General features: G+C 50.0%; 14 protein-coding genes, 4 long non-coding RNA genes and 1 other non-coding gene across 33 annotated transcripts in view; 3 read left to right on the top strand and 16 right to left on the bottom strand.

The window, feature by feature from the left end:
- The window catches only part of LOC148660502 (uncharacterized), a gene marked incomplete at its 3' end in the record, with an annotated part of 4,611 nt that extends 3,473 nt beyond the window's left edge, over window positions 1-1,138 (bottom strand). Inside the window, exon 1 of the mRNA XM_088638167.1 lies at window positions 1-1,138. This exon is cut by the window's left edge and continues 3,473 nt beyond it. Coding sequence (XP_088494293.1) covers window positions 1-1,138 — 1,138 coding nt within the window.
- A 2,119-nt stretch (window positions 1,139-3,257) lies between these two features.
- On the bottom strand, window positions 3,258-57,655 carry LOC148660501 (uncharacterized; the record flags this gene model as incomplete). The annotated part of the gene is made up of 5 exons (XM_088638165.1): window positions 3,258-3,335; window positions 13,925-15,990; window positions 50,971-51,859; window positions 53,036-54,217; window positions 56,474-57,655. Coding segments are annotated over 5 exons (5,397 nt in total), but the record flags the coding sequence as incomplete, so codon positions are not given.
- A 1,306-nt stretch (window positions 57,656-58,961) lies between these two features.
- Window positions 58,962-71,839, bottom strand: LOC148660500 (uncharacterized). The gene is made up of 4 exons (XR_015939801.1): window positions 71,621-71,839; window positions 63,067-63,130; window positions 61,801-61,831; window positions 58,962-59,933 (listed from the first exon to the last, which is right to left on the bottom strand). It is a non-coding gene; the product is annotated as an uncharacterized LOC148660500 (long non-coding RNA).
- Window positions 71,840-90,653: 18,814 nt separating this feature from the next.
- Window positions 90,654-99,163, bottom strand: LOC148660499 (zinc-binding protein A33-like). 2 transcript variants are annotated; one of them, XM_088637997.1, is made up of 6 exons: window positions 98,112-99,163; window positions 96,957-96,974; window positions 95,279-95,296; window positions 93,894-93,911; window positions 92,421-92,447; window positions 90,654-91,477 (listed from the first exon to the last, which is right to left on the bottom strand). In XM_088637997.1, the coding sequence occupies exons 5-6, from the start codon at window positions 92,434-92,436 to the stop codon at window positions 90,891-90,893; spliced, it is 603 nt and encodes a 200-aa protein (XP_088494123.1). In that variant the 5' UTR covers window positions 92,437-92,447; window positions 93,894-93,911; window positions 95,279-95,296; window positions 96,957-96,974; window positions 98,112-99,163; the 3' UTR covers window positions 90,654-90,890. The 2 variants fall into 2 exon arrangements, with proteins under 2 accessions (XP_088494123.1, XP_088494124.1); XM_088637998.1 differs by lacking the exons at window positions 93,894-93,911; window positions 95,279-95,296; window positions 96,957-96,974; window positions 98,112-99,163 and having other exon boundaries at window positions 92,421-93,880.
- Window positions 99,164-101,527: 2,364 nt separating this feature from the next.
- LOC148660498 (tryptase-2-like) lies at window positions 101,528-110,197 on the top strand. Of its 2 annotated transcripts, none has more exons than XM_088637989.1 (6): window positions 101,528-101,660; window positions 101,911-102,022; window positions 102,915-103,089; window positions 105,119-105,372; window positions 108,187-108,332; window positions 109,535-110,197. In XM_088637989.1, exons 2-6 carry the CDS (start codon window positions 101,971-101,973, stop codon window positions 109,691-109,693), a joined length of 786 nt encoding a protein of 261 aa, XP_088494115.1. In that variant the 5' UTR covers window positions 101,528-101,660; window positions 101,911-101,970; the 3' UTR covers window positions 109,694-110,197. The 2 variants fall into 2 exon arrangements, with proteins under 2 accessions (XP_088494115.1, XP_088494114.1); XM_088637988.1 differs by having other exon boundaries at window positions 101,528-101,723.
- A 242-nt stretch (window positions 110,198-110,439) lies between these two features.
- Window positions 110,440-118,528, bottom strand: LOC148660497 (serine protease 27-like). Its single transcript, XM_088637985.1, has 5 exons — window positions 118,336-118,528; window positions 117,000-117,171; window positions 113,713-113,984; window positions 113,118-113,263; window positions 110,440-112,408 (listed from the first exon to the last, which is right to left on the bottom strand). Exons 1-5 carry the CDS (start codon window positions 118,379-118,381, stop codon window positions 112,241-112,243), a joined length of 804 nt encoding a protein of 267 aa, XP_088494111.1. The 5' UTR covers window positions 118,382-118,528; the 3' UTR covers window positions 110,440-112,240.
- A 19,362-nt stretch (window positions 118,529-137,890) lies between these two features.
- On the bottom strand, window positions 137,891-144,582 carry LOC148660496 (uncharacterized). Its single transcript, XM_088637921.1, has 3 exons — window positions 141,762-144,582; window positions 140,341-140,525; window positions 137,891-139,102 (listed from the first exon to the last, which is right to left on the bottom strand). The coding sequence occupies exons 1-3, from the start codon at window positions 142,012-142,014 to the stop codon at window positions 138,116-138,118; spliced, it is 1,425 nt and encodes a 474-aa protein (XP_088494047.1). The 5' UTR covers window positions 142,015-144,582; the 3' UTR covers window positions 137,891-138,115.
- Window positions 144,583-144,694: 112 nt separating this feature from the next.
- On the bottom strand, window positions 144,695-170,520 carry LOC148660495 (uncharacterized). 5 transcript variants are annotated; one of them, XM_088637869.1, is made up of 16 exons: window positions 169,861-170,519; window positions 164,600-165,265; window positions 162,675-163,364; window positions 160,629-160,735; window positions 158,784-158,850; window positions 156,975-157,100; window positions 156,342-156,398; window positions 155,029-155,223; window positions 154,251-154,522; window positions 152,760-152,827; window positions 151,034-151,224; window positions 150,637-150,948; window positions 149,182-149,453; window positions 147,876-147,943; window positions 146,754-146,944; window positions 144,695-146,678 (listed from the first exon to the last, which is right to left on the bottom strand). In XM_088637869.1, the coding sequence occupies exons 1-16, from the start codon at window positions 169,883-169,885 to the stop codon at window positions 146,239-146,241; spliced, it is 3,747 nt and encodes a 1,248-aa protein (XP_088493995.1). In that variant the 5' UTR covers window positions 169,886-170,519; the 3' UTR covers window positions 144,695-146,238. The 5 variants fall into 5 exon arrangements, with proteins under 5 accessions (XP_088493995.1, XP_088493997.1, XP_088493999.1 ...); XM_088637871.1 differs by having other exon boundaries at window positions 155,029-155,211; XM_088637873.1 differs by lacking the exon at window positions 156,975-157,100 and having other exon boundaries at window positions 155,029-155,211; window positions 169,861-170,520.
- A 542-nt stretch (window positions 170,521-171,062) lies between these two features.
- On the bottom strand, window positions 171,063-171,135 carry trnaa-agc (transfer RNA alanine (anticodon AGC)). Its single transcript has one exon. It is a non-coding gene; the product is annotated as a tRNA-Ala (tRNA).
- Window positions 171,136-174,737: 3,602 nt separating this feature from the next.
- Window positions 174,738-178,023, bottom strand: LOC148660493 (CD59 glycoprotein-like). The gene is made up of 4 exons (XM_088638003.1): window positions 177,867-178,023; window positions 176,850-176,936; window positions 176,519-176,650; window positions 174,738-175,082 (listed from the first exon to the last, which is right to left on the bottom strand). Exons 2-4 carry the CDS (start codon window positions 176,899-176,901, stop codon window positions 174,982-174,984), a joined length of 285 nt encoding a protein of 94 aa, XP_088494129.1. The 5' UTR covers window positions 176,902-176,936; window positions 177,867-178,023; the 3' UTR covers window positions 174,738-174,981.
- A 3,690-nt stretch (window positions 178,024-181,713) lies between these two features.
- LOC148660489 (uncharacterized) lies at window positions 181,714-224,807 on the top strand. 2 transcript variants are annotated; one of them, XR_015939797.1, is made up of 4 exons: window positions 181,714-181,920; window positions 222,248-222,329; window positions 223,761-223,886; window positions 224,462-224,807. It is a non-coding gene; the product is annotated as an uncharacterized LOC148660489 (long non-coding RNA). The 2 variants fall into 2 exon arrangements; XR_015939796.1 differs by lacking the exon at window positions 181,714-181,920 and adding an exon at window positions 221,840-221,935.
- On the bottom strand, window positions 183,788-186,619 carry LOC148660492 (lymphocyte antigen 6S-like). The gene is made up of 4 exons (XM_088638004.1): window positions 186,508-186,619; window positions 186,137-186,218; window positions 185,075-185,200; window positions 183,788-184,133 (listed from the first exon to the last, which is right to left on the bottom strand). Exons 2-4 carry the CDS (start codon window positions 186,186-186,188, stop codon window positions 184,033-184,035), a joined length of 279 nt encoding a protein of 92 aa, XP_088494130.1. The 5' UTR covers window positions 186,189-186,218; window positions 186,508-186,619; the 3' UTR covers window positions 183,788-184,032.
- LOC148660491 (uncharacterized) lies at window positions 197,386-199,182 on the bottom strand. Its single transcript, XR_015939794.1, has 4 exons — window positions 199,098-199,182; window positions 198,727-198,808; window positions 198,008-198,139; window positions 197,386-197,730 (listed from the first exon to the last, which is right to left on the bottom strand). It is a non-coding gene; the product is annotated as an uncharacterized LOC148660491 (long non-coding RNA).
- Window positions 205,950-208,430, bottom strand: LOC148660490 (ly6/PLAUR domain-containing protein 2-like). The gene is made up of 4 exons (XM_088637999.1): window positions 208,306-208,430; window positions 207,932-208,013; window positions 206,874-206,999; window positions 205,950-206,289 (listed from the first exon to the last, which is right to left on the bottom strand). The coding sequence occupies exons 2-4, from the start codon at window positions 207,981-207,983 to the stop codon at window positions 206,189-206,191; spliced, it is 279 nt and encodes a 92-aa protein (XP_088494125.1). The 5' UTR covers window positions 207,984-208,013; window positions 208,306-208,430; the 3' UTR covers window positions 205,950-206,188.
- Window positions 224,808-225,737: 930 nt separating the features above from the next.
- LOC148660488 (uncharacterized) lies at window positions 225,738-226,832 on the bottom strand. Its single transcript, XR_015939802.1, has 3 exons — window positions 226,646-226,832; window positions 226,257-226,308; window positions 225,738-226,062 (listed from the first exon to the last, which is right to left on the bottom strand). It is a non-coding gene; the product is annotated as an uncharacterized LOC148660488 (long non-coding RNA).
- Window positions 226,833-229,694: 2,862 nt separating this feature from the next.
- LOC148660487 (coiled-coil domain-containing protein 42-like) lies at window positions 229,695-234,543 on the bottom strand. Its single transcript, XM_088637962.1, has 7 exons — window positions 233,584-234,543; window positions 233,347-233,452; window positions 232,657-232,761; window positions 231,805-232,005; window positions 231,371-231,592; window positions 230,505-230,669; window positions 229,695-229,926 (listed from the first exon to the last, which is right to left on the bottom strand). The coding sequence occupies exons 1-7, from the start codon at window positions 233,646-233,648 to the stop codon at window positions 229,831-229,833; spliced, it is 960 nt and encodes a 319-aa protein (XP_088494088.1). The 5' UTR covers window positions 233,649-234,543; the 3' UTR covers window positions 229,695-229,830.
- Window positions 234,544-234,743: 200 nt separating this feature from the next.
- On the bottom strand, window positions 234,744-247,398 carry LOC148660486 (E3 ubiquitin-protein ligase TRIM39-like). Of its 5 annotated transcripts, none has more exons than XR_015939791.1 (8): window positions 245,599-247,398; window positions 243,010-243,545; window positions 241,597-241,692; window positions 240,939-241,172; window positions 239,104-239,251; window positions 238,819-238,845; window positions 235,644-237,544; window positions 234,744-235,529 (listed from the first exon to the last, which is right to left on the bottom strand). XR_015939791.1 is itself a non-coding variant. In XM_088637918.1 (8 exons), exons 3-8 carry the CDS (start codon window positions 243,541-243,543, stop codon window positions 237,000-237,002), a joined length of 1,584 nt encoding a protein of 527 aa, XP_088494044.1. In that variant the 5' UTR covers window positions 243,544-243,545; window positions 243,938-244,043; window positions 245,599-247,398; the 3' UTR covers window positions 234,744-236,999. The 5 variants fall into 5 exon arrangements, 4 of the variants coding, with proteins under 4 accessions (XP_088494044.1, XP_088494042.1, XP_088494041.1 ...); XM_088637918.1 differs by adding an exon at window positions 243,938-244,043 and having other exon boundaries at window positions 234,744-237,544; XM_088637916.1 differs by having other exon boundaries at window positions 234,744-237,544; window positions 245,599-245,650; window positions 245,784-247,398.
- A 1,460-nt stretch (window positions 247,399-248,858) lies between these two features.
- ngdn (neuroguidin, EIF4E binding protein) lies at window positions 248,859-255,400 on the bottom strand. The gene is made up of 11 exons (XM_088637967.1): window positions 255,328-255,400; window positions 254,440-254,499; window positions 254,099-254,170; window positions 253,612-253,749; window positions 253,328-253,412; window positions 253,126-253,178; window positions 252,568-252,685; window positions 250,855-251,029; window positions 250,460-250,607; window positions 250,316-250,376; window positions 248,859-249,516 (listed from the first exon to the last, which is right to left on the bottom strand). The coding sequence occupies exons 1-11, from the start codon at window positions 255,349-255,351 to the stop codon at window positions 249,497-249,499; spliced, it is 954 nt and encodes a 317-aa protein (XP_088494093.1). The 5' UTR covers window positions 255,352-255,400; the 3' UTR covers window positions 248,859-249,496.
- A 3,016-nt stretch (window positions 255,401-258,416) lies between these two features.
- On the top strand, window positions 258,417-267,339 carry pabpn1 (poly(A) binding protein, nuclear 1). 4 transcript variants are annotated; one of them, XM_088637969.1, is made up of 8 exons: window positions 258,417-258,836; window positions 260,770-260,878; window positions 261,435-261,502; window positions 262,781-262,887; window positions 263,241-263,328; window positions 263,851-264,002; window positions 265,775-265,798; window positions 266,699-267,339. In XM_088637969.1, exons 1-8 carry the CDS (start codon window positions 258,702-258,704, stop codon window positions 266,895-266,897), a joined length of 882 nt encoding a protein of 293 aa, XP_088494095.1. In that variant the 5' UTR covers window positions 258,417-258,701; the 3' UTR covers window positions 266,898-267,339. The 4 variants fall into 4 exon arrangements, with proteins under 4 accessions (XP_088494095.1, XP_088494096.1, XP_088494098.1 ...); XM_088637971.1 differs by lacking the exon at window positions 258,417-258,836 and adding an exon at window positions 259,412-259,559; XM_088637970.1 differs by lacking the exon at window positions 265,775-265,798 and having other exon boundaries at window positions 258,418-258,836.
- The last annotated feature ends 6,858 nt before the right edge of the window (window positions 267,340-274,197 follow it).

Genomic DNA, 274,197 nt, shown 5'->3' with positions numbered 1-274,197 from the left:
TTGGTGGAGTAGTTGTGGTAGTTGGGGCAGGTGTAGTAGTTTCAGGAGTTGTTGTGGTGGTGGGGGCAGTTGTTGTGGTAGTAGTGGCAGGTGTTGTAGTTGTTGGGGCTGTTGTTGTGCTTGGTGGAGTAGTGGTGGTAGTTGGGGCAGGTGTTGTAGTAGTTTCGGGAGTTGTGGTGGTGGGGGCAGTTGTTGTGGTAGTAGGGCCAGGTGTTGTAGTTGTTGGGGCTGTTGTTGTGCTTGGTGGAGTAGTTGTGGTAGTTGGGGGAGGTGTAGTAGTTTCAGGAGTTGTTGTGGTGGTGGGGGCAGTTGTTGTGGTAGTAGGGGCAGCTGTTGTAGTAGTTTCAGGAGTTGTTGTGGTGGTGGGGGCACTTGTTGTGGTAGTAGCAGCAGGTGTTGTAGTTGTTGGGGCTGTTGTTGTGCTTGGTGGAGTAGTGGTGGTAGTTGGGGCAGGTGTTGTAGTAGTTTCGGGAGTTGTGGTGGTGGGGGCAGTTGTTGTGGTAGTAGGGCCAGGTGTTGTAGTTGTTGGGGCTGTTGTTGTGCTTGTTGGAGTAGTGGTCGTAGTTGGGGCAGGTGTTGTAGTAGTTTCGGGAGTTGTGGTGTTGGGAGCAGTTGTTGTGGTAGTAGGGCCAGGTGTTGTAGTTGTTGGGGCTGTTGTTGTGCTTGGTGGAGTAGTGGTGGTAGTTGGGGCAGGTGTTGTAGTAGTTTCGGGAGTTGTGGTGGTGGGGGCAGTTGTTGTAGTTGTTGGGGCTGTTGTTGTGCTTGGTGGAGTAGTGGTGGTAGTTGGGGCAGGTGTTGTTGTAGTTTCAGGAGTTGTTGTTGTGGGGGTACTTGTTGTAGTTGTTGGGGCTGTTGTTGTGCTTGGTGGAGTAGTTGTGGTAGTTGGGGCAGGTGTAGTAGTTTCAGGAGTTGTTGTGGTGGTGGGGGCAGTTGTTGTGGTAGTAGGGGCAGGTGTTGTAGTTGTTGGGGCTGTAGTTGTACTTGGTGGAGTAGTTGTGGTAGTTGGGGCAGGTGTAGTAGTTTCAGGAGTTGTTGTGGTGGTGGGGGCAGTTGTTGTGGTAGTAGGGGCAGGTGTTGTAGTTGTTGGGGCTGTAGTTGTGCTTGGTGGAGTAGTAGTGGTGGCAGATCGGGCTTGCATAGCAGTTTCAGGAGGTTTTGTGGTGGTGGGGGCAGTTGTTGTGGTAGTAGGGGCAGGTGTTGTAGTTGTTGGGGCTGTTGTTGTGCTTGGTGCAGTAGTTGTGGTAGTTGGGGCAGGTGTAGTAGTTTCAGGAGTTGTTGTGGTGGTGGGGGCAGTTGCTGTGGTAGTAGGGGCAGGTGTTGTGGTTGTTGGGGCTGTTGTTGTGCTTGATGGAGTAGTGGTGGTAGTTGGGGCAGGTGTAGTAGTTTCAGGAGTTGTTGTGGTGGTGGGGGCAGTTGTTGTGGTAGTAGGGGCAGGTGTTGTAGTTGTTGAGGCTGTAGTTGTGCTTGGTGGAGTAGTTGTGGTAGTTGGGGCAGGTGTTGTAGTAGTTTCAGGAGTTGTTGTGGTGGGGGCAGTTGTTGTGGTAGTAGGGGCAGGTGTTGTAAATGTTGGGGCTGTAGTTGTGCTTGGTGGAGTAGTTGTGGTAGTTGGGGCAGATGTAGTAGTTTCAGGAGTTGTTGTGGTGGTGGAGGCAGTTGTTGTGGTAGTAGGGGCAGGTGTTGTAGTTGTTGGGGCTGTAGTTGTGCTTGGTGGAGTAGTTGTGGTAGTTGGGGCAGGTGTAGTAGTTTCAGGAGTTATTGTGGTGGTGGGGGCAGTTGTTGTGGTAGTAGGGGCAGGTGTTGTAGTTGTTGGGGCTGTAGTTGTGCTTGGTGGAGTAGTGGTGGTAGTTGGGGCAGGCGTTGTAGTAGTTTCAGGAGTTGTTGTGGTGGTGGGGGCAGTTGTTGTGGTAGTAGGGGCAGGTGTTGTAGTTGTTGGGGCTGTTGTTGTGCTTGGTGGAGTAGTTGTGGTAGTTGGGGCAGGTATAGTAGTTTCAGGAGTTGTTGTAGTGGTGGGGGCAGTTGTTGTGGTAGTTGGGGCAGGTGTTGTAGTTGTTGGGGCTGTTGTTGTGCTTGTTGGAGTAGTGGTGGTAGTTGGGGCAGGTGTTGTAGTAGTTTCAGGAGTTGTTGTTGTGGTGGGGGTAGTTGTTGTACTTGTTGGGGCAGCTGTTGTAGTTGATGGGGCTGTAGTTGTGCTTGTTGGAGTAGTTGTGGTAGTTGGGGCAGGTGTAGTAGTTTCAGGACTTGTTGTGGTGGTGGGGGCAGTTGTTGTGGTAGTAGGGGCAGGTGTTGTGATTGTTGGTGCTGTTGTTGTGCTTGGTGGAGTAGTGGTGGTAGTTGGGGCAGGCGTTGTAGTAGTTTCAGGAGCTGTTGTGGTGGGGGCAGTTGTTGTGGTAGTAGGGCCAGGTGTTGTAGTTGTTGGGGCTGTTGTTGTGCTTGGTGGAGTAGTGGTGGTAGTTGGGGCAGGTGTTGTTGTAGTTTCAGGAGTTGTTGTGGTGGTGGGGGCAGTTGTTGTGGTAGTTGGGGCAGGCGTTGTAGTAGTTTCAGGAGTTGTTGTGGTGGGGACAGTTGTTGTGGTAGTAGGGGCAGGTGTTGTAGTTGTTGAGGCTGTAGTTGTGCTTGGTGGAGTAGTTGTGGTAGTTGGGGCAGGTGTAGTAGTTTCAGGAGTTGTTGTGGTGGTGGGGGCAGTTGTTGTGGTAGTAGGGGCAGGTGTTGTAGTTGTTGGGGCTGTAGTTGTGCTTGGTGGAGTAGTTGTGGTAGTTGGGGCAGATGTAGTAGTTTCAGGAGTTGTTGTGGTGGTGGAGGCAGTTGTTGTGGTAGTAGGGGCAGGTGTTGTAGTTGTTGGGGCTGTAGTTGTGCTTGGTGGAGTAGTTGTGGTAGTTGGGGCAGGTGTAGTAGTTTCAGGAGTTATTGTGGTGGTGGGGGCAGTTGTTGTGGTAGTAGGGGCAGGTGTTGTAGTTGTTGGGGCTGTAGTTGTGCTTGGTGGAGTAGTTGTGGTAGTTGGGGTAGGTGTAGTAGTTTCAGGAGTTGTTGTGGTGGTGGGGGCAGTTGTTGTGGTAGTAGGGGCAGGTGTTGTAGTTGTTGGGGCTGTTGTTGTGCTTGGTGGAGTAGTTGTGGTAGTTGGGGCAGGTATAGTAGTTTCAGGAGTTGTTGTAGTGGTGGGGGCAGTTGTTGTGGTAGTAGGGGCAGGTGTTGTAGTTGTTGGGGCTGTTGTTGTGCTTGGTGGAGTAGTGGTGGTAGCTGGGGCAGGTGTTGTAGTAGTTTCAGGAGTTGTTGTTGTGGTGGGGGTAGTTGTTGTACTTGTTGGGGCAGCTGTTGTAGTTGATGGGGCTGTAGTTGTGCTTGTTGGAGTAGTTGTGGTAGTTGGGGCAGGTGTAGTAGTTTCAGGACTTGTTGTGGTGGTGGGGGCAGTTGTTGTGGTAGTAGGGGCAGGTGTTGTGATTGTTGGTGCTGTTGTTGTGCTTGGTGGAGTAGTGGTGGTAGTTGGGGCAGGCGTTGTAGTAGTTTCAGGAGTTGTTGTGGTGGGGGCAGTTGATGTGGTAGTAGGGCCAGGTGTTGTAGTTGTTGGGGCTGTTGTTGTGCTTGGTGGAGTAGTGGTGGTAGTTGGGGCAGGTGTTGTTGTAGTTTCAGGAGTTGTTGTGGTGGTGGGGGCAGTTGTTGTGGTTGTTGGGGCAGGCGTTGTAGTAGTTTCAGGAGTTGTGGTGGTGGGGGCAGTTGTTGTGATAGTAGGGGCAGGTGTTGTAGGTGTTGGGGCTGTTGTGCTTGGTGGAGTAGTAGTGGTGGCAGATCGGGCTTGCATAGCAGTTTCAGGAGGTTTTGTGGTGGTGGGGGCAGTTGTTGTGGTAGTAGGGGCAGGTGTTGTAGTTGTTGTGGCTGTTGTTGTGCTTGGTGCAGTAGTTGTGGTGGTTGGGGCAGGTGTAGTAGTTTCAGGAGTTGTTGTGGTGGTGGGGGCAGTTGTTGTGGTAGTAGGGGCAGGTGTTGTAGTTGTTGTGGCTGTTGTTGTGCTTGGTGCAGTAGTTGTGGTGGTTGGGGCAGGTGTAGTAGTTTCAGGAGTTGTTGTGGTGGTGGGGGCAGTTGCTGTGGTAGTAGGGGCAGGTGTTGTGGTTGTTGGGGCTGTAGTTGTGCTTGGTGGAGTAGTTGTGGTAGTTGGGGCAGGTGTAGTAGTTTCAGGAGTTGTTGTGGTGGTGGGGGCAGTTGTGCTTGGTGGAGTAGTTGTGGTAGTTGGGGCAGGCGTTGTAGTAGTTTCAGGAGTTGTTGTGGTGGTGGGGGCAGTTGTTGTGGTAGTAGGGGCAGGTGTTGTAGTTGTTGGGGTTGTAGTTGTGCTTGGTGGAGTAGTTGTGGTAGTTGGGGCAGGTGTAGTAGTTTCAGGAGTTGTTGTGGTGGTGGGGGCAGTTGTTGTGGTAGTAGGGGCAGGTGTGGTAGTTGTTGGGGCTGTTGTTGTGCTAAGTGGAGTAGTGGTGGTAGATAGGGCGGGTGTTGTAGTTGTTTCAGGAGTTGTGGTGGTGGGGGCAGTTGTTGTGGTAGTAGGGCCAGGTGTTGTAGTTGTTGGGGCTGTTGTTGTGCTTGTTGGAGTAGTGGTGGTAGTTGGGGCAGGTGTTGTAGTAGTTTCGGGAGTTGTGGTGTTGGGAGCAGTTGTTGTGGTAGTAGGGCCAGGTCGTGTAGTTGTTGGGGCTGTTGTTGTGCTTGTTGGAGTAGTGGTGGTAGTTGGGGCAGGTGTTGTAGTAGTTTCGGGAGTTGTGGTGTTGGGAGCAGTTGTTGTGGTAGTAGGGCCAGGTCTTGTAGTTGTTGGGGCTGTTGTTGTGCTTGGTGGAGTAGTGGTGGTAGTTGGGGCAGGTGTTGTAGTAGTTTCGGGAGTTGTGGTGGTGGGGGCAGTTGTTGTAGTTGTTGGGGCTGTTGTTGTGCTTGGTGGAGTAGTGGTGGTAGTTGGGGCAGGTGTTGTTGTAGTTTCAGGAGTTGTTGTTGTGGGGGTACTTGTTGTAGTTGTTGGGGCTGTTGTTGTGCTTGGTGGAATAGTTGTGGTAGTTGGGGCAGGTGTAGTAGTTTCAGGAGTTGTTGTGGTGGTGGGGGCAGTTGTTGTGGTAGTAGGGGCAGGTGTTGTAGTTGTTGGGGCTGTAGTTGTACTTGGTGGAGTAGTTGTGGTAGTTGGGGCAGGTGTAGTAGTTTCAGGAGTTGTTGTGGTGGTGGGGACAGTTGTTGTGGTAGTAGGGGCAGGTGTTGTAGTTGTTGGGGCTGTAGTTGTGCTTGGTGGAGTAGTTGTGGTAGTTGGGGCAGGTGTAGTAGTTTCAGGAGTTGTTGTGGTGGTGGGGGCAGTTGTTGTGGTAGCAGGGACAGGTGTTGTAGTTGTTGGGGCTGTTGTTGTGGTGGTGGGGGCAGTTGTTGTGGTAGTAGGGGCAGGTGTTGTAGTTGTTGGGGCTGTAGTTGTGCTTGGTGGAGTAGTTGTGGTAGTTGGGGCAGGTGTAGTAGTTTCAGGAGTTGTTGTGGTGGTGGGGGCAGTTGTTGTGGTAGTAGCAGCAGGTGTTGTAGTTGTTGGGGCTGTTGTTGTGCTTGGTGGAGTAGTTGTGGTAGTTGGGGTAGGTGTAGTAGTTTCAGGAGTTGTTGTGGTGGTGGGGGCAGTTGTTGTGGTAGTAGGGGCAGTTGTTGTAGTTGTTGGGGCTGTAGTTGTGCTTGGTGGAGTAGTTGTGGTAGTTGGGGCAGGTGTAGTAGTTTCAGGAGTTGTTGTGGTGGTGGGGGCAGTTGTTGTGGTAGTAGGGGCAGGTGTTGTAGTTGTTGGGGCTGTAGTTGTGCTTGTTGGAATAGTTGTGGTAGTTGGGGCAGGTGTAGTAGTTTCAGGACTTGTTGTGGTGGTGGGGGCAGTTGTTGTGGTAGTAGGGGCAGGTGTTGTGGTTGTTGGGGCTGTTGTTGTGCTTGATGGAGTAGTGGTGGTAGTTGGGGCAGGCGTTGTAGTAGTTTCAGGAGTTGTTGTTGCGGGGGCAGTTGTTGTCGTAGTAGGGCCAGGTTTTGTAGTTGTTGGGGCTGTTGTTGTGCTTGGTGGAGTAGTGGTGGTAGTTGGGGCAGGTGTTGTAGTAGTTTCGGGAATTGTGGTGGTGGGGGCAGTTGTTGTGGTAGTAGGGCCAGGTGTTGTAGTTGTTGGGGCTGTTGTTGTGCTTGGTGGAGTAGTTGTGTTACTTGGGGCAGGTGTAGTAGTTTCAGGAGTTGTTGTGGTGGTGGGGGCAGTTGTTGTGGTAGTAGAGGCAGGTGTTGTAGTTGTTGGGGCTGTAGTTGTGCTTGGTGAAGTAGTTGTGGTAGTTGGGGCAGGTGTAGTAGTTTCAGGAGTTGTTGTGGTGGGGGCAGTTGTTGTGGTAGTAGGGGCAGGTGTTGTGGTTGTTGGGGCTGTTGTTGTGCTTGGTGGAGTAGTTGTGGTAGTTGGGGGAGGTGTAGTAGTTTCAGGAGTTGTTGTGGTGGTGGGGGCAGTTGTTGTGGTAGTAGGGGCAGCTGTTGTAGTAGTTTCAGGAGTTGTTGTGGTGGTGGGGGCACTTGTTGTGGTAGTAGCAGCAGGTGTTGTAGTTGTTGGGGCTGTTGTTGTGCTTGGTGGAGTAGTGGTGGTAGTAGGGCCAGGTGTTGTAGTTGTTGGGGCTGTTGTTGTGCTTGGTGGAGTAGTGGTGGTAGTTGGGGCAGGTGTTGTAGTAGTTTCGGGAATTGTGGTGGTGGGGGCAGTTGTTGTGGTAGTAGGGCCAGGTGTTGTAGTTGTTGGGGCTGTTGTTGTGCTTGGTGGAGTAGTTGTGTTACTTGGGGCAGGTGTAGTAGTTTCAGGAGTTGTTGTGGTGGTGGGGGCAGTTGTTGTGGTAGTAGAGGCAGGTGTTGTAGTTGTTGGGGCTGTAGTTGTGCTTGGTGAAGTAGTTGTGGTAGTTGGGGCAGGTGTAGTAGTTTCAGGAGTTGTTGTGGTGGGGGCAGTTGTTGTGGTAGTAGGGGCAGGTGTTGTGGTTGTTGGGGCTGTTGTTGTGCTTGGTGGAGTAGTTGTGGTAGTTGGGGGAGGTGTAGTAGTTTCAGGAGTTGTTGTGGTGGTGGGGGCAGTTGTTGTGGTAGTAGGGGCAGGTGTTGTAGTTGTTGGGGCTGTAGTTGTGCTTGGTGGAGTAGTTGTGGTAGTTGGGGCAGGTGTAGTAGTTTCAGGAGTTGTTGTGGTGGTGGGGGCAGTTGTTGTAGTAGTAGGGGCAGGTGTTGTAGTTGTTGGGGCTGTAGTTGTGCTTGGTGGAGTAGTGGTGGTAGTTGGGGCAGGTGTAGTAGTTTCAGGAGTTGTTGTGGTGGTGGGGGCAGTTGTTGTGGTAGTAGGGGCAGGTGTTGTAGTTGTTGGGGCTGTAGTTGTGCTTGGTGGAGTAGTTGTGGTAGTTGGGGCAGGTGAAGTAGTTTCAGGAGTTGTTGTGGTGGTGGGGGCAGTTGTTGTGGTAGTAGGGGCAGGTGTTGTAGTTGTTGGGGCTGTAGTTGTGCTTGATGGAGTAGTTGTGGTAGTTGGTGGAAGTGTAGTAGTTTCAGGAGTTGTTGTGGTGGTGGGGGCAGTTGTTGTGGTAGTAGGGGCAGGTGTTGTAGTTGTTGGGGCTGTAGTTGTGCTTGGTGGAGTAGTTGTGGTAGTTGGGGCAGGTGAAGTAGTTTCAGGAGTTGTTGTGGTGGTGGGGGCAGTTGTTGTGGTAGTAGGGGCAGGTGTTGTAGTTGTTGGGGCTGTAGTTGTGCTTGATGGAGTAGTTGTGGTAGTTGGTGCAGGTGTAGTAGTTTCAGGAGTTGTTGTGGTGGTGGGGGCAGTTGTTGTGGTAGTAGGGGCAGGTGTTGTAGTTGTTGGGGCTGTAGTTGTGCTTGGTGGAGTAGTTGTGGTAGTTGGGGCAGGTGTAGTAGTTTCAGGAGTTGTTGTGGTGGTGGGGGCAGTTGTTGTGGTAGTAGGGGCAGGTGTTGTAGTTGTTGGGGCTGTAGTTGTGCTTGGTGGAGTAGTTGTGGTAGTTGGGGCAGGTGTAGTAGTTTCAGGAGTTGTTGTGGTGGTGGGGGCAGTTGTTGTGGTAGTAGGGGAAGGTGTTGTAGTTGTTGGGGCTGTAGTTGTGCTTAGTGGAGTAGTTGTGGTAGTTGGGGCAGGTGTAGTAGTTTCAGGAGTTGTTGTGGTGGTGGGGGTAGTTGTTGTGGTAGTAGGGGCTGGTGTTGTAGTTGTTGGGGCTGTAGTTGTGCTTGGTGGAGTAGTTGTGGTAGTTGGGGCAGGTGTAGTAGTTTCAGGAGTTGTTGTGGTGGTGGGGGCAGTTGTTGTGGTAGTAGGGGCAGGTGTTGTAGTTGTTGGGGCTGTAGTTGTGCTTGGTGGAGTAGTTGTGGTAGTTGGGGCAGGTGTAGTAGTTTCAGGAGTTGTTGTGGTGGTAGGGGCAGTTGTTGTGGTAGTAGGGGCAGGTGTTGTAGTTGTTGGGGCTGTAGTTGTGCTTGGTGGATTAGTTGTGGTAGTTGGGGCAGGTGTAGTAGTTTCAGGAGTTGTTGTGGTGGTGGGGGCAGTTGTTGTGGTAGTAGGGGCAGGTGTTGTGGTTGTTGGGGCTATAGTTGTGCTTGGTGGAGTAGTTGTGGTACTTGGGGCAGGTGTAGTAGTTTCAGGAGTTGTTGTGGTGGTGGGGGCAGTTGTTGTGGTAGTAGGGGAAGGTGTTGTAGTTGTTGGGGCTGTAGTTGTGCTTGGTGGAGTAGTTGTGGTAGTTGGGGCAGGTGTAGTAGTTTCAGGAGTTGTTGTGGTGGTGGGGGTAGTTGTTGTGGTAGTAGGGGCAAGTGTTGTAGTTGTTGGGGCTGTAGTTGTGCTTGGTGGAGTAGTTGTGGTAGTTGGGGAAGGTGTAGTAGTTTCAGGAGTTGTTGTGGTGGTGGGGGCAGTTGTTGTGGTAGTAGGGGCAGGTGTTGTAGTTGTTGCGGCTGTAGTTGTGCTTGGTGGAGTAGTTGTGGTAGTTGGGGCAGGTGTAGTAGTTTCAGGAGTTGTTGTGGTGGTGGGGGCAGTTGTTGTGGTAGTAGGGGCAGGTGTTGTGGTTGTTGGGGCTGTAGTTGTGCTTGGTGGAGTAGTTGTGGTACTTGGGGCAGGTGTAGTAGTTTCAGGAGTTGTTGTGGTGGTGGAGGCAGTTGTTGTGGTAGTAGGGGAAGGTGTTGTAGTTGTTGGGGCTGTAGTTGTGCTTGGTGGAGTAGTTGTGGTAGTTGGGGCAGGTGTAGTAGTTTCAGGAGTTGTTGTGGTGGTGGGGGTAGTTGTTGTGGTAGTAGGGGCAGGTGTTGTAGTTGTTGGGGCTGTAGTTGTGCTTGGTGGAGTAGTTGTGGTAGTTGGGGCAGGTGTAGTACTTTCAGGAGTTGTTGTGGTGGTGGGGGCAGTTGTTGTGGTAGTAGGGGCAGGTGTTGTAGTTGTTGGGGCTGTAGTTGTGCTTGGTGGAGTAGTTGTGGTAGTTGGGGCAGGTGTAGTAGTTTCAGGAGTTGTTGTGGTGGTGGGGGCAGTTGTTGTGGTAGTAGGGGCAGGTGTTGTAGTTGTTGGGGCTGTAGTTGTGTTTGGTGGAGTAGTGGTGGTAGTTGGGGCAGGTGTAGTAGTTTCAGGAGTTGTTGTGGTGGTGGGGGCAGTTGTTGTAGTAGTAGGGGCAGGTGTTGTAGTTGTTGGGGCTGTAGTTGTGCTTGGTGGAGTAGTGGTGGTAGTTGGGGCAGGTGTAGTAGTTTCAGGAGTTGTTGTGGTGGTGGGGGCAGTTGTTGTGGTAGTAGGGGCAGGTGTTGTAGTTGTTGGGGCTGTAGTTGTGCTTGGTGGAGTAGTTGTGGTAGTTGGGGCAGGTGAAGTAGTTTCAGGAGTTGTTGTGGTGGTGGGGGCAGTTGTTGTGGTAGTAGGGGCAGGTGTTGTAGTTGTTGGGGCTGTAGTTGTGCTTGATGGAGTAGTTGTGGTAGTTGGTGGAAGTGTAGTAGTTTCAGGAGTTGTTGTGGTGGTGGGGGCAGTTGTTGTGGTAGTAGGGGCAGGTGTTGTAGTTGTTGGGGCTGTAGTTGTGCTTGGTGGAGTAGTTGTGGTAGTTGGGGCAGGTGAAGTAGTTTCAGGAGTTGTTGTGGTGGTGGGGGCAGTTGTTGTGGTAGTAGGGGCAGGTGTTGTAGTTGTTGGGGCTGTAGTTGTGCTTGATGGAGTAGTTGTGGTAGTTGGTGCAGGTGTAGTAGTTTCAGGAGTTGTTGTGGTGGTGGGGGCAGTTGTTGTGGTAGTAGGGGCAGGTGTTGTAGTTGTTGGGGCTGTAGTTGTGCTTGGTGGAGTAGTTGTGGTAGTTGGGGCAGGTGTAGTAGTTTCAGGAGTTGTTGTGGTGGTGGGGGCAGTTGTTGTGGTAGTAGGGGCAGGTGTTGTAGTTGTTGGGGCTGTAGTTGTGCTTGGTGGAGTAGTTGTGGTAGTTGGGGCAGGTGTAGTAGTTTCAGGAGTTGTTGTGGTGGTGGGGGCAGTTGTTGTGGTAGTAGGGGAAGGTGTTGTAGTTGTTGGGGCTGTAGTTGTGCTTAGTGGAGTAGTTGTGGTAGTTGGGGCAGGTGTAGTAGTTTCAGGAGTTGTTGTGGTGGTGGGGGTAGTTGTTGTGGTAGTAGGGGCTGGTGTTGTAGTTGTTGGGGCTGTAGTTGTGCTTGGTGGAGTAGTTGTGGTAGTTGGGGCAGGTGTAGTAGTTTCAGGAGTTGTTGTGGTGGTGGGGGCAGTTGTTGTGGTAGTAGGGGCAGGTGTTGTAGTTGTTGGGGCTGTAGTTGTGCTTGGTGGAGTAGTTGTGGTAGTTGGGGCAGGTGTAGTAGTTTCAGGAGTTGTTGTGGTGGTAGGGGCAGTTGTTGTGGTAGTAGGGGCAGGTGTTGTAGTTGTTGGGGCTGTAGTTGTGCTTGGTGGATTAGTTGTGGTAGTTGGGGCAGGTGTAGTAGTTTCAGGAGTTGTTGTGGTGGTGGGGGCAGTTGTTGTGGTAGTAGGGGCAGGTGTTGTGGTTGTTGGGGCTATAGTTGTGCTTGGTGGAGTAGTTGTGGTACTTGGGGCAGGTGTAGTAGTTTCAGGAGTTGTTGTGGTGGTGGGGGTAGATGTTGTGTTAGTAGGGGCAGGTGTTGTAGTTGTTGGGGCTGTAGTTGTGCTTGGTGGAGTAGTTGTGGTAGTTGGGGCAGGTGTAGTAGTTTCAGGAGTTGTTGTGGTGGTGGGGGCAGTTGTTGTGGTAGTAGGGGCAGGTGTTGTAGTTGTTGGGGCTGTAGTTGTGCTTGGTGGAGTAGTTGTGGTACTTGGGGCAGGTGTAGTAGTTTCAGGAGTTGTTGTGGTGGTGGGGGCAGTTGTTGTGGTAGTAGGGGAAGGTGTTGTAGTTGTTGGGGCTGTAGTTGTGCTTGGTGGAGTAGTTGTGGTAGTTGGGGCAGGTGTAGTCGTTTCAGGAGTTGTTGTGGTGGTGGGGGTAGTTGTTGTGGTAGTAGGGGCAAGTGTTGTAGTTGTTGGGGCTGTAGTTGTGCTTGGTGGAGTAGTTGTGGTAGTTGGGGAAGGTGTAGTAGTTTCAGGAGTTGTTGTGGTGGTGGGGGCAGTTGTTGTGGTAGTAGGGGCAGGTGTTGTAGTTGTTGCGGCTGTAGTTGTGCTTGGTGGAGTAGTTGTGGTAGTTGGGGCAGGTGTAGTAGTTTCAGGAGTTGTTGTGGTGGTGGGGGCAGTTGTTGTGGTAGTAGGGGCAGGTGTTGTGGTTGTTGGGGCTGTAGTTGTGCTTGGTGGAGTAGTTGTGGTACTTGGGGCAGGTGTAGTAGTTTCAGGAGTTGTTGTGGTGGTGGAGGCAGTTGTTGTGGTAGTAGGGGAAGGTGTTGTAGTTGTTGGGGCTGTAGTTGTGCTTGGTGGAGTAGTTGTGGTAGTTGGGGCAGGTGTAGTAGTTTCAGGAGTTGTTGTGGTGGTGGGGGTAGTTGTTGTGGTAGTAGGGGCAGGTGTTGTAGTTGTTGGGGCTGTAGTTGTGCTTGGTGGAGTAGTTGTGGTAGTTGGGGCAGGTGTAGTACTTTCAGGAGTTGTTGTGGTGGTGGGGGCAGTTGTTGTGGTAGTAGGGGCAGGTGTTGTAGTTGTTGGGGCTGTAGTTGTGCTTGGTGGAGTAGTTGTGGTAGTTGGGGCAGGTGTAGTAGTTTCAGGAGTTGTTGTGGTGGTGGGGGCAGTTGTTGTGGTAGTAGGGGCAGGTGTTGTAGTTGTTGGGGCTGTAGTTGTGTTTGGTGGAGTAGTGGTGGTAGTTGGGGCAGGTGTAGTAGTTTCAGGAGTTGTTGTTTTGGTGGGGGCAGTTGTGGTGGTAGTAGGGGCAGCTGTTGTGGTTGTTGGGGCTGTTGTTGTGCTTGGTGGAGTAGTGGTGGTAGTTGGGGCAGGTGTAGTAGTTTCAGGAGTTGTTGTGGTGGTGGGGGCAGTTGTTGTGGTAGTAGGGGCAGGTGTTGTAGTTGTTGAGGCTGTAGTTGTGCTTGGTGGAGTAGTTGTGATAGTTGGGGAAGGTGTAGTAGTTTCAGGAGTTGTTGTGGTGGTGGGGGCAGTTGTTGTGGTAGTAGGGGCAGGTGTTGTGGTTGTTGGGGCTATAGTTGTGCTTGGTGGAGTAGTTGTGGTATTTGGGGCAGGTGTAGTAGTTTCAGGAGTTGTTGTGGTGGTGGGGGCAGTTGTTGTGGTAGTAGGGGAAGGTGTTGTAGTTGTTGGGGCTGTAGTTGTGCTTGGTGGAGTAGTTGTGGTAGTTGGGGCAGGTGTAGTAGTTTCAGGAGTTGTTGTGGTGGTGGGGGTAGTTGTTGTGGTAGTAGGGGCAGGTGTTGTAGTTGTTGGGGCTGTAGTTGTGCTTGATGGAGTAGTTGTGGTAGTTGGTGCAGGTGTAGTAGTTTCAGGAGTTGTTGTGGTGGTGGGGGCAGTTGTTGTGGTAGTAGGGGCAGGTGTTGTAGTTGTTGGGGCTGTAGTTGTGCTTGGTGGAGTAGTTGTGGTAGTTGGGGCAGGTGTAGTAGTTTCAGGAGTTGTTGTGGTGGTGGGGGCAGTTGTTGTAGTAGTAGGGGCAGTTGTTGTAGTTGTTGGGGCTGTAGTTGTGCTTGGTGGAGTAGTTGTGGTAGTTGGGGCAGGTGTAGTAGTTTCAGGAGTTGTTGTGGTGGTGGGGGAAGTTGTTGTGGTAGTAGGGGCAGGTGTTGTAGTTGTTGGGGCTGTAGTTGTGCTTGGTGGAGTAGTTGTGGTAGTTGGGGCAGGTGTAGTAGTTTCAGGAGTTGTTGTGGTGGTGGGGGCAGTTGTTGTGGTAGTAGGGGCAGGTGTTGTAGTTGTTGGGGCTGTAGTTGTGCTTGGTGGAGTAGTTGTGGTAGTTGGGGCAGGTGTAGTAGTTTCAGGAGTTGTTGTGGTGGTGGGGGCAGTTGTTGTGGTAGTAGGGGAAGGTGTTGTAGTTGTTGGGGCTGTAGTTGTGCTTGGTGGAGTAGTTGTGGTAGTTGGGGCAGGTGTAGTAGTTTCAGGAGTTGTTGTGGTGGTGGGGGTAGTTGTTGTGGTAGTAGGGGCTGGTGTTGTAGTTGTTGGGGCTGTAGTTGTGCTTGGTGGAGTAGTTGTGGTAGTTGGGGCAGGTGTAGTAGTTTCAGGAGTTGTTGTGGTGGTGGGGGCAGTTGTTGTGGTAGTAGGGGCAGGTGTTGTAGTTGTTGGGGCTGTAGTTGTGCTTGGTGGAGTAGTTGTGGTAGTTGGGGCACGTGTAGTAGTTTCAGGAGTTGTTGTGGTGGTAGGGGCAGTTGTTGTGGTAGTAGGGGCAGGTGTTGTAGTTGTTGGGGCTGTAGTTGTGCTTGGTGGATTAGTTGTGGTAGTTGGGGCAGGTGTAGTAGTTTCAGGAGTTGTTGTGGTGGTGGGGGCAGTTGTTGTGGTAGTAGGGGCAGGTGTTGTGGTTGTTGGGGCTATAGTTGTGCTTGGTGGAGTAGTTGTGGTACTTGGGGCAGGTGTAGTAGTTTCAGGAGTTGTTGTGGTGGTGGGGGCAGTTGTTGTGGTAGTAGGGGAAGGTGTTGTAGTTGTTGGGGCTGTAGTTGTGCTTGGTGGAGTAGTTGTGGTAGTTGGGGCAGGTGTAGTAGTTTCAGGAGTTGTTGTGGTGGTGGGGGTAGTTGTTGTGGTAGTAGGGGCAAGTGTTGTAGTTGTTGGGGCTGTAGTTGTGCTTGGTGGAGTAGTTGTGGTAGTTGGGGAAGGTGTAGTAGTTTCAGGAGTTGTTGTGGTGGTGGGGGCAGTTGTTGTGGTAGTAGGGGCAGGTGTTGTAGTTGTTGGGGCTGTAGTTGTGTTTGGTGGAGTAGTGGTGGTAGTTGGGGCAGGTGTAGTAGTTTCAGGAGTTGTTGTTTTGGTGGGGGCAGTTGTGGTGGTAGTAGGGGCAGCTGTTGTGGTTGTTGGGGCTGTTGTTGTGCTTGGTGGAGTAGTGGTGGTAGTTGGGGCAGGTGTAGTAGTTTCAGGAGTTGTTGTGGTGGTGGGGGCAGTTGTTGTGGTAATAGGGGCAGGTGTTGTAGTTGTTGAGGCTGTAGTTGTGCTTGGTGGAGTAGTTGTGATAGTTGGGGAAGGTGTAGTAGTTTCAGGAGTTGTTGTGGTGGTGGGGGCAGTTGTTGTGGTAATAGGGGCAGGTGTTGTGGTTGTTGGGGCTATAGTTGTGCTTGGTGGAGTAGTTGTGGTATTTGGGGCAGGTGTAGTAGTTTCAGGAGTTGTTGTGGTGGTGGGGGCAGTTGTTGTGGTAGTAGGGGAAGGTGTTGTAGTTGTTGGGGCTGTAGTTGTGCTTGGTGGAGTAGTTGTGGTAGTTGGGGCAGGTGTAGTAGTTTCAGGAGTTGTTGTGGTGGTGGGGGTAGTTGTTGTGGTAGTAGGGGCAGGTGTTGTAGTTGTTGGGGCTGTAGTTGTGCTTGATGGAGTAGTTGTGGTAGTTGGTGCAGGTGTAGTAGTTTCAGGAGTTGTTGTGGTGGTGGGGGCAGTTGTTGTGGTAGTAGGGGCAGGTGTTGTAGTTGTTGGGGCTGTAGTTGTGCTTGGTGGAGTAGTTGTGGTAGTTGGGGCAGGTGTAGTAGTTTCAGGAGTTGTTGTGGTGGTAGGGGCAGTTGTTGTGGTAGTAGGGGCAGGTGTTGTAGTTGTTGGGGCTGTAGTTGTGCTTGGTGGAGTAGTTGTGGTAGTTGGGGCAGGTGTAGTAGTTTCAGGAGTTGTTGTGGTGGTGGGGGCAGTTGTTGTGGTAGTAGGGGCAGGTGTTGTAGTTGTTGGGGCTGTAGTTGTGCTTGGTGGAGTAGTTGTGGTAGTTGGGGCAGGTGTAGTAGTTTCAGGAGTTGTTGTGGTGGTGGGGGCAGTTTTTGTGGTAGTAGGGGAAGGTGTTGTAGTTGTTGGGGCTGTAGTTGTGCTTGGTGGAGTAGTTGTGGTAGTTGGGGCAGGTGTAGTAGTTTCAGGAGTTGTTGTGGTGGTGGGGGTAGTTGTTGTGGTAGTAGGGGCTGGTGTTGTAGTTGTTGGGGCTGTAGTTGTGCTTGGTGGAGTAGTTGTGGTAGTTGGGGCAGGTGTAGTAGTTTCAGGAGTTGTTGTGGTGGTGGGGGCAGTTGTTGTGGTAGTAGGGGCAGGTGTTGTAGTTGTTGGGGCTGTAGTTGTGCTTGGTGGAGTAGTTGTGGTAGTTGGGGCAGGTGTAGTAGTTTCAGGAGTTGTTGTGGTGGTAGGGGCAGTTGTTGTGGTAGTAGGGGCAGGTGTTGTAGTTGTTGGGGCTGTAGTTGTGCTTGGTGGATTAGTTGTGGTAGTTGGGGCAGGTGTAGTAGTTTCAGGAGTTGTTGTGGTGGTGGGGGCAGTTGTTGTGGTAGTAGGGGAAGGTGTTGTAGTTGTTGGGGCTGTAGTTGTGCTTGGTGGAGTAGTTGTGGTAGTTGGGGCAGGTGTAGTAGTTTCAGGAGTTGTTGTGGTGGTGGGGGCAGTTGTTGTGGTAGTAGGGGAAGGTGTTGTAGTTGTTGGGGCTGTAGTTGTGCTTAGTGGAGTAGTTGTGGTAGTTGGGGCAGGTGTAGTAGTTTCAGGAGTTGTTGTGGTGGTGGGGTTAGTTGTTGTGGTAGTAGGGGCTGGTGTTGTAGTTGTTGGGGCTGTAGTTGTGCTTGGTGGAGTAGTTGTGGTAGTTGGGGCAGGTGTAGTAGTTTCAGGAGTTGTTGTGGTGGTGGGGGCAGTTGTTGTGGTAGTAGGGGCAGGTGTTGTAGTTGTTGGGGCTGTAGTTGTGCTTGGTGGAGTAGTTGTGGTAGTTGGGGCAGGTGTAGTAGTTTCAGGAGTTGTTGTGGTGGTAGGGGCAGTTGTTGTGGTAGTAGGGGCAGGTGTTGTAGTTGTTGGGGCTGTAGTTGTGCTTGGTGGATTAGTTGTGGTAGTTGGGGCAGGTGTAGTAGTTTCAGGAGTTATTGTGGTGGTGGGGGCAGTTGTTGTGGTAGTAGGGGCAGGTGTTGTGGTTGTTGGGGCTATAGTTGTGCTTGGTGGAGTAGTTGTGGTACTTGGGGCAGGTGTAGTAGTTTCAGGAGTTGTTGTGGTGGTGGGGGCAGTTGTTGTGGTAGTAGGGGAAGGTGTTGTAGTTGTTGGGGCTGTAGTTGTGCTTGGTGGAGTAGTTGTGGTAGTTGGGGCAGGTGTAGTAGTTTCAGGAGTTGTTGTGGTGGTGGGGGTAGTTGTTGTGGTAGTAGGGGCAAGTGTTGTAGTTGTTGGGGCTGTAGTTGTGCTTGGTGGAGTAGTTGTGGTAGTTGGGGAAGGTGTAGTAGTTTCAGGAGTTGTTGTGGTGGTGGGGGCAGTTGTTGTGGTAGTAGGGGCAGGTGTTGTAGTTGTTGCGGCTGTAGTTGTGCTTGGTGGAGTAGTTGTGGTAGTTGGGGCAGGTGTAGTAGTTTCAGGAGTTGTTGTGGTGGTGGGGGCAGTTGTTGTGGTAGTAGGGGCAGGTGTTGTGGTTGTTGGGGCTGTAGTTGTGCTTGGTGGAGTAGTTGTGGTACTTGGGGCAGGTGTAGTAGTTTCAGGAGTTGTTGTGGTGGTGGGGGCAGTTGTTGTGGTAGTAGGGGAAGGTGTTGTAGTTGTTGGGGCTGTAGTTGTGCTTGGTGGAGTAGTTGTGGTAGTTGGGGCAGGTGTAGTAGTTTCAGGAGTTGTTGTGGTGGTGGGGGTAGTTGTTGTGGTAGTAGGGGCAGGTGTTGTAGTTGTTGGGGCTGTAGTTGTGCTTGGTGGAGTAGTTGTGGTAGTTGGGGCAGGTGTAGTAGTTTCAGGAGTTGTTGTGGTGGTGGGGGCAGTTGTTGTGGTAGTAGGGGCAGGTGTTGTAGTTGTTGGGGCTGTAGTTGTGTTTGGTGGAGTAGTGGTGGTAGTTGGGGCAGGTGTAGTAGTTTCAGGAGTTGTTGTTTTGGTGGGGGCAGTTGTGGTGGTAGTAGGGGCAGCTGTTGTGGTTGTTGGGGCTGTTGTTGTGCTTGGTGGAGTAGTGGTGGTAGTTGGGGCAGGTGTAGTAGTTTCAGGAGTTGTTGTGGTGGTGGGGGCAGTTGTTGTGGTAGTAGGGGCAGGTGTTGTAGTTGTTGAGGCTGTAGTTGTGCTTGGTGGAGTAGTTGTGATAGTTGGGGAAGGTGTAGTAGTTTCAGGAGTTGTTGTGGTGGTGGGGGCAGTTGTTGTGGTAGTAGGGGCAGGTGTTGTGGTTGTTGGGGCTATAGTTGTGCTTGGTGGAGTAGTTGTGGTATTTGGGGCAGGTGTAGTAGTTTCAGGAGTTGTTGTGGTGGTGGGGGCAGTTGTTGTGGTAGTAGGGGAAGGTGTTGTAGTTGTTGGGGCTGTAGTTGTGCTTGGTGGAGTAGTTGTGGTAGTTGGGGCAGGTGTAGTAGTTTCAGGAGTTGTTGTGGTGGTGGGGGTAGTTGTTGTGGTAGTAGGGGCAGGTGTTGTAGTTGTTGGGGCTGTAGTTGTGCTTGATGGAGTAGTTGTGGTAGTTGGTGCAGGTGTAGTAGTTTCAGGAGTTGTTGTGGTGGTGGGGGCAGTTGTTGTGGTAGTAGGGGCAGGTGTTGTAGTTGTTGGGGCTGTAGTTGTGCTTGGTGGAGTAGTTGTGGTAGTTGGGGCAGGTGTAGTAGTTTCAGGAGTTGTTGTGGTGGTAGGGGCAGTTGTTGTGGTAGTAGGGGCAGATGTTGTAGTTGTTGGGGCTGTAGTTGTGCTTGGTGGAGTAGTTGTGGTAGTTGGGGCAGGTGTAGTAGTTTCAGGAGTTGTTGTGGTGGTGGGGGCAGTTGTTGTGGTAGTAGGGGCAGGTGTTGTAGTTGTTGGGGCTGTAGTTGTGCTTGGTGGAGTAGTTGTGGTAGTTGGGGCAGGTGTAGTAGTTTCAGGAGTTGTTGTGGTGGTGGGGGCAGTTGTTGTGGTAGTAGGGGAAGGTGTTGTAGTTGTTGGGGCTGTAGTTGTGCTTGGTGGAGTAGTTGTGGTAGTTGGGGCAGGTGTAGTAGTTTCAGGAGTTGTTGTGGTGGTGGGGGTAGTTGTTGTGGTAGTAGGGGCTGGTGTTGTAGTTGTTGGGGCTGTAGTTGTGCTTGGTGGAGTAGTTGTGGTAGTTGGGGCAGGTGTAGTAGTTTCAGGAGTTGTTGTGGTGGTGGGGGCAGTTGTTGTGGTAGTAGGGGCAGGTGTTGTAGTTGTTGGGGCTGTAGTTGTGCTTGGTGGAGTAGTTGTGGTAGTTGGGGCAGGTGTAGTAGTTTCAGGAGTTGTTGTGGTGGTAGGGGCAGTTGTTGTGGTAGTAGGGGCAGGTGTTGTAGTTGTTGGGGCTGTAGTTGTGCTTGGTGGATTAGTTGTGGTAGTTGGGGCAGGTGTAGTAGTTTCAGGAGTTGTTGTGGTGGTGGGGGCAGTTGTTGTGGTAGTAGGGGCAGGTGTTGTGGTTGTTGGGGCTATAGTTGTGCTTGGTGGAGTAGTTGTGGTACTTGGGGCAGGTGTAGTAGTTTCAGGAGTTGTTGTGGTGGTGGGGGCAGTTGTTGTGGTAGTAGGGGAAGGTGTTGTAGTTGTTGGGGCTGTAGTTGTGCTTGGTGGAGTAGTTGTGGTAGTTGGGGCAGGTGTAGTAGTTTCAGGAGTTGTTGTGGTGGTGGGGGTAGTTGTTGTGGTAGTAGGGGCAAGTGTTGTAGTTGTTGGGGCTGTAGTTGTGCTTGGTGGAGTAGTTGTGGTAGTTGGGGAAGGTGTAGTAGTTTCAGGAGTTGTTGTGGTGGTGGGGGCAGTTGTTGTGGTAGTAGGGGCAGGTGTTGTAGTTGTTGGGGCTGTAGTTGTGTTTGGTGGAGTAGTGGTGGTAGTTGGGGCAGGTGTAGTAGTTTCAGGAGTTGTTGTTTTGGTGGGGGCAGTTGTGGTGGTAGTAGGGGCAGCTGTTGTGGTTGTTGGGGCTGTTGTTGTGCTTGGTGGAGTAGTGGTGGTAGTTGGGGCAGGTGTAGTAGTTTCAGGAGTTGTTGTGGTGGTGGGGGCAGTTGTTGTGGTAATAGGGGCAGGTGTTGTAGTTGTTGAGGCTGTAGTTGTGCTTGGTGGAGTAGTTGTGATAGTTGGGGAAGGTGTAGTAGTTTCAGGAGTTGTTGTGGTGGTGGGGGCAGTTGTTGTGGTAGTAGGGGCAGGTGTTGTGGTTGTTGGGGCTATAGTTGTGCTTGGTGGAGTAGTTGTGGTATTTGGGGCAGGTGTAGTAGTTTCAGGAGTTGTTGTGGTGGTGGGGGCAGTTGTTGTGGTAGTAGGGGAAGGTGTTGTAGTTGTTGGGGCTGTAGTTGTGCTTGGTGGAGTAGTTGTGGTAGTTGGGGCAGGTGTAGTAGTTTCAGGAGTTGTTGTGGTGGTGGGGGTAGTTGTTGTGGTAGTAGGGGCAGGTGTTGTAGTTGTTGGGGCTGTAGTTGTGCTTGATGGAGTAGTTGTGGTAGTTGGTGCAGGTGTAGTAGTTTCAGGAGTTGTTGTGGTGGTGGGGGCAGTTGTTGTGGTAGTAGGGGCAGATGTTGTAGTTGTTGGGGCTGTAGTTGTGCTTGGTGGAGTAGTTGTGGTAGTTGGGGCAGGTGTAGTAGTTTCAGGAGTTGTTGTGGTGGTAGGGGCAGTTGTTGTGGTAGTAGGGGCAGGTGTTGTAGTTGTTGGGGCTGTAGTTGTGCTTGGTGGAGTAGTTGTGGTAGTTGGGGCAGGTGTAGTAGTTTCAGGAGTTGTTGTGGTGGTGGGGGCAGTTGTTGTGGTAGTAGGGGCAGGTGTTGTAGTTGTTGGGGCTGTAGTTGTGCTTGGTGGAGTAGTTGTGGTAGTTGGGGCAGGTGTAGTAGTTTCAGGAGTTGTTGTGGTGGTGGGGGCAGTTGTTGTGGTAGTAGGGGAAGGTGTTGTAGTTGTTGGGGCTGTAGTTGTGCTTGGTGGAGTAGTTGTGGTAGTTGGGGCAGGTGTAGTAGTTTCAGGAGTTGTTGTGGTGGTGGGGGTAGTTGTTGTGGTAGTAGGGGCTGGTGTTGTAGTTGTTGGGGCTGTAGTTGTGCTTGGTGGAGTAGTTGTGGTAGTTGGGGCAGGTGTAGTAGTTTCAGGACTTGTTGTGGTGGTGGGGGCAGTTGTTGTGGTAGTAGGGGCAGGTGTTGTAGTTGTTGGGGCTGTAGTTGTGCTTGGTGGAGTAGTTGTGGTAGTTGGGGCAGGTGTAGTAGTTTCAGGAGTTGTTGTGGTGGTAGGGGCAGTTGTTGTGGTAGTAGGGGCAGGTGTTGTAGTTGTTGGGGCTGTAGTTGTGCTTGGTGGATTAGTTGTGGTAGTTGGGGCAGGTGTAGTAGTTTCAGGAGTTGTTGTGGTGGTGGGGGCAGTTGTTGTGGTAGTAGGGGAAGGTGTTGTAGTTGTTGGGGCTGTAGTTGTGCTTGGTGGAGTAGTTGTGGTAGTTGGGGCAGGTGTAGTAGTTTCAGGAGTTGTTGTGGTGGTGGGGGTAGTTGTTGTGGTAGTAGGGGCAAGTGTTGTAGTTGTTGGGGCTGTAGTTGTGTTTGGTGGAGTAGTTGTGGTAGTTGGGGAAGGTGTAGTAGTTTCAGGAGTTGTTGTGGTGGTGGGGGCAGTTGTTGTGGTAGTAGGGGCAGGTGTTGTAGTTGTTGGGGCTGTAGTTGTGCTTGGTGGAGTAGTTGTGGTAGTTGGGGCAGGTGTAGTAGTTTCAGGAGTTGTTGTGGTGGTGGGGGCAGTTGTTGTGGTAGTAGGGGAAGGTGTTGTAGTTGTTGGGGCTGTAGTTGTGCTTGGTGGAGTAGTTGTGGTAGTTGGGGCAGGTGTAGTAGTTTCAGGAGTTGTTGTGGTGGTGGGGGTAGTTGTTGTGGTAGTAGGGGCTGGTGTTGTAGTTGTTGGGGCTGTAGTTGTGCTTGGTGGAGTAGTTGTGGTAGTTGGGGCAGGTGTAGTAGTTTCAGGAGTTGTTGTGGTGGTGGGGGCAGTTGTTGTGGTAGTAGGGGCAGGTGTTGTAGTTGTTGGGGCTGTAGTTGTGCTTGGTGGAGTAGTTGTGGTAGTTGGGGCAGGTGTAGTAGTTTCAGGAGTTGTTGTGGTGGTAGGGGCAGTTGTTGTGGTAGTAGGGGCAGGTGTTGTAGTTGTTGGGGCTGTAGTTGTGCTTGGTGGATTAGTTGTGGTAGTTGGGGCAGGTGTAGTAGTTTCAGGAGTTGTTGTGGTGGTGGGGGCAGTTGTTGTGGTAGTAGGGGAAGGTGTTGTAGTTGTTGGGGCTGTAGTTGTGCTTGGTGGAGTAGTTGTGGTAGTTGGGGCAGGTGTAGTAGTTTCAGGAGTTGTTGTGGTGGTGGGGGTAGTTGTTGTGGTAGTAGGGGCAAGTGTTGTAGTTGTTGGGGCTGTAGTTGTGCTTGGTGGAGTAGTTGTGGTAGTTGGGGAAGGTGTAGTAGTTTCAGGAGTTGTTGTGGTGGTGGGGGCAGTTGTTGTGGTAGTAGGGGCAGGTGTTGTAGTTGTTGGGGCTGTAGTTGTGCTTGGTGGAGTAGTTGTGGTAGTTGGGGCAGGTGTAGTAGTTTCAGGAGTTGTTGTGGTGGTGGGGGCAGTTGTTGTGGTAGTAGGGGCAGGTGTTGTGGTTGTTGGGGCTGTAGTTGTGCTTGGTGGAGTAGTTGTGGTACTTGGGGCAGGTGTAGTAGTTTCAGGAGTTGTTGTGGTGGTGGGGGCAGTTGTTGTGGTAGTAGGGGAAGGTGTTGTAGTTGTTGGGGCTGTAGTTGTGCTTGGTGGAGTAGTTGTGGTAGTTGGGGCAGGTGTAGTAGTTTCAGGAGTTGTTGTGGTGGTGGGGGTAGTTGTTGTGGTTGTAGGGGCAGGTGTTGTAGTTGTTGGGGCTGTAGTTGTGCTTGGTGGAGTAGTTGTGGTAGTTGGGGCAGGTGTAGTACTTTCAGGAGTTTTTGTGGTGGTGGGGGCAGTTGTTGTGGTAGTAGGGGCAGGTGTTGTAGTTGATGGGGCTGTAGTTGTGCTTGGTGGAGTAGTTGTGGTAGTTGGGGCAGGTGTAGTAGTTTCAGGAGTTGTTGTGGTGGTGGGGGCAGTTGTTGTGGTAGTAGGGGCAGGTGTTGTAGTTGTTGGGGCTGTAGTTGTGTTTGGTGGAGTAGTGGTGGTAGTTGGGGCAGGTGTAGTAGTTTCAGGAGTTGTTGTGGTGGTGGGGGCAGTTGTGGTGGTAGTAGGGGCAGCTGTTGTGGTTGTTGGGGCTGTTGTTGTGCTTGGTGGAGTAGTGGTGGTAGTTGGGGCAGGTGTAGTAGTTTCAGGAGTTGTTGTGGTGGTGGGGGCAGTTGTTGTGGTAGTAGGGGCAGGTGTTGTAGTTGTTGGGGCTGTAGTTGTGCTTGGTGGAGTAGTTGTGGTAGTTGGGGAAGGTGTAGTAGTTTCAGGAGTTGTTGTGGTGGTGGGGGCAGTTGTTGTGGTAGTAGGGGCAGGTGTTGTAGTTGTTGGGGCTGTAGTTGTGCTTGGTGGAGTAGTTGTGGTAGTTGGGGCAGGTGTAGTAGTTTCAGGAGTTGTTGTGTTGGTGGGGGCAGTTGTTGTGGTAGTAGGGGCAGGTGTTGTGGTTGTTGGGGCTGTAGTTGTGCTTGGTGGAGTAGTTGTGGTACTTGGGGCAGGTGTAGTAGTTTCAGGAGTTGTTGTGGTGGTGGGGGCATTTGTTGTGGTAGTAGCGGCAGGTGTTGTAGTTGTTGGGGCTGTAGTTGTGCTTGGTGGAGTAGTTGTGGTAGTTGGGGCAGGTGTAGTAGTTTCAGGAGTTGTTGTGGTGGTGGGGGCAGTTGTTGTGGTAGTAGGGGCAGGTGTTGTAGTTGTTGGGGCTGTTGTTGTGCTTGGTGGAGTAGTTGTGGTAGTTGGGGCAGGTGTAGTAGTTTCAGGAGTTGTTGTTGTGGTGGGGGCAGTTGTTGTAGTTGTTGGGGCTGTAGTTGTGCTTGGTGGAGTAGTGGTGGTAGTTGGGGCAGGTGTAGTAGTTTCAGGAGTTGTTGTGGTGGTGGGGGCAGTTGTTGTGGTAGTAGGGGCAGGTTTTGTAGTTGTTGGGGCTGTAGTTGTGCTTGGTGGAGTAGTTGTGGTAGTTGGGGCAGGTGTAGTAGTTTCAGGAGTTGTTGTGGTGGTGGGGGCAGTTGTTGTGGTAGTAGGGGCAGGTGTTGTGGTTGTTGGGGCTGAAGATGTGCTTGGTGGAGTAGTGGTGGTAGTTGGGGCAGGTGTAGTAGTTTCAGGAGTTGTTGAGGTGGTGGGGGCAGTTGTTGTGGTAGTAGGGGCAGGTGTTGTAGTTGTTGGGGCTGTAGTTGTGCTTGGTGGAGTAGTTGTGGTAGTTGGGGCAGCTGTTGTAGTAGTTTCAGGAGTTGTTGTGGTGGTGGGGGCAGTTGTTAAGGTAGTAGGGGCAGGTGTTGTAGTTGTTGGGGCTGTTGTTGTGCTTGGTGGAGTAGTGGTGGTAGTTGGGGCAGGTGTTGTAGTAGTTTCGGGAGTTGTGGTGGTGGGGGCAGTTGTTGTAGTTGTTGGGGCTGTTGTTGTGCTTGGTGGAGTAGTTGTGGTAGTTGGGGCAGGTGTAGTAGTTTCAGGAGTTGTTGTGGTGGTGGGGGCAGTTCTTGTGGTAGTAGGGGCAGGTGTTGTGGTTGTCGGGGCTATAGTTGTGCTTGGTGGAGTAGTTGTGGTAGTTGGGGCAGGTGTAGTAGTTTCAGGAGTTGTTGTGGTGGTGGGGGTAGTTGTTGTGGTAGTAGGGGCAAGTGTTGTAGTTGTTGGGGCTGTAGTTGTGCTTGGTGGAGTAGTTGTGGTAGTTGGGGAAGGTGTAGTAGTTTCAGGAGTTGTTGTGGTGGTAGGGGCAGTTGTTGTGGTAGTAGGGGCAGGTGTTGTAGTTGTTGGGGCTGTAGTTGTGCTTGGTGGATTAGTTGTGGTAGTTGGGGCAGGTGTAGTAGTTTCAGGAGTTGTTGTGGTGGTGGGGGCAGTTGTTGTGGTAGTAGGGGCAGGTGTTGTGGTTGTTGGGGCTATAGTTGTGCTTGGTGGAGTAGTTGTGGTACTTGGGGCAGGTGTAGTAGTTTCAGGAGTTGTTGTGGTGGTGGGGGCAGTTGTTGTGGTAGTAGGGGAAGGTGTTGTAGTTGTTGGGGCTGTAGTTGTGCTTGGTGGAGTAGTTGTGGTAGTTGGGGCAGGTGTAGTAGTTTCAGGAGTTGTTGTGGTGGTGGGGGTAGTTGTTGTGGTAGTAGGGGCAAGTGTTGTAGTTGTTGGGGCTGTAGTTGTGCTTGGTGGAGTAGTTGTGGTACTTGGGGAAGGTGTAGTAGTTTCAGGAGTTGTTGTGGTGGTGGGGGCAGTTGTTGTGGTAGTAGGGGCAGGTGTTGTAGTTGTTGGGGCTGTAGTTGTGCTTGGTGGAGTAGTTGTGGTAGTTGGGGCAGGTGTAGTAGTTTCAGGAGTTGTTGTGGTGGTGGGGGCAGTTGTTGTGGTAGTAGGGGCAGGTGTTGTGGTTGTTGGGGCTGTAGTTGTGCTTGGTGGAGTAGTTGTGGTACTTGGGGCAGGTGTAGTAGTTTCAGGAGTTGTTGTGGTGGTGGGGGCAGTTGTTGTGGTAGTAGGGGAAGGTGTTGTAGTTGTTGGGGCTGTAGTTGTGCTTGGTGGAGTAGTTGTGGTAGTTGGGGCAGGTGTAGTAGTTTCAGGAGTTGTTGTGGTGGTGGGGGTAGTTGTTGTGGTAGTAGGGGCAGGTGTTGTAGTTGTTGGGGCTGTAGTTGTGCTTGGTGGAGTAGTTGTGGTAGTTGGGGCAGGTGTAGTACTTTCAGGAGTTGTTGTGGTGGTGGGGGCAGTTGTTGTGGTAGTAGGGGCAGGTGTTGTAGTTGTTGGGGCTGTAGTTGTGCTTGGTGGAGTAGTTGTGGTAGTTGGGGCAGGTGTAGTAGTTTCAGGAGTTGTTGTGGTGGTGGGGGCAGTTGTTGTGGTAGTAGGGGCAGGTGTTGTAGTTGTTGGGGCTGTAGTTGTGTTTGGTGGAGTAGTGGTGGTAGTTGGGGCAGGTGTAGTAGTTTCAGGAGTTGTTGTTTTGGTGGGGGCAGTTGTGGTGGTAGTAGGGGCAGCTGTTGTGGTTGTTGGGGCTGTTGTTGTGCTTGGTGGAGTAGTGGTGGTAGTTGGGGCAGGTGTAGTAGTTTCAGGAGTTGTTGTGGTGGTGGGGGCAGTTGTTGTGGTAGTAGGGGCAGGTGTTGTAGTTGTTGAGGCTGTAGTTGTGCTTGGTGGAGTAGTTGTGATAGTTGGGGAAGGTGTAGTAGTTTCAGGAGTTGTTGTGGTGGTGGGGGCAGTTGTTGTGGTAGTAGGGGCAGGTGTTGTGGTTGTTGGGGCTATAGTTGTGCTTGGTGGAGTAGTTGTGGTATTTGGGGCAGGTGTAGTAGTTTCAGGAGTTGTTGTGGTGGTGGGGGCAGTTGTTGTGGTAGTAGGGGAAGGTGTTGTAGTTGTTGGGGCTGTAGTTGTGCTTGGTGGAGTAGTTGTGGTAGTTGGGGCAGGTGTAGTAGTTTCAGGAGTTGTTGTGGTGGTGGGGGTAGTTGTTGTGGTAGTAGGGGCAGGTGTTGTAGTTGTTGGGGCTGTAGTTGTGCTTGATGGAGTAGTTGTGGTAGTTGGTGCAGGTGTAGTAGTTTCAGGAGTTGTTGTGGTGGTGGGGGCAGTTGTTGTGGTAGTAGGGGCAGGTGTTGTAGTTGTTGGGGCTGTAGTTGTGCTTGGTGGAGTAGTTGTGGTAGTTGGGGCAGGTGTAGTAGTTTCAGGAGTTGTTGTGGTGGTAGGGGCAGTTGTTGTGGTAGTAGGGGCAGGTGTTGTAGTTGTTGGGGCTGTAGTTGTGCTTGGTGGAGTAGTTGTGGTAGTTGGGGCAGGTGTAGTAGTTTCAGGAGTTGTTGTGGTGGTGGGGGCAGTTGTTGTGGTAGTAGGGGCAGGTGTTGTAGTTGTTGGGGCTGTAGTTGTGCTTGGTGGAGTAGTTGTGGTAGTTGGGGCAGGTGTAGTAGTTTCAGGAGTTGTTGTGGTGGTGGGGGCAGTTGTTGTGGTAGTAGGGGAAGGTGTTGTAGTTGTTGGGGCTGTAGTTGTGCTTGGTGGAGTAGTTGTGGTAGTTGGGGCAGGTGTAGTAGTTTCAGGAGTTGTTGTGGTGGTGGGGGTAGTTGTTGTGGTAGTAGGGGCTGGTGTTGTAGTTGTTGGGGCTGTAGTTGTGCTTGGTGGAGTAGTTGTGGTAGTTGGGGCAGGTGTAGTAGTTTCAGGAGTTGTTGTGGTGGTGGGGGCAGTTGTTGTGGTAGTAGGGGCAGGTGTTGTAGTTGTTGGGGCTGTAGTTGTGCTTGGTGGAGTAGTTGTGGTAGTTGGGGCAGGTGTAGTAGTTTCAGGAGTTGTTGTGGTGGTAGGGGCAGTTGTTGTGGTAGTAGGGGCAGGTGTTGTAGTTGTTGGGGCTGTAGTTGTGCTTGGTGGATTAGTTGTGGTAGTTGGGGCAGGTGTAGTAGTTTCAGGAGTTGTTGTGGTGGTGGGGGCAGTTGTTGTGGTAGTAGGGGCAGGTGTTGTGGTTGTTGGGGCTATAGTTGTGCTTGGTGGAGTAGTTGTGGTACTTGGGGCAGGTGTAGTAGTTTCAGGAGTTGTTGTGGTGGTGGGGGCAGTTGTTGTGGTAGTAGGGGAAGGTGTTGTAGTTGTTGGGGCTGTAGTTGTGCTTGGTGGAGTAGTTGTGGTAGTTGGGGCAGGTGTAGTAGTTTCAGGAGTTGTTGTGGTGGTGGGGGTAGTTGTTGTGGTAGTAGGGGCAGGTGTTGTAGTTGTTGGGGCTGTAGTTGTGCTTGGTGGAGTAGTTGTGGTAGTTGGGGCAGGTGTAGTAGTTTCAGGAGTTGTTGTGGTGGTGGGGGCAGTTGTTGTGGTAGTAGGGGCAGGTGTTGTGGTTGTTGGGGCTATAGTTGTGCTTGGTGGAGTAGTTGTGGTACTTGGGGCAGGTGTAGTAGTTTCAGGAGTTGTTGTGGTGGTGGGGGCAGTTGTTGTGGTAGTAGGGGAAGGTGTTGTAGTTGTTGGGGCTGTAGTTGTGCTTGGTGGAGTAGTTGTGGTAGTTGGGGCAGGTGTAGTAGTTTCAGGAGTTGTTGTGGTGGTGGGGGTAGTTGTTGTGGTAGTAGGGGCAGGTGTTGTAGTTGTTGGGGCTGTAGTTGTGCTTGGTGGAGTAGTTGTGGTAGTTGGGGCAGGTGTAGTACTTTCAGGAGTTGTTGTGGTGGTGGGGGCAGTTGTTGTGGTAGTAGGGGCAGGTGTTGTAGTTGATGGGGCTGTAGTTGTGCTTGGTGGAGTAGTTGTGGTAGTTGGGGCAGGTGTAGTAGTTTCAGGAGTTGTTGTGGTGGTGGGGGCAGTTGTTGTGGTAGTAGGGGCAGGTGTTGTAGTTGTTGGGGCTGTAGTTGTGTTTGGTGGAGTAGTGGTGGTAGTTGGGGCAGGTGTAGTAGTTTCAGGAGTTGTTGTGGTGGTGGGGGCAGTTGTGGTGGTAGTAGGGGCAGCTGTTGTGGTTGTTGGGGCTGTTGTTGTGCTTGGTGGAGTAGTGGTGGTAGTTGGGGCAGGTGTAGTAGTTTCAGGAGTTGTTGTGGTGGTGGGGGCAGTTGTTGTGGTAGTAGGGGCAGGTGTTGTAGTTGTTGGGGCTGTAGTTGTGCTTGGTGGAGTAGTTGTGGTAGTTGGGGAAGGTGTAGTAGTTTCAGGAGTTGTTGTGGTGGTGGGGGCAGTTGTTGTGGTAGTAGGGGCAGGTGTTGTAGTTGTTGGGGCTGTAGTTGTGCTTGGTGGAGTAGTTGTGGTAGTTGGGGCAGGTGTAGTAGTTTCAGGAGTTGTTGTGGTGGTGGGGGCAGTTGTTGTGGTAGTAGGGGCAGGTGTTGTGGTTGTTGGGGCTGTAGTTGTGCTTGGTGGAGTAGTTGTGGTACTTGGGGCAGGTGTAGTAGTTTCAGGAGTTGTTGTGGTGGTGGGGGCAGTTGTTGTGGTAGTAGGGGAAGGTGTTGTAGTTGTTGGGGCTGTAGTTGTGCTTGGTGGAGTAGTTGTGGTAGTTGGGGCAGGTGTAGTAGTTTCAGGAGTTGTTGTGGTGGTGGGGGTAGTTGTTGTGGTTGTAGGGGCAGGTGTTGTAGTTGTTGGGGCTGTAGTTGTGCTTGGTGGAGTAGTTGTGGTAGTTGGGGCAGGTGTAGTACTTTCAGGAGTTTTTGTGGTGGTGGGGGCAGTTGTTGTGGTAGTAGGGGCAGGTGTTGTAGTTGATGGGGCTGTAGTTGTGCTTGGTGGAGTAGTTGTGGTAGTTGGGGCAGGTGTAGTAGTTTCAGGAGTTGTTGTGGTGGTGGGGGCAGTTGTTGTGGTAGTAGGGGCAGGTGTTGTAGTTGTTGGGGCTGTAGTTGTGTTTGGTGGAGTAGTGGTGGTAGTTGGGGCAGGTGTAGTAGTTTCAGGAGTTGTTGTGGTGGTGGGGGCAGTTGTGGTGGTAGTAGGGGCAGCTGTTGTGGTTGTTGGGGCTGTTGTTGTGCTTGGTGGAGTAGTGGTGGTAGTTGGGGCAGGTGTAGTAGTTTCAGGAGTTGTTGTGGTGGTGGGGGCAGTTGTTGTGGTAGTAGGGGCAGGTGTTGTAGTTGTTGGGGCTGTAGTTGTGCTTGGTGGAGTAGTTGTGGTAGTTGGGGAAGGTGTAGTAGTTTCAGGAGTTGTTGTGGTGGTGGGGGCAGTTGTTGTGGTAGTAGGGGCAGGTGTTGTAGTTGTTGGGGCTGTAGTTGTGCTTGGTGGAGTAGTTGTGGTAGTTGGGGCAGGTGTAGTAGTTTCAGGAGTTGTTGTGTTGGTGGGGGCAGTTGTTGTGGTAGTAGGGGCAGGTGTTGTGGTTGTTGGGGCTGTAGTTGTGCTTGGTGGAGTAGTTGTGGTACTTGGGGCAGGTGTAGTAGTTTCAGGAGTTGTTGTGGTGGTGGGGGCATTTGTTGTGGTAGTAGCGGCAGGTGTTGTAGTTGTTGGGGCTGTAGTTGTGCTTGGTGGAGTAGTTGTGGTAGTTGGGGCAGGTGTAGTAGTTTCAGGAGTTGTTGTGGTGGTGGGGGCAGTTGTTGTGGTAGTAGGGGCAGGTGTTGTAGTTGTTGGGGCTGTTGTTGTGCTTGGTGGAGTAGTTGTGGTAGTTGGGGCAGGTGTAGTAGTTTCAGGAGTTGTTGTTGTGGTGGGGGCAGTTGTTGTAGTTGTTGGGGCTGTAGTTGTGCTTGGTGGAGTAGTGGTGGTAGTTGGGGCAGGTGTAGTAGTTTCAGGAGTTGTTGTGGTGGTGGGGGCAGTTGTTGTGGTAGTAGGGGCAGGTTTTGTAGTTGTTGGGGCTGTAGTTGTGCTTGGTGGAGTAGTTGTGGTAGTTGGGGCAGGTGTAGTAGTTTCAGGAGTTGTTGTGGTGGTGGGGGCAGTTGTTGTGGTAGTAGGGGCAGGTGTTGTGGTTGTTGGGGCTGAAGATGTGCTTGGTGGAGTAGTGGTGGTAGTTGGGGCAGGTGTAGTAGTTTCAGGAGTTGTTGAGGTGGTGGGGGCAGTTGTTGTGGTAGTAGGGGCAGGTGTTGTAGTTGTTGGGGCTGTAGTTGTGCTTGGTGGAGTAGTTGTGGTAGTTGGGGCAGCTGTTGTAGTAGTTTCAGGAGTTGTTGTGGTGGTGGGGGCAGTTGTTAAGGTAGTAGGGGCAGGTGTTGTAGTTGTTGGGGCTGTTGTTGTGCTTGGTGGAGTAGTGGTGGTAGTTGGGGCAGGTGTTGTAGTAGTTTCGGGAGTTGTGGTGGTGGGGGCAGTTGTTGTAGTTGTTGGGGCTGTTGTTGTGCTTGGTGGAGTAGTTGTGGTAGTTGGGGCAGGTGTAGTAGTTTCAGGAGTTGTTGTGGTGGTGGGGGCAGTTCTTGTGGTAGTAGGGGCAGGTGTTGTGGTTGTCGGGGCTATAGTTGTGCTTGGTGGAGTAGTTGTGGTAGTTGGGGCAGGTGTAGTAGTTTCAGGAGTTGTTGTGGTGGTGGGGGTAGTTGTTGTGGTAGTAGGGGCAAGTGTTGTAGTTGTTGGGGCTGTAGTTGTGCTTGGTGGAGTAGTTGTGGTAGTTGGGGAAGGTGTAGTAGTTTCAGGAGTTGTTGTGGTGGTAGGGGCAGTTGTTGTGGTAGTAGGGGCAGGTGTTGTAGTTGTTGGGGCTGTAGTTGTGCTTGGTGGATTAGTTGTGGTAGTTGGGGCAGGTGTAGTAGTTTCAGGAGTTGTTGTGGTGGTGGGGGCAGTTGTTGTGGTAGTAGGGGCAGGTGTTGTGGTTGTTGGGGCTATAGTTGTGCTTGGTGGAGTAGTTGTGGTACTTGGGGCAGGTGTAGTAGTTTCAGGAGTTGTTGTGGTGGTGGGGGCAGTTGTTGTGGTAGTAGGGGAAGGTGTTGTAGTTGTTGGGGCTGTAGTTGTGCTTGGTGGAGTAGTTGTGGTAGTTGGGGCAGGTGTAGTAGTTTCAGGAGTTGTTGTGGTGGTGGGGGTAGTTGTTGTGGTAGTAGGGGCAAGTGTTGTAGTTGTTGGGGCTGTAGTTGTGCTTGGTGGAGTAGTTGTGGTACTTGGGGAAGGTGTAGTAGTTTCAGGAGTTGTTGTGGTGGTGGGGGCAGTTGTTGTGGTAGTAGGGGCAGGTGTTGTAGTTGTTGGGGCTGTAGTTGTGCTTGGTGGAGTAGTTGTGGTAGTTGGGGCAGGTGTAGTAGTTTCAGGAGTTGTTGTGGTGGTGGGGGCAGTTGTTGTGGTAGTAGGGGCAGGTGTTGTGGTTGTTGGGGCTGTAGTTGTGCTTGGTGGAGTAGTTGTGGTACTTGGGGCAGGTGTAGTAGTTTCAGGAGTTGTTGTGGTGGTGGGGGCAGTTGTTGTGGTAGTAGGGGAAGGTGTTGTAGTTGTTGGGGCTGTAGTTGTGCTTGGTGGAGTAGTTGTGGTAGTTGGGGCAGGTGTAGTAGTTTCAGGAGTTGTTGTGGTGGTGGGGGTAGTTGTTGTGGTAGTAGGGGCAGGTGTTGTAGTTGTTGGGGCTGTAGTTGTGCTTGGTGGAGTAGTTGTGGTAGTTGGGGCAGGTGTAGTACTTTCAGGAGTTGTTGTGGTGGTGGGGGCAGTTGTTGTGGTAGTAGGGGCAGGTGTTGTAGTTGTTGGGGCTGTAGTTGTGCTTGGTGGAGTAGTTGTGGTAGTTGGGGCAGGTGTAGTAGTTTCAGGAGTTGTTGTGGTGGTGGGGGCAGTTGTTGTGGTAGTAGGGGCAGGTGTTGTAGTTGTTGGGGCTGTAGTTGTGTTTGGTGGAGTAGTGGTGGTAGTTGGGGCAGGTGTAGTAGTTTCAGGAGTTGTTGTTTTGGTGGGGGCAGTTGTGGTGGTAGTAGGGGCAGCTGTTGTGGTTGTTGGGGCTGTTGTTGTGCTTGGTGGAGTAGTGGTGGTAGTTGGGGCAGGTGTAGTAGTTTCAGGAGTTGTTGTGGTGGTGGGGGCAGTTGTTGTGGTAGTAGGGGCAGGTGTTGTAGTTGTTGAGGCTGTAGTTGTGCTTGGTGGAGTAGTTGTGATAGTTGGGGAAGGTGTAGTAGTTTCAGGAGTTGTTGTGGTGGTGGGGGCAGTTGTTGTGGTAGTAGGGGCAGGTGTTGTGGTTGTTGGGGCTATAGTTGTGCTTGGTGGAGTAGTTGTGGTATTTGGGGCAGGTGTAGTAGTTTCAGGAGTTGTTGTGGTGGTGGGGGCAGTTGTTGTGGTAGTAGGGGAAGGTGTTGTAGTTGTTGGGGCTGTAGTTGTGCTTGGTGGAGTAGTTGTGGTAGTTGGGGCAGGTGTAGTAGTTTCAGGAGTTGTTGTGGTGGTGGGGGTAGTTGTTGTGGTAGTAGGGGCAGGTGTTGTAGTTGTTGGGGCTGTAGTTGTGCTTGATGGAGTAGTTGTGGTAGTTGGTGCAGGTGTAGTAGTTTCAGGAGTTGTTGTGGTGGTGGGGGCAGTTGTTGTGGTAGTAGGGGCAGGTGTTGTAGTTGTTGGGGCTGTAGTTGTGCTTGGTGGAGTAGTTGTGGTAGTTGGGGCAGGTGTAGTAGTTTCAGGAGTTGTTGTGGTGGTAGGGGCAGTTGTTGTGGTAGTAGGGGCAGGTGTTGTAGTTGTTGGGGCTGTAGTTGTGCTTGGTGGAGTAGTTGTGGTAGTTGGGGCAGGTGTAGTAGTTTCAGGAGTTGTTGTGGTGGTGGGGGCAGTTGTTGTGGTAGTAGGGGCAGGTGTTGTAGTTGTTGGGGCTGTAGTTGTGCTTGGTGGAGTAGTTGTGGTAGTTGGGGCAGGTGTAGTAGTTTCAGGAGTTGTTGTGGTGGTGGGGGCAGTTGTTGTGGTAGTAGGGGAAGGTGTTGTAGTTGTTGGGGCTGTAGTTGTGCTTGGTGGAGTAGTTGTGGTAGTTGGGGCAGGTGTAGTAGTTTCAGGAGTTGTTGTGGTGGTGGGGGTAGTTGTTGTGGTAGTAGGGGCTGGTGTTGTAGTTGTTGGGGCTGTAGTTGTGCTTGGTGGAGTAGTTGTGGTAGTTGGGGCAGGTGTAGTAGTTTCAGGAGTTGTTGTGGTGGTGGGGGCAGTTGTTGTGGTAGTAGGGGCAGGTGTTGTAGTTGTTGGGGCTGTAGTTGTGCTTGGTGGAGTAGTTGTGGTAGTTGGGGCAGGTGTAGTAGTTTCAGGAGTTGTTGTGGTGGTAGGGGCAGTTGTTGTGGTAGTAGGGGCAGGTGTTGTAGTTGTTGGGGCTGTAGTTGTGCTTGGTGGATTAGTTGTGGTAGTTGGGGCAGGTGTAGTAGTTTCAGGAGTTGTTGTGGTGGTGGGGGCAGTTGTTGTGGTAGTAGGGGCAGGTGTTGTGGTTGTTGGGGCTATAGTTGTGCTTGGTGGAGTAGTTGTGGTACTTGGGGCAGGTGTAGTAGTTTCAGGAGTTGTTGTGGTGGTGGGGGCAGTTGTTGTGGTAGTAGGGGAAGGTGTTGTAGTTGTTGGGGCTGTAGTTGTGCTTGGTGGAGTAGTTGTGGTAGTTGGGGCAGGTGTAGTAGTTTCAGGAGTTGTTGTGGTGGTGGGGGTAGTTGTTGTGGTAGTAGGGGCAGGTGTTGTAGTTGTTGGGGCTGTAGTTGTGCTTGGTGGAGTAGTTGTGGTAGTTGGGGCAGGTGTAGTAGTTTCAGGAGTTGTTGTGGTGGTGGGGGCAGTTGTTGTGGTAGTAGGGGCAGGTGTTGTGGTTGTTGGGGCTATAGTTGTGCTTGGTGGAGTAGTTGTGGTACTTGGGGCAGGTGTAGTAGTTTCAGGAGTTGTTGTGGTGGTGGGGGCAGTTGTTGTGGTAGTAGGGGAAGGTGTTGTAGTTGTTGGGGCTGTAGTTGTGCTTGGTGGAGTAGTTGTGGTAGTTGGGGCAGGTGTAGTAGTTTCAGGAGTTGTTGTGGTGGTGGGGGTAGTTGTTGTGGTAGTAGGGGCAGGTGTTGTAGTTGTTGGGGCTGTAGTTGTGCTTGGTGGAGTAGTTGTGGTAGTTGGGGCAGGTGTAGTACTTTCAGGAGTTGTTGTGGTGGTGGGGGCAGTTGTTGTGGTAGTAGGGGCAGGTGTTGTAGTTGATGGGGCTGTAGTTGTGCTTGGTGGAGTAGTTGTGGTAGTTGGGGCAGGTGTAGTAGTTTCAGGAGTTGTTGTGGTGGTGGGGGCAGTTGTTGTGGTAGTAGGGGCAGGTGTTGTAGTTGTTGGGGCTGTAGTTGTGTTTGGTGGAGTAGTGGTGGTAGTTGGGGCAGGTGTAGTAGTTTCAGGAGTTGTTGTGGTGGTGGGGGCAGTTGTGGTGGTAGTAGGGGCAGCTGTTGTGGTTGTTGGGGCTGTTGTTGTGCTTGGTGGAGTAGTGGTGGTAGTTGGGGCAGGTGTAGTAGTTTCAGGAGTTGTTGTGGTGGTGGGGGCAGTTGTTGTGGTAGTAGGGGCAGGTGTTGTAGTTGTTGGGGCTGTAGTTGTGCTTGGTGGAGTAGTTGTGGTAGTTGGGGAAGGTGTAGTAGTTTCAGGAGTTGTTGTGGTGGTGGGGGCAGTTGTTGTGGTAGTAGGGGCAGGTGTTGTAGTTGTTGGGGCTGTAGTTGTGCTTGGTGGAGTAGTTGTGGTAGTTGGGGCAGGTGTAGTAGTTTCAGGAGTTGTTGTGGTGGTGGGGGCAGTTGTTGTGGTAGTAGGGGCAGGTGTTGTGGTTGTTGGGGCTGTAGTTGTGCTTGGTGGAGTAGTTGTGGTACTTGGGGCAGGTGTAGTAGTTTCAGGAGTTGTTGTGGTGGTGGGGGCATTTGTTGTGGTAGTAGCGGCAGGTGTTGTAGTTGTTGGGGCTGTAGTTGTGCTTGGTGGAGTAGTTGTGGTAGTTGGGGCAGGTGTAGTAGTTTCAGGAGTTGTTGTGGTGGTGGGGGCAGTTGTTGTGGTAGTAGGGGCAGGTGTTGTAGTTGTTGGGGCTGTTGTTGTGCTTGGTGGAGTAGTTGTGGTAGTTGGGGCAGGTGTAGTAGTTTCAGGAGTTGTTGTTGTGGTGGGGGCAGTTGTTGTAGTTGTTGGGGCTGTAGTTGTGCTTGGTGGAGTAGTGGTGGTAGTTGGGGCAGGTGTAGTAGTTTCAGGAGTTGTTGTGGTGGTGGGGGCAGTTGTTGTGGTAGTAGGGGCAGGTGTTGTAGTTGTTGGGGCTGTAGTTGTGCTTGGTGGAGTAGTTGTGGTAGTTGGGGCAGGTGTAGTAGTTTCAGGAGTTGTTGTGGTGGTGGGGGCAGTTGTTGTGGTAGTAGGGGCAGGTGTTGTGGTTGTTGGGGCTGAAGATGTGCTTGGTGGAGTAGTGGTGGTAGTTGGGGCAGGTGTAGTAGTTTCAGGAGTTGTTGAGGTGGTGGGGGCAGTTGTTGTGGTAGTAGGGGCAGGTGTTGTAGTTGTTGGGGCTGTAGTTGTGCTTGGTGGAGTAGTTGTGGTAGTTGGGGCAGCTGTTGTAGTAGTTTCAGGAGTTGTTGTGGTGGTGGGGGCAGTTGTTAAGGTAGTAGGGGCAGGTGTTGTAGTTGTTGGGGCTGTTGTTGTGCTTGGTGGAGTAGTGGTGGTAGTTGGGGCAGGTGTTGTAGTAGTTTCGGGAGTTGTGGTGGTGGGGGCAGTTGTTGTAGTTGTTGGGGCTGTTGTTGTGCTTGGTGGAGTAGTTGTGGTAGTTGGGGAAGGTGTAGTAGTTTCAGGAGTTGTTGTGGTGGTGGGGGCAGTTGTTGTGGTAGTAGGGGCAGGTGTTGTGGTTGTCGGGGCTATAGTTGTGCTTGGTGGAGTAGTTGTGGTACTTGGGGCAGGTGTAGTAGTTTCAGGAGTTGTTGTGGTGGTGGGGGCAGTTGTTGTGGTAGTAGGGGAAGGTGTTGTAGTTGTTGGGGCTGTAGTTGTGCTTAGTGGAGTAGTTGTGGTAGTTGGGGCAGGTGTAGTAGTTTCAGGAGTTGTTGTGGTGGTGGGGGTAGTTGTTGTGGTAGTAGGGGCAAGTGTTGTAGTTGTTGGGGCTGTAGTTGTGCTTGGTGGAGTAGTTGTGGTAGTTGGGGAAGGTGTAGTAGTTTCAGGAGTTGTTGTGGTGGTAGGGGCAGTTGTTGTGGTAGTAGGGGCAGGTGTTGTAGTTGTTGGGGCTGTAGTTGTGCTTGGTGGATTAGTTGTGGTAGTTGGGGCAGGTGTAGTAGTTTCAGGAGTTGTTGTGGTGGTGGGGGCAGTTGTTGTGGTAGTAGGGGCAGGTGTTGTGGTTGTTGGGGCTATAGTTGTGCTTGGTGGAGTAGTTGTGGTACTTGGGGCAGGTGTAGTAGTTTCAGGAGTTGTTGTGGTGGTGGGGGCAGTTGTTGTGGTAGTAGGGGAAGGTGTTGTAGTTGTTGGGGCTGTAGTTGTGCTTGGTGGAGTAGTTGTGGTAGTTGGGGCAGGTGTAGTAGTTTCAGGAGTTGTTGTGGTGGTGGGGGCAAGTGTTGTAGTTGTTGGGGCTGTAGTTGTGCTTGGTGGAGTAGTTGTGGTAGTTGGGGAAGGTGTAGTAGTTTCAGGAGTTGTTGTGGTGGTAGGGGCAGTTGTTGTGGTAGTAGGGGCAGGTGTTGTAGTTGTTGGGGCTGTAGTTGTGCTTGGTGGATTAGTTGTGGTAGTTGGGGCAGGTGTAGTAGTTTCAGGAGTTGTTGTGGTGGTGGGGGCAGTTGTTGTGGTAGTAGGGGCAGGTGTTGTGGTTGTTGGGGCTATAGTTGTGCTTGGTGGAGTAGTTGTGGTACTTGGGGCAGGTGTAGTAGTTTCAGGAGTTGTTGTGGTGGTGGGGGCAGTTGTTGTGGTAGTAGGGGAAGGTGTTGTAGTTGTTGGGGCTGTAGTTGTGCTTGGTGGAGTAGTTGTGGTAGTTGGGGCAGGTGTAGTAGTTTCAGGAGTTGTTGTGGTGGTGGGGGCAAGTGTTGTAGTTGTTGGGGCTGTAGTTGTGCTTGGTGGAGTAGTTGTGGTAGTTGGGGAAGGTGTAGTAGTTTCAGGAGTTGTTGTGGTGGTGGGGGCAGTTGTTGTGGTAGTAGGGGCAGGTGTTGTAGTTGTTGGGGCTGTAGTTGTGCTTGGTGGAGTAGTTGTGGTAGTTGGGGCAGGTGTAGTAGTTTCAGGAGTTGTTGTGGTGGTGGGGGCAGTTGTTGTGGTAGTAGGGGCAGGTGTTGTAGTTGTTGGGGCTGTAGTTGTGCTTGGTGGAGTAGTTGTGGTAGTTGGGGCAGGTGTAGTAGTTTCAGGAGTTGTTGTGGTGGTGGGGGTAGTTGTTGTGGTAGTAGGGGCAGGTGTTGTAGTTGTTGGGGCTGAAGTTGTGCTTGGTGGATTAGTTGTGGTAGTTGGGGCAGGTGTAGTAGTTTCAGGAGTTGTTGTGGTGGTGGGGGCAGTTGTTGTGGTAGTAGGGGCAGGTGTTGTGGTTGTTGGGGCTATAGTTGTGCTTGGTGGAGTAGTTGTGGTACTTGGGGCAGGTGTAGTAGTTTCAGGAGTTGTTGTGGTGGTGGGGGCAGTTGTTGTGGTAGTAGGGGAAGGTGTTGTAGTTGTTGGGGCTGTAGTTTTGCTTGGTGGAGTAGTTGTGGTAGTTGGGGAAGGTGTAGTAGTTTCAGGAGTTGTTGTGGTGGTAGGGGCAGTTGTTGTGGTAGTAGGGGCAGGTGTTGTAGTTGTTGGGGCTGTAGTTGTGCTTGGTGGATTAGTTGTGGTAGTTGGGGCAGGTGTAGTAGTTTCAGGAGTTGTTGTGGTGGTGGGGGCAGTTGTTGTGGTAGTAGGGGCAGGTGTTGTGGTTGTTGGGGCTATAGTTGTGCTTGGTGGAGTAGTTGTGGTACTTGGGGCAGGTGTAGTAGTTTCAGGAGTTGTTGTGGTGGTGGGGGCAGTTGTTGTGGTAGTAGGGGAAGGTGTTGTAGTTGTTGGGGCTGTAGTTGTGCTTGGTGGAGTAGTTGTGGTAGTTGGGGCAGGTGTAGTAGTTTCAGGAGTTGTTGTGGTGGTGGGGGCAAGTGTTGTAGTTGTTGGGGCTGTAGTTGTGCTTGGTGGAGTAGTTGTGGTAGTTGGGGAAGGTGTAGTAGTTTCAGGAGTTGTTGTGGTGGTGGGGGCAGTTGTTGTGGTAGTAGGGGCAGGTGTTGTAGTTGTTGGGGCTGTAGTTGTGCTTGGTGGAGTAGTTGTGGTAGTTGGGGCAGGTGTAGTAGTTTCAGGAGTTGTTGTGGTGGTGGGGGCAGTTGTTGTGGTAGTAGGGGCAGGTGTTGTGGTTGTTGGGGCTGTAGTTGTGCTTGGTGGAGTAGTTGTGGTACTTGGGGCAGGTGTAGTAGTTTCAGGAGTTGTTGTGGTGGTGGGGGCATTTGTTGTGGTAGTAGCGGCAGGTGTTGTAGTTGTTGGGGCTGTAGTTGTGCTTGGTGGAGTAGTTGTGGTAGTTGGGGCAGGTGTAGTAGTTTCAGGAGTTGTTGTGGTGGTGGGGGCAGTTGTTGTGGTAGTAGGGGCAGGTGTTGTAGTTGTTGGGGCTGTTGTTGTGCTTGGTGGAGTAGTTGTGGTAGTTGGGGCAGGTGTAGTAGTTTCAGGAGTTGTTGTTGTGGTGGGGGCAGTTGTTGTAGTTGTTGGGGCTGTAGTTGTGCTTGGTGGAGTAGTGGTGGTAGTTGGGGCAGGTGTAGTAGTTTCAGGAGTTGTTGTGGTGGTGGGGGCAGTTGTTGTGGTAGTAGGGGCAGGTGTTGTAGTTGTTGGGGCTGTAGTTGTGCTTGGTGGAGTAGTTGTGGTAGTTGGGGCAGGTGTAGTAGTTTCAGGAGTTGTTGTGGTGGTGGGGGCAGTTGTTGTGGTAGTAGGGGCAGGTGTTGTGGTTGTTGGGGCTGAAGATGTGCTTGGTGGAGTAGTGGTGGTAGTTGGGGCAGGTGTAGTAGTTTCAGGAGTTGTTGAGGTGGTGGGGGCAGTTGTTGTGGTAGTAGGGGCAGGTGTTGTAGTTGTTGGGGCTGTAGTTGTGCTTGGTGGAGTAGTTGTGGTAGTTGGGGCAGCTGTTGTAGTAGTTTCAGGAGTTGTTGTGGTGGTGGGGGCAGTTGTTAAGGTAGTAGGGGCAGGTGTTGTAGTTGTTGGGGCTGTTGTTGTGCTTGGTGGAGTAGTGGTTGTAGTTGGGGCAGGTGTTGTAGTAGTTTCGGGAGTTGTGGTGGTGGGGGCAGTTGTTGTAGTTGTTGGGGCTGTTGTTGTGCTTGGTGGAGTAGTTGTGGTAGTTGGGGAAGGTGTAGTAGTTTCAGGAGTTGTTGTGGTGGTGGGGGCAGTTGTTGTGGTAGTAGGGGCAGGTGTTGTGGTTGTCGGGGCTATAGTTGTGCTTGGTGGAGTAGTTGTGGTACTTGGGGCAGGTGTAGTAGTTTCAGGAGTTGTTGTGGTGGTGGGGGCAGTTGTTGTGGTAGTAGGGGAAGGTGTTGTAGTTGTTGGGGCTGTAGTTGTGCTTAGTGGAGTAGTTGTGGTAGTTGGGGCAGGTGTAGTAGTTTCAGGAGTTGTTGTGGTGGTGGGGGTAGTTGTTGTGGTAGTAGGGGCAAGTGTTGTAGTTGTTGGGGCTGTAGTTGTGCTTGGTGGAGTAGTTGTGGTAGTTGGGGAAGGTGTAGTAGTTTCAGGAGTTGTTGTGGTGGTAGGGGCAGTTGTTGTGGTAGTAGGGGCAGGTGTTGTAGTTGTTGGGGCTGTAGTTGTGCTTGGTGGATTAGTTGTGGTAGTTGGGGCAGGTGTAGTAGTTTCAGGAGTTGTTGTGGTGGTGGGGGCAGTTGTTGTGGTAGTAGGGGCAGGTGTTGTGGTTGTTGGGGCTATAGTTGTGCTTGGTGGAGTAGTTGTGGTACTTGGGGCAGGTGTAGTAGTTTCAGGAGTTGTTGTGGTGGTGGGGGCAGTTGTTGTGGTAGTAGGGGAAGGTGTTGTAGTTGTTGGGGCTGTAGTTGTGCTTGGTGGAGTAGTTGTGGTAGTTGGGGCAGGTGTAGTAGTTTCAGGAGTTGTTGTGGTGGTGGGGGCAAGTGTTGTAGTTGTTGGGGCTGTAGTTGTGCTTGGTGGAGTAGTTGTGGTAGTTGGGGAAGGTGTAGTAGTTTCAGGAGTTGTTGTGGTGGTAGGGGCAGTTGTTGTGGTAGTAGGGGCAGGTGTTGTAGTTGTTGGGGCTGTAGTTGTGCTTGGTGGATTAGTTGTGGTAGTTGGGGCAGGTGTAGTAGTTTCAGGAGTTGTTGTGGTGGTGGGGGCAGTTGTTGTGGTAGTAGGGGCAGGTGTTGTGGTTGTTGGGGCTATAGTTGTGCTTGGTGGAGTAGTTGTGGTACTTGGGGCAGGTGTAGTAGTTTCAGGAGTTGTTGTGGTGGTGGGGGCAGTTGTTGTGGTAGTAGGGGAAGGTGTTGTAGTTGTTGGGGCTGTAGTTGTGCTTGGTGGAGTAGTTGTGGTAGTTGGGGCAGGTGTAGTAGTTTCAGGAGTTGTTGTGGTGGTGGGGGCAAGTGTTGTAGTTGTTGGGGCTGTAGTTGTGCTTGGTGGAGTAGTTGTGGTAGTTGGGGAAGGTGTAGTAGTTTCAGGAGTTGTTGTGGTGGTGGGGGCAGTTGTTGTGGTAGTAGGGGCAGGTGTTGTAGTTGTTGGGGCTGTAGTTGTGCTTGGTGGAGTAGTTGTGGTAGTTGGGGCAGGTGTAGTAGTTTCAGGAGTTGTTGTGGTGGTGGGGGTAGTTGTTGTGGTAGTAGGGGCAGGTGTTGTAGTTGTTGGGGCTGAAGTTGTGCTTGGTGGATTAGTTGTGGTAGTTGGGGCAGGTGTAGTAGTTTCAGGAGTTGTTGTGGTGGTGGGGGCAGTTGTTGTGGTAGTAGGGGCAGGTGTTGTGGTTGTTGGGGCTATAGTTGTGCTTGGTGGAGTAGTTGTGGTACTTGGGGCAGGTGTAGTAGTTTCAGGAGTTGTTGTGGTGGTGGGGGCAGTTGTTGTGGTAGTAGGGGAAGGTGTTGTAGTTGTTGGGGCTGTAGTTTTGCTTGGTGGAGTAGTTGTGGTAGTTGGGGAAGGTGTAGTAGTTTCAGGAGTTGTTGTGGTGGTGGGGGCAGTTGTTGTGGTAGTAGGGGCAGGTGTTGTAGTTGTTGGGGCTGTAGTTGTGCTTGGTGGAGTAGTTGTGGTAGTTGGGGAAGGTGTAGTAGTTTCAGGAGTTGTTGTGGTGGTAGGGGCAGTTGTTGTGGTAGTAGGGGCAGGTGTTGTAGTTGTTGGGGCTGTAGTTGTGCTTGGTGGATTAGTTGTGGTAGTTGGGGCAGGTGTAGTAGTTTCAGGAGTTGTTGTGGTGGTGGGGGCAGTTGTTGTGGTAGTAGGGGCAGGTGTTGTGGTTGTTGGGGCTATAGTTGTGCTTGGTGGAGTAGTTGTGGTACTTGGGGCAGGTGTAGTAGTTTCAGGAGTTGTTGTGGTGGTGGGGGCAGTTGTTGTGGTAGTAGGGGCAGGTGTTGTAGTTGTTGGGGCTGTAGTTGTGCTTGGTGGAGTAGTTGTGGTAGTTGGGGCAGGTGTAGTAGTTTCAGGAGTTGTTGTGGTGGTGGGGGCAAGTGTTGTAGTTGTTGGGGCTGTAGTTGTGCTTGGTGGAGTAGTTGTGGTAGTTGGGGAAGGTGTAGTAGTTTCAGGAGTTGTTGTGGTGGTGGGGGCAGTTGTTGTGGTAGTAGGGGCAGGTGTTGTAGTTGTTGGGGCTGTAGTTGTGCTTGGTGGAGTAGTTGTGGTAGTTGGGGCAGGTGTAGTAGTTTCAGGAGTTGTTGTGGTGGTGGGGGCAGTTGTTGTGGTAGTAGGGGAAGGTGTTGTAGTTGTTGGGGCTGTAGTTGTGCTTGGTGGAGTAGTTGTGGTAGTTGGGGCAGGTGTAGTAGTTTCAGGAGTTGTTGTGGTGGTGGGGGTAGTTGTTGTGGTAGTAGGGGCAGGTGTTGTAGTTGCTGGGGCTGTAGTTGTGCTTGGTGGAGTAGTTGTGGTAGTTGGGGAAGGTGTAGTAGTTTCAGGAGTTGTTGTGGTGGTGGGGGCAGTTGTTGTGGTAGTAGGGGCAGGTGTTGTAGTTGTTGGGGCTGTAGTTGTGCTTGGTGGAGTAGTGGTGGTAGTTGGGGCAGGTGTAGTAGTTTCAGGAGTTGTTGTGGTGGTGGGGGCAGTTGTGGTGGTAGTAGGGGCAGCTGTTGTGGTTGTTGGGGCTGTTGTTGTGCTTGGTGGAGTAGTGGTGGTAGTTGGGGCAGGTGTAGTAGTTTCAGGAGTTGTTGTGGTGGTGGGGGCAGTTGTTGTGGTAGTAGGGGCAGGTGTTGTAGTTGTTGAGGCTGTAGTTGTGCTTGGTGGAGTAGTTGTGATAGTTGGGGAAGGTGTAGTAATTTCAGGAGTTGTTGTGGTGGTGGGGGCAGTTGTTGTGGTAGTAGGGGCAGGTGTTGTGGTTGTTGGGGCTATAGTTGTGCTTGGTGGAGTAGTTGTGGTACTTGGGGCAGGTGTAGTAGTTTCAGGAGTTGTTGTGGTGGTGGGGGCAGTTGTTGTGGTAGTAGGGGAAGGTGTTGTAGTTGTTGGGGCTGTAGTTGTGCTTGGTGGAGTAGTTGTGGTAGTTGGGGCAGGTGTAGTAGTTTCAGGAGTTGTTGTGGTGGTGGGGGCAGTTGTTGTGGTAGTAGGGGCAGGTGTTGTAGTTGTTGGGGCTGTAGTTGTGCTTGGTGGAGTAGTTGTGGTAGTTGGGGCAGGTGTAGTAGTTTCAGGAGTTGTTGTGGTGGTGGGGGCAGTTGTTGTAGTAGTAGGGGCAGGTGTTGTAGTTGTTGGGGCTGTAGTTGTGCTTGGTGGAGTAGTGGTGGTAGTTGGGGCAGGTGTAGTAGTTTCAGGAGTTGTTGTGGTGGTGGGGGCAGTTGTTGTGGTAGTAGGGGCAGGTGTTGTAGTTGTTGGGGCTGTAGTTGTGCTTGGTGGAGTAGTTGTGGTAGTTGGGGCAGGTGTAGTAGTTTCAGGAGTTGTTGTGGTGGTTGGGGCAGTTGTTGTGGTAGTAGGGGCAGGTGTTGTAGTTGTTGGGGCTGTAGTTGTGCTTGGTGGAGTAGTTGTGGTAGTTGGGGCAGGTGTAGTAGTTTCAGGAGTTGTTGTGGTGGTGGGGGCAAGTGTTGTAGTTGTTGGGGCTGTAGTTGTGCTTGGTGGAGTAGTTGTGGTAGTTGGGGAAGGTGTAGTAGTTTCAGGAGTTGTTGTGGTGGTGGGGGCAGTTGTTGTGGTAGTAGGGGCAGGTGTTGTAGTTGTTGGGGCTGTAGTTGTGCTTGGTGGAGTAGTTGTGGTAGTTGGGGCAGGTGTAGTAGTTTCAGGAGTTGTTGTGGTGGTGGGGGCAGTTGTTGTGGTAGTAGGGGAAGGTGTTGTAGTTGTTGGGTCTGTAGTTGTGCTTGGTGGAGTAGTGGTGGTAGTTGGGGCAGGTGTAGTAGTTTCAGGAGTTGTTGTGGTGGTGGGGGCAGTTGTTGTGGTAGTAGGGGCAGGTGTTGTAGTTGTTGGGGCTGTAGTTGTGCTTGGTGGAGTAGTTGTGGTAGTTGGGGCAGGTGTAGTAGTTTCAGGAGTTGTTGTGGTGGTGGGGGCAGTTGTTGTGGTAGTAGGGGCAGGTGTTGTGGTTGTTGGGGCTATAGTTGTGCTTGGTGGAGTAGTTGTGGTACTTGGGGCAGGTGTAGTAGTTTCAGGAGTTGTTGTTGGGGTGGGGGCAGTTGTTGTGGTAGTAGGGGAAGGTGTTGTAGTTGTTGGGGCTGTAGTTGTGCTTGGTGGAGTAGTTGTGGTAGTTGGGGCAGGTGTAGTAGTTTCAGGAGTTGTTGTGGTGGTGGGGGCAAGTGTTGTAGTTGTTGGGGCTGTAGTTGTGCTTGGTGGAGTAGTTGTGGTAGTTGGGGAAGGTGTAGTAGTTTCAGGAGTTGTTGTGGTGGTGGGGGCAGTTGTTGTGGTAGTAGGGGCAGGTGTTGTAGTTGTTGGGGCTGTAGTTGTGCTTGGTGGAGTAGTTGTGGTAGTTGGGGCAGGTGTAGTAGTTTCAGGAGTTGTTGTGGTGGTAGGGGCAGTTGTTGTGGTAGTAGGGGCAGGTGTTGTAGTTGTTGGGGCTGTAGTTGTGCTTGGTGGAGTAGTTGTGGTAGTTGGGGCAGGTGTAGTAGTTTCAGGAGTTGTTGTGGTGGTGGGGGCAGTTGTTGTGGTAGTAGGGGCAGGTGTTGTAGTTGTTGGGGCTGTAGTTGTGCTTGGTGGAGTAGTTGTGGTAGTTGGGGCAGGTGTAGTAGTTTCAGGAGTTGTTGTGGTGGTAGGGGCAGTTGTTGTGGTAGTAGGGGAAGGTGTTGTAGTTGTTGGGGCTGTAGTTGTGCTTGGTGGAGTAGTTGTGGTAGTTGGGGCAGGTGTAGTAGTTTCAGGAGTTGTTGTGGTGGTGGGGGTAGTTGTTGTGGTAGTAGGGGCAAGTGTTGTAGTTGTTGGGGCTGTAGTTGTGCTTGGTGGAGTAGTTGTGGTAGTTGGGGAAGGTGTAGTAGTTTCAGGAGTTGTTGTGGTGGTAGGGGCAGTTGTTGTGGTAGTAGGGGCAGGTGTTGTAGTTGTTGGGGCTGTAGTTGTGCTTGGTGGATTAGTTGTGGAAGTTGGGGCAGGTGTAGTAGTTTCAGGAGTTGTTGTGGTGGTGGGGGCAGTTGTTGTGGTAGTAGGGGCAGGTGTTGTGGTTGTTGGGGCTATAGTTGTGCTTGGTGGAGTAGTTGTGGTACTTGGGGCAGGTGTAGTAGTTTCAGGAGTTGTTGTGGTGGTGGGGGCAGTTGTTGTGGTAGTAGGGGAAGGTGTTGTAGTTGTTGGGGCTGTAGTTGTGCTTGGTGGAGTAGTTGTGGTATTTGGGGCAGGTGTAGTAGTTTCAGGAGTTGTTGTGGTGGTGGGGGTAGTTGTTGTGGTAGTAGGGGCAGGTGTTGTAGTTGTTGGGGCTGTAGTTGTTGGGGCTGTAGTTGTGCTTGGTGGAGTAGTTGTGGTAGTTGGGGCAGGTGTAGTAGTTTCAGGAGTTGTTGTGGTGGTGGGGGCAGTTGTTGTGGTAGTAGGGGCAGGTGTTGTAGTTGTTGGGGCTGTAGTTGTGCTTGGTGGAGTAGTTGTGGTAGTTGGGGCAGGTGTAGTAGTTTCAGGAGTTGTTGTGGTGGTGGGGGCAGTTGTTGTAGTAGTAGGGGCAGGTGTTGTAGTTGTTGGGGCTGTAGTTGTGCTTGGTGGAGTAGTGGTGGTAGTTGGGGCAGGTGTAGTAGTTTCAGGAGTTGTTGTGGTGGTGGGGGCAGTTGTTGTGGTAGTAGGGGCAGGTGTTGTAGTTGTTGGGGCTGTAGTTGTGCTTGGTGGAGTAGTTGTGGTAGTTGGGGCAGGTGTAGTAGTTTCAGGAGTTGTTGTGGTGGTGGGGGCAGTTGTTGTGGTAGTAGGGGCAGGTGTTGTAGTTGTTGGGGCTGTAGTTGTGCTTGATGGAGTAGTTGTGGTAGTTGGTGCAGGTGTAGTAGTTTCAGGAGTTGTTGTGGTGGTGGGGGCAGTTGTTGTGGTAGTAGGGGCAGGTGTTGTAGTTGTTGGGGCTGTAGTTGTGCTTGGTGGAGTAGTTGTGGTAGTTGGGGCAGGTGTAGTAGTTTCAGGAGTTGTTGTGGTGGTGGGGGCAGTTGTTGTGGTAGTAGGGGAAGGTGTTGTAGTTGTTGGGGCTGTAGTTGTGCTTGGTGGAGTAGTTGTGGTAGTTGGGGCAAGTGTAGTAGTTTCAGGAGTTGTTGTGGTGGTGGGGGTAGATGTTGTGGTAGTAGGGGCAGGTGTTGTAGTTGTTGGGGCTGTAGTTGTGCTTGGTGGAGTAGTTGTGGTAGTTGGGGCAGGTGTAGTAGTTTCAGGAGTTGTTGTGGTGGTGGGGGCAGTTGTTGTGGTAGTAGGGGCAGGTGTTGTAGTTGTTGGGGCTGTAGTTGTGCTTGGTGGAGTAGTTGTGGTAGTTGGGGCAGGTGTAGTAGTTTCAGGAGTTGTTGTGGTGGTGGGGGCAGTTGTTGTGGTAGTAGGGGCAGGTGTTGTAGTTGTTGAGGCTGTAGTTGTGCTTGGTGGAGTAGTTGTGATAGTTGGGGAAGGTGTAGTAGTTTCAGGAGTTGTTGTGGTGGTGGGGGCAGTTGTTGTGGTAGTAGGGGCAGGTGTTGTAGTTGTTGGGGCTGTAGATGTGCTTGGTGGAGTAGTTGTGGTAGTTGGGGCAGGTGTAGTAGTTTCAGGAGTTGTTGTGGTGGTAGGGGCAGTTGTTGTGGTAGTAGGGGCAGGTGTTGTAGTTGTTGGGGCTGTAGTTGTGCTTGGTGGAGTAGTTGTGGTAGTTGGGGCAGGTGTAGTAGTTTCAGGAGTTGTTGTGGTGGTAGGGGCAGTTGTTGTGGTAGTAGGGGCAGGTGTTGTAGTTGTTGGGGCTGTAGTTGTGCTTGGTGGATTAGTTGTGGTAGTTGGGGCAGGTGTAGTAGTTTCAGGAGTTGTTGTGGTGGTGGGGGCAGTTGTTGTGGTAGTAGGGGCAGGTGTTGTAGTTGTTGGGGCTGTAGTTGTGCTTGGTGGAGTAGTTGTGGTAGTTGGGGCAGGTGTAGTAGTTTCAGGAGTTGTTGTGGTGGTGGGGGCAGTTGTTGTGGTAGTAGGGGCAGGTGTTGTAGTTGTTGGGGCTGTAGTTGTGCTTGGTGGAGAAGTTGTGGTAGTTGGGGCAGGTGTAGAAGTTTCAGGAGTTGTTGTGGTGGTGGGGGCAGTTGTTGTGGTAGTAGGGGCAGGTGTTGTAGTTGTTGGGGCTGTAGTTGTGCTTGGTGGAGTAGTGGTGGTAGTTGGGGCAGGTGTAGTAGTTTCAGGAGTTGTTGTGGTGCTGGGGGCAGTTGTTGTGGTAGTAGGGGCAGGTGTTGTAGTTGTTGGGGCTGAAGTTGTGCTTGGTGGAGTAGTTGTGGTAGTTGGGGCAGGTGTAGTAGTTTCAGGAGTTGTTGTGGTGGTGGGGGCAGTTGTTGTGGTAGTAGGGGCAGGTGTTGTAGTTGTTGGGGCTGTAGTTGTGCTTGGTGGAGTAGTGGTGGTAGTTGGGGCAGGTGTTGTAGTAGTTTCAGGAGTTGTTGTGGTGGTGGGGGCAGTTGTTGTGGTGGGGGCAGTTGTTGTAGTTGTTGGGGCTGTAGTTGTGCTTGGTGGAGTAGTTGTGGTAGTTGGGGAAGGTGTAGTAGTCTCAGGAGTTGTTGTGGTGGTGGGGGCAGTTGTTGTGGTAGTAGGGGCAGGTGTTGTAGTTGTTGGGGCTGTAGTTGTGCTTGGTGGAGTAGTTGTGGTACTTGGGGCAGGTGTAGTAGTTTCAGGAGTTGTTGTGGTGGTCTGGGCAGTTGTTGTGGTAGTAGGGGCAGGTGTTGTGGTTGTTGGGGCTATAGTTGTGCTTGGTGGAGTAGTTGTGGTACTTGGGGCAGGTGTAGTAGTTTCAGGAGTTGTTGTGGTGGTGGGGGCAGTTGTTGTGGTAGTAGGGGAAGGTGTTGTAGTTGTTGGGGCTGTAGTTGTGCTTGGTGGAGTAGTTGTGGTAGTTGGGGCAGGTGTAGTAGTTTCAGGAGTTGTTGTGGTGGTGGGGGCAGTTGTTGTGGTAGTAGGGGCAAGTGTTGTAGTTGTTGGGGCTGTAGTTGTGCTTGGTGGAGTAGTTGTGGTAGTTGGGGAAGGTGTAGTAGTTTCAGGAGTTGTTGTGGTGGTAGGGGCAGTTGTTGTGGTAGTAGGGGCAGGTGTTGTAGTTGTTGGGGCTGTAGTTGTGCTTGGTGGAGTAGTTGTGGTAGTTGGGGCAGGTGTAGTAGTTTCAGGAGTTGTTGTGGTGGTGGGGGCAGTTGTTGTGGTAGTAGGGGCAGGTGTTGTAGTTGTTGGGGCTGTAGTTGTGCTTGGTGGAGTAGTTGTGGTAGTTGGGGCAGGTGTAGTAGTTTCAGGAGTTGTTGTGGTGGTGGGGGCAGTTGTTGTGGTAGTAGGGGCAGGTGTTGTAGTTGTTGGGGCTGTAGTTGTGCTTGGTGGAGTAGTTGTGGTAGTTGGGGCAGGTGTAGTAGTTTCAGGAGTTGTTGTGGTGGTGGGGGCAGTTGTTGTGGTAGTAGGGGCAGGTGTTGTAGTTGTTGGGGCTGTAGTTGTGCTTGGTGGAGTAGTTGTGGTAGTTGGGGCAGGTGTAGTAGTTTCAGGAGTTGTTGTGGTGGTGGGGGCAGTTGTTGTGGTAGTAGGGGCAGGTGTTGTAGTTGTTGTGGCTGTAGTTGTGCTTGGTGGAGTAGTTGTGGTAGTTGGGGCAGGTGTAGTAGTTTCAGGAGTTGTTGTGGTGGTGGGGGCAGTTGTTGTGGTAGTAGGGGCAGGTGTTGTAGTTGTTGGGGCTGTAGTTGTGCTTGGTGGAGTAGTTGTGGTAGTTGGGGCAGGTGTAGTAGTTTCAGGAGTTGTTGTGGTGGTGGGGGCAGTTGTTGTGGTAGTAGCGGCAGGTGTTGTAGTTGTTGGGGCTGTAGTTGTGCTTGGTGGAGTAGTTGTGGAAGTTGGGGCAGGTGTAGTAGTTTCAGGAGTTGTTGTGGTGGTGGGGGCAGTTGTTGTGGTAGTAGGGGCAGGTGTTGTAGTTGTTGGGGCTGTTGTTGTGGTAGTAGGGGCAGGTGTTGTAGTTGTTGGGGCTGTTGTTGTGCTTGGTGCAGTAGTTGTGGTAGTTGGGGCAGGTGTAGTAGTTTCAGGAGTTGTTGTTGTGGTGGGGGCAGTTGTTGTAGTTGTTGGGGCTGTAGTTGTGCTTGGTGGAGTAGTGGTGGTAGTTGGGGCAGGTGTAGTAGTTTCAGGAGTTGTTGTGGTGGTGGGGGCAGTTGTTGTGGTAGTAGGGGCAGGTGTTGTAGTTGTTGGGGCTGTAGTTGTGCTTGGTGGAGTAGTTGTGGTAGTTGGGGCAGGTGTAGTAGTTTCAGGAGTTGTTGTGGTGGTGGGGGCAGTTGTTGTGGTAGTAGGGGCAGGTGTTGTGGTTGTTGGGGCTGAAGATGTGCTTGGTGGAGTAGTTGTGGTAGTTGGGGCAGCTGTTGTAGTAGTTTCAGGAGTTGTTGTGGTGGTGGGGGCAGTTGTTAAGGTAGTAGGGGCAGGTGTTGTAGTTGTTGGGGCTGTTGTTGTGCTTGGTGGAGTAGTGGTGGTAGTTGGGGCAGGTGTTGTAGTAGTTTCGGGAGTTGTGGTGGTGGGGGCAGTTGTTGTAGTTGTTGGGGCTGTTGTTGTGCTTGGTGGAGTAGTTGTGGTAGTTGGGGCAGGTGTAGTAGTTTCAGGAGATGTTGTGGTGGTGGGGGCAGTTGTTGTGGTAGTAGGGGCAGGTGTTGTAGTTGTTGGGGCTGTAGTTGTGCTTGGTGGAGTAGTTGTGGTAGTTGGGGCAGGTGTAGTAGTTTCAGGAGTTGTTGTGGTGGTGGGGGCAGTTGTTGTGGTAGTAGGGGCAGGTGTTGTAGTTGTTGGGGCTGTAGTTGTGCTTGGTGGAGTAGTTGTGGTAGTTGGGGCAGTTGTAGTAGTTTCAGGAGTTGTTGTGGTGGTGGGGGCAGTTGTTGTGGTAGTAGGGACAGGTGTTGTAGTTGTTGGGGCTGTAGTTGTGCTTGGTGGAGTAGTTGTGGTAGTTGGGGCAGGTGTAGTAGTTTCAGGAGTCGTTGTGGTGGTGGGGGCAGTTGTTGTGGTAGAAGGGGCAGGTGTTGTAGTTGTTGGGGCTGTAGTTGTGCTTGGTGGAGTAGTTGTGGTAGTTGGGACAGGTGTAGTAGTTTCAGGAGTTGTTGTGGTGGTGGGGGCAGTTGTTGTGGTAGTAGGGGCAGGTGTTGTAGTTGTTGGGGCTGTAGTTGTGCTTGGTGGAGTAGTTGTGGTAGTTGGGGCAGGTGTAGTAGTTTCAGGAGTTGTTGTGGTGGTGGGGGCAGTTGTTGTGGTAGTAGGGGCAGGTGTTGTAGTTGTTGGGGCTGTAGTTGTGCTTGTTGGAGTAGTTGTGGTAGTTGGGGCAGGTGTAGTAGTTTCAGGAGTTGTTGTGGTGGTGGGGGCAGTTGTTGTGGTAGTAGGAGCAGGTGTTGTAGTTGTTGAGGCTGTTGTTGTGCTTGGTGGAGTAGTTGTGGTAGTTGGGACAGGTGTAGTAGTTTCAGGAGTTGTTGTGGTGGTGGGGGCAGTTGTTGTGGTAGTAGGGGAAGGTGTTGTAGTTGTTGGGGCTGTAGTTGTGCTTGGTGGAGTAGTTGTGGTAGTTGGGGCAGGTGTAGTAGTTTCAGGAGTTGTTGTGGTGGTGGGGGCAGTTGTTGTGGTAGTAGGGGCAGGTGTTGTAGTTGTTGGGGCTGTAGTTGTGCTTGGTGGAGTAGTTGTGGTAGTTGGGACAGGTGTAGTAGTTTCAGGAGTTGTTGTGGTGGTGGGGGCAGTTGTTGTGGTAGTAGGGGAAGGTGTTGTAGTTGTTGGGGCTGTAGTTGTGCTTGGTGGAGTAGTTGTGGTAGTTGGGGCAGGTGTAGTAGTTTCAGGAGTTGTTGTGGTGGTGGGGGTAGTTGTTGTGGTAGTAGGGGCAGGTGTTGTAGTTGTTGGGGCTGTAGTTGTGCTTGGTGGAGTAGTTGTGGTAGTTGGGGCAGGTGTAGTAGTTTCAGGAGTTGTTGTGGTGGTGGGGGCAGTTGTTGTGGTAGTAGGGGCAGGTGTTGTAGTTGTTGGGGCTGTAGTTGTGCTTGGTGGAGTAGTTGTGGTAGTTGGGGCAGGTGTAGTAGTTTCAGGAGTTGTTGTGGTGGTGGGGGCAGTTGTTGTGGTAGTAGGGGCAGGTGTTGTAGTTGTTGGGGCTGTAGTTGTGCTTGGTGGAGTAGTTGTGGTAGTTGGGGCAGGTGTAGTAGTTTCAGGAGTTGTTGTGGTGGTAGGGGCAGTTGTTGTGGTAGTAGGGGCAGGTGTTGTAGTTGTTGGGGCTGTAGTTGTGCTTGGTGGAGTAGTTGTGGTAGTTGGGGCAGGTGTAGTAGTTTCAGGAGTTGTTGTGGTGGTGGGGGCAGTTGTTGTGGTAGTAGGGGCAGGTGTTGTAGTTGTTGGGGCTGTAGTTGTGCTTGGTGGAGTAGTTGTGGTAGTTGGGGCAGGTGTAGTAGTTTCAGGAGCTGTTCTGGTGGTGGGGGCAGTTGTGGTGGTAGTAGGGGCAGGTGTTGTGGTTGTTGGGGCTGTAGTTGTGCTTGGTGGAGTAGTTGTGGTAGTTGGGGAAGGTGTAGTAGTTTCAGGAGTTGTTGTGGTGGTGGGGGCAGTTGTTGTGGTAGTAGGGGCAGGTGTTGTGGTTGTTGGGGCTGTAGTTGTGCTTGGTGGAGTAGTTGTGGTAGTTGGGGAAGGTGTAGTAGTTTCAGGAGTTGTTGTGGTGGTGGGGGCAGTTGTTGTGGTAGTAGGGGCAGGTGTTGTGGTTGTTGGGGCTATAGTTGTGCTTGGTGGAGTAGTTGTGGTACTTGGGGCAGGTGTAGTAGTTTCAGGAGTTGTTGTGGTGGTGGGGGCAGTTGTTGTGGTAGTAGGGGCAGGTGTTGTAGTTGTTGGGGCTGTAGTTGTGCTTGGTGGAGTAGTTGTGGTAGTTGGGGCAGGTGTAGTAGTTTCAGGAGTTGTTGTGGTGGTGGGGGCAGTTGTTGTGGTAGTAGGGGCAGGTGTTGTGGTTGTTGGGGCTGTAGTTGTGCTTGGTGGAGTAGTTGTGGTACTTGGGGCAGGTGTAGTAGTTTCAGGAGTTGTTGTGGTGGTGGGGGCAGTTGTTGTGGTAGTAGGGGAAGGTGTTGTAGTTGTTGGGGCTGTAGTTGTGCTTGGTGGAGTAGTTGTGGTAGTTGGGGCAGGTGTAGTAGTTTCAGGAGTTGTTGTGGTGGTGGGGGTAGTTGTTGTGGTAGTAGGGGCAGGTGTTGTAGTTGTTGGGGCTGTAGTTGTGCTTGGTGGAGTAGTTGTGGTAGTTGGGGCAGGTGTAGTAGTTTCAGGAGTTGTTGTGGTGGTGGGGGCAGTTGTTGTGGTAGTAGGGGCAGGTGTTGTGGTTGTTGGGGCTGTAGTTGTGCTTGGTGGAGTAGTTGTGGTAGTTGGGGCAGGTGTAGTAGTTTCAGGAGTTGTTGTGGTGGTGGGGGCAGTTGTTGTGGTAGTAGGGGCAGGTGTTGTAGTTGTTGGGGCTGTAGTTGTGCTTGGTGGAGTAGTTGTGGTAGTTGGGGGAGGTGTAGTAGTTTCAGGAGTTGTTGTGGTGGTGGGGGCAGTTGTTGTGGTAGTAGGGGCAGGTGTTGTAGTTGTTGGGGCTGTAGTTGTGCTTGGTGGAGTAGTGGTGGTAGTTGGGGCAGGTGTAGTAGTTTCAGGAGTTGTTGTGGTGGTGGGGGCAGTTGTGGTGGTAGTAGGGTCAGCTGTTGTGGTTGTTGGGGCTGTTGTTGTGCTTGGTGGAGTAGTGGTGGTAGTTGGGGCAGGTGTAGTAGTTTCAGGAGTTGTTGTGGTGGTGGGGGCAGTTGTTGTGGTAGTAGGGGCAGGTGTTGTAGTTGTTGGGGCTGTAGTTGTGCTTGGTGGAGTAGTTGTGGTAGTTGGGGAAGGTGTAGTAGTTTCAGGAGTTGTTGTGGTGGTGGGGGCAGTTGTTGTGGTAGTAGGGGCAGGTGTTGTAGTTGTTGGGGCTGTAGTTGTGCTTGGTGGAGTAGTTGTGGTAGTTGGGGCAGGTGTAGTAGTTTCAGGAGTTGTTGTGGTGGTGGGGGCAGTTGTTGTGGTAGTAGGGGCAGGTGTTGTAGTTGTTGGGGCTGTAGTTGTGCTTGGTGGAGTAGTTGTGGTAGTTGGGGCAGGTGTAGTAGTTTCAGGAGTTGTTGTGGTGGTGGGGGCAGTTGTTGTGGTAGTAGGGGCAGGTGTTGTAGTTGTTGGGGCTGTAGTTGTGCTTGGTGGAGTAGTTGTGGTAGTTGGGGCAGGTGTAGTAGTTTCAGGAGTTGTTGTGGTGGTGGGGGCAGTTGTTGTGGTAGTAGGGGCAGGTGTTGTAGTTGTTGGGGCTGTTGTTCTGCTTGGTGCAGTAGTTGTGGTAGTTGGGGCAGGTGTAGTAGTTTCAGGAGTTGTTGTGGTGGTGGGGGCAGTTGTTGTAGTAGTAGGGGCAGGTGTTGTAGTTGTTGGGGCTGTAGTTGTGCTTGGTGGAGTAGTTGTGGTAGTTGGGGCAGGTGTAGTAGTTTCAGGAGTTGTTGTTGTGGTGGGGGCAGTTGTTGTAGTTGTTGGGGCTGTAGTTGTGCTTGGTGGAGTAGTGGTGGTAGTTGGGGCAGGTGTTGTAGTAGTTTCGGGAGTTGTGGTGGCGGGGGCAGTTGTTGTAGTTGTTGGGGCTGCTGTTGTGCTTGGTGGAGTAGTTGTGGTAGTTGGGGCAGGTGTAGTAGTTTCAGGAGTTGTTGTGGTGGTGGGGGCAGTTGTTGTGGTAGTAGGGGCAGGTGTTGTAGTTGTTGGGGCTGTAGTTGTGCTTGGTGGAGTAGTTGTGGTAGTTGGGGCAGGTGTAGTAGTTTCAGGAGTTGTTGTGGTGGTGGGGGCAGTTGTTGTGGTAGTAGGGGCAGGTGTTGTAGTTGTTGGGGCTGTAGTTGTGCTTGGTGGAGTAGTTGTGGTAGTTGGGGCAGGTGTAGTAGTTTCAGGAGTTGTTGTGGTGGTGGGGGCAGTTGTTGTGGTAGTAGGGGCAGGTGTTGTAGTTGTTGGGGCTGTAGTTGTGCTTGGTGGAGTAGTTGTGGTAGTTGGGGCAGGTGTAGTAGTTTCAGGAGTTGTTGTGGTGGTGGGGGCAGTTGTTGTGGTAGTAGGGGCAGGTGTTGTAGTTGTTGGGGCTGTAGTTGTGCTTGGTGGAGTAGTTGTGGTAGCTGGGGCAGGTGTAGTAGTTTCAGGAGTTGTTGTGGTGGTGGGGGCAGTTGTTGTGGTAGTAGGGGCAGGTGTTGTGGTTGTTGGGGCTGTAGTTGTGCTTGGTGGAGTAGTTGTGGTAGTTGGTGCAGGTGTAGTAGTTTCAGGAGTTGTTGTGGTGGTGGGGGCAGTTGTTGTGGTAGTAGGGGCAGGTGTTGTGGTTGTTGGGGCTGTTGTTGTGCTTGGTGGAGTAGTGGTGGTAGTTGGGGCAGGTGTAGTAGTTTCAGGAGTTGTTGTGGTGGTGGGGGCAGTTGTTGTGGTAGTAGGGGCAGGTGTTGTGGTTGTTGGGGCTGTCGTTGTGCTTGGTGGAGTAGTGGTGGTAGTTGGGGCAGGTGTAGTAGTTTCAGGAGTTGTTGTGGTGGTGGGGGCAGTTGTTGTGGTAGTAGGGGCAGGTGTTGTAGTTGTTGGGGCTGTAGTTGTGCTTGGTGGAGTAGTTGTGGTAGTTGGGGGAGGTGTAGTAGTTTCAGGAGTTGTTGTGGTGGTGGGGGCAGTTGTTGTGGTAGTAGGGGCAGGTGTTGTGGTTGTTGGGGCTGTAGTTGTGCTTGGTGGAGTAGTTGTGGTAGTTGGGGCAGGTGTAGTAGTTTCAGGAGTTGTTGTGGTGGTGGGGGCAGTTGTTGTGGTAGTAGGGGCAGGTGTTGTAGTTGTTGGGGCTGTAGTTGTGCTTGGTGGAGTAGTTGTGGTAGTTGGGGGAGGTGTAGTAGTTTCAGGAGTTGTTGTGGTGGTGGGGGCAGTTGTTGTGGTAGTAGGGGCAGGTGTTGTAGTTGTTGGGGCTGTAGTTGTGCTTGGTGGAGTAGTGGTGGTAGTTGGGGCAGGTGTAGTAGTTTCAGGAGTTGTTGTGGTGGTGGGGGCAGTTGTGGTGGTAGTAGGGTCAGCTGTTGTGGTTGTTGGGGCTGTTGTTGTGCTTGGTGGAGTAGTGGTGGTAGTTGGGGCAGGTGTAGTAGTTTCAGGAGTTGTTGTGGTGGTGGGGGCAGTTGTTGTGGTAGTAGGGGCAGGTGTTGTAGTTGTTGGGGCTGTAGTTGTGCTTGGTGGAGTAGTTGTGGTAGTTGGGGAAGGTGTAGTAGTTTCAGGAGTTGTTGTGGTGGTGGGGGCAGTTGTTGTGGTAGTAGGGGCAGGTGTTGTAGTTGTTGGGGCTGTAGTTGTGCTTGGTGGAGTAGTTGTGGTAGTTGGGGCAGGTGTAGTAGTTTCAGGAGTTGTTGTGGTGGTGGGGGCAGTTGTTGTGGTAGTAGGGGCAGGTGTTGTAGTTGTTGGGGCTGTAGTTGTGCTTGGTGGAGTAGTTGTGGTAGTTGGGGCAGGTGTAGTAGTTTCAGGAGTTGTTGTGGTGGTGGGGGCAGTTGTTGTGGTAGTAGGGGCAGGTGTTGTAGTTGTTGGGGCTGTAGTTGTGCTTGGTGGAGTAGTTGTGGTAGTTGGGGCAGGTGTAGTAGTTTCAGGAGTTGTTGTGGTGGTGGGGGCAGTTGTTGTGGTAGTAGGGGCAGGTGTTGTAGTTGTTGGGGCTGTTGTTCTGCTTGGTGCAGTAGTTGTGGTAGTTGGGGCAGGTGTAGTAGTTTCAGGAGTTGTTGTGGTGGTGGGGGCAGTTGTTGTAGTAGTAGGGGCAGGTGTTGTAGTTGTTAGGGCTGTAGTTGTGCTTGGTGGAGTAGTTGTGGTAGTTGGGGCAGGTGTAGTAGTTTCAGGAGTTGTTGTTGTGGTGGGGGCAGTTGTTGTAGTTGTTGGGGCTGTAGTTGTGCTTGGTGGAGTAGTGGTGGTAGTTGGGGCAGGTGTTGTAGTAGTTTCGGGAGTTGTGGTGGCGGGGGCAGTTGTTGTAGTTGTTGGGGCTGCTGTTGTGCTTGGTGGAGTAGTTGTGGTAGTTGGGGCAGGTGTAGTAGTTTCAGGAGTTGTTGTGGTGGTGGGGGCAGTTGTTGTGGTAGTAGGGGCAGGTGTTGTAGTTGTTGGGGCTGTAGTTGTGCTTGGTGGAGTAGTTGTGGTAGTTGGGGCAGGTGTAGTAGTTTCAGGAGTTGTTGTGGTGGTGGGGGCAGTTGTTGTGGTAGTAGGGGCAGGTGTTGTAGTTGTTGGGGCTGTAGTTGTGCTTGGTGGAGTAGTTGTGGTAGTTGGGGCAGGTGTAGTAGTTTCAGGAGTTGTTGTGGTGGTGGGGGCAGTTGTTGTGGTAGTAGGGGCAGGTGTTGTAGTTGTTGGGGCTGTAGTTGTGCTTGGTGGAGTAGTTGTGGTAGTTGGGGCAGGTGTAGTAGTTTCAGGAGTTGTTGTGGTGGTGGGGGCAGTTGTTGTGGTAGTAGGGGCAGGTGTTGTAGTTGTTGGGGCTGTAGTTGTGCTTGGTGGAGTAGTTGTGGTAGTTGGGGCAGGTGTAGTAGTTTCAGGAGTTGTTGTGGTGGTGGGGGCAGTTGTTGTGGTAGTAGGGGCAGGTGTTGTAGTTGTTGGGGCTGTAGTTGTGCTTGGTGGAGTAGTTGTGGTAGCTGGGGCAGGTGTAGTAGTTTCAGGAGTTGTTGTGGTGGTGGGGGCAGTTGTTGTGGTAGTAGGGGCAGGTGTTGTGGTTGTTGGGGCTGTAGTTGTGCTTGGTGGAGTAGTTGTGGTAGTTGGTGCAGGTGTAGTAGTTTCAGGAGTTGTTGTGGTGGTGGGGGCAGTTGTTGTGGTAGTAGGGGCAGGTGTTGTGGTTGTTGGGGCTGTTGTTGTGCTTGGTGGAGTAGTGGTGGTAGTTGGGGCAGGTGTAGTAGTTTCAGGAGTTGTTGTGGTGGTGGGGGCAGTTGTTGTGGTAGTAGGGGCAGGTGTTGTGGTTGTTGGGGCTGTTGTTGTGCTTGGTGGAGTAGTGGTGGTAGTTGGGGCAGGTGTAGTAGTTTCAGGAGTTGTTGTGGTGGTGGGGGCAGTTGTTGTGGTAGTAGGGGCAGGTGTTGTAGTTGTTGGGGCTGTAGTTGTGCTTGGTGGAGTAGTTGTGGTAGTTGGGGCAGGTGTAGTAGTTTCAGGAGTTGTTGTGGTGGTGGGGGCAGTTGTTGTGGTAGTAGGGGCAGGTGTTGTAGTTGTTGGGGCTGTAGTTGTGCTTGGTGGAGTAGTTGTGGTAGTTGGGGCAGGTGTAGTAGTTTCAGGAGTTGTTGTGGTGGTGGGGGCAGTTGTTGTGGTAGTAGGGGCAGGTGTTGTAGTTGTTGGGGCTGTAGTTGTGCTTGGTGGAGTAGTTGTGGTAGTTGGGGCAGGTGTAGTAGTTTCAGGAGTTGTTGTGGTGGTGGGGGCAGTTGTTGTGGTAGTAGGGGCAGGTGTTGTAGTTGTTGGGGCTGTAGTTGTGCTTGGTGGAGTAGTTGTGGTAGTTGGGGCAGGTGTAGTAGTTTCAGGAGTTGTTGTGGTGGTGGGGGCAGTTGTTGTGGTAGTAGGGGCAGGTGTTGTAGTTGTTGGGGCTGTAGTTGTGCTTGGTGGAGTAGTTGTGGTAGCTGGGGCAGGTGTAGTAGTTTCAGGAGTTGTTGTGGTGGTGGGGGCAGTTGTTGTGGTAGTAGGGGCAGGTGTTGTGGTTGTTGGGGCTGTAGTTGTGCTTGGTGGAGTAGTTGTGGTAGTTGGTGCAGGTGTAGTAGTTTCAGGAGTTGTTGTGGTGGTGGGGGCAGTTGTTGTGGTAGTAGGGGCAGGTGTTGTGGTTGTTGGGGCTGTTGTTGTGCTTGGTGGAGTAGTGGTGGTAGTTGGGGCAGGTGTAGTAGTTTCAGGAGTTGTTGTGGTGGTGGGGGCAGTTGTTGTGGTAGTAGGGGCAGGTGTTGTGGTTGTTGGGGCTGTTGTTGTGCTTGGTGGAGTAGTGGTGGTAGTTGGGGCAGGTGTAGTAGTTTCAGGAGTTGTTGTGGTGGTGGGGGCAGTTGTTGTGGTAGTAGGGGCAGGTGTTGTAGTTGTTGGGGCTGTAGTTGTGCTTGGTGGAGTAGTTGTGGTAGTTGGGGGAGGTGTAGTAGTTTCAGGAGTTGTTGTGGTGGTGGGGGCAGTTGTTGTGGTAGTAGGGGCAGGTGTTGTGGTTGTTGGGGCTGTAGTTGTGCTTGGTGGAGTAGTTGTGGTAGTTGGGGCAGGTGTAGTAGTTTCAGGAGTTGTTGTGGTGGTGGGGGCAGTTGTTGTGGTAGTAGGGGCAGGTGTTGTAGTTGTTGGGGCTGTAGTTGTGCTTGGTGGAGTAGTTGTGGTAGTTGGGGGAGGTGTAGTAGTTTCAGGAGTTGTTGTGGTGGTGGGGGCAGTTGTTGTGGTAGTAGGGGCAGGTGTTGTAGTTGTTGGGGCTGTAGTTGTGCTTGGTGGAGTAGTGGTGGTAGTTGGGGCAGGTGTAGTAGTTTCAGGAGTTGTTGTGGTGGTGGGGGCAGTTGTGGTGGTAGTAGGGTCAGCTGTTGTGGTTGTTGGGGCTGTTGTTGTGCTTGGTGGAGTAGTGGTGGTAGTTGGGGCAGGTGTAGTAGTTTCAGGAGTTGTTGTGGTGGTGGGGGCAGTTGTTGTGGTAGTAGGGGCAGGTGTTGTAGTTGTTGGGGCTGTAGTTGTGCTTGGTGGAGTAGTTGTGGTAGTTGGGGAAGGTGTAGTAGTTTCAGGAGTTGTTGTGGTGGTGGGGGCAGTTGTTGTGGTAGTAGGGGCAGGTGTTGTAGTTGTTGGGGCTGTAGTTGTGCTTGGTGGAGTAGTTGTGGTAGTTGGGGCAGGTGTAGTAGTTTCAGGAGTTGTTGTGGTGGTGGGGGCAGTTGTTGTGGTAGTAGGGGCAGGTGTTGTAGTTGTTGGGGCTGTAGTTGTGCTTGGTGGAGTAGTTGTGGTAGTTGGGGCAGGTGTAGTAGTTTCAGGAGTTGTTGTGGTGGTGGGGGCAGTTGTTGTGGTAGTAGGGGCAGGTGTTGTAGTTGTTGGGGCTGTAGTTGTGCTTGGTGGAGTAGTTGTGGTAGTTGGGGCAGGTGTAGTAGTTTCAGGAGTTGTTGTGGTGGTGGGGGCAGTTGTTGTGGTAGTAGGGGCAGGTGTTGTAGTTGTTGGGGCTGTTGTTCTGCTTGGTGCAGTAGTTGTGGTAGTTGGGGCAGGTGTAGTAGTTTCAGGAGTTGTTGTGGTGGTGGGGGCAGTTGTTGTAGTAGTAGGGGCAGGTGTTGTAGTTGTTGGGGCTGTAGTTGTGCTTGGTGGAGTAGTTGTGGTAGTTGGGGCAGGTGTAGTAGTTTCAGGAGTTGTTGTTGTGGTGGGGGCAGTTGTTGTAGTTGTTGGGGCTGTAGTTGTGCTTGGTGGAGTAGTGGTGGTAGTTGGGGCAGGTGTTGTAGTAGTTTCGGGAGTTGTGGTGGCGGGGGCAGTTGTTGTAGTTGTTGGGGCTGCTGTTGTGCTTGGTGGAGTAGTTGTGGTAGTTGGGGCAGGTGTAGTAGTTTCAGGAGTTGTTGTGGTGGTGGGGGCAGTTGTTGTGGTAGTAGGGGCAGGTGTTGTAGTTGTTGGGGCTGTAGTTGTGCTTGGTGGAGTAGTTGTGGTAGTTGGGGCAGGTGTAGTAGTTTCAGGAGTTGTTGTGGTGGTGGGGGCAGTTGTTGTGGTAGTAGGGGCAGGTGTTGTAGTTGTTGGGGCTGTAGTTGTGCTTGGTGGAGTAGTTGTGGTAGTTGGGGCAGGTGTAGTAGTTTCAGGAGTTGTTGTGGTGGTGGGGGCAGTTGTTGTGGTAGTAGGGGCAGGTGTTGTAGTTGTTGGGGCTGTAGTTGTGCTTGGTGGAGTAGTTGTGGTAGTTGGGGCAGGTGTAGTAGTTTCAGGAGTTGTTGTGGTGGTGGGGGCAGTTGTTGTGGTAGTAGGGGCAGGTGTTGTAGTTGTTGGGGCTGTAGTTGTGCTTGGTGGAGTAGTTGTGGTAGTTGGGGCAGGTGTAGTAGTTTCAGGAGTTGTTGTGGTGGTGGGGGCAGTTGTTGTGGTAGTAGGGGCAGGTGTTGTAGTTGTTGGGGCTGTAGTTGTGCTTGGTGGAGTAGTTGTGGTAGCTGGGGCAGGTGTAGTAGTTTCAGGAGTTGTTGTGGTGGTGGGGGCAGTTGTTGTGGTAGTAGGGGCAGGTGTTGTGGTTGTTGGGGCTGTAGTTGTGCTTGGTGGAGTAGTTGTGGTAGTTGGGGCAGGCGTTGTAGTAGTTTCAGGAGTTGTTGTGGTGGTGGGGGCAGTTGTTGTGGTAGTAGGGGAAGGTGTTGTAGTTGTTGGGGCTGTAGTTGTGCTTGGTGGAGTAGTGGTGGTAGTTGGGGCAGGTGTAGTAGTTTCAGGAGTTGTTGTGGTGGTGGGGGCAGTTGTTGTGGTAGTAGGGGCAGGTGTTGTGGTTGTTGGGGCTGTTGTTGTGCTTGGTGGAATAGTGGTGGTAGTTGGGGCAGGTGTTGTAATAGTTTCGGGAGTTGTGGTGGTGGGGGCAGTTGTTGTACTTTTTGGGGCTGTAGTTGTGCTTGGTGGAGTAGTGGTGGTAGTTGGGGCAGGTGTTGTTGTAGTTTCAGGAGTTGTTGTTGTGGTGGGGGCAGTTGTGGTGGTAGTCGGTGCGAATGTTGTAGTTGTTGTCGTTTTGCTTGTGGATGGAGAATTTGCTGTTGTGGTAATTTGCGGAAGTGTTGTGGTTGTAGTTGGGACATTCATTGTTGTGACGTCTTGGGGAGCTGTTGTTGTGGTACTTTGGCTGCTCATAGTTGTTGTAGGGAGTGTTGTTGTTGTAGCCATTGCTGTGGTAGGGTCAGCTGCAGTTGTTGTCGTGGGTGCTTGCGTTGTTTGGTTTGGTGTTGTGGTTTGTTCATTAGAAATCTTGCCACTTGTCGTTGTTGGGCCCATTGTCGTTGTGGAGGTTAGATTATGTGTTGTAAGTGTTACTGAGTCATTCACATCCGTCGACGCTGGAGAAATTGTGGTTGTAGCCTCACTTACCACTGACGTTGCCGACATTGTACTAAATTGGGAGAAACATACAATTAAATTGTGTGTTATCCACTTTTGTTTTTCTCAGTGTTTTTGACAGCAAGCTAGAATGTACAGTATTACTTTGGTGACAGCTTTCACTTCTTCGCTCCCGGCAGTATTTTTAACGTTTTAAATGTTTTAAGAAATGATTCTTTAAGCTCATTGTTTTTTCTTAGTTTCACCTTTGCAGTGGGCTGCACTGCTTCCCTGCGATACAGTTCACGCGTGACCGGTTTGGACGTGACAGTGGGATCTCGCAATTTATCAGAATTCCCTGCAGAGAATAGCCGCCCCTATCCAGTCACATAATGCACTGCAATATGTCATTTGTATAGTTAAAAGACTTCTGTAGCTCTCCCTCGGTTTGATATTTAAAGTACAAATGCATGGACTTTCAGTTTAATTTAAATAACATCTCACTGACATTGATCAGCTGGAAGAAAGCACACGAGTGACAGGTGAACAGTTATCAGCTGAGACCAACAACATGAATCCCTCCCCCACGCGCAGTGATGATCACAGCCCGCCGTCTTGAAACGGTGGGGTCAGAGGGCGTCTAACGCCCCGCTCCGGCCTGTCGGTCCTCACCCCACCGACCCCCAACCGACCCAGATCCCGAGGGAGCGACCTGGCGCGTGCGGCGCTCGTGGGCGTCGAGACGCTCCTGTGTCTGTTTTTCAACAATTCCTAACACCCCCAGGCTCCCGTCGTAAGGAGCTGAAGGAGCTGGTTCGAAACCACCTGGGACAGTGCATTCACTTGTGTTGTCTTTTGCAAACAGAAATAATGTAGGGCGTGATAGGAATTGAAGTGCATGAGCAGTACAATGTACTATCAGGATATAATATCAATATATATCACGGTATATACTGTATATAGAACTGTATATATGTAACTATATATGATATAACAGTGCAATGTCCTATCAGTATATAATATCAATATATACTGATGGAAAAAGGAAACGCAACACCCCCTCCTCCACACTCCGGCCCTCCCGTCTGCGTGGAACAAGGTGAAGAGGACATCTAACAGGCTGACGAGTCCATCGCAGCCTCTGTCTGGCCCAAGCCAGTCGGGTGTGATGTCTAGGAGGTGTGAGCAGAGGGCCTCTGACAGGTCTCCTTGTTCTAAGGCCAGCAGCATGGAGCCTCACTGTCCTGTCACTGACGTGGGCAGTGTGTCTGCCGGCAGTTTCCGAATGGGGGTGTGTGTTCATATCCCACTTCTGACAAACATTCGGGCGGAGCGGTGGCACTGTGGCTCAGGATCTCCGCCGGTTCAAATCCCACAGCCGGCAGAGGAATCCTACCCTATTGGGCCCCTGAGCGAGGCCCTTCACCCCAGCTGCTCCAGGGGTGCTGTATAAATGGCTGACCCTGCGCTCTGACCCCCAGCTTCTCTCTCCCTGTCTGTGTGTCTCATGGAGAGCAAGCTGGGGTCTGGGAAAAGACACATTCCTCATGCCAATATGGCCAATAAAGTGATCTTATCTGAGTTTCAGCAGCAGTACAGGTGGCAGATCTGAAACGATCTCTCAGATGGACCAGTCTGATGTGTGAGCCATGCTCTGGTGTGGTCACTTGAGGGGGAAGGCTTAAAACAAATTGACAACTTTTTGTGAAAGTACATCAGCTATAACTATAGTATTCTGATTCCAGAAAATGTTGCGTTTCTTTTTTTTCCATCAGTATATATAACAGTATACAGTATATAGAACTGTATATATGTAACTATATAGAATATAAGCACAATATACTATCAATATATTACAGTATGATAGTGAAAATGCTTGACTGAAGATATCATTCATATAATACATATAATTCATCTTAGCAATGAAACAGAAGACTTACACAAGCAGTGTGGTCAGCCAGCAGGCCCAAGCTGGAGAAAGAAAGAAAAGTATGAGCATTTGAGATAAAAGCTTGATAAGACCCATCTTGGAGAGAGAAGTGCTCAAAACCTCTCCAGCCCAAACCTTTTTCTCACTGCTTCGCTCAGGGTCCTGCGGCAGCCGGCGAATATCCCAGCCAGCAACGGGCGCAAGGCAGGGTACGCCCCGGACAGGACACCACTCCATCACAGGCCAGACAGACACGGCGACACACACACTCACAGCGGGACCAATTCTCCCAGAAGCCAATTAACCGACCCGGTTAATGTCTTTGGACTGGGGGAGGAAACCCACAAGAACTCGGGGAGAACATGCAAACTCCACACAGACAGCACCCCAGGGCCGGACTCGAACCCAGGGCCCCAGCACTGCGAGGCAGCAATGCTGGCCAGCATACACCTCCCAGACCCTCTGCACATCTTTGTCTTTCACTGGTTGGAAAACGATTCTGCCTGGTACTGTTGCGTCTACGGTCTAAAACGTCCTGTGCTTTTTCCCACGCTACTGTCGTGCCAGATTGCCGATTGTGGTCGTGTGTGATGGGTGACAACTGCAACGGGATTAGAACACATGACGTTGCCTAACTTGGCGACTGGTGCTCCCCGGCCCTCCGAAATGTTTCTGGTGTTTTAATTGGCCCAGGCTTTGGCCAAACGTTTCATCGGGGCCTCCGGAGCTCCTCGCCTCGACTCCAGAGCCATCCCTGTGGGAGAGCATGCGCCAAGCTTCTCCTCCTCTGCGGCCCCCTTCTCTCTCCGGGGTCCCTGCCCTGCTTGTGTCCGTCTGCAGCTCATACACTGGCGAAAAGCTGCCCCTTTTGGACATGAACGCTCTGCCGTTAAAGAACAAGACTCTCTGGCTCACAGCCACTCAAGTTCCCTTTTCTAACCGAGCCCTGCCACAGACTGAGGCAGTTTTCTAGGATATTCCCGAATGGCCTCTACCTGAATGAGCGTTTCCCCTCCCCCGCCTTCTCATTAATGTAATATGGAAGTGCTGGGAGGATGAATCCAAACCTAGCTCTAGGGAGGTCAATGACTCCCCCATGTGGCCGAAGGAAGAACTACAAGCCTCAGTTTATCAACAGCTCAGTTTACAGAGTGGCGCGGTTGTGAGCCTGGGTGCTGTGTGTATTTACTGCGCAAGAGTGGTGTAAAGGGCTCTCTGCTCTATATAAACCATGTGAGAGTGAAAATATGGAACTGTGTTGTAAAGGAATACATACCGACTCGAAAACACAGGTTTTTTATCTTCATTCTCCAGTCTCAGACGTGCCACTTGGAAGAAATCTGAAAAAAACACACACACAAGAAGAATGAGGAGGTTGGCTCTGTCTGCTCGCAGAGAGGATAGGCACTGTTCCTCTCATAGTCACATTCCCATGCCGTCCAGACAATTTCCATTTGCATCTTTATATATACAGGGGACTGCCATCCATCCATTTTCTAAACACTTCATCCAATTCAGGGCTGTGGCACAGCCGGAGTCTGCCCCGGCAAGCCACAGGTGCAAGGCAGGATACAGGCTGGATGGGACGCCAGTCCACCGCAGGATCACACAGACGCACACACTCTCACCAGGGCCAATTTTCCCAGAAGCCAATTCACCTACCAGCACGTCTTTGGACCGTGGGAGGAAACCGGAGCAACTGGAGGAAACCCACACAAACCCAGAGAGAACATGCAAACTCCACACAGATAGCTCCACCAGCTCCAGAGTCGAGGCCCCAGTGATAACCACTGCACCACCGTGCCGCTCACAGTACACTACCCTCAATGGTTAAATAATGGAAACGGTTTATTTCATGAATACAGTGGGCCACTTGGGTTCCTTCACTGACCCGATAGTTTCTTCTCAAAGACCAGACAGAGCAAAAGATCGTTTTCTTCTGTAGCTATTGGATTGTCTTAGAATCTCTTCTTCCACATATCAGACTGTGCCACCTCCGGTTGCTAGATGCAGTCCCTGCCTCTGATGTACTCATTACCAGAACTATACCCCCATGCAGGTGCCCGCCCTCTTCAAATAAACAAGGCACTTAGCTGTGTAGTTCAAACTAAAGGCTCGTTGACAGGGATTTTTTAGCAGGAGGTATCATAGAGTGTTCTTTATGAATAGGTCCCAAGAGAACTCTGACTGTCTTCTGAAGACTCAGCACGTATCTGCCCATCCATCATCAGAAATATCCTTTTCTTGGTGAAAGTCATGTCAACCCTGACCCTATCCCAGAACCCCTTGAGTCCTAGACCTAGGCCAGGCTGCTTATTCCTTGTATTGGACACTAGTCCGTCATGGAGGAATAGATCATTTAGAATAGCCAATCAAACCTAGCCAGCCCATCTTCGTTGGGTGAAGAGCATGGGCAGAACATGCGTACTCCACATATAAGGGCTCCTCAAACAGGTAGCCCAGACATCCCACTGTGTCACCCTGAAAGAAATACCTACTACTGCCCTAAACGCAGGCATCTTCTTTCAGCGCAGCCCAATTGGAAGAGACAAAAAGGTCAAATACTGCAAAAAAACATGCCATCAGTGGTTACCTTTTTAGGTGATAAAATCGCATCTTAAAACAATGCCTCCAATTTGCTGCGCAAGGTTCAACAGCGAGAAGGTTTCAGCAAAAGTATCAACAACCGCTCAGGAAACTCATTTCTGTCAGGAGGGTTGATCTAAAAGATTATTTCGACTGTCCGCACATCTACAGCCTTCCCTGCAGCTAGATCCAGACGGTAAAGGAGAACAAGAAAGTACGCCTAGAGGTTATCAAGGTGGCGTTCAGTAAAAATAGCAAAATCAGCTGGACGCACAATTTCTCTACTCCAAAATGTATTCACATTTTAGCACACTGTCACGCCCACGCACAATCAGACACAAGCCTCCTCTAATTCCTTCAAATGGCAGCTTAATAACTAATCATCCAATCCGTCAATACCACACCAGAGTATTTAAGGACTCCTCTCCCGTCAACACATTGCTCCGTATTGGGTATCCCACTGGAGCAACCTTAGTCTTTCCTTGCTCTCTGTGTGCTCCCTGTTCCCTGAATCTCCGGCTTATTGACCTCCGCCTGTTACGAAGACGACTTTGGATTCTACTTGCTGGTTAAGTACGCTGGGCTCGCACAAAACCTGTGTTTCGGTTTTTCCGTTCGCCGCACAGGGTCCTGCTTTGATTTCGGCTACTAGGCCGTAACACACACACAAGCCTTCGTCGGGACACACACGCCTCTGGCCGGGCAGGGAGATCGTATATGAGCAAGAGTTATATACCCGCTGCCGGGCCAGGTCAGAGCAAGCCCTGTGACTTTAAAGGAACAATCGTGGAATAAACACATCCATCTGTCCAGGGCTGAGAATCCAGATGCGCTGCAGAACCCATCCCAGGAAAGAGGGACACACGAGTGACAGGACAGTTGCTCACCAGGAATCTGGTGATCAATAAGCAATTCACTCGGCATTAGCTGTAGGGTCTCATTTCTTCCAAAATAACAGTCTGGCTAAGTTGTCACGATCGTCATCCCTCTTTCAGAGGGCGCTCCTACCTTTTTCATTCTGTTCCCCAGCCTTATGTATCCCAGCTGTTTCCTATCCCCGTTTCCCTATTTAAGTCCGGCGTCTCCGTAGTTCTGGGCTCACCTTCGGGAGACAGACGTCTGAAGGCCCACCTATCCACCGGGCTCAGGAGCAGTCCGGGGGCAAGGCCTTTTCCCCAGATGTCCTGACCTACTGAGTCCGGGGCTCGGAGCGCCTTGTCCCGTTATGGTTTTAACCCTTCGTGTTCCTGGTCCCAGTTCCCTGTTCCTGTTTTTAATCCTCTTCGTCTCTGTTGGATCTCCCGGCACCTGGACCTTTGGACTGCGCCCTGATTTCCCCCATCGGACTTCCTTTCTGATTTGTTCGCCTGCACTACCCTGTCTTCACCGCCCCCCTGTCCGCCATCCCGTCCATTCCTCACCGTGTCTTCCCTGATGTCCTTCTCCAGCCACGTCCGGATTATACCGTCACGCATAGGGTCTGTCATAACACGCTTGGCGGGAGTCAGAACCGGCTCTGCTTTTGCTTATGGACACTTACCTTCCAGGAGTACTTAAAGACACCAGCAGTCATGGCCAAGACGAGGAACAAGCTGATCCCCAGACTGGGGTGGCATGGGGCTGTGTCACTACCCCGCCGCGGTCTTTCTCAGCAGCAGGACACTGCGCCCGTCTGGTCAAGATCATCACGTGCTCACAGAGCCGACAGCCAGCTGAATGCCAACACACTCATCGTCACGGGAGCCCTACTCTCCACCCCCCTTTCCCCTGGCTCCCTGGCCTCGCAAATATCAGCCCCTGCACTCCCCCGGCGACTCGCAGTCCCCCCAAAACCTGCTCGAAAGGGTCCCCAAACGCCCCTCTCCCGCCACCGCACCAGGTCACGTTTAATCCCCCAGGGACACGCCTGCCTTCAGGAAAGCCCAGCCGGACACAGCCTCCCCAGCACGGCTTCACCTGGGCCCGAGAACGGCCATCGCTGAGCGTCGCCAACGAGCGGGTCATCACACGCCCCACCCACCGGCCTCCTGGCTTTCACCTCCCCAGACAAGAGCGGCCCACTCTGCATCTCTCCCGCCAGGAAGTCAGGAAGCCATTGGAGCTGATCTCTCAGGCCTATCCCACATGTATCAGTCACGGTACGAGTCCTTGAGGGCCCTTCGCGCCCTTCCTTTAATGAATTCCAGTGAATCCCCGCAGAGCACAGACACTGACTTCCCAATCTGACAACAAACAGGTTTGAGTTCTCAATTATACGTGCGGCCTGAACCCTGCTCCACAGATGACTCTCCTGCGCCTGTGTATGCAGGGCTGGATGTTGGTGCTCGTAGGCCCGAGGCACTTTCACTTGGAAATGCGCAAAAAGAGGGGTGAACGTCAATTGAATGACGTCAAATGGCATGAGGCACTTGAAACTATTCTCAGGCTAAACCGCGTGATTGATGGAGGGAGTCGAGCGTCCGTCACTTCGACACTTCTAGTTTCTAGAACAGCCGCCAGAGAGGGAATGGTTGCTGATTTGGAGCACCTAGAGTCGAGCGCAAGCATGTTGTTGACGCTCGTTTTTCGTTAGTCACTAGTGTTTCTCTCCTCCGTAGGCCCCAGGCACAGTGCCTAATGGGAAATCCAGCACCGTGTGTATGTGTGTTGCTTATTTGTGTGTTTTTCTTCATATTGTCTGCTGCTGAAAAATGTACTGTCCCCTGGGGACATTTAAGACTCTCTGTGCTCCACTCTGCTGTCCTGGCCCATGTCTGTAGATGGGGACTCAGTGCCAGTCCTGTTCCTGGGGCGATGGAGCAGACTATGGGGCGGAGTGGTGGCTCTGTGGCTCAGGATCTGCACCTGTGGCTGGAATGTTCCGGTTTGAATCCCGCGGCCGGCAGGGGAATCCTATTCCATTGGCAAGGCCCTTCACCCCAGCTGCTCCAGGGGTGCTGTATAAATGGCTGACCCTGCGCTCTGACCCCCAGCTTCTCCCCCTGTCTGTGTGTCTCATGGAGAGCAAGCCGTGGTCTGGGAAAAGTCACATTCCTAGTGCAAGAGATTGTATATGGCCAATAAGGTGATCTGATCTCTCTTACATCCTGGAGGACTGCCCTGTCCACAGACTCCGAGGAGGACAACACACCCTCGACACTGGAGCAATCGCTCGGCTCAGGGACTCTGCATTACAGAAACTCCCCGCCATAATATCAAACAACAGCTCGCCGTCTCCTGCTGTCACTTGGGCAACAGCTTGCTGTGTTTTCTGTCACTATGCACGGGGTCAGGACAGGACAGCACAATACACACCCAGATCACTGGTCAAGGGATGTGGTCGGAGCACAACACCTACATTTGTGAGCTCAGAAGCCTTGCTAATGTCACAGCAGAGAATAATCACAACACACACCCTGAACATGACAGATCTCATGCTTAGGAGCCTGAACTGCACTGCAGGGGGGCAAAGGTTTTGCTGGAGGGCACTTTCTTTGCTCCACCCAGTCAGTTTGCTCAATAGATATTTCGCCTCGCAATGGCTTAGTACAACATGAGCTAAATTGGAGGTGTCATTGTCAAATAGCTTGAATTTTTCCAAACAAGCTACACTTGTTATATGAAGCTGTTGAAGGAGATGTGTGGCTCTGGTATTAATGCCTGCAGCTGAACAGGAACAGGCAGAGATTCTCCTTGCTTTTTGCTGGGGACTCACGGTATTTCCTGTGTGCGGCTGATCACTCCATTGTCATTTACACACCGCAGAGATTTTGGACTTCTGGATCCTGTTGCTCTTGTCCTGACACCTCAGCATCTGCTCCCAGCTGGCTCCTGTGTCTAATGTCAAATACGTCTGCTAAGCTTCGGTGGCATCAGCCCTCCACACAATCACTGATCTCGTGTCTAATTATTCAGCCGTGGACCTGCGGGCGCGTGTACGAGCCATACAGTGCCACACCCTTTGTGCGACGGAGACTTCTGTCCCTGTGTCCACAGGCCCTCCCAAAGACATCAGGAAAGCCCACTCCTTGGATCCTTTTAGGTTTCAGCTCAGATGATACTTGTCATGCTTTGCCATGGAAGGCACTTCAAAGAACTGTGGAGCCAGCAGTGCGCAAATGATGAAGAGAGCTGGTGACACCAGTGATACAGTGTACTATAGTATACTTCAAAGGAACAGGTAATAGGTTTATTCCATGCTGAAAAAATTGAAGGAAGAAAACACAACGTTTCAGGTGTGAGCACCTGAGGAAAGCTCCACGGCCGAAACATTGTGTTTTCTTCTCTTTTCAGCCTGGAATAAACCTGTTACTTGTTCCTTTGCAGCCTGCGCATGCTGACGCAGCTCCCCACCTGCACTACTATAGTATACGTTCCTAGTCACTGCTTCCTATCCAGTCTGGAGAAGTGCGTACAGGTGCAGCCTGTGCATTTGACTCTCTTTATGGAGGAGGCAGAGCCAGCAACCAGCTGGCACAAGGCAAGATGCACACTGGACAGGACGGCAGTCCATCACAAGGAAGACACACACACACACACACACACACACACACACACACACACACACACACACACACACACACACACACGCCCCAGTTTTCCCCAGACATCTTTTAACCTACTAGTATGGCTTTTGACAGTGTGGAGGACATCACAAGGAAGACCACACACACTCACACACACACACACAGTCCAGTTTTCCCCAGACATCTTTTAACCTACTAGTATGGCTTTTGACAGTGGGGAGGAAACCCGGAGCACCCAGAGATACCCCACACGGACAGGGGGGGAACATGCAAACTCCACACAGATAGCACCCCAAGAATTGAACCCGGGGTGCCCCGTAGCTCTGCCAGGCAGCCACGCTAACACCTGCGCCACCATGCTGCCCCGTGTGAGGGCAACATCCCAGCAACAACAAATGGAAAGACTCTCACTGCATGTTCCACTTACTGTATCACACACACGCAACCAACGGCAACAAAACGCACAACAGGAAAATCTGGACGAGCGGAACAGCGCCCTTAAATGTGAATAATGACACCTAAGATGAGCCAGTCCCAGAGCAACAAAATTATTAACACGGCATATAATACCGTAGCTGTGAGATGAGCGCTGCGCCGCCCGACACAAAGGGCTCAGGAGGGCGAAATACCTGTGGCCTGAGTAAGTCGACGTACCCCTCCCACCCTCTCAATAATTCATTCATGACAGAAAACCGAGACAATGCAGGGTGTAGGAATCCTCCGAGCGACCTTGGATCAACTCAAAGGTCTGATACATAAATCTCGAAATCAATTCCAGCCATTCCCGTTGTCGTGAAATAAGATTTGTTTTTTTTTTAAATGACGGATCTTTTTCACGTCATATTCCCCTCATTTGCCTGATGGTACGCAAGAACACTTTATTCCAGAAGCGAAGCGCAGAGTATTATTGTTTCAGTTTCATGCAGAACTGTGAGCTGTGTTGAAATTAACATGTTCAGACACGGGTCTGTCTCCACCTCGTATTTCCGATGTATTTTTACACTTAATTTAAAATGTAACAACTCACAATGCGTTTTTTTTAATTACCAGCGACTTCATAGCACACTATTCCTATAATTTTGTTATTAAATTTAAGTTGTTTTTGTTAAGCGCATCTCATCTCCAATGTTAATCATTAATAATAATCATAATTAGCAGAGGGATTAACAATCAACAGCGTATCCTACTCACATATAGATAGATAATAGTAGTTCAGGTGGGTAGCTGCGTCAGCATGCGTAGGCTGCAAAGGAACAATAGGTTTATTCCATGCTGAAAAAAAGAAGAAAGAGAACACAACGTTTCGGCCGTGGAGCCTTCTTCAGGCCTTCTTCAGCCTTCTTCTTCAGGTCTGACACCTGAAGAAGGCTCCACGGCCGAAACGTTGTGTTCTCTTTCTTCTTTTTTTTTCAGCATGGAATAAACCTATTACTTGTTCCTTTGTAGATAGATAATAATTAATCCCGTAGGGAAATTATATATAACCCGCTTTCTATGCAATGTTATACACTTAGTGGTTTTATGTTTTCTTTGATCAATTCTTAAGATGCAATAATGCTGGAGACTGAAAAGGGGCCCACTCTGCTGCACCGTTCTAAATGCGTTTACATCGTCGCGTTAGATTAAGGCTTTTATTTCAGGCGAGCAAAAACGTCGATGATTTTATCGCGCATTTGGTTAGTTCAACCAAACTTCAAGGCTGAATTAGTCGCCAGAGAGCGCGCTGTGCCGTTCCCACCCTGCATTGTCTAGTTTTCTCGCTTTTCACAAACTGAGCTGTAAGGGAGTGTGGCAACCAGACACCAGGGAGTCATTTTTAATGAATCTGGCCCTGACAATGGACATGTTTCTCTTCCTCCACACTTGCTTTATCCAGAAGGAGCGGGAGGGTAGACACGGTGGGGACCGGGAAGAGAGCAGGCTCAGATCGTGTCCTGTCACAGCCTGAGGAGCACTGAGCCTGTCTCTCAATAATGCTCCATGTGTTTGAATGGAAATGCCTTCTGTTGTGTCTGTGTCGTACATGTCTGTCGATTTAATGTGAATTGTGTTTGCTTTGCTCTGGCAACACCGATTTATCCATTGGCCATGCCAAGAAAGCATCTTGAATTGAAATACAGTAGAATAGCGCCCGCAGACCACCAGCTCGGTAAGCGCACTGGTGTTCACGGGAGCGGATAATTGCAGCGCTGCTGAGCGCCTGTAGCGATGACATCCTTCAACTAACCTACAGCACAGTACAGAAGTAAAAAACAACTTTCAGTAGCTCGTAGGATAATAATTTCTGTGACAGTCTCCGACTTAATCACGGCCGAAGACAAAAAGTTTTTTTTTTAACGCGACCGTTTTTTTTTCTCCGTTTGAGATAAAAACGGCGTTTTATCGATTTACGGATTATGCAGCAGTTGAAAAGCGCCTTACATTTTCCACCTGTGTGCCATTTCCACAAGCTGAACGCGAGTCGAAAATTGTGTGACAGCGCCTGAAAATCGCAGAAACCGCAATCACCTGTCGTTTCAACCTGTCAGGACGGAACAGACGCGTAACTAGGGAATTATCTGTCTCCGGCAAACAGGAGTAGGCCCGCATGAGCTCTCAGCGCTTGAAAAAAACACTACCAGCGTTGGTCTGGACGACCCGAAGCAACGAATATGATCTATATTAAATAGGTACACGTATGCGTTGTGTACCTTCTAATCGCAGCAACCCCACAAAAAAAAAAAAAAACAGGTGTCTTACCCGGCTCTTTCTGTCGCCTTTCCTCCTGTCCGAAAGGCGGGTGAAATTTACGTCGGACGCTGTATCTGTCGGTAAGCGCGGGTCCCGGTTAAAAAGCGAGCTGATCGTCCCTTGCTATGACAGAATAACGGGCCGGTCTGTTTCTGGCGCCGCACCTGCCGAGATCAAGTTTTAAAGGTGAGGTAGTCACACCCTCACCTGCGCTTCCCTGCCGCGGAGATCAGAGCGAGTCAGACAATCAGAGGCGAGGAAAGTCCTCCACTGCATTGCTCTGCATTAACATGAAAATAGACACTAGCGAACGGATTTACACCGTAAGCTTTCGGAAGTGATCGATTTTAAACGCACCTTTTCAAATCAACTTCTTTTGCAGTGCGTATACGAACTTTTTTGTTCTGTACCGACCTTTTCTGGATTCATCGCGTTTACGGCATTCTACGCTTTAATGGTAGAGGCACAGCAAAACATAAGAGATTCTTTTACAAATGTCTTCCAGAATTTCGCTCCTCTTTTTGTGTTTTTTTAAATAATTGAAAACTTCGTGAATCCTAGTAATGAAAAATATGCACTTTTTTTTCAAACAGCGGGCGATTAAGTCTGATTAATTTAGGTAGCAGGATCTGCCGAACATCATTCACTTGTCCGAAAGTCCACTCTGTACATCACAGGAACCGCCTGAGAACACCGTGTTGGGATTCAATAACAATTCGCGGCCATTAGTCGACACAAAAGACTGGAACAATTCATAGCACAAATCTCGGAAATCTAGCACAAGATAAAAGATCTTATCTTATTATCTAACATAATATATATTTATGACAATAACATATTTGTAGCCTATGTATTATAATATAATTCATTGTTAATATACTATACTAGCGCTTAAGTGGAGAGTCCAGAAAAGCACTATATTAGTGTACGGTATTATTATTATAATTATTATAATAATAATTAATTATAATAATAATAATAATAATAATAATAATTATTATTATTATTTTAATTGTTACTTAATGCTGTTCGTTTCAAAGCGTTCAGAAAGGTGGGTGCTGTAAAAATGGGGTCACATTCCAATATATAACCTCGCCCTACCTGAAGGAGTGTCTGACGTTCTACCTGAAATACAACCGAAATATGGCCTTTGAATACACTAATTGCTATTTGTTATTTTTAGTTGTGCAATAATCGCGGAGAGCCCGTCCTTATTTTGTTCCATATTATGAGGGTGTGAATTTTGTCTCTGCGTGTGCGAGTGCAGGCGGGGCGCCCGCGAAATGGAGATTCAGTATGAGCTACAGTATGTGCTCGTTGGTACAGAGATGCAGCTCATCGACCAGTGTGTTTTTTCCCAAAATTTCGGGTTTTATTGCAAACCCGTAGCAATTTTTTTTTTCATTTAATTTTCTTTTATGTCGATGTGTTAAAGATGTGATGTCATTTATTTAATATATAGTTCAGGCGTTGAGCTGCGTCAGCATGCGTAGGCTGCAAAGGAACAAGTAACAGGTTTATTCCAGGCTGAAAAAAAAAGAAGAAAGGTGTGCAGCCTCCACGGCCGAAACGTTGTGTTTTCTTTCTTCTAGCCCATAACGCGCGTTCTAAGTAATCCGCCCGCTTGAAGTTAAAGCTAGAGTTAAAGATCATTTCATTCCTGTGGAGAAATGTGGGCGATGTATACAAGTAGGTAGTGTAGTAAAAAGTAACACTGTGAACATCGGGATTGCCAATTTGCAGATCACAGTTGACATAGGTGCTATTTGTTTGTTTTTTTTACCGAAGTCACCACCTACGCACAAAATAACTTGATGTTGCTGTTGCGCCGTTTGTAAAGAAAGAAATTTAGTTTATCCCGAACAGCACCTGCTGGGATCAAGCATTTTGAGCTGCACACATGCTCTCTTTTTCGAATCACCTGGATGGACGGTAACACATTTTAATGAACACAGACACAAACCCAAATGGGTTTTAGTATTTTCCACTGGTACCTATGATCTGCCCCAGTCCCGTTTTTTTTCTGTTCAAAGGATGCTAACCCTGCTCTAAAATCTAAATCTAAAATTTAGATGATCACTGTTGGAGTGAGTTAAATGAATCACATTAATAAAATCTCTCATGTCAGTGCGCTGAGCGAGTTGCAGAAGCGACTTCACTGCCCCCTGTCGTCAGTGTTGGCCCCTGACTCTACCCCCCCCCCATCAGCTGGTGTCCAACTAGGTGCGGTGGTGGCCCCTGACTCTCCCCAACTCCCCTGGCTCTTCCACACGCACGCGAGACTCCGGTCTGCCCTGAAAGACCACAGCTCTAGCCTCTGTCTTTGTTGTTTCCCCTGGAGCAGAAAATCCTTGAAAACTGGCATTCAGCCCCGACAGGCCAGAGAGTTCGCTGTCAGTGCTCCCAGCGTGAGTCCGCGTGTTGGAACATGCCTGCGCAAGGTGCAGACGAGAGGAGGCCACTGGTTCTGACTGATTTTTAGTCAGTCCTTGATCGATTTGATCAACCCGTGAATCTCAGCTTGGGACCAGCGTCAAAAACACAGACGAGACAGGGAACCTTATTCTAGATGCTTCGAAAACATGTTCATTAGAGATTCAAAAACCTACAGAGGACTTGCTGTATATGTTCTGGCCTGCCCACATCCGAATCCTGTCTTTTATCTTCACTCCACAGGAGCAGTGGAGGACCTTGTGGGACCACAGAAAGTGACTTGACACTGGACGATTTTTCAGTTCACGTGAGAAGACAGTTGCAGCGTTTCACTGTGTTGAAGCGATAACTGTATATGCAGTCTTCATTCCAGAAGGCCTGCATTCCTGCCACGCGCAGAACAATAAAGAAGAGTCCAATTCGAAATCAAAACATAGTTCAAAGTGATTTATTTTCAGTTTATTTTCAGTTTGATTTAACGGTGCCAACGCTGCCACCGTCCCCTACCTGTCCCCGATCTGTCAATTATTCCAACATGTCAAAATTTCCCCATTCGAATAGAGATGGCTGACGGTTTGTGAGGTCTGTGGAGGCCCTGAGCGAGTCACGGGCCTCCGAGGGAGAAGTAGGACTGCGAGCGAGTCTCCTCACAGCCAGCGCTCTAGGGAGATAAGGGCTGCGGAGGAGTGTACTCAGAGAAGAAACCTGCTTTTCGGTGCAGTTTATTCCAGCTTCACTCATGAGCCTCACCCGAACTTCATCGGATTGCTCTTACATGAACCTCCTATCCACTGCAGGTCACTGTGCAGCATCACGCAGAAGCATCAGAGCTCTGCCAATCCTAAGGAAATCAATCATTTCCCACGCACCCCTGTGAAGGTACCCTTATGAGTCTTCATTTCACAGAGAACACTCTTTACACAACCGACAGTTACACAACCCCCCACCCCGGCGCTGTGATGACGCTGATCTTCTCCGGTCTTCTGTCTCCGGTGTCTCCCTGTGGCCTGACCTCAAACTCCTGTACCCTCAGCTGATGTCAGCAGCAGGACGGTCCCAGAGTGACAAGGCAGAGCATCTGGGCGGAGTGGTGGCTCTGCGGCTCAGGATCTGTGTCTGTGGCTGGAAGGTTGCAGGTTCAAATCCCGCGGCCAGCAGAGGAATCTTACTCCTTTGGGCCCCTGAGCGAGGCCCTTCACCCCAGCTGCTCCAGGGGTGCTGTATAAACGGCTGACCCTGCGCTCTGACCCCCAGCTTCTCTCCCTGTCTGTGTGTCTCATGGAGAGCAAGCTGGGGTCTGGGAAAAGACACATTCCTGATGCAAGAGATTCTATATGGCCAATAAAGTGATCTGATCTCCTCTGTGACAGTCCTAAAACCGAACCCGGTGTGACGGCAGACGACATGCAGTGCTGTAGGGTCTTAAAGCGCTCAGGCAGAGGGAGCATTGAGATGTTCCAACCAGTTGACAGGCGGCGGCAGACCAAGAGCGTCAGCGGCTGAAAGACCCTCTGGATGAAAAGACGGGAGGGGGTTGAAGCGGTCACCTGGGGCCGATCGAAGGGGACAGGCCCGCGCAGACACAGAGCAACCAACAGAGAGAGTGGAGCACATGGCGCAGGGGGTACAGCCAAGGCGCGTGGGGCAACACCAGGGCATTTGAAGGGGAAGGGAAGATACCTAACTGCATTTTAAGGGCTGGTGGGTCAAGTGGCCAGACGCCAGGGTTCTGGCGTGGACACCCCCACAGCGGCTCAGAGGGAGCAGGAGAAAGGGGATGGGGGAGCAGGGGTGCGATCCGATAGGAAGAGCCAGCTCTCCGGCAGAGGGAGGTACGCAGCTGGGACGTGCGCCTGGGGGATATTCGGCACTGGGAGTGGTGCTGGCGGATGCTAAGGGCAAGGCGGAAATCTCTGAATCCAGGGAGCGCCGGTGGAGGCTGGTGGAGGCTGATGTGGGCGATGGGGAAGAACAGATGACCGGGGTGACACATCAGGCAGCTGTGGAGATAAAAGCAGAGTTCCGGGAGGTTCCAGATAAGGGAGAGATAGCAGGCTTAAAGAAGGGATGTCCGAGAACGTGAATCAGGGCGTGCGGACGTGGGAGATCCTGCTGGCAGCTCCTGTGGGGAAATAATCGGTGGCGACGGTTCCCCCATCTTGAATCTTTAGCGTAACCAGACAGGTCACCAGGCCGTGTGCCCCTGGGAACCGCAGGGCTTCCACGGCTCGCCTCCTGTCCTCCACGGGGTCCCGGAGGAGTGTCTGGAGGTGCTGTGCTGGGGTCTGAGGATGGAGGGGTCAGCCGGCCTGCAATAGGCAGACGACATCCCGCTGGCCAGAAGCACATGCAGGCGCTGAGAGCAGCCTTGCTTCCTGGACAGAGGGTGTAAAGCAAATCCAGGAGGGGGGCAGGCACAGGTGGGGCACAGGCAGGCGGTGTATCTAGGGTCAACTATCTCTCGAGGGGGAAGGGAGCTCACCCAGGACAGCGTGTTGCGTTCCGAGCCTACTTTCGGGGAAAAAGGGGGAAGGAGAGGAGCCAGCGGCCTCTGGGAAACAACAGGGGGGCTTTGCCGATGCGAGGGCGAAGACACGGCGCTCGTGATCTGTGCTGTCCTGAGGCTGACAGGAGGAGGTGCATCGTGGAACAGCACCGGGGCTCCTCCTTGTGTGAAGAGCGGACAATGGCTGCTCCTGGCCCACAGAGCACACCCTCCCCAGCAATGACAGCAATTGACAGGAGAGTGGCACAGAAAAATGAAGCCCAGTGGACTGACGTCTGCATGCCTGGAGATGTGGGCTGAAGCATGCAGTGAATTCCCCGAAAGACAAATCCGGTGTTTTGATTGTTTTCTTCAGCAGGTTTCTGAGACATGCGTGCTTTCTGCGTGATTTCAGCACATTGAAACGTCCTGTGAGGGAATGAAGGAGGCGAGGACAGGTGATGGTAGATTTTTCAAGAACTGCTTTGGATATCGACGGTTCGTTCAGGGGACAGTGATTATGCTTCTCAATGACCCCCAACAGAGATGCTAACACCACTTGAAGGCGTCATATTTATTGCTTTCGAAATATGTGTCCTGCAGTGTGTCTGAGATGTACTGCAGTGTGTCAGAGCACTGCTCTGTGTAAGTCAGTGTGTCAGAGCTGTACTGAGCACTGCCCTGTGTAAGTCAGTGTGACAGAGCTGTACTGAGCACTGCGCAGTGTGTGACTCAGTGTGTCAGAGCTGTACTGAGCACTGCCCTGTGTAAGTCAGTGTGTCAGAGCTGTACTGAGCACTGCCCTGTGTAAGTCAGTGTGACAGAGCTGTACTGAGCACTGCGCAGTGTGTGACTCAGTGTGTCAGAGCTGTACTGAGCACTGCCCTGTGTAAGTCAGTGTGTCAGAGCTGTACTGAGCACTGCGCAGTGTGTGACTCAGTGTGTCAGAGCTGTACTGAGCACTGCGCAGTGTGTGACTCAGTGTGTCAGAGCTGTACTGAGCACTGCCCTGTGTAAGTCAGTGTGTCAGAGCTGTACTGAGCACTGCACTGTGTCTCAGTGTGTCAGAGCTTTACTGAGCACTGCACTGTGTGTCTCAGTGTGTCAGAGCTGTACTGAACGCTGCGCAGTGTGTGACTCAGTGCGTCAGAGCTGTACTGAACACTGCACTGTGTGTCTCAGTGTGTCAGAGCTTTACTGAGCACTGCAGTGTGTCTCTCAGTGTGTCAGAGCTGTACTGAACGCTGCGCAGTGTGTGACTCAGTGCGTCAGAGCTGTACTGAACACTGCACTGTGTGTCTCAGTGTGTCAGAGCTTTACTGAGCACTGCACTTTGTGTCTAAGTGTGTCAGAGCTGTACTGAGCACTGCTCTGTGTAAGTCAGTGTGTCAGAGCTGTACTGAGCACTGCGCAGTGTGTGACTCAGTGTGTCAGAGCTGTACTGAGCACTGCGCAGTGTGTGACTCAGTGTGTCAGAGCTGTACTGAGCACTGCCCTGTGTAAGTCAGTGTGTCAGAGCTGTACTGAGCACTGCACTGTGTCTCAGTGTGTCAGAGCTTTACTGAGCACTGCACTGTGTGTCTCAGTGTGTCAGAGCTGTACTGAACGCTGCGCAGTGTGTGACTCAGTGCGTCAGAGCTGTACTGAACACTGCACTGTGTGTCTCAGTGTGTCAGAGCTTTACTGAGCACTGCAGTGTGTCTCTCAGTGTGTCAGAGCTGTACTGAACGCTGCGCAGTGTGTGACTCAGTGCGTCAGAGCTGTACTGAACACTGCACTGTGTGTCTCAGTGTGTCAGAGCTTTACTGAGCACTGCACTTTGTGTCTAAGTGTGTCAGAGCTGTACTGAGCACTGCCCTGTGTAAGTCAGTGTGTCAGAGCTGTACTGAGCACTGCGCAGTGTGTGACTCAGTGTGTCAGAGCTGTACTGAGCACTGCGCAGTGTGTGACTCAGTGTGTCAGAGCTGTACTGAGCACTGCCCTGTGTAAGTCAGTGTGTCAGAGCTGTACTGAGCACTGCACTGTGTCTCAGTGTGTCAGAGCTTTACTGAGCACTGCACTGTGTGTCTCAGTGTGTCAGAGCTGTACTGAATGCTGCGCAGTGTGTGACTCAGTGCGTCAGAGCTGTACTGAACACTGCACTGTGTGTCTCAGTGTGTCAGAGCTTTACTGAGCACTGCAGTGTGTCTCTCAGTGTGTCAGAGCTGTACTGAACGCTGCGCAGTGTGTGACTCAGTGCGTCAGAGCTGTACTGAACACTGCACTGTGTGTCTCAGTGTGTCAGAGCTTTACTGAGCACTGCACTTTGTGTCTAAGTGTGTCAGAGCTGTACTGAACGCTGCGCAGTGTGTGACTCAGTGCGTCAGAGCTGTACTGGACACTGCACTGTGTGTCTCTGTGTGTCAGAGCTGTACTGAGCACTGCAGCGTGTGTCTCAGTGTGTCAGAGCTTTACTGAGCACTGCACTTTGTGTCTAAGTGTGTCAGAGCTGTACTGAATGCTGCGCAGTGTGTGACTCAGTGCGTCAGAGCTGTACTGGACACTGCACTGTGTGTCTCTGTGTGTCAGAGCTGTACTGAGCTCTGTACTGTGTGTCTCAGTGTGTCAGAGCTGTACTGAGCTGTTATGTAAATCAGTGTGTGAGGTAATGTTGTGTAACTCAGTGTGTAAGTGTTAATGTTGTGTTGCTCGGCGTGTCAGAGTTATTGCTTTGTAACTCAGTGTGTCAGAGTTATTAATGTGTAACTCTTTGTATTAGGATTATTATTGTGTAACTCAGTGTGAAATAGTTATTGCTGTGTAACTCTTTGCCTTAGAGTTAATGGTATATATTTATTTTTAGCTCTGCCAGAGAAAAAAAGAAAGGCGGAGTACTTCTTCAGTTAAAACACTCCTTAAGGTCTGACGTATTATTGAATCGCTGCCAGATTTTTAAAATATTCTGCTTAAAGCAAAATGGAACAGGTTCTTCGTAACCATTTCCAAATCAAAAACTAGAAAACAGTGCTTGAAAGCAATCATCAGTCCATACTGAAAAAAAAAAGAGGAGACACTATTTCACCTTAGAAATATCGCCCATATTAGGCCATTCCTATCGATGTCCGATGTCCGAGTGCCTAATTCATACATTTAGAATACCAAGGCTTGATTTTTGCAAGTGATTATTCTCTGTGCTCCGTGTGAGTGGGTGTCTGTGTTTGTGTCCGTCGTCCCACCCAGGGTGTACCCTGCCTTGTGCCCATTGCGTTCTGGGATAGGCTCTGGCTCCCCCGCGACCCGGTACTGGATTAAGTGGTTGGAAAATGGATAGATAGGTGTGCGGAAGAGGTCTCATACAGTACCCCTCAGGTGGAGCTGTCATTGTTAGCCACCAGGACTGGCATTTCCATTTGGAATACCAACGTGCTGTTGATGTTCTGACATTAGTGCCAAAGCCACATGACTCTGATCATCCCCCTGGCTCTGTTCTGCTGCAACCATGCACGCCGCTGTCTCAGCCTCTCTGCCCCTGCCTATCCTCACTCCCTGATTTCCCCCTACGCCCCACTCCCACTCTCTCCCCTCCTCCAAGTCCACCGGAACCCCTCTCCATTCCCCCCCTGCTAGATCCCACTCAGTTCCTGGGAAGCTATCTGTGAGGAGTTTGCATGTTGCCGGTGGAGGAAACAGTGGCCCACAGGATGTTCAGCCTGTAACCACCTGGTTACAGCAGTTCACTCACGAACACACACACACACACACACACACACACACACACACACACACACACACACACACACACACACACACACTCTGGGAGAGCATGCAGACTCCACCAAGAAGACACCCCAGTGCAAAACCACAGCCAGGGCCCAGGAGCTGTGAGTCAACAGCACCAAGCCCTCCACTGCCATGTGCCTGGTCATTATAACTGACAGTTTAAATATCTGTGTTTAAAGACACACCTCTTGCCTCACGGAGGTAATGTGGCACGGTTTTCACGTGTTGGTGCTTTAAAGCCTGCAATTATGACACTTTGAAGGAGCGCTTCATAGGTGTGCACATTCAAAGCAAAAATGGAAAAATAAAGAAGGAAAGAGGTCATAATGTCGCACAAAAATGGAAACATGATTGCAGTGTTCAATCACCAGTGCCAATTATCACCTTTATAATTAACATACCAGTTTGTCTTTGGACTGCGAGGGGAAGACCACACATATACTGGGGGAACATACGAACTCCACACAGATAGCACTCCACTTACTGAACCCTGGACCCCAGTGCTGCAAGACAGCCAGACCCACCACCATACCACCTCAGACCATACAGACTGTGTTTCACATGCACGTTTCTCACCTTCGTCTTGAGGTCTTACAGTACCAGTCTAGCAGTATATTAATTGTTTCTAATTTTGTAAGCTCTCCTCAGCGTGCACGCCTGTAGTTGTCATCAGACATCAGCCGCAGGGCAAAGTAAAGCTGATTGATGACACCGTGTTCCTCTTTAGTTTTGTAAGAGCTAGCAAGGAATTGTTTGGATTAACTGGGGACTAAAAGTAACTCTCCCACATGAATGAGGTGGTAACAATCCGAGCTTTGTGAGGTATTTGTGTTACTGTATGTGGAGATCGTAAAAGATAAGCACCGCTGTGCCAGTGTAAACGCAAATTGTTTTTTTTTTCATGGAATTGAAAAAAAGGCTGGTATTAAAAACATCGCTAAAATCCATGAAGTGCATTTTAACAAAGTCTGTCTTTGTCGTGGCTGTTGCGCTGTACCAATACAATGTGACAGTAGAGAATGAAACATGAGCATTGTCCAACTTCATCAAATCTTAAAAACCACTCTATATATACTGTAGATGACTAAAAGATAGCTTGTCTTTTTAGTACATTATTCAGTGCAAATATATACATAACATTCTTTCAAGTGTTGGTGAATTTAACCTCGTCTGATATAAACTTCTAACATCAATGGAGTTTACAGACGTTAGGGAGGAAGGTTAGGTCCTAATCTCACTCATTTCCACTGCCCTTGTATATATAACTGTGAGACTTCCCTTCACCTGTCTCACTCACAGCCTCCACCTCACCTCATCTACACCCCTGCTGCAGCTCCCTGGTTCATTCCTGGAAACAGAGAGGGGGGCTGGGCACCCTGATGCTCTCAGCTAGACAGTCACTCCCTCAGTTTGGAGAGCAAAGTCACACTCAATACTCTCTCCACATCTTGCCCCTCTCTTGCCTTCATTAGGATCTACTGTAACTGAAATCATGGACACACTCTTTATGGTTGAACTTACTAAGACTGGGTTCCATAGAGCAGTATGTGGTCTGAAGTGAAAGAAGACATTTTTTGTTGCACATCTCAGTTCCCTCCAAATCAATTAAGAGCTGATGATGTCACACTATCTTCAGTGCATACTGCTGGGAGAAGGGCCATAGATATTGATGAGATCACACTTTCTCCAGCGCATACCGCTGGGAGAGGGGCTGTAGATATTGATGATGTCACACTTTCTCCAGCACATCCTGCTGGGAGGGGGGCTGTAGATATTGATGATGTCACACAGTGCATACAGATCTATTTGTTCATTTAATCTGATTTATAAGAATCCACATCTTTGGTTGGTTAAAGAGCCTGGTGTTGGGACAGCATGTCATGAAAGCCTGTATGTTGCTACAGCATGTGTCTCCACATGGCATCACATGGCAGCCCTGTCTGTGAGGCTGCGGTGACGTAGCTCCAGCTCTCTACAGCCAGGAGGACAAGGACAGGTTTCCACACGCAAGGCAGGAGCTGCTGGGTGAGCCACACAAGTTGAAACAGACTGTCTCACTGGTAAACGATTAGCTTAAACTGTTCCTCCTAATTAACAACCGCTGTAATTACCGTGCTGCTGGAATACGTCCAAATCGTAGAGCCCTGATGATCGCTTCAATGACTCAATGTCAAGGGAGCTTGTGGGTCGAGTTGCTGGGCAGAGAGGAATTGAAAGTGTGGCTCAGGGGTCAGGTGATGAAAAGACCACCCCGTTTACAAAGCCTAAGGCCAGACAACCTGAGCCTACTCTGACCTTGCTATAAAATAGCACTGGCCTGCCTTTTGTGGCACACCACTTTATGATTATTGCTTTTAGCCCTGTATAAAGAGATATAGGGCGGCACTGCGGTGCTGTGGTTAGCATTGCTGCCTTTTAGTCAGGGGACCCTGGGTTCAATTCTTGAAGTGGAGTATCTGGGTGGAGTTTGCATGTTCTCCCCATGTTCATGTAGGTTTCCTCTAGATTGCTCCAGTTTCCTCCTACAGACCCAAGACATGCTGGTAGATGAGTACTGGGAAAAGTGGCCCTGGTGCAAGTGTGTGTCTGTCTGCCCTGTGATGCACTGGTGTCCCGCCCAGGGTGTGCCCTGCCTTGTCCCCAGGAAATACAGGGAAGGATAAGGAGACAGATGATGTGTAAGATTGGAGTTGGAGTTAAGTTATACATTCATAAGTTTTGTCTCGTGCCTTTTCTCCTATGTGAACATTACACTGAACTTTCATTTTCTGTTACACAAACACAGGGAGAGCATGCATACTCCACGCAGACAGCAACCCAGGGTTTGAGCCCAGGGCCTCAGTGCTGCAAGACAGCCATGCTCGCCAGTGCGCCACCTTGCTGTCCTATTTTTGCAGCTTACATATTATCAGACTAGGTATCGTACATTTTGAATGCCTGTGTATCATTGCTGTACATATAATGTTTTATTTCTATATACAGTATATGATACCATCACACTGTCCACTTGTGTGACATTGTAGGGGGGTGTCCCTCCCTGCCTCTGATTTGTATCTGCTGCAGTTTGTAACGTGGGATAATGGTCATCCCGGTGTGTCCTGACTCACACTGCAGGTGTATCACCACGGGCGCCCCAGCAGACCCTCCAGCACCACCTTGTGGCCGGCTGTGACATTGCTCCGACCGGCACGAGCAGCGTCCGCGTATTCACGTCTGCTGACCATTCTACTGCACCTGTCACAGGCGGTACCTACACGCAGGCGGCCGAGATGCCTTCTCCTGCTTTGGGTCCCAGATCGATCAGAAATGAAGGGATGAAATTCCGTGAAAAAGTTGAAAAGCTCGGTGGGTGGGGGGGGGGTAGATGGTATAAACGGTGGACCCTGCGCTCTGACCCCCAGCTTCTCTCCCTGTCTGTGTGTCTCATGGAGAGCAAGCTGGGGTCTGAGAAAAGACACATTCCTAATGCAAGAGATTGTATAGGGCCAATAAAGTGATCTCTTACTGTATCTTATCTCCCTCAACACTGTTGTACTGTCTTCTCTGTTGGTGATGTCTGTCGCCCTTGTTGTATTGTTCTGTACCACATACAGAAATCTGACTCTGGCCTGGGGTCACTACTGCTGACCTGGCCTGAGTGCATGTTAAGCAGAAGCCTGTTGTTGTACATGACATCTGAGAAAAAGCTGAAAGGTGGGGATAACATCTTCAGGAACAGCCTCTGGGCCTAAAGTAGAAGCATTTTGTCAATGGTCACTCAAACACCCCTTCATGGTCATAACACAGGCTGACCGTGGAAGTAGCCAGCCTATGAAACCCTCTGGAACGCTGTTGTAATTCTGGGCCTGTGGGAAATACACCCTGTCTCCTTGTGTCTCTTTCGGCATTCGCCGGAAAAAGGTCATTTTTCATCACAACATTAATAATAATAATAATAATAATTGCTTACACTTATATAGCGCTTTTCTGGACACTCCACTCAAAGCGCTTTACAGGTAATGGGGACTCCCCTCCACCACCACCAATGTGCAGCATCCACCTGGATGATGCGACGGCAGCCATAGTGTGCCAGAACGCTCACCACACATTAGCTATCAGTGGGGAGGAGAGCAGAGTAATGTAGCCAATTCATAGAGGGGGATTATTAGGAGGCCATGATTAGTAAGGGCCAATTGGAAATTTGGCCAGGACACCGGGGTTACACCCCTACTCTTTTCGAGAAGCGCCCTGGGATTTTTAATGACCACAGAGAGTCAGGACCTCGGTTTTACGTCTCATCCGAAGGACGGCGCCTGTTTACAGTATAGTGTCCCCGTCACTATACTGGGGCATTAGGACCCACATGGACCGCAGGGTGAGTGCCCCCTGCTGGCCCCACTAACACCTCTTCCAGCAGCAACCTTAGTTTTTCCCAGGAGGTCTCCCATCCAGGTACTGACCAGGCTCACACCTGCTTAGCTTCAGTGGGTTGCCAGTTGTGAGTTGCAGGGTGATATGGCTCCTTTCAAACCTCCACTGGATTGCACTGTGGCTCCTTGTATCCCGGCACCACAAAACCCACCCCCCCCCCCCCGAGGATATTAAACTGAATTGAATGCTGTTTTACCCCGGTGGCTCCAGTCCACCCAGCTGTATAAGAAAGGGGCTGGTGGGGTAACCAGTGTCCTGTCCAGGGGCAGGAGGGATGGGGGGGGGGGGGGGGTTGTCATGAGCTCTCTCATCCACTTAAAGCTACAGACACCTGCAGAAGCTCAGGCTGGTGACTCCATGGCCCTGGTCTGGATGTGAAGCTTACCGTGTGGTCAGGTAGGTCTGCACCGACGCCTATGTGTCACTCCTGCCCAGACACGCACACTTGGAAGCCCTCCTCCATCGGTCTGTTTCCCAACAACCCGCGTGTCCATCCACAGCTCCCGTCAGAGCGGCCGACACAGCTCCTGGATTCACCCCTGCAGAGGACTTGGTCCCTCTCCGGCGCGCTGACGGGGAGAGGGCTCTGTCCTCGTGCTAAGCAGGCCCTGCTGCTTCCTCCTGTATGTTATTTAACTTGTGGCTGCTGTTCTCTGTTTAAGTATTTGGTGATTCCTTTAATGTCTGTGTATTGGTGTCCTGGTACCGGTACCAACCTAGGATCAAATAAGGTCACCATAAAACATACTGAAATGACAAGGTGAGGACTAAACTAAGTAATAAGAGGTGTCCAGCCGGCCGGCAATAATCGCTTTGATGCCTGGCTGGCGCACCTGTTAAATTTCGTGCCTGGAATTCCAGAATGAGCAACCAAGTGAGCTACACTGGCCGAGAGCTTCGTGACCTTCCAGATCTTTAAATTCTTCCCCTGTTTGAGCCCAGGGGCACAAGTGCACAGAGAGGCCAAGCAGAACAAAGGCACGTGGGTAATGAAGGGGGCAGCGAGAGGCTTGTACTTGTGAGAAGGGAGTGAAGGTCATCCCTTTGTTCAGCGCTGTCACAGGTGACGACCCCGTGGGCGTGTGAACGGTTAAGCCCCTGAGGGGGCACGCGGCCCGCAGCGCAGAGTGGACAAGCAAGCACAAGGAGGAGGAGCTGGACAGCTGGGGTTTAGGTAGCAGGTCCGGTAACGAGAGGACCGTCCGCGTTCCTTTCTAGAAGATCAGCCTCTTTGTTTCTGTTGAACAGGGTCACACTCACCTGTCTCACATGGCATCAGCAGAGTTTGGTCAGTGTTTTTATCAGAGGGTTTTTTTCCCATCTGTTTTCTGACCGTTTTATCCAGTACTGGGTAGCAGGGGAGCGGGAGTCTATCCCAGCAAGCAATGGGTATGAGGCAGGGTACAACCTGGACAGGACGCCAGTCCATCACAGGACACACACAGACACACACTTTAACAAACCCTGGACAGGACACCAGTCCATCACAGGACACACACAGAAACACACTCTCACACGCCCTGGACAGGACACCAGTCCATCACAGGACACACACTCTCACACGCCCTGGACAGGACACCGGTCCATCACAGGACACACACTCTCACACACTCTCACACGCCCTGGACAGGACGCCGGTCCATCACAGGACACACACAGACACACACTCTCACACACCCTGGACAGGACACCGGTCCATCACAGGACACACACTCTCACACACTCTCACACGCCCTGGACAGGACGCCGGTCCATCACAGGACACACACTCTCACACACCCTGGACAGGACGCCGGTCCATCACGGGACGCACACAGAAACACACTCTCACACACCCTGGACAGGACACCAGTCCATCACAGGACACACACAGACACACACTCTCACACGCCCTGGACAGGACACCAGTCCATCACAGGACACACACTCTCACACACTCTCACACGCCCTGGACAGGACGCCGGTCCATCACAGGACACACACAGACACACACTCTCACACACCCTGGACAGGACACCAGTCCATCACAGGACACACACTCTCACACACTCTCACACGCCCTGGACAGGACACCAGTCCATCACAGGACACACACAGACACACTCTCACACACTCTCACACGCCCTGGACAGGACGCCGGTCCATCACAGGACACACACAGACACACCCATGACAGGACGCCGGTCCATCACAGGACGCACACAGAAACACAGTCTCACACACCCTGGACAGGACACCAGTCCATCATAGGACACACACAGACACACACTCTCACACACCCTGGACTGGATGCCAGTCCATCACGGGACACACGCAGACACAAATACTATCCAGGTTGTGTCCTGCCTTGCACCCATTGCTTGCTGGGATGGGCAATAAATAACTAGAAAACGGACAGATGGATATTGAGAGGAGAGCTCTAGCTTAGGTATTTCCTGACTTAAATTAATTTAATTTATGCTGCAGGTACCTTAGTCCTAGAGCAGCAGTCGCTGAAGAAAGCTTTCAACTCTGCCTGTGTTACTGCCTGTGTTTAATCTCACTGCTGTCCAGAGAACAGGGAGACTGAGAGAGCGAGTGCTGCAGTTTTGGAAAGAAGACTGTTCTGGGAAGTGAATGGTTTTTTGTAGGGATTTCTCATTATTTATCTGTTTAACGCACAGGGAGAGTCTAAATTACAACTTTCCTGAAGTCCCTTTCAACCTGGAAGAACTTGCACCAAAAGTGTCAGGAGTGTCCTTGTGCAGTCAGTGAGACTGATGACATTTCTTTTCCTTACGGTAAGGGGTGGTGATGTGGTTTAGACTGTGTTTAATCACCATAATTGCAGATTCATTCTGACAATGAGGGAAATTCAGATGTCTAAATATGATTTATTTTCATGAGGTAGATTTAGTGCTGAATGCCCCAGTGAGCTGGAGCTACAGTATATGATCTGATTGTCCTTTAACAAATTGGATGCACAGAAACATGACCACAATCAATGACTGCAGATGCTGATTTAAAACCCTTAGTCAGTAAATATAAACAGTAGTTTATAAAATACACTCCGAATATTGGACAGGCTGGTTCCACTAGATCAGTTACTGGCACACACAGCAGGGCATGACCTGAAAACGAGGGAATTCGCCTGCAAGGAATCTGGCCTTGCCATTCTGGAACAGGTTCGTCGTGGTCTGTCGGCAATATCTGCTGGTGTAAAACTTGTTTTAGGAGGAGCAATATTTTCAAATGGCTTTAATGTTTCCTGACCCTTTGCTTGTGCCTTGCCTCTTAGTGACCCTGCACATCCCTGTCTGTAATAAGACAGAACCCAGATTTTTACAGAAAAGCAGCAGCTGTACGGGGAATTTGTGAGCTCACAGGCAAGTGTACATCCTGTACACTACATATATGTGTCCAGTAGAGGGCAGCATCTAGCTGTCACATTTAGACTTGGACATACAGTATACTGTAGATAGAGGAGTTAATTTACCAAGTTCGTGTCCAATGGGATGCTTGATATGTTCTATCAGGACATACTAACTGTTCTATCAGGACATGCCCAGTATAACAGATAACACCACACAATGTAGATGGTACTTTCCGAAACAGTAAAGAATAGTGACAGGATGTAGAGTCAATAAACCTCCCAGTCATGTCTCAATGAGCTGAAGCCCTCCTTTTCCAGGACATTGACCCAGAAAGCAAATCTCTCTGGGCACTTATTTCCTGTCTTCAGACAGGATGAGGTATGGGTTTGCGGTTTTGGGGTGCAGTGTTACATTAACACCGGCAGAAAGAAGAGAAAAATACTGACACATTTTGTAACTCAATCACCACTCAATTCAAACCCTATGAGACGAGAGACTGATAGACATTCATAATCAATGGTAAAGGAACAGGGGTGCCAAGATTCAGTAGCAATTGTGAGTTTTTAACTTTCATTTTCTTTTCTTAATAGGTATTTAGTAGTTTGTCAAATTCTAATTATAGCAAAACGAGCTAACAACATGGAGATGTAGGCATAGGACAATTAATACCTTGGCATGTATTGACAGGGCTGACTGCAGATCAAATAAGAAGAAGATGAGAAAGAAGAAGACTTTCGTGGCACAGTCACAACCCCCCTCACTCACCAACAATGAGCCAGGGAAACAGCTGTGAGAATGAAGTTCGGATGGGGGAGGGTTAGAAAAAATTAGTTCAAAGTTGTAAGTAGGGGAGCATTAGAATCTGACTCCTCCAGAAGTAATGTGAAATATTAGATATTATTTCAGTACCTCAGCAAATTCTAATAATGGCAAAACACAGTGTCAAATATAAAGGGAAAGCGTGCTTAATACTTTAACGTTAACTTGCCTGATTGAGGAATCGACTTCACTGGTCGAAGATCATTGTTGGTGCACCCCCCCGAGGCACTGAGACAGATTTGGAAAACAAAACCAAGAGCAAGCTGCAGCTAAGAGCTAAGCTAATAGCAGTTTCATAGAGTGCATGATGCAGGGTTGAGCTTGATTGAATGAGAAGACTCTGATATGCCCTGAATGAGAAACGTGTACAATGCAGGACCTGCCAGAGGCTTCAACTCCATGGACAACACTGTGGCTTCCCAGAAGAGTAGCTTGGCAGTAAGAAGAGCATTTTTATTTGCTGACGTTTACTAGATGGAAAGGATGAGGATGGATTCTGAGAAGAAAAGAGAGAGAGAGGAATTTATGTGCCATGTGCACATGTACTTTGGGATTTTTCATTCGCACCACTTACTTGCAATTGTTATTCTAATGCATTCTCCTTTGGGACACAGTGCAATAGACAACACTTTCTCAGACTGTGCACAGTACATTACTAAACAGTAAATAATAAACAATGACGGTAAAACACAACATTTAACAGGTAGTTCAGAGCAATAAATACACAAACACACAGGTCAATTACTACTATGTGGTAGCCAGGTAAATCAGAACTCTCAAAAGAAAGTGTGTGACATACGTATGCGGATTGGAAGCTTTGGGAAGGGGAAAAATCGAGGGCCAATGCCGCACCAGTTGGACACCAACCAAAGGGGAAGTGGCGGGGGAAGTAGCCCCAGTGAGAAAACGAGAGAGACTAAAGACATCGTACAGCAGTGCTACTGTGCCTCTTTGTACAATTGTTCTCAAAACAAGACACTGTCATCTCCCTGGCTGCTTGGATAATGGCAATTTTGTGTCTCTTTGTCAGGTCTCTCTCTGTCACTCAAACTGTGGCTCTCCTACAGTTCCCTGATGTGTTGTGTCTATTATTCTGGTCCCAGCTACCTCACACAACTACTTATAAATAGTACACATTGAACTAGAGAGAACAGTTGTCTAGTAATGGCATGATGGTAATGGCAAACCTTCGCATCCTCTTCAATTCTACATCTTTAAATGTGAAAACAATCCTTTAATTTGCATCCATCAGACACAATTGTGATCCTGTTTCCTCCCACAGTCCAAAGACATGACTGGCTTCTTGGGAAATTGGCCCTGATGTGAGTCTGTGTTTGTGTGTGTGCACCCTGCCATGGACTGGTGTCCCTTCCAGAGTGTATCCTGCCTTGCTCCCATTGCTTACTGGGATAAGCTCCGGCTCACTCGTGATCCTGAACTAGAAGATGTGGTTTAGAAAATGGACAGATTGAAAATTGGTTCTAGTGTGAGTGTGTGCATGTATTCGTTTGCCCTGTGATAGTCTGGCTTTCTGCACCCCACAGAAAACGTTCTGGCTCCCCTGATGCCCTAATTTGGATAAAGCAGTTAGAAAATGGATGGATGGAGAAAAATGAGCTTTATTTATTTTTAGTTTTGCTTTTATTAACTAAAGTAAATCACCCTGGCACACGTACATTTGATAGTTCTGTTGCCCCTCAGAAAATTCTATAATTTAAACAACTAAGAAACTGAGTATATTGCACAGGAAGAAAAAAATGTAACAGAACAGTCTGAGATCACATTTTAAAGCAGTTCAAAAGTTTTATTTTGCTAAATATAAACAGTTACCGGATAGATAGGGAAATTGTCATTTCACATTATCTTTGATTACGTGTTCTAATGTGTTCAGTCATAATGAAACTAAAACCTGCTGCAATAATTTGTTTCATAGTCCTGATATTATTCATCTCTTCTTGATTCATCCTTGTTGAGGTACAGGTACAGATCGACGCTGTGCACCTGTGGAGCAAGTGGATCATCAGCAACTGGAACGGCTCCAGCATGAACAGCACCAATGGAGGAGTGGGCGGGAGGAAGAGATAGCAGAGATGGTCAGAGGGGCTGAGTTCCTGCCCCCCTCGTTGGTACAGGGGCTGAAGAACGGGTAGAGCTTCTCCCTGAAGGTGTCGTAAAAGGTGAACATATGGGACCTGGCCTCCACATTGTAGAAGGAGACCTGCCCCTCCTCGTAATCCACGTACACCCCCACCTTGCGGGGCTTCTGGGCCAGCTGGAGGACAACAGGGACAGTGGAATTTGCTGTGTACGTCCCACCCCTCAGCCACACAGTCCAGAGGCCAGCCTCAGGGCACAGTGTGATCTGCCCCTTCCTATCGCTGGACTCTCTGGCGACTCCTAAAGTCCAGCTGGTCTTCTGCCCCACCTCCACCTCCCAGTAGTGTCTCCCTGAGGTGAAGCCCTCGGCGCCCAGGACATTGACACAACAATAAAATCTCTCTGGATTGTCAGGGAGATCCTGTCGTTTGTCACCATGTCTGACTTTTTTGCCACCGTTGTACAGGACGAGGTGGGGATGGGCTGTTTCGGCGTCCAGAGTCACATCAACTGGCAAAGAAAGTGGCAAAGAAAAATATTGATCTCATTCAGCATATGAGCACATGAAATCTTTCATTTTTTTAACTTAAATTGAACTGTGTAAAGTGAGTGAGGAGATTAAACAGATTTTTATAATTGGGGAGTGATGAATATCATCGAGAAATGGAGCACAAAATGATCTCACCTTTTACTAAGAAAGGGATGTAACTGCAGGAATGAATAATCGTGCATGTTGTGCACCTTGAACTGGCCGCTAATGACCAATTCACCATGTGCTAAATACTCTTTGCATTTATTTCCACAGTGAACAGATTCTCCACCCCAACATGAATAAAATGCCTATAGTGATGGCGGCAGGGCTGATCCCAGAGTAAGAAGTGTTCACAACATTGTTAAAGACACATGTACGCCATGCTCTGTTTACATGACCGTTAATTTCTCTTTGAGCAGATGTAAGCCTCCCATCACACCTGCTTGCCTTCATTTCTTTGAGGATTTCTTCTTGAAAGGAGTGGGATTTCTTTTCCCGTCTAATTATTCAAAGTGTGCTGGAATCAAATAAAGGCCGATCAAGAATGAAAACCAATGCCGTGGTCAAGAATAAAACATAAAAAAATGTTAAAAAAGTAACAAGTGTTTTGGGGCCAGTAGCCATGAATTCCAATTTATTCCAACTTCAGATTGTGTTTTTCCACGTGAATAAAGTGTAACAGTTCAACTAACGTGTTCCCAATCAGAGTTCTTGTTGGAAATCATATTTTCATAACTTATCTAAGCACCTGCTTCATTAACTTTCATGAAATGTTTCCAAATCTTCAGAAACTGAGAATTGAACAGTGATGTATTAAAACTGCTGTAATCAAACGCCAGAGCTGTGAGGCAGTGAGATGACACTGCGACACTGTTTGATTCTTTCTTAAGTACTACATATCTGAAAATAAAATAGCCTCACCCGCATGCTTTCGCATCCTCTTGAATTCTGGGGGAAAAAAAATAGAGAATTAAGAGTAAAATTCTCCTTGTTCTTCTGCCTACCTCCCATTATTGTGGGGTTCTAAATATGGGGGCTGTAATGAAAATAGATATTGACGTCACACATCAGACAGACGTCAGTCCAGTAAAGGAACAAGTAATAGGTTTTATCCATGCTGAAAAGAGAAGAATGAAAAAGGAAAAGAAACAGGAGGGCCGTACAGTATGTGCCTTCAGTGCAAAACTACTGGTAGTGATTAAATTAACATGTTCCTCATTACCCTCTATTGAGCTGGCTAACTGTAGGACACTGAAGCAGTTCAGGGAAAGAAGCACATTTAGCACTGAACTGGACACCCATTTCACTTTTACATCCTGTAGATTGTTATACAGTTAGTGGAAAATACTGTATGTGTGCCAGGCCTCTTCCAAATGTTCACAAGGAAGCTGTTGCACTGCGACCTCCTGAGCTCGGCTTTGGTACTTGAGCTGCTGAGGCATCTGCAGTCCCTTTAAGGTCTTCTGCTTTGTTTGCCTTTTGGCGTAAGAACAGGGAGTGTCTTGTTTGACTTTCAGACTGTGTGAAAATCTCTACTCTGCTTGTATAAATGAAAACCACAATCAACATTTGATTGCAACAGAATGCACTTCTGACATGCCAATCCATCCCACCGTTTTCTGTTTTATCCGATCCAGGGTCACGGGGAGGCTAGAAGCTATCCCAGCAAGCAACGGGCACACAGTGAGGCACACCCTGGACTGGATGCCATGGCCAATTTTTCCTAGTAGTCAATCCACATAACAGCATGTCTTTGAAATGTGGGAGGAAATCAGAGCACCTGGAGGAAAATCACATGAACACAGGGAGAACATGCAAACTCCACACAGACAGCACTCCAGGAATTGAACTCAAGGCCCCAGTGCTCGCCACTGTGCCACCATGATGATGCCAATCATAATGTCATAATATCAATGAAAGTGCAAGCTCAAGACATCCACCAGTAAGGAGCGGGACCTCAAATCTCCGTGATCACCTTCAGACAGCAGCTGCAACAGCTGGAACAAGAATGCCATACCAATATGATGGGTTCCAAGTGTCTAGTTGCAATATACCAACTCAGTACTGGAATCCTATGGGTTTGCCTTCTTTAATTGGTAGCATTAATATAACTTTTTTATAACTTTGCCGTGATAGCCTTCAGTCTTCAAATACAATTAATTAGTAGCTAATTTGAATGGCTTGCCAAAGAATTAGCAGCTGATTATCTACCAATATATTCACCATATAAACTGGAACAAGATCTTCTGACTTGAAACTCTCTCTATACAAACCGTGCACAAACTGTGGTAGTGTAATATCGCTGGCAACTACATGCAGTGTTATTTGAGGTTGCCAGAACGATGGGTTTTTGTGTGGGTGCAGCCAAAGTGGTGCAGTGGCCTTTCTCCTCACCTTCAGGTCTGCATTTTTCTGAAAGAAAAAGAGAACACAAAATCAGACAAATCAGACAAATCATTAAAAGAGAAAATACTGTATATTAGAAAAGCATGGACACTTGGGTCTCAAAGTATCAAACCCTTTGCTGGTCAGTCATTTATACAGCGCCCCTGGAGCAGCTGGGGTTAAGGGCCTCGCTCAGGGGCCCAGTGGCGTAGGATTCCTCTGCTGGCCGCGGGATATGAACCAGCAACCTTCCAGCCACAGGCACAGATCCTGAGCCACAGAGCCACCACACCACCCCACTAGCCACCCTACCGCATTGATACCTCACAGCGGCAGGACCCTGGTTTCATCTTTCCCCGCGCTCGCATGGGTTCGCTCCCACAGGCCACAGGCCACAGACACGCTAGTAAGCTAATTGGCCCTGATGCGAGTGTGAGAGAACCCCAGTGAAGATCTGGTGTTTCGTCCAGGGTGAACCCTGCCTCGCGTCCATCCACAGACGGATTCACTAACGGGGCTGAGCAAGCCAAGCCCAGGGCTCAAGCCAGAAAATACCCAGAGAGTCCAGGGTGTACCCTGCCTTGCACCCATTGCTTGCCAGGATAGGCTCTGGTCCGCCACTGGCTAACCCTATACTGGATAAAGAGGTTCATAAATTGATGGATGTATACATTGTTACGGAACAGTTCTTTCCAGACCCTATGCAGACGGCACAATCCGGGGTGGAGTGAGGAAACACTAGGAAAAAGTCATGCAGGATTCGGGAATGTATATGGGGGGGGGGGTGTGTCCAAAGTGCGCAGGTGTCCAGGGGTGTGAGTCCGGGGCAAACAACCCAAGGATGAGACGAACGGAAAATCCAAAAGACAGGGCAAAAGTCCAAAAGCCAGGCGATCCATACGAGACAGACGGGTTAAAAACAGGAACCAGGTCGGAACCGGAGGAGGGAACGGAAACTTAAAAACATGACGGAGCCAGGCGATTATAGGCTTGCACGATATGGGAATCAGATGCAGAGCCCCGAACTGAGTGGGTGTCTGGCTTTTAAGGGGGACGGGAAGGAGGCTGGAACAAGGGGCAAGTGCACAAAATCAGGTCCGAAGTGAAAGAGCCGGAGCGCCCTTAAGGAGGAGGGACTACAATCGTGACAGACATTAATGGGGTTGAAAGAGCATGTCATTCATCTAGCTAGGTTATTACTACTTAAATATGAATTGGAAGTGAAGTGCTTCAGGGATCTGTGAGATTCCAGATCCGTACAGATGGGTAAGCTCTGTTAGAGGAGGAGCACTGTACTGGTTATGGGAGGGCAGACATGCACATAAACCTGAAGCTCAAAATCCATCACAGTCTTACTGTGCCACAGATAGCTGTTAAAACCTCTTTCTCCTCACCTTCAGGTCTGCATTTTTCTGAAAGAAAAAGAGAAAAAAAATCAGACAAATCATAACAAGAGAAAATACTGTATATTAGAAAAGCATGGACGCTTGGGTCTCAAAGCGTCGAACCCCAGTTCTGCCATTTAAAAAGTCCCCAGCTCCCTCATCGTAATGACCGTCCAGCAGTCCAGGTCCCTTACAGCACCACTATGCGACGCCCAGCGTACACAGGCTGGGCAACACTGGGCCACCAGAACCAGGACAGCACCGGAGAGTCCGCAAGAACTGACTCACCTTCCATCCTGTCTGCCCAAACAGGAGGACAGATGCAGTGATGAAACTTGTGCATTGCTGGCCTGCAGAAGGGGACAGAAGGAAGACAGGTCCCCTTGCTGGCCACTCCCAGTTCCGGTGCAAGGAGGGCACGTCATGTTAAGCTTCCTTTCTGTTTCTTATGGAATATTAGCATGGACCTCGGAACTGCAGAGAAGCAGTGTCCACCTCCATTGACTGTGTCCAGTACTTCATTGTTTGACACTGGGAGTAAAATACTTTTTCTGATTGTCCTTTGTTTAGTGATCGGGTGTTACAGCGTGTGCATGGATTTGTTAAAGGTGATCTGATTCTGTGAAATAATGAGCTGTTCTGTTATTCAGGAAAGGGGGGGTGTGCAGACTCCTGTCCTGATAAAGATGAGATCACTTTAATGGCCATATACAATCTCTTGCTTTAGGAATGATCTTTTTGAATACCCCAGCTTGCTCTCCATGAGACACACAGACAGGGAGGGAAGCTGGGGGTCAGAGCACAGGGTCAGCCATTTATACAGCACCCCCGGAACAGTTGGGGTTAAGGGCCTTGCTCAAGAGCCTATTCCCAATGGAGTAGGATTCCTCTGTTGGCCACGGGATATGAACCAGCAACCTCCCAGCCACAGACCCAGATCCTGAGCCACAGAGCCACTGCTCCGCCCTTGCATCACGGTGTCCATGGTGTCCTTGCATCATGTCCAGTAGAGCATTTGAGCACCTTTCACATCAATGCTTAGCAAACCTCGCTGCATGAAATATGCTCCTAGTGGTTATCTTAGACTTGGAGGGAAACAAGTTAATTGACTTGAATGGTTTAAATCTGAGAGTGTAATCAAGTTTTACAGAGACGACTTGGATGACACTGAACCATTAATTTGTTACATTAATTACTAATAAGTGTTACATTATTAAGTCTATACAAAACATAATTCCAAAGTGGATGGGGAGGATGGTACAGTGGCACTGTGGTTAGCATTGCATTAGCGCTGGGGGTCTGGGTTCAATTCCAGGGGGTGCTGTCTGAGTGGAGTTTGTATGCTCTCTCAGTGTTCATGTGGCTTTCCTCCAGGTGCGTGGGTTTCAGGATAGGCTCTGGTCCACCACTGGCTATACTGGATAAAGAGGTTCAAAAATGGATGGATGTATACATTAATGGGGCTGAAAGAGCATGTCATTCATCTAGCTAGGTTACTACTACTTAAATATGAGTTGGAAGTGAAGCGCTTCAGGAATCTGTGAGATTCCAGATCCGTACAGATGGGTGAAGTCTATTAGAGGAGTAGCACTGTACTGGTTATGGGAAGGCAGACATAAACCACATAAAACTGAAGCTCAAAAACCATCACAGTCTTACTGTGCCCCGGATAACTGTTTCTCCTCACCTTCAGGTCTGCGTGGTTCTGAAAGAGAAAGAGAAAAAAAAATCAGACTGGATTTTTTCTTCATTACAAGATAATATACTGTATATTGGAGACATCAGCAAAGCAGGGTGTGCTGCTGTTTCCGTTTGCATGCAAACTTCCTGCTCCTTGCCCATTCAGGCAGGAATATAAGGCTGATATCACCTCTGGGCATCTGAGCAGTCATTGACCACACATTCAGCCTTGCTATGAGAGAGGTCACTGAGCCCCAGGGGGTCCCCACTTGGGGTTCCCTCATGGACTCCATCAGAGCTCCAGCATCTGGAATTTTGTGCCGTATGAAATTTTACCAGATGTCACATATTTTGAATGATTTTCTCATTGATGGGCTCTTAGCCCTTTGTGTTCGTACTGTGAAAGCCCCGGTAGGGACCCCATGCCCCCGATTCCTTGCTGCTCTGTCACCTGACCCGTTGGAGGAAGACGATTGGTCAGGTGACTGCTTCAAAAAAAAGGACGAGGAAGCTTCCAGAGTCGGCTGGTGGGAGGCTGCTGTCAGAGGGGCTGGAGGTACTTTGGAAAATTGTGTAGTATGCATTTAGCATAACCCTTACCTCTAAAACACACTAGTCTAGTACACACTAATTAAGCAACATTTAGAGGGCAAAGTATCAGTTTCCTAACCACTTTTTATGTGTTTATGGTTGTATTGTACTTCCACCTTTGCTACAGTAAAGCAGATTTATGTGTCTTTTTCTCTGTGAAAGCGATCCTGCTTTTTTTTGTACAGGGGGTCCCTGCTTAATCTGCCCCTGTTTTTACTTTCTGATCTCCTAGACAAGACAATTCCCAAACTGTCTGTGCAAATCTATTAGGTACACCCTAAAACAGAAACCAAAGGGTACAAAGAGCAATTGTCAGCTAAAACCATTACAAAATAGCTTTATATTGCATAGAAAGTATTATAGTTCAGGTGGGCACACACCCGAAGAAGCTCCTCAGCCGAAACGTTGTGTTTTCTTTCATCTCTTTTCAGCCTGCAATAAACCTTTTCTTGATCCTTTATAAATTATTAATTTATTATTATTATTATTATTATTATTATTATTATTATTATTATTATCACATCTGAAGTAAAAAGTGAAAATAAATCTGATGAAGATAAAGTTAACTCACCACATTGTGCCAGCTTTTCCAAATTTAAGGCCTAGTAATTTTCATGAATTTCACGTAAAATTTGAATGGCCAATTCCACCGCGCCACGCTCTCCACAGACGGCAACCAAGCGTGTTGCCAGATCTATCGGATCACACAGGGTAATTTCTGACCTGGGGAACTTTCCTCCTCGTCCCTTGTCAATGAGCTTGTCCTTAAATCTCTTGAGGCGCTTTTCTTCCAGGTCTTCCAAGCTGTCCAGGATGTGATCCTTGATGGTTTTTCCCATCTTGCACAGTGAGATATCTACTTGTTTATGTTTCCTACACCATTCATGTCCATCAACAAAAGATGGAATCAAAGAGCAGCCAGTCTCAAGCTTACAAATATGAAAGAAATGGTATTTCAGGTGTAATTTCAATCAAATTCTCCTCTCTCTCTGCTGCTGTGTGTTGCTGTGATTGCTGTTGTGGGTGCTTTCAGTTTCACCTGAGCTGGGATTGATAATTAACAAGGTTAACTTGGCTGTTTAGCAGTCTTATTGTCTGGAGGTAGAAGCTGTTCCTGATCTGTTGGACTTTGACCGAATGCTTCGGTACCGTTTACCAGACGGTAGGAGAGAAAACAGTTTGTGACTGGGATGACTGGGGTCCTTGAGAATGGACCTGGACTTCTTAAGACATCTAGGTGAGTGGAGATCCTGGATGTAGCTCACAGCCGGTGATGAGCTGCGCTGACTTCTGCAGTACTCTGCGACCCCAGGCGGAGCAGCTCCCAGACCAGGCAGTGATGCAACCAGTCAGGATGCTCTCAATAGTGCACCTGTAGAAGCTGGCCTGGATATGTGACGGCATGCTGAACTTCTTTAGCCTGCGGAGAAAGAACAGGCACTGCCGTGCTATTTTGACCACGGTGTTGGTTGGTTGGTCCAGGTTAAGTCCTCTGAGATGTTAACTCCCAGGAACTTAAAACTGCTGACCCTCTCCACTGCAGTCCCATTGATGTAAATAGGTGTGTGATCTCCTCCCTGATGTTTCCTATAGTCCACAATCATCTCCTTTGTCTTACTGATGTTAAGAGAGGGGTTGTTCTCCTGGCACGATGCTGCCAGGGTTTCAACCTCCTCCCTGTATGCAGACTCCTCACCGTCTGTGATCAGGCCAATGAATGTTGTATCATCCACAAACTTGATGATGGAGTTTGAGTTATGCCTGGCGACACAGTCGTGGGTAAATAAGGAGTAGAGGACAGGACTAAGCACGCAGCCAGTGTTTAGAGTTTAGAGTTTAGAGTGTTTAGAGTCAGGGTAGAGGATATGTTGGTGCCCACCTTCACCACCTGCGGACGTTCCTTCAAAACGTCCAGGATCCAGTTACAGAGGGAGGTGTTCAGTCCCAGGTCCTGGAGCTTGATGACAAGCTTTGAGGGCACTATGGTATTGAATGCTGAGCTGTAATCAACAAACAGCATTCTCACATGTTCCTTTCTTATCCAGGTGTGAGAGGGCAGTATGGAGGGCAGTGGCAATAGCACCCTCTGTTGACTTGTTCTGGCGATACGCAAATTGCAGTGGGTCTAGGGTGTCAGGCGGTGAGGAGGTGATGTATGCTTTGACCAACCGCTTGAAGCACTTCATGATAACTGATGTGAGTGCAACAGGGCGGTAGTCATTCTGGCAGCTGACTCTGGGTTTCTTAGGAACAGGGACAATGGTGGTTTTCTTAAAACAGGAAGGAACTATAGACCGAGCTACAGAAAGAAAGATTGAAGAGAAAACATCTGCCAGCTGGTCTGCACATGCCTTAAGAACACAGAGTCTTCCTGGCTGGATCTGTGTTACTGACCTCAAACCGAGAATAGAATGAATTGAGCCCTTCAGGAAGAGAGGCAGACTGTTGTGTCATATAGTTGCATTCCGTTTTGTAGTCTGCAATGGTGCGTATACAACTCCACATGGTCCGTGTGTTGCAGTTGTGATAATATGACTCTAATTGTACTCTGTAGTTGTATTTAGCTATGGCAGGTGAAATTCAGATTATTTTAGAAATGCAATCACTCAGGAGAAGAGACAAAAACTCTTTACTAGAGTAAAGATGATCATGGCTGGTTCACAATACACGTGATTATGAATAAAAAAGTATTTGTTTAATTTATTATTAATAATACAATTATTAATAATAAAATTATAAGACAAGGCAAGAGATCCTACTTACTTGACTTTGATCCTGGTACTGGTTGATCTTTGTGCAGTGACTTCTTTGAAGATCTATTTTTACCCTGGAAACATTTGCGGTCTTATCATGCTGAGAATGACCGTAGCAAGCACAGCTTTCATCACAATTGTGTGACACACTCCCGTGTGGGTAGTCAGAGAATAGGAACTGATGGACCAGTCAGGGCAAAACAGTACACAGAACAGTCGTGACATAAAGAGCAGAGAGTACGTTCTTCTCAAGTGTGAAACACTTCTCAAACCACACCAAACACACGCCTCAGCTCCATCTTTCAGCTTTGACCTACCTTTTTTAGCTTTGAGCTAGATTTCAGTCCATGACTAATTGTGGCTCCTCACTAAAACCAGCCACAAAACTGCGAACGATGGACAGAGGGGGGATGAACGGAAGGGATGAATGGATGGATGGGTGCAGGGATTGAGGGTGGGTGGATGGAAGGGTGAATGGATGAATGGGCAGAGGCATAGAAGGGTGAATGGGTGGAGGGATAGAAGGGTGAATGGATAGATGGAAGGGTGGGTGGGTGTATAGGTAGAGGGATGAATAGATTGAAGGGTGAAGGGATGGAGGGATGAGGATAATACTGGAGTTGATATATTCAAGGCACAGCAACAGGCCCTTTAGCATTGTTTCCCCCAGACCTGACTAATCGAGTGGGAGTGTGGAACAGAGGATTGGGCAAGGTGGCTCCCAAGTCCTTCTCACCCTGCTCCCTTGAGCCAGCTTTCTGATCTCTGTACACAAGGTTTGCACTCTGCCTGTTCTTCCACTTACCCCCAGTGCTGTCTGTTTAGAGCTGATCCGACCCCAGTGGGTGTAGGAAGCAGCCCACGCAGGTGAGGACAATGGGAACCACTGCTGGGATACCAGGAAAATGGCTGGGATTAGAACTGATCTTACCAGTTAAAATCGAACCAAACAGAAAATAGAAGTTCTTGTGAAAAGGGCTGTCATGCGTTGTCACTCACTTGCTGCCAGAGGGGATGCATTCTCAGAAACAGTCTATGTGGTCACCAGCCTGGCACCAAGATAGAAACAGTTCTGTGGTTTATTCTGACTGACAATGTCAGTACGGTACCTTATAAGGTCTTTATCTGAGACCCCCTATGGAGCCCTCAGCGGTTTAGCTCACTGACTGACCACAAGCTCAGGAAGTGGAGAAGGGCTATATTAGGTGTGCGCACGCGAAGCTGCAGCCTCTCCACCAGACACCCAGTCTCAGCAGCTGCACTGCACTCTGGCACAGGGGGCGCGTCGACCTTCAACAGAGAGGAGGAGACCCGGCCCTCGCCCCTCTGGAAGAGAGCAGCTAGCATCCAAGAGAGCTCCTCTGCAGGTGCGTGCTGAGCTCTGATGAGCATTGACCTGCATCTGGCCACAGAAAGGGTCGTCACCGGCTGTAAGTTCAGATCTCCAGCGGCTCTCTGCTGCCCATTAAGCTATGACTGGCGCCACACCGAGAGAGAGTGCCATAGTTTGGGGCCGTACTGCACTGTAGCCTTGTGATCTGCCCATCTTTACTCTCTGTCTCTTTTTCCTCTTTGACGGTGCTCTCTCCCTCTCCCTGTCCCACTCTCTCTCTTCAGGTTGATCCAGCTGAAGCTGCTCCGGTTCTGTCCAGCCCGGAGTGAGAGTCCAGTGGAGGGATGGGGTTTCTGAAAGAGCTGTCACTCCTCTTGCTGCTGAGCCTGCTGCCAGGTCAGATCCCAGGGGCACTGCTGTGGTTTGCCCTAATGAAACGCCTTCACGACTAACCGACAAATGCCCTAAAAGAATGACTGTACGCCTAAGGGAGAAATGTCTCAGCCGTGCTCCCAGCAGCTGCCTGCTGTAGTCAAATAACAGTGCGAATACTCAATGGCTGAGAAATGGCTGATGCAGCATTTCCACACCAGCGAGCCTGACTTCTGTTCCTTGTGGGGTTATGGTATTGGTTCTTCCAGTCAAACTAGAGGCTCTAGCATGTGGCAATAGGCCTATGAGTGATATTCAGCGTGGATTTCGAAGAGGTAAGTGTCACGATTGTGATCCCTCCTCCGGCTCTTTCACATTTTAGTGGAAGATGTGCACCTGCCCTCAAGAACTGTATGACTGCTCTGGAATCAGTCCCTGCCTGAAAGTAATGTCCTACACAGAAAATAACTGAATCTCTTTAGTCTTGAATAGAGAGGACTATGAGGCAGTCGTGTCAAAAGAATGAAAATCCTCAAAGGCATCGACAAAGTCAACCCAGCAGACGCCTACAGAATGAAACAGTGAATGGAAGTGCATTTAAATCTGAGGACAGGATGCTCTACTTTACACAAACGGTGGTAGGAGTGTGGAACAAATTGTTGAAGCCCATACCCTGGTTTCTTTCAAGAAACAGCTGGATGAGCTCCTCCAGTCAAGACAGGAGGCTCTACTTTACACAGAGGGTGGTGGGGGTGTGCAACAAACGGCCCACTTTTGTTGTTGAAGCCGATAACCCCGGTTTGTCTCGAGAAAACAGCTGGGGGAGCCTCTCTTTACCAGATGAAAGCTGGTCTCTTTCACCCTGGGTCACTGATTCCACTCTCGCTGTCTGTCTGTCTGTCTGTCTTTCTTTCAGGCCCCGAGGCAGCTCAGCTGCAGAGTGGCATTGTGGGAGGGAGAAACTCTAAGGAGGGCCAATGGCCATGGATGGCGGCTCTGTTTGTGAAGGACAATCGCGGGGTGTATGAGTTCAGTTGTGGGGGGTCCCTCATCCACCCGCAGTGGGTACTCACTGCAGCTCACTGCGTCAGGTCAGAGGTCATCTTGCATCTCTTCTTCTGTCCGCTTATAAAACATCTGTCACGCCTAGTGCGGTCCTCAGTTGGAGAGTTATTTTTTTTCCTCTAGTTGTCTTCTCCTTTTTCTCCGGGTGCTGCCAGTTAACATATTAAGCAAATGAGGCAGAAGCATTTGAAAGGGAAATGGGGGAGAACACTGAGAGATCAGGAGATGGCGAATGAGGTTAGTTGAGTGGTGTGGGGAACAGACATGTTGTGTGCTTTTCTTTTTTGCTTTTAGTTTGGTTAGTGTAGATACGGGTAGGACGTGGAAGACTTTTTTTTTGGTATGGCCTCATTGCTGGGCACGACCACCTCTATTTTCCGGTTCTAGCCTACCTAGTTGTTTTTGTTTAGCCAGTTAGTCTGTTTTTTTTTCTTTCTTTTGCCTCCCAGTTGGAATACAAATGTCCACGTCTGCCTCTCTGGGAGTTTTTTTGTGGTATGAAGTTGATTTGTTTTCTGGGGGATGCCCGATCTCTCGGGCATTCTTTTGTGTTGCGACTTTTGCTGGGACACGAGATGCATTTTTAAGGTCGTTACCCACCACATGTGATGTGTCACACCATGATAGTTTCTTGATAGGAGCTGGAAACTATACCCCGTAAGTTGTGTTTTCAACCCATAACCTTTCACCTTTCAACCTATAACCTTTCACCTTTCAACCTATACCTTATAACCACCTGTGAATGTGTAAGATTGAAACTAAGATTGTTCCAAGTTATTTGCAAGCTAAGTTTATGCCAATTGTTCCTTGTAACTTGCATCTGTTTCTTATATCTCCGCTGTTAATGGTGGACATGGCTGTATATTGATTTGGTTAAGTTCACAAACATTTTTTGGTTGAGTATAGCTTATTTCTGTACTTAGTGCAATGATAAATAGGCTGCTTGTATTTGTATAGAGGTGCTGCCCCCACCTGGGTGACGCACAGCACATCAGGGGGAGCAGAGAGAAACTGTTGCACCAGCTGAATTAAGGGCAGCTTTTAGAGAGGCCAGACTCTCCAATCCCTGACTGGAGCTGAATCCAGACACTGGGGTTCACACAGGTTTCCAGGTCTCTTTGAAGCAGAAGCACCTGAAAAGCTAGGAGACACTTAATACTTCCCATCAAATTAGTAACCAGCTGGTTTGTCTCATTTAAAAGTCGAGTAAGAACAAAAACCAACACACTGACTGGTCCAGGACTGGACAGCCCTGCTGCAGACACACTGACCCCTCCAGGACCAGGACTGGACAGCCCTGCTGCAGACACACTGACTGACCCCTCCAGGACCAGGACTGGACAGCCTGGGTTCAGACACACTGACTGACCCCTCCAGGACCAGGATTGGACAGCCCTGCTGCAGACACACTGACCAGTCCTCCAGGACCAGGACTGGACAGCCCTGCTGCAGACACACTGACTGAGCCCTCCAGGACCAGGACTGGACAGCCCCGCTGCAAACACACTGACTGACCCCTCCAGGACCAGGACTGGACAGCCCTGCTGCAGACACACTGACTGACCCCTCCAGGACCAGGACTGGACAGCCCTGCTGCAGACACACTGACTGACCCCTCCAGGACCAGGACTGGACAGCCCTGCTGCAGACACACTGACTGACCCCTCCAGGACCAGGACTGGACAGCCCTGCTGCAGACACACTGACTGACCCCTCCAGGACCAGGACTGGACAGCCCTGCTGCAGACACACTGACTGACCCCTCCAGGACCAGGACTGGACAGCCCTGCTGCAGACACACTGACTGACCCCTCCAGGACCAGGACTGGACACTCTTTGTATGACTCCAGTTCTTTCACCTACAGTATTTGTAATTTAGCCCAGAGATTGCTGCACCCACACAATAGCATCCTTGAGGATCAGGCCCGTTCTGCAGTGTTTTTTGTGCTTTTACCTGCTGTACACGGCTCAGTGATGACAACAGCGGCTCTAAACCACACCGCTCGAGGCCCAGGGCTGTCTGACGGCGTGGCTGTCTCCCTCTGGTCTCGGCAGCAAGCACAAAGTCAGCTCCTTGAAGGTGTACCCGGGGATGTACCAGCGGGACGTTCGGAAGGCGCCCAGGGAGGTGACGAGGGTGGTTATGCATGACAGATACGACGACGGGCTGGGGTACGACCTGGCCTTGCTGCAGCTCCGTCAGCGTGTCCGCAGATCCAAGCACATCCGGCCCGTCAAGCTCTCCCGGACGCCCTTCCCCCCGGGAACGGAGTGCTGGGTCACTGGCTGGGGCCGCACAGGACCAAAGGGTAAAGGTCAAGAGCTGATAGCACTGCATCACGATCCTTTAATACTGTACCTGCGGTTCAAGTCCAGGTCACCTGCCTCTGTTCACCTCATTATCTCCTCTGTGTGTGTGTGTGTGTGTCTCCTCTGTCTCTCTCTCACTGTGTCTCCTGTCCTGTTGTGTGTGGGATTCTCTGTGATCTCCTCTCTCTCACTGTCTCCTGTCCTGTTGTGTGTTTATTACTGAGGGATTCTCAGTGATTTCTTCTCTCTCACTGTGTCTCCTGTCCTGTTGTGTGTGTTTATTACTGAGGGATTATCTGTGATTTCCTCTCTCTCACTGTGTCTCCTGTCCTGTTGTGTGTGTTTATTACTGAGGGATTCTCTGTGATCTCCTCTCTCTCTCACTGTGTCTCCTGTCCTGCAGTGTGTGTTTATTACTGAGGGATTCTCTGTGATCTCCTCTCTCTCTCACTGTGTCTCCTGTGCTGTTGTGTGTGTTTATTACTGAGGGATTCTCTGTGATCTCCTCTCTCTCTCACTGTGTCTCCTGTCCTGTTGTGTGTGTTTATTACTGAGGGATTCTCTGTGATCTCCTCTCTCTCTCACTCTCCTGTGCTGTTGTGTGTGCTTATTACAGAAGGATTCTCTGTGATCTCCTCTCTCTCTCACTGTCTCCTGTCCTGTTGTGTGTTTATTACTGAGGGATTATCTGTGATTTCCTCTCTCTCACTGTGTCTCCCGTCCTGTTGTGTGTGTTTATTACTGAGGGATTATCTGTGATTTCCTCTCTCTCACTGTGTCTCCTGTCCTGTTGTGTGTGTTTATTACTGAGGGATTCTCTGTGATCTCCTCTCTCTCTCACTGTGTCTCCTGTCCTGTAGTGTGTGTTTATTACTGAGGGATTCTCTGTGATCTCCTCTCTCTCTCACTGTGTCTCCTGTCCTGTAGTGTGTGTTTATTACAGGGATTCTCTGTGATCTCCTCTCTCTCTCTCACCGTGTCTCCTGTCCTGTTGTGTGTGTTTATTACTGAGGGATTCTCTGTGATCTTCTCTCTCTCCCACTGTGCCTCCTGTCATGTTGTTTGTGGGATTCTCTATGATCTCCTCTCTCACTGTGTCTCCTGTCCTGTTGTCTGTGTTTATTACTGAGGGATTCTCTGTGATCTGTTAGTATACTGAATATCTTCTTTATTTTTGCGTATATAATGTCTAATTACTGTATTTGTGTCCACTCTTTGCCTGTGAGAGAGACCACACCTTTATTTCTGCTGGTGCGGGTAACTACCCTTCCTGTAGAATAAAAGGGTAACTTGATAAAAGAGCAGTGTTCCATGATCTATCAGTAACTGACCAACTTAGAACACAAAGATCAGTACAGGTAAAACAGCAGGCCCTGTCTGCTTGATGCAATACTATCATTGATCTCTATTAAAACTGAACCCTGTGTTAATCACTGCAGGAAAAAAGAGATCCAGTCTTCTGGTTAAAAAGAAAGCAGTTGTCACAGCAAAACCTTCTCTGTCACAATGAAAGCTACAGTAGCCCTGTGCCTGCAGTACAGTAGTTACAGTCTTTTTGAGTTGCCAGTTCAGTTCACCGATCCATCTGTTTCTTAACTGCTTCATCCCACTCAGGGTCAGAGGGGGAGCACACGGTGGGGTACTCCCTGGCCAGGACACCGGTCCATGGCAGGGCGCGCGCGCACACACACGCACGCACCCACGCCAACGGGCCAGTTTTCCCAGAAGCCCGTTGTTACGCATTCCACTCGCGTCTCTGTCCCGTCCTGCATTCCCCCGCCCACACCCTTTGGCAAACGCTCACGCCGCAAGTAATACACCTGCAGTATCACCGTTTACTCCCCTCGCTATTTCAGTCCTCCTCTCTCCTCACGTCCCCGCTCATTGATACAGATACTCCTAGAGCTCCCAAGTGCGCGGTACTCTCTTCCTGCCCACACCTCGTTATGTGATCTTCTAGCTTGCTCCTCGTCTTCGACTTAGCCTTACGTTTTGGATTGTTGCTCCCGTGTACAGACCTATTCGCTCGCTTCCTGGTTTTCGTTTTCGCTTAGCGATTCGGCTCGGTTATTTTCTCTCTCCCCCCCGAGTCCTGCACAGGATCCGTTCACCCTACCTGCCCGACCCTGACAGAGACGCAGATTAGAAAGCCTACTCTACTTGTTAGCAGATGTTTGTTTTGTTGTTGTTTTTTCCTGCGAGTGAAACAAGTGACATGCACAGGTATCCCCCTCACAGGTACTGTACAGGCTCACTATTCTCATCAGGGTCGGGCAGATCGGGTGAACGGATCCTGTGCAGGACTCGGGAGAGAGAGAGAGAGAGAAATCACCAAGCGGAAACGAAACCAGGAAGCGAGCGAGTAGGTCAGGACACGGGAGAGACAACGAGGGAGCAACAATCCAAAACATAAGGCTAAGTCGAAAACGAGGAGCAGACTAGAAGAGAATACCGCGCACTTGGGAACTCAAGAACTCTTAGTGAGGTGAAGAGAGAGGAGGACTGAAATAGTAAGGGGAGTAAACGGTGATAGGCGTATTACTTGCGGCGTGAGCGTTTGGTAAAGAGTGTGCACGTAGGAATGCCTAACACCACTTCACTTGCAAGCATTCTTCTGGCTGTGGGAGGACTCTAGAGGCAAGCCACGTGAACATTGGGAGAACATGCAAGCTCCACGCAGACAGCACTGCAGGGTGCCAGGACTCTGAGACAGCACTCCGAACCACACTGCTGATGTGACCCCCTGTTTTAGGTCCTTTCTGTTGACAAGGTCTGTGTATCAGTCCAATCCGCGGTGCTTCTGTCCTCCTCAGCGAGCCTTAGATCCCCAGGGATTCTCCAGGAGCTGAAGGTGACCCTCCTTGATCAGGAGAGCTGCCAGCAAATGTACCCACGTGACCGAATCGGACCCGGCGATCTCTGCGCCTGGGACAAGAAGAAAGGCAAAGGGACCTGCCAGGTCAGCTGTACCGCCTGAAAACACGCTGCACACTCGCACGGACAATGCAGTGAGCTGACTGCCTGAAAACATGAAGAAAACATACTGAGGGACACAGGACACACGAAATGAGCACACCGTGGAGTTGTTGTGACATTGCTGGTTTATTAGATTCCTACTGTACTGGGACTATCCTATTGTAACTGGACTGTTCTCCTGCACTGGGACTGTAGCTCCTATTGTAACAGACTGTTCTCCTGTACTGGACTGTAGCTCCTATTGTAACAGACTGTTCTACTGTACTGGACTGTAGCTCCTATTGTAACAGACTGTTCTCCTGTACTGGACTGTAGCTCCTATTGTAACAGGACTGTTCTCCTGTACTGGACTGTAGCTCCTATTGTAACAGACTGTTCTCCTGTACTGGACTGTAGCTCCTATTGTAACAGACTGTTCTACTGTACTGGACTGTAGCTCCTATTGTAACAGACTGTTCTCCTGTACTGGACTGTAGCTCCTATTCTACTGTGGTTTTCCCTCATATGTCATGTCTGCTTGGAGTAGTGCAATGTGTACTGTTTTTCTCACACTTGCTTCCACTGGAGCCCTGGACAACATGTGCTAAAATCGCCACGGCATCCACCAGAGTTCCTGCTGGACCTTGTAACAATTACAGTAGCTGGTTGCCCCAACTTCTCGTTCTGGCAGGAGAACAGTACCCCCGGCGCGTAATTAAGCACTTCACTTACTTCATCAGTAGGATGATTTTTAGAGTGGTTCTTGTGCCACTTCTATGCTCAGTCTTAAAGTTCCATCCTCTAGTCTCAGGGACGCGAGATCTCGGTATTCCTGGACTTTGACCTTGCTTGCTTTGGGTTTTCCCCTGTGCAACGCTCTTAACCTCGATCTGCCCGTCTGCCTCGTCCCTGTGTCTTTCCTTGCTTGCGTCTGAGACTGCGTCTGCCACTCTGGGTTGTGTTGGCTATGCCAGTCTGCCTGCTCAGCACAGATTCCTCGCTTTTCCTGTGCCTGGCTTCTCCTCCCTGACTCAGACTGCTGTTCCCATTCAGGTATGAGCACCACATCGCAGTTTTACACAATTCAGAAGGTTTGTGTGCTGAAGCTGGGGCGGCTGTGTTCAGGAAAGATGCGTGGAGTTTTGGAAGGCACTGGGCTTGGCCCGTGAGCGTAGGAAGGCTCACTCTTGCGTCTCTCTTGTGCAGGGGGACTCTGGGGGTCCGCTGGTCTGTCAGACATCTGACTCATGGGAGCAGGCAGGCATTGTGAACTGGGCGGACGGATGTGGACAGAAGGCCACAGTGTACGCCAACGTGACCCACTACATAGACTGGATCACAAAGCACATGGGCGGCCTGGACTGACACAGAGCCAGGTTACGGCCACCCCCGCAAGTCTGTAACGAGCTGATCATACCATGAAGACACATCACACTGGACTGTTCTCCTGTACTGGACTGTAGCTCCTATTGTAATAGACTGTTCTACTGTACTGGACTGTAGCTCCTATTGTAACAGACTGTTCTACTGTACTGGACTGTAGCTCCTATTGTAACAGACTGTTCTCCTGTACTGGACTGTAGCTCCTATTGTAACAGACTGTTCTCCTGTACTGGACTGTAGCTCCTATTGTAACAGACTGTTCTCCTGTACTGGACTGTAGCTCCTATTGTAACGGGACTGTTCTCCTGTACTGGACTGTCGCTCCTATTGTAACGGGACTGTTCTCCTGTACTGGACTGTAGCTCCTATTGTAATGGGACTGTTCTACTGTACTGGACTGTTCTACTGTGATTGTTTATCATATGTAATGTGTGCATTACAATCTCTCCTTTTTTATACAATTAAAAGATTTGCAACTTGAGTACATGAAGGTCTTCTATGTTGTCTGTCACTGCGGAGGTATTCTGAGTGCACCCACAGGAAGATGGTTTGGGAGCAGGAGGCCTGCTTTGTAGAAAAAAACTCGAAATAACCAGAACACAGTATGTCCTCCTAGTGCAGCTTCAGCAACCCTAATAAAGCACTGCTGCTTCTCTCTGTTCTTGTGAAAGCTTCACATTCCTCCACCGAAAGCAGGATAAAAAAAATAATGCACACCTCCAGACCAGTGGTTTGAATGCTTCATGTTTATTGGGTTGAGCAGAGACGCAGCAGAGCGAAGCCAAGAGCAGAGCTTACATCATAGGCACGAGGACTGGACCAGGGATACAGAGGTGGGCAGGAACGGGGATACAGACCTCATATCCCATATCCCAGATGGAGAGCAGTGCACGTCAGCTAAAGCACAGGGGAGTTTTAATGGATGATGGAGCAGGAAAGGACACATGGGCGACCCCCAGCAGGACTGAAAGGACCTCGTCCTTGACATAGACATCATGCAGAATATATTTCAGAAACTACCCTGCTCTTTCCACCATTGGTTTCAACTGATCAGATCTCATTTCGGCTTTAGATGAGCAAAAACAGAGAGTGTGATCTCTCACAGAAACAATGCTAGGTATACTAGATCACTGTCAATCTGTAGATCTTGCTCGAGGGCAATGTCCGTCAACTGAAATACAAGGATGTTTCAATGAATAAGGAAAGCAAGACCCACGGATGAAATTTAGGCAGCTCTTAGGAGCTGGCAGGCCATTGTGTGTTGGAGGCAGGTCCTCACAAGCGCACTACCCATCCACAGAATCAGTCTGAAGGGGCCTGGTCTCAAGGGGGGCATTTCCCACCCCTGGCAATGCACAGTGTCACTCGCTTTTCCTGTGCTCAGGGAACAGCGCGAGAAGCCAACTCGTGCAGATGCATGGACCCTCCCCCCAGTCACATCATGAGAGATGGGGCGCACAGCTGTTCATAACGGGGCGTTCGAGTGGCACAGTGCCCACAGAAGAGTGCGGTCTGGTGAATGGAGGAAGAGCTCATGGGTGACGTTCATTCATACTGTAAAGGACCTCAACATTCACACAGGCACAGAGGAGAGCCCTGGCGGTAGTAGTGGGATTAACAAAGTGGGTATCATCTGGGCACTGAAACACCTCACAGGTGCTCTCCGATCCACCCCAATGGGGTTCTCTGTGTTGCTCTGGACGGAGACAGCAACCCCAGCCCACACACGCCAACCAAACAGCCAGTTACGCCTCCAGCTACGCGTGATAGAGAGGGCTGCCATGAGAGCTCCTGCCATCTGTCTTATCGAAATATCCTGAAAGTGGTGAAACCACTGAAAGTGTCTGCATGTCCTGGTGGATCTGTCACTTTGGGAGAAGTACTTTTGCAAATTGGACCTGGTTGGGGAAAATTGCCAACTTAATAAGCTAAATCACTGGGGTGAATCAGATCAGACTAAACGCCCTCTGGTGGCTAATAGATGGTCAAGACTGGTACAGAGCGAGGGACACACCCTCTCCACTGCGAATCCGACTGCTCAGGGTGACACCTTTGTGCCCCAAGGGTAACAGTAATAGATTTATTCACCCTGCTATTGGTCTTTTGTAGGAGAAATAGTAGAAATAGTCATGGCCCTGACCTCTTTGGTGGTGATGGTTGTTGTGCTGTATTGTTAAGCTGGACTCGGCCAGTAAACTAACATCTTAGGGGAAATCAGTCAAGCTGGTATTGAATTTGAAGTAAAGAGTCTTCTCTGCTTCATTCCTTACTGAAGGCAATGCCACATCAGTCACTCTCCCACACACACACACACACACACACACACACACACACACACACACACACACACACACACACACACACACACACACACACACACACACACACACACACACACACACACACACACACACTCTCCATTCCTCCGCCTGTGCTCAGTCAACAGACCTTAATCTCACCAGGCCACGCAGCAAAAGCACAGCAGCAGCAATGAGCTCAGGAGCCAGCTGGGGGTGCTGTCCACGGGCTTCAGTAGCCTGTGTCTTTTGTCTTTTTTTGGATCCAGTGCAGGAAGCTGGAGACCCGGGTGTTGATTCCAGGGGAGTTTGGGCGAGCACAGCCTTTCCCAAAGCTCACAATGCCAACCTGCACCCAGCCCCTACCCTTCTTACAGACCAGAGGGCCCCCAGAGTCACCCTGGACAAGAAAGAGAGAAGATCAGATGATAACCTGACCACACACACCTGTACACCTGACCACATCCACACTTACCTGTACACCTGACTACACACACTTACATGCTTGACCAAACCCATACCTCTGTATACCAGATGACTCACACACACCTACACACTTGACCTTATTGTAGACACAGTATACACACACACACCTGTACAGACTCTTACTGGAGACACTGTATACACACACACACACCTGTACAGACTCTGTACACACACACCTGTACAGACTTACTGGACACACTGTATATACACACACCTGTACAGACTCTTACTGGAGACACTGTATACACACACACACCTGTACAGACTCTGTACACACACACCTGTACAGACTCTTACTGGACACACTGTATACACACACCTGTACAAACTCCTACTGGATACACTGTATACACACACACACCTGTACAGACTCTTACTGGAGACACTGTACACACACCTGTACAGACTTACTGGACACACTGTATATACACACACCTGTATAGACTCTAACTGGACACACGGTATACACACACACCGGTACAGACTCTTACTAGACACACTGTATACACACACACACCTGTACAAACTCTTACTGGTTACACTCTACACACACTTGTACAGACTCTTACTAGACACACTGTATACACACACACACACCTGTACAGACTGATGCTCTGACTCACCTGACAAGTGTCTTTCTTCCCTTCTTTGTACCCAGCACAGACCATTTCGTCCATGATAGTATTGTACTTCAATATCACCTGACACTCCTTATTGTCTAATACAGGAAGACGAACCTGCTGCAGAGTCTGGGGGCTCTGCAGAGAGACTGGAGAGATGAGAAGCTCAGTGAGGAAGAATTCTCAATCAGAGACTTTGCAAGAGGAAGTGCTGCGTGCATTGTGGGTAACTTCAAAACAGCCCTTCCTTAAGGCACGTATAATGAATCTATTCATCCATTCCTTTTCTATCTGCTTCATCCAGTACAGGGAATTCCGGAGAGCCGGAGCCTATCCTGGCACCCTGGACGGTATACCAGTCTATCACAGGGCAAACAGACACAAACACAGCAGGGCCACATTTCCTAGAAGTCAATTAATTTAACAGTCTTTGGAAATTTGATCCTAGGGCCTCGGCACAACCCAACTTTGTCACCCTCTAATAAATCTGTATAGAAAAAAAACAGAAGCTGTTTTCCTGCAGTAACAATCTTTTTTTTTTTTTGGCGCTCAAGCACACGTGCGCTTTTCTCTGCAATGTCCAGTATTTTGAACTCACCGTTTTCCTCAGTGGTCCCCCAACCGGTGGCCCAGCAGTTTACGTCGTTGGCAAAGTCATCATAACGCCGAGGAAGAGGAACGGGACTGATGTAGCTGTTGAATGTCACCTTCCTGTCCAGCTGCACCACGGCGATGTCATACCCGGAACTCGCACGTTTGTACTTCTCGTGGAGGATGACATCCTTCATCCTTAGCTTGACTTGGTTATTGCTGGGCTTTTCCAGCTGATAAGCTCCCAGGGTCACCGAGCAAGCGCTTTGGTTATAGCCCCTGAGGAACAAGAAGTCCATCGATCGATTGGTTAATCAACCCATCCTTTTCCTTACTGCTTCACTCATTTCAGAGCCAAAGCCTATCCTAGCAAGCAACGGGCGCAGGGCAGGGTACGCTCTGGGTGGGATGCCGGTCCATCACAGCGCAGACACGGACACAGACCACTTCCTCCCACAGTCCGAAGACCTGCTGGTACGTGAATTAGCTTAGGAAAAACTGGTCCTGGTCTGGGTGTGTGTCTGTGTCTGTCAGGCGTGTCATAGACTGGCGTCCCACCCTGGGTGTATCCCGCCTTTTGCCCATTGCTTGCTGGGACAGACTGACCCTAAAATGGATCTAGCGGTGAGAAAACGGATGGATGTTGCCTTACAGACTGGACTTAAAGTGCATTCAAAGTTGTTGTTTTTTTTCCATTCATCGACTGAATGGTTGGATAAGTCCCCCCCTTTAGAAATAGCAATATATTAAATTAGCTCTGGTGTAATCACAATAATAATAATAAACTTAATTTTATATAGCACCTTTAAATGCGGCTTCTCAAAGTGCTTGACAACAAACATAAAAAATACGCAAGATATGCACGATGGCAATACACAGTTAGAGGAGACAGTAGATGGAGGTACTGAATACAGTAGGAGCCGAGCGGTAAAGAACAGAACCAGTTAAGTACGGGCTCTTCTAAAGAAGAAGGTTTTGAGTCTGGATTTGAAGGAGTTTGAAGAAGGTGACTCTCTAATATCCTAGGTGTAACAAATCGCCTTCAAAATCAAACACAATGTTTCTTAGCCTCCACCTGCATGAAACTGTAGTGATTCGTGTGACTCCCACAGGCTCACCCTGCTGGGATGTGGACTTCATAGCAAAGACTCAACCATGAGCACCAAGGTGCTTTCAAGACAACTCCACAACAAAGATGTGGAAAGGCATCGATCAGGTATGGGCATAAAAACAATTCAAACTCCTTGAATATGCCTTGCAACAGAGAAACCCACTGATGTAAGGTGTTACTGTATGTGATATGTCTTGATTGTGTATGATATGTCACATGAAGTGCAGTAGCCAAACAGAAAGCAGTAACCAGTAACCAAGGGAAAACAGCTTTAGCTGGCACAAACTCCTCCACATGCTTACCATACTGTCACTCTTGGTGCTGCTTGCCTTTGGCTTTGAGCAGCATCATGTATCAGCACTGCTGGTGATCGTTTGCAACATGTTTTACTCATCAACACTGGTGTGTGTTAGTGATGCTGTTTGACAGTGGTGTAGATCAGTGTTAGTGATGCTGTTTGACAGTGGTGTAGATCAGTGTTAGTGATGCTGTTTGTCAGTGGTGTTGATCAGTGTTATTGGTGCTGTCTGGCAGTGGTGTTGATCAGTGTTATTGGTGCTGTTTGTCAGTGGTGTTGATCAGTGTTAGTGGTGCTGTTTGTCAGTGGTGTTGATCAGTGTTAGTGGTGCTGTTTGGCAGTGGTGTTGATCAGTGTTAGTGATGCTGTTTGTCAGTGGTGTTGGTCAGTGTTATTGGTGCTGTTTGGCAGTGGTGTTGATCAGTGTTAGTGGTGCTGTTTGGCAGTGGTGTAGATCAGTGTTAGTGATGCTGTTTGACAGTGGTGTAGATCAGTGCTAGTGATGCTGTTTGTCAGTGGTGTTGATCAGTGTTATTGGTGCTGTTTGACAGTGGTGTTGATCAGTGTTAGTGGTGCTGTCTGGCAGTGGTGTTGATCAGTGTTAGTGATGCTGTTTGTCAGTGGTGTTGATCAGTGTTATTGGTGCTGTTTGACAGTGGTGTTGATCAGTGTTATTGGTGCTGTCTGGCAGTGGTGTTGATCAGTGTTATTGGTGCTGTTTGACAGTGGTATTGATCAGTGTTAGTGGTGCTGTTTGACAGTGGTGTTGATCAGTGTTTTTGGTGCTGTCTGGCAGTGGTGTTGATCAGTGTTATTGGTGCTGTTTGTCAGTGGTGTTGATCAGTGTTAGTGGTGCTGTTTGGCAGTGGTGTTGATCAGTGTTAGTGGTGCCGTTTGGCAGTGGTGTTGGTCAGTGTTATTGGTGCTGTTTGGCAGTGGTGTTGATCAGTGTTAGTGGTGCTGTTTGGCAGTGGTGTTGATCAGTGTTAGTGGTGCTGTCTGGCAGTGGTGTTGATCAGTGTTAGTGGTGCTGTTTGACAGTGATGTTGATCAGTGTTAGTGGTGCTGTTTGGCAGTGGTGTTGATCAGTGTTAGTGGTGCTGTCTGGCAGTGGTGTTGATCAGTGTTAGTGGTGCTGTTTGACAGTGATGTTGATCAGTGTTAGTGGTGCTGTTTGGCAGTGGTGTTGATCAGTGTTAGTGGTGCTGTCTGGCAGTGGTGTTGATCAGTGTTAGTGGTGCTGTTTGACAGTGATGTTGATCAGTGTTAGTGGTGCTGTTTGACAGTGGTGTTGATCAGTGTTATTGGTGCTGTTTGACAGTGGTGTTGATCAGTGTTAGTGGTGCTGTTTGACAGTGGTGTTGATCAGTGTAATTGGTGCTGTTTGACAGTGGTGTTGATCAGTGTTAGTGGTGCTGTTTGACAGTGGTGTTGATCAGTGTTAGTGGTGCTGTTTGACAGTGGTGTTGATCAGTGTAATTGGTGCTGTTTGACAGTGGTGTTGATCAGTGTTAGTGATGCTGTTTGTCAGTGGTGTTGATCAGTGTAATTGGTGCTGTTTGACAGTGGTGTTGATCAGTGTTAGTGGTGCTGTTTGGCAGTGGTGTTGATCAGTGTTATTGGTGCTGTTTGACAGTGGTGTTGATCAGTGTTAGTGGTGCTGTTTGACAGTGGTGTTGATCAGTGTTATTGGTGCTGTTTGGCAGTGGTGTTGATCAGTGTTAGTGGTGCTGTTTGACAGTGGTGTTGATCAGTGTTAGTGGTGCTGTTTGACAGTGGTGTTGATCAGTGTTAGTGATGCTGTTTGGCAGTGGTGTTGACCAGAGTTACTCACAGGCGCTCAGTATATCAGTGAAAGGGGTTCCGGCTCAGACGAGACACTCACTCATGAAAGCAGTGTGCCGCAGTGAGGACCCACTGCTCGCTGATCAGGGAGCCTCCACACCTGGACGCTTTTTTGCCGACCACTGTCCTTATATAAGCCTGCCAGGGCCAGGCTCCCTCCTTCGCATCCTCACCCCCAACGATGGAGCTGCGGGCCAGCGGGGAGCCGGACACTGGGCGGAGAGAGGGAGAGAGCAGCAGTCTGTGTGAGGAGGACACACTGCCTGGCCTGCAAGAGCCCTGCAGCGCATCTGGGCTTCAGGGCTCAAGGGACTAGCCTGAGCTGAACTGAGTCCCGGCGGCTTCACAGGACGTGATCCCCTTTCAAAAGGACCCTGGAGAGGCGACGTCATTGTGTGGGGTTTGACCCCCGCCCCAGATTTCACTGGAACCCCCATGTCACCTTTGTCCCTGGATTCATTTGAGCAGTAGAGAGGAGAGGAGGTTATTGTCACGCGTGCACACGTGTGCACTGGAAGTCTTATTTGCGCTGTTCTCTCGGGACGAGCACAGCACCGCACAATGCAGACAGTACATTACGAAACGGTACGCAACAAATAGCAACAATCAGAACAATAAATACGTTGCAGAGGGTAAAAAAATATGTGGCGGTCCAAGTCAAAAGTCCAGTGTGCAGAGGTGCATGAGTTCTGAGGCCCTGCAGTTCGCTCGTAAGGATGCACACTGCTGTAGGGTAGAAGCTGTTCGGAATCCTAGTGGTCTGTGCTTTAATAGTGCAACATCACTTGCCAGAGCACAGGCGGGAGAACAGTTTTTGCTACGGGGCGGAGGGGGGGTTCTGTGGCTAAGGATCTGCACCGCTGGCTGGAAGGTTGCTGGTTCAAATGCTGAGGCCGGCAGAGGAATCCTACTCTGTTGGGCCCCTGAGCGAGGCCCTTCACCCCAGCTGCTCCAGGGGTGCTGTATAAATGGCTGACCCTGCACTCTGACCCCCAGCTTCTCTCTCCCTGTCTGTGTGTCTCATGGAGAGCAAGCTGGGGTCTGAGAAAAGACAAACTCCTAATGCAAGATATTGTATATGGCCAATAAAGTGATGTTATCTTAGTTTGTGGCCAGGATGGTTGGGAACCTGAATGATGTACTAGGCTTTACTGAGATAGCAGAAAGAGGATATGAGAAATACAAATTAAAAAAAGAAATTGAAACATGAATTGTGGTTTGAAAAAAAGAAATACAAATAAAACTGTGTCTGAAAGACTACAATCTGGTTAAGGAATATTTCTTGCAATCGTCTGGGCTGTCTTTTGCTGCACACTGCTCCTATAATTCTCAGGATCGGTGTAGGAGGGATAACCTTAGGATTCTTAAAGTCTTACCTTCAGTCAGGCTCAGAATCCAGAACAGCAGCTGCACGAAAAACATCTTAACCCTCTCAGCCTTTCCCTGCGTTCACACAGATCTGGTTCTTCCCACCTCTTGCCTCTTAGTGACCCCAAAGATCTCTCCACAGCTACTGCTTCTCAGTGCTCACTTAGGTCTCCCTGCTCATCTGCAAACACAGTTCACAATCACTGTGCCTTATATAGCCCTCAATGACACACTCGTGCAGCAAGACAGACACACACACACACACACACACACACACACACACACACACACACACACACACACACACACACACACACACACACACACACACACACACACACACACACAGTGAAATGTGCAAACCACAGAGCTACATAAAGTTCATGAGACACAGAGAGCATCGCCCACATAAAACATAAAAAACATTCGGGTCTTGCTCTGAATACAGACCCTGTTACCTCATTCTTGACAAACGTGACGAACTTTGAATGTGTTTCTTTACTGATTGCCAGCCAGATGTCTTTTTCTAATAATTCTTCAGAAGAATCCAAATTCACGTTAGGTCAAGTTCACAGTTTTTGGTAAAGCAAAGCACACACACGTTTAGATTGCATCAGAGCCTGATTTGTAATTTATCTGTTTTAGTAGCTGTTTAGGTGGATGCATTTGAACAAATGAGTATCCCCATTTCTTTAACCACGGACATTAAAGTCTTTGAGCTGCATTCAATCATTAGGGAGTGAAAACGTCATTTTAATCCCTTCAGCGAGTGATCTGCACAAATAAGCAGCTTAGTCATTTTTGAGTGAAAATACCAACATCTCTTAGTTTTCGGGGGTCACACTACAATGATTGAGAGCAAAGTTTGAGCACTGTTCAGGGGGATCCTAACTTCAAGATGTTCGAGCGTGTTCCCACATATGCACCTCTGCACCTCATTTAAGTAAATCAATTAATCAATTAAACTGTAAACTGGTCAAAGCTGAGAACTCCCAAGTCTCTACAAACCGCTGATCTCCATGTCCTTGGTGGGGCAGCCCTGAGACGTACTGCTGAATTGTTCTGTGTTGATTGCTGCTATAGACATGACTAGAACAGTTTTTCCATACATCTGTTTTCTAACGTTTATCCAGTACAGGGTCACAGGGGACCCGAAGTCTATCCCAGCAAGCAATGGGTGTAAGGCAGGGTACACCCTGGACAGGACGCCAGTCCATCACAGAGTACTCACAGACTCACACCGGGGCCCATCTTCCAACCCAACTCAGAGCCCCAGCACTGCAAGGCAGCAATGCAAACCACTGTAGCTTGTGGTTTGAATTGCACTCATCACTGCTAGATCTTTCTTACTCCGAAACATAAAAAGGGTGCTGCAGATCGCCTTTAACTTGCCAGATTGCCAGATAGCTTTATCTCGGATAAATCTGCATCAGCATGCAGTTATGACTCAGCACATGTCAAGAACAGTTCCCTAGAGGGCGCTCCACTGCTCTCATGATTGTTCGTGTGATTTAGCTCTCCAGGTGTACCCTTTTAGCGTTATTATTTAAAGACCAGCTCCTCCAGTCCTCGGGGCTCATCATTAGGGTAAGATGTCGCGAGGCCCGCCTAGCACCAGGAAACCCTACGTCCGTCTCCTGAGGGCATAGGCCTCATCCCCGACACCTCCCGCTTCCCGAGCCCGGGGTCTGGAGGATCTCGCCCCGTCACCCTTGGACCTCCATGTTTTGTTTGTCCGTGTGCTCCCCCCTCCCAGGGATTTTAACTTTGTCGCGTCCCAGGATGGATTCCTCGTTGATGGACTCTCGGACTGTGCTTTGACCTGCCCTTGGACCCGTTTGGATTTGGATGCCGTTTTGTCTTCCCCGTACACTGTCTCACGGACTGTCACTATTATTTTATGCACTATTAAACCCCTGTGTGTTCCCTTTTACCACGCCTCCTGTTTTCTCCAGCTCTTACCGCATCGCATAGGGTCTTCTACAAGATCTGACACGGATTTCAGTCCGTGTTCGTGACATTCCGGGCCCTGTGCAGACCACATGATCCGGAATTGTGAAGAAACACTGGGGAAAAAGTCATGCAGGAGAGGGTCTGGAGACAGGGGGCGTGTCCAAGGGGTGCAGGTGTCCAGGGAGAGTGAATCCGGGGCGAACAATCCAGGAGTAAATCCAAACAGGTCATCCAAGACAGAAGGTAGAGTCCAAGGCCAGGGGATCTATCCAGGGAATAAAACCATGAACCGGGTCGGGACCGGCGGGGTGGGGAATCAGGAGCAAAAGGTTAAAAGCATAATGGAGCCAGACGCAACAGGACCCCAGGCTCTAATGAAACGGGACTCAATGAGGAGCCAGGAGCGAAGTCTGCGTCTGGCTTTTAAGGGGGAACGGAAATAGAGAACAGGTGCAGGTAATGGGAGAAAACGAGGAAGGGCTGGAGCGCCCTTAAGAGGAGGATTAGTGATCGTGACAGCATGGCTACAGTCCATTTAGTATCATTTTCCTTGAGTTACTGTAGAATGCAATACCTCAGTAATTACATGGTAGTTAATTAATATTCCAGCAATAACTTTGTTTTATGGATTCAAGTCCAGTGCTTTTTCTAGTGTTGCACTTTAGTGGCAGCCACATGGAGTGATGGCTAGGGCTCTGGACCAGAAGGTTGTGGGTTCGAATCCCAAGAAAGACACTGCTGAGCCGGGTTCTTCACTCTGACCACTACAGTAAGAGCACTAAACAGGGATCCAGGTCAGCACTGTAAACAAGAATTTGCCATCAATGGCTCGTCTTCTTAAGAAACAGGAATAGTTTCTGCTGCAATGAGGTATTTCAGTATGTCTATCTGTTCTGACACTTGGAATGTAATATGGTGCAGAAGACTGTAGGTGAGAGCCCTGGAGAGCCCCAGTCCAGTTAGTACAGGAGACCCCAACCCCGGTCAGAGAGAGCCCCAGTCCAGTTAGTACAGGAGGCCCCAGCCCTTGTGTTGGGGCACAACAAAATCCAACAGGTTTTGCTCAAATTTGTTTTATTATCAGTACTTGAACAGTAAAGCAAGACGTCCTTTTTCAGAGTCTAACCAGAAATCTAGAGTCTAATATCCAACACGTATAGATGTTTGTTTACATACTTCAAATCTGACCGTAGCATAGTGCTTATTAACTCGCAAGGTCAAGGACTGTGGATAATTGATCAATTAAAACTCTCACATAAAGGGAAGCTACAGTAACACCAAAATGAAACATCACTGTTCGAAGATTTTTTTACCTACAGTACATAATGATAACAAGAAACCCCCGGTTATGGCTGTTTACAAGAAGTGTTGTTTTTTTAGAAGACCCAGCTTTGACATAACCTCTTCTCCCTTAGAAATCTGTGTGCGTTTCTAATAATAATAATAATAATAATAATTGCTTACACTTATATAGCGCTTTTCTGGACACTCCACTCAAAGCGCTTTACAGGTAATGGGGACTCCCCTCCACCACCACCAATGTGCAGCATCCACCTGGATGATGCGACGGCAGCCATAGTGCGCCAGAACGCTCACCACACATCAGCTATCAGTGGGGAGGAGAGCAGAGTAATGTAGCCAATTCATAGAGGGGGATTATTAGGAGGCCATGATTAGTAAGGGCCAATTGGAAATTTGGCCAGGACACCGGGGTACACCCCTACTCTTTTCGAGAAGCGCCCTGGGATTTTTAATGACCACAGAGAGTCAGGACCTCGGTTTTACGTCTCATCCGAAGGATGGCGCCTGTTTACAGTATAGTGTCCCCATCACTATACTGGGGCATTAGGACCCACATGGACCACAGGGTGAGCGCCCCCTGCTGGCCCCACTAACACCTCTTCCAGCAGCAACCTTAGTCTTTCCCAGGAGGTCTCCCATCCAGGTACTGACCAGGCTCACACCTGCTTAGCTTCTACCATTTTAGACGAGTGGCTTTGATCCACCTGTGGGCAAAGTACTGCCTGCCAGACAGTTTTAACCGGCCCTTGAGGTAAAAAATAAATTAGTCAATATTCCACTTTGTTTGGTGCCGTTTTTTCTCACATTGCATTATTCGTGCCGTTGAATGGCGCATGATCGTTTTAACACAGTGATTCCAAACTGTGCATTGCGCCAATGTCGGTCAGGGGCGTCTCAGGTATCGCCAGTCAAAATGTTATTACGATAGAAACCCTCTGTTTGTGCACACAGAATGTACTAGTCGTGCGCTGCCGAGCTCGATTGTGTCACAGAACACCGGGCAAGAGAGTCGGCCGTCTGTAAGCAGCGTACCAGTGGACCGCGGCTTGGGTGTTCATGTTTCTATGAGTGGTCATTTTGTTTCTATTTCTATGAGTTTTTTGTGACGCGATCGCAATTGAGAGGATTTTAAATACGAGTAAAAAAAAAAACCGTGAAGGACGTGAAGCCTAGTTCTGAAGAAAAAAAGGCAACGCAAATATAGAAAGCATGACGGCAGTTTCTTGAATTTCGGTTTCACAGCACGATTGTGGACACTGAAGAATGCCGTCTGCCTTAAATTGTTGGCTGCTGAGAGCGTATAAATTGAAACGTCATTTGGAAACTGTTCACAGTAGTTTGATAGGTAAACCTGGCGAGTATTTTTCGCGCAAGATTAATGAAGGACCAGAAAGCTGCTTTTTCTAACCAAACTACAGTCCCCAGCAAACTTCTTCTTTCATCATCCAAAGTTGCGTACCGAGTAACACAATGCAAAAACCCTCACACTGTTGGAGTACCAAGGAAAAAGCAACTGCTCTGTGATTTCTGCTTCCCTTGTCAATATCCTGCTCTCATGAAGCTGGGTTTTCAGCACTTGAATTGATCAGATCCAAGTTCAGCTCAAGAGTCGGTTGAGAAGGTGATGCACGTTGCTGTTTTAAAAATACTACCCAGTATTTTTGATGAATTATGTTAACATTTATTAAACAAGACCAACTACCCATTAAGAGGCACAAACAAAAAGACATTGTTGTAAGATTTAAAAAAACATTGATGCCAGATTTTAACATTTTTATTTAGTCATTTTATTTGCATTTTACAAAGATGTCGACTATTTTTTAAGTTTTTCAAATTGTTTGCACATCCAAACAATTTCAATAAAATAGTATTTTTACTATTTTGATCAAGCCTATTGGTTTTGAAAATGATTAAAAGTAATACAAATCGGATCAACTTTGTTTTTATTTTGACCCATCATTTCCTTTTCAAATGTATAATCTTTTGTAAAATAGCGCACTGCCACAGAAGGTTGCACCCCATCGGAATGGTATGGTTCATTTGTCACATCTACAACGTTTCTTTTTCTGCCTGTCTGCCCTGATCGATGCCCGCTCTATAGTGGCACATAACCTATTCAGTTTATACCTCAATATGCAACCCTACAGGGGCTGGAGCGGTGGCTCTGTGGCTCAGGCTCTGCGCCTGTGGCTGGAAGGTTGCTGGTTCAAATCCCACAGCTGGCAGAGGAATCCTACTCCGTTGGGCCCCTGAGCGAGGCCCTTCACCCCAGCTGCTCCAGGGACGCTTTCAGATTAGATCAGATCAGATGAGATGTAAAACAGAGGTCCTGACTCTCTGTGGTCAGTAAAAATCCCAGGGTGTTTCTCGAAGAGAGTAGGGGTGTTACCCTGGTGTCCTGGCCAAATTTCCCCCTGGCCTTTACCAGTCATGGCCTCCTAATAACCCCCCTCTTTGAACTGGCTTCATCCCTCTGTCTGTCTGTACAGTACATACCTTCAGTGAGTAGTGTTATTGCAGAGGGGACAAAGGACTTCTTATACATGTTTGTATGTGAATTTGGTCTCCCTGATGGGAGTATTGTGAACAGAGAATGGAGTGGGTGTGTGGAGTCAGCTGTGATGTTTCCTTACCATTCTGAGAACTGCATTATGGTACAGTATAAATCGCAAAAAAAAACATTCTATAAAATCATCAACTATTTTTCCTGCTATTTTCACAATCCTGGACAGTTCGGCTTTGCTTTTCAGCCCCAGGTTTCCAATCCACACTGTCGTGTTAAATGCCAGGCTGCTCTCACCAAGGATTTTATATGCCACCTCTAAAGATCTCTTCAAGTTCTCTAGTCTATGAATTCAAAACAGCCACTGGTTTTCTTTCTTATAAATGTTGTCTCTATTGTCACTGCAGGACTGCCCTGACGGGGTGCCAGCCTGCAAAAACTGTCTGCCCAGTTTGCCGATCTGCTGCCTTGCTGGGAATTTGGCTTGGAATGCAGAAGTCTGGCTGTTTAATAATAATAATAATAATAATAATAATAATAATAATAATAATAATAATAAACTTTATTTTATATAGCACCTTTAAAGGTGGCTTCTCAAATTGCTTTACAGGATGACAACAACAATAAATAAGGAGAATACATAAGATTAAACACAATTACAATACACAGAGGAGACCGTGGATGGTGGTACAAGGAAGAGCAGAGGGGTGAAGAATGGAACCAGTTCAGTAAAGGCTCTTCTGAAGAAGAGGGTTTTGAGTCTGGATTAGAAGGAGTTTAGAGAAGGTGACTCTCTGATATCCTTGGGGAGAGAGTTCAAGAGCTTGGGGGCATCACAGGAGAAGGCCCTGTCACCCATACAATGGAGATGGGCTTGGGGGACAGGAAGGAGAGCAGAACTAGAAGAGCAAAGGTTGCGAGGTGGGGAGTAGGGCGATAATAGTTCAGAGGTCCCAAGCCATGCAGAGCCTTATAGGTGAGCAGGAGGATTTTAAAGTCCACACAGAATTCGACCGGAAGCCAGTGCAAGGACTCCAGGATAGGAGTAATGTGAACACTTGCACTCGACCTGGTCAGGATTCTGGCTGCTGAATTTTGGACATACTGCAGTTTAAGAGGTCACAGTCCCGGTATGATCTGTAGGCACCAGCCAAGCACAGAGGTGCTGCTGGCCCCATCAAGATGACTCTCTCATACGAAAACTGCACCAAACAGTACTATCAGATCTGACAGATGAACACTACTCTCCCCTCTGGGTGTTACAGCTCACAGCCCGACCACACCAGCTCGATAAAGAGAATGTTTACAGACCACAAGCGATGGCTGGTCACAGCTTGTGGTTGATGTCTTGGAGACGTGTGTGTGGTGTGAGAAAGATCTTTGGGCCTATCACTAAACCTCCCCTCTCTTACAGGAAGAGGGAAGATGACTGATAACTGCAAAACTGCAGAGGTCTGTTTTTGGTCACACAAATTAAAATTTCTAAAAAGATAAGAACACCAGAAAAGTTCCAAAGGAGACGAGGCCCATTTGAAAAGTTTGCAAAGTAATTAATTCATTAATCCCAGTATCTCACCCAGCTGTTTCTTGAAAGAAGCCAGGGTATCAGCTTCAATAACATGTCTGGACAGGTTGTTCCCCACCCCCACCACACTTTGTGTAAAGGAGAGCCTCCTGCCCTGATAGGAGAATCTCACCAAGCTGCTTCTTGAGAAAAGCAAGGACATTGGTTTCAACATCATGGCCGGGCAGCTTGGTCCACACTCCCACCACCTTTTGTGTAAAAGTTCACACCTTCCTGAGTGGAGTTTGTGATTCTTTTCAGCCAGTGTTACTGTTCTGGATCCCTATCTGATTGCCCTTATTTCCCTATTCTGTCTCTGATACAGAGCTGCTCCTGGTCCTTCTTCAGATGCCTGGTCGGTACCTGAATGCAATAGAATAGCATTTTCCAAACATCTTAAAGTCATTCAGACTTAAAGGGGAGCTGCAAGGCTATTTTTATATTTCGGGGGTTAGAAAGCATCGGCATTGATGAACGCACTTCAAAACACATCGAAAGTCAACTGCACGCAGTAAGTTGTAAGACCCCCAATTTACATCACAAAATAGACCAAATTTCCAGGTCTGCGCTGTGCCATATCGCTGTCACTGTCTGCATTTCAGAATGAGGCAGCAAAACTTCCAGTGACGTGTTGCAGCCCCACAATATTGTAATCAAGCAGGCCTGTGAACACACCTCTTTTAATCCAATAGAAATATCGCTCTTGACTTGGAGGTGGTTTTGCCAACAAATACTACTTAGTTGTTAACCCTGCATGCAGAACGTGTTGGAACACTGACATGTCTGCTGCACAACCTGTATTTAATTCGCTGCATCGCATTACGTTCGTCAGCACGGTGACTAGTGAGCAGGAAGGGCCTCTTCATGTCACAATTCTCACAAACCCTCGCTCACGCCCAAGGCGATACCATGGGTGTGTGACAACAGTGGCAATTGTGAGAGTACAGTGACTAGTGAGCAGAAAGAGCAGCTTCATGACACAATTCTCACAAACCCTCGCTCACGCCCAAGGCGATACCAGGGGTGTGTGACAACAGTGGCGATTGTGAGAGTACAGTGACTAGTGAGCAGAAAGAGCAGCTTCATGACACAATTCTCACAAACCCTCGCTCATGCCCAAGGCGATACCGGGGGTGTGTGACAACAGTGGCGATTGTGAGAGTACAGTGACTAGTGAGCAGAAAGAGCAGCTTCATGACACAATTCTCACAAACCCTCGCTCTCGCCCAAGGTGATACCGGGGGTGTGTGACAACAGTGGCAAATGTGAGTTTGCAACCACATAGCAACTCACAGTACTGTCAAAAAGTTCCTATTTTGGGGCCAATCTGACAATTGTAAAAAATGTTCTACACCGTCAGTGAATTAATTCTGTTACTGGGATTTCATAACCTGTCTGAGAAATTGAGACAGCAGTTCCCCTGTAAGTTTCTGAAAGGCTTTGTTTGAAAAATAAAGGCTGTTCCAAACATCGTGATTAGATTTCTTATGTCTTCGGCGCTGCTTCTTAAGTCTCCTAAGAGCACAGCTAATAGATCCACTGGGAAGGCAGAACCGTAAGAAGAGACCCATCGCTCAGTCTGGGTCCAAAACAAGGCTACTGGGCAGAACCAGAACTTCCTCTCTTGGGCCAAACCTTCAGGGGAGGAGAAGTGAGCTCTCCAAACCCCAGAGATTCAGCCTTTTACTAACCGGTAAGATTTTATGAGGCAGTTTAAACTGAATAATTCTAATAGAGAGATCCATAATGGTCTTATACAGTATATCAGGTTAAATACTTGATTCTATGGAACTGGCATATCTGAAATATATCCCCAGCTGTTCTGAATCTTTACTGGACCAGACCACAAGCCTTTAATCTCCGTACAAGAGATGCAGACCTTCTTATTTATGTAAATATTGTTCAGCCACAGGTGATCCTTTATACAGTATATGGAAGGAAAATAGCCTGAATTTTGAGTATTTCATCTATTCAAGATATTGTTCCATGTTTTAGGTATTGCTGCCACAAGCTGTTTAAATCATTGTACCCTACAATGTATCATTGCACAGGTTAAAGAAGGCGTGAGGGTGCCATTAGTGTCAATGAGAGCTTTAATAAAGATAACACTATTTCTGCATCATTAAATTCCACACAAGGGAATTTCCATTTACTATGTATGAATATCTGAGTTCAGCTGGAGGATCTGCTAATGGACAAGCTGCTGCTCATCAGCCAGTGTCTCAGGGGTTTAAACTGAAACTCTAACCCATGTTGCACCATCACTTCTGAGAATCCTGATGCTCTGAGTCACAGATCTTTTCTTATCATCTTAAAACGAACGGGGCTGCAGCTACAACAAGAGAAATAAGCCCTTTTCAACAGCTGTGTGGTAAGATCTCAATAATTCACTATGAACCCATACCTTATTGAAACGCAGTTTAGGAATCAAGGCAGGTTTGAGAACATCATTCAAGGCTCTCAAGTCAATTCATTTTAGGCCACCCGCACTGTACTTTATCATTCCAAATAAATAGAAAACTCTTTTGTTCATATGAATTAAATACACCACAGCTGTAGATGGGAGACATACAGTATGTTGTAAACTTTCACATTTTATTGAAAGACCATTTTATTGTCAGATTACACTGAAGCAAAAAAAGATCTTCTTAAAGAATCCGCACGCAGAACAGCACATTTCTCATAGCTTGGTTTGAGTCCTGACATATCTGAGAAACAACTGAGATCATCAGCTAAAGCCAACAGCGAAGACAATTTAGGCTTAAGTCTGTATCATTGACAAAACGTAACTGCTTTTAAATCAAGATGATTGATCTCTTGACCTGTGACTGGATCATTGAGTCTACCCTTAATGGCAATATTTCTATTGGCAATTATGAACAGATATGGGGGAGAGGGGACATCCTTGTTTCGTTCCTCTTAACAAGGGGGTATTCTTTTTAGAGATAAACCCATTATTCAAGATTGATCTTCATCCATTTCCTGGAGGATTCCCCAAAGGTCACATAATCTAGACAGCTAAATTGATAGTCAAGGTGTACTTTATCAAATGCCTTCTCCGAATCTGCTAGAAAACTCAATCCTAGAATATTATAATATTTTATTATCTCCACAAGTTTGCTAATATCATCTAAAATATATCAGCCCTGTGAAAACTCCAGACTGGTCCTGGTGTATAATTCTATGCAACACCTTTCTTCATGGATTTCCAAAACACTTTGCTGAAACATTGGTGTCATATCACTGGAAGGTCTCCAGTTCTACAAGCTTACAGTGTCCTAATAATTCCCTTCTGCATCCTGTTTCAGCACATAGAGCTATCAGTCCTTCGATCTGTGTACCTGTAAGCCTGCTTTGCCACACGGGAAGACAAAACATGACAGGAGTGGCTCTTTAATAAATTCATGAAAAGGCTGTGTCTTGTAATGCTTAAAAGACCAAACTGCTTGAGACAGGTCCTCCTTAGTAATAAGACCGTCAAGTGACTCTCTTTCTTCTTCTGACAACTTTAAGTCCTCTATATCTGGAAAGAAGCATGCGAGAGAGATACAGGCGATTGCTGAAAGGAACAGAGCTTTGAGAGCATACGATCGCAAGTGGCTCAGCAAGAGCTACATGAGTACCACTTATACGTTTTGTCATCTTTTTCTTAGGAATGCTATATTGGAGATTTTAAAAATAATTGAGTACATTTCTCAACTTTTTTCCAATCATCTAGCTTGATTTGAAAAAACATGAGATGTGTTCTCCTAATAAGGTATTTTTTCTTATTTGCTATTTTTTCTGATATAGCTCAAGGCGTTGCTTTCCTATTGTCAGCGTGCACGAGTTTCTGAGAACTCGACGAAGTTGTTTTTCTTCTGCGGGGGCTTGCTTTCATTACCCTGAGCTGTAACTTATAACGTGCCCACAAGGAGCACTTTTGCACACAGTACCTACGTCATACTCCAAATATCTCCTTGCTGTGGTAAAAGTTTGTATTTTCTTTCACCAGTAACGGGTTAAAATTCCGAATATCCACACCTGCTTGGAAACTGTCATCCAACAGGTTGCTGGTCAGACCTGAAAGAATCAGCAGTTGTTGTTTTGTTAACTTTTGACACTGTTGGAAACCATATAAGGAGAGGACCGATTCTACTTGCCTGCTTTGCTATCTATCTTGTTTAGTACTCTTTAATCTCCGCACATCTACAATATCTGAGATAGCAGTCAAGGTTTTGGGATGATCCTTCCCAATATGCATTTTTTCTTCCAAACTATTGCAGTGTTTAAAATGGAATTAAGATCTCCAAACATAATGGCATAATCATCGCTGTCTAACAATCTAGCAAGGATCCTGTAAGGAAGCGTTCTTTCAGGACCCTAAGCAGATAGCACAATCTGGGGAGGAGTGAGGAAAACACGAGGAAAAAAGCATGCAAAGGGATCGGAAGGAAAACAGGGGGCGTGTTCACGGTGCGCGGGTGTTCGGGGGAGGTGTGGCCGAGGAAAACAGTCCAAGGGAGTCCGAGGCAAATCCAGGAATGTAGCAAACGTCCAAAGCTGGGTGATCCATTCTGATAGTTAAAAGCCGGAGCGGGATCCGGCGGAGAATCTGGGAAATAAATGGGGGGCCACGGGACCAGACGCTCCCTAATCCCAGGCTCAGATGGTCAGGACGCCGTGATGAAGCCTGTGCCGTCGAGTCGCTCCTGGACTCGCGGGTAGGCGGGCTTCCGGGCGTCCATCTTCCAAAGCTGAGCCCCGATCGCCTGGCTTGTCACGGACGTCCAAAGGGACTAACCGTGGGGAGCAGGAGAGCGGAAAAAGACCCATATGCGTAGCGGCAAGACGGGAAAAAGGCCCGGGCTCATTAGTGCAGGGAGTTCAGGAATGCCGTATAGAAACCTATGCCCTCAGGGAGCGGACGAGGGGCGCCCTGGTGCAAGGCGGGTCTCAGGACAGCCGAACGTCAATGCTGAGCAAGGACAGAGTGCAAGACCCGGAAATATATAGCCCAAGGGAAAGAGAGGGACAGGAAGGACAGCAGACCGGAAACTAGGGACAGGACAGAGAAGGAGCGCCCTCTGGCTGCAGAGGGCGTGACAGGCTCCTATAGCACGGCAGGCAGGAACCGGAGGCAGGTGCAGGGGATGAGTACAGAACAAGGAAGAGCTGGAGGGGTTCACGAGCGTGACAGACCCAGAACAGACAGAATGATCGGCATTTGGTGCAGGCTTTATAAATTGATAAGGGTAATGCTCTTTCTAGTTTAACGTCATATTGAATATAATCCATCTGGCTTGTAAATCTATGTGGCTTGTGTTTACTGTAAAGATTTTATTATCTGCAAAATCACAACACCTTTAGGATTATATGATCCATGTGGAAACTATACAGGATATAGTTCAGCTCCATTGACTGACAGCAGAGTGGCGCAGGGGAAGCGTGCCTGGAATCATTCGTCTGTCGAGTGAGTCGAGCCTTTCAGCTTCCTGCCTTGAAGCCGGAGTCCGTCCCAGCATGCAACAGGCGCAAGGCAGGACACAACTTTGTTCAGCCAGAGGTGATTCTTTATACAGTATATGGAAGGAAAATAGCCTGTATTTTGAGTATTTCATCTCATTTTCCATGTTTTAGGTATTGCTGCCACAAGCTGTTTAAATCATTGTATCCTACAATGTATCATTGTACATTCCAGTGTATCCCCTATTCCAGTGTATTGCATGTCTAATGGTGCCATATTGAAAAATTAATCATAACAAAATAAAAGAGGTTTCACAACCCAAAGCAAGGCTTGGAAAGATCAGAGGACCTGCTTAGTGTGTAAAACACTTACTTGCAGCATTGTGGGTGCTGTGGTTTAAATGCTATTGGCTTGTGAACAGAATCCCAGTATCCCAGTTCATTGTGCCACATTAAATAAAAGCTCGAGAAAAAGAGATTCAGAACGCAAAGCTATGTCAGTGTTCTGTGTAAAAAATCGGTTTGAACAAAAAAATATTTTAATCTTCCTGCTGTCAATAGTATTGTGAATATAGTTGACCCTTACCTGAATGAAAACAGGACATAAAGAAAGGGTTTCAGAAAACAAACAAAGCTTTATTCCCGTGCTTACAGTCTGGGTAATTGGAGACTGCGCTGTTCTGCTTCCTATGGTCATATACGGGTTTGTCGCACGAAGCCGTATTGAGCAGTATTTCTCGCGTTGTGAACATGTGTACACAGCGGTCCCCCCAGGTTCCAGTTAGTGCGTAATTACGCACCGATGAAAAACAGTGTCAAAAGCAGCACTGAGATCAAGAAAGATGAGTATAGAAAGAGAACCAGAATCAGAAGCTATTAGAAGATCGTTAGTGACTTTGACCAGGGCGGTTTCTGTGCTGTGAAGTTGACGGAAGCCAGATTGGAGGGGTTCGAAAAGGTTATTTGTCATGAGGTGGTTATGTAACTGAAATGTGACAGCACGTTCCAGAATTTTTGCAAGAAAGGGTAAGTTGGAGATGGAGCAAAAATTGTTAAGATTGTCGAGAGCCATGTTAGGCTTTTTTGGCACTGGGGTAATAGCAGCAGTTTTGAGGACCGTTGGTACAACGCCAGTGCTCAAGAATTCATTTATAATATTGAGGACAATGGGACAGAGAGAAGAGAAGAGAAGAGCTGCCTTCTTCCCCACTATCCAAGAGATAAGCAATGGGACAATTCAATTCAAGCTTTGCTGCCCCCTAGGGGAAATTTGTTTTACGGCACAGTCAAACACAACCCAGTGACAATGCACATCAAAAGGGAAGAGAATACAGCAGTGTTACAGGAGAAAGAGACAAGAGACAAGGTGGTTACTTTGCATTGTTTAAGAGTGTGATTGCAGTGGGGATGAAAGATTTCCTGAGTCTGGTGGTTTTACGTCTCCCAGGTGAGAGAAGTGTGAATTCACAATGGAAGGGGTGAGACACACACTCCCTGATGCTTTTGGCTTTCTTAGTCACCCTCTGTGTGTAAAGGATGCTTAAGTTGATTTGATTATTCCTGATTATTTTGCCACTTATGTTGACTAATTTACCCAGCCTATTACAATTACTGGTACTTATGTTGCCAAGCCCACAAGTGAAGCAGTATGTTAAGACACTTTAAATGAATGATTGTGTAAGAATAGTTTTATCTACCTTAAAGTAGTTGAGTTTCCAAAGAAAGAAGAGTCTCTGTTGGCCTTTTTCATAGATCGTGTCACAACATTTGTCCCATTTCAGGTTTCTGTCGATGACCAGTCCCAGGTACTTACAGTCGTCGACAATTTCAACAGGCTGACCATCAATTGTAGTGGGTTGAGGGGCTGTGGGATTTTTCCTAAAATGAGTAACCTGTTCCTTTGTTTTTGAAACATTTAACTTTAGGGAGAACTCGTTGCACCAGTGAGTAAAATCATTTAGAATGGGCCCATGATGGTATGCTGTGTCCTTTAATAAACTGACCAGAGCTGTGTCATCAGCAAACTTAATGAGAAGTCTCATTACTGTAAATGTACAGAAGAGGGGACAAGACACAGCTCTGTGGTGATCCAAGCCTGGTGAAAACACCAGGCTTCTCCAGTCTGTGCACTGTGCACCTCCTACAGGGATAGTTCACATTTATCTTGTGCTTGGGTTCACTGCTTGATAGAGACGGTGTAAAATGGTTATCTGGATAAGAATTTAATGTCACTTTATGCCTTTTGCCTCACATTGGAATTCATGTTTACCGGCACTTAGTTCTTCTGTAACGTAGCTACTTTCCAACCTTTTCTCTTTCTCTTTTTCCATAGGCCTTTTTGTTTGTATTATTTTTTTACCTAATAAACTCCTCTATTTGAAGAAAACAAAGGCAGTCCTAGTTGAATTCCCGCAGATCAACCTCACCCCTGTCTTGAGTCACAGCAGTCCCTGTACTGACTAATGCAATCTGATGTACGCATGAATAAGTACAGGTTGTGCAGCAGACATTTCACTGCAGAAATGTTCCAACGTGATCTGCATGCAGAGTTAACAAGTAATATTTGGCGGCAAAACACTCTTGAATTGGAGAGCAGTATTTCTAGTGGATTAAAAGAGATGTACTCACAAGCCTGCTTGTTTACAATGTATAAAAGCCACAGCACCCTCACCAGAAGTTTAGTTGCCTCGCTGTGAATCACAGAATATGGAGCTACACATACCTGTCTTTTTTCGGCTATTTTGTGATGTAAACCGGACGTTTTACAAGTTACTGTGCACATTTTACTTTTATTGTGGTGTGAAATGCACTCATCGACGCTGAGTCTTTCTAACTCCGAAATATAGTGTTGCAGTTCGCGGAGTGTCTAAGACTTGTTTAGGTTTATCTTGGCACACACATGTACCCGACTCACCCTTTAGACCACAACCGGTCTGTTTCAGTCAGCACATTATCAGCCCTCTCTAAATGAGCTGCCTGAAGATCGTGCTAAGATTGCACTCAGTACTACCTTCACAGCTCGATGGGTCTCAAATGCCAGGTCCTCTCCTTGGTTTGCTGATGAGCTATGAATTATGGACACCCCTGGCTGCAGATATGTATGTGGGGGAAAAAGGGTTCTCAGTTCACCTTGAGGCTTTATAAACACCATTTATCCAGTCACAATAACGACCTGAGGTCGGCCCGTTCTGTCACGGAAAATGACTTTACATCTCTTTTGGAACGTAAGCCAGCTTTTAGTCCCTGTTAGATCTCCTCTCACTCCCTCAGTCAAGTTATGGAACAGGTTCCTATATCTTGTTCAGAATAAGATCAACACTATTGGGCAGACCATAACAAATGTAACTGATAAGCCTTGCCAATTCTTTATTCTTCAGTTTACTCTGGAGCCATGCTTTCAGACTTTCAGAGCTTGACCCCCTCTGCTCTGACTCATTTAGCTCTGAATGGAAATATGAACAACAGTTTTCTATATGTAGTTCTCAAGTAGGTAGGAGGGGTTTCTCAGAACTAGCTCCTACCATTTGTTCTATAATAATCTCATCCCCATCCACTTCATCAACTCCCCCACAACTGAGCATGACCCCTCTTTTGAAAAAGTCTTGCCTCAATCAATGTCGATCTTAAAATGTTACCCCTACTTTAAAGTTTCACCTTAGCAAAACTACTGGAACACATGGAAACATCCCAATTGCTTGTATAAAGTCTGAACTCCTTGTGCGAAACCTGCCCATTGGGGTTTAGGGCTGCCTAGAGTCCTGAAACTGCTGTGGTGAAAGCTGCTAATGACCCTCTCCCCTCTGCCGATGCTGGCTCTCCCTCCACTCTCACTCTCTCAGACCTTTCAGCAGCGTTTGACACCGTCATGGAGTTTCTAACAAAAGATCAGGAGGGATGACAACAACCAAGTTCAATCAGCCTCAGCTGTCAGTAATCAGCCATCGCTCCTGACAATCCATTCTTCTCCCAAACTCTAGAAATACCTACGAGATCCCTATCTCTCTCTTGTATCCCACCTCCACCTCTGCAGCTGCCCCTTGCATGGGGGTCCTGGTCTCCTTGTCCTAAGGCCCGGGAGGCCAGCCTTCAGCCAAGCGGTTTAAGCCAAAATTTCAGTCCATGATGCTTTCAGCTTGGGTGGTGTCACTCCTAGTGAAATCCATGAACCGACTCAAGCATTATGCAATTCTAAGGGGCAAAGTACTGCAGTGGTTTAAGTCCTAACTTTCTAACAGACAATTTGGCAATATTAAATCAGATCCTGCCCCTGTCATCTCCGGAGTCCCCCAGGGCTCAATCCTTGACCCTCAACTTTTCAATGTTCATGTGTTGCCCTTAGGCCAGTTTATCAGAGCAGAACTCGACTACCACTGTTATGCTGATGATACTCAGTTCTGCCTGCAAACAGATACATCACCTAACCCTCAGACTGCTCGATCAACACTGATCGAACGTCTTGAAGATACACAGTGGTGGATGGCTCAAAATGATCGGCAAATAAAGAAGAATGAAGCCGAGATGATTTTGATCGGCGTTCAGGTCTCAAAATTATCACTCATCCTAAAGATAACTGGGGGCCCGGAATGCAGCACTGACAGTAAAAAACTTCTACCTGTTGTGGGAATGCTAACCCTAACCCTAGCTAGGGTTTCAAATGTGCATTCCGGCAGGGTGTCTCAGAAGCCCTCCAAACATCAAAGTTGAATTTTTTCATCAAACCAAAAAAAATCAGTCTCAAACTACCAAAACAGTATCTAAAACCTCTAGGAAATGTATCTTCTTTAATAATCTGTCTTGTTTAGGCAAATTTTCATGATGCTGAAAAATGCTGTTAAATGTTGTTGTAGACCGTCTACAAGTCACTTGTGGTGACACAGAAATTGTTCCCTGAAAATCTCTGAAAGCCTTCCAGGTGATTTTTCACTCTTCCCCGACTTTCGAATCACATGTCCACAAAGTCTCCAGCACATCCTCCATCCATTTGTGAAACACATCCTGTTGAAGACCACGTATCCCTCTTTCTGTGGGCTTCTGTCTCCTCAAGCCCAGACTCCTACAACGCTTTGGCAGCTCCGACCATCTCAGAAAGGACTTCAGAAAGTCCGGCATGTCCAGAGCCGCGCTGCTCGAGTGCTGACCAAGTCCGATTTCTCCTGTGCTGAAACTCTTGCACGGGCTACCAGTCTCTTACAGAACTGACTTGAAAACACTCTTATTGATGAGCCAGGTGCTGCACGCGAGTGGTGAGCGTGACTCCGCGCAGCGCACTGGGGAGATAACTGGCCCTTGGAATGCTCTCGGCAGTGCTACGCCAAACCAGGGACAGAGGCGGACAGGTTTCGCAGACGTCTGCTCTTTATTGTGCACGTCTTGGGCCGGAGAATGGTAAAAACCCGCCAAGGTACCTCAGTGTTGTAACACAGTAACCCCAAAGCATAAGCGCAACAACGTCGTAAACATAAGTAGATGCGGTTTTCGACATACCGGGCAGGTCTGTCGCCTGTTCCAGAGTCCCAGTTCGAATCCCACGGCCGGCAGAGGAATCCTACTCCATGGGGACCCTGAGCGAGGCCCTTCACCCCAGCTGCTCCAGGGGTGCTGTATAAATGGCTGACCCTGCGCTCTGACCCCCAGCTTCTCTCCCTGTCTGTGTGTCTCATGGAGAGCAAGCTGGGGTCTGTGAAAAGATGAATTTCTAATGCAAGAGATTGTATAGGGCCAATAAAGTGATCTTCAAGAGTCCCAGTTTGCTCACTTAGTTCTGCTGACTCTAGGCTCCTCCAAATCTGACGGACCCTACACCCTACGTTAGGGGGCTGTGGGTTTGTGGGGCTCCCTGCGGATCTCGGGGGAGATGAGCGTGGAAGAAGCGGGCCACTATCCCTCTAGCTAAGTAACGGCTCTCAGAGAGCTCTGGGCAAACCTGAGTTCATGGAGGAGTAAGGCTGGCCGTGGAGAGGGCACCTCCAATCATCTGTTTCTATACAGAAGAAAGAGCTCTGCCCATCCTAACGAAATAACTTCCCCCACACCCCTGTGCGGGTGTCCTTATAAAGCCCTGTGGCTCTGTGCTTCTCCAGGAACACTCCTTACGCACCGTACAGAGAGAGGCTGGTCCTCCAGCGCTGTAAGAAAAACCCTGATCAATTCTGCGGTCTCTGTGTGGCCTGACCTAAACTCCCAGTGGAAGCCGCTAGTTTTTGAATCACTCTTCCTGGCTCGTCCAATTAAAGACTCCCCCTTTCTGCTGATGTTTTTAAATCTCACCTCAAAACCTGCTTTCAATTGCTATCAATTCTTAACTAGTTTTTTCTGTTCATTGCACACTGATACCTGCTTTTTTTCTTACTGTACTGCGGAAATTGATCGAACGTCTGTGTAATTGACGAACATGGTCAACACGGATGCTTATATTTTCACAAGCCTGCACAGCTAATTCCATTCTTCAGTCTCGGCATTCTCCATCTCATATCTGTAATTCCTGTAATATCTGTAACTGTACCAGAGTCTGGATCATGAGATCAGTGGTCCTAGAGGTACCCCACTACTAACATCACCACCCCCTGAGCAATCACCCTTTATCTGTACTCCACTTCCCAGTCCAAAATCAGCCAGTACTGGGCCTGTAGTTTCAGAATAAACGTTTCACTCTTCGCTTTACACTTTTAACTCCGCATCCTCTCATTTTGCTGGCCTCATCGATTGTTTCCCTACTCCATCTAGGAGATGTACGTGACGACACAACATCCACACTCATACTTAAGTCCATGAAGACGGCAAGAAGCTACCCCTCCACTGGTACAAAAAGCACATTTAATCCTTAAAAAACAATTGGTTTTTAATAAAACATGACACACTGGACACTCCTGCAGTGCCGTCAGCATGCCCACAGTATCTCAGCAGTTCACGCGTTTCCAGTCCAGGTAAGGTTCCGCCCACATTCCCGCCTGCTCTCCCCTGCACTCATGCAGCCCAGCAGCCGTGCAGCCCGGAGGTGAGGGGCCCAGCCCCCCCGCAAGCGCTACGTCTTCTTGCCGCAGGTGTTGAGCAGGTGCACGCGCAGGTTTTCCGAGCGGCTGAAGCCCTTGCCGCAGTGGGCGCAGCGGTGCGGCTTCTCGCCCGTGTGCGTGCGCTCGTGCCGGCGGAGGTCCGTGGTGCGCCGGAAGGGCTTGCCGCAGTGGGCGCAGCGGTGCGGCTTCTCGCCCGTGTGGATGCGCTGGTGGATCTTGAGGTAGATGTTCTCCGGGAAGCCCTTGCCGCAGTGGGCGCAGCGGTAGGGCTTCTCCCCCGTGTGCGTGCGCTGGTGCTTCTTGAAGTTGGCCTTCAGGGAGAAGCTCCTGCCGCACTGGGCGCAGCCGAAGGGCCGCTCCCCCGTGTGCGTGCGCAGGTGGTCCCGGAGCGAGCCCTTGACCCGGAAGCTCTTCCCGCACACCGCGCAGCCGTGCGGCCTCTCGCCCGTGTGCGTGTGCCTGTGCCTCTTGAGGTCGGCGGGGCGGCGGAAGCTCTTGTCGCAGTGGGCGCAGCGGAGCGGGGGGGCCGCGCCCTCGCTCTCGGCAGGCGGGGCGGCGGGGCCGCAGGGCCCGCGTGGCGGCGGCGGCGGCGGCGGCGGCTCGCTGTCCGGCCCCGGGCACCATGGTCTCGTCAAAGTGGCCGCCCGCGACCCCTCCTCCTCGCCGCGGGCAGCCTGGCGCTCGGGCTCCTCTTTGACACGCCTGCGGTCCGGCCCGTTAACGCCGAGGTCCCCGGAGCCCAGAGGGGGACCCTTCCAGCTCTGGACGGGCTGGGGCTCCGCCTCCTCTTTCACACAGAGGGGCTGGGACTCCTGCTCCTCTTTACAGCACACAGGCCCCTGCACGGCCCCAGACGGGCTTGGGCCACTCCCGCCCGTCTTGGCACGCCTGTCTTCCGCCACGCCTCTCTCCCCCTCCCGCGGCTCGTCACCGTGCTGACTGGCCGGATCCCCGGAGCCCTGCTGCAGTCCGGGCCAGCGCTCGTCCGCGGCTGGGAGCTGCAACAACAGAGGAAGAGCAGAGTTTAATCCAACCCGGATAGTGGCTCGCACGCGCAGGCGGGCGCAGCTCGGGCTTACCCGGGACCCGACTGGACAGCCCTGCTGCAGACACACTGACTGACCCCTCCAGGACCAGGACTGGACAGCCCTACAGACACACTGACTGACCCCTCCAGGACCAGGACTGGACAGCCCTACAGACACACTGACTGACCCCTCCAGGACCAGGACTGGACAGCCCTGCTGCAGACACACTGACTGACCCCTCCAGGACCAGGACTGGACAGCCCTGCTGCAGACACACTGACTGACCCCTCCAGGACCAGGACTGGACAGCCCCGCTGCAGACACACTGATCAGTTCTCCAGGACCAGGACTGGACAGCCCTGCTGCAGACACACTGACTGACCCCTCCAGGACCAGGACTGGACAGCCCTACAGACACACTGACTGACCCCTCCAGGACCAGGACTGGACAGCCCTGCTGCAGACACACTGACCAGTTCTCCAGGACCAGGACTGGACAGCCCTGCTGCAGACACACTGACTGACCCCTCCAGGACCAGGACTGGACAGCCCTACAGACACACTGACTGACCCCTCCAGGACCAGGACTGGACAGCCCTGCTGCAGACACACTGACCAGTTCTCCAGGACCAGGACTGGACAGCCCTGCTGCAGACACACTGACTGACCCCTCCAGGACCAGGACTGGACAGCCCTGCTGCAGACACGCTGACTGACCCCTCCAGGACCAGGACTGGACAGCCCTGCTGCATACACACTGACTGACCCCTCCAGGACCAGGACTGGACAGCCCTGCTGCAGACACACTGACTGACCCCTCCAGGAACAGGACTGGACAGCCCTGCTGCAGACACACTGACTGACCCCTCCAGGACCAGGACTGGACAGCCCTGCTGCAGACACACTGACTGACCCCCTCCAGGACCAGGACTGGACAGCCCTGCTGCAGACACACTGACTGACCCCTCCAGGACCAGGACTGGACAGCCCTGCTGCAGACACACTGACTGGTCACATCAGGCCCATTTTCCTAAAAACCATTTAACCTACCAGTATATCTTTGGACTGTGGATGGAAACCAGAGCAACCAGAGGAAACAGCTCAACAGCCCTTCCCCCTTTCTATTTTGCAACACGGAATTCACTTTTTACTCGTTCCGAAATTTTAATCGGCGTCTTGAACTTTTGTCCAGCTTGTCCCCAGCCTACCCCCGCCAGTGTCTCTCCAGCTTCTTCCCGGCTGCGAGGGAGGGACCTGCTTCCTGGAATCCGGACTGCAGGCCGCTCCGGACTGAGCCCGCCTGCGGACGCCAGCTCTCCGTCTGTCCAGAGAGCGCTGCTCCAGTCCTGGCCGAAGACTCGCTCGATCACGGGGGAGCTGCCCGTCTGCGCCGCTGTGGGGAGACAGAAAACCACATCAGGAGCACTAAGAGCCCATGGTGCTTCTGTCTGAGCAGGGCTGCCCCAGCCTGGTCCCAGAGGGCCAGTGCATCTCCAGGTTTTCACTCCAACCCAGACCCAGCTGGTTACTGGCTTCATTGGAGCAGTTTAGCAGCTTCTCTCAGATCTGAAGCAGAGACCTGGATACCCTACAGACACACTGACCCCTCCAGGACCAGGACTGGACTGGACAGCCCTGCTGCAGACACACTGACTGACTCCTGCAGGACCAGGACTGGACAGCCCCGCTGCAGACACACTGACTGACCCCTCCAGGACCAGGACTGGACAGCCCTGCTGCAGACACACTGACTGACTCCTGCAGGACCAGGACTGGACAGCCCTGCTGCAGACACACTGACCCCTCCAGGACCAGGACTGGACAGCCCTGCTGCAGACACACTGACTGACCCCTCCAGGACCAGGACTGGACAGCCCTGCTGCAGACACACTGACTGACCCCTGCAGGACCAGGACTGGACAGCCCTGCTGCAGACACACTGACTGACCCCTGCAGGACCAGGACTGGACAGCCCTGCTTAGAGTAAAAAGTCTTAAAGCATCACCTTTTACCAAGACTTCCAAGAACTAATACAATGAACTTGATCATAAATTTACTGCCTTGAGTAATGCCCGATGGTGTCATCAGACTACTGGTACATCACAGCAAGGCAAAAGAAGGTGCAGATTTCCACTGCTCTGCAACACTGCTCAGAACGTCAAAATGTCGGTTTTGCTGCGCCGCAGTTTTGCAAGTTTCTCGATGAGCTTGGAAACCTTCACAACACTTTGCGTTTTTTGTTTTAAATACTAATGAATGTCATGCAGTTATTCATCAGTAGTCAGTAATGAAGCGGTCCTTCAGTTGAACAAGCGTACTAGAGGGGATTTGTTTAATTAACATTCTTATCATTCATGACCCAATTAAAGTCCGCTGTCCCGGGCGCTGATTGCAAGTGGAAGTGGAAACAAGAGACGGACGCCTCCCTTGCATACTGACCACCTGGCAGAGACACTTCTGCACCACAACAAAAGCACGTGGGAACGACAGCTCCGCCCGGTCCCGCCCGCCTGCGGCGACTGGCGGGCGCTTTGGGAATAACGAAAGACTGCAGGTCTGCGCAGCTTCGTTCACAAACGATGCACGGCGCGACACTGGTTTTCTCGTACACCTCTTCCCAGGCTCTCACCATCGGCCGTGCCCGTGGGCTCCGTCCCGGCTCTGTCCACGCAAACCTGCACCCCCACGCAGCGGCTGGTCACGCGCCGCGCCCCCTGGCCCGCCTCCAGCCGATCCAGCCTCCGCCTCAGGGTCTCGTTCTCCGTCCGCGTCCGAGACATCTCGGCCTCGAACAGCTTCGTGATCTCGCACAGGCCGGCCCTGGCCAGGCTGTCCATGACGGAGGCCAGCCGGGCTTGGAACGCCGCTACGGAGCCGGACATGCCGCCGTCTGCCGCGGACAAAGCCTCTCGCCCAGTCCCCGGGAGCGGCAGCTCAGCTCTGCTCTGGTGTGTTCGGAAAAAAAAAAAGAGAAAAACACCGCCTCCCCTCCTGCAGGAACCGAAAATCAGCACAGCGCTGACACAGCTACCGCGCTGGTGGTGGTGCGCCCCGTGCTTTTAAAAACACACACACACGTCGCCGCCACGAAATAACCAAAACAATCCTGATCAACACACCGAGGAGGAAAAGTTGACGTGATCAAAATGTTGCGTCACAAAAGGAGTGGTGACGCGATCGCTGGCTGGCCAATCACCGCGCACTAGGAGGCAGCTCCACGCAACTGAACCGCGACGGAGGCGCTTAATCGAATAAGAGAGTAGCTCTAGGTCAGAGTTCCTTTAAAACCCCTGTGATACAGCAGCGAAATGTCTAAGCGAAGCTACTGGTGATTCAATGGAGAACGGGGCCGGAGAGAGACAGTAAAAGCTTTAAAACAGAAGATGTATCCTGATCTTTGAGTGGGCGGGTGGGGGTGTGCTGATTCTATAGGAAACGGCTACCGTGAAGATCTGTACTGATCCAAGTCAGGACGGAGTGCGGAGACGGGTAAACCGGAAAGTCTCAAACAAATCAGTAGGTCAGGTGGAGCTTCAGAGCCGGCCGTCGCTCAGCAGTACCCGGCTTGAGAACTGCTGCTGTTCCAGGTCACTCTGAAATCGTGAGCATGAAGCACGTCTGGGGTTTGACGAAAAACAGTTAATGACTCCGATTATACATCTAAGGACTGATATGTCGCCTCGTCAGCTGTTTAAACATGGCTCTGCCTCCGGGTTGGGCGTTGAAGTGTCAAAAATGTTTTAAAAAAAAAAAACACCACCTTACCACATCAGCCAGTTTGTGCTTCTGAGACGGCTCGTCCAACAATCCATTGTCTAACTTCTTCATCTACTATAGTCTGGCTGGGGAGACAGAGCCCATCCTCGTAAGCTACAGCAAGGCAGGACACACCCTGGACAGGACACCAGTCCATCACAGGACACACACAGACACACACCCTGGACAGGACACCAGTCCATCACAGGACACACACAGACACACACCCTGCACAGGACACCGGTCCATCACAGGACACACACAGACACACACTCTCATACTGGAGCACATGAGAACACAGGGAGAACATGCAAACTCCACACAGAGAGCACCCCAGGAATCAAACCCAGGGCAGTGAGGCAGCAATGCTCACTACTACTCGAGTTCTCTTTATGGAAATACAGTGGAGATCTGAAACTGGCTCACAGGTATCCCTTCTCCAGTTCTTTGGTAGATACAAACCACTGCAATGCACACACGATGCAGAACCACAAAGCAAAATTGATCAATGAAAAATCTCTTAAAAGCAGAGGGGTCTGCTAAAGAGAAAACACGTTATTTCTTGAAGAAAAAACAAGCACCCTCCCACAGCTGGAAGACAGAAAACTGGCCCTTGGGGGAGTGTGTGCTCGTCTTAAAGTAATTCTGGACAATGGGCTCCTTTTAAACCAGGGAATGCACTGTGATGGCGTCATCACATCTCAAGCACTGGAGAAAGTTTACCAACGAGGCTATCTGGCACATCTGGCCTGTGTGGTAGATAATAGCTCATCAACCCCCAGCATCGCATACAGCTGTTGCTCAAAAGAAGCCAGGGTATCGGCTTTAACAACGTGGCTGGACAGCTTGTTCCACACTCCCGCCACCCTCCGTGTAAAAACTCCCCGATGGGAGTGTGTGCCCGTCTGCCCCGCAATGGACTGGTGTCCCATTCCTGGTTGTACCCTGTCTACGGCCCCCCCGCCCTCCTGTATTTGGTCAAGCGGTTCGAAAACAGATGGGTGGGCCAGATTTCTGCTTGGGACTGTATTTGTGAGATGTCAAGTGTTTGTTCCAGGTAGGGTCTTGTGTTGATCTTCACAGATCTGCTGGAGAAGTCTCGTGTGACCTTCCAGCTCAAGGCTGAGAGAGACTATCGCATCTTCTACCAGATAATGGTAGAAGATGTGATAAACAGTGACCTGTTTCTGGCCTGAACAGTAAACTGCTACATCTTTTCTTTTTCTTTTCCCGTTTACAACCGTTTTTGTGCAATATATGCCAGGGACCTGTGCAATACATTTATATTTATAGTCATATTGTGCAATGTTTTTTTTTGTGTACTGTTCTGTTCTGGTTTGTTCTTTGTGTGTCCTGGACTGTGAGTAACTCCTCTTAATGCACTTCTCACTGTGCTGAGTGTATTGTATGTCTTGTATTACTATTATTGTATCATTCGTTAGACTGTGGCTGTGTTGAGCTGCTGTTGCACTGCAATTTCCCTCACGGGATCAATAAAGTATCCATCTATAGTGCAGTTAGAAAACGGATGGCCGGAAAACTAGTGATGGTAAAGGAACGGGCCGTGGGTCCTGATCACTTTCCCAGCCCCGGCCGAGTCTGTAAAAAGACATCAAGATGCGCGTGTGTGGTTTTCACACGAGATGGGTCTGGCGTTGCCCTCGTTTTCTCCTGCGGACAAGCGAGACTCTTCCAACCGGTACCTGTACAGTCAGGATCTCGAACCCGTCCCCCAAGGGAGAGAAGACAGTGGCCGTCCAAAAAACGCGCGCGCACAGTAAGCAAATGCAAACAAGGAGAGCGTGATTATTGAAAATGTTTTATGTACACGTTTATATACATTGCGCAGGCTTTTATGGTCACATGGTGCATGCCAACAGAGACAGTAGGAGTAGTGCGCCGCTTTTTCTCTAGGAGCGTTTTAGTATTATACCAAGTGTAGGACAACAACCCAGGCTCTATAAACAATTCCAACGAAGAAAAATAAAACAGAAGTGCTACACACAACGGTAGCGTCACGCACTCACATGCTCCTGTACAGGCGCACACACCTCACACTGACCAGACGCCGCACTGAAATTGAGAACCGTGTAGAAACTGAGAACTGTTTAGAACCAGCAAGAATGTCAGAACAGGGAACCTCAATAAGAAAGACCATGGATTAACACAGCCGATGGTACATCCCGGTCCCCCCCCCACCCTATCTGCAGTGGTGCAGTCCGGTGGAGAGTAGCCAGGGGGCGGGGCTTGTCTGGACTGGGACCATTTAAAGGAGCCGCTCAGCCCAAACAGGAGAGGCAGGAGGAAAACCGCCAAAACTCACACAAGCGCGGAGAGAGAACATGCAAACTATGTGCAGACCAGCCTGCCCGAGCAGGATTCAAACCCGGGACTCGGCCGCTTTGAGCTGTGAGACAGTAGCGCTCACAGTCAAGCCACGCAGCTGTCCAGGGGAATGTCAAAGGGCTGGCTGGACTGAAAAAGACGTGCAAGGGATTCAGCTGGGGTGAGCAGACACACCTCTCTCCTGCGACTCCACACACTTAGACCTTCCGCCATCTTCAACATGGGCAGCGTTTACCAACGGCACCACCGCTGCACAGCGGGGTAAAAACACCTTTTGCTTGTGCAAAAACAATGACTTTTTCAAAGACCTTTTCTCCTCAGCCTGGTTAATAAGTCCTAGGCAGCCTCGGAACTAAGGATTCTGGCAAACTAAGGCCAATCATCAACAGTGTCGGGGAACGGTAGAAATCAACCAGAAATTGGGGGAGAATCGTTGGTCTTAAGTGACGACGACCTACGTCGTGCGTCTAGTGGCGGTATAAAACAACACTTCTTCTCAGAAGCAGTTTCCACCAAAGTCCATCTGCACGCACAACTTCGATTTGAAACAGAAACCCCTTACAGGAGGAACTTGTAACCGTCTCGGATGACTTTTCCTCAACACCGATGATACAGGTCAACCACCCGCAGCCATACTGGAAGATACTTCCATGCTCCAAAGCCCCACTCTCCGAGATCTTGGGAAGGTATATGTATTGACGTGACACAACAATGTGAAATGGTGAGGGTGACACAGTGAGCTCAGACAGGGACTGATTCCTGAGAACAAAGCGAACGTGTGGCGCAGACCCCCTCCCGGGCAGAGCTCAGCGTTTTCAGGGTGGTGGCGAGACACTAGCCCTCGTCTAACTGGGGTCAGTAGTTACAGCGCTTTGCATCTCGCTCTCTCGCTCTCTCTCGCTCTCGGGGGGAATTTCCTGGCGGTTTCTGCCGACCCCAAGCCGGGGGTCCGCAGCGCGGCTGTCCCGCTCCGCCCCTGCCGCGGATGGTCGGCGGGCCCGGCGCTACGGCCTTTCTGCGGCATGCGCGTGTTTGTGTCTCTTGAGGCCGCCCAGCTTCTCGAAGCTCTTGCCGCACTGCGCGCAGCGGTATGTCCTCTCGCGCTCCTCGCCGCTGGGACTCGGAGACGGTCCCTCTCCCCGGTGGGTCTCCTGGTGCGTCTTCAGGCGGCGCTCCGAGCCGAACCGCTTCCCGCAGTGGGAGCAGCGGAGGGGGTCCGGAATATCTTCGGTGCTCTGATCCTCCGCAGGGGAACTGGGCGCCTCCGGGACCGCAGGGCTCTGCTGTCTCTTCGGCGGCTCCGGGCTCTGAGTGGCGAGCGATCCAGAGGTCATCAGCCGCGAGTACTCCTGGGGGTGGATCCTTTTGATGTGCTTGAAGAAGTGAAACTTGGCAATGAAGGTGACAGGGCACTTCGGACAAGGGAACTCCTCAAGACTCTCTCCTGGAGAGAAAGAGCACAATAAGCAGAGAGTCTTTGAGGAAGAGATGTGTGCGTGAGAGAGGCATGTGTCATCACCTGTGGGCCTGCATTTCCTCTCCCAGATGTAGTCCCAGGTGATGCCCAGGTGTCTGGCGTACTCCTCCCCGTAGCACACCAGCAGCTCACAGCCCGGCGAGATGGCCTTGCAGGTTCGGAACAGGATCTGGCCACGGTACTGAATGGCCACCAGGTTCTGCTCTGCCTCGTTGCGGGCACAGTTGACAAACCTGAGAGGGTGAGAGACAGACTGAAGGAACCGAGTCTCTTTAGTCTGAAGGGAGTGTCCCACACTGACAGGCTGGAGGAACTGAGTCTCTTTAGTCTGAAGTGAGTTTCCTGCACTGGCAGGCTGAAGGAACTGAATCTCTTTATTCTGAAGGGAGTGTCCTAAACTGATAGGCTGAAGGAACTGTCCCACACTGACAGGCTGGAGGAACTGAGTCTCTCTAGACTGAAGGGAGTGTCCCACACTGACAAACTGAAGGAATTCCTGAACAGAATTTACTGATGTAAGTATGCAAAATCCCAAAACAAGTGCAAAACAGACTTTTACTCAGACTGATTCATACATTGGAGAAACAACAAGACAGGAAGAGAGTGGTGCCATCTGTACGCACTGAAAATCGACAAACGTGTCACTGTGTGTACAGCTCTTCTCTGGTTTATTAGTACAAAAACGTATTCTTAGCAAGTACAAATGGCTTCTTTTCTTTTCAGCCTGAAATAAGCCTCACCTATTCCTTTCAAGTACAAAAATCATGGCCTCCTAATAATCCCCATCTATGAATTGGCTACATTACTCTGCTCTCCTCCCCACTGATAGCTGCTGTGTGGGGGCTGCCGTCGCATCATCCAGGTGGGGCTGCACACTGGTGGTGGTGGAGGGGATCCCCATTACCTGTAAAGCGCTTTGAGTGGAGTGTACAGAAAAGCGCTATATAAGTGTAATCAATTATTAATTATTATTATTATTATTATTATTATTATTATTATTATTATTACGCGGGCTGACGGCAGCGTCTGCACACAGGGGCAGGGGGACAGTATTCCACTGTAGGGGCCCCTCCCTCTCGGGAAGAGCATGACTGCTAAAGCTGGGTCAGAGAGACTGTGACTAGTGGGCTCCTCTTCCGTACAGCAGCTGCAGACAGTTCTCACCTCATCCAGTTTGAGCTGGTCTCGCTCTTGGCATCGATGTACTCGATATTTTTCATTCCCTTGTAGATCTGCGGAAACAGCACAGTGTCAACAGGCACGCCCCAAGCAGCAGCTTTCGGGAGAGCAGGGGACGGGTCAAACAAGACGGGGCTGGTCTGCCTCACGAGCCCGTTGGGTTCTCAGTTGTTGCCAATTGCTTGGATGATCTCCCTTAGATGTTTCTTGATAGAAGTCAGGGTATCTATCGGCTGCACCAACATGGCTGGACAGGCGGTTCCACACCCCCACCTTCCTCGGTGTAAAGAAGGTGCCTCTTACGGTTTCTTCTAAATACACTTCCCTGTAGTTTCCACCTACCTTTGTGCGCCCAGCGTGTCGAAAGGACAGCTAGTGCAGAAACTAAACGGGGGCGGCCAGATGCCTTTCATCAGTATAAAAACCCGCTGAGCGAGTCACTTTGGCACAGTGTGCATTTCTGAATTTGTTTGACTAGCACCTGTTTCTGCAGCCTGCCTTTGCCATTAATTACCCACAAGGCTTCTGCAGATACGCCCGTCATGTATTTGAATAAAACTGCTAACTGGTTAATTTACAAAGTTCTGCATTCACTCTTTCTTTTCAGGGGGTAACATCATCCTAACTATCCTCGCTGTGGTCTTACAGAGTTGGGTATACGAGTCAATACCAGTGTGAGCACTTATAGCAGGTTCAGGGTACGAGCTGACAGCACTACAGGCCCTGGTCTCAGTATCCACACTGAGGACTCATAAACCCAACTGTAGGAGTCAATACCAGTGTGAGCACTTATAGCAGGTTCAGGGTACGAGCTGACAGCACTACAGGCCCTGGTCTCAGTATCCACACTGAGGACTCATAAACCCAACTGTAGGAGTCAATACCAGTGTGAGCACTTATAACAGGTTCAGGGTACGAGCTGACAGCACTACAGGCCCTGGTCTCAGTATCCACACTGAGGACTCATAAACCCAACTGTAGGAGTCAATACCAGTGTGAGCACTTATAGCAGGTTCAGGGTACGAGCTGACAGCACTACAGGCCCTGGTCTCAGTATCCACACTGAGGACTCATAAACCCAACTGTACGAGTCAATACCAGTGTGAGCACTTATCGCAGGTTCAGGGTACGAGCTGACAGCACTACAGGCCCTGGTCTCAGTATCCACACTGAGGACTCATAAACCCAACTGTCCGAGTCAATACCAGTGTGAGCACTTATCGCAGGTTCAGGGTACGAGCCGACAGCCCAGGTCTCAGCGGGGCTGTGAGCTCGGGCCTCAGTGACTCACCATCCAGGAGTACCCACTGAGCATGGCCTCCTCCTTGCTGGTGGGCTCCCCCTCGTAGGGCCCGTAGTGCGCCCCTCTGGGGACGAGCGAGTCCACGTTGAAGACCCCCAGCCCCGCTCCGGGGATACTGGAGTCCCGCAGGCTCAGGCCCGGAGGCAGCGTGAGCCGAGCCCTCCGCTCCAGGCCCACTTCGGCCCAGGTGTCCCCGATGAAGGTGGCCGGGCCGTGCTGCTTGCACTCCTTGATGAAGGAAGATTTGCACTCTGCACAGACTTCCAGGGACAGACGAATAACACAGCGTTAGACTGGTCACCGAGTAGAAAAAAAAGTGAACACGCACTTTGCAACATATCCCTTCCAGGTCAGGTTGTTAAAGTAAAAAAAAAAAAGATGTCAACTAGCAAAACAAAGATTTCGATGAGCAGAGAGAAGGTGGCTTTGAAAGTAAGACTTTCAGAGAAGAGCTACTAATGGAAAAAAAAAACCTGGAATGTGCACCCGATCTGAACAATGAAAGACGGACGCATTTAAAATGCGGAAAAACTAAGACAATGTGCTGGCAGGGCTGAGATAATGGTGGTGTACAGGCGTTGTCACATCGTGGTGTTAAAAGTGGGATACAGATTCCCTAAAGGACTGTCAGACTGCAGTGGGCTTCCTACTGTGGTTTTGGTCTTTGGTCAAGGCTGAAGTTAGAGCGAAAAGGGGAAGGAGATGAGAGGTACTGAGAGCTGGCTTTGAGAGAAAGCCGCCAGGTGAAGGAAAAAAAAAATTGGTTCGGAAAGATGAAAGTCAGACCACTTAAAACACAAACAAATAAGGTGCCATGTTAGCAGGGTTACACCTGTGGTGGCGTGCACTGGCGTGGTCCTATCCAGTCACAACACCAAGCTGAACCGTCTCGGTCAGAAGATTTACTTTGTAAGAGGACCAGAGGAAGGGTCATCCAGGACAGGTATTTTAGGAACGATCTGCTCACTATACTTGACTTAGACCTGACCAAGATGGCCGCTAAGAGAAACCAGCTGACCCGCAGATGGAAAGGGCTCAGTCTGAAAGACAACGAGACGCAGGTGGGTCTCATCAGGAAACAAAATATACTGTATATGCCCCGGAAACAGTGAACCGGGCGGAAGCCAGTAGGTGAATGCGTTTTGGAGAAGATAGTGGAGTTTCGTTGGAGTGGACAAAGATTTAAGGACAACGGATTTACGGAATAAATAAAGGATAACCGTATACAGCTTGTGATTTGGACTCGGCGCGGATTTGTTGGATTTTACAAACTTTTGGAACATGGACTGAACACGGACAGAGAAAACGGATTGCGAACTGGTTTGGAAGACGGACGAACGAAAGAAAAGGAGGAAACCTCACGAAAATAAAAGAAGAGTGTGTGGTGTGAGTACTTTCGTACTTATTACATTTATCTATTCCCCCTGAGACACCACAACTTACACAAGTAGTCATCAGCCTTTATGGGAGCCTGCTGGTGCCTTTTCAGTTGACTTTCTGAATCCAAGCATTTCCTGCTATGAGAGTCCCGAGTATCTTCGGTGCTCTGAGCCTTTGTAGGGGCACTGGGCACCTCCGGGACCGCAGGGCTCTGTTGTCTCTTCGGCGGCTCTAGGCTCTGAGTGGCGAGCGATCCAGAGGTCATCAGCCGCGAGTACTCCTGGGGGTGGATCCTTTTGATGTGCTTGAAGAAGTGAAACTTGGCAATGAAGGTGACAGGGCACTTCGGACAAGGAAGCACCTCAAGACTCTCTCCTGGAGAGAAAGAGCACAATAAGCAGAGAGTCTTTGAGGAAGAGATGTGTGCGTGAGAGAGCGTGAGATAGGCATGTGTCATCACCTGTGGGCCTGCACTTCCTCTCCCAGATGTAGTCCCAGGTGATGCCCAGGTGTCTGGCGTACTCCTCCCCGTAGCACACCAGCAGCTCACAGCCCGGCGAGATGGCCTTGCAGGTGCGGAACAGGATCTGGCCGCAGTACTGAAAGGCCACCAGGTTCTGCTCTGCCTCGTTGCGGGCACAGTTGACAAACCTGAGAGGGCGAGAGACAGACAGAAGGAACTGAGTCTCTTTATTCTGAAGGGAGTGTCCCACACTGACAGGCTGGAGGAACTGAGTCTCTTTAGTCTGAAGGGAGTTTCCCACACTGACAGGCTGGAGGAAATGAGTCTCTTTAGTCTGAAGGGAATGCCCCACACTGACAGGCTGGAGGAACTGAGTCTCTTTAGTCTGAAGGGAGTGTCCTACACTGACAGACTGGAGGAACTGAGTCTCTTTCATCCTGAACAGAGACGACTAACGAGGGGGCCTGACGGCAAGTGTCCCAGGCCATTGACAATCTGAATTACTTTCTTCACTGAAACACAAATCAGAGGAAACAAGTGGAAATTAAGTGGAAGAGTCATCCAAAACTGAGAATAGAAGCCACTTTTCTACACAAAGGGCTATGGAAGTATGGGACTACCCTATCAGGTTGCTGAAGCCGATACCCCAGCTTCCTTCAAGAAACAGGGATGAGACCCTTCGATGAATCTACGTGTAACTATCCAATAGAGTTGACTGGCTGAAAGCCCCCCTCTCATGTTACTGTGCCCCAGCTTTGCAATACAGCAGTTAAACACTGAAGAGACAGACTTGTGCCCAGACAGAAGCACACATACGTAAGGAGAAAGTAAGAGATAGGAGGATAGAAATGGGGAAAAAGTGGTTTAAAATGAGATCAAAATCGTCGTCGTTATCAGGCACAGGGACAGGGTGCCACCATTTTTGTTTTGCAGTTAAGAACAGCCATCTTGTGAAAAGGGAATTAAAGGACAGAAAAGGGGCAGAATGACTGCTACACAAACACAATGTCTTCCCGAACAGCTTCTGTGGTTCCGAAGCCGTGAGCGGGGCCAGTTTTGGAATTTGCAACGCCTCGCCCACGACAGCGTGGCACGACAAACTGCGCTCTCGGCTCTAGGGGGCGGTTTAGGGCCCGAAGGCTGGGGACCGGTGCGCCGCGCGCCGCAGGGGCGCGCTGGAAGACAGCGGAACAGCCAGGGGCAGAAGGCAGCAGGCGGGGTCATTTCGGGGTCGAACCCGTCGCGGACGTCGCTGTGTGTCCGCCCTCGGAGATGCCACTTGGTCTTATTTACAGCTTTCTCGTTCCCTGTTAGGCATCGCCGGCACCTCCCTTTAACACGCGTCGTGTAACGTGCCCCATTTTCTCTCTCGAGTACAACACAAGACTCGCACAGTGGGCGAGTCAACTGGAGGGCTGTGGGTTCGAGTCCCACCGACAGTGAGGTCCTGTACCCCTGTTGCCCCAGTCCAGCTCTATAAGGGGGGCAGGCAGTGGAGTCCCACGTTTCCTGGTCCCCTCAACACTACAGAACCCAGGCCCCCTGGCCTGACGAGACACAGGAGGCGTGGGGCGGACTGGACCATCACAGTCAGGATTATACGTTGCGGGGAAAGGCTGCCTCACTGGCTGGTCAGGAGCTACCATCTCAGCTAAAACAGAAGCCACTTGGAAGAGGCTCAAGCAGATAGTCCACGCCGGAGTACCATGTCGGCAGTTCTCACCTCATCCAGTTTGAGCTGGTCTCGCTCTTGGCATCGATGTACTCAACTTGATTCTTTCCCTTGTAGATCTGTGGAAATGCAGTGCAGTATTAATATACGCAAACATACGCAAATATCTGACTTTCTGTTGTACCAAATACTTCCAGTTATACACTCATCAAACTCTCCTTGAGGGTCCGTGCGCGGGTGGCAGGGTGTGATTATAAACACAAGAATGAACAAAACACTACCATTTAACAGCTCACCCAATTTCTATAGATATGGAACCATTGCACTGTTCAATTAAACAGCTGGTTTGTTTGATGTCATTTCGAATGAAAATATACACACCCTTCAGCCTTCAAAGACTGGACATTTCTTGACTGAATTGATGAGAATAGATTACTTGCCTGATTGTTTAACAGCAGGTTACAGGTGACGGTAAACTTTACAAATAAATGCTCTAGATCACTAGAAGAGGAGCAAGGCTGCAGACACCGGTACTGACTTGATTATTGGCTCTCCAGAACCAGGGTTGCGAACCCCTGTACTGACTGGACCAGGTCTCTCAGAGCAGGTAAGGAGACAGATGCCTGGGCTGACTGGACCGGGGCTCCCCAGAACCAGGTCTGGAGACACCCCCACTGACTAGACCAGGGCTCCCGTAAAACCTAGGGACCCTGGGGACCCCTAAGGTGAAGGATGAGTCCAAACCGCTCCACATGACCTCCTGCCTGTAGGGCTATAGAGTCAGTCAGTGAGTAAAGAGTTGAACATGAATTTACTTTGCAAGAGCACCACTCTGCAGCTCCTAGTGGCTAAATGCCTAATAGGGGAATGGCACAAGCAGTTCTGCGAAGCCCATAGAGTGTTACTGTGCTGTGTTATACTAGCCATGCTTTCAGCTTTAAGATCAGTGTGTCCACACAAAAGCTTGATGGGTTCTGGCCTCGGCATCCACACTGAGGACTCATAAACCCAACTGTAGGAGTCAATACCAGTGTGAGCACTTATAGCAGGTACAGGGTACGAGCTGACAGCGCTACAGGCCCTGGTCTCAGTATCCACACTGAGGACTCATAAACCCAACTGTAGGAGTCAATACCAGTGTGAGCACTTATAGCAGGTTCAGGGTACGAGCTGACAGCACTACAGGCCCTGGTCTCAGTATCCACACTGAGGACTCATAAACCCAACTGTAGGAGTCAATACCAGTGTGGGCACTTATAGCAGGTTCAGGGTACGAGCTGACAGCGCTACAGGCCCTGGTCTCAGTATCCACACTGAGGACTCATAAACCCAACTGTAGGAGTCAATACCAGTGTGAGCACTTATAGCAGGTTCAGGGTACGAGCTGACAGCACTACAGGCCCTGGTCTCAGTATCCACACTGAGGACTCATAAACCCAACTGTCCGAGTCAATACCAGTGTGAGCACTTATCGCAGGTTCAGGGTACGAGCCGACAGCACAGGTCTCAGCGGGGCTGTGAGCTCGGGCCTCAGTGACTCACCATCCAGGAGTACCCACTGAGCATGGCCTCCTCCTTGCTGGTGGGCTCCCCCTCGTAGGGCCCGTAGTGCGCCCCTCTGGGGACGAGCGAGTCCACGTTGAAGACCCCCAGCCCCGCTCCGGGGATACTGGAGTCCCGCAGGCTCAGGCCCGGAGGCAGCGTGAGCCGAGCCCTCCGCTCCAGGCCCACTTCGGCCCGGGTGTCTTTGACGAATCGGGCCGGGCCGTGCTGCTCGCACTCCTCGAAGAAGAAGAACTTGCACTCCGGGCAGACTGGAACAGACAGGGACAGCGGACACGGCGCAGGGTCAGACAACACCAGGCGCACAGGAGGGGCGTGTTCGGCTGAGCTGCTCGCTCATCAGTGCAGCCTGAAGACTCCCCATTCTACCGCTGCAGACTCTTCCACGCCCGGAGCAAAAGTCAGGGATCTACAGGCCTGTAGGCAAGTAAATGGTTTTTGGGGTGCAGATGAGCTCTACTTGTCCTAGGGGGCCCAGCTGGGGTGCATTAATTTCAGGTTCGAGATGGGAGTCGGAACCCGGGCTCTCTGCGACCAGGGTTGGGGACCCCCCTATGCTGACTTGATCCCTGAGCCCCCACACCTCGTCAGACACTGGGCGCGGGGAGACCCAGCCGGCTCGTCGGTAGGAACGGGTTCGAGAAGGGCCCCTAGAGCCACAGGGACGGGGCTCCCAGGATTTCAAAGGCCCCGTCAGAACAGGAGGCCGAGCTGTGTGGCGTGTGAATTTGCCCGTCTTGGCCAAAGACTCACTCACAGAAGTATTCGTCGGACTCCGCCAGCTCGCTGAAGTGGACTCGTCGTTTCTTCTGCGGGTTGTTCTCTCTTGGGGTGCTGCTGCTGGTGGTGCTGGTGGTGCTGGTGGTGCTGGTGGTGCTGGTGGTGCTGGTGGTGCTGCTGCTGCTGCTCTGCTGCTGGAACCTCTTGTCCTCAGACAGAACTGTCACAAGAACTCCAATATACACACACACACTCATTACAGCCCATCCCGTACCCCAGACCCCCACACACACTCATTACAGCCCGTCCTGTACCCCAGACCCCCACACACACTCATTACAGCCCGTCCTGTACCCCAGACCCCCACACACACTCATTACAGCCCGTCCTGTACCCCAGAGCCCCACACACACTCATTACAGCCCGTCCTGTACCCCAGACCCTCACACACCCCTCACGACGGCCCGTCCTGTACCCCAGAGCCCCACACACACTCATTACAGCCCGTCCTGTACCCCAGACCCCCACACACACTCATTACAGCCCGTCCTGTACCCCAGACCCCCACACACCCCTCACGACGGCCCGTCCCGTACCCCAGAGCCCCACACACACTCATTACAGCCCGTCCTGTACTCCAGACCCCCACACACCCCTCACGACGGCCCGTCCCGTACCCCAGACCCCCACACACACTCATTACAGCCCGTCCTGTACCCCAGACCCCCACACACACTCATTACAGCCCCGTCCTGTACCCCAGACCCCCACACACACTCATTACAGCCCATCCCGTACCCCAGAGCCCCACACACACTCATTACAGCCCCGTCCTGTACCCCAGACCCCCACACACACTCATTACAGCCCCGTCCCGTACCCCAGAGCCCCACACACCCCTCATGATGGCCCGTCCCGTACCCCAGAGCCCCACAAACCCCTCATGATGGCCCCTCCCCTACCCCAGAGCCCCACACCCCTCCTGACAGCCGTCCTGTACCCCAGACCCCCACATACCCCTCATAATGCCCTGTCCTGTACCCCAGAGCCCGACACACCCCTCATGATGGCTCGTCCCATACCCCAGACCCCCACACACCCCGTCCCGTACCCCAGACCCCCACACACCCCTCATGACAGCCCGTCCCGTACCCCAGACCCCCACACACCCCTCAGGGCGGCCCGTCCCGTACCCCAGACCCCCACACACCCCTCAGGACGGCCCGTCCCGTACCCCAGACCCCCACACACCCCTCACGACGGCCCGTCCCGTACCCCAGAGCCCCACACACCCCTCATGACAGCCCGACAGATGCGAGGTTTCCTGCGGTTCAGCCCTGCCTTCCTCACCTGCTTGCCTTGTCGGTTCAGCCGAGCTCTTCGCTCTTCCTTCCTGGTCCAGAAGACCTGTGGGGACACACAGGGATTCAGCCGGAGCGCCACTCTGCAGGATCCCCCCTTCGGGTCACTGCACCAGGCAGGACAGCGACGGGATGGGGGGCCTGGACACCAGGTCGCTGTAGACAGTGGTGCTAGCGGACCAGTAGTGGGCACTCTTCTTTCTGGACCAGAACTTCCAAACCAGTGGCCCAGTATGGCATGAGTCCCCCACACACTCACCCAGTAATGCGACTGGGGACCGGATGAGACAATAAATCAAGGCCCATTAGCCAATTAATATATTAACCATGGTTACTGATCACTGCAGATCCCAGGACACTGTCAGTAAGAGTAGGGGTGTCCTGACTGCTGGTCAGTACAGATCCCAGGACACTGTCAGTAAGAGTAGGGGTGTCCTGACCGCTGGTCAGTCCAGATCCCAGGACACTGTCAGTAAGAGTAGGGGTGTCCTGACCGCTGGTCAGTACAGATCCCAGGACACTGTCAGTAAGAGTAGGGGTGTCCTGACTGCTGGTCAGTCCAGATCCCAGGACACTGTCAGTAAGAGTAGGGGTGTGGGAAGCTGAGTGGTGTTAAACTCACCCGAGCAGTCGCTGAGCTCTGGCTCCTCACTGTAATCGACTCTCTGCTTCTTCCGGAGGCAGTACCCTCCTGTGGTGCTGCTTTCCTCGGAGGACTCTGAATGGGACCTCTTGCCCTCGGACTGACCTGCCCCCCAAGACCCCAACACAGCTCTCATTACGGCCTGTGTCTCTCCGGGACCGACCCATCCCCCACACACTCCCTACGGCCCGTGTCTCTCCGGGACCAAGCGTCCCCACACACTCCCTATGGCCAGTGTCCCTCCTGGACCGACACGTCCCCACACACTCCCTACGGCCCGTGTCTCTCCGGGACCAAGCATCCCCACACACTCCCTACGGCCTGTGTCTCTCCTGGACCGACCCGTCCCCAACACACTCCCTATGGCCAGTGTCTCTCCTGGACCGACCCGTCCCCACACACTCCCTACGGCCAGTGTCTCTCCGGGACCGACCCGTCCCCACACACTCCCTATGGCCAGTGTCTCTAAGGGACCGACCCGTCCCCACACACTCCCTACGGCCAGTGTCTCTCCGGGACCGACCCGTCCCCACACACTCCCTATGGCCAGTGTCTCTAAGGGACCGACCCGTCCCCCACACACTCCCTATGGCCAGTGTCTCTCCTGGACCGACCCGTCCCAACACACTCCCTATGGCCAGTGTCTCTAAGGGTCCGACACGTCCCCACACACTCCCTATGGCCCGTGTCTCTCCGGGACCGACCCGTCCCCACACACTCCCTATGGCCAGTGTCTCTAAGGGACCCACCCGTCCCCACACACTCCCTACGGCCCGTGTCTCTCCGGGACCGACCTGTCCCCACACACTCCCTACGGCCCGTGTCTCTCCGGGACCGACCCGTCCCCACACACTCCCTATGGCCAGTGTCTCTAAGGGACCGACCCGTCCCAACACACTCCCTACGGCCAGTGTCTCTAAGGGACCGACCCGTCCCCACACACTCCCTATGGCCAGTGTCTCTCCGGGACCGACCCGTCCCCACACACTCCCTATGGCCTGTGTCTCTCCGGGACCGACCCGTCCCCACACACTCCCTATGGCCAGTGTCTCTCCGGGACCGACCCGTCCCCACACACTCCCTATGGCCCGTGTCTCTCCTGGACCGACCCGTCCCCACACACTCCCTATGGCCCGTGTCTCTCCGGGACCGACCTGTCCGCACACACTCCCTATGGCCTGTGTCTCTCCTGGACCGACCCGTCCCAACACACTCCCTATGGCCAGTGTCTCTCCGGGACCGACCCGTCCCCACACACTCCCTATGGCCTGTGTCTCTCCTGGACCGACCCGTCCCCACACACTCCCTATGGCCTGTGTCTCTAAGGGACCGACCCGTCCCCACACACTCCCTACGGCCCGTGTCTCTCTGGACCGACCCGTCCCCCACACGCTCCCTATGGCCAGTGTCTCTCCTGGACCGACCCGTCCCCACACCCTCCCTATGGCTCGTGTCTCTCCGGGACCGACCCGTCCCCCACACGCTCCCTACACTCCATCTCTCTCTCTCGTGAGCCAGCCTGCTAATCAGGAAATGCGTCCCTCCCCACTAAATCCCGACTGCCTCACTATGAAGGAATGCTGGGAATCTCCCCCCACCCCCCCCACCTGTTTCATTCCACTCAGAAGTACCCCTCAGACGGTTTTGGCCGCCCCTCGCTCACGCAGTCTGACGAGAGCAGGCAGGATGGGGTGTTCCAGCTCTGGGCTCTGAAGGGCGAGCCGGACCCCTGCCAGAGGCCCGCCGGAGCCCCATGCGGCCAGCCCCCCCCTCGCTCCGCGCTCTCACCTGCTCGCGCCGCACCGCATCCGGCCTCGGCGCCGCGCTCTGTCGGGAGGCGGGTCTCCGCGGCCCCCTGCGTGCAGAAAAAAGGGTTCGAGATCACCGAGGTATCGCCTGGCGCAGTCTCAGGGGGTCTCCGACGGCCCGTCCCGGGGCCAGAGCCCCCTCAGGAGCCGCAGGGTCCCGGGGCCAGAGCCCCCTCAGGAGCCGCAGGGTCCCGGGACCAGAGCCCCCTCAGGAGCCGCAGGGTCCCGGGGCCAGAGGCCCCCTCAGGAGCCGCAGGGTCCCGGGGCCAGAGCCCCCCTCAGGAGCCGCAGGGTCCCGGGGCCAGAGCCCCCTCAGGAGCCGCAGGGTCCCGGGGCCAGAAGCCCCCTCAGGAGCCGCAGGGTCCCGGGGCCAGAGGCCCCTCAGGAGCCGCAGGGTCCCGGGACCAGAGGCCCCCTCAGGAGCTGCAGGGTCCCGGGACCAGAGGCCCCCTCAGGAGCTGCAGGGTCCCGGGACCAGAGGCCCCCTCAGGAGCTGCAGGGTCCCGGGACAGACGGACCACAGCCCCTCGGTTCATCCTGTGACAGAACTGGAATGTCTGCCACAGGGAGGGGGTGAGAGAACTGGGTTGTGAGCACTGGACCAGTGGTTCTCAAACTGTGGTACACGGAGCACCCCCAGGTGGTACGCCAGACGACTCTGGAAATTTGTTGTGTGCACTGAAAAAATTATTTTTTTAAATTAAAAATTGGCTGAAATGATTTCAAGTTTTCATCTGGAATTTACTTAATCGGTTTCAGAAAGCTTGAGACGGGTTCTCATATTCTGTATTTTAATAAAATGCGTTTGTGTGTCAAATATGCAGCGCACGTACTGCGCTACGTCGATACAGCGCGCGCTAATACTCGAGTGTGCAGACTCCTCTCGAGCTTCCAGAGACACAGCTGAGCGGCACGCTCGCCACTGAACAAGTGATCGAAATTGAACACCTCGCAAAAATCAAGTACTATGTCCTGGCTGAAAGGAACAGACGCCAAGAGTACGGACGCCGGCTCAGACAGATCACGCACACCCGCTGAGCACCAGCAGGATTATACATCGGCCACATCAAGACAAGAGGACACCCTGAGGAACTGTCCTGTTGCCTTGTCTGGGAAAGGGGAGGGGGATGGAGAGGGTTTTCAAAATACCCCACGTTTCATGTTCATTGGTAAAGTAACTGTGATGAGATTTAACTGTGTGAAATGCATAAGCCCGCTCTGCTGCAATAACAGCATCCACTCTTTTGCTGCCAGGTTTGACAAAAGAATCTGTTCATTTGGTTGACGAACTCCTCTCCCCGAATGGCCTTTTTGTGTTTGTCCGAGTCAACAAGAGCTTGCAAGTCAGCTACTCCTTTATCTGCCACGGAGACAAACGTAGCAGGCTTGCACATCAAACACTCAGCTTCCCAGTCTGCTCTGCCACTTCGAAAACACGGAAACTGAGTTTTTTAGTTCCGCTGTGAATTTACACTTTCGCTTTGGCACTGTGTTTGAGGGTAGGAAATGTGTGTATGTTAATCCCGACGACCGCCAACACTAGCTCCGACACTGAGCCTGACACAGACAGCACTGCTAGTGTTAGAAAGCGTCAGAAAAAAGCTACAGGCCATTCCGATCCAAATGAACTAAGTGCTCGGTGAAATTTGGTATTATAGGCGTGTGTGAGTCATGTTTGGTCATTGAGATTTTCTGGGGTTCCTATGAGAAGATGACCTGGAGGTGGCACTTGGTTTGATCAGGGGTGGCACTTGGTCCAAAAAGTTTGAGAACCGCTGCACTAGACTATAACCAGCAGAAAGGCTGAAAAAGCAGAAAAAATGACCTGGGGTGTGTTCAGGGGCGCCAACGGTCTCATTCTGGGGGTTCTCATCTGACGGACAGGCCAGCTGCCGGACCCCGTTCTGCAAGGTGCCTGGGCGCCTGTTTGCACTGTGGAAAATAAAAAAAAAGCCCAAAACAAACACAATTAACAAACACTCAAAGGTGAGGAAGGAGAGGCCCTTTGGCCTATGCAAGCTTGTTTGGCTGCTAGTGCCTTACTTGTCCTGGGGTCTCACACAACACTTTTCCAGAAAGACTCCAGAAAACCAGAACTACAATCACAGTTCAAGGCCACCCTCTATTAGGCTGACAATCCGCTGTTAAGGTGATAAATGTTTTGTCCGAAAGGGAAGAAGCAGTATTCTAAGATACAGTTCAGTGTAATAATACTGTGACCTGGCCGAAAAAGTGAGAATGTGTTGTTCTGTTCTATGGGTATAGGTGCTGCTAATTAAACGGGAGATTACGGAGACCGAGCGATCCCGTGCCATCTCTTTCCCCATGTATGGGATAGCTACGCTTGCTCGGGGATGTATTAACATGGCTGCTTGCTGAGAAAAATTAGCCGAGGAAACCTCTGAGGGGACAAAAGCTATAAACGATGAAATGGTAGCTCTCCGAACGGTTGCTATGCAAAACTGGGTGGCTCTTGATTACTTGCTGGCTGCACAGGGTGCTGTAATAGGTGCTGAAAGCTGCACCTATGCTCCTGACACTTCTGAACATATCACTGATTTAGGCCAACATATTTATGACGAGGGCCAAAAGTGCCACAGCTATAATCCTGATGATTGGGGTATATCTACATGGCTCAGGTCTGTGTTCGGGAATTGTGATTATCTTTGAAACTTCAGCGTATTTCAAGGCTGTAAGGGAGGGCAAGCATCATGACCTCTGGAATTCTGGGCAGACAGATAACCACAACTTCTCTTAATGGCCAATTGTTCTGAACACGATCTTAACCATACACCCTGACAAATTCCTTGTAGCCATGGAAATCTTGACGTTACTGGGCTATCTAAAGGTAGCTGCGTGCTTTGTATTCTCTGAACACCCCTACCGTTGGAGGCGGTCCTTGTAGGCACATAATAAAGCCTATCTGTTTTCACTCTCATCCCGGAGCAAGAACTCTTCTGTCACAACAAGGCTACCTGCCTCACCTGAGCTGATTAAACAAGGATCAATCCAGAGCCTGAGAGCTATTCCTGTGGGAAATTCTTCAGTAGCTGAGCAGGAGACGGCTTCCTGCAGATTCTGCTTTTACCGAGCTCTGTACAAACAGCAGCATGGCATTGAGACTGCCCTGCAGGACAGACTGGACAAAACCTGCTGGGGCTTTCTTGCTCTGTGATACTGCACAGCAAGACGCAGGCAGGTTTGTTTCAGAGTGGAACAGGCCTTCTCTTAACGACCTCGTTATGAACGGACTCCCAGTACTGCAGCTTTTACAAAGTCAACTCATGCCTCACTTCCACAGAGCCTGAGACCTTGAGCCAACACATTCCAGTCATTATCTCAAGGCCGTTTCCTTAATCTATAGCTTAGACAACAGCTGGGCAACCACAAAAGCATTTCCAAGGCCTGCAGTTTGAGAAGCACTGATGCACGTAAACAAAATAGTTATTTTTCTGCGCTTTTTGACATCTCATCCCGCAGTTTCTGGAGAGAAACCAGAGTACAGGCGTCAACAACAGCTTGTTCCACACTCCCACCACCCTCTGTGTAGAAGAGCCTCCTGTGCTGACTGGAGGAGCTCACCCAGCTGTGTCTGGAGAGAAGCCAGGGTATCGGCTTCAACAATACAGCTAGGCAGCTTGTTCCACACCCCCACCCACCTCTGTGTAAAGAAGGGTCTCCTGTCCTGACTGGAGGATCTCACCCAGCTGTGTCTGGAGAGAAGCCAGGGTATCGGCTTCAACAACATGGCTGAGCAGCTTGTTCTACCCTCCTGCCACCGGAAAGTATTCTGCATTCACCTCTGCCCTGGGTGCTCCTAACTCTCTCTCCAGCTCGAAGCTGAAGGAAGCAGTGAGGCGGCGACACTTACACACGACGACGACGGTGGGCTCCCCCTGTCCCTCCTCCCTGTCCAGCTCCTCCTTGCACCCGGTCTCTGCCCCGGGCCCGTGGTACACCGTGTACCTCACCCTGCGCAGGAAGGGCTTGATCTGGGCGGGCACCGACTCAGACGCCCGCTCGAAGGCCACACGGGCGCCTCCGGGGGTCCTGCGGTTGCTGGCGGGCATCCTCGCGCACGTCCTTTCCGCTTGAGGACTGGAATCTGGCCTGCTGTCCTCCGCGTTCATACACACCTGCACCAGCTCCTCCTCAACCGCCTCCCTCTTGATGGGCCCCCCTGCCAGCCCGGACACATCCTCCTTCACACGGAGAGACCGGCGCTCTCCTGGCGCAGGGTGGGCACGGGCAGAGTAAAGAGGGGCAGTGCCCAGGTCAGGGCGCTCGTCTTTAACCTGGACCAAGCTCAGGTGGGAGCCCGGCGCCTCCGTGGGAAACCCCCTCCGCTCATCGACCTCCTGCTTCACCGCGGCCCCCCGCAGCTCGGAGACCCCTGCCCCGGCGTGGGCAGCGTCCCGGCGGTCCGGTCGGGGGACCCTGCTGCTCTCGCAGGCCGGCTCGGCGGAGCTCCACAGGGAGCTGCACCACTCCTGGTCGAAGACCCTCTTGATGACGGGGCCCGGCCCCTGCGCGCTGCGGGCGAGGGCCTCCTCCCGGGCTCCTGCAGAGAGACAGGGGAGACGGCTCTCTCACTCGCAGCCCCGGGGCAGCAGGACAGGCGAGAACGGTTGGTTTAACACCCCCGGGGCAGCGGGGAGGGGACCTTCCACAGCCAGCCCCTAGGAGGGGCGAGACGCAGCTTCGCCGACTGGATGAAACCTTCCGCCCCCGCCTGGACACGTCCAGGAATGAGCGAGTGATCACGCACAGCCGGATCCATCAGCCGTCGGCCACGAGTGTATTTTATTTCTGGACGTCAGGGCTTTGAAGAAAGCTATGAGATGTGAGGTTAACCGATTTCTTTCGGCACAAAGACTTCTTCTGGGACAAAACACGCTCCAGCACTTTGGAGGTACGGCAGGGATGGGAGTTCACTGATAAGAGATTCCCAAGTGCGAGCTGGAGACTCCCTAACCGTGGGAAGATGAGACCGGCCATTCAAAGTGTTCAAGGTCTTGGGAATGTCCGAACACAGGTGACCTCCCCCCCCCATCACCAAGGTAACAGTTTGCGTCAGAAACGGCTGCAGTTTGCTATATAAACTGGAGCTCTGCACCTATAAACTTCGAGCAATTCTGAATGTACTGTTCCTCGCGTGCAATAAAACTCACTTGCTCAGCTTCATCTCGGGGTCCAGAACTTACTTGTGTGTTATAATAGCTTCACTAAAACATCTAAGTGCCTCTCCTTGGGACGATCCCCCCCCAGTCAGGGGGTTTGGGCTTTCTGAAGTCCGTGAATAAAGTGGGGCCAATACTGAGATACATACAGAGCAGCCCCTTCATCCAGATGCACAACAGCCTAGTCTGACTGAGAAAGCTGAGAAAAGCATGTAAGTCTTTACACAAAGGGTGGCAGGAGTGTGAAACAAGATATACCGCCATGCTGATGAAGCCAAATACTCTGGTACTCCTGCTGGAGTATCCTTCTACCAGGAGGGGGGGTGGGGTCTTACTTTACACAAAGGTTGGTAGGGGTGTGGAACAAGCAGCCCAGCCATGTTGTTGAAGTCAATTCCCTGGCTTCTCTCAAGAAACATCTGGATGAAAGTCTCAAACCAGGACGGGAGTTAATTTTTGTTTTACAAAAACTTTTCACGGGTGGGGGGGTCGCACGTCTACTCTGAGCGTAGGGGGGCACTCGGGGGCCCGACTACTCGAAGAATAGATTTGGTCTGCTGCCTCTCTCTCAGCGCCTGATTGGCACCTGGCGGAGAGAGGCGGCAGCCCTACTTACGCTTGACAGGCGCGATGCTCTCCCCCGCGGCGAGATCCGCGCCGGGCCCGAGCTCTGCCGCGCTGCGTCCAGGCCGAGCGCTCCGACAGGACAGCGATTCAGCGGGGGCGCAGGCCGGCGGGCATCGCGGGTTCCGTCCGGCTTCCCGCTGAGCGTGCCGGCCGGGGTCCAGATTCCCGTCCCCCTCGTTCAGGGCCATGAGCTGCTCGCACACGCCCGTGTAAATCCGCACGAGCCCGTTTTCCTTGGGCTCTCTCTTCCCGGGCTCCTCGGCCTCGGCCGGCCCCGCCCCGGGCTCCCGACCGCGGAGAGGGGCCCCCACCTCCTCCTGCTGCTGCTGCTCCTCCCCCGGTGCGGAGGGGACGAGGTAGAGGCAGGAGGCGCCCAGCCCGGGGACGTCGTCCTCCACCTGGACGATGTTCAGCTGGGAGTCCCTCACGGCGGCGTGCAGGGCGCTGGGGCTGATGTCGCTGGGGTCCACGACCCGCTCGGGCGCGGCGCACGGTTTCACCTCGGCGCTCCCGGGCACGAGGGCCGCCGCCGCCGCGGCCTCGCCGGCCGGCTCCTCCAGGCCCCACAGGGAGCGACACCACTCCTGATCGAAGACCCTCACGATAACCGGCCCGGAGGGCTCCTCTTCGGCGACGGCGGGCTCCTCCGCAGCTCCTGTGGGCAGAGGGGGGGGGGGGTGGGCTCTTTACGGCTCTCAAGACGCAGGCAGATCACATGCGGCGCAAGCCTGCATAACATAACATCACTTTATTGGCCATATACTTTATACTTTATATACTTTATACAACATCACTTTATTGGCCATCAGCAATTTCCCTACGGGATTAATAAAGTATCATCTTTCTATATACAATCTCTTGCATTAGGAGTTTGTCTTTTCTCAGACCCCAGCTTGCTCTCCATGAGACACACAGACAGGGAGAGAAGCTGGGGGTCAGAGCGCAGGGTCAGCCATGTATACAGCACCCCTGGAGCAGCTGGGGTGAAGGGCCTCGCTCAGGGGGCCCAACGGAGTAGGATTCCTCTGCCGGCCGCGGGATTTGAACCGGCAACCTTCCAGCCGCAGGCGCAGATCCTGAGCCACAGAGCCTCCGCTCCGCCCAGAGCAGACACGATCTGTGGCCCAACAGCCTGAAATCCAGACCTGTCTCAACTTTGCCTTCACTCACACACTGCAGCACACCACACCCCCCACCCCGAGAAAGACGCGCTCGCATAATTCTGAAAAGTCCCAGCAGTTGAAAATGTAGAGGAACGGGTTGGACAAGCGTGCACAGTAAGAACAGCTGCAAATAAGACAAGATCGTAAGATCTGATCACTTTACTGGCCCTCTACAATCTCTTGCACTAGGAATGTGTCTTTTCCCAGACCCCAGCTTGCTCTCCAGGAGACACACAGACAGGGAGAGAAGCTGGGGGTCAGAGCGCAGGGTCAGCCATGTATACGGCGGATCAGCTCTGGTGTGACCGGCTGCCTCCCCGTCACACAACAAGCGTTCAGCCGGCGGGAGGCTGGGGATCCGGAGCGACGCCTTTCAAAGCGCGGTTACTGCCGAAGCAGCGCAGTGACGGCAGACATCACGCGGCACGGCTCGCCCTCGCGAAACGCGCCGACTTCGTTTCCTCGGAAAGCGCTCAAGAAGGCGAAATCTCCGGCCGGTTCCGGAACCGACCAGCGTTTCCCCAGACGCACAGATTTCACCTCAATACAGCGCAGAACAGCACCCACAGGGAAAGACCAGTGTAAACGTGTGTCAAATCATTAGCGAGGAAGAATTTTAGCATTTGCCTTCTTTTATTAAGTATATAAAATAGTGACCAGTTTTATTAGCTCATATGCCTTTTGCTTAGCAACAGTATAAAAGGATAATTCAAGCATATTATTTGACCTTTTGACACAATATTACAAACCGCAGAATGTCTCTCATTTCACACCTTTTATTTATATTCTTCCTTTTGTCTATATGCAAGGTAGAACTGCTTCTTAAGAAGAACGTGGTCAATTACAAAGAAATGTTTGTAGAGAGAAAAACAACTCCTAATATGGAAACTTAGAATGAGCTCTCCTGTGTGAATTTGCTGATTAAAACTCATTGCATTTATCATCTCGGTGGAGAGGTTCCTTACAGATCTGTATGAGAGGCTGCTCTCAGACCTGCATGATTATATCCTCCCCATGCGTGTGAATAAAGGACTCTGCTTGACCACTCACCTGAGTGAAGACTTTTCTTCGACATTAGCCAGTGCATAAACGACGGTTAGGACAACAGGAACACTGCTGCTCACTTACGGCCCAGTGCTGTACGCTAGGTACAGCTTGACAGTTGTTCACACACACATAAACACCGGACACTATCGTGGTCAACGTGCACAGAAGACACGCAGGTCTTTACTCCACCAGAAGTTCAAACGTAAGAAAACTACCTGAGAAAGATGCCTGAAGTGTCTCAAAGAAGTATCACAAGTACCAGAGCATCAAAAAAAGAAGTAGTGAACATCCCATCTCTCTCCCTGTGCCCCCCTTTTCCCCCCGAGTGCGATCCATCTGCCCGTCTTCTCCCAGGACTGCAGAGAGCTGCACTACTGTAACGAGCTGGGCGGCCAGACTCACAAGACCAGGAGACTCAAATCAAGAACAGGATCGGGTCCCAGCAAGGTCTGGCCATGCCAGACAATTATAAGTATTAACAATTCAGTAGTTTGGTTCTGAAGAAAGATATGAGATGTGAGAAAAGGGGGGTTAACGGATTTCTTTCGGCACAAAGACTTCTTCTGGGACAAAACACGCTCCAGCACTTTGGAGGTACGGCAGGGATGGGAGTTCACTGATAAGAGATTCCCAAGTGCGAGCTGGAGACTCCCTAACCGTGGGAAGATGAGACCGGCCATTCAAAGTGTTCAAGGTCTTGGGAATGTCCGAACACAGATGACCTCCCCCCCCCATCACCAAGGTAACAGTTTGCGTCAGAAACAGCTGCAATTTGCTATATAAACTGAAGCTCTGCACCTATAAACTCTGAACAATTCTTTCACTTGTTCAGCGTCACCTCGGGGTCCAGGACGTATTTGTTTGTTACAACAGTTCTAACAAATGAGATAGAGGGGTGAGGTAAGTAGAAACTCCTGTCTCTGGTGTGACTCCCTGTCTAGCTGAGAGCATCAGGCTGCCCAGCCCCCCTCTCTGTTTCCAGGAATGAACCAGGGAGCTGCAGCAGGGGTGTAGATGAGGTGAGGTGGGGAGTGTGAGAGAGACAGGTGAAGGGAAGTCTCACACTTGAAGGAAAGAATTAAGAGCATATTGGAGCTCTTAGCTGTTGTTGGGCAGAAAACGTGCCTGAGGAGTGACAGGAGTTGTCAGATGAGATTTGTGGAGCTGAAATTGCGCCGCACCTTAAAATAATGTTCAAGGACTAGTGGGGAGTGGATAGCTGGAGTTGTTAATAAGCTGTCTTTGTTCTGCAACATCTTTGCTTAATGCCTTATTGCACAAATATACAACTCCTGTGGAGTGGTATCACTCCTCAAGAAAATCTTCCTCCTCTGTGCTTGTTTTTTGTGTAACTGCTTGATTCTATAAATGGGAAAGTCCCAGCTCGTACTTTGAATTGACTACAATTCAGGACGCCGGTCCATCACAGGACACACACTCACACACACCCTGGACAGGACGCCGGTCCATCACAGGACACACACTCACACACACTCACACACACCCTGGACAGGACGCCAGTCCATCACAGGACACACACAGACACACACTCTCACACACCCTGGACAGGACGCCAGTCCATCACAGGACACACACTCATACCAGGGCCAATTTACCCAGAAGCCAATTAACACACCAGCATGTCACTGGACTGTGGGATGAAACCAGAGCAGCAGGAGGAGACCCACGTGAACACAGAGAGAACATGCAGACTCCACACAGACAGCACCCCCAGGAATTGTACCCAGGGCCCCAGAGCTGCGGGGCAGCAGTGCTCACCAGATATTGATTTTAATTCAACATACAGAACAAAAGCCATGTTTACAAGATTAAACTCAGTGATAACTATGCACCGTTCTATTTTATCATTGATATACCCTTTCACTCTTGTTTTCAACATTTTTCTCAGTATACTCTTTTAGCTTACATGTCTTTAGACTGCGGAGGCGTGATCGGCGCTAATAGAGATTCTGAGTCCGCACTGGTAGCCAGTCAACCAAAACCTCTTTCCTCAAACTTCACCGGTGTAAGGTGCCGAACGCTGCATGGGACGCATGTTGACATTACTCTGGAATAATTCAATGGGTTTCGCCCTGAGTTTTATACAAAGTGGATTGGATTCTGTTTTGGAACGTGTCATTCACACGCAAAGCAAGTATCTGTTGCACCTTTAATAGCGCAGGTGTCTCGTACGAACCCTGTCATGCAGTGAGGACTGCTGTGTTGTCTTGTTTTTAATCAGACCAAGACATTGTCCGGTGGCACACGTACGCGGAGAGGGGTTACGCAAATTTCCAAATGGTCAACAAAACGGATGACTACTTCATCTTTTTAAAGTTCCGTTTTTTTTTAATAAAATGTGATTTAACATTCACCCAAGGCCTGTTTGTTGTGACGCACCGACCCTCAGTACCAACCCCCCCCCCCCATCGCCTGGACAACGTGACGCGGCTTCAGCCCCACGTGACGTATCACATGACGCGATTCGCCGGCGCCTCCGTAACAAACCGGCGTTGTTTTACAAGGTGTTCTTGCCGGACTGAGCACACGGCACACCCAGTATTTTCACGGAGACATTCTTGCACGTTATCCAAAACGACGATTTAGCAAAGAGGGGAACCGAAAGGGAGCGTTTTGCGGACCACATCCAAGATGGCGGCCGTGATAAATAAAGAGGCAGGTTTGGGTACAGAAAAGCCATGTTTGTGAGGGGCAGACGTGGTCCGCCTCGGCTGCACCGCATCTGCTCAGATTAAGACGCGGAACGTTTCGGACCTCAATGTTTCAGGTTTACTCGATGAAATCCGCAGACCAGCTTTGTCTGCCGTACTTGAGAGACGTGGGCAGCCCACTGTCGTTGCACAGCGAGCGAGTTCTGCGTCTCCGGAGGTGCTCCCTCCTGCGCATAGGTCTGCGTTACAGACTACGGGACCCACTCTCTTCAGATCCAACCCAACCCAACCGCGCGTCCCCCCCCCAAAGCTCGACCATAAAAGCCATTATAGAAGAGGAGGAGGAGGAGATGCTGTCTCGAACTCACCATGTGCAGCGGCTCCCGTCCACATCGTCTGCCACTGCGTCCGCGCCGGGCTCCGGTTACTCCTCGGAGCACATCCGTGTTTTCGCTAGCAGCTTCACCTCTCCTGCTCTGCCCGGACATAAATCATCGGTCATGCTCAGCCTCGCGCTTGCACGGAGCCGTGTTTTGCACGTGGGTGGGGGGGCTAAAATTGAGGTTTTGTTTTTCCTCCGTCTCTCCCCCCCCAGCACTACCACCAACAACTCCTCCTCCTCCTCCGTCCGTCCGTCCGTCCTTTCCCCCGGAATTTCTGTATAACGAAGGAGGTCTCCGTGATGTCACCTCGGAGGGGCGGTACGCGGTGTGTGTGTGTGTGTCTCTGTCTCCCCTCCAGAGGCTAAAACAAGGCGTCTCAGGGTTGCAAATGTTTACGCTCAGACAGCCCCATGCGCTGTTGTCCGCGACAAAACAGAAACCACGAAATCATCGACTTCGCCCCAAACGCCCCTTAATTTGAAGTTCTGCCCATTTTAATTTCCAGACTGTGGGTAAAAGGTGAAAATCGAACTTCTAATACATTTTCTGTCCGGTTAGCGCTTCTTTCACGAGGCAGAAATTGGTTCCTTATTCGCGTTTTTCGTTCCACCTCGAATGCTGCTGCGGTGATGTCATGTCGGCTGTCGCCTGTAGGCGGCTCTCTTCGGTCAGTGCTAATCCCGGTGGAATACTGTGGGCGTCCTCAGTGAAAGGGGATATCCAAATAGCGACTGTCCAAGTTGTATTTTTGTACGGAATATATTTCAGAAAATCGCAAACCAATTGTAAAAACTCACACTAACACGAGCTTGCACTGGGAAAAGGTGATTGCACTTTCTGCTTATGACTATGCCCCCCCGATTTTAAAATCATCTCACAATTCTGACACCGAGGTGCAATGTAGCAGACTGTCAAAATCCTGAAATACAGGAAATTTTACTGTATCGTTTTCTAAGAGAAGATTACTTTATTAGCCATATACAGTTTATTGCATAAAGAATTCGTCTTTTCCCAGACCCCAGCTTGCTCTCCATGAGACACACAGACAGGGAGAGAAGCTGGGGGTCAGAGCGCAGGTTCAGCCATTTATACAGCATATATATTTCATGCTGTATAAATTTATAGTTCAACCTGTCCAGCCACAGGCGCAGATCCTTAGCCACAGTGCCACCGCTCCGCCCAAAAGCTGGAGGATGCGGGCATCGATCCCGCTACCTCTCGCATGCTAAGCGAGCGCTCTACCATTTGAGCTAATCCCCCTCGCTGTGCTGACAATAACCCCCTGAACATGGCATGAGAGAACGCATCGGCAAACAGTGATTGCACTTTCTGCTGATTTGCTATGGCCCTCCCTTGTAAGATCGTCTCACAATTCTGACACCGAGGTGTGAGAGACCATGTGACAGACTGTCAAAACCCTGAAGTACAGGAAATGTTACTGTACTGTTTTTTTAAAAAGCAGACCAACAGAAGGTGCGCTATTTTGTTGACTATAAATCCTCACATGCCATGTGGTCTTCGATTTTCGATTTCATACAGAAATGCAATTTGGACAGTCACTACTTGCATAGACCTTCCCCTTTACTGAGGATATGTGCAGTAATAGCATCCTGAGTAGCACATTTAAAAAAAGACCGAAGAGAGCCATCTACCGGCGAAAGGCGACATAACATCACCGCAGCAGCATTTAAGGCGGAACGAAACGCGCTAATTAGGAGCTGGCGGGTAAGACGCTACAGTCCGTGGCTCCGCCAGTTCCCCGCTCGCACCGTCCACGCAGAAGTGCCGTCCAGTTGTGAGGCTGCGATCTACAACCCAATTAAACGGGAGGCGTGCTGGCATAGATCGTCGTCCGCTGCAGTTGCATTTCCACGGGTGCGCTGTTCGGCGCCCCGGAAGTTCGAAAGGCTTTCGCACAGGGGCTCAGTTGAGTTTGTTGCCGGATTGCCTCCCGCCGCCCCGCTTCTCCTCTTGCCTCCAGTGTCTTTAAATCTGCAGACGCAGACGCTCCGCCACTGCTGGTGCCGACTTGTGTTGTTGCTGCTGCTGCTGCTGCAGCCCGGTGTTTTATGTTTTTTGGGGTGTTTCCTTAGTGTCTTTGCAGTGGAGCACACATGCGAATAAGCATTTCCTTGCGCCTGTGCATTTGACAAACTGGACAGGCTGGGGGCGACTTGGTGACGGGCACTGGCTCTTCATCTCCAGTCTGGTCAGCTGGGTTACTGATCTCCCGACAGACAGAACCCAGAGGGTGGGAGTCAACAATGTCTTAGCCATCAAAAGGTATACCTCCACTGAGTCCCTCCCCACCCCCACCACAGGATGTGTTTTGTCTCCCTTAGTCTTTGTCCTTTACACTACCAATTGAATGAGCTAATTCACCTCTTGATTGGCCTCTCTTTTTGTCCCCTGCTCCCGCCTCTCACTCCTCCTCCCTCCCAACCTTTGTTCTCCCGCTACTTTACCTTTGCCTACTGCCCTGTCTCTCTCACACCTGAAGAAGGCTCCACGGCCGAAACGTTGTGTTCTCTTTCTTCTTTTTTTCAGCATGGAATAAACCTATTACTTGTTCCATTGAATGAGCAATCACCTCTCAGGACACCTCATCGAATCTGCTGGCCACTCTGTCATTATTAGCCTGCTGCAGGCAGAACGAAGGAGCCAGAGACCCGTCATCGATGAGTTTGTGGCCTGGCGTGAACAAAACCGCCTCAAGCTCACTGGGTCCAAGACCAAAGACATGATAATTGACTTCAGGAAAAACACCCAGCACTCCCACCCTTACCTACATGGGGGGGAGCTTCAGCAGAGCTGGTAGAGCAATGCAAGTACTTGGGGACTGTCCTGGACTTCAAGCTTAATTTCGAAGCCAATACTGACCTGGTCCTCAGGAAAGGTCAACAGTATCTTTTTTTTCTTGAGGAAGCTGAAGTATTTTAAGGTCGATGATTCATTGTGGGTTTTGTTCGAACTTTTCCCCTGATCTGCTGGTTTGGTCACCTGACTCGGAGAGGCAAGAACAAACTGGGCAGACTGGTGAAAATGTGTCAGAAGGTCCCTGGGGCTGATCTTCCAGCTCCTCCTCCTCCGTCTCTCATTCACGTGTTTCGCGAAAAGCAAAATCCATCTGGGACGATCCTTCACCCCCCTTGTTTAATCATTTCCAGTTAAACCCATCAGAACACAGATACCGACTCCCCAGCCCCCAAACCAGCAGACTCAAGTCCCCATTCGTACCTGCAGCCATATCCTTACTTGACACTTGAGCTTCTGTGGAAATCCGTGTGTCTATCGCAAAGGAACAAGTAAAGGTTTATTCCATAACTGAAAAAAGGCAGAAAGAAAACACAACGTTTCGGCCGCTGACCAGGGATGATCAAGACTCTCTCTCTCGGCTACCAAGCCAGGCACTGTTAAGAAGGTTTTGTTACGAACACCAGTACAGCACTGGTCTTTTAAAGCAGGAAGTTGCTTGTTCTAATACTTTTAAACATAACTCGAGCGACCGGTTGAAACGTGTCTTATCTATTTGTTTAAAATTGAATGTTGATTTAAAAAGGATAAAAATGAAAAACCGCTTCGATTGTTTCTTCAGTTTGAAAAAATATTGACTAAGTATCATGATGTGCTATAGTAGTTAAAGCCCTTTTTAATGAAAAAGCAATAATTTCCTGCTGTTGCCTTCTTAAGTCTTAAGAAGCAACTCTTGTGGTTATAGTAAGATATTGGAGACAGATTTAATTTTACTATTCACACAACTGCACAAAAAATACTCTTGGACTAAATGCCTGCAATATTTGTCCAGGTTGTTGTCCTCATATCCAGTAATTTAATTGACTATGTTAAATATTCAGAGTGTGGTACTAACGGAGCAGTTTCTTGTACACAATCTCATGATCACCTGAAAATCAAGGCACTATATCTGGGGAACAAGAGCAGCTCGGAACCAATAAATTTAACTTTGGACCATTAGAGGCCGACATCTAATTTCCCCCTTGAACAAGAATTTCCTCTGGGGTCACACGTCAGAAAACTGCACCTTCATAGCCAGAGCACAGCTCGAGGTGAAACCGAAGACGGAACATCGCTGCTTATCAAAGCAAGAACTTAAAACCATCACAACCAAGGCTGTCTGAAGATTATTCCAAAAGCGAAAGTGATCATTTCTTTAACACGCCGGGTTCAGTGTTCTGTGCATCTTGCAAATGTTTAAACTGTACAGGGCTGTAATTAAGACGTCAGTGTCATGCTACAGGACAGTTCTCAGATCATCATATGGTCATACTATAAGGCGGTACTGAGGATATCCTGGTCATACTATAAGACGGTACTGAAAACATTTTGGTCATTTTATAGGACAATACTGAGGACATCATGGTCATTTTATAGGAGAATACTGCGGACATCATGGACACAGTTATGGGGCAGAGACACATACACTGTCACTATCAATCATCTCAACACCCACACACCTAACAGAGGGGGTCAGAGTGTGCTGAGCTTGTCTGTGCACCTGCACACTCTATCAGGCAGCAAAGCCAAGTTCCTCTGGCGGTTTCCTTCTCACTGAAGCTTTGTCTTCTCGCATTCTCACAGAGGTTTATGAACGATCAGTGTGGAAATAAGCAGACGTGTAAATATGTCAGTCTCAAGACATTCCCATGATCCCTGCTTATCGTAACTTACAAAGTGATGCACGGACATCATTGTCGAAGGGAATTACAGAAAACAGATGAAATTAAGTAAAAAATTAAAAAACAAACGCACTCAATAGCAAGGGAGGTGAGATGAGTCATTAATCATCTCGATCAGTCATCTCAGCACACACACACACACACAACAGAGGGAGTCAGAGTGTGATGTTGATTCCAATCCAGTTTATTGCAGGAGAGTTTAACATCAGAGGAGGGGCTGTCTGCTCCACACACAGCAGTCTGACACAGACACAGTGTCCAGGGACTGTGGGCTCCACACGGGCTCCACAGCACCACAGCCCTACTCCCACTCATGCCACTCGCCAGAATCAGGTAAGAACGACCCCCTGGGACAACAAGAGACTCCCCCTGCCCGACCCAGAGGGGTCTCTCCCCCGCCCCCCGCCACGGCTCAGTTACAGAGGTCGGTCCTACAGCAGGAGGCTTTGATGACGCCTCCCATGTTCAGGATGGGGCAATCCGAGGACTTGCCACATCTCCGGAAGTAACCCGCTGCAGAGAGACACAGAGAGGGGTGGTTAGACTGCACTCTCGCTGGGCTGAGCCACTTCCCTGACCTTCAAGACAGCACACACAGCTGACACGAGGAGTGTCAAACAAATAGATTCAAGATTTCTTTATTTGCCATATACATCACGTGTATTGGAATGCTTACTTGCTCAGCTGTACCCAGTAACATTAGAGAAAAAAAATAGGCACAAATAACAAACAGACATGGACAATACAATTAGACAACAGACATTATAATACACTGGTATATTAAAGACAGATTCTGAAAAATAACTGATAGACACACACTGTCTGTATTAGCTGATAGAGACACACTATATCAGCTGATAGAGTCACACTGTGTGTATTAGCTGATAAAGACACACTGTCTGTATTAGCTGATAGAGTCACACTGTGTGTATTAGCTGATAAAGACACACTGTCTGTATTAGCTGATAAAGACACACTGTCTGTATTAGCTGATAAAGACACACTGTCTGTATTAGCTGATAAAGACACACTGTCTGTATTATCTGATAGAGACACACTGTCTGTATTATCTGATAGAGACACACTTGTCTGTATTAGCTGATAGAGACACACTGTCTGTATTATCTGATAGAGACACACTGTCTGTATTATCTGATAGAGACACACTGTCTGTATTAACTGAAAGAGACACACTGTCTGTATTAGCTGATAGAGACACAGTGTCTGTATTATCTGATAGAGACACACTGTCTGTATTAACTGATAGAGACACACTGTGTGTATTAGCTGATAGAGACACACTGTCTGTATTATCTGATAGAGACACACTGTCTGTATTATCTGATAGAGACACACTGTATTATCTGATAGAGACACACTGTCTGTATTAACTGATAGAGACACACTATATCAGCTGATAGAGTCACACTGTGTGTATTATCTGATAGAGACACACTGTCTGTATTATCTGATAGAGACACACTGTCTGTATTATCTGATAGAGACACACTGTCTGTATTAACTGAAAGAGACACACTGTCTATATTAACTGATAGAGACACACTGTCTATATTAACTGATAGAGACACACTGTCTGTATTAGCTGATAGAGACACACTGTCTGTATTAACTGAAAGAGACACACTGTCTATATTAACTGATAGAGACACACTGTCTGTATTAGCTGATAGTCACACTGTCTGTATTAACTGATAGAGACACACTGTGTGTATTAGCTGATAGAGACACACTGTCTGTATTATCTGATAGAGACACACTGTCTGTATTAACTGATAGAGACACACTGTCTGTATTAACTGAAAGAGACACACTGTCTGTATTAGCTGATAGTCACACTGTCTGTATTAACTGATAGAGACACACCGTCTGTATTAGGTGATAGAGACACACTGACCAAGCCAGCAGACAGACCCAGTATCTTGACTTACAGGCAGGAGGGAGGAAGATCGCAGACACACAGACGTCATTCAAACCCGTGCACGTCTCCACCGTGGTACGACAGCTGCCAGGCCTCCCACCCTGTCCCGGAGCCAGGCAGTGGTGACACCTCAGGGCCTCTCCTGCAGGCCAGGGGGACAGAGACACTGAGGCTCCTGCACAGAACTGGACGTCTCTCCCGAAAGCAACAGCAGGCCGAGCCTCCCCACCCCTGTGCTTCTCGCCTCCACCCTGCCCCAGCCAAGCCCCGTCACTCTGCCCCTTTCTCTGCACAGCCGACGGTCTGACTGTGCGGGACTGCTCCGGGGGACGTGGACTCACCAAAGGAAAGAAAAACCAGCAGAAAAGCAGCCAGAAGTGCCAGGGATTTCATCTCTGCAGCGTCCGAGCGTTTTCCTGAGCAGCACACTGCAGGGTGAAAGAGCAGCACAGGAGCACTTTAAATGTACGAAGGACTGCAAACGAGAGGTGGTCGTTTTGCCCCCACCTGACTCACGTGGCTGCTGGCATCTCATCTGAGTGTCTCACCCAGCTGTTTCTTGAAAGAAGCCAGCGTATCGGCTCCAGCAACATGACCGGGGCAGCTCGTTTCACACTCCTACCACCCTCTGTGTAGAGTAGTGCCTCCTGTCCTGACTGAACCACATCCTACTCTCTGTCTTCAATTCCTCTTGTTGATTTTTCACTGTTTATTGTGAAGAAATTCTCAGGGCTGGCTTTGGTCAAGGCATTTAAGAATTCTGAATATTCTGAGTATTCTTACATGTTCAAGACTAAAAAGACTCAGTTCCTCCAGCCTGTCAGTGCAGAACAATCCCTTCAGACTAAAGAGACTCAGTTCCTTCAGCCTGTCAGTGTGGGACACTCCCTTCAGACTAAAGAGATTCAGTTCCTCCAGCCTGTCAGTGCAGAACACTTCTTGGTGCTCAAAGGGTGCACAGTACAAAATTATACACAGTATTCTAAATAAGTTTTACTACAGCAGGTGGGCAGCTGCGTCAGCATGTGTAGGCTGCAAAGGAACAAGTAATAGTTTATTCCAGGCTGAAAAGAGAAAACACAATATTTCGACTGTGGAGCCTTCTTCAGGTGTGAGCCTTCTTCAGGTTCCTCACACCTGAAGAAGGCTCCACGGCCGAAACATTGTGTTTTCTTTCTTCTCTTTTCAGCCTGGAACAAACCTATTACTTGTTTACTAGAGCATTATACAGTTTTCACAGAACGTCCCTTGATTTAGATTGTACACAAAACAGCTGCATTGCTCTTTCAAGTACGACTTGAACTCCTATCAACAATAAAGGTAATCAAGATAGAATGAATAAGAATCAAAAGACCTACCTTTTCTCCAATGGATGGACTCTATTAGGATCTGGTCTGCGGCGAGTAACGTGCCCCTCTCTTTTATAGTCGATCTCCTGGTGTTTCGAAACAGTGTTTTGCACAACCCGAACGGTAAAACTCGAAAACAAACATTTTATGAATTCCAGTTTAAACCGCCTGTTCCTGTGTTCAGCTCTGTGTGTACTCAGAACAACACGCGTTTGGAACACAGCCCACTACGTTTCACCGTAACACAACCCTGGGGCTGCGAAAACAAACGCTCGGATACCACGCCCCCTTCGCAATAGAGAGTGTCGTGTGGGACACGCCCACGTCATTTACCACGCCCAGGTGGACCTCGGGACCCGCCTACATATTCCGGCCCCGTTTCACAGGCCAGTCCAAGACGAGTTTGGATAAGATCCTACCGTATGCAATCTATTGTTTTTTTTTTCAACAAAGACAACAATCACGGCGGAGCAAAATGTACCCAAATTTTCGTAATCGTGACAAAGTTCATTAAAACAGAGCCTGGAGCAGAACCGTCGAAATACAAACGTGAATATTAAGTTGCACATGATTAAAAACAGCAGGAGAGGAATCTTTTGAAAAAGTACACGTACGATTTTAGAACAAGGTGCTGATCGTGGTGTTTTCAGGCAAGAGTAAACAGTAAAGCACATACATTTGGTGTCCATGCTTCTATTTCTGCACAGCAAACCTTTTTACTCCGGCTGCCTAAATCCCTGGCTCTGTCACTGTGCCGTACTGCTGTCTCACTGTACTGTGTCGCACTGTGTCTGAAGTGTGTCGCTCTGTCACTGTGCCGTACTGCTGTCTCACTGTACTGTGTCGCACTGTGTCTGAAGTGTGTCGCTCTGTCACTGTGCCGTACTGCTATCTCACTGTACTGTCGCACTGTGTCTGAAGTGTGTCGCTCTGTCACTGTGCCGTACTGCTGTCTCACTGTACTGTGTCGCACTGTGTCTGAAGTGTGTCGCTCTGTCACTGTGCTGTACTGCTGTCTCACTGTACTGTCGCACTGTGTCTGAAGTGTGTCGCTCTGTCACTGTGCCGTACTGCTGTCTCACTCTACTGTCGCACTGTGTCTGAAGTGTGTCTTCCTGTCACTGTGCCGTACTGCTGTCTCACTGTACTGTCGCACTGTGTCTGAAGTGTGTCTTCCTGTCACTGTGCCGTACTGCTGTCTCACTCTACTGTCGCACTGTGTCTGAAGTGTGTCGCTCTGTCACTGTGCCGTACTGCTGTCTCACTGTACTGTCGCACTGTGTCTGAAGTGTGTCTTCCTGTCACTGTGCCGTACTGCTGTCTCACTGTACTGTCGCACTGTGTCTGAAGTGTGTCACTCTGTCACTGTGCCGTACTGCTGTCTCACTGTACTGTCGCACTGTGTCTGAAGTGTGTCGCTCTGTCACTGTGCCGTACTGCTGTCTCACTGTACTGTCGCACTGTGTCTGAAGTGTGTCGCTCTGTCACTGTGCCGTACTGCTGTCTCACTCTACTGTGTCGCACTGTGTCTGAAGTGTGTCACTCTGTCACTGTTTTGTACTGCTGTCTCACTGTACTGTCGCACTGTGTCTGAAGTGTGTCTTCCTGTCACTGTGCCGTACTGCTGTCTCACTGTACTGTCGCACTGTGTCTGAAGTGTGTCCCTCTGTCACTGTGCCGTACTGCTGTCTCACTGTACTGTGTTGCACTGTCTGAAGTGTGTCGCTCTGTCACTGTGCCGTACTGCTGTCTCACTGTACTGTGTTGCACTGTCTGAAGTGTGTCGCTCTGTCACTGTGCCGTACTGCTGTCTCACTGTACTGTGTTGCACTGTCTGAAGTGTGTCCCTCTGTCACTGTGCAACTTTGAAACTGCTATTAGGAGGTTGGTTCTGATAAGAAAGGTTACTGCTGACCTTGTACTTGATGAGGAATACAAATAGCTTAAGTCTCAAAAAGAAAAAAAAATAATCTTAATTCATTTCTATTTGTTAAGCAAACTTCTACTTTAATCAGAAGATGTCTACGTAATTGAACTACAGTATATCAGAGTTTTCTAAAAACAGGTAGTTACAATTGGCCTTCTGCACAAAAACAATTCTTTGGGATTCTTAAAACAAGCTATTCTTTGTGTCTGCAGCGCCCTGATCTTATCAGCAGCTGATAGTGTTTTGCTGAACATGGTGTACAGAGAAAAAATTGTTAACCCTTCAGCAGTGAGACAGCAGTACAGTACAGTGACAGAGCAGCACAGTACAGTGACAGGGTGGTACAGTACAGTGAGACAGCAGTACAGTACAGTGACAGGGTGGTACAGTACAGTGAGACAGCAGTACAGTACAGTGACAGGGTGGTACAGTACAGTGAGACAGCAGTACAGTACAGTGACAGGGCGGTACAGTACAGTGAGACAGCAGTACAGTACAGTGACAGGGCGGTACAGTACAGTGAGACAGCAGCACAGTACAGTGACAGAGCGGTACAGTACAGTGAGACAGCAGTACAGTACAGTGACAGGGTGGTACAGTACAGTGAGACAGCAGTACAGTACAGTGACAGAGCAGAACAGTCACAATGACTTCCTGCAGACATGGCGCAAATCAAAGTGTCCAGTCTCATGAAAAATGGACAGCAGAGAGACGCAGCAGTGCAGGAGAACACTCCCGGGACTCGAGTAAAAGAAACAGGACAGCTCCCACCCCCCCCTGGCCGGGTCACGAGCTATATCACAGTACTCCTGGTTCAAATCCCAATAGACACAGTTCAGCCCGTATCTGCTGGTGACCAGTGCCTTCAAACCTCAGCAGAGACTGCTTTGTGACAGCACTGCTTTCATGAGAGACCGCTGACCTTCCACTGCATTACCAGTGACATTGACAGGCAGACAGCCCAAACTGGTTCAACAGTTAAGCAACACCTACCAGTTCAGACCATTGGAAACCCGCGGCTAAATTCCTCTGCCACCAAGTGCAATTTCCAGTTGGGCACAAGCAGAAACTACACCGAAGAGCATTTAAAATGGAGAGCCGGAGGCACTACTTTACATAGAGGGTGGTGGGAGAGTGAAGCAAGCCGCCCAGCCATGTTATTGAAACTGATTCCCTGACTTCTCTTAAGAAACAGCCGGATGAGATCCTGGGATCAATGAACTATTACCAGGCCAGATGGGCAGAATGAACTCCTCTTGTCTCTGGGCTGTCTTGTGCTCTTTTGTCTCACCTGGGACTGCTTTGCACTTGACCGATTCTGATTGAGTCACTGTTATAAATGCCAAAAAGATAAGTAAAGATAAGCAAAGTAAAAGCAAAATACATTCACAGCATTCAACATCGGGAGGGGAGCTGCGTCAGCCTGAGTAGGCTGCAAAGGAACAAGTGATAGGTTTATTCCCTGCTGAAAAGAGAAGAAAGAAAACACAACGTTTCGGCCGTGGAGCCTTCTTCAGGGTGTGAGGGCACAGATGTCGAACATATATCGGCACAGATGGAAAAGTCAAATGCCAACCTGCTGTGTACACCTCTATTAGAACTAGCCATCTTTTTCTCCTTCTTCGGACTACTTTTCTGGCTCGTTGTCCACTCTTGCACAATAGCACTCGGTGTACTCCTGCGATGTACGATTCTTCCCAGATCGGCAGTCATCCCCCAAAAAACACACAAATGACTAACGGGAATGAGCTGGCTCCGTGCCTGTGTTATCACCCCGAGGCGCTTGTCGCACGTTCAACCGGGCGTTACCGGAGGGCGTGGAAGGACGGATGAGTGGGCGTGTCCTCTGCGACGTGGGCGTGGGGCCTTATTACCGTGGGGGGCGGGCATAGCGGAGCTTCTGTGGGATGGAGGGGCGTGGTTTCTATCGCCGGGGGCTCCCGCTTGGCTGCAATCCTGCGTTTTGACTGTTTTGCTTTTATCTTCTTCCTTTCTTTGCCGGCAGAGTTTCGCAAAACGACAACTATTTTTTTTGTCGTCGTTCCGTAAGAATAGGGGCAGAAGCTACAGTATATAAAGAGACGGGACGTGTGTGTCGTTCATCTCAGACTGACACCCCGTGTGCGCTGTGAGCTGGTAAGTCAACACGGTGTGCGGTCCTGGCTTCAGAGCCGCCGGCCTCTGGGCGCCTGAGAGGAGGCGGTTCGACTGCTGTAATGGAAAGTTACTGATAAAAAGTGTTTTATACTGTAACGCTTACGGCCGACAAGCACTGTGTGTAAGAGCCGGCGTACCAGAGCGGGTGACGTCACCGCACTTCCCTGTGATAGCAGGACCACAGCTACTGGGCTGTAGAGAGATCTCTCTTTAGCTCACGGGGCTAGGTCGCTGCAGAGAGACGCGGAAGTCCCGGGTTCGAGCCTCCAGTCGGGATGGGGCCGACCAGATGCGGCAAGGGCGCCCGCCTGAGCCCCCGTTGCGTTACATTACTAAAAATGTTGTTTACGGACAGAGCTGTGCTGCAGAAGCAGCCGGATACGTAGAACAAAGTGTGAGAGCACCCAACTCGTCAAGGGCACGGGATGTTTTAATAATGTTTATCTCTGCTGCTTGAAGAAGGGAGTATGAGAAACTATTTGAATAACTGCTCTTCTTTGCTTAAACTAAAGCAAAAACCTATAAGGAATGGAAAATTACTGCTTTGCCTGTCCTTGAAGTGTTGCATCAGCTTAAAAAAGATATAAAACAAGGGCTCTCCCTGCTTGCTTTTGAATCAGCTTTCACTTCTCTGCACAAACGGGTGATGGCTTTTTCCCATATTGCAATATGAATAAAGACCTTACTGAGTAATCGAGAATACTTTCTGCGGCTCCTTTATTCTAACCGTAAAGGTTTCCACGACACTGCTCTGAACTCGCCGTTCCGAGGGCTGATTTTTATTGTAATATATTCGGGCTCGGCGAGGACGGACTCGGTGACTCAGACACTCGTTGAGTGAAAAACTGCGCTTTATTGAACTTCGGCACAGCCAGCACGGCACTCCCGCGCCCGCAGAGAGAGACAGAATCTGGCTCCAAATATTTCAAAGTGTAATCCAACCCATTGCCCTATACGGCAGTGAAGTGTGGGGTCCCCTCACAGACCAGGAGTACACTCAATGGGACAAACACCCCACAGAAACTCTGCACATGGAGATCTGTAGAAACATCCTCCGTGTGCAGGGAAAACACCTAACAACGGGTGCAGGGCCGAATTAGGCCAGTACCCACTATTGATAAACATACAGAAAAGAGTAATAAAGTATTGGCTACACCTTAAAACCAGCGACCAAAATTCCTACCACCACAAAGGCCTGCTGAGCCCAAAACAGAGCCCCCCTGAGCCAGCTGGTCCTGAGGCTCACTGACCTGAGCCACACCGACACTACCAGCATCAGGACAGCACTGCTAGAGCACCACAACCCAGACTCAACCACATCACAGCACAGATCAAACAACAATATCTCACACGCACACATGCACACACGCACACAACATAAACTGGAATGCTACAGAACCCTAAACAGCCTGTGCGCTTCTCCTGGGTTGCGCGATCCCGTTTTTGGTTGCACCTCAGGATGACCTCAGTGCTGCTTGTCTGAGCACCCGCACACTCTATCAGGCAGCAAAGCCAAGTTCCTCTGGCGGTTTCCTTCTCACTGAAGCTTTGTCTTCTCGCATTCTCACAGAGGTTTATGAACGATCAGTGTGGAAATAAGCAGACGTGTAAATATGTCAGTCTCAAGACATTCCCACGATCCCTGCTTCTCGTAACTTACAAAGTGATGCACGGACATCACTGTCGAAGGGAATTACAGAAAATAGATGAAATTAAGTAAAAAATAAACAGATGCACTCAATAGCAAGGGAGGTGAGATAAGTCATTAATCATCTCGATCAGTTATCTCAGCACGCACACACACACACAGACACACACACACAACAGAGGGAGTCAGAGTGTGATGTTGATTCCAATCCAGTTTATTGCAGGAGAGTTTAACATCAGAGGAGGGGCTGTCTGCTCCACACACAGCAGTCTGACACAGACACAGTGTCCAGGGACTGTGGGCTCCACACGGGCTCCACAGCACCACAGCCCTACTCCCACTCATGCCACTCGCCAGAATCAGGTAAGAACGACCCCCTGGGACAACAAGAGACTCCCCGTGCCCGACCCAGAGGGGTCTCTCCCCCCCCCCCCCGCCACGGCTCAGTTACAGAGGTCGGTCTTGCAGCAGGAAACCCTGGAGTTCCCTCCCATGCTCAGCATGGCGCATTCTGAGGACTTGCCACACCTCCGGATGGCACCCGCTGCAGAGAGACACAGAGAGGGGTGGTTAGACTGCACTCTCGCTGGGCTGAGCCATTTACCTGACCTTCAAGACAGCACACAAAGCTGACACGAGGAGTGTCAAACAGATACACTGATATATTAAAGAGACATTCTGAAGATTAACTGTAAGAGACACACACTGTCTGTATTAGCTGATAGACACACACTGTCTGTATTAGCTGATAGACACACACTGTCTGTATTAGCTGATAGACACACACTGTCCATTTTAACTGATAGAGACACACTGTGTGTATTAGCTGATGGAGACACACTGTGTGTATTAGCTGATGGAGACACACTGTGTGTATTAGCTGATGGAGACACACTGTGTGTATTAGGTGATGGAGACACACTGTGTGTATTAGGTGATGGAGATACACTGTCTGTATTAGCTGATAGAGACACACTGACCAAGCCAGCAGACAGACCCAGTATCTTGACTTACAGAAAGGAGGGCGGAAGATCGCACACACTGTGTGTATTAGCTGATGGAGACACACTGTGTGTATTAGCTGATGGAGACACACTGTGTGTATTAGCTGATGGAGACACACTGTGTGTATTAGCTGATGGAGACACACTGTGTGTATTAGCTGATAAAGACACACTGTCTATATTAACTGATAGAGACACACTGTCTATATTAACTGATAGAGACACACTGTGTGTATTAGCTGATGGAGACACACTGTGTGTATTAGCTGATAAAGACACACTGTCTATATTAACTGATAGAGACACACTGTCCATTTTAACTGATAGAGACACACTGTGTGTATTAGCTGATAGAGACACACCGTCTGTATTAGGTGATAGAGACACACCGTCTGTATTAGGTGATAGAGATACACTGTCTGTATTAGCTGATAGAGACACACTGACCAAGCCAGCAGACAGACCCAGTATCTTGACTTACAGAAAGGAGGGCGGAAGATCGCAGACACACAGACGGTGTTATCACCCGTGCACGTCTGCACTGTACAGCTGCCAGGGACCCCACCCTGTCGCTGACCCATGCAGTTGTTACACCTCAGGGCCTCTCCTGCAGGCCAGGGGGACAGAGTCAAGAGGAGAGAGTCTGGTGAGCAGGTATGGCCTCTCTCTCATCGCTCCACCTCATCACTGAATCGCTTCTTTCTACTTCATTTCTGCCAACACCTGGCACCCTAAAAGAGTATGCTTCATCTCTCTCCCTTCTTCCTTGTTTGTGAGGTTTTCTTCAGTTTTCAGACACTGAATTAACTAATGGAATTTTAATTGTATCAAAAGATTCATGTGAGGCAAAAGTATGGAATTTCTGCTTTTACTTCTCGATAACTGCATGTGTACATGTTAAACCATGGAAAAACTAACATTTCTGTGTTCAATGCCCCCAATTTTCCCCCAGTGCTGTTCAAAGTTGTTTGAAACTCATAATGACGGCCATTGATCCTGTCTGAAATGACCAGTCTGTCTGTGAGATCAGTGTTATTGATAGTCGGAGATGACCAGTCTGTCTGTCTGTGAGATCAGTGTCATTGATCCTGTCTGAAATGACCAGTCTGTCTGTCTGTGAGATCAGTGTCATTGATCCTGTCTGAAATGACCAGTCTGTCTGTGAGATCAGTGTCCTTGATCCTGTCTGAAATGACCAGTCTGCCTGTGAGATCAGTGTCATCGATCCTGTCTGAAATGACCAGTCTGTCTGTGAGATCAGTGTCATTGATCCTGTCTGAAATGACCAGTCTGTCTGTGAGATCAGTGTCCTTCATCCTGTCTGAAATGACCAGTCTGTCTGTCTGTGTGATCAGTGTTATTGATCCTGTCTGAAATGACCAGTCTGTCTGTGAGATCAGTGTCCTTGATCCTGTCTGAAATGACCAGTCTGTCTGTGTGAGGAGAACTGTTGTCAGTACCTGCTGTATTGATAAAAGGGGCAGTGAGTGACCACTGTGAATAACACAGAGTCACATGAAGCTCGGAGACAGAGCGAACTCACCGCAGCTCAGAGACAGCAGCAGGACGGCAGCGAGGAACAGCAGCGACTTCATCTTGTTGGAGTACGACAGCAATATTGGGGTCTGTACAGAGTGAAAATGTCAAAATCATACCCATAAGTATTTCATTTTCACTGAATACTTGCAGTTTCGTTTCAAAAGAGGAATGAGCTCATGCTACCCCTTCAAGAATAAGAATAAGAAACGATTTCCACATCTGAGATAAATCAGCTCATCGGGCCAGAACGCAGCCCAATTTCCTTTGAGTTAATAATAATAATAAAATAATAAGAATCAGCCCTCGGAACGGCTCCTCTCAGGCGCCCAGAGGCCGGCGGCTCTGAAGCCAGGACCGCACACCGTGTTGACTCACCAGCTCACAGCGAAGCGGGGTGTCAGTCTGAGATGAGCGGCACACACGTCCCGTCTCTTTATATACTGTAGCTTCTGCCCCTATTCTTACGGAATGACGACAAAAATAAACTCTGCCAGCAAAGAAAAAAGGCAACATAAAAACAAAACAGTAAAATCGGAGGATTACAGCCAAGCAGTCGCCCCTGGGGATGGAAACCACACCCTCGTCGCCAAGGAGGATGAAAATAAAAGGAATAAAAAAAGCCATTTGATTCAAATCGCTTTGGCACAATCTATGGGTACTTTGCCCTTGAGTTGCGAAGCTTTTAGATTCTGTGGGTCCTTTATGCAGATCGCTCAACTGGAGGACTTCTGTAGGAGCACCATTATTTAAAAGATTTCCAAAACTATAGCTTTCGTAGAAAAAGTGAGAGTATCTTCACGCATTCCTCTTCATTATACTTCACACTTAGTTTAAACTACTGAGTGAAGTAGGTTTGAAACACAGAGGAAGGGGCAGCTCTTTAGCCGGTTGTGCGCCTCTGGGTCAACGTCAACAACTGTCCAACTGTGTTCTTGATCATTATATTTGGGCTTCTTTAAAACCAACAGGATTTAGTTTTAAAGAAGGATTTAAACCAGATTGATATATTATTAACTACAGTAGCTAGACTGAGTGAATGGCCTCCTGTTGTTTGTAACCCTTCTAATGGTTTTAGATTTCAGGCTAAGAACCAGTTTCAACATGCCCAATAAACAGTACGTCTTGGATAAGTGTTCACTTTCAGAACCAATGTGAAGCTGAAATGAAACACAGGAAACCCAGAAATTACTGGAAGCCACTTACTAACTATTGCCGGATAAACAGAACTGAAGTCCTTATCATTGGGCCAATAAAAGTTAATCATCACATGTCACAGCCCCTTTCTAATGTGGCTGATCACACTGTGAGCATCACAGAAACAGTGAAAAATACTGTACAGTAACTCGGCAAAAAGTTTCACCCTGAGCTTAATGTTGATTCTCATAGAAAGAGGGTGCCTGGTGTTTCTTTTCCACATCTCAGAAACACAGCTAATTCAGAATGTCCACTCCAGCTTAGGAACGTTCAAAGAATTGAATTGTTCTAATGATCTGACTAGAACACAGAAGCACAATCACATCATCCACGTCCTGCCTTCACTGCACTGGCTTCTCATATGACACCACATACATCTCAAGGGTCTGTGCTCACATACGAAGACAGCTTAGCCACCTAAGTGATCTTACGTTTCCGTAAGCATCAATAACACTGTTCCGGTCAAAGGATGCTGTGTATCTCAAAACCCGTCAAATGAACAGAAATGTGCAGGTGGCAGAGCTCTCAGTCACACAGCCCTTAAACTGGGGAATGACTTACCGAACCTTGTTAAGGATGCTAAATCTGTTTCAGCTTCTTTCTCAAACCTGAGACCATCCTGTATTCTCTCTCAACACTGACCACCTGATCTCCACAGTCATTGGTGTAGAATACAGCGTGGGGCCCACCCTGCCCTCTGAAGACACAGATACGACAGATATGACAGTGAGCGCACCACCGGAGAAAATACAGCCCCTCGCCAGAGAGAGAGAGAGAGAGAGGGCTTCCCGTGGAGAATTCATCAGCGATGCATCTGAGTCACACGGCGCCTTGAGAGTCTATTGTAATGAACGGCCGACATACAGGTTTTGTTATTTACACACCACACATACAAAAACGGAGACAATATTAAGACAGATACAGGAATAGACACTTTACATCCAGGGGAATTCACAAGTATAAAAGCTGAAAATGATACTTTTTCCATACTGTATGTCCAATGTATGTCTTGCCTTTTGATTCTTTACATTTGTAGCAGGATTTAAATACAACAGAAACTGCTGGGCTGTATACAGGCTGTAGGAGCTGGTTTCTTTTTTTTCAGCATGTAATAAACCTATTACTTGTTCCATTACAGTAGTCAGTTCGAGAGAATACAAATGTGTTGATCATTAAGTCATCATGTTTCTCCCAGGTGAAGTCATGTCTTTTGCATTGCGCACTGTAATGGCCCAGGACGAGTTTGCATGTCAAGCTCCAGGCTGTCACCCCTCCAGCAAACAGCACAAACGATGAAACTCACCGCAGCCCTGGTTGCTTTTCATGTTCCCAGATATGCTTTGCATAAAAAGAGCTTTAAAAGTCTTTTTAAATACGTGGCATTTAGACAGGTCGGATCTTCCGGATGCCTCGACAGACAGGAAGGATTCCTGTGTTTATTTAAGAAGGAGACAATGCGTAACTGATTTCTTCTTCAGATATTTAAAAAGGACACCGCTACGAGGCATAAAGACGTGCTCCTTAAAGCCTCTTAGAAAATCCACCGTCATCCCACACCCGGGCAAACAGAGGAACAGAACTGCAGAACAGTTCCTCTCGCACCAGTGGCACAGCGCTTGAACTCGGCAGACGGGGTCACTGGAGGTCAAAGGCACCGCCTGTGGTCACGTGATCACCGGAAACACAAGGCGCTATTTCTCGGGAACGAGAGCAGCACAAACGCTACTTTCAACGGCACAAACGCAGCACTAACGAATGAGGTGGGCTTCATCGTTTGTGCTGTCTGTAGGGGGGCACCTTCACGCAGCTCTCCCATTAACCCCCAGAGAAGCGCAGTGCTTCGCGATCAGCAGCGAGTTCGGGTTCCTGCGGTCCCGTCCCCCGCCTCAGGATCGAGCCCGGGTCCCCGGCGTCTCTCGACAGGGGTCCTGCCGGCTGAGTTAGAGAAGACCTCCGTCCGCCCCGGCGTCAGCATCCCTGTTACGCGCAGGGGAGCAGAGGGCGGTGGCGTCACCGCGCTGTAACCAGCTCCTACAGCCCGTATGCCGGCAGTTCCTGTTGTATTTAAATCCTACTAGAAATGTAAAGAATCAACAGGCAAGACATACAGTGGACATACAGTATGTAAAAAGTATCATTTTCAGCTTTTATACGTATGAATTCCCCTGGCTTTGAAGTGTCTATTCCTGTATCTGTCTTAATATTCTGTTTTCGTTTTTGTATGTGTGGTGTGTAAATAACAAAACCTGTATGTCGGCCGTTCGTTACAATAGACTCTCAAGGCGCCGTGTGACTCAGACGCACCGCTGAGGGATTCTCCACGGGAAGCCCCCTCTCTCTCAATTCAATTCAATTCAAGGTGCTTTATTAGAATGACCGATGGGTACCATCAGTGTTGCCAAAGCAAATGAAAGTAATGATATTTACATTAAACAAAACAAAAAATAGAAGTAACAGACATATTACAGACATTTACAACAAAGACATATTATTAAATATTGACATATTCTGTAGGCGGCTGGAGCATTATTGGGAGACAGACTCACTGTTCCTCAGGCTGTGACAGGAGATCACATACTGGGCTGCCAGATCAACTGAGTTCCCTCCTCCCTCTCCCAGTAGGATCGGGAGCCTTGGGATCTCTCTCTCTCTCTTTCTCTCTCTCTCTCTCTCGCGAGGGGCTGTATTTTCTCCGGTGCCGCTCGCTGTTCTGTTGAACCCAGCACCCGGGAGCCGGGACCGCGGGCAAGTTCGCTCGAGGTTCGAATACGCACTTGGCCCGTGAGCAGCGTCTTCACCACCCCAGAGCTACGAAAACACGTGCCTCGTGTGTCAGGTACATTGTGAATGTGTTCACAGCCTTCACTTTGTAAACCGTTTGTCCGCCATTTTTTCCTTGAGCTCGCACAAATCTTCTGCTGTCAATATCTTTGTAAGAGAAACACATGAAGCCTTCAAACTAAACGCAAGTTTAATCCCGGTCAGCCCACTTCAAGCTGGTGCGAGAGGAACTATTCTGCAGTTTTGTTCCTCTGTTTGCCCGGGTGTGGGATGGCGGTGGATTCTGTATTTAATATCAGTATCTTCAATTCAATTCAACTTTATTGTCATTAAACTTACACAGGTGCATAATATAATGAAAAGTGTTTCTCATTAGTCACTCAGGTGCAGTATATAAAAAGGACAGAAGATAAGACAATAGACAGTTACACAATAGCAATAACAGTAACATGTAATAACATAACATAAATAACGTAATCAAGTGTGGGATGGTGGTGATTTCTGTATTTAATAGCAGTATCTTCTGTGTGTTTGTGTGAACAGGAAAATTACATTTGTCTCCAATATCATACCCGAATCAGGAGAGTTGCTGGTGTAGCCTTAAAAGGCGAACATGACCCAGCAACTGCATGTTCTTACAAAGAGGCTTTAACGAGCATCTCTCAGTATCCCAGAGAAGTGTCCTTTTTAGAAATCTGAAGAAGTAATCGTTTGACCCAGGTAGTTCATAACTCAACTGCAAAACATTGGGAACTCTACCATCTCGCAGATGCAGACTGATGTAGGAATATTGGAAAATATTTTTATTTTCAATTTTTGTTTCATTTAAAATAATCAAACATATATCTTAGGTCTTAAAAGTCCGTCATTATACATATCTTCGTATAGCCAGCAGCCATATCACCCTGAAACCCACAACTGGCAGCCCACTGAAGCTCAGCAGGTGTGAGTCTGGCCAGTACCTGGATGGGAGACCTCCTGGGAAAAACTAAGGTTGCTGCTGGTCAGTGGGGCCAGCAGGGGGCGCTCACCCTGTGGTCTGTGTGGGTCCCAATGCTCCAGTATAGTGAAGGGGACACTGTACTGTAAACAGGCGCCGTCCTTCGAATGAGACGTAAAACCGAGGTCCTGACTCTCTGTGATCATTAAAAATCCCAGGGTGTTTCTCAAAAAGAGTAGGGGTGTAACCCTGGTGTCCTGGCCAAATTTCCCCCTGTCCTTTACCATGGCCTCCTAATAACCCCCCTCTGAACTGGCTTCATCACTCTGCTCTCCTCCCCACTGATACCCGGTGTGTGGGGAGAGTTCTGGCGCACTTCATTTTATTCTTAACTTTTTTATTTTAACTTTATTTTATTCTGTTGATGCATATTTTTGCACATAACCTGTTGTTGTTTTTTTGCACATCATCTGTTGTTGTTTTTGTCCGAGAGCTAGCTAAATAGCATTTCGTTATACCATATACCATGTATATGAGTGTAATGACAATAAACTTGAAACTTGAACTTGAACATGAACTTGAACTATGGCTGCCGTCGCATCATCCAGGTGGGGCTTCACACTGCTGGTGGTGGAGGGGATCCCCATTACCTGTAAAGCGCTTTGAGTGGAGTGTCCAGAAAAGCGCTATAGAAGTGTAAGCAGTTATTATTAATATTATTACTCCCGCCCTGCCCCTCGCCGCTCTTCGGCCGCAGCGCCCGGCGAGGGCGCTACAATATTGTTCCCGGTGTCTCGAATCCAAACGAAGTCCGTGTGATGGTAAATGTTCTTCTCTCGTGTGCGAAATTTTACATACTTACGCTTAGAGTAAAACAGAATCCGAAAGCTTTAAAGAATTTTCTAACGCATTCAAGCTGTACTCTGATTCACTGAAAATATTTAAAAATAAGACTGGTGAGTTGGTCTACAAACGTCTTTAAGCACAAACTTATTGAATGTAACCTCTATCACCACATAACCTCTGTACTACGGACAAAGTGTTTTTCCCCCGTTTCATCCACTTGTTGCTCCTTGTTGTGTCGTGTTGAGACATCTGTATATTTGTATGTATAAACCCCCGTTTGTTGCATTTTCCCTTTTTGTATTTAAATAAAAAATCTTTTTTTTAAAACCGCTTTACGTTTTTCTCTGTGGCGCGGTAGTCGTGCGCACATGAACACACCCGGCGTCATCTCCGGCCGCGAGACCCAGACGTGACGGTGCTGACAGCCGCTCGCTCACAGGCTGTCGCGCGCACATCCAGACGCGGTCACGTGTGAACCTGGTTCGCCCGGAGCCCGGAGACCTGCTGGCGCCCAGGAGCTCTCTGTGCGCGCGGCCACCGTGACGCGAAGGGACCGGAGGAAAAGCCGAGCTCGTGCGCAGGGGTGAAAGACAGCGAGGGGACGATGGAGTTATCTCGTGCGCGGGAACTGTACATCGTGGGGACGAACTCGTTATCTCGTGGGCACAAGTTGTAACTCGTTCCCTCGATGTAACGTTTCTGTCCTACTGATGGCCCCTCCCGGCCTGTACTGTCTGCTGTTGACCCGGGCTGCGTTCTCAACCTCGCCTGTGCGCTTCTCCTGGGCTCGGTCCCCTGTTTTTGGTTGCACCTCAGGATGACCTCAGTGCTGCTTGTCTGTGCACCTGCACACTCTATCAGGCAGCAAAGCCAAGTTCCTCTGGCGGTTTCCTTCTCACTGAAGCTTTGTCTTCTCGCATTCTACATCCATGGGGGTGGCGTGGAGATGGTGGACTCGTACAAGTACCTGGGAGTGCACATCGACGATAGACTGGAATGGTCTAAGAACATCGAGGCCATCTATAAGAACGGACAGAGCCGACTTTACTTCTTGAGGAGGCTCAGGTCCTTCAATGTGTGTAGTAAGATGCTACACATGTTCTATCAGTCGGTGGTGGCGAGTGTCATTTTCTACGCAGTGGTGTGCTGGGGCTCTGGGATTAGAGCAGTGGATTCCAAAAGGCTGAACAAGCTCATCAGGAGAGCGAGCTCTGTCATTGGGTCTGACCTGGACCCCTTGGAGGTAGTGGCTGAGAGGAGAATGATGTCCAAACTAGAGGCCATCATGGACAACTTCTCCCATCCCCTCTATGACAGGCTTGCAGGAATGAAGAGCACGTTCAGCAATAGACTGATTCATCCACGGTGCGACAGGGAGCGCTACAGGAGGTCATTCTTGCCGTCTGCCATAAGACTGTACAACGCATCCACCTTGCGTCTTGGCAGAGGCAACATCGACAGTGACCTGTTTCTGGACTAAACACATCTACACATCGACTGCTACATCTGTTCTCTTTCTTTTTCTTTTTCTTTTTCCCGTTTACAAACACTTTTGTGCAATATATGCCAGGGACCTGTGCAATACATTTACAGATGCAGCCATTCAAAATGCGCATTATTTTCCGGTACGCTGTACGCAGTCTACCGCAAGTAACCGGTAAATACCGCGAGTTACCGTAAATTCTCCTATAATACGACAAGCAAAATAATAGTATCCGGAATTTCCGCAAGGTGCAGCTAATAAAGCTCAACCTCTCATGTTTGAGCTGTGGCCATCAAAGTCTTTAACGAAGATATTACTAATAGTATTAATAATGAATGACCTTGGACAAGCTGTAAGTGTAAACTCAAAGTATTGCCCTGGTCAACATTCTTTTTTTCATTGACCGTCTTTGTAAAAGTAACACCACAGCATTGCGCAATCACGCGTTTGTTTCCAATCATGCAAAGTACAGTAATTTTTGAGAATCGATTCACCATGCCTTTCACATGCTCATAAAAGAGATTGATTTAGGAACATAAACATATTACCCTATGAAAACTGAACTGTATACAGTATGTATATGTATATTTAATGTCTTAACTGTGCCCGTTTAAGTATTGAATATTCATATCTAATTTTACCACTGAAGGGAAATCTTAGTAGCTGAGCATAAAAAGAATAGGAGCATACTGCAACGCGTGTGAAGGCCATAAACGATATTAATTTTGGAACATAAACATACAGTATATGGCTGGTCTCGGTACTTTAAAGAAAACATACACGAAACATGGTTTCATTATGACCAGAATCGGTCTTGAGATATTTTAACTTGATTTACAGTATTTGAGAGGTATGTCTTAACACCGATACTACAGTGCTTAAGTACTGCTCACGTATATGTTTCTAGGTTTATATTATGCATTTCATACGGTCAAATTACTTTTGAGCAACTAATAAGAAGCGCGAAACGGTATGCGTTTTAGTTTCGTTTTGTGCTGGGACTCTGCTTTTAACAATGTCGCCGTGGATTGATTAGAGATATCAAGTACATACAAGTCATTGTAGTTCGTCTTGTAAAAATGTTACGAGTACATCATCTATCAACAATTACACAGGTTCTGTTTCCATATTGCGGATTTTGGTTACGTAATATTATTTTCTAGATTTCACGTTGTGAATATATGATTTGGGCAAACAGAGCCGCAAAGAAGTACATTATGGGTTGTTGTTGTTTTTTGCAGTTTTATGTAGAACAAGTGATGCTTAAACCTTTGTCTGATTCTTGTGAAACTATCCACACGACAGTTACAGTACCTAGGAGTTGACTTCAGTGATGTCACTGATGGGATGTTTCTAAAAATCCATCCTCTGTAAAACGTCTTCTCTAGTTGTCCTGCATATGTATTCGCTAATGAAGCTGTGTGTTCTGAGCCTGGATCTCTACATTTCTGTATGAACCAGCTTAAAGGGCTAAAGACAGCTTGTGTTTAAATTGAGTGTAAGGCAATTTATGCTTCTAAAGTCATGGTCAGCATTCATTATTGTACTGTGCTGTAAACTTGTTCTGTGCCTAGTCACATTATTTTATAGCGTTTTTATGGCATTATTAAATCCGGTGGCGCTGTGTGTTAGTTTCCTGACTCCCATGTCACATGGTCTGTGATTGAATCCCATGGAACTATGACTTTATTTTTTAACAAACATTTCTTTGAAAAAATGAAACGTTTCGCTTGGTCAGAGATTAAGGTCGCTGCCTTTCATCTAAAACCCTACTTGAATCCTTCTAAATTAAAAATCAGTGTTAGTGAGTTCTAAATAAAGAGGTATCCAGGTAACAGTGAAACGGGCGGACAGTCTGGGGAGATCGCCCGTTTTCCATGTAAATAGTTCCCTGGTTCCGCACCCCTTGGTGTTTCTCTCGCTCTCTCTCGGGTCACCTGATCATTAGCTCGAAAGATTTGAGTGCTTTGTGTATATTCTAATGGTAGTGGGGGCAGGGTGTGTAGGAACAGGTTTGGTTGAAATTGCATTGGAGATCTATGTTCTTCACACCTGAAACATTTTCTCTGAAAGCATACTAATTAAATGACCGCAAGCACTTTCCACCCCCTCTGCCAGCAGGAACATTCCTATTCTTAGCTCAGCAGCTCATTACAAACCGGGTTTTTTTACACAGCGATACAGCTTTGCATTGTGAATCTGTTTTTCCGTGTTTACAAAGAAAGTGGAATACAGTGATACTACCTGCTATACAGATACATATGTTTAGATATTTAGACCCTTAAATTAATATAATTATTAATAATAATGATTATAATGATAAGAATGATAATCGGCCAGTGAAAGCTCTGTTGTCCTTCACATCAATGCCTGAAACATTTTTTTCATAATGTCGACATACACAGTCGTGTAACTGACAGTTGGAGGTAGCCTATCGTGTAAATTTCGCTTTGTTGCTGATAGGTTAAGCTTTCGAAACTCTGCCCCAAAGTCATGTGACTGATTTTTCGCCCTGTTTCGTTAGTTAAACGCAATGATCACAAGCACCACCATGGTAACTGGGATGTGTAGTTTTTAATTCCGTTTGAATTATAACTGTACGTACTGTCTTCATATTTGGCCAGGGCTTTAAAGAGAAGACGCGCCAAAACATTTCGGTGCCGTCGTCTCCGCTTTAAAGGTACCCCCGTGCTGGAAGAATTTGACCTCGGAACGTTTGCCCAGCGTAGTTATAGTGGACATAAAAACAAGAGTTCGCTGGCATTATATAATTATACGAATTACACGAATATAATTATATCTTATTAATTTCTTGAGATACGCGATTCTTTTAATACAGTCTTTGCTGTGCTCTAGAGGATCCTTGTGATATTTCGAGCTCTTGGTGAATGATAAGTGTCGCAGTTTAAATCATTTTCGTAGTTAGAAATTATGGAACGCTCTGTTAAAAGCAAGGGAGTTTTTATATCCGTTGCAGTTTTTTTGCAACATGAATGTAATTATATCGTTATTAATTTCTTGAGATACGCGATTCCATATTATATTCCCTTTTAATCAAATTCTAAAAGTATGCTTGTTGACTCGGGTATCACGTTAGTTAAAGACTTCGATGCTTAAAATGTTTAGGGAGAAATGGAATACTGGTGTGTATTTTTTCTTTAAAGTACCGAGACCAGCCATATACTGTATGTTTAAGTTCCAAAATTAATATCGTTTATGGACTTCACACGCGTTGCAGTATGCTCCTATTCTTTTTATGCTCAGGCACTAAGATTTCCCTTCAGAGGTAAAATTCCATATAAATATTAAATACTACAATGGACACAGTAAAGACGTTTACTGTAAATCTTTCTACGACAGACCAACGGACCACGAGTGCCCCTGTCGGTCAACCAATCATGTACTGCGGTACCCCGCGTCATCTTGCGTCACGATGCGCAACGCCGTAGCCAATTACCTCCGGTACGTGTCTGTACCGCGCACTTTGAATGGCTGCATCTGTATATTTATATCTATAGTTACATCTATATTTATATTCATATGTGTGATACGATTTTCTGTGTACTGTTCTGTTCTAGTTTGTTCTTTGTGTGTCCGGACTGTGAGTGACTTGTATTGTATTGTATGTATTGTACTATTATTATATAATTCGTTACACTGTGGCTGTGTTGTGTGTGTTAAGCTGCTGTTGCACTGCAATTTCATTCACGGGATCAATAAAGTATCTATCTATCTATTCTCACAGAGGTTTATGAACGATCAGTGTGGAAATAAGCAGACGTGTAAATATGTCAGTCTCAAGACATTCCCACGATCCCTGCTTCTCGTAGCTTACAAAGTGATGCACGGAAATCACTGTCGAAGGGAATTACAGAAAATAGATGAAATTAAGTCAAAAATAAAAAAACAAATGCACTCAATAGCAAGGGAGGTGAGATGAGTCATTAATCATCTCGATCAGTCATCTCAGCACACACACACACACAACAGAGGGAGTCAGAGTGTGATGTTGATTCCAATCCAGTTTATTGCAGGAGAGTTTAACATCAGAGGAGGGGCTGTCTGCTCCACACACAGCAGTCTGACACAGACACAGTGTCCAGGGACTGTGGGCTCCACACGGGCTCCACGCACCACAGCCCTACTCCCACTCATGCCACTCGCCAGAATCAGGTAAGAACGACCCCCTGGGACAACAAGAGGCTCCCCGTGGCCGACCCAGAGGGGTCTCTCCCCCGCCCCCCCGCCACGGCTCAGTTACAGAGGTCGGAGCTACAGCAGGTGACTTTAGTGCCGCTTCTCAGGCTCAGGGTGGAGCAATCCGTGGGCTTGCCACACCTCTGCGTTAAACTCGCTGCAGAGAGACGCAGAGAGGGGTGGTTAGACTGCGCTCTCGCTGGGCTGAGCCACTTCCCTGACCTTCAAGACAGCACACACAGCTGACACGAGGAGTGTCAAACAGATACACTGATATATTAAAGAGACATTCTGAAGATTAACTGTAAGAGACACACACTGTCTGTATTAACTGATAGAGACACACTGTATTAGCTGATAGAGACACACCGTCTGTATTAACTGATAGAGACACACTGACCAAGCCAGCAGACAGCCCCAGTATCTTGACTTACCGACAGGCTGGCTGGAGATCGCAGTCACACAGATGATGTTATCACCCGTGCACGTCTGCTCCATCTTTCCACAGATGCCAGGCCTCACACCCGGTCCCGCAGCCATGCAGCTGTAACACCTCAGGGCCTCTCCTGCAGGCCAGGGGGACAGAGTCAAGAGGAGAGAGTCTGGTGAGCAGGTATGGCCTCTCTCTCATCACTCCACCTCATCACTGAATCGCTTCTTTCTACTTCATTTCTGCCAACACCTGGCACCCTAAAAGAGTATGCTTCATCTCTCTCCCTTCTTCCTTGCATGTGTACATGTTAAACCATGGAAAAGCTAACATTTCTGTGTTCAGTGCCCCCAATTTTCCCCCAGTGTTGCTCAAAGTTGTTTGAAACTCATAATGACGGCCATTGATCCTGTCTGAAATGACCAGTCTGTCTGCATGATCAGTGTTATTGATCCTGTCTGAAATGACCAGTCTATCGGTGTGATCAATGTTATTGATAGTCGGAGATGACCAGTCTGTCTGTCTGTGAGATCAGTGTCATTGATCCTGTCTGAAATGACCAGTCTGTCTGTGAGATCAGTGTCCTTGATCCTGTCTGAAATGACCAGTCTGTCTGTGCGAGGAGAACTGTTGTCAGTACCTGCTGTGTTGATAAAAGGGGCAGTGAGTGACCACTGTGAATAACACAGAGTCACATGAAGCTCGGAGACAGAGCGAACTCACCGCAGCTCAGAGACAGCAGCAGGACGGCAGCGAGGAACAGCAGCGACTTCATCTTTTTGGAGTACGACAGCAATATTGGGATCTGTACAGATTGAAAATGTCAAAATCATACCCATAAGTATTTCATTTTCACTGAATACTTGCAGTTTCGTTTCAAAAGAGGAATGAGCTCATGCTACCGCTTCAAGAATAAGAATAAGAAACGATTTCCACATCTGAGACAAATCGGCTCATCGGGCCAGAACGCAGCCCAATTTCCTTTGAGTTAATAATAATAATAAAGTAATAATAATCAGCCCTCGGAACGGCTCCTCTCAGGCGCCCAGAGGCCGGCGGCTCTGAAGCCAGGACTGCACACCGTGTTGACTTACCAGCTCAGCGCACAAGGGGTGTCAGTCTGAGATGAGCGGCACACACGTCCCGTCTCTTTATATACTGTAGCTTCTGCCCCCCAAAAAAAACTCTGCTGGTAAAGAAAAAAGGCAACATAAAAACAAAAAAGTCAAAACAGGATTACAGACAAGGGGGCGCCCCTGGTGATGGAAACCACGCCCCTCCAGCCACAGAAGATCCACTATGCCCGCCCCCCGCGGTGAGAACCACACCCCTTGTCACCGAGGAGGATTAAAAGAGGAATTTAATAATAATAATAATAATAAAAAGCCATTTGATTCAAATAGCTTTGGCACAATCTATGGGTACTTTGACCTTGAGTTGCGAAGCTTTTAGATTCTGTGGGTCCTTTATGCAGATCGCTCAACTGGAGGACTTCTGTAGGAGCACCATTATTTAAAAGATTTCCAAAACTATAGCTTTCGTAGAAAAAGTGAGAGTATCTTCACGCATTCCTCTTCATTATACTTCACACTTAGTTTAAACTACTGAGGGAAGTAGGTTTGAAACACAGAGGAAGGGGCAGCTCTTTAGCCGGTTGTGGGCCTGTGGGTCAACGTCAACAATTGTCCCGCTGTGTTCTTGATCATTATATTTGGGCTTCTTTAAAACCAACAGGATTTAGTTTTAAAGAAGGATTTAAACCAGATTGATATATTATTAACTACAGTAGCTAGACTGAGTGAATGGCCTCCTGTTGTTTGTAACCCTTCTAATGGTTTTAGATTTCAGGCTAAGAACCAGTTTCAACATGCCCAATAAACAGTACGTCTTGGATAAGTGTTCACTTTCAGAACCAATGTGAAGCTGAAATGAAACACAGGAAACCCAGAAATTACTGGAATTACTTATTAACTATTGCCAGATAAACAGAACTGAAGTCCTTATCATTGGGCCAATAAAAGTTCATCATCACATGTCACAGCCCCTTTCTAATGTGGCTGATCACACTGTGAGCATCACAGAAACAGTGAAAAATACTGTACAGTAACTCGGCAAAAAGTTTCACCCTGAGCTTAATGTTGATTCTCATAGAAAGAGGGTGCCCGGTGTTTCTTTTCCACATCTCAGAAACACAGCTAATTCAGAATGTCCACTCCAGCTTAGGAACGTTCAAAGACTTGAATTGTTCTAATGATCTGACTAGAACACAGAAGCACAATCACATCATCCACGTCCTGCCTTCACTGCACTGGCTTCTCATATGACACCACATACATCTCAAGGGTCTGTGCTCACATACGAAGACAGCTTAGCCACCTACGTGATCTTACGTTTCCGTAAGCATCACTAAGACTGTTCCGGTCAAAGGATGCTGTGTATCTCAAAACCCGTCAAATGAACATAAATGTGCAGGTGGCAGAGCTCTCAGTCACACAGCCCTTAAACTGGGGAATGACTTACCGAACCTTGTTAAGGATGCTAAATCTGTTTCAGCTTCTTTCTCAAACCTGAGACCATCCTGTATTCTGTCTCACCACTGACCACCTGATCTCCACAGAGCTCATATCTACAGCTTCTCTACCCATCCTGTATTCCCTCTCACCACTGACCACCTGATCTCCACAGTCATTGGTGTAGAATACAGCGTGGGGCCCACCCTGCCCTCTGAAGACACAGATACGACAGATATGACAGTGAGCGCACCACTGGAGAAAATACAGCCCCTCGCCAGAGAGAGAGAGAGAGAGGGCTTCCCGTGGAGAATTCATCAGCGATGCGTCTGAGTCACACGGCGCCTTGAGAGTCTATTGTAATGAACGGCCGACATACAGGTTTTGTTATTTACACACCACACATACAAAAACGGAGACAATATTAAGACAGATACAGGAATAGACACTTTACATCCAGGGGAATTCACAAGTATAAAAGCTGAAAATTATACTTTTTCCATACTGTATGTCCAATGTATGTCTTGCCTTTTGATTCTTTACATTTGTAGCAGGATTTAAATACAACAGAAACTGCTGGGCTGTATACAGGCTGTAGGAGCTGGTTTATTTTTTTTCAGCATGTAATAAACCTATTACTTGTTCCATTACAGTAGTCAATTCGAGAGAATACAAATGTGTTGATCATTAAGTCATCATGTTTCTCCCAGGTGAAGTCATGTCTTTTGCATTGCGCACTGTAATGGCCCAGGACGAGTTTGCATGTCAAGCTCCAGGCTGTCACCTCTCCAGCAAACAGCACAAACGATGAAACTCACCGCAGTCCTGGTTGCTTTTCATGTTCCCAGATATGCTTTGCATAAAAAGAGCTTTAAAAGTCTTTTTAAATACGTGGCATTTAGACAGGTCGGATCTTCCGGATGCCTCGACAGACAGGAAGGATTCCTGTGTTTATTTAAGAAGGAGACAATGCGTAACTGATTTCTTCTTCAGATATTTAAAAAGGACACCGCTACGAGGCATAAAGACGTGCTCTTGTAAGAACATGCAGTTGCTGGCTCATGTTCGCCTTTTAAGGCTACACCAGCAACTCTCCTGATTCGGGTATGATATTGGAGACAAATGTAATTTTCCTGTTCACACAAACACACAGAAGATACTGCTATTAAATACAAAATCCACCGTCATCCCACACCCGGGCAAACAGAGGAACAGAACTGCAGAACAGTTCCTCTCGCACCAGCGGCACAGCGCTTGAACTCGGCAGACGGGGTCACTGGAGGTCAAAGGCACCGCCTGTGGTCACGTGATCACCGGAAACACAAGGCGCTATTTCTCGGGAACGAGAGCAGCACAAACGCAGCACTCACGAATGAGGTGGGCTTCATCGTTTGTGCTGTCTGTAGGGGGGCACCTTCACGCAGCTCTCCCATTAACCCCCAGAGAAGCGCAGTGCTTCGCGATCAGCAGGTTTTCAGAGCGCAGCGAGTTCGGGTTCCTGCGGTCCCGTCCCCCGCCTCAGGATCGAGCCCGGGTCCCCGGCGTCTCTCGACAGGGGTCCTGCCGGCTGAGTTAGAGAAGACCTCCGTCCGTCCCGGCGTCAGCATCCCTGTTACGCGCAGGGGAGCAGAGGGCGGTGGCGTCACCGCGCTGTAACCAGCTCCTACAGCCCGTATGCCGGCAGTTCCTGTTGTATTTAAATCCTACTAGAAATGTAAAGAATCAACAGGCAAGACATACATTGGACATACAGTATGGAAAAAGTATCAATTTAAGTTTTTATACGTATGAATTCCCCTGGCTGTGAAGTGTCTATTCCAGTATCTGTCTTAATATTCTGTCTCCGTTTTTGTATGTGTGGTGTGTAAATAACAAAACCTGTATGTCGGCCGTTCGTTACAATAGACTCTCAAGGCGCCGTGTGACTCAGACGCACCGCTGAGGGATTCTCCACGGGAAGCCCCCTCTCAATTCAATTCAGTTCAAGGTGCTTTATTAGCATGACCGATGGGTACAATCAGTGTTGCCAAAGCAAATGAAAGTAATGATATTTACATTAAACAAAACAAAAAATAGAAGTAAAATAAAATCTACAGACATTTACAACAAATACATATTATTAAATATTGACATATTCTGTAGGCGGCTGGAGCATTATTGGGAGACAGACTCACTGTTCCTCAGGCTGTGACAGGAGATCACATACTGGGCTGCCAGTTCAACTGAGTTCCCTCCTCCCTCTCCCAGTAGGATCGGGAGCCTTGGGATCTCTCTCTCTCTCTCTCTCGAGGGGCTGTATTTTCTCCGGTGCCGCTCGCTGTTCTGTTGAACCCAACACCCGGGAGCCGGGAGCCGGGACCGCGGGCAAGTTCGCTCGAGGTTCGAATACGCACTTGGCCCGTGAGCAGCGTCTTCACCACCCCCCCAGAGCTACGAAAAAACGTGCCTCGTGTGTCAGGTACATTGTGAATGTGTTCACAGCCTTCACTTTGTCGTTTGTCCGCCATTTTTTCCTTGAGCTCGCACAAATCTTCTGCTGTCAATATCTTTGTAAGAGAAACACATGAAGCCTTCAAACTAAACGCAAGTTTAATCCCGGTCAGCCCACTTCAAGCTGGTGCGAGAGGAACTATTCTGCAGTTTTGTTCCTCTGTTTGCCCGGGTGTGGGATGGCGGTGGATTCTGTATTTAATATCAGTATCTTCAATTCAATTCAATTCAACTTTATTGTCATTAAACTTACACAGGTGCACAGCATAATGAAAAGTGTTTCTCATTAGTCACTCAGGTGCAGTATATAAAAAGGACAGAAGATAAGACAATAGACAGTTACACAATAGCAATAACAGTAACATGTAATAACATAACATAAATAACATGTAATCAAGTGTGGGATGGTGGTGATTTCTGTATTTAATAGCAGTATCTTCTGTGTGTTTGTGTGAACAGGAAAATTACATTTGTCTCCAATATCATACCCGAATCAGGAGAGTTGCTGGTGTAGCCTTAAAAGGCGAACATGACCCAGCAACTGCATGTTCTTACAAAGAGGCTTTAACGAGCATCTCTCAGTATCCCGGAGAAGTGTCCTTTTTAGAAATCTGAAGAAGTAATCGGTTGACCCAGGTAGTTCTCTACTGTCTCGCAGATGCAGACTGATGTAGGAATATTGGAAAATATTTTTATTTTCAATTTTTGTTTCATTTAAAATAATCAAACATATATCTAAGGTCTTAAAAGTCCATCATTATACATATCTTTGTATAGCCAGCAGACATATCACTCTGAAACTCACAACTGGCAGCCCACTAAAGCTCAGCAGGTGTGAGCCTGGTCAGTACCTGGATGGGAGACCTCCTGGGAAAAACTAAGGTTGCTGCTGGAAGAGGTGTTAGTGGGGCCAGCAGGGGGCGCTCACCCTGCGGTCTGTGTGGGTCCCAATGCTCCAGTATCGTCCTTCGGATGAGACGTAAAACCGAGGTCCTGACTCTCTGTGGTCATTAAAAATCCCAGGGCGTTTCTCAAAGAGTAGGGGTGTAACCCCGGTGTCCTGGCCAAATTTCCCATTGGCCCTCACCAATCATGGCCTCCTAATAACCCCCATCTGTGAATTGGCTTCATTACTCATTTCTCTGCTCTCCTCCCCACTGATAGCTGGTGTGTGGGGAGTGTTCTGGCACACTTCAGTTTATTCTTAACTTTTTTATTTTAACTTTATTTTATTCTGTTGATGCATATTTTTGCACATAACCTGTTACCTTTTTGTTGTTTTGCACATTGTTGTTGTTTTTTGCACACTGCCTGTTGTCTCTGTCTTTCTTTTGCTACACAATTGTATTGTTGTTGTTGTTGTTGTTTTTCTCTTTGTACTACTTATGTCCGAGAGCTAGCTAAATAGCATTTCGTTATACCATATACCATGTATATGAGTGTAATGACAATAAACTTGAAACTTGAACTTGAACATGAACTTGAACTATGGCTGCCGTCGCATCATCCAGGTGGGGCTTCACACTGCTGGTGGTGGAGGGGAGTCCCCATTACATGTAAAGCGCTTTGAGTGGAGTGTCCAGAAAAGCGCTATAGAAGTGTAAGCAGTTATTATTAATATTATTACTCCCGCCCTGCCCCTCGCCGCGCTCCCGAGCCGCTCCCCGGCCGCAGCGCCAGGCGAGGGCGCTACAATATTGTTCCCGGTGTCTCGAATCCAAACGAAGTCCGTGTGATGGTAAATGTTCTTCTTTCGTTTGCAAAATTTTACATACACACGCTTAGAGTAAAACAGAATCCGAAAGCTTTAAAGAATTTTCTAACGCATTCAAGCTGTACTCTGATTCACTGAAAATATTTAAAAATAAGACTGGTGAGTTGGTCTACAAACGTCTTTAAGCACAAACTTATTGAATGTAACCTCTATCACCACATAACCTCTGTACTACGGACAAAGTGTTTTTCCCCCGTTTCATCCACTTGTTGCTCCTTGTTGTGTCGTGTTGAGACATCTGTATATTTGTATGTATAAACCCCCGTTTGTTGCATTTTCCCTTTTCGTATTTAAATAAAAAATATTTTTAAAAAAACTTCTTTCCGTTTTTCTCTGTGGCGCGGTAGTCGTGCGCACATGAACACGCCCGGCGTCATCTCCGGCCGCGAGACCCAGACGTGACGGTGCTGACAGCCGCTCGCTCACAGGCTGTCGCGCGCACATCCAGACGCGGTCACGTGTGAACCTGGTTCGCCCGGAGACCTGCTGGCGCCCAGGAGCTCTCTGTGCGCGCGGCCACCGTGACGCGAAGGGACCGGAGGAAAAGCCGAGCTCGTGCGCAGGGGCGAAAGACAGCGTGGGGACGATGGAGTTATGTCGTGCGCAGGAACTGTACATCGTGGGGACGAACTCGTTATCTCGTGGGCACAAGTTGTAACTCGTTCCCTCGATGTAACGTTTCTGTCCTACTGATGGCCCCTCCCGGCCCCGTACTGTCTGCTGTTGACCCGGGCTGCGTTCTCAACCTCGCCTGTGCGCTTCTCCTGGGCTCGATCCCCTGTTTTTGGTTGCACCTCAGGATGACCTCAGTGCTGCTTGTCTGTGCACCCGCACACTCTATCAGGCAGCAAAGCCAAGTTCCTCTGGCGGTTTCCTTCTCACTGAAGCTTTGTCTTCTCGCATTCTCACAGAGGTTTATGAACGATCAGTGTGGAAATAAGCAGACGTGTAAATATGTCAGTCTCAAGACATTCCCATGATCCCTGCTTCTCGTAACTTACAAAGTGATGCACGGAAATCATTGTCAATGGGAATTACAGAAAACAGATGAAATTAAGTAAAAAATAAAAAAACAAATGCACTCAATAGCAAGGGAGGTCATTAATCATCTCGATCAGTCACCTCAACACACACACACACACACACACAACAGAGGGAGTCAGAGTGTGATGTTGATTCCAATCCAGTTTATTGCAGGAGAGTTTAACATCAGAGGAGGGGCTGTCTGCTCCACACACAGCAGTCTGACACAGACACAGTGTCCACGGACTGTGGGCTCCACACAGGCTCCACAGCACCACAGCCCCACTCCCACTCATGCCACTCGCCAGAATCAGGTAAGAACGACCCCCTGGGACAACAAGAGACTCCCCGTGCCCGACCCAGAGGGGTCTCCCCCCCCCGCCACGGCTCAGTTACAGAGGTCGGTCTTGCAGCAGGAAACCCTGGAGTTCCCTCCCATGCTCAGCATGGCGCATTCTGAGGACTTGCCACACCTCCGGATGACACCCGCTGCAGAGAGACACAGAGAGGGGTGGTTAGACTGCACTCTCGCTGGGCTGAGCCACTTCCCTGACCTTCAAGACAGCACACACAGCTGACACGAGGAGGATATTAAAGAGACATTCTGAAGATTAACTGTAAGAGACACACACTGTCTGTATTAACTGATAGAGACACACTGTTTGTATTAGCTGATAGACACACACTGTCTGTATTAGCTGATAGAGACATACTGTCCATTTTAACTGATAGAGACACACTGTGTGTATTAGCTGATGGAGACACTGTGTGTATTAGCTGATAAAGACACACTGTCTATATTAACTGATAGAGACACACTGTCTATATTAACTGATAGAGACACACTGTCTATATTAGCTGATAGAGACATACTGTCCATTTTAACTGATAGAGACACACTGTGTGTATTAGCTGATGGAGACACACTGTGTGTATTAGCTGATAGAGACACACTGTGTGTATTAGCTGATGGAGACACACTGTGTGTATTAGGTGATAGAGATACACTGTCTGTATTAGCTGATAGAGACACACTGACCAAGCCAGCAGACAGACCCAGTATCTTGACTTACAGAAAGGAGGGCGGAAGATCGCAGACACACAGACGGTGTTATCACCCGTGCACGTCTGCACTGTACAGCTGCCAGGGACCCCACCCTGTCCCCGACCCATGCAGCTGTTACACCTCAGGGCCTCTCCTGCAGGCCAGGGGGACAGAGTCAAGAGGAGAGAGTCTGGTGAGCAGGTATGGCCTCTCTCTCATCGCTCCACCTCATCACTGAATCGCTTCTTTCTACTTCATTTCTGCCAACACCTGGCACCCTAAAAGAGTATGCTTCATCTCTCTCCCTTCTTCCTTGTTTGTGAGGTTTTCTTCAGTACTCAGACACTGAATTGACTAATGGAATTTTAATTGTATCAAAAGATTCATGTGAGGCAAAAGTATGGAATTTCTGCTTTTACTTCTCGATAACTGCATGTGTACATGTTAAACCATGGAAAAACTAACGTTTCTGTGTTCAATGCCCCCAATTTTCCCCCAGTGCTGTTCAAAGTTGTTTGAAACTCATAACGACGGCCATTGATCCTGTCTGAAATGACCAGTCTGTCTGTGAGATCAGTGTTATTGATAGTCGGAGATGACCAGTCTGTCTGTCTGTGAGATCAGTGTCATTGATCCTGTCTGAAATGACCAGTCTGCCTGTGAGATCAGTGTCATCGATCCTCTCTGAAATGACCAGTCTGCCTGTGAGATCAGTGTCATTGATCCTGTCTGAAATGACCAGTCTGTCTGTGAGATCAATGTCATTGATCCTGTCTGAAATGACCAGTCTGTCTGTGAGATCAGTGTTATTGATCCTGTCTGAAATGACCAGTCTGTCTGTCTGTGAGATCAGTGTCATCGATCCTGTCTGAAATGACCAGTCTGCCTGTGAGATCAGTGTTATCGATCCTGTCTGAAATGACCAGTCTGTCTGTGAGATCAGTGTCATCGATCCTGTCTGAAATGACCAGTCTGTCTGTGCGAGGAGAACTGTTGTCAGTACCTGCTGTGTTGATAAAAGGGGCAGTGAGTGACCACTGTGAATAACACAGAGTCACATGAAGCTCGGAGACAGAGCGAACTCACCGCAGCTCAGAGACAGCAGCAGGACGGCAGCGAGGAACAGCAGCAACTTCATCTTGTTGGAGTACGACAGCAATATTGGGGTCTGTACAGAGTGAAAATGTCAAAATCATACCCATAAGTATTTCATTTTCACTGAATACTTGCAGTTTCGTTTCAAAAGAGGAATGAGCTCATGCTACCCCTTCAAGAATAAGAATAAGAAACGATTTCCACATCTGAGATAAATCAGCTCATCGGGCCAGAACGCAGCCCAATTTCCTTTGAGTTAATAATAATAATAAAATAATAATAATAATCAGCCCTCGGAACTGCTCCTCTCAGGCGCCCAGAGGCCGGCGGCTCTGAAGCCAGGACCGCACACCGTGTTGACTCACCAGCTCACAGCGAAACGGGGTGTCAGTCTGAGATGAGCGGCACACACGTCCCCTCTCTTTATATACTGTAGCTTCTGCCCCTATTCTTACGGAATGACGACAAAAATAAACTCTGCCAGCAAAGAAAAAAGGCAACATAAAAACAAAACAGTAAAATCGGAGGATTACAGCCAAGCAGTCGCCCCTGGGGATGGAAACCACACCCTCGTCGCCAAGGAGGATGAAAATAAAAGGAATTAAAAAAGCCATTTGATTCAAATCGCTTTGGCACAATCTATGGGTACTTTGCCCTTGAGTTGCGAAGCTTTTAGATTCTGTGGGTCCTTTATGCAGATCGCTCAACTGGAGGACTTCTGTAGGAGCACCATTATTTAAAAGATTTCCAAAACTATAGCTTTCGTAGAAAAAGTGAGAGTATCTTCACGCATTCCTCTTCATTATACTTCACACTTAGTTTAAACTACTGAGTGAAGAAGGTTTGAAACACAGAGGAAGGGGCAGCTCTTTAGCCGGTTGTGGGCCTCTGGGTCAACGTCAACAACTGTCCAACTGTGTTCTTGATCATTATATTTGGGCTTCTTTAAAAACTGATCACACTGTAAGCATCACAGAAACAGTGAAAAATACTGTACAGTAACTCGGCAAAAAGTTTCACCCTGAGCTTAATGTTGATTCTCATAGAAAGAGGGTGCCCGGTGTTTCTTTTCCACATCTCAGAAACACAGCTAATTCAGAATGTCCACTCCAGATTAGGAACGTTCAAAGACTTGAATTGTTCTAATGATCTGACTAGAACACAGAAGCACAATTACATCATCCACGTCCTGCCTTCACTGCACTGGCTTCTCATATGACACCACATACATCTCAAGGGTCTGTGCTCACATACGAAGACAGCTTAGCCACCTAAGTGATCTTACGTTTCCGTAAGCATCACTAAGACTGTTCCGGTCAAAGGATGCTGTGTATCTCAAAACCCGTCAAATGAACATAAATGTGCAGGTGGCAGAGCTCTCAGTCACACAGCCCTTAAACTGGGGAATGACTTACCGAACCTTGTTAAGGATGCTAAATCTGTTTCAGCTTCTTTCTCAAACCTGAGACCATCCTGTATTCCCTCTCACCACTGACCACCTGATCTCCACAGTCATTGGTGTAGAATACAGCGTGGGGCCCACCCTGCCCTCTGAAGACACAGATACGACAGATATGACAGTGAGCGCACCACCGGAGAAAATACAGCCCCTCGCCAGAGAGAGAGAGAGAGGGGGCTTCCCGTGGAGAATTCATCAGCGATGCGTCTGAGTCACACGGCGCCTTGAGAGTCTATTGTAATGAACGGCCGACATACAGGTTTTGTTATTTACACACCACACATACAAAAACGGAGACAATATTAAGACAGATACAGGAATAGACACTTTACATCCAGGGGAATTCACAAGTATAAAAGCTGAAAATGATACTTTTTACATACTGTATGTCCAATGTATGTCTTGCCTTTTGATTCTTTACATTTGTAGCAGGATTTAAATACAACAGAAACTGCCGGGCTGTATACAGGCTGTAGGAGCTGGTTTCTTTTTTTTCTTTCTTCTTTTTTTCAGCATGTAATAAACCTATTACTTGTTCCATTACAGTAGTCAATTCGAGAGAATACAAATGTGTTGATCATTAAGTCATCATGTTTCTCCCAGGAGAAGTCGTGTCTTTTGCATTGCGCACTGTAATGGCCCAGGACGAGTTTGCATGTCAAGCTCCAGGCTGTCACCTCTCCAGCAAACAGCACAAACGATGAAACTCACCGCAGTCCTGGTTGCTTTTCATGTTGGCAGGTGTGCTTTGCATAAAAAAGAGCAAAAGCGGTTCAGAAAGTTCAAGTCTTTTTAAATACGTGGCTCGACAGACAGGTAGGATTCCTGTGTTTATTTAAGAAGAAGACAATGCGATTACTTCTTCAGATATTTAAAAAGGACACAGCTCCGGGATACTGAGAGATGCTCGTTAAAGCCTCTTTGTAAGAACATGCAGTTGCTGGGTCATGTTCGCCTTTTAAGGCTACACCAGCAACTCTCCTGATTCGGGTATGATATTGGAGACAAATGTAATTTTCCTGTTCACACAAACACACAGAAGATACTGCTATTAAATACAAAGTCCACCGCCATCCCACACCCAGGCAAACAGAGGAACAGAACTGCAGAACAGTTCCTCTCGCACCAGCGGCACAGCGCTTGAACTCGGCACACGGGGTCACTGGAGGTCAAAGTCACCGCGTGTGGTCACGTGATCACCGGAAACACAAGGCGCTATTTCTCGGGAACGAGAGCAGCACAAACGCTACTTTCAACGGCACAAACGCAGCACTAACGAAAAAGGTGGGCTTCATCGTTTGTGCTGTCTGTAGGGGGGCACCTTCACGCAGCTCTCCCATTAACCCCCAGAGAAGCGCAGTGCTTCGCGATCAGCAGGTTTTCAGAGCGCAGCGAGTTCGGGCTCCTGCGGTCTCGTCCCCCGCCTCAGGATTTAGCCCGGGTCCCCGGCGTCTCTCGACAGGGGTCCTGCCGGCTGAGTTAGAGAAGACCTCCGTCCGCCCCGGCGTCAGCATCCCTGTTACGCGCAGGGGAGCAGAGGGCGGTGGCGTCACCGCGCTGTAACCAGCTCCTACAGCCCGTATGCCGGCAGTTCCTGTTGTATTTAAATCCTACTAGAAATGTAAAGAATCAACAGGCAAGACATACATTGGACATACAGTATGGAAAAAGTATAATTTTCAGCTTTTATACGTATGAATTCCCCTGGCTGTGAAGTGTCTATTCCTGTATCTGTCTTTATATTCTGTCTCCTATTTTATAATAATAACAATAAACTTGTTTTTATATAGCGCCTTTAAAGGTGGCTTCTCAAAGCGCTTTACAGGATGACAACAACAACAAATAAAAAGAAATACACAAGATAAAACACAATTTCAATATACAGAGGAGACCATGGATGGTGGTACTAAGTAAAGGCTTTTCTAAAGAAGAAGGTTTTGAGTCTGGATTTGAAGGAGTTTAGAGAAGGTGACTCTCTGATATCCTTGGGCAGAGAGTTCCAGAGCTTGGGGGCATCACAGGAGAAGGCCCTGTCACCCATACAATGTAGACGGGCTTGGGGGTCAGTAAGGAGACCAGAATTAGAAGAGCAAGGTTGCGAGGTGGGGAGTAGGGCGATAATAGTTCAGACAGGTACTGAGGTGCCAAGCCATGCAGAGCCTTATAGGTGAGCATGAGGATTTTAAAGTCTACACGGAATTTGACCGGAAGCCAGTGCAAGGACTCCAGGATAGGAGTAATGTGATCACTTGCACTAGACCTGGTCAGGAGTTTGTTCAAAGTAGATTTAGTGACCCTAGTGAGTAGAGCATTACAGTAGTCAATTCGAGAGAACACGAATGTGTTGACCAGCTTTTCAGCCACAGTTAGTGATAGCATAGGGCGTAGTCTAGCGATATTTCTGAGGTTAAAAAAAAGATGTTTTGACAGTATGCTGCACATGTGGGTCGAATGTTAAGTCAGAATCGAATATAACCCCAAGGTTTTTCAATTTAGATTGAAGCTCAAGTACAGAACCATCTACAGACAGGGTTACAGGACTGGCTTAATGAAGTAGATGGGGGGTACCAATAAGCATGACTTCAGTCTTGTCACAGTTAAGATGAAGGAAGTTTTGAGTCATCCAAATTTTTATGTCAAAGATGCAATTAGATAGCATAGAGACAGCCACTTCAGTGTCACGTTTGTTATGGATGTATATTTGAATATCATCAGCGTAGAAATGATAGCTGGGGCCATATGATCTTAAAAGCTGACAAAGTGGGAACATGTGCTGAAAAGCAAGGGGCCCAGTATTGAGCCCTGAGGAACACCAGACTTAACAAGACCAATTTCAGACCTACTGTATACCAATTAAGAGAGTCAAAGTGATAGCGATTAGTAAGGTAAGACTTGAACCATTTGAGAGCAGCGTCAGAAACTCCAAACACAAGATGAGAAAGTAAGATGTCATGGTCAACGGTGTCAAAAGCAGCACTGAGATCAAGAAGGATGAGTATGGAAAGAGAACCAGAATCAGAAGCTATTAGAAGATCGTTAGTGACTTTGACCAGGGCAGTTTCTGTGCTGTGAAGTTGACGGAAGCCAGATTGGAGGGGTTCGAAAAGGTTGTTTGTCATGAGGTGGTTATGTAACTGAAATGTGACAGCACGTTCCAGAATTTTTGCAAGAAAGGGTAAGTTGGAGATGGGGCAAAAATTTTTAAGGTTTTTGTATGTGTGGTGTGTAAATAACAAAACCTGTATGTCGGCCGTTCGTTACAATAGACTCTCAAGGCGCCGTGTGACTCAGACGCACCGCTGAGGGATTCTCCACGGGAAGCCCCCTCTCTCAATTCTATGGAAGCCCGTTTCCGCCAGGGAGTAAAAAAAAAACGCGCTATGGTATCTCAGAATTCCGACTTAGTAACTCAGAATTGCAACTTAGTAACTCAGAATTCCGACTTAGTAACTCAGAATTGCGACTTAGCATATCAGAATTACGACTTAGTATCTCAGAATTGCGACTTAGTAAGTCAGAATTCCGACTTAGTATCTCAGAATTGTGACTTAGCAACTCAGAATTCCGACTTAGTAACTTAGAATTCCGACTTTATATCTCACATTTGCGACTTCGAAATAGCCATATTTCATTGTCTTTTTGTTATTGTAACGGATTCGGGTTCTAGGGCTTGTGCCCTCGCCGCTCCCACCCTAGTTCGTGCCTCGCTGCACTGGCTCACTTTCTTTAAGAACACTTTCTTTAACCCCGGCGGCCAGCATCCCTGTTATGCGCAGGGGAGGGTGGTGCCGTCACCACACTGCAACCAGATCGTACAACCTGTATGTCGGCCGTTCCGTTACACTATTTTCATGAATCGTACAGGATCATAGGATCTATAAGCCTGAAGACTTGTCTTGTACAGTGCCCTAATAAAAATCAAATTAATTACACTAATTTTTATAGAATCCCATTTCCGCCAGTGAGGCTTCCATAGTACCCGGATGTAATAGGGCACGGTGGGCTTTTTAAAAATAGTTTTTATTTACGGAGACAGAATATGAAATAAGATACAGAAATAGGCACTTCACATCCAGAAGAATTCACAATTATAAAAGCTGAAACATACTTTTTACGTATTTCCATTGTATGTCCTTTTTTTACTTAAAAAAGAAGGTCTTCCTTAGCTCAGCTGGCAAGTCTCAGGTTCGAGCCAGTGCAGTGAGGCACGAACTAGGGTGGGAGCGGCGAGGGCACAAGCCCTAGAACCCGAATCCGTTACAATAACAAAAGGACAGACAATGAAATATGGCTATTTCGAAGTCGCAAATGTGAGATATAAAGTCGGAATTCTGAGATGCTAAGTCGCAATTCTGAGTTACTAAGTCGCAATTCTGAGTTACTAAGTCGGAATTCTGAGATACCATAAAGCGTTTTTTTTTACTCCCTGGCGGAAACGGGCTTCCATACAATTCAGTTCAATTCAAGGTGCTTTATTAGCATGACCGATGGGTACAATCAGTGTTGCCAAAGCAAATGAAAGTAATGATATTTACATTAAACAAAACAAAAAATAGAAGTAACAGACATCCCAGTGGGCATTGATTCGTCGAATATACGTATATTCACGGCGTAATTAATTTATTATATTTACTATATTATACACGTGTAAATTAATTACTGCGAAAATAATTTACTTCGTACACTGTGCAGAGTGCCGTATACTCCTAGTTGCGGCACACACGATACATACAGTAAAAAGCCTCAGGCACTGTATTAGATGTGTTTTCGACGTTATATATGCGTTTATTAATGTCGTCGATTTTACGGTTGCAATTCGACGTTGATTATACGTCGAGGCGACGTATATATACGTATAGCCGTATTTTCGCCGTGAATATACGTATATTCGACGAATCAATGCCCACAGCTTGGCATACAAGGGTTTTGCTGAGGGGGTCTTGCCACCTGCCTGAAAAAAAAAACAGTAAAATGTTTGAGTGCCTATAGAGTTTCTATTTTTATTTTCTTGAGAAAAGTTGATACCATTTCCTGGACACCCCGTCCCCCATCAGTGCGCGGTGCCCGGGGAAAAATCTGTAGGGGGCGTCTGAAATTCTGAGGGGGGTGATATTTCGGTTGAAACGGAGCTGTATGCTGCAGCTACCCAAATGAAATCTCGCAGCTATGCCATTGATTAGTGCTTCATGATAGAAGATAACGACTAGCAATCTGGTATTTGCGATGAAGTTCAGTTTCACATTTTTCGTCACTCTCACGGTTTGTATTGCCTGGAGCGAAAAGTACCATAAGCGTTCATTTTTGCAGCTACATGGACGTTCTGAATCGTTAAGAAAAAAATGTTGTAAAACCAACAGAAAGCACAGACTGCTATAACTAGTCCTAGTTATATAACGATTTTAAGTATCATGATAAACTACTGCAAGGAATCGGTCCACCTGAGCAAACAGGATCGTAATGTTGACACTCAATAACGACACTGATATGTGCAGTTCCTGGACGGATATAGCCCTCCTGCCCATCAAACAGACTGAGTGACTGATCGTGTCATTTAGTGTTGTCTGACCATTGACAAAGTACAACTATTTTTTTAGGGCGCAAATTAAGTACCACGATGCATTGCTAGTATTCGTTGGTCACCATTTTGGACACGTTTTTCAAACGTAGAAGTATATCCGCAAATATCTCAGCAATCCTCTTTTGACGAGTAAGTATGAACAATAATAATACTATCTGAATACATACAGATCTTTCTTAATATTATTTTGATTAAAATAGTACGTGAATAAGCATAAAATGGCACATAAAAATAGTGTGACTGGGGAAGATGACACAAAATCGTTTTGCCGTTTCTCTATTCTTATTCTATGTTGTACTTTCAAACTCTGGGTACTCTTTAATTAGGACAGACTTTATTGCTCAACTGCTATGATGCAAGCCAAATTTTATACATTTATTTCAGCTTTGAGCTTAGTAAACCGTTCATTTTTTAGATTATACTAAAGAAGATATTAATCATCATTTATTTGGGAAGTAATATATAATTTTCTCCTAGCTGCGGTGCTGAAGTCCCACCCTACATCAACAGAAAAAGAAATAAAGGAGCACGCAATGTGTTACTTGAAGAATGCATATGCAAGGCAGGGGGCCAGGAGATCTGGACACTGAAAATAATAGGTTTTTGGTTCTAACTGTTAGGACAATTAGACAGGGTTTGCAAATAGTGGACAAAAATCGTCTTAACTTCCATTGTAATATTTTTTTTTTCTTGGAAATATAGAAGTTGTATAAGAATCAAAATGTGGTTTTGAGTTAGTGTGTTAATGTAATTAGTTTGTGTTTGTCATTACTATACTGTATATTGCCATGTTACCAGAATTTGTAGCTGTAGTTTAAGACTAGTTGTGTTTTTTATGATTATTGCCCATATGTTGATTGTTGATTGATTGTATACAATGTATAATTTGAAATACATATGTTTCAGGTGTGAATGTGTATTTTCAGAATAAATTTCTAAACCTAATCATTGGCTTGGTTCACTTGTTTCTACACCTATAAAACCTATCTTTGATGTATAATAGACCTCTACCCATATACGTATAATAGACCTCTAAAGTTATCCGTATAATAGACCTCTAACCATATACGTATAATAGTCCTCTAAATTTATCCGTATAATAGAACTCCAACCATTTATGTATAATGAACGTCTAAACATAGACGTATAATTGACGTATAACTTTAGACGTATATTAGAATTTCATTCTAGACGAATTGCAGACCACATTTAGACGTCTAAGGTATGCGTTTAATAGACGTATATTATACGTCTTTTGCCCACTGGGATATTACAGACATTTACAACAAAGACATATTATTAAATATTGACATATTCTGTAGGCGACTGGAGCATTATTGGGAGACAGACTCACTGTTCCTCAGGCTGTGACAGGAGATCACATACTGGGCTGCCAGATCAACTGAGTTCCCTCCTCCCTCTCCCAGTAGGATCGGGACCCTTGGGATCTCTCTCAATTCAATTCAATTTCAATTCAAGGTGCTTTATTAGCATGACCGATAGGTACAATCAGTGTTGCCAAAGCAAATAAAAATAATAAAATTAACATAGAACAAAACAAAAAATAGAAGTAAAATAAAATCTACAGACATGTTACAGACATTTACAACAAAGACATATTATATAATATCGACATATACTGTAGGCGGCTGGAGCATTATTGGGAGACGGACTCACTGTTCCTTAGGCTGTGACAGGAGATCACATACTGGGCTGCCAGATCAACTGAGTTCCCTCCTCCCTCTCCCAGTAGGATTGGGACCTGTTGTGGTTTTGGCAGGTGTGGGAACTCTGGGATTAGATTTCTGAATTTCGGGAAGAATGTTTCTCTAATCCCAGAGTATCTGTCACAGTGCAGTAGGAAGTGCACCTCTGTCTCTATTTCTCCCTGCTGGCAGTGGGAGCACAGCCTGTCCTCTCTGGGCAGCCAGGTCTGCCTGTGTCACCCAGTTTCTATGGCCAGGTTGTGGTCACTGAGCCTGTACTTCGTCAGGGTCTGTTTCTGTTTGTTATTTTTTATTTTGGTCAAATATTCAGCTAGTGTGTATTGTCTGTTTAAGGTTCTGTAGCATTCCAGTTTATGTTGTGTTTGTGTGTGTGTGTCCCAGTGTGTGAGATATTGCTGTTTGATCTGTGCTGTGATGTGGTTGAGTCTGGGTTGTGGTGCTCTAGCAGTGCTGTCCTGAGGCTGGTTAGTGTTGGTGTGGCTCAGGTCAGTGAGCCTCAGGACCAGCTGGCTCAGGGGGCTCTGTTTTGGGCTCAGCTCTTGGCTCAGCAGGGCTTTGTGGTGGTAGGAATTTTGGTCACTGTTTTTTAGGTGTAGCCAATACTTTAATATTCTTTTCTGTATGTTTATCAATAGTGGGTACTGGCCTAATTCGGCCCTGCACCCGTTGTTAGGAGTTTTTCTCTGCACACGGAGGATGATTCTACAGATCTCCATGTGCAGAGTTTCTGTGGGGTGTTTGTCCCATTGGGTGTAATCCTGGTCTGTGAGGGGACCCCAAACTTCACTGCCGTATAGGGCAATGGGTTGGATTACACTTTCAAATATTTGGAGCCAGATTCTTGTTGGTGGGTTGATGTTGAAGAGCCTCCTTCTTATTGCGTAGAAAGCCCTGAGTGCCTTCTCCCTCAGTGCCTTCACTGCCAGGTCAAAACTCCCGGAAGAGCTGATGGTGAGACCGAGATATGTGTAGCTGGATGTGTGCTCCAATGTGTTGTTGTTCAGTGTGAATTTGTACCTGTTTCCCTGAGGTCTGTCTTTCTTCTGGAAAACCATAACTCTGGTCTTGTCCAGATTGACTGTCAGTGCCCAGGTCTGACAGTACTGCTCCAGCAGTGCCAGGTTCTGCTGCAGCCCCTGTTCTGTGGGCGACAGCAGGACCAGGTCATCTGCGTAGAGCAGGAACTTGATTTCTGTGTCGTGTAGTGTGAGACCAGGAGCTGCAGACTGCTCCAACATTCCTGCTAATTCATTGATATAGATATTGAACAGTGTTGGGCTCAGGCTGCAGCCCTGTCTCACCCCGCGGCCTTGGGTGAAGAATTTAGTCCTTTTGTTTCCAATTTTCACTGCACATTTGCTCTCTGAATACATTGATTTAATTATGTCGTACACTTTGCCCCCTATGCCACTTTGGAGTAGTTTATTAAACAATCTCTCTCTCTCTGGCGAGGGGCTGTATTTTCTGTATTTTCTCTGGTGCCGCTCGCTGTTCAGTTGAACCCAGCACCCGGGAATCGGGACCGCGGGGAAGTTCGCTCGAGGTTCGAATACGCACTTGGCCCGTGAGCAGCGTCTTCACCACCCCACCCCCCCCAGAGCTACGAAAACACGTGCCTCGTGTGTCAGGTACATTGTGAATGTGTTCACAGCCTTCACTTTGTCGTTTGTCCGCCATTATTTCCTTGACGACGCATGAATCTTCTGCTGTCAGTGTCTTTTATAAGGGAAACACATGAAGCCTTTGAACTACACACAAGTTTATAGACCGTGACTTGTGAACATTTTCACAAACTTTACATGATCATATCAGTGAGCGAATTGTCTTTTTCTGAAACTCAGGTTTCTGATTGATGCGTAATTACGCACAACCTGGAACACTGCGGGACCGCTATGTACGCACGTTCACAGTGCGAGAAATACTGCTCGATACGGGTTCATGTGAACAGCCCGTATATGACCATAGGAACACAGAACAGCACAGAAAAAATCTCAAAGCAGGCTCCAGTTATCCAGACTGTAAGCACGGGGATAAAGCTTTGTTTTATTTTTAAAAAGCTTTTCTTTATGTCCTGTTTTCATTCAGATAAGGGTCAACTATATATGCAATACTGCTGACAGCAGGAAATCTTTTCTGTATTCAACAGCTATTTAAAAAACAGAACCCATGATGTACAAACCAAGTGTTTTACACAAAAGACTGACTTTTCAAAGCTTTGCGTTGTGAGACTTGATGTCTTGTGGATTTGTTTCAAATGGCACCATTAGACAGGCAGTGCACGGGGATAGGGGTGGCTGTTCACAAGTCAGTCGTGTTCAAACCACAACCCTCACAATGGTGCAACCAAAAGTTTTACACACTAGGCAGAGACCCTTGACCTCTCACAGTCATGCCTTCGAATGTGAATCTCTTCTGGAATGTTTTATGATTCTTTCAATACGGCACCATTGGACAGGCAATACACAGGGATGGGGGGGTGCTGTTTTGGGAGGTGAGCTTGCTTGCACGCGGTGACTTTGACCTCCAGTGACCCCGCCTGCCGAGTTCAAGCGCTGTGCCGCTGGTGCGAGAGGAACTGTTCTGCAGTTCTGTTCCTCTGTTTGCCCGGGTGTGGGATGGCGGTGGATTTTGTATTTAATAGCAGTATCTTCTGTGTGTTTGTGTAAACAGGAAAATTACATTTGTCTCCAATATCATACCCGAATCAGGAGAGTTGCTGGTGTAGCCTTAAAAGGCGAACATGAGCCAGCAACTGCATGTTCTTACAAAGAGGCTTTAACGAGCATCTCTCAGTATCCTGGAGCTGTGTCCTTTTTAAATATCTGAAGAAGTAATCGGTTTCGCATTGTCTCCTTCTTAAATAAACACAGGAATCCTACCTGTCTGTCGAGGCATCCGGAAGATCCTACCTGTCTGTCGAGCCACGTATTTAAAAAGACTTGAACTTTCTGAACCGCTTTTGCTCTTTTTTATTCAAAGCACACCTGCCAACATGAAAAGCAACCAGGGCTGCGGTGAGTTTCATCGTTTGTGCTGTTTGCTGGAGAGGTGACAGCCTGGAGCTTGACATGCAAACTCGTCCTGGGCCATTACAGTGCGCAATGCAAAAGACACGACTTCTCCTGGGAGAAACATGATGACTTAATGATCAACACATTTGTATTCTCTCGAATTGACTACTGTAATGGAACAAGTAATAGGTTTATTACATGCTGAAAAAAAAGAAACCAGCTCCTACAGCCTGTATACAGCCCAGCAGTTTCTGTTGTATTTAAATCCTGCTACAAATGTAAAGAATCAAAAGGCAAGACATACATTGGACATACAGTATGGAAAAAGTATCATTTTCAGCTTTTATACTTGTGAATTCCCCTGGATGTAAAGTGTCTATTCCTGTATCTGTCTTAATATTGTCTCCGTTTTTGTATGTGTGGTGTGTAAATAACAAAACCTGTATGTCGGCCGTTCATTACAATAGACTCTCAAGGCGCCGTGTGACTCAGACGCACCGCTGAGGAATTCTCCACGGGAAGCCCTCTCTCTCTCTCTGGCGAGGGGCTGTATTTTCTCCGGTGGTGCGCTCACTGTCATATCTGTCGTATCTGTGTCTCCAGAGGGCAGGGTGGGCCCCACGCTGTATTCTACACCAATGACTGTGGAGATCAGGTGGTCAGTGGTGAGAGGGAATACAGGATGAATGAAGGAGCTGTAGATATGAGTTCTGTGGAGATCAGATGGTCAGTGGTGAGAGAGAATACAGGATGGGTAGAGAAGCTGTAGATACGAGCTCTGTGGAGATCAGGTGGTCAGTGGTGAGAGAGAATACAGGATGGTCTCAGGTTCGAGAAAGAGGCTGAAACAGATTTTGCATCCTCAACAAGGTTCGGTAAGTCATTCCCCAGTTTAAGGGCTGTGTGACTGAGAGCTCTGCCACCTGCACATTTCTGTTCATTTGACGGGTTTTGAGATACACAGCATCCTTTGACCGGAACAGTGTTAGTGATGCTTACGGAAACGTAAGATCACGTAGGTGGCTAAGCTGTCTTCGTATGTGAGCACAGACCCTTGAGATGTATGTGGTGTCATATGAGAAGCCAGTGCAGTGAAGGCAGGACGTGGATGATGTGATTGTGCTTCTGTGTTCTAGTCAGATCATTAGAACAATTCAATTCTTTGAACGTTCCTAATCTGGAGTGGACATTCTGAATTAGCTGTGTTTCTGAGATGTGGAAAAGAAACACCAGGCACCCTCTTTCTATGAGAATCAACATTAAGCTCAGGGTGAAACTTTTTGCAGAGTTACTGTACAGTATTTTTCACTGTTTCTGTGATGCTCACAGTGTGATCAGCCACATTAGAAAGGGGCTGTGACGTGATGATTAACTTTTACTTTTCTTTCCTGTTTTCTTGATTTTCAGACATAGCTATTATGCTGTGCTGTGCAGTATGGGGTGGCTGTTAACTTATCAATAGTGCCTGAAATCTAAAACCATTAAAAGGGTTACAAACAACAGGAGGCCATTCACTCAGTCTAGCTACTGTAGTTAATAATCTATCAATCTGGTTTAAATCCTTCTTTAAAACTAAATCATGTTGTTTTTAAAGAAGCCCAAATATAATGATCAAGAACACAGTTGGACAGTTGTTGACGTTGACCCAGAGGCCCACAACCGGCTAAAGAGCTGCCCCTTCCTCTGTGTTTCAAACCTACTTCACTCAGTAGTTTAACCTAAGTGTGAAGTATAATGAAGAGGAATGCGTGAAGATACTCTCACTTTTTCTACGAAAGCTATAGTTTTGGAAATCTTTTAAATAATGGTGCTCCTACAGGAGTCCTCCAGTTGAGCGATCTGCATAAAGGACCCACAGAATCTAAAAGCTTCGCAACTCAAGGGCAAAGTACCCATAGATTGTGCCAAAGCTATTTGAATCAAATGGCTTTTTATTATTATTATTATTAAATTCCTTTTTTAATCCTCCTCGGTGACAAGGGCTGTGGTTCTCACCGCGGGGGGCGGGCATAGTGGATCTTCTGTGGATGGAGGGGCGTGGTTTCCATCACCAGGGGCGCCCCCTTGTCTGTAATCCTGTTTTGACTGTTTTGTTTTTATGTTGCCTTTTTTCTTTACCAGCAGAGTTTTTTTTGGGGGGGGGCAGAAGCTACAGTATATAAAGAGACGGGACGTGTGTGCCGCTCATCTCAGACTGACACCCCGCTTCGCTGTGAGCTGGTGAGTCAACACGGTGTGCGGTCCTGGCTTCAGAGCCGCCGGCCTCTGGGCCCCTGAGAGGAGGCGGATCGACTGCTCCGAACTCGCCGTTCCGAGGGCTGATTCTTATTATTTTATTATTATTATTAACTCAAAGGAAATTGGGCTGCGTTCTGGCCCGATGAGCCGATTTGTCTCAGATGTGGAAAGCGTTTCTTATTCTTATTCTTGAAGCGGTAGCATGAGCTCATTCCTCTTTTGAAACGAAACTGCAAGTATTCAGTGAAAATGAAATACTTATGGGTATGATTTTGACATTTTCACTCTGTACAGACCCCAATATTGCTGTCGTACTCCAACAAGATGAAGTCGCTGCTGTTCCTCGCTGCCGTCCTGCTGCTGTCTCTGAGCTGCGGTGAGTTCACTCTGTCTCCGAGCTTCATGTGACTCTGTGTTATTCACAGTGGTCACTCACTGCCCCTTTTATCAACACAGCAGGTACTGACAACAGTTCTCCTCGCACAGACAGACTGGTCATTTCAGACAGGATCAAGGACACTGATCTCACAGACAGACTGGTCATTTCAGACAGGATCAATAACACTGATCTCACAGACAGACTGGTCATTTCAGACAGGATCAATGACATTGATCTCACAGACAGACAGACTGGTCATTTCAGACAGGATCAATGACATTGATCTCACAGACAGACAGACTGGTCATCTCCGACTATCAATAACATTGATCACATCGTTAGACTGGTCATTTCAAACAGGATCAATGACACTGATCTCACAGACAGACTGTTAATTTCAGACAGGATCAATGACACTGATCTCACAGACAGACTGGTCATTTCAGACAGGATCAATGACACTGATCTCACAGACAGACTGGTCATTTCAGACAGGATCAATGACACTGATCTCACAGACAGACTGTTAATTTCAGACAGGATCAATGACACTGATCTCACAGACAGACTGGTCATTTCAGACAGGATCAATGACACTGATCTCACAGACAGACTGGTCATTTCAGACAGGATCAATGACACTGATCTCACAGGCAGACTGGTCATTTCAGACAGGATCAATGACACTGATCTCACAGACAGACAGACTGGTCATCTCCGACTATCAATAACGTTGATCACACCGATAGACTGGTCATTTCAGACAGGATCAATGACACTGATCTCACAGACAGACTGGTCATTTCAGACAGGATCGAGGACACTGATCTCACAGACAGACTGGTCATTTCAGACAGGATCGAGGACACTGATCTCACAGACAGACTGGTCATTTCAGACAGGATCAAGGACACTGATCTCACAGACAGACTGGTCATTTCAGACAGGATCAATAACACTGATCACACAGACAGACAGACTGGTCATCTCCGACTATCAATAACACTGATCTCACAGACAGACTGGTCATTTCAGACAGGATCAATGGCCGTCATTAAGAGTTTCAAACAACTTTGAACAGCACTGGGGGAAAATTGGGGGCACTGAACACAGAAACGTTAGTTTTTCCATGGTTTAACATGTACACATGCAGTTATCGAGAAGTAAAAGCAGAAATTCCATACTTTTGCCTCACATGAATCTTTTGATACAATTAAAATTCCATTAGTCAATTCAGTGTCTGAGTACTGAAGAAAACCTCACAAACAAGGAAGAAGGGAGAGAGATGAAGCATACTCTTTTAGGGTGCCAGGTGTTGGCAGAAATGAAGTAGAAAGAAGCGATTCAGTGATGAGGTGGAGCGATGAGAGAGAGGCCATACCTGCTCACCAGACTCTCTCCTCTTGACTCTGTCCCCCTGGCCTGCAGGAAAGGCCCTGAGGTGTAACAACTGCATGGGTCAGGGACAGGGTGGGGTCCCTGGGAGCTGTACAGTGCAGACGTGCACGGGTGATAACACCGTCTGTGTGTCTGCGATCTTCCGCCCTCCATTCCGTAAGTCAAGATACTGGGTCTGTCTGCTGGCTTGGTCAGTGTGTCTCTATCACCTAATACAGACAGTGTATCTCTATCACCTAATACAGACGGTGTGTCTCTATCAGTTAATACAGACAGTGTGACTATCAGCTAATACAGACAGTGTGTCTCTATCAGCTAATACAGTGTGTCTCTATCAGCCAATACAGTGTGTGTCTATCAGCTAATACAGTGTCTCCATCAGTTAATACAGACTGTGTGACTATCAGCTAATACACACAGTGTTTCTCCATCAGTTAATACAGTGTGTCTCCATCAGTTAATACAGTGTGTCTCTATCAGTTAATATAGACAGTGTGTGTCTATCAGCTAATACAAACAGTGTGTCTCTATCAGCTAATATAGTGTGTCTCTATCAGTTAATACAGACAGTGTGTGTCTCTTACAGTTAATCTTCAGAATGTCTCTTTAATATATCAGTGTATCTGTTTGATACTCCTCGTGTCAGCTGTGTGTGCTGTCTTGAAGGTCAGGGAAATGGCTCAGCCCAGCGAGAGTGCAGTCTAACCACCCCTCTCTGTGTCTCTCTGCAGCGGGTGTCATCCGGAGGTGTGGCAAGTTCTCGGAATGCGCCATGCTGAACATGGGATGGACCGCCAGGGCTTCCTGCTGCAAGACTGACCTCTGTAACTGAGCCGTGGCGGGGGGGCGGGGGAGAGACCCCTCTGGGTCGGGCACGGGGAGTCTCTTGTTGTCCCAGGGGGTCGTTCTTACCTGATTCTGGCGAGTGGCATGAGTGGGAGTAGGGCTGTGGTGCTGTGGAGCCTGTGTGGAGCCCACAGTCCCTGGACACTGTGTCTGTGTCAGACTGCTGTGTGTGGAGCAGACAGCCCCTCCTCTGATGTTAAACTCTCCTGCAATAAACTGGATTGGAATCAACATCACACTCTGACTCCCTCTGTTGTGTGTGTGTGTGTGTTGAGATGACTGATCGAGATGATTAATGACTCATCTCACCTCCCTTGCTATTGAGTGCATTTGTTTTTTTTTACTTAATTTCATCTGTTTTCTGTAATTCCCTTCGACAGTGATGTCCGTGCATCACTTTGTAAGTTACGATAAGCAGGGATCGTGGGAATGTCTTGAGACTGACATATTTACACGTCTGCTTATTTCCACACTGATCGTTCATAAACCTCTGTGAGAATGCGAGAAGACAAAGCTTCAGTGAGAAGGAAACCGCCAGAGGAACTTGGCTTTGCTGCCTGATAGAGTGCGCGGGTGCACAGACAAGCAGCACTGAGGTCATCCTGAGGTGCAACCAAAAACAGGGGACCGAGCCCAGGAGAAGCGCACAGGCGAGGTTGAGAACGCAGCCCGGGTCAACACCAGACAGTACGGGGCCGGGAGGGGCCATCAGTAGGACAGAAACGTTATATCGAGGGAACGAGTTACAACTTGTGCCCACGAGATAACGAGTTCGTCCCCACGATGTACAGTTCCCGCGCACGACATAACTCCATCGTCCCCACGCTGTCTTTCGCCCCTGCGCACGAGCTCGCCTTTTCCTCCGGTCCCTTCGCGTCACGGTGGCCGCGCGCACAGAGAGCTCCTGGGCGCCAGCAGGTCTCCGGGCTCCGGGCGAACCAGGTTCACACGTGACCACGTCTGGAAGTGCGCGCGACAGCCTGTGAGCGAGCGGCTGATCACATGAAGACACGGGCTGTCAGCACCGTCACGTCTGGGTCTCGCGGCCGGAGATGACGCCGGGCGTGTTCATGTGCGCATGACTACCGCGCCACAGAGCAAACGAAGGAGTTTTTTAAAAAATATTTTTTATTTAAATAAAAAAATGCAACAAACGGGGGTTTATACATGTAGTCTAGCAAAGAATAACCAGCACAGGACACAAATATATTTTGGGGGTTCTTTATTTCCTGGCAAGTATGGTGTCTGATCTGTTTTGTTAGTTTGGAAAATAATTTTTTTAAAAAAACAGAAGAAATGACATATAATGATATTGTAACTCTTCGGAGTTCACATGGGCGCCCTCGCCCCCCCCACCGTCGGGGACTCGACAGGGACCCAGCCTCTTGAGCCAAAGGGAAATCTCCCGTCAGCCCGGCGGCTGCGGGCCCTGCCATCCACAGGGAAGGGCGGTGACGTCACCGCGCTGGGAAGCGGCTCTCGCCACCTGCAATGGAGGCCGTGTGCGTTACACTATTTTTGCTACACAAATTACGGTAGTGGCTCTTTCCACCACGAGGGAAGACTTTAGAAACAGATTTTAGTTTTACGGTGTCGACATTCCATCTACAACCGCTACAAAATCGCATCAACACTGAACAAAAAATAAATTACATTACAGTTGAAATGTAAACAACTCACCACGCAGCTTGTGCAGAAATAGGTCACCTCTCGGCTTTACGCTCACTGAGAACTACATTACAACGATAATTAGTGTGAGACTTACAATTGCATACACTTAACAAACGGTGCGGTACCCACTTCACAACTAAACATAAGTCTCTGTAAATAATAAAGGAACAGAAAACACAAGGAACGTGTGAAACACACTACTTACAAATGAGTTAACAGTTATTCCTCGCCAGAGTAGACGAGTAAAAACTGGCTACGGCCTCAGTCCACTCGGTTAAAATCTAATATCCATCTTGCTAATCTTGTCTCAATCCTATGAAATACCCCTTTATACTCGTCAATACTTTTCATTTGAGACCTCATTTAGTGTGTAAATAGGGAAACAACACAGTATTTACCGTTACAACTCTGCAGAAATGTCGTTTTTTTTTACCTGTAAATCACTGCGCAGAACGCTGAAATTAACGGGCAGGAACTAAGACACACCGCGAGCTAAGAGGCAGCGCCATCTAGTGGATTTGGCATAACAGACAGCTATTCAGCACTGGGTCACATCCATACGAATGTACAGATGTCTAAACACGATACAAGAAGGTAGCAACAAGTGGAAGAAACGGAGAAGAAAACACTTTGTCCGTAGTACAGAGGTTATGTGGTGTTAGAGGTTACATTCAATACGTTTGTGCTTAAAGACTTTTGTAGACCAACTCACCAGTCTTATTTTTTAATATTTTCAGTGAATTACAGTACAGCTTAAACGCGTTAGAAAATTCTTTAAAGCTTTCGGATTCTGTTTTACTCTCAGCGTGTGTACGTCAAATTTCGCACACGAGAGAATAACGTTTACCATCACACGGACTTCTTCGTTTGGATTCGAGACACCGGGAACAATATTGTAGCGGCCTCGCCGGGCGCTGCGGCCGGGGAGCGCGGCGAGGGGCAGGGCGGGAGTCGTGGTGGTCAGGGCGGGGCCGAGGAGAGCCGCTGACCAGTGCGGCTGACCCACTGCAAAACGGGCGTAAAGTCTGGTGAGATCGCCCGGATTCGTGTCAAGAGTTCCCTGGTTTCGTACCCCTGTTATACTTGTGCTCAACTGCCACCCTATACCGGTGTAGCTATCCGAATAGACCCCAGTGTGTTGCTCTGTGTTAATGGGGTTTTCTCCCAGTTTTCAATAGAATTAAACTCAAGGTGCCCCAGTCAAGGCAGCAGGTAGCCTTGCCCTGTTCGTCGCCCGAGAGAACTATTACCTCAGACATCTGTGGAGATGGGAGGGAGGAAGCTGAAAGCCCTGTCTCACCCCACGGCCTTGGGTGAAGAATGTGGTCCTTTTGTTTCCACTTTTCGCTGCACATTTGCTCAATATATTGGTTTATTTATGTCGTACACTTTGCCCCCTATGCCACTTTGGAGTAGTTTGTAAAACAATCTTTCATGGCAAATTGAGTCAAATGCTTTTTTGAAATTGACAAAGCAGGCAAAAAATTTTCCTTTGTGTTTTTGGTGGTCGTGTTTGTCTATCAGTGTGTGTAGGGTGTAAATGTGATCAGATGTGCGGTGATCTGGCAAGAAGCCAATCTGACTCTTGCTCAGGACATTGTGTTCAGTAAGGAAGGCCAGTATTCGTGTGTTCGGGATACTGCAGAATACCTTCCGCAGGTTACTGTTCACACAGATGCCCCGGTAGTTGTTGGGATGGAGTTTATCTCCACTCTTATAGATGGGCGTGATCAGTCCTTGGTTCCAGGCCTCGGGGAAACATCCGGCTGTCATGATGAGATTGAGGAGTTTGAGCAGGGCTTGTTGCAACTTTGGGCTGCTGTGTCTCAGCATCTCAATGGTGACTCCATCTTGGCCACAGGCTTTGCGTGGTCTGAGGGCCTGGAGTTTGTCCAGTAGCTCCTGCTCAGCGATCGGGGAGTCTAAGGGGTTCTGGTTGTCTTTAATAGCCAATCCAAAATTTTGGTCTGATTGGTTTGTATTTGGGTACTTTTGATAGAGATTTTCAAAGTATGTTTGCCAGATTGTTCCATTTTGGATGGCCAATTCTTCTGGTTTTGATTTATTTAAAATGTTCCACTTCTCCCAGAAACAGTTCTGATTTGGTGACTCCTCAATGTCTGCAAGTTGTTTGTTTATGTTTGTGTTTCCTTTCTTTTTCAGCGTGTTTGTTAAGTTTTACCGTGTCACAGTAGCTGAGCCGCAGATCTGTGCTGAAGGACGTCTTCTCTAGCTCAGTAGGCAAGACCCCCTGTTGAGTGACACTGGAGGCCTGGGCTTGATCCTGAGGCGGGTGACCAAACCGCAGGAACCTGAACTTTCTGAACCTTTCTGAACCTGAAACTCAAAACCTTCTTCTTCACAAGAGCCTTTACTGAACTGGCTCCACTCTTCACCCCTCTGCTCCTACTATACTTAGTACCACCATCCAGCGTCTCCTCTGTGTATTGTAATTGTGTTTTATCTTGTGTATTCTTCTTATCTATTGTTGTTCTCATTCTGTAAGAGAAGCCACCCTTAAAGGCGCTATATAAAATAAAATAAATTATTAGTTTATTATAGTGCCCCTTTAAAAAAAACAAACATCCTGGTTCCTTTTCACGTTGGCGAATGTGCTTTGCTCAAAAAAGAGCAGGAGTGGTTCAGAAAGTTGAAGACACAGATCCGACCGCCTCCCTGTCGCCGACACTGGCGGCTGAAGCCCAGGAGGCAGGAGTGTCGGCTGTGCCTCTTCCTCCTCCCGCGAGGGGACGATCTAGCCTTCCTCCAGCCTCTCGACCGCCTGCCCCGTCGCGGGTGAAAAGAGTCTCAGGATAAGAACTCTAATTCCAGGAGTCCCGGCGAGGCCTGATTCAAGAGCGGTGCAGTCTGCCAGGGGGGGATGACACTGGGCGTGAAGCAGGGTGGGGAGCAGTGCCGGTGCCCTGGGTTCAGGTCCTGTGGCGTTATCTGCATGCAGCTGGGATATTCTCCCGGTGTTCGTGTGGGTTTCCTCCAGATGCTCTGGTTAGATCTGTGGACCACAGTCCAAAGACAGGCTGGTGGGTTGATGGGCTTTTGGAACAAAACTGGCCCTGGTGTGAGAGTGTGTCTGTGTGTGCCCTGTGGGGGATTGGTGCCCCACCCAGGTTGTGCCCTGCGCCAGTTACTTGCCAGTATAGGCTCTGGGTTCCCAGTTAGAGAACAGACAGTTGACTTTAGGACAGCTGCTTAAACATCTTACACAACTAAAGGTGTTTAGTTACTTAAAAGCTTGTTTTGATTTGGGAATTCAGCCCTGTGGCAGGACTCTGAGGACCCTGAATATACCCTCCCAAACCAGTATTGTTCCCCAAAATGAAGTTTTTAATTTGAATTGACGCATTTTTCAGAAAGCGCTCGACCACGTCAGTCGCGTACTGCGTGTAAGAAATCATGAGAACAAAAATAAAAGACAAATCCCACCCCTTGTTATCCAAACAGTAAATCTTTATTTGCCATGTTGGGGGAGGATATTTCCCTGCTGTAATGTGATGGACCCAACAGCAGGTGGCAGCGCAGACTGTCGGGTGTGTGTTTGTGGCGCACGAGGGGCAGCCAGAGCCTATCTATGTGAGCCGTGCGTTGTGGTCCCAGCCTGGCTGTCAGGTTTGCTTAGTTCCTCCCAGACGGACATCAGATCCGTCAGATAGGTCTGGATCTGGAATGGACGGGAAGAGGGAATCAGCAGGCAGCTGCGCCTCAGTTTCATAATAATAATAATAATAATGTTGCTTTATTGGCCATCTACAATCTCCTGCATTAGGAATTCATCTTTTCACAGACCCCAGCTTGCTCTCCATGAGACACACAGACAGGGAGAGAGAAGTTGGGGGTCAGCGCGCAGGGTCAGCCATTTATACAGCACCCCTGGAGCAGCTGGGGTGAAGGGCCTCGCTCAGGGGCCCAATAGGGTAGAATTCCCCTGCCGGCTGTGGGATTTGAACCAGCAACCTTCCAGTCACAGACACAGATCCTGAGCCACAGAGCCACCGCTCCGCCCCACTGACCTCTCTCCTTCCTGTGGCTGCTGTGTTCAAGCTGCCGAATCGCGCACCTGTCCCAGAACCGATCAGCTGTCCAAACAGCCCAAGCCATGGCAGTTCAGAGGCAGCGCAGACCTGTCCTGTCTCCAGTGTCCGATCTTGTCCAGTCTTAGTTGATCACTACCACAGGGACTGAGAGACGAAGACCGGCTGGTACCCTGACTATTGAAGAGGAGGGAGGGGGGTTCAGTACCTTCTGCAGCTGTCGGGGGGTGTCCTCCAGGGCGATGGGCTCCTCCCCAGTGTCCCGGGCCCTCTTGCACACGATCTGGTACAGGTTCAGGGTGGCCATCTTTATTGTCCCCAGCAGCAGGGTCTTCTTGGCTGCGGTGTTCTGGATGTGAGCCCATCTGGACTCCTGGAGGTGGATGGAAAAGGAGTGAAGAGTGTATCAACCCTCTGTCTTCTCGGGACCAGTGTACTATATTGTCCAGTCACTGTCTCCCAGTTTCAGTGTACTGTAGTGTCCACTCATTGTCTCCCAGTATGAAGGTATTTTAGTGTCCAGTCGGTGTGCAGACATTGTTTTCTGCCTCTTTCTGTCTATCTCTGTCTTACCAAGAGCATGCTCTCTGTGTCTCTGTCTTACCCAGAGCATGCTCTCTGTCTCTCTGTGTCTCTGTCTTACCCAGAGCAGGCTCTCTGTGTCTCTGTCTCTGTCTTACCCAGAGCATGCTCTCTGTCTCTCTGTCTCTGTCTTACCCAGAGCAGGCTCTCTGTCTCTCTGTCTCTCTGTGTCTCTGTCTTACCCAGAGCAGGCTCTCTGTCTCTCTGTCTCTCTGTCTCTCTGTGACTCTGTCTTACCCAGAGCAGGCTCTCTGTCTCTCTGTCTCTCTGTCTCTCTGTGTCTCTGTCTCTCTGTGTCTCTGTCTTACCCAGAGCAGGCTCTCTGTGTCTCTGTCTCTGTCTTACCCAGAGCATGCTCTCTGTCTCTCTGTCTCTGTCTTACCCAGAGCAGGCTCTCTGTCTCTCTGTGTCTCTGTGACTCTGTCTTACCCAGAGCAGGCTCTCTGTCTCTCTGTCTCTCTGTCTCTCTGTCTCTCTGTGACTCTGTCTTACCCAGAGCAGGCTCTCTGCCCTGGCTTGGTCCAGTTTGCTCTGCAGCAGTGCCAGGATGTTGTTGTACTGCATGATGGTGTCGTTACTCTGCTCGGTGAACCGGGCCAGGTGGGCCCGGGCCCGTTCGGTGCTCTCCTGGTTCTCCTGGGCCGTCTGCAGCAGGTCCTCGCGCGTCAGCACCAGCGTGTCGTAGCGGGACATGACCTGGCGCCCCTCCTGGAACTGAGAGAGCCACCGCTGCTCACCGGCGTCGGCGACAGAGGGGAGCTGCAAGGCTGTCTGATCTCAGCGCTGCTGAGGGCATTTCACACCACAATCGGAGCAGACCGGACACAGCCACAGTGGCCCTGAGACACTGTAATCCAGCAGGCCTGTGAACCCCTCTCTCTCCAAACAATAGGAACACCGGCCTCTCTCCCAGCCCCCCCGCGCACCTGGTCAGAGCCCTGCACCACCCTCTCCAGGTACTGCGGATAGCAGGCGTTCCTCTGCACCCGCCGCTCCAGCCTGTCCCTCTCCCGCCGCAGGGCCGCCATCTCCTCCTGCAGCGCGCACAGGTCCGCCTGCTTCTGGCTCGCCAGCTCCCGCTCCTGCGCGGCCTTCCGCACGGCCCGCAGGCGTTTCATCTCGCTGTCCTGAGAGAGACACACTGACTGGACACTCCAGTACATGAACACTGCACTGAGAGAGAGGGGTTCATACAGACACACTGACTGACTGGACACTCCAGTACATTAACACTGCACTGAGAGAGAGGGGTTCATACAGACACACTGACTGACTGGACACTCCAGTACATTAACACTGCACTGAGAGAGAGGGGTTCATACAGACACACTGACTGACTGGACACTCCAGTACACTAACACTGCACTGAGAGAGAGGGGTTCATACAGACACACTGACTGGACACTCCAGTACATTAACACTGCACTGAGAGAGAGGGGTTCATACAGACACACTGACTGACTGGACACTCCAGTACATTAACACTGTACTGAGAGAGAGGGGTTCATACAGACACACTGACTGGACACTCCAGTACATTAACACTGCACTGAGAGAGAGGGGTTCATACAGACACACTGACTGACTGGACACTCCAGTACATTAACACTGCACTGAGAGAGAGGGGTGAATACAGACACACTGACTGGACACTCCAGTACATTAACACTGCACTGAGAGAGAGGGGTTCATACAGACACACTGACTGGACACTCCAGTACATTAACACTGCACTGAGAGAGAGGGGTGAATACAGACTGTATCTATGTTCTTCTGACCTTGAGAAAGTTGTCAAACTTGCGCAGGTACTCCTTCATCCGGACCTCCTTCTCCCTCAGCTCGTCTCTGCGCACGCGCAGGGTCCGCAAAGAGAGCTCGAACTCCTGAGCAGGGAGACGCGTGATGAGGGCGGACACCCCGTGCGCTGGCAGGACAGTGACGAAGAGGCAGGGCAGCCCCGTCACCGACTCCTCTCTGCACCGATACTTCTGTCGGCGCCCCGGTGTCCCCCTGGTCCAGCCCCATCCTACATTCGTTCAGCCCCCCCCGTGCGCCTGAAGGAAGGCAGGGCCGACGGACCAGAACGAACCCGGGGCGGAGCCTATCCCAGCAAGCACTGGGCACGAGGCAGGACACACCCCGGAGGGGGACACCTGTCCGTCACGGGACACACACTGACCCGCCAGCACGTCTCCCACCTGCAGGAGGAAACCGGAGCCGCCAGAGGACGCACCCACATGACCACGGGGAGGACACGCAAACTCCACACGGACAGCACCCCAGGAGGCCCCAGCAGTGCTCGCCAGCTGCACCTTGTCAACGGAGGCGAATGAAGACATTTGCGAGCCGCTGGAAACTAGAAGCTCTGTGGGGCTGAAATGTCCTGGGACTGACCGATGAGCCGGTAACCCTGCTGCGGGCTCATCGGCGCGATTCGTGAAAAGAGGGGCGAATGGAGGTCACCTCACCTCCCTCTGCGCCTCCATGGCCTGGTGAACCTCGGCCGCCTCCCGTCTCTTCTCCAGCAGGCGCGTGGCCGGGGCCAGAGGCTCGTCCCCCGCCGAGGGCACCTTCCTGCCGACACAGACAGCGCACCCCCCCGCGCGCGGCCCGGTGAGGAGGCATCGCGCACGGGCAGCCGGTGCCGCCGCGCGGCGCCGTTACCGAACCGAGGAGCGAAGGCAAAAGGAAGAGGGAGCACTCACACCAGGAGGTCCCGCAGGTTCTCCCTGTAGTAAGTCTGGAAGTGGCGGGGCAGGTCGACGGCCATGTTGAGCTGAGCTGGGGCGCCGCGCTGGGGTCCTGTCCGCCTCAGCTGCTCCAACAGCCACACCGCGGAATGTGCAGTCAGAAGATGCCCCCGGCCTCCTAGCAACCAGCGCTAGGCAACCAGCATCAAATATCCACCAGCTAGGATTCCAGCACTGAATTAATTAACTGGATAAATTCAGTAGCAACTGAATTAGGTTGGTGGGGAGGGAGGAAAATGGCGTAGTATAAGGGACTACATGGGACACCTGGCTGCACGGCCATGAAGGAGGCCGTTGTTTTAATCGTGAGGTTTGTTTTAAATAAGCACCAGCGGAAAGGGTTCTGTACTCACAGGAATAGTCACAAATGAGAAGTCAGTTTGGAAGTTGGTTACTAATCATCCCTGGATCTCATCCAGCCATTTCCTGAGAGACACCAGTGTATCAGCTTCCACTACATTCCTGGGCAGCGTGTTCCACACTCCCACCACCCTCTGTGTACAGGAGGGCCTCCCGTTCTCAGGTTTAAATTCACTTCGTACCCTGTAGCTTCTACCTGTGTCCTGTGTTTGTGCTTCACTGTTGATTCTGAAGATAGCGGCTCGGTCGACTTTGTTGATGCCTCTGTGGATTTTGAATACTTGGATCTCTGATCCTGGCTGTGAGTGATCATCAGTTTGGAAATCTGTGACCTTATGGCTGTAAGTGATCATCCTATTTTTGAATCTGTGATCTTCTGGCTGTGAGTGATCACGGTTTGGAAATCTGTGACCTTCTGGCTGTGAGTGATCAGCATGATTTGGAATCTGTGACCTTCTGGCTGTGAGTGATCATCCTGGTTTGGAATCTGTGATCTTCTGGCTGTGAGTGATCTGCAAGTTGACGTATTTCACCTGCACAACAGTGTCTGATCTCCAGAGCCTGGTCTCGTCTGCAGAACGAGGTTTATTAGATATTCCAAACAACCATACACGACGTGCTGTCATGTAAAGGCTAGTCCAGGATTGGAAATTAACCCCCAGAAAAGCAGGCTTCCTCCCTGGTATTGTCACAGTGATAACAGTGCGTAATGTGTTTAACAATTGTCAAATCAGAATAAATGTTTCCAAAACATCTAGAAGGAAACAGCGGGGAATATATTTTAATAGATTCAAAATGATCATTTTAAACAGCCTGATGAAGGTCTTGTGACCAAAAGCACATTGGAAAAATCAACGATCAGACTAGAGTTATGCAAAAGTTACAGAGAAAACTACATGTCCTCCATTTGGAATTTGAAACAACATGAAAAAATTCAGTGTGTGAGAGTTTATTAAACTGTACTGATTTAAACCATAATCACTGAATGAGTTTCAACAACATGGATGGGCAGTTTTTTCAAGACAACCTCAACACCCCTTTACAGAAAGCAGTGCTTCTACAAGTCAGTGCTGAACGCCCTCCAGCAGAGGTCCTGCTTTCCTCTGATGCTGAAATAGTTCTCCGGGCTGTGGTCTTCACATTCCCTGCTGGTCCAGACTAAGGAGGCTCAGTTCCTTCAACCCCACAGTGCACAACATTCCTTTAAGACCAGGAATTCACCGTTTGCCTTCTCTGAACTAATCCCAAAAGGCACATGTTTTTACATCTTCCCTTACCAAAGAAGTTTAGCATTTTAACATATAGCAATTCCCTTCGGTTTAAATGCTACACCGCTCTCTATGTACAATATACTGAGATCATATGGACCTTTTTACTCCCATCCCACATTGTTTGGACATTGACAAGAGTACACTTTGCAATAGTATGAAATAAACTGCTAGCCTGCAGATTAGCAACTGTAGGAGTATTGCTCATTCTTAAAGGTACGAGTGATTGATTGACTAACTGCTCTGTGGCTATGCAATCTGCCCTGCTGTGACCTCCTGAAGATCCTGCAAGACTCAGGAGCCTGTGGTTTTGTCATGAAGGTCCTGGAAGACTCAGGAGCCTGTTTTCTCCTGAAGGTCCTAGAAGACGCAGGAGTCTGCTGTGACCTCCTGAAGGTCCTGCAAGACTCAGGAGCCTGCTGTGACCTCCTGAAGGTCCTGGAAGACTCAGGAGCATGCTGTGACCTCCTGAAGGTCCTGGAAGACTCAGGAGCCTGCTGTGACCTCCTGAAGGTCCTGGAAGACTCAGGAGTCTGCTGTGACCTCCTGAAGGTCCTGCAAGACTCAGGAGCCTGCTGTGACCTCCTGAAGGTCCTGCAAGACTCAGGAGCATGCTGGGACCTCCTGAAGGTCCTGCAAGACTCAGGAGCCTGCTGTGACCTCAAAGATCCTGGAAGACTCAGGAGCCTGCTGTGACCTCCTGAAGGTCATTAAACACTGGGGATCTTTGAGTTCTGATTTTCTCTCTAGTAAAAGCTTCACTTGCAAGCTAAAGACAATACTTGTTTTCTATGTGTTCTGGTTACCGCTCAGCCCCAAAGCTCCTAAAACACCCAGAACCCACAGGATCGGACTCACACGCCCAGTATCCTACAAGCACGTCCTCAACACGTCTGATTCTTCCAGTCCTCTGAGAACCGCGCTGCGTATCTCAACAAAAACGGACCCTCTCCGTTCACCGCGGCCACAGCTGTGCACTCATGTTCGGGCCCGTGCCCCGTCCAGCCAGCAGCAGACGGGCTTGTGCGATCTCTGGTCTGGTCCCGGTTGCAGCGGGTTCCTGACACGAAACCGGATGCCGGGCTCTTGCGCTGGGGGGGCTGCCCTGCGACATTAAGTCTGACTTGACCGATCCCCCCCGGGGGCTGTGTGAGCGCTGCTCTGTGAGAGTGGGAGCGGAGATGGTGAGAGGGGCTAAGTTGCTGCCCCCCTCGTTGGTAAAGGGGCTGAAGAACGGGTAGAGCTTCTTCCCCTCCTCGTAATCCACATACACCCCCACCTTCGGGGGCTCCTGGGGCAGCTGGAGGACAACAGGGACAGTCGAATTTGCTGCATACGTCCCATCCGGAGCGGTGGCTTGGTGGCTTGGTGGCTGGAGGTTGCCGGTTCGAATCCCAAAGCCGGCAGAGGAATCCTACTCCATTGGGCCCCTGAGCGAGGCCCTTCACCCCAGCTGCTCCAGGGGTGCTGTATAAATGGCTGACCCTGCGCTCTGACCCCCAGCTTCTCTCCCTGTCTGTGTGTCTCATGGAGAGCAAGCTGGGGTCTGTGTAAAGACAAACTCCTAATGCACGAGATCGCACAGGGCCAATAAAGTGATCTGATCTGATCCCTCAGCCACACAGTCCAGAAACCGTCCCCAGGGCTCAGTGTGATGACAATACAACCAATTTTGAGAAAGTCAGTGAAGCCAAAAGACACAGCAGTTATTATACATGCTGCCCCTCCCACAGACGTTGTGTGTCACTCAGGGGGACTGACAGGAGTGATGATCAGAGGGGCTGAGTTTACACCCCCATCATTGGTACAGGGGCTGAAGAACGGGTAGATCTTCTCCCTGAAGGTGTCGTAAAAGGTGAACATGTGGGACCTGGCCTCCACGTTGTAGAAGGAGACCTGCCCCTCCTCGTAATCCACGTACACCCCCACCTTGCGGGGCTTCTGGGCCAGCCGGAGGGGCGTGGCGGGGTCGGTGCGGAAGACGTACGTGTTCTGCCTCCTCAGACTCACGAACCAGTACCCGTTCGGCGGGCTGGCCTGGATCCTCCCCTTCCTGGCGGCGGACTCGCCGGCCACGCCCAGGTCCCAGTCGGTCTTGTCCCCCACCTCCACCTCCCAGTAGCGCCTGCCCGAGGCGAAGGCCTCGGCGCCCAGCACGCAGCCGGCACGGTCGAACCTCTGCGGGCCCCCGGGGGCCTCCCGCCGCCCCGGGCCCAGCCGCGCCCGTCTCCTGTCCTCCGACAGGGCCAGGCGGGGGTGCGCGGTGTGGGGGTCCAGAGTCACGTCAGCTGCCGAGACAGGAATGGGGCGCTTCTGTCAAGAGGGGGCGCTGGCTTCCCGGGGGGGCTGAACGCAAAACGATCAAGTCCAGCGACTCATCGGGCCGAGAGCTCATTCCACCCCAGAAGGGGAGGCATAGGAAAGGGTCACCCCAGTGATACCAGTGCCCTTTATTACTGGGTGGGCTGGAACACTCAGGGTGATTTCTGCAGTAAGGCTTTAACTCACCAGTTATGTGTCCTCTGCACTACACACTTACAACTGAAATGCAAAGGGGAGCCTTTTCATTGCAAATAATGTTAAAGCCTCTACTCTTACTGACGCCATCCTGGGATCAGCACCCAGGACACCCCTACTCTTACTGACAGTGTCCTGGAATCTGGACTGACCAGCAGTCAGGACACCCCTACTCTTACTGACAGTGTCCTGGGATCTGGACTGACCAGCAGTCAGGACACCCCTACTCTTACTGACAGTGTCCTGGGATCTGGACTGACCAGCGGTCAGGACACCCCTACTCTTACTGACAGTGTCCTGGGATCTGGACTGACCAGCAGTCAGGACACCCCTACTCTTACTGACAGTGTCTTGGGATCTGGACTGACCAGTCAGGACACCCCTACTCTTACTGACAGTGTCCTGGGATCTGTACTGACCAGCAGTCAGGACACCCCTACTCTTACTGACAGTGTCCTGGGATCTGTACTGACCAACAGTCAGGACACCCCTAGTCTTACTGACAGTGTCCTGGGATCTGGATTGACCAACAGTCAGGACACCCCTAGTCTTACTGACAGTGTCCTGGGATCTGGATTGACCAGCAGTCAGGACACCCCTACTCTTACTGACAGTGTCCTGGGATCTGTACTGACCAGTCAGGACACCCCTACTCTTACTGACAGTGTCCTGGGATCTGTACTGACCAGTCAGGACACCCCTACTCCTACTGACAGTGTCCTTGGATCTGTACTGACCAGCAGTCAGGACACCCCTACTCTTACTGACAGTGTCCTGGGATCTGGACTGACCAGCAGGGGACTGGAAATTCTGGCCCTGATAGAAGAGCGCCACCTACTGGCACACATAATGTTCATGAGGTTAATTTTTAACAAGCACAGAGACAGTGGTGCTGGCTCCTGCTGAATGCTAGATAAGATCTGAGCAATTAATGACATGGAGGGAACCTAGTGTGGACATGAGCAAAATAATAGATGAACCAGAATTAAGCCACACAGAACAGATCTCATGTGAACAACAGAAGAGCACAACATGTGTGTCTCACCCGCATAACGCTGCATCCTCTTCAGCTCTAAGAAAAAGACCAAGAGGTAAACCAATTAGCACCAATAACGACAACAACACTTCCTGAGCCGAGCACTTCCAAAGGGCATGCACATTCTCAGGTCGCATGTAGATTCGGGGTACAAAGACACCCTGCTATGTTTCAGGAAAGGCCATTGAAAACTCAGTTCGAGTCAGTGCAGAGGAAACTGGCAGAGGAAAACGATGTATTTAGGAAACGCAGACAGGGCGAGAGGCTGACAGGCTGCAAGTCTGCCGTACACACCGATTTCTGAGAGCTTCTGCACCTCCCCCTGGAAGACGTCCACCAGGTGGGACACCGCTCTCCTCGTCGTGCCCAGGAAGTGGTCAGTGTGAACAGTGGTGTCGGTCCAGTCTTTCGCCTGCGGGGGGCAGCACAGGGACGGGAAATGCTAAAAGGAGAGAGGAGGGATTTGTCATGGAGCTGTTTCCCCGTTGTCTACATTAAGAAGCGGTACCAACTGCTAACCGAGCCGGGGGACTGTGCTGTACTGGCCTATGATCACGGGAGGGGTCATGGGACTGAGATTCCCCAAGCTGCGGCGCACCGAGAGTGAGCGCCCTCCTGGGGGCAGGGCGGAGTAAGTGGTCGTGGGTTCTCTCGGTGACAGGGAACCCCCTGTGGCCTCCAGCTGCTGCAGTGAGGGACACCGATCGCCACTGATTCTGTGCTCCGGAGTGGCACCACTGTCTGTGACCTGTGACCTGTGACCTGTGACCTGTGACCTACGACCCGCAACCGAGAGACTGGGAGGTGAGAAGAGTGGGGAAGCCTGTCCGCACTTCCTCCTCCTGCTCTTCCCCCCCTGGTGAGATCACAGGCTTCGCAGTGAGAGACATGAAACCTGCCAGGGATAACATACCAACCTTGCGACTGTTGGAAGCCGCGGAATGCAGCACAACTCGGCGGGCAGGACCGGGCACTCCCTGGCCGGCTCCTCCAGGAGCTGCGATCCCACGCCCAGCCCTAGGGATCCTAGCCCTGCCATGCCCGCCTCCGACCCCAGAGGGCAGCGCTGCAGGGGAGTCCAAATGAAGCTCGGTACCAAACAACCGGCTGACCAGGCCGAGCACAGTGTTCCAGGGCGGTGGAGTGAACCCAAGCGCAGGCGGAGTCAGACGAACAGGCTGAGCACACAGTCAGAGAAGCACAGTCCAAGGCCGCAGTCAAGCAACGAGCAAAGTTCAGAGCCGGGAAACCGGCAGCAGGGGCACAAAGGAAGACGGAGTCAGGCAGAGGCAGTCCGGGTGGCCCGTTACCCCTGGAAGGATTAACACCCGGTACTCGTTTGGAAAGGAGGCTGGGCGGACCTGAGAGCCATCGGGAAGGAATTAGAGCAAGCTTCACCGCTCACCCCTGCCTGGGATCGAACCCGGGACCTTCCGGTCAGGAGCTAGACGCCCTTGCCGTCTGAGCTCCCATGGCCCCTTCGGGAAGTCGAGGCACCGTGACAAAGGACAGGGGGGATCTAGGGAGGTAGTCCTGAGAAAGAGCAGGGAAATTCGACACACTGACACAGGAGAAGAGGACGCCGGGACTGGTTCCAAAGCGGTAAGACTGAGCGGGGAGGTACTGCCGAGAGTGAGCGGAAACATCCTGCTGCTGAACACGAGTGATGAGTTAACCACGCGCAGGTGGGATCGCTCTCCTGCCCGATCATGTCTTCACCGCAGTTGGGGGATGGATGGATTGAGTTGATTGAGTTGGGACCCGACCAGTTCCTGTGAGGCTGCGAGAGCGCTACCCAGGTGTGACAGCGTCGTGTGGAATGACCACGGGAAAGGTCAGACTGCGTCACAGCACGTCTCGGAGTGAGATCTGAAAGGGGCCCATTGAGGCTCCTCTAAACTCCCATCGCATCGATTTTCGACGCTGGGGACATGCCTTTCCACACATCAGCCACTCTGTGTACACACTCTCCCTTGTGCAGAGATGAGTTCTGTCTGGGGATCTGTGCTTCCTGTGGGACTGTGTCAAAAGCCCGTGGGAAATCTCACTGTCATCCTATGTTGCAGTGTGTAGCTGGTGATGTTTCTCAGTGAAAGTGCTTTTCGCCTCTCGGCACTCTGACAGCTGACCTGGAGGAAGTGGAGGTAGTCCTCGGTCTGGGAGAGCTGCTCCAGCTCCGTGCTTCTCCTCTGTAGCGCAGCGATTTCCTGCTCCAGCTTCTTAATGAGCCCCTCAGCTCTTCTCTCTGCCATTTTTTGCTTCTGCTCGAACACCTCGATGAGCTGAGCCTGGGTTCTCTCCATGGAGCGCAGCAGAGCGGAGAAGACCTGCAGGCTGTCCTCTGCCTCCCTCTGTGTGGAGGCCTGACCGGACAAGAAGTGAGACAAGGAAGATGGGATGAATGAGAAATTAGCATGTGATGCAGCAATCTCTGCAGCAGTGTGGAAGAGTGGTCAGGGATCCTGCCTGGAAGGTTGTAGTTTCAAATCCTGGTGTGGGGCACAGAGTTAAACACTTCACTCTCATTGCTCTGGTAGATAGCACAGATCACTTCACATGTGATTCAGATGAAATCACAAAAAGCAAAAATAGATTTAAGTCCATTTGGATTAAAGTGTTTAATAAAAAGAAATGTCTGAACCAGTATATGCCATTTTACTGGTAAAACAAGATCAGAGGCCCCAGCACTCTCAGAAAGACTGACAGGACTCACTGTGTCTCAGAGAGAGCAGTGACCCCAGTACTGAGCCCTGCAGTACCCCACTCAGAAAGCCTGACAGGACTCACTTTACTGAGCTCCACTGCCTGTTTGATCTCCTCCACCTTCTTCAGTCTCTCCTGGATCATCTGTTGTATCTCTGCCTCAGTCTTCCTCAGCTCAGTCTGTTGACAAAACAGGGGAACAGGTCACTGTTTTTTCCCAGTGACAAACCTAGACAAAATTCTATAAATATTCCTCCACAGTATTTGTAGAAGAAGATCTACAACTATCAATGAGCAACAGTTGTATTTTTGCAAGTGATGATAGTATAGCTGTGGCCAAAAAAATTTACAAATACCTTATTTCTTTGTAGTAATACAAAATGAACATACTGAAATATATAGCATGATAAACTTAACTGTCACAGTATTAAGAATATGTAACACTTAAATGGAATGTCCCATTCTCACCAAGGACTGGAAAGTGGTCTTTGTGTTATGAACGTGAAAGAAGAGTGATGTCAGCAACATCTAAAATGAAAGCAGCAGAAGACCTGGCTAATGTTTCGATTGAGGCAGCCTCAATAGGTTAGAGTTTCCAGATCCTCATTGCTCATGTGTGGGATGTTCCAGAACATCGCATTTCAGTTCACTGCATCCCTCATTCTCACGCACAACTGTGGGGCAATTCACTGGAACCCACTCACAACAGTAGGGCAGTTCACTTCTTATTCTTACACACTACAGCCTGCTCACAACTAAGGGGCAATTCATTGAAACCCACCCACAACTCTGGGGTAGTTCACTGCAATCCACTCACAACTGTGAAGCAATTCACATTCTCACACACTCAAAACTGTGGGGCAGTTCACTACAGCCCTCATTCTCACACACAACTGTGGGGCAGTTCACTACAGCCCTCATTCTCACACACAACTGTGGGACAATTCACTACAGCCCTCATTCTTACTCACAGCTGTGGGGCATTTCACTATAACCCTCATTCTCACACACAACTGTAGAGCAGTTCACTACAACACACTCACAACTGTGGTGCAGTTTACTACAGCCAAATCAAAAATGTAAGGCAGTTCACTACAGCGCTTACTCTTACTCACAAGTGTGGGGCAGTTCACTACAACCCTCATTCTTACTCACAACTGTGGGACAGTTCACTACAACCGTCATTCTCACACACAACTGTGGGGCAGTTCACTACAGCCCTCATTTTCAGACACAACTGTGGGACAGTTCACTACAGCCCTCATTCTTACTCACAACTGTGGGGCAGTTCACTATAACCCTCATTCTCACACACAACTGGAGAGCACTTCACTACAGCCTACTCACAACTGTAAGGCAGTTCACTACAGCCCTTATTCTTACTCAAAACTGTGGGGCAGTTCACTACAGCCCTCATTCTCACACACAACTGTGTGGGGCAGTTCACTACAGCCCACTCACAACTGTGGGGCAGTTCACTACAGCCCACACTCCCACCTCCTTAGCCGTGCACTCTGTCTCCAGGGGGATGACGCTGTGCCTCCTGTGGTCAGTGTTGGCGCACAGGGCGCAGATGCAGGCCTGGTCGGTCCTGCAGAACAGCTCCAGGAGCTGGCGATGCCTCCCGCACCTCCTCCTCCGCAGGGAGTCGGCGGGGTCGGCCAGGCTGTGCTCCCTCAGAGCGGGCTCCCGGCGGTGAGGCTGGAGGTGCGTCTCGCAGTACGAGGCCAGGCAGGTGAGGCAGGACCTCACCGCCCGCAGCTGCCCCCCGGCGCACAGGTCGCAGGGCGCGCCCGCCCCGGCCCCGCGGACCCGCTCGGCGATCTCCTTCAGCGTGGTGTTCACGGCCAGCTCGGGCGGGCCGGCGAAGGCCTCCCCGCACTGCGGGCACCGGGGCGCGGCCGTGCCCCCCCAGTGCCCGCCGATGCAGGCGGCGCAGAAGTTGTGCCCGCAGGGCGTGGACAGGGGATCGGCGAGCGGGTCCAGGCAGATGAGACATCGGAGCGCCTCTTCAGACAGCAGGGCGGCCATGGCTGAGGGGACAGCGAGGGGTGAGACAGCAGGGAGATACCACCCCCCCCCCCAGCTCCGCAGCCCCCTCTCCACTCTAACCCAGGACACGCAGGGAAGAGCACATTCCGGACCTGCAGGCTAAGTAATGGCTGCTTTTGGGATTCGGGGAAGGAGGTGAGCAGCGCTGGGGCTCTGGGTTCTGTTCCTGGGGTGCTGTCTGTGTGGAGTTTGCACGTTCTCCCTGCGTTGGCGTGGGGTTTCCTCCCACAGCCCAAAGACATGCTGGTGAGAAAATCGGTGTGTCTGTGTGCGCGCCCCGCGAAGGGAGCAGTTAGAAAATGGACAGCCGGGTAGGGTACAGATAAGGGGTGAGTGCTCAGAGTGGGGTGGTGTAATTCGTGGAGTGCCTCACCGTGTGGAGTCTGCGTGCCCTCTCTGGATTTTCACCACATTGCCCAAAGTGCAGGATGAACCTGGCAGGACGTCCTAACCCCTCCTGTGGTTCCTTTCAGCCTGGTCTGGCATTCAAGAAGGACAGACGTCGGGCAAGGAGCAGGAAATTAACGACTGCAAGGCCACAGGCTTTTAAAACCGTGTAATTGAAGGTTGTAAGATTTGTGACAATTAAGAAAACAGCTAATGAAAGCTGATGGAGACGGAGACGGCCCACGGCCACGCCCTGGCCTGTTAGTGTCGTCCATTTGCCAACTCAGGAGCTCGAAACGCTTGTCCCTTCCGCACAACGGCCAACAATACTTCTTCCCGACAGCGCGTTCTAATCCCAGAATCCCTGGGAGACCGGCCAGGGCTCTACATGGCCTCGCCAAACAGCCCAGGCCGCGGCGCAGCTCGCAATACCGCTGCAGGCCAACGACGGGACCGCGCGACAAGGGGGCGTCCTCCTCGGGCGACACCCCCTCTTTCCGAGCAGGAATGCGGCCGGACAGGCTGTCCCGGGACACGCGGTTTTTATCCTAAGAGCGGCTTGCGCAACGGAGCGGAGGGCTGTCTCTTGCGCCGCTGTGAGAGAGTTCCACGCCGAGAAGCCCTGTCCTTCCCTGAGCTCCCCCTGTCCCTGTGGGTCTCCTCACCTGAGCCCTGTCCCTCCCTGAGCTCCCACTGTCCCTGTCCGTCTCTCCTGAGCCCTGTCCCTCCCTGAGCTCCCACTGTCCCTGTCCGTCTCTCCTGAGCCCTGTCCCTCCCTGAGCTCCCACTGTCCCTGTCGGTCTCCTCTCCTGAGCCCTGTCCCCCCCTGAGCTCCCACTGTCCCTGTCGGTCTCCTCTCCTGAGCCCTGTCCCTCCCTGAGCTCCCACTGTCCCTGTGGGTCTCCTCACCTGAGCCCTGCCCCCCCCTGAGCTCCCACTGTCCCTGTCCGTCTCTCCTGAGCCCTGTCCCTCCCTGAGCTCCCACTGTCCCTGTGGGTCTCCTCACCTGAGCCCTGTCCCCCCCTGAGCTCCCACTGTCCCTGTCCGTCTCTCCTGAGCCCTGTCCCTCCCTGAGCTCCCACTGTCCCTGTGGGTCTCCTCACCTGAGCCCTGTCCCTCCCTGAGCTCCCACTGTCCCTGTCGGTCTCCTCTCCTGAGCCCTGTCCCTCCCTGAGCTCCCACTGTCCCTGTCGGTCTCCTCTCCTGAGCCCTGTCCCTCCCTGAGCTCCCACTGTCCCTGTCCGTCTCTCCTGAGCCCTGTCCCTCCCTGAGCTCCCACTGTCCCTGTCGGTCTCCTCTCCTGAGCCCTGTCCCCCCCTGAGCTCCCACTGTCCCTGTCCGTCTCTCCTGAGCCCTGTCCCTCCCTGAGCTCCCACTGTCCCTGTGGGTCTCCTCACCTGAGCCCTGTCCCTCCCTGAGCTCCCACTGTCCCTGTGGGTCTCCTCTCCTGAGCCCTGTCCCTCCCTGAGCTCCCACTGTCCCTGTGGGTCTCCTCACCTGAGCCCTGTCCCTCCCTGAGCTCCCACTGTCCCTGTGGGTCTCCTCACCTGAGCCCTGTCCCTCCCTGAGCTCCCACTGTCCCTGTGGGTCTCCTCACCTGAGCCCTGTCCCTCCCTGAGCTCCCACTGTCCCTGTGGGTCTCCTCACCTGAGCTCTCCATGTTGACACAGCTCCAGTCAGCAGTGAGGGTGTCCAGCAGACACAGCCTGGTCAGCAGTGAGGGTGTTCAGCAGTATAGCGTAGTCAGCAGTGAGGGTGTTCAGCAGTACCACCTAGTCAGCAGTGAGGGTGTTCAGCAGTACCGCCTGGTCAACAGTGAGGGTGTCCAGCAGTATAGTGCAGTCAGCAGTGAGGGTGTTCAGCAGTATAGCGTAGTCAGCAGTGAGGGTGTTCAGCAGTATAGCGTAGTCAGCAGTGAGGGTGTTCAGCAGTACCGCCTGCTCAGCAGTGCAGCTGCAGTGTGTTCTCTGCTGGCTCTGTGGCGGAGGAGCTCACTCATCTGTGCGCTGGGCTCCGCCCTGTGCTCCTCAAGGGCCAGGAGGAAGCGGCTCTTCCCCGAGGCAGCGGGGGGCGGGGCTCTGGAGACGAGCGCCCCGCGGAGAGGCCGGAGTCCAATCCTGCAGCTGGATCCAGACCCCCCTTCGAATACGAGCACGCCGCAGGTCACAGGCCAGAGGATTGGCCTGCCTGGAAGTGAGGAGCTAACTCAACTGGCCTTCTGTTAGAAGAAGCCAGGGCAGCAGCTTCAGCAACGCAGTAGGACGACTTGTTCCACCCTCCTACCGCTCTCTGCGTAAAGAACTGCCTATTCTTCTCAGTGTTAAATGCTCTTCCTCCTAGCTTGTTTTATTTGGTGCCTAATAACAGACATTTGCTACCTGTCATAACATTGATACCTTAGTTGTTTGGTTATAAGAGATAAGATTGGATAAGATCACTTTATTGGCCATATACAATTGCATGCATTAGGAATGTGTCTTTTCTCAGACCCCAGCTTGCTCTCCATGAGACACACAGACAGGGAGAGAAGCTGGGGGTCAGAGCACAGGGTCAGCAATTGTACAGCCCCTGGAGCAGCTGGAGTTAAGGGCCTCGCTCAGGGGCCCAACGGACTAGGATTCCTCTGCCGCCTGAGGGATACGAACCGGCAACCTTCCAGCCACAGGCGCAGATCCTGAGCCACAGAGCGACCGCTCCGCCCCATATATAGATATATCACATACAGATCCCCACATGGTATCCGCACAGACCTTTTTCTTGTGGTGTAAATCAATGCCCATCGTTAAACAATTAATGACTAAATGAACCTAATTCCCTCGCGTGCTGTCTTGTTATTCTGCAGCTTGTTTGGTACCGAGCTTCATTTGGACTCGGCCCCTGCAGCGCTGCCCTCTGGCGTCGGAGTCGGCCATGGCAGGGCTAGGATGCCTAGGGCTGGGCGTGGGATCGCAGGTCCTGGAGGAGCCGGCCGGGGAGCGCCCGGTCCTGCCCGCCGAGTCGTGCTGCATTCCGCGGCTTCCTATCGCCAGCTACCTTAAAGCGCTCAGCTTTCACTGGCATTTCCGCATAACAACCCCCTTTTTTTTTTAGAAACCGACTTACACCAGCGAGTACGACCAAGGGGTGAAGATGAACTCAAAACGTCCCGAACCTGCACTTACGTGGAGACACGACATGAGACAGACGAACGCTTGATAAGATGGATAAGTTGATAGTGATATTTTAACATGTTTGGCCTCGGGACATTCACATATTTGGCTGATTTCCTGATTTTGATATTCGGTACTTCCATGTATAGTAAACGTCGACGTGTCTGATGTATTTCATCGTTATAAAACCCTCATTTCTGTGCAGCTCGCACCCGCGTCCGTCGGAAGCAGACCCGCTCTGCCCGGATGTTGCGCTACCAGGAGAAGGGCGTTTCCGGAGTTCTTCCGGCAACACGGCCGAGAGCGCGACGGGCTTTTTCTTTTTTTTTTAATTTGTATTAATAATAATAATTAATAATTGATTACACTTATATAGCGCTTTTCTGTACACTCCACTCAAAGCGCTTTACAGGTATTGGGGATCCCCTCCTCCACCACCAGTGTGCAGCCCCACCTGGATGATGCGACAGCAGCCATAGTGCGCCAGTACACTCACCACACACCGGGTATCAGTGGGGAGGAGAACAGAGTGATGAAGCCAGTTCAGAGGGGGGTTACTAGGAGGCCATGACTGGTAAAGGCCAATGGGAAATTTGGCCAGGACGCCGGGGTTACACCCCTACTCTTTTCAAGAAACGCCCTGGGATTTTTAATGACCACAGAGAGTCAGGACCTCGGTTTTACATCTCATCCGAAGGACGGCACCTGTTTACAGTACAGTGTCCCCGTCACTATACTGGAGCATTAGGACCCACACAGACTGCAGGGTGAGCGCCCCCTACTGGCCCCACTAACACCTCTTCCAGCAGCAGCCTTAGTTTGTCCCAGGAGGTCTCCCATCCAGGTACTGACCAGACTCACACCTGCTGAGCTCCAGTGGGCTGCCAGTTGTGAGTTTCAGGGTGATATGGCAGCTTCTTGTTGCGTTCTGTGTTCACGGGATATCCCCGTCAGCTCTCGCGTCACATTAAAATGTTTGAGTCTGCTACTCCAGACTAAACATAAGAGCTGACGCGTCTCGTGCCTTATCAGAATTTAAGCAATATTACCCAAAATCGCAGCTTTTATCCCAAATTCTGCAGACCTGCGGCAAGAGAAAGAAAACGTGGACAAAGACACAGCAGGTATCACTGTCTTTGACACTGGGCTGGCAGTCCTTCTGTGTGGAGTCTGCAGGCTCTTGTGGATTTTTCTCCAAAGAGTTTGGCAGTTCAAAGATGCACTGACCAGGCTCACAGGTGTCTGGAGATGTCCAGTGTATGCCCATGCGTACCGCTGTTCTCAGTGAAGTGCCCCCTGCTGGAGGGAATCGCACATGAGTCTGCCAGGTTAGACTCCAGACCTTCCTTGGAAAAGGCTGGTACTGACGGCGGATGGACGAGGTGAAAATATACCCAGGTCTTCATGGATGGAAATCAGTAATGGGTCAGAAATAGCAAAATCACCGACATGGAGGTAGCACAGGTCTGCTCTTGAAGGTACCCACTATTTGGAAAATATACTGTGTATTTGCTGTATATGCCTATACTGATAAATATATGTTGAGAACTAATTTCAAAATCAGTTTAATACTTGTGTTATATCTGCATCATAGCAACTAAAAACTCTCTAAACTTCCAAACACATTGCTAGTGTAGTTATATCAGTGCCTGCTAGCCACGCAAATATTGGAGAGGCGTTGATTTGAAAATTTCAGTTCCAACGTGCACACAACAGCAGGCAGACACACTCCTACCAGTCAAGACAAAAACAACCAAGTAGACAATTTCATTTATTAAAAATTCCAATTCTTGCACAGTCCACTTGTCTGTTCATGAGGGATAAACATCTGTACCTAACACTGCCTCTCAACAGCTAGGATGCACGCTGGAGTTTCTAAATAAAAAGCACTTTCACAGGAACCAACATTTCTTTTCAACAACCGGATCCTGCAACAGGTGCAGTCAAAACACGGCGTCACAGAGAAAAGCACTCAGACCAGGTGTCGACAAATCCCATGCTGCTGTTGTCAGGACAGCGGGGAAGGATCATCCTGCACATCCCACCCTGTATTCCAAATAATCTTCCCATCAATTACATCACCTTTCGTGCTGGAAAAGTGATCTAAGCGATGACATATTGGGGTGACAGACAGGTGTCAAAAGAAGGACTTGAGGTCCCCCCCCCATTTCCAAAGAGCCCCGACGAAGTTCCCTTTCAGAGCAAAGCTGGCGATGTCCATCGGTCACGGGGGGTCTCTTAACGTCGAACCCCAGCTTCAGACTAACGGGGAACCTCGATCAAGCGCCCAAAGAAACTTCAACCCCCGTCTGGGCGCGAGAAACACTCGGGCACGGCCCAGTATTCCCACCGCCTCGCTCCCGGGACAGGCTCTTCAGACTGGCAGCTTCCCCGTCCTACCGGTGCCGTCGGAAACCTGACAGCGGGGCACAAGAGAGCGGTCAGGCACGCAGGCTAGACGGACGCCAGTCCCATTGCAAATGGTTACGATTTAGCTCAGAAAGCAGCCTTCATGGTGCATTGCAAACGATTAGGTGCTTCTTTACACAAAGGGTGGCGGGAGAGTGGAACAAGCTGTCCAGCCACGCTGTGGAAGTCAATACCCTGCATTACCTCGAGAAACAGCTGGATGAGACCCTTGGATTAATTAGCTACTAACGACCAAACACACTGGATGACCTGAATCTCCTCCATGACTGTCCTTATGAACAGATTTCTCTGTCCGTCGCTGAAATTGTCTTTCAATACAACACTACCAATATCTGGTCATCAAGAGACTTCAGTGGCTGAATCTCACTACTTTTCTTGTTCCTTGACCCAGCTACCTACTTGAATTTAAAGACATGACTGTTCGTTTTGGGAATCACTTTGATTGTTAGGTATTGTTTGTCAGTAAAAGCCTGAAGCCCGGGTACAGACGGTTAACCAGCTGTTGATAAACAATAACATGTCTTTTGTCAGTCGGCCTTTGAAAATGAAGAAGCTTGACTGCTAGACAAGCAGGTGTAAGGTCCTGATCGAGTGGGTTTTGCCAAATTTCTTAACACCCCCTAGTTACTTGCATAGGAATCCGAGCTGCTCAGGAAGATGGGAAAGCAGGTCGGCTCACGGCAGAGGAGCTGCTCGTGAGAGTGGCTGGAGGAAACGGGGCAGAACGTCTACCCGCATTGGAGACTGAGCGCACATACAGAGACAAACAGTCACATTTTAGTCACCTCTATTGTTCTTTTTCTTCAGCAGCCTCTTTTTCTTCTTTGGGCGAGGATTCCCCAGGCCCTGAAAGAAAGACGGGGTTTAGACAGACGCACTGACTGGACACCCCCAGATTCTACTTTGAGGTATAACGGCTTGTGTCTCACCTGTGCTTCACCGGTCAGTGCGCTGATGTCACCAAAATGAGTGATCGAGTTCAGCTGTGCTGACATTCCCATCATGCTCCTCTTCTTTGAGACACGGTCCTTTCGTGATACGTTCAGACGCACCATCATGGACTCTTCATACTCCCGCCTGAGAGAGAGAGGGGTTATTACAGACACACTGACTGGACACTCCAGTACATTAACACTGCACTGAGAGAGAGGGGTTCATACAGACACACTGACTGTGGAAGAGATCCCACATTGGGATGCACAATTTTTGTAATATAGTTTCCAAATCAAATTGTCCAATGATCAAATTAAAGGTTTAGAACAAGAATGAACAGCAACTCCAAGTGTCTCTTAGAATTTCTCACATTCTCACGAAAGTATTATACCTGTGCTGCTCCTCCCTCAGCTGTCTGTCTGTCTGGAAGTCTCTTCGTTCCCGGATTTCCTCAGGAGCACTGGAATACTGCTCCCGGAGCTCCTGGATCACAGAACTCCTGAGGGCCACGCGCTTCAACCGCTCAGCTGCTCCTTTCTGCTTATCTGCCTCTGTCAGATCCCCATCTGAGAGAGAGAGAGAGGGGGGTTAATACAGACACACCGACTGACTGGACACTCCAGTACATTAACACTGCACTGAGAGAGAGGGGTTCATACAGACACACTGACTGACTGGACACTCCAGTACATTAACACTGCACTGAGAGAGAGGGGTTCATACAGACACACTGACTGGACACTCCAGTACATTAACACTGCACTGAGAGAGAGGGGTTCATACAGACACACTGACTGACTGGACACTCCAGTACATTAACACTGCACTGAGAGAGAGGGGTTCATACAGACACACTGACTGACTGGACACTCCAGTACATTAACACTGCACTGAGAGAGAGGGGTTCATACAGACACACTGACTGGACACTCCAGTACATTAACACTGCACTGAGAGAGAGGGGTTCATACAGACACACTGACTGGACACTCCAGTACATTAACACTGCACTGAGAGAGAGGGGTTCATACAGACACACTGACTGGACACTCCAGTACATTAACACTGCACTGAGAGAGAGGGGTTCATACAGACACACTGACTGGACACTCCAGTGTTCACTTCTGAGCACAGCATAGATACCATAATCCTCTCAAAGCATTTCATCACAACAGACGTCAGTATTACCGGCCCGTAATCATTGTTATCTGAGGGACAGGGCTTTTTGGGTATTGGCACAATTATTGTCAACAGACTTCTGAAAGATGGGGCACCATGCTGGTGTTAACTCCTCAGCGCAGTTTTTTTAAAAGAGAGGCAGTGATGCCATCGGGCCCTGTTGCCTTTTTCGCACATATGTGCCTGAAAGACTGTGTGGTCGTCCACAGACTTATTACAAGCCTACCAGCACTACTGTCAGCTGTGATATTATCTAATATACTGTCACATGCACCAGAGACTTCCTGCGTCTCAAACCTCAGATAGAAGTCGTTCAGCTCGTTTGCTTTAGCCAGCTCATCCACTGCATGGAAGCTGTTTCTTGAGGAATTCACATTTGTGACTGTTGTCATTGTTTGCCACAGCCTCCTGGAGTTCACTGTTTCAAAGTCCCTCTCCATTGTCTCCTTGTGGTGATGTCTTGCATTCCTGAGTTTTAGTTTCAGCTCTTTTTGCAGTAATTTCAGTTGCACTTGATCCCGGTTTTTAAAAGCAAGTCTTTTGCGGTTGATGCAGTCTATCACATCCTTAGTTATATATAGTTTATTGTTTGGGTACACGGTTATGCTTTTCTTGGGCATGACACTGTCCGCACAGAACTTAATGTAGTCTGGAACAGCATCTGTTGCTTCATTAACCTCCAGGCTATGAAATATCTCCCAGTCTGTGCAAAGGAAACACCCTCTAAGCATCTCAATATTACCATCAGTCCACACATGTACAGTTTTAGTGACAGGTCTGCTGCTCTTGAGAACTGTCCAGTAAGTGGGGATGAGGTGAACCGTATTGAGACCAGAGTTAGACAGAGGTGGTTTGGCTTTGGCAGAATAGGCTTCTTTTATATCACCGCAGCATTTGTCCAGAACTAGAATAAAGACGCACTTACCATAATGGACTGGTGCGATCTTCGGAGGGATGTACTTCCTACCAACACCTGACAGCTCTCGCTCTGCAGAACCCTCTGGTCTCTCTTCTTCATCTTCAGAGACCTCAGACTCACTCAGCTGTGAGAATTAAGGTGTTAATACAGACACTCTGACTGACTGGACACTCCAGTACATTAACCTGCACTGAGAGAGAGGGGTTAATACAGACACACTGACTGACTGGACACTCCAGTACATTAACACTGCACTGAGAGAGAGGGGTTCATACAGACACACTGACTGACTGGACACTCCAGTACATTAACACTGCACTGAGAGAGAGGGGTTCATACAGACACACTGACTGACTGGACACTCCAGTACATTAACACTGCACTGAGAGAGAGGGGTTCATACAGACACACTGACTGACTGGACACTCCAGTACATTAACACTGCACTGAGAGAGAGGGGTTCATACAGACACACTGACTGGACACTCCAGTACATTAACACTGCACTGAGAGAGAGGGGTTCATACAGACACACTGACTGGACACTGAGATATAGGTCAATACCTTGCTGATGAGATTCTCTGGTCTTGGACGCAACTGCAGAGGGTCATTTTCTCCTGATGATCAAACAAACAGACCTGTTACTGCGAACAGCAGGGCAGGGGGAGAGGGAGAAATCCAGGGACAGAGAGACACACTGGGTAGAGAGCAAACAGAGAGGAAAGATCATGGTACAGAAAGAGGCAGAACCACAGAGAGCACTCACCCAGGCTGCCTGTCACTGCAGTGCGAACCAGCTTGTCAATCTGATACCTCAGCTTCTGATCAATCGGGCGCATCTTCTCCAGCACCTGAGACACGGAGAGAGACATTCACGGAGTCAGTCAGTCCCCTCCAGGCTACAGGGCCCGTTCCCCACTCCAGCCTGTGGTTCTGTTGGATCAGGACTCAACAGGAGCCTTCCCACCACCCTCCTGACCCCTGAGCTCAGGACCTCCAGCAGGAAGAGGAGACAAGAGAAACAGCAAGAGGGAGAAAAGGGCGCTTTACCGTCCTGACAGCGAGCAGCCTGTGGATGGCGCTGTTATCCCTCAGACTCCGGCCCTCTGTCTTGGAGCTGATTAGGTGGGTCACATCCTGCAGGTAAAACAGGAGGAGGTGGTACCGGAGGTCCAGGAAACTGAGCCCCTGAGGGACAGAGAGGGGGGTTAATGCAGACACACAGACTGTACATTCTAGTCCGCTCTAAATGATGTGCACATTATTTTTTATTTGCACACTTGCATGTGTACTCTTCCCACTGTGTCAGTAGAACTGGGTACAATGGGCTCTTTTGTGAGGATTAAACCCATGTTACATCTCAAATATACCTTCGCTCTACATAGTGAGAACATGACACCTGAAGAAGACTCCCCAGCCGAAACCTTGTGTGGAATAAACCTTTACTTGTTCCTTTCCATAGGGAGGACATGCCTAAAACCTGTTTTTCTTCCCAATTTTCTCCAAAGCACACCTCTAACCCCCCTCCCCTCCTTACCTTGTCTGTTTGGTACATCCCATCCCGGACCCTCTTTATCAAACCCTGGACGTGGCTGGTAACCGCAGCAACCTGGCATACAAACAGAGAACAGTCCATCACGCTCAGCAGAGCAGGGGCGGCAGATTACCCATAGCCAGACACCAGAAGTGAACGGATTCCTGCAATATCTCACATCGAATTCCCTCTCTACTCCCAAGGTTTATTGTAACTCCATGGGAAGCAAACTTTCGCTTCACAGCTCTTGTGTAGTAAGATATCATTGCTAAGGGACACTTGACGCTGATCAAGAGAAGGGGCAGCACAGAGGAAGAGCAGGTACTGATACAACCAGCACTCACCTGCTCAGTCAGAGTGTTCAACAGAGTGACTGCACCGGGCAGGTCTGTGTCCACCAAATCCTGTCAGAGAGAGAGGGGTTAATACAGACACACTGACTGGACACTCCAGTACATTAACACTGCACTGAGAGAGAGGGATTCATACAGACACACTGACTGACTGGACACTCCAGTACATTAACACTGCACTGAGAGAGAGGGGTTCATACAGACACACTGACTGGACACTCCAGTACATTAACACTGCACTGAGAGAGAGGGGTTCATACAGACACACTGACTGACTGGACACTCCAGTACATTAACACTGCGCTGAGAGAGAGGGGTTCATACAGACACACTGACTGGACACTCCAGTACATTAACACTGCACTGAGAGAGAGGGGTTAATACAGACACCCTGACTGGACACTCCAGTGAGACACTGTATTGAGTCCTGTAGAGTGGTTGAGTCTGCAATTTCTCATTCCAGCTCAGCTCTTCACGAGTTAACCCAGCCGGGTAATGTGCCACATGGATAATGAGCTAGTCTTCTCCCAGCGGGAAACAGACTCCAGTATCACTGTCTGCATAGCGAGAAGTGAACGCGTGTGGGCACTAGGGTATCGCCACACGTGGGATCGCAAGAAGCACCGCGATAAACCACTGCCCCATCAAACTACTCTGTTCAGAAGGTCGCGTCGCCAATTCCAAGTAATAAGTTAAAGGCATCGATTTCACACAAGGATACTTGTCCAGGTAAGGACGCCGGGCACGCAGCGAGGTACCCGAAGAACGTCTCTGTATCGTGAAACAATACAGCCTGTATTCAAAAGTCTGCACACACATTCACCTATTCAGCTCTGATCTGCTTCCTCTGAAAAGAACACTATAAAAAAGCTCACTCACGCAGTCGACCACGGACGCCGCCATATTGCACCCTGAAGGCGGAAGGAGGGGCGGGTTTTACCCGGAAACAGATACTAATAGCTGTTCGAAGACATTGGAGAGGGCGACGAAAGCGTCTGGAGAAATACTTCTAAAGGTACCGTGATTATTTTATTCAGAGTAGTACAGTAACGTAAAGAAACGTGTGCTCAAGAGTTTTTCTTCCCCCCCCTAACAAAAACAATGTGTTTACGCGCCAACGCTGTTTCCTCAATCTGCGTCCTCAGCCAAGCGCATGCGCAGTAAACGGGGTGTCGTGGGTGTTGCATTGTGGGACTTGTAGTCACCCGTGTTTCTCGGCCTCTGCTGGTTAGTAATTGAGAACCTCCGAGCTAGCGATGTAGGAACATCAGGGAATATTGTCCCTGGACGTTACACACATTTTTATACCTCCCATGAGATGTAAACATCGGGTATGTTGGGCATCTATGGTAATAAAGCCTCAAGTTAACTTTCCAGATGTCATTTCGATTGATGATTGTACGTGATTTGATGTGACAAACCAAATGACGCTCAGATTGCACACTGTTTACATCGCTGCGGAAATGAACCTCCTGCTCATAAGACACGACACTCGTGGAGCCAAGATCATAAAGACCTGAGCTGCAAAACCAACAGATCTCAGTATTGTCTGCTCTGGGCGGAGTGGTGGCTCTGTGGCACAGGATCTGCACCTGTGGCTGGAAGGTTGCCGGTTCGAATCCCGCGGCCGGCAGAGGAATCCTATTCCATTGGCAAGGCCCTTAACCCCAGCTGCTCCAGGGATGCTGTATAAATGGCTGACCCTGCGCTCTGACCCCCAGCTTCTCTCCCTGTCTGTGTGTCTCATGGAGAGCAAGCTGGGGTCTGGGAAAAGATGATTTCCTAATCCTAATCCTAATCCCTAATTCCGGGTTCGCACCCCAGGTGCTGCGGGACGGAACAGGTGGCGGGGGGCACGAGCCCGCGCGGAACTGCGACGGTCACAATTGTATATGACCAATAAAGAGATCTTATCTTATCTGATCTTCTAGTGTCAGTAATCCACACAGTCCTGGGTGAATGCAGTACCAGAGCAAACCAATGATCTCTAGAACAGAAGCGTCTCACCACCTGTCAAGAGCTTGCTAAGAGGAAGAGCCTTTAGCACTGAGAAGAGGAAGCACTACTTCACACAAAGGGTGGTGGGAGTGTGGAACCAGTCAGTGGTTCCAGTCAGAACCAGCCAGAACCACATCCAGGGCCAACACTACCCAGCCATGTTGTTGAAGCCGATACCTGGCTTCTCTCCAGACACAGCTGGGTGGGATCCTGAGACCTTTTAACTTCCAACTACCAAACAGGTGAGGTGCCAAGTGATTTCCTCTAATTTGTACGTCTTCTGGTGTTTTTAACTCCTTGGTCTCCTTGTCAAGTATTCACTCTGAGTCAGGGTGTTGTTTTGCACATTGCCTGTTGTTGTTTTGCCCGTTGTCTCTGTCTTTCTTTTCTTTCACAATGGTGATGTTGTTTTTTGCTCTACTTACCGTCTGAGAGCTAGTTAAATAGCATTGTGTTACAACATATACCCGTGTGTGAGTCTAATGCCAATAAACTTGAACTTCAGTGATTTCTTTAGCTGGGAAGAGGTCACTTAACGGGGTACACCAGAACTTCTTTGTCTCTCTTTAAGCTCCCTCTCATACGAATGGGTTGCCACTCACAACTGTCAGCCCACTGAAGCTCAGCAGGTGTGGGCCTGGTCAGTACCTGGATGAGAGACCTCCTGGGACAAACTAAGGCTGCTGCTGGAAGAGGTGTTAGTGGGGCCAGCAGGGGGCGCTCACCCTGCAGTCTGTGTGGGTCCTAATGCTCCAGTATAGTGACGGGGACACTATACTGTAAACAGGCGCCGTCCTTCGGATGAGACGTAAAACCAAGGTCCTGACTCTCTGTGGTCATTAAAAATCCCAGGGCGTTTCTCGAAAAGAGTAGGGGTGTAACCCCAGCATCCTGGCCAAATTCCCCCTGGCCTTTACCAGTCATGGCCTCCTAATAATCCCCATCTATGAATTGGCTTCATCACTCTGCTCTCCTCCCCACTGATACCCGGTGTGTGGGGAGCGTTCTGGCGCACTATGGCTGATGTCGCATCATCCAGGTGGGGCTGCACACTGGTGGGGGTGGAGGGGATCCCCATTACCTGAAAAGCGCTTTGAGTGGAGTGTCCAGAAAAGCGCTATAGAAGTGGAAGCAATTATTATTATTATTATTATTACACGCAGCTGCAGGGCTCCTGTGACGAGGAGTCCTCCCCACCCTGTGCCGCACTTGTGATCCTGTGTGGGCAACAAGCCTCAGCAGTGTGCGCCGTCATTCCAGGACCTGAAGTGGGGGCTCTGCAGCTGCTCCTCCAGGTCAGTGTCGTGCCTGAGGAGAATAGCTGGGCGACAGGGGTGAGCCGGGGACCACAGAGGTCTAATAAAATAAAATGAATGACCTTACAGCGAAGCTGAATAATGCCCTCCAGTCACCACACCAGTAAAACAGCTCTTGGGTCCTGGGTTCGAGTCCTAACTAGCTCCTTCTGTGTGGAGTCTGCATGTTCCCTGTGTCCCTGCTGTGTATTTCCGTTTCCCCAACGACATACAGGTTAAGGTCACCGGTGTCTCTAAACAGTGTCTGTAGAGGGGTTTGCTACTTAGAACTGGCGCCCTGTTGAGCTCATCCCTGTCCTTGAGCGCTAGCCGTTCGGGCTGTCCCCGGGTCGCGGCGAACCTTATTCAGGAATAAGCAGCTTTCTGATGCCGGTAGATGTGTGTAAAATCAGACATGGGCAGACCGGTTCAAAAATAGAGCGACTAGACGGAGACTCTCTGTCATAAACGACGCATATTTCGGCCAATCACGCTCGTAGCAGAGGCTGGGCTTTAGATGAAGGACGTTTCCCCTATCCAATCAGGAAAGAGGTAGGAAAGCCATCCTAGCCGTGATTTTAGAAAATGACCTGACTGAAAGCCAATCAGAGAGCCGGACAGGCCTGGAGGGCGGTGCCGAGGCGGACGCGGCGACTAATCGGGTGTGGAGTTGGCGACCGCAGTGAGGTGAAGCCCCGCCCCACGGTTCCATTTCGGTTTGGAGGAGACGCGGCGCTCGAGTGGAGAATTGAAAATAAAAACATTTATTTATTTTCCAGTCTAAGGATCGAAGTGTTCCGGGGCAGCGGCGCCGAGGGAGCCCAGCGGAGTCGCCACAAGGCCAGCCCGAATCAGCTCGGGGGGGGTCCTCGAAAGAGCCCCCTTTTTCTGTCGCCTCGCTCCCCCTCTCGATTCGCGCGGCGCGGCCGGGCCTGGTCGGCGGCACACACGGGCGGCGGCATGGCGGAGTACGGCAACGGCCTGACGGAGGAGTCGCTGCTGGACTCGGACCCCGGGCACCCGGAGCTGGAGGATTCAGCCGCAGGGGACGAAGAGCCGGGTCTGGAGGAGGGCGAAGCCGCCATTGAGGACCCGGTGAGGTTGCGGGGTCCGGCGTGTGTGTGTGTGAGCGCGTGAGGGCGGGCGGCCTCGGCCGTGGGCGCCGCGCGTGTGCGGGGCTCCTGACCCGGGTCGGGACCCCCCACTTCTCCCGCGACCGCTCGAGCGGGACCGGCGGCCCCCCGGCCTCGGCGTCGGGTCCAGCCGGTCCGGTCCAGCTGCGCAGCCGCGGGTCGGCGGGGGGTGCCAGGGGCGAGCAGATCCAGGCCCCCCTCCTGCCGCCGGCCCCGGGGCGCTGGATGGAGGGGTGAAGGGTGACGCTTTGTGTTTTGGGGGACCCCCCCCATCCCAGCCGCCACAGAGCTGGAGGGGTGGACCGCTGGTATTCCTGCCTCGCGGTGCGAGCCGGCACGCCGAGCCGGTCCGGCGGTGTAGGATGCCCCGTGAGCGGGGGGCATCTTTTTTCTTTTTTTTTTGAGGGGGGTCGTCCTCGCTCTGCGTGTCCCGATCCGCGAAGTGGGGGGCTGCGGCGCGCGCGTGTGAAACTGGGCTCGCCCCAGCCGCCATGTTGGCTCTGGCGGCGGCCCTCCGCAGCGTGGCGTCGGTGTCCATCTTGGCGCCGCAGTGGCGCCAGTTTCCCTGCGCTATAGCGAGGCTCCGTCGCAGGATGCGAGGGGTCTGGAAGGCGGTGAGGGAGAGGACAGGCCGCCATTAGCAGCCGCCGCAGCCGCAGTGTCTCGCTGCAGAGGGGCGCACACGGTAATCTTCTCCCGCCGCCCAGCCCGGAGCCGTGAGGTCGACGAGACCGGCTCGGTCGTGCTGTTGCGGGGTTGGTTCGGGGAGGAGAGCGATGCGCAGCGGAGAGGGGTCGGGCTCGGGGTGTCCGGGTCCGAGCGGTCGCAGGGGTGCAGCTTGCTCCACGGGGGCTGGGCTGGGGGGGGACCGGGGGTCTCTCTGGGGTGCAGGCGGGCTGGGGGGTGGCCATCGTCCCGGGTTGTTGGGGTTTATTTTTCCCAAACCCCGTGCTTATGTAAGCTCGGGCTGCTGCCTGTGATTGCGAGCCGGACGCTTGGGTACCGCAGCGCGGAGGCAGGTGAGTGGAGAGCGGGTGGGCGTGTGATCGCGGCTCGGGCCGACCCGGGCTGGGGTGACCCGTCTCCGGGAGGGATGCGACAGAAGCGTGCCGTGTCGCAGAGGCGGCTGCAGCGCAGTGCAGCTGGTGGGGGTCGCCCCGTGTCCCCTGGGTGCCAGAGACTCGGGAAGGGCGAGAGGAGTGGTGCCGGTTCAGGCCGCCCGGGGCTGAGCTGACAGGCTGCAGGGGAGAGAGCGCCCTTCCCCAGTGAGACCGGCTCCAGCACCGCGGCGAAAGCCCGTCCCATAAGCTGGCACTGGCGAGGCGGTTCTGACACGAAGGGTGGTGGGGGTGTGGAACAAGCGGACGTGGTGTTGAAGCCGATGCCCTGGCTTCTCTCCAGACACAGCTGGGTGAGACCCTCCAGTCAGGACAGGAGGCTCTTCTTTACACAGAGGGTGGTGGGGGTGGGGAACAAGCTGCCCAGCCATGTTGTTGAAGCCGATACTCTGGCTTCTCTCCGGACACAGCTGGGTGAGCTTCTCCGGCCAGGACAGGAGGCTCCTCTTTACACAGAGGGTGGCGGGAGAGTGTAACAGGCTGCTCGGCCATGTTGTTGAAGCCGATACCCTGACTTCTCTCGGGGCACAGCTGGATGAGTGGGGAGGGTCCGGACAGGCTGCCCCCGCCCGTCGGCGCCGGCGGAGGTCGTTAAGTGAGCCCTGCGCTCCGGCGGGAGGCGTGCGGGTGCGTTTGCCCTGGCTCTTGGCATCTGACCTGCTTGCAGCTCCGGGCCCTGAAGAGCGTGGCAGCGGGGCCCGTCGGGAGCCGCCCGGTCTTCCGAGCGGCGGCCCCCGGGGGGCACGGGGCTGACCTCCGCGCGTCCCTGTGTTTCAGGAGCTGGAGGCGATCAAAGCGCGGGTCCGAGAGATGGAGGAGGAAGCCGAGAAGCTGAAGGAGCTGCAGAACGAGGTGGAGAAACAGATGAACCTCAGCCCCCCGCCAGGTGAGATGAGGGATGGGGGGTGCTCCGGTGCGCCCCACTTGCTCTGTGTGAGGTTGGGGGTCAAGTCAAGCCCCCGGTTCCTGAACCAGCGAGGGGCGCAGCGCGGCGAGGAAATGGGTTGTGGTCCCAGGAAGGATGGAGCTGTGCCTGAGCAGTAACGCCTGCGCTGGGGGCGCTGGGATAGCTCAGAGCTGCTCGGGTAAAAGGCTATTGTTGTATTGGTGTCCTTGCAGCTGGGGGCAATTTCGGTTTTTGTGTGTCTGTACGTTCCCGGCATGGGACTTATATTTGTGTTCAGTCAGGGAGGGCTCTGTCCAAGTGAAGACGAGTCCCCTAGGTTCTCTGTGTGCATGCATGCTCAGGGCCTCACAGTCAGCCCCTTGTCCCACAGTCCCCACAGCCTGATGGCATTGTTATCGCGTCAGTGACGCGCTGGTGTCGGCGTCAGGAGAGCGCTGCCGTGGCTCTTTGACCCACAGTGGAAATGCAGGCCGTTTCCTCAGGCAAGGGTGTGGGACTGTGTTGGCGCTGACGTCTGCTCCCCCTCTGTCCCCAGCGGGTCCCGTCATCATGTCCATCGAGGAGAAGATGGAGGCTGACGGCCGGTCGATCTACGTGGGAAACGTGAGTCTTGCGCTCTCCTCTGGGCTTCGGGAATCTATTACAGTAATGCCTCCTGACACGGAGCACCTGCTCGCTGCTCGACACAGGGCTCGCTGCTCGACACAGGGCTCGCTGCTCGACACAGGGCTCGCTGCTCGACACGGAGCACCTGCTCGCTGCTCAACACAGGGCTCGCTGCTCGACACGGAGCACCTGCTCGGAGCTCAACACAGGGCTCGCTGCTCGACACGGAGCACCTGCTCGGAGCTCAACACAGGGCTCGCCGCTCGACACGGAGCACCTGCTCGGAGCTCAACACAGGGCTCGCCGCTCGACACGGAGCACCTGCTCGGAGCTCAACACAGGGCTCGCCGCTCGACACGGAGCACCTGCTCGGAGCTCAACACAGGGCTCGCTGCTCGACACGGAGCACCTGCTCGCTGCTCAACACAGGGCTCGCTGCTCGACACGGAGCACCTGCTCGGAGCTCAACACAGGGCTCGTTGCTTGATACAGGGCTCGCTGCTCAACACAGGGCTCGCTGCTCGACACGGAGCACCTGCTCGGAGCTCAACACAGGGCTCGCTGCTCGACACCGAGCAGCTGCTCGGAGCTCAACACAGGGCTCGCTGCTCGACACCGAGCAGCTGCTCGGAGCTCAACACAGGGCTCGCTGCTCGACACGGAGCACCTGCTCGGTGCTGAACACAGGGCACGCTGCTCGACACGGAGCACCTGCTCGGAGCTCAACACAGGGCTCGCCGCTCGACACGGAGCACCTGCTCGGAGCTCAACACAGGGCTCGCCGCTCGACACGGAGCACCTGCTCGGAGCTCAACACAGGGCTCGCCGCTCGACACGGAGCACCTGCTCGGAGCTCAACACAGGGCTCGCCGCTCGACACGGAGCACCTGCTCGGAGCTCAACACAGGGCTCGCTGCTCGACACGGAGCACCTGCTCGGAGCTCAACACAGGGCTCACGGCTGGTAGTAGTTGATTGATCCCAGGATGTTGTCCAGGTATCGCGAGCTGGAGAAGAGTGTAGGCCTGTTTTGGTGCGAGTCCATCGGTGTGTCCCAGCTGGGCTGTTCAGAAGTTTGTTTTTTTTCCCCTTTAGCTGTAGGTCCTACAGGAAAATGAATTTCCCATTGAATCCTAGTTAGCGTTCACAGATGTCGTTCAGCCTCTTTCCCAGCTCCCCTGTAAACGACTGTGAGGCGCAGGAGTGGCTGTAAGGTCCCGCGAGGCCGGGGCCCAGAAACCCGCCTTGGCCTCAGCCGTGCCCTTCTGTCTCGCAGGTGGACTACGGCGCCACGGCGGAGGAGCTGGAGGCCCATTTCCACGGCTGTGGCTCCGTCAACAGAGTCACCATCCTGTGCGACAAGTTCACCGGACACCCCAAAGGGTAAGCAGAGCTGTCTGAGTGTTACTGCAGCGCGCGGGCCCCTTGGTGGGGGGGATACGGGCGCCCCGGGACCCAGCTGACGCTCTTTTGAGCCCCGAGCGGCCGCTGACGGTCTCGGCGCCCCGATGTCATCTGGTTCTGCCGCGAGTGAGCGTGGGGCTCTTTCTTGGGCGGCGGCCGCGGGGCCCGGCTGTGGCCCCGACTAGCCGTGAAGAGCTTCGACTCCAGCGCGCTCAGACGGGCTTCAGGAGCGGGTTGACGGGCTGGGCTTCTGGGTGCTCGCGGGCCGTGGCAGAAGTGAGGCCCGGTGCCACTGGTAAGCGCCGTGCGTTAATGACTGGTGTCCCGCGCAGGTTTGCCTACATCGAGTTTGCAGACAAGGAGTCCGTGCGGACGGCCATGGCCCTGGACGAGTCTCTGTTCAGAGGGAGGCAGATAAAGGTGCGTGGGTGCCGTCTGTCCGTGTGCGCTGGGTGGCAGGGGTCACTGAGGGGCTTGTGAGGACTGGTGTCTAATGTGCTGCTGCAGATCAGTGTACGAGCAGGTCCAGAGGCCTGAGGTCCTCTTTACTGGGGCTAAAGTCTGTTTTCCAGGTCTGTGATGAAGCTGAGAGGCTTGATTGAATTGTCAGGATGATTTTGCCCTGTGTTGCTGGAAGTCTCTGACTTACTGGGCCCCTCCAGGACCAGGGATAGCAGCACCGTCATGAGGGAGCAGTGACATGTTTTATGTAGAGCTCTCTGTGTTACATCATCTCAAGGCGCTATACAGTAAAACAATCATGAGTAAAGATTAAAACGGCAAGTTTACCAGAATGAAGAGCTGAGCTTTAAAAGTGAGTCTTGAGATGGGATGTGACTGCGAGGTCTCAAAGTGTCTCGCCCGTCGCCATGGCGGCGGTTGTCCTGTGGCGAGCGCGTGTTGCCATGGCGACTGTCTCACTGTGCGCGTGTTGCTGTGCAGGTGGGAGCCAAGCGCACAAACCGGCCAGGGATCAGCACCACAGACCGCGGCTTCCCCAGAGCCCGCTTCCGCTCGCGAGGGAACTTCTCGACGTCCCGCTCCCGATACTACAGTGGATACACCCCTCCCAGAGGACGAGGCCGGGCCTTCAGGTACGCTTCCGGCGCCGGGTGCGCTCGGAGACCCCGGGCGGGCGGCCACGACGGCCCTTCTGCACGCACGGTTTTGGAAAGTCTCGCGCGAGCTGTCTGGAGCCCAGTCCCGAGGGGCGTGCAGCAGGGCGAGAGGCGCCCTGTGGGCAGTTCGAGTGTGGGAGGAGCCCCAGGCTGGATTAACTTCCACAGTGCAGGGGAGTCGCACGAGACTCGGCCCGAGCGCAGGTGGAGACCTGTGACCCAGGCTGTGTCGCGGGTTCAAGGCCGGGTCATGTCACTAGGCTGAGCCGGCCCTTGGGGGGTAGGGTGGGGTTTGTGGTCCCGGGTCTCTCTCGGTGACGTGGCGCTGGGGAGAAGCCTCTCTGGGCCAGCGCTGCCGGTGGCCCCTGACCTCTGACCTGCACCCTGTGACCGAGAGGCTGGGAGGTGGGCAGGGTGGGGAAGCCTGTCCGCACTTCCTCCTCCTCCTCCTCCTCTTCCCCCCCCCCCCGGTGAGATCACAGACCTGAGTCATGCAGGAGAGGCTTCACCACAGCCTGCCAGAGAGCCACTGTCCCTGGGCTGGGCCGTTTTCCTCTCCGCCCTCTCCAGACACTGGAGTGTTAGAGTCACTTTGAGGTTCCACCCGCAGTTACAGAGCAGCTAGCTTTGACGCCACAAAGCCAGCTTTATAGAAGCGCGTGTCCGTGTGTCCCGGGACACGTCTGTCTCCTACCATGCCGTGAGTCTGGCGCGAGTGTGAGAGACGGGGTGCCGATGGAGAGGGAGAGTGATGTGAGAGACTCTCCTGGAAACAGACAATAACGGGATTCCTGTTGTGTTCCGAGCTGCGGGTGATTCCCCGGGAGTGACCGTCAGAGAGCTGAATCCACAGGCTGCATCCTCTTGCGCTCTCTCACAAGCACGTGCCCTCCCTGTGCACACTCGCACACACACACACACACACACTTCACCCAGGTGCTGCTCGCGATGCCATCCACTGTGTCCCCAGCTGGGCTCGGCTAGGACAGCTGCTGAGGTTGTGCTCCAGTGTGAGGTGACGTGTGGCTGCAGGCTTGTGCCTGTGTGTCTGTGCTGGTCTGTCCGGGTGAGAGAGCGAGTGGGGTGGGAGTGGGGGGTCGGAGTCGGCTCTTGTTTGCAGGTTGGTCCCAGTGCGGGTGGGGATGGGGTGGGTTCTCTCCCAACAGCAGCCCTGGGAAGAGCGCTCCCTGAGAGAGAGAGAGAGAAAGAGAGAGAGAGAGTACCTGCACTCTCACACTACACCCCTGTGACACCCCACATCACCCTGGACCACTTGACTAGTCCAGCATCTCCGATCCAGGAGCCTTGAGCGATCTCCAGCTCTCAAAACCTCTGCCCTCCTCGAATGTCACTTTCAGATCTTTCTACTTGTTTGAAAAAGTTCCTCTTCTCACGCGCCCGGCCCCAGTGCTGGGTATCTGATAAGGAAGGCGAACGAGTGAGTTTAGGTTGTAACAAGTAAAAGAAACGGTCCACCCTACTCTTGACTTCGTGATTGGAGTCCCAGTTTAAACCTGCGTCGCTCCAATTTAAACGCCTCAATTTGTCAGAAATGTGAATGATGTGTGTTTTAAGATGGCCTAAGCATTGAATCTGTACCCTGTTACACACGTCCCCAGCCCCCTCGAAATTCCCTCCTTGCCAAATTCTCGCGCACCTGGCCTCTGCTGGGTATTGGACACCCCCTCCTCAATTGATTTCAGTGTTACAGCCAAAACTCACCCTCTGTTTCTCTCTCTCTTTTCTAGGGGCCGAGGGAGAACGACATCCTGGTATTCCCCTTACTAATTACCCCTGACCCCCCTCCACCCACCCACCCCCTGCCACCTAGAACCCCACAAACCAACACCCACCCCGCCCCCCAAAAAAAGAGAGAAAGAAAAAATAAAAAAACACAAAAACACGGAGGAAGAAAAACAGAAGAAAAAAGAAAAAAAAAGACAAAAGAAAAAAAAAATCTTCCTGCGTACCCCCTGGACAGACAGACAGGCCCGGGGGCGCCTCCCGCGTGTGCGATTGTGCCCCCGCGCTGTCGGGGTGTGTGCGTGAGAGTGTGCGGAGTTACGTGGCGGCGCTGGTAAGGTATTGCTGGGGGAGCTGTTGTGAGAGGATTTGGGAAGATGACAGTCTGAAGCCTGGCCTCGCTCTCTGGCTGTGACTCGGGCACAGCCGCCGTTAACTCCCGTGACAAAAAAAAAGGAATCTCTTTATTTTTAATGTTTCTGTGGATCTGTGTAGCGAAGAGCTGTTTTGTTTTGTGGTTTTCCTGAGGCTGCTGGCTGGGAGTCTTTTATATTACCCTCTCTCTCTCTCTGTGTGTGGACGACTGGTTGCCATCGCCTCTGTGTCGCTGCTGTCATCTCCCTCCCCCGTGTGTCTCATTCCTGCCCCGAGTCCCGAGCGGGCGCTGCTCTGGGGCGGTAGACAGGACAGGCAGTGCCTCGTAGCCCCTCGGGCCCGTAGTGTCCCTCTGTCTCGGCCTGTCTGCGGATGGTTCACCCTGGGGCTCCGGGGCAGAGGCCAGGCCCGCTGCCTTCATCTGCTCTCTCTCTCCCTCTCTCTGCTGTCCTCCTCCTCCTCCTCTGCTGTGTGGGGCCCTCCCTGTTTCTGTGTGTTCTCTCTCTCCCCCCCCCTCTCTCCCTTGTATATTAGACCACTTCTTGTCGTTGCAGGTTTCAGGACCAGTGGAGGCTGACCACCCCTCCTCCCCCCGTGGCTGCGGCGCCTCCTACTGTGTCGGCAGCGTCTCTCTCTCTCTCCGCTCCCGCCCTCCACACTCACCCCATCCTCTCCGTGTGGGGAGGTGGGGGAGGGGGGCAGGGTGACCACCGGGCCGCGCCGGGGGGGCTGTACTATAACAACAAGCGCTGAGCCCCGCCCCCGAGCGCCGCGCACGCACACATGTATTTATATAGAGAGAGCAAGCCAGATAGCAGCTGCTGTTTTAATAGGAGAGAGAGACAGGCAGGCGCGGAGAGAGGGGTCACCACAGGGCCGCTGCACCGCTCGTCAGCCCCCATTGGAAACACTGGGCTCTGAGGAGTGGGTGGGCAGGCTGAGATCAGTATTTAAACTGGGGAGGGGCAGCGTTACGTGTGGGGCGGGGAGGGAGGGAGGGAGGGAGCGCCGGAGAGGTACTGGGGTGTCGAGGACAAAAAAAAACAACCAGTGAAAAAGACCTGTTTTGCAATTTTTAATTTTTTGTTTTGTTTTTTTTTGTTTTGTTTTTTGATTTTTAACCCTCAAAAAAAATGAGCATCTGTAATTAGGGGAGAAAAAAAGAATAATAAAAAAAGGCGTTGTTTAAAAATGAGCCGTGGTGTGCGTCTGCTGTTGCGATGAGTGTTGGGGGGGATCGGAGGTGTCTGCGCAGCTGGGCGGGTGCTGCTCTCGGTACGTTCGTTCTGGACTTCGCATCGCTGTGGTCTGTGGCTCCAACTGTAATTTATCGACGCGTGCGGGTGTTCCGCACTCTGATGTACGCTGCATGCTGGGCAGTAAACACGGAGAAGCTCCCGGCCTCGGTTGTGTGTAGTGAACAGGCCAACCTCCTTATAGTAATAATTGCTGTCGTTTTATAGCGCAGGATTATTCTATTCCTTCTAATAGACGAGCTGCATCTCCTTTTTCAACTAGGCAGGAGAACTGTTGAGTACTGGAAACCAGCACTAGCTTCCCATGCAATAAAAGTTCACGCTTAACGCAGCCCCTGTTATCGGGGAATGCTCTCAATCAGCCCGTTTTCTTCGTTTCTCCAGCACAGCATGGCAATGGAGTCATAAGTAGGGTGCACACCTCAGAAAGCACATGTACAATAGGCTACAACTACACCACAGTGCTCACCGTTATTATTTACACATCTGTGAGGACTGGAGCAAACTGCACTACAGCTGGCGACGGCGACAGGTGACGGTAAAGGGGCAGGAGGGAATAGGTCCTCTGAAACATCCTCAAGAAAATGGATCGACTGCCTATCCAACACGATGCACCGCTACAAAATGAGAGGTTTGTCTTTTAGCTAAAAGACTGGATACTGCGGACAGGAAATCAGGTTTTTTTTACGAAAAAGTGTTACTTGAGGCCTAGATTCCAGTCTTTTTTGTGCTCGGATTACGTGAATGGACTCGGGTTTCCCGGTTTGTGGACGGAGGTGTTCTCTTGTGCTTCTCACTCCTCTCTCCTCCTGCATCTTACCTTCACTCCTCTCTCGTTTCTGTGTGTTTTTTTTATCCCATCTCCTCTGTCGACGTTCTAAGAAATCTGGTTTTGTGGTTTGAGAGCGATTGCTTTGGTCTGAGTTAAAGGTGACAGGGCACTTCCGGGCCCCTGCCCCAGTCAAGCGGATCAGCTAAGAGCGAGTCAACGCGTTCGAGGACGCCCACTGGTCTTCCTTTCCAGAGGGGGCGGGAGGGTCTGATGGGAAGCCCCACTCTCTTTGATAACCTGCTCTCGTGTAACAATGCTATGCTATACTGCTCAGGGAAAATCTCGAGTAAATGTCTGCTGTCTCAATATACTGTCTTTTCAACATTCATGAGGGTGGGGGGACTGTGTGGAAGAAAAACCAGTGCTTGTCCTGCTTAGAAGAGTGCTCTCGAATGGCATCTGGTCCTGATCCAGGCTTTGCTTTCAGGCTGCAGTCTCTTATTCCACTACTGCAGAGAGCAGAAAGGCCTGTGTGATCTGTACTAGGCTTCTTAGAGCTGGACAGGGATAAAGATGAGGCAGCACAAGAAGGCGTGTCTAGTCGCCGCAGATCACTCGTAGTGACTAATGCCACCCGGACTGCATGACACTGTAGGGATCAAGTCCTGGGGCCTCACTCGCTGCCATCGTCACCATCTTCATCACCTTTGTTCATGACAAATATTAATCGTCTCAAATGAACTTACCTGTGTCGACTGTTTAATACCATGTCAATGTAGCCCCGCTACAAAAAATGTATAGATCTTCCTGGCTGTGATGATGAATCTTGGCACTTGGATTTCTTTATTTGCCATATACATTGTGTATTGGAATGCTTACTCGTTGAGCTGTAGCCAGTAACAGTAGAGAAAAAAAAATAGGCTCAAATGACAAACAGACATGGACAATAAATGTAGCCAATAGACATTATAATACAGCCAAGACAGGACAGTGCAAACAGTGCAGTACCTTAAAGTGCAGGTGCTAATATGAGCTGTTTAAGATGCGGGCTGCTTGGGGGAAGAAACTGTTTCTGAATCTATTTGTCAGTGTTCTGATACTGTGATACCTCCTACCAGAACCCAGGGGTGAAAACAGATCGTGGCCCGGGTGAAATGGGTCCCGAAGTATAAATCGCGCCCGGATGTGGCAGCGGTCGAGATCTATCTGGTCGATGGAGGGTAGCTCAGTCCCAGTGATTTTCTGGGCAGACCTCACAACCCTCTGTATGGCTGTTCTGTCCTGTACTGTGGCTCCACCATACCACACCGTAACCCCACCGGGCAGGACACTCTCAATCGGATTACGGTAACAATTGGTGAGTGTTGTCGTGCTCATCCCCCACTTCCTTAACTGTCTCAGGAAGTGAAGGCGCTGGTGGGCGTTAGTGAGGATGGCAGCAGTGTTCTCTGGCCAGCTCAGCCTCTCACGAGATCTGGAGGCCGTGGAACCTGAGGGTGCTGACAGTTTCAACAGGAGCCCTGTGAATGAGGATGGGTGTGTGACGTCCTCCGTGCTTCCTGAAGTCCACTATAATCTCTTTTGTTTGATCACCAGCCTACCTGGCACAATTGTGTTGAAGGCTGAGCTCTAAGTCAATAAATAACATTCTGGCACAGGTGCTCCTATTGTCCAGGTGGTCAAGACTGGTGTGAAGGGCCAGTGAGACAGCATCGTCCACTGACCTGTTATTCCTACAAGCAAACTGCAGGGGGTCCAGGGAGTCTGGGACAATACTGTTGATGTGTCCCATCACCAGTTTCTCCATGCACGTCGTGACTACTGAGGTGAGTGTCACCGGGCAGCAGGCATTCAGACATGACACCTTGGTTGCTTTAAGCTGTGGCACGATAGTAGTTCTCTTGAAACACAGTGGGACAGTAGACAGGGATAGTGACGTGTTAGATATTACAGTGAAGACGGGGGCCAGCTGTGCTCCGCGTGCCTTTAAAACGCAGGAGGGGAGGCCATCAGGGCCGGCAGCCTTGTGTGGCTTCACCTTTCCGAAAGCTCTCCGTACCTCCTGTTCAGACAGCTGCAGCACAAACTCCCCAGGCTCACTGGGCGTTTTGTGTGAAGTGGCCGTGTTGTGAGCTTCAAACCTCGCATAGAAGTTGTTTAGTTGGTCAGCAGCTGTTGTTTTAACACCCATTTGTCCTTTATAATTAGCGATAGCCCTCAGGACATTCCAGAGGCGCGCTGTGTTAATGCCCCCACATTGTGATTCAAGCCTGTCTCTGTAGTCTCTGTAGTCCCTTTTCGCATGTGTGACGGCCCGCTCCAGGTCACAGCTGGCTTTCCTGTACAGCCCAGGGTCTCCAAGTGCTCTTTTGAGGAACGGTATGCAATGGAAAAGTGTCATCCTTCAGATGAGATGTAAAACGGAGCTCCTGACTTTCTGTGGTCATTCAAAAATCCCAGGATGTTTCTTGAAAACAGTAGGGGTATTACCCCAGCGTCCTGGCCAAATTTCCCCCTGGCCTTTACCCCGTCTCTGAACTGGCTTCATCACTTCCCTCCTTCCTGGCACAGCGCAGTCGAATTTCTCCACGCTTGGCGTTGGCAGGAATATCATGCCTGCCGGGGGGGGGGGCGATGGAGTGAAGGACAGAGCGCAGGCCACCTGAGACAGGACGGGCCTTAGTTTCTTGCTTTGGCTCATGCCTGCTCCCTAACCGATCACCCCTCTTGACCAGGGCCGACGATGCTGTATGAGGCAATTGTTAAATGCGCAGCGCTAATGCTAATGGTAATGCGGAGCGGTGGCTCTGTGGCTCAGGATCTGCGTCTGTGGCTGGAAGGTTGCTGGTTCAAATACCACAGCTGGCAGGGGAATCCTACTCTGTTGGGCCCCTGAGCGAGGCCCTTCACCCCAGCTGCTCCAGGGGTGCTGTATAAATGGCCGACCCTGCGCTCTGACCCCCAGCTTCTCCCCCTGTCTGTGTGTCTCATGGAGAGCAAGCTGGGGTCTGGGAAAAGATGAATTTCTAATGCAAGAAATTGTATAGGGCCAATAAATTATGTTGTGTTATGTAAGGCAATGAGGGCAGCAAAAACAACCAATCTTAAAACACAGGATAGTCAGTGCAAAGCTTTCATTTCCTGATTTCAGTTTACACTTGCAGCAAACCAAAGCAAGTTCCATAATCTGGAGTGTCCTCTTTCTTTTTTTTGGAGCATGCATTGCTCTCTCGGCAGCTGTGCGCTGCACTACTGTTCCTCAGATCTGGTTCAAGGTAAATGCTCTTCTCTGAGAGAATTCCAGGCACGGTCTATTTCAGATCCTAACAACGGCAGCAGAGGGACGAGATAGTCTCTTGATAAAAAGATATTCAGTGTAACTCACCTAGGTGAGGGAATGACAGTCTAGGCGTGTGGACAGGCTACCCAAATCCCATGAAAGACCCCCCTAAAAACTCCAATACTCCAATTGTTCTTTTTTTCTTTTTAGCCACATGACAGAGCAGTCTGTCTCTCATGTGAGAGAGCTACATGAAGGGAAGTAAAGATCTGTATGTAGGTGAGTGGGAGAGTGCAAGATTAGGATGTAACCTCCCTCCCAAACTCCTATTATAAACACACAACACTCGGCTTGTCTTCAAACAGTTTCAGCTATGCTTGCTGCCAGTACAGAGACAGTTCTGGACTGGTAACTGGAAACCCCTAATCTGTGGGCTCATACCTTAGTTGGGGTGCTCTGTTGTGCCCTGTGGCAAGGGCCTTCACTCAGTCTTTAAGCCCAGCTGAGCAAACGTAACTCGCTTTGACTAAAAGCATCAGAGCACGTCCCTCTGCAGTCTTGTCCCACTGGGACTGGACAAGAGACACACCTCTGCACGTACCCCACAGGTATCTAGTTTTATTTTCAAGAGCAAGCAAGTTACATAGTTGTGATTTTATGTCACAAGAAACTGTGTAAAGCACAGCAAGTATGAGACAAGGACACAAACTAGTTTTGAGCCACTCCAAGCACATGGTGCTGTCATGTGACACCTGTTAGAATCTGCCCCCCCCTTCCCATACTGCAACCTCCTTACCCCCAGCTCTGCTGTTTCCTTTGCATTGTCCTCCAGGACAAATATAACTCTGTGAAATTCCCGTCTCCGTGGACCCGGCAGGCAGCTCACGTTGTGGATTAGCAGCAGCAGGTGAGTCCTGCAAACAGAAGTTTACGTTAGATGTGCAAAGAGTCGAACGCACAGATTCCAAGAGAGTCGCACAGCGCCTTCAGCGGTGCTACATCACACTTCCAACACCGGGCCTTCCACACAGCGCGCATGCTCGAGGGCAGGAGCTACAAAGAGACGAGGGGAAACGTCAGAGATGAAACCAGCTCGCATGTGGTTTCCGCTGGAAGCTGAGACCCTTGACTTTGCCTGGGTGTTAATTCACGCTCAGTCCCCGATTGGGGACGTGACAGTAAATGCACGGGAGATTAAATGACACCGCAGATCAGTGACAGGATGTGAGACAATGTGACCGTCGCGGTTCCGCGGGGGCTCGTGCCCTCCGCCACCCGTTCTGTCCTGCAGCGCCTGGGGCGCGAACCCGGGTCTCCGGTGTAGCGCAACAGGGAACCAGCCGCATGAGCTAAAGGAGACCTCCCCCAGCCCGGGCAGCTGAGGACCCTGCTACGCGCAGGGAGGGCGATGACGTCACCGTATCCAAACTAGCTCCGCTGCAAGGTCATTAGTGACACTGCATTGGTAGTAATGGAAATGACTCTTCCTCTGAAAGGCCTCTTGAGCTGACCTGAGTAAGGACAGGTACAGGCTTCAATGTGTGTAGTAAGATGCTACACATGTTCTATCAGTCGGTGGTAGCGAGTGCCATTTTCTACGCAGTGGTGTGCTGGGGCTCTGGGATTAGAGCAGTATATTCCAAAAGGCTGAACAAGCTCATCAGGAGAGCAAGCTCTGTCATTGGGACTGACCTGGACCCCCTGGAGGTAGTGGCTGAGAGGAGAATGATGTCCAAACTAGAGGCCATCATGGACAACATCTCCCATCCCCTCTATGACAGGCTCGCAGGAATGAAGAGCACGTTCAGCAATAGACTGATTCATCCACGGTGCGACAGGGAGCGCTACAGGAGGTCATTCTTGCCGTCTGCCATAAGACTGTACAACGCATCCACCTTGCGTCTTGGCAGAGGCAACATCGACAGTGACCTGTTTCTGGACTAAACACATCTACACATCGACTGCTACATCTGTTCTCTTTCTTTTTCTTTTTCTTTTTCCCGTTTACAACCACTTTTGTGCAATATATGCCAGGGACCTGTGCAATACATTTATATTTATATTTATATCTATAGTTACATCTATATTTATATTCGTATGTGTGATACGATTTTCTGTGTACTGTTCTGTTCTAGTTTCCTCTTGTGTGTCCGGACTGTGAGTAACTCTTGTATTGTATTGTATGTATTGTACTATTAGTATATAATTCGTTACACTGTGGCTGTGTTGTGTGTGTTGAGCTGCTGTTGCACTGCAATTTCCCTCACGGGATCAATAAAGTATCTATCTATCTGTATTAGGAGCAGGCTGAGGCCGGGGCCTCGAGAGCACGTGATTCACAGGCCCTCGGGGGGCTGCCTAGCCCTCCTCTGACCGGGGGTGCTGTCCGCCGGGGGCACGCGGTCGGCAGGCTTGACAGGCGTGAAGCGCGTCTGGACACGCATCGGCAATAAAATCTATTACAGAACCGCGGATCTTGAATGTTGGGCGTGCCTTTCCATTAACATGCCCTGAAACAGTGCAGGCGGGGTGTCAGAGGGCAAAGACCAAAGATCCGCCCTACAGAGCGAAGACGAGATCTTCACGTGACGTGTGCAGGTGGCAGAGGGAAAGCAGAACGTGTCTGCCTGGCCTCTGAGACATTTCGACTGAGTGTGTAAGAATCCCTAAAAACCAGCATGCAACCTGTTGTGTCCCCACTGATGTCTGAAACGTACAGCATGTGGCTCATTTTATTATCTTCAT

The sequence above is a fragment of the Lepisosteus platostomus genome, chromosome 6 (assembly GCF_059453375.1).
Source record: "Lepisosteus platostomus isolate fLepPlt1 chromosome 6, fLepPlt1.hap1, whole genome shotgun sequence".
NCBI lineage: Eukaryota > Metazoa > Chordata > Actinopteri > Semionotiformes > Lepisosteidae > Lepisosteus > Lepisosteus platostomus.
This window is presented reverse-complemented; position numbering and strand designations above follow the sequence as displayed.

Coding starts and splice junctions, on each gene's coding strand:
- LOC148660492 (XM_088638004.1), bottom strand. CDS start 186,188: ATGAAGTCGCTGCTGTTCCTCGCTGCCGTCCTGCTGCTGTCTCTGAGC. Junction 185,201..186,136: donor GCTGCTGTCTCTGAGCTGCG/GTGAGTTCGCTC, acceptor CCTGGCCTGCAG/GAGAGGCCCTGAGGTGTAAC. Junction 184,134..185,074: donor GATCTTCCGCCCTCCTTTCT/GTAAGTCAAGAT, acceptor GTCTCTCTGCAG/CGGGTGCCATCCGGAGGTGT.
- LOC148660496 (XM_088637921.1), bottom strand. CDS start 142,014: ATGTCCGGCTCCGTAGCGGCGTTCCAAGCCCGGCTGGCCTCCGTCATG. Junction 140,526..141,761: donor GCCCACGGGCACGGCCGATG/GTGAGAGCCTGG, acceptor GTCTCCCCACAG/CGGCGCAGACGGGCAGCTCC. Junction 139,103..140,340: donor CTGGAGAGACACTGGCGGGG/GTAGGCTGGGGA, acceptor CTGTTGTTGCAG/CTCCCAGCCGCGGACGAGCG.
- LOC148660495 (XM_088637869.1), bottom strand. CDS start 169,885: ATGTGGACGGGAGCCGCTGCACATG. Junction 152,828..154,250: donor TCAGTGGGTACTCCTGGATG/GTGAGTCACTGA, acceptor GCATTTCCACAG/ATCTACAAGGGAAAGAATCA. Junction 149,454..150,636: donor AAAGGCTGATGACTACTTGT/GTAAGTTGTGGT, acceptor TGTCCCTGGAAG/TCTGTGCAGAGTGCAAATCT.
- pabpn1 (XM_088637969.1), top strand. CDS start 258,702: ATGGCGGAGTACGGCAACGGCCTGACGGAGGAGTCGCTGCTGGACTCG. Junction 261,503..262,780: donor GGTCGATCTACGTGGGAAAC/GTGAGTCTTGCG, acceptor TCTGTCTCGCAG/GTGGACTACGGCGCCACGGC. Junction 262,888..263,240: donor TTCACCGGACACCCCAAAGG/GTAAGCAGAGCT, acceptor TGTCCCGCGCAG/GTTTGCCTACATCGAGTTTG.
- LOC148660490 (XM_088637999.1), bottom strand. CDS start 207,983: ATGAAGTTGCTGCTGTTCCTCGCTGCCGTCCTGCTGCTGTCTCTGAGC. Junction 207,000..207,931: donor GCTGCTGTCTCTGAGCTGCG/GTGAGTTCGCTC, acceptor CCTGGCCTGCAG/GAGAGGCCCTGAGGTGTAAC. Junction 206,290..206,873: donor GATCTTCCGCCCTCCTTTCT/GTAAGTCAAGAT, acceptor GTCTCTCTGCAG/CGGGTGTCATCCGGAGGTGT.
- ngdn (XM_088637967.1), bottom strand. CDS start 255,351: ATGGCGGCGTCCGTGGTCGACTGC. Junction 254,500..255,327: donor CGGCGTCCGTGGTCGACTGC/GTGAGTGAGCTT, acceptor TCTCTCTGACAG/GATTTGGTGGACACAGACCT. Junction 249,517..250,315: donor GAAGAAAAAGAACAATAGAG/GTGACTAAAATG, acceptor CCCCGCTGTCAG/GTTTCCGACGGCACCGGTAG.
- LOC148660486 (XM_088637915.1), bottom strand. Junction 239,252..240,938: donor ACTACCTCCACTTCCTCCAG/GTCAGCTGTCAG, acceptor CTCTCCTTTTAG/CATTTCCCGTCCCTGTGCTG. Junction 238,846..239,103: donor GCAGAAGCTCTCAGAAATCG/GTGTGTACGGCA, acceptor TCTTTTTCTTAG/AGCTGAAGAGGATGCAGCGT.
- LOC148660497 (XM_088637985.1), bottom strand. CDS start 118,381: ATGTTTTTCGTGCAGCTGCTGTTCTGGATTCTGAGCCTGACTGAAG. Junction 117,172..118,335: donor GATTCTGAGCCTGACTGAAG/GTAAGACTTTAA, acceptor CTCTCCGCCCAG/TGTCCGGCTCCCCGCTGGCC. Junction 112,409..113,117: donor GGAAGAAAGACACTTGTCAG/GTGAGTCAGAGC, acceptor TTTCTTGTCCAG/GGTGACTCTGGGGGCCCTCT.
- LOC148660493 (XM_088638003.1), bottom strand. CDS start 176,901: ATGAAATCCCTGGCACTTCTGGCTGCTTTTCTGCTGGTTTTTCTTTCC. Junction 176,651..176,849: donor GCTGGTTTTTCTTTCCTTTG/GTGAGTCCACGT, acceptor CCTGGCCTGCAG/GAGAGGCCCTGAGGTGTCAC. Junction 175,083..176,518: donor GATCTTCCTCCCTCCTGCCT/GTAAGTCAAGAT, acceptor GTCTCTCTGCAG/CGGGTTACTTCCGGAGATGT.
- LOC148660487 (XM_088637962.1), bottom strand. CDS start 233,648: ATGGCCGTCGACCTGCCCCGCCACTTCCAGACTTACTACAGGGAGAAC. Junction 230,670..231,370: donor GGGCAGAGAGCCTGCTCTGG/GTAAGACAGAGT, acceptor ATCCACCTCCAG/GAGTCCAGATGGGCTCACAT. Junction 229,927..230,504: donor CCCCCCGACAGCTGCAGAAG/GTACTGAACCCC, acceptor CGTCCATTCCAG/ATCCAGACCTATCTGACGGA.
- LOC148660498 (XM_088637989.1), top strand. CDS start 101,971: ATGGGGTTTCTGAAAGAGCTGTCACTCCTCTTGCTGCTGAGCCTGCTG. Junction 103,090..105,118: donor ACTGCAGCTCACTGCGTCAG/GTCAGAGGTCAT, acceptor TGGTCTCGGCAG/CAAGCACAAAGTCAGCTCCT. Junction 105,373..108,186: donor GGGCCGCACAGGACCAAAGG/GTAAAGGTCAAG, acceptor TGTCCTCCTCAG/CGAGCCTTAGATCCCCAGGG.